This window comes from Octopus sinensis, linkage group LG6 (genome assembly GCF_006345805.1).
Source record: "Octopus sinensis linkage group LG6, ASM634580v1, whole genome shotgun sequence".
In the NCBI taxonomy this organism is placed as follows: Eukaryota; Metazoa; Mollusca; class Cephalopoda; order Octopoda; family Octopodidae; genus Octopus; species Octopus sinensis.
In genome coordinates this window covers 3,878,585-4,103,584 of record NC_043002.1, presented here as the reverse complement: position 1 = coordinate 4,103,584, position 225,000 = coordinate 3,878,585, and the positions used below count along the sequence as shown (strand labels likewise).

At 40.4% G+C, this 225,000-nt stretch overlaps 3 protein-coding genes and 1 long non-coding RNA gene across 4 annotated transcripts; 2 read left to right on the top strand and 2 right to left on the bottom strand.

The window, feature by feature from the left end:
- Positions 1-20,825: 20,825 nt before the first annotated feature.
- LOC115213090 (malectin-B) lies at positions 20,826-130,260 on the top strand. Its single transcript, XM_029782011.2, has 4 exons — positions 20,826-21,995; positions 119,894-120,073; positions 124,610-124,667; positions 129,906-130,260. Exons 1-4 carry the CDS (start codon positions 21,240-21,242, stop codon positions 130,136-130,138), a joined length of 1,227 nt encoding a protein of 408 aa, XP_029637871.1. The 5' UTR covers positions 20,826-21,239; the 3' UTR covers positions 130,139-130,260.
- A 1,067-nt stretch (positions 130,261-131,327) lies between these two features.
- On the bottom strand, positions 131,328-138,757 carry LOC118763799. The gene is made up of 3 exons (XR_004999547.1): positions 138,734-138,757; positions 136,535-136,539; positions 131,328-131,466 (listed from the first exon to the last, which is right to left on the bottom strand). It is a non-coding gene; the product is annotated as an uncharacterized LOC118763799 (long non-coding RNA).
- Positions 138,758-143,542: 4,785 nt separating this feature from the next.
- LOC115213458 (mediator of RNA polymerase II transcription subunit 21) lies at positions 143,543-158,309 on the top strand. Its single transcript, XM_029782441.2, has 4 exons — positions 143,543-143,603; positions 148,229-148,343; positions 152,005-152,105; positions 157,734-158,309. Exons 1-4 carry the CDS (start codon positions 143,562-143,564, stop codon positions 157,899-157,901), a joined length of 426 nt encoding a protein of 141 aa, XP_029638301.1. The 5' UTR covers positions 143,543-143,561; the 3' UTR covers positions 157,902-158,309.
- A 4,822-nt stretch (positions 158,310-163,131) lies between these two features.
- On the bottom strand, positions 163,132-217,894 carry LOC115213073 (retinoid-inducible serine carboxypeptidase). Its single transcript, XM_029781983.2, has 12 exons — positions 217,630-217,894; positions 206,120-206,247; positions 203,323-203,412; positions 199,876-200,028; positions 197,432-197,506; positions 194,626-194,736; positions 183,956-184,187; positions 181,725-181,838; positions 169,328-169,390; positions 165,464-165,541; positions 163,662-163,816; positions 163,132-163,308 (listed from the first exon to the last, which is right to left on the bottom strand). The coding sequence occupies exons 1-12, from the start codon at positions 217,694-217,696 to the stop codon at positions 163,252-163,254; spliced, it is 1,323 nt and encodes a 440-aa protein (XP_029637843.1). The 5' UTR covers positions 217,697-217,894; the 3' UTR covers positions 163,132-163,251.
- Positions 217,895-225,000: the final 7,106 nt, after the last annotated feature.

The following is a 225,000-nucleotide window of genomic DNA, read 5'->3' as shown; positions in this document are numbered from 1 at the left end:
AAAATATTAAAAAAATGTTTTTCATCATCATTTAACGTCCGCCTTCCATGCTAGCATGGGTTGGACGGTTTGACCGGAGTCTAGGAAGCCAGGAGGCTGCACCAGGCTCCAGTCTGATCTGGCAGTGTTTCTACAGCTGGATGCCCTTCCTAACGCCAACCACTCCGTGAGTGTAGTGGGTGCTTTTTATGTGCCACCGGCACAGATGCCAGGCGAGGCTGACATCAGCCATGTTCAGATGGTGCTTTTTATGTGCCACCGGCACAGGTATCACAACTACAATTTCCATTTGATATTTATTTCGATGTTCATCTATAGAGATAATGTTAATAATCTGGAAAAATGATAATCTTGTTAACAACTCATCTCAGATAATTAGATATTTAATCTTTGTTTAGTTGCTTGATGTTGAATTTTATTTCTCTAGTGTATAGATTTGGTGTATTGTTTTTTGTTTTCATTAGGTTGTTTATCATTTCAGTCAAATAGTTTAGCTTATGTTTTTCTTAAGATTGCTTTGGGTGATATTTGAGATGCATGCACAATTATTTTGTAGTATTTGTGTTGATGTTTGTAATGTTATTTAATTTTGTAAATTGTTTTATTGTCTCTTAGGGAAAATTATTCTACTAGTCTTATTTGAAGTACCCAAAAGTTTTTTTCATTTGTATTATACATCATCATCATTTAGCGTCCGTTTTCCATGCTAGCATGGGTTGGACAGTTCAACTTGGGTCTGAGAAGCCAGAAGGCTGCATCAGGCCCAGTCTGATCTGGCAGCGTTTCTACGGCTGGATGCCCTTCCTAACGCCAACCACTCCGTGAGTGTAGTGGGTGCTTTTTACGTGCCACCCGCACAGGTGCCAGACGGAGCTGGCAAACGGCCTCGGACGGATGGTGCTTTTTACGTGCCACCGGCACGGGGGCCAGGCGAGGCTGGCAACGGCCACGAACGGATGGTGCTTTTTACGTGCCACTGGCACGGAGGCCAGTTGGGGCGACACTGGCAATGGCCACGATCGGATGGTTCGCTTACTTGTCACTGGCACTGGTATCACAGCTGCAATTTCCATTAATGAATATCTCTGTTGTGATGATGAGGTGTAGATGGCCAGAGGAGAGTTACAGAATTGTTTCCATGTGGCTGAAGTAACTAAACATGTGAAACGGAAGGTGATGCCTGGAGCGGAATTGTAGTTAGCGTGGTGAGGTGTGTGAGGGTGTTGGTGCCGTTCGTTATGTAAAGAGAGTTTGTTTTTGATGATGTTGAGTCTCTTATTATTTGTATTTCTTTTGTACCAGGATATGTTGGGCAGACAAAGCAAACACCAAGAACTGTTTTAAGATTTAATTGCTGTGATATGTAGTCTAACGGTGTGATTGATAAGATTGATAGTCTAACAGTGTGATTGATAAGATTGATAGTCTAACAGTGTGATTGATAAGATTGATAGTCTAATGGTGTGATTGATAAGATTGATAGTCTAATGGTGTGATTGATAAGATTGATAGTCTAACGGTGTGATTGATACGATTGATAGTCTAATGGTGTGATTGATAAGATTAATAGTCTAACGGTGTGATTGATAAGATTGATAGTCTAATGTGTGATTGATAAGATTGATAGTCTAATGGTGTGATTGATAGATTGATAGTCTAACGGTGTGATTGATAAGATTGATAGTCTAATGGTGTGATTGATAAGATTGACAGTCTAATGGTGTGATTGATAAGATTGATAGTCTAACGGTGTGATTGATAAGATTGATAGTCTAACGGTGTGATTGATACGATTGATAGTCTAATGTGTGATTGATAAGATTAATAGTCTAACGTGTGATTGATAAGATTGATAGTCTAACAGTGTGATTGATAAGATTGATAGTCTAACAGTGTGATTGATAAGATTGATAGTCTAATGGTGTGATTGATAATTGATAGTCTAATGGTGTGATTGATAAGATGATAGTCTAACGGTGTGATTGATACGATTGATAGTCTAATGGTGTGATTGATAAGATTAATAGTCTAACGGTGTGATTGATAAGATTGATAGTCTAATGGTGTGATTGATAAGATTGATAGTCTAATGGTGTGATTGATAAGATTGATAGTCTAACGGTGTGATTGATAAGATTGATAGTCTAATGGTGTGATTGATAAGATTGACAGTCTAATGGTGTGATTGATAAGATTGATAGTCTAATGGTGTGATTGATAAGATTGATAGTCTAACGGTGTGATTGATACGATTGATAGTCTAATGGTGTGATTGATAAGATTAATAGTCTAACGGTGTGATTGATAAGATTGATAGTCTAATGTGTGATTGATAAGATTGATAGTCTAATGGTGTGATTGATAGATTGATAGTCTAACGGTGTGATTGATAAGATTGATAGTCTAATGGTGTGATTGATAAGATTGACAGTCTAATGGTGTGATTGATAAGATTGATAGTCTAACGGTGTGATTGATAAGATTGATAGTCTAACGGTGTGATTGATACGATTGATAGTCTAATGTGTGATTGATAAGATTAATAGTCTAACGTGTGATTGATAAGATTGATAGTCTAACAGTGTGATTGATAAGATTGATAGTCTAACAGTGTGATTGATAAGATTGATAGTCTAATGGTGTGATTGATAATTGATAGTCTAATGGTGTGATTGATAAGATGATAGTCTAACGGTGTGATTGATACGATTGATAGTCTAATGGTGTGATTGATAAGATTAATAGTCTAACGGTGTGATTGATAAGATTGATAGTCTAATGGTGTGATTGATAAGATTGATAGTCTAATGGTGTGATTGATAAGATTGATAGTCTAACGGTGTGATTGATAAGATTGATAGTCTAATGGTGTGATTGATAAGATTGACAGTCTAATGGTGTGATTGATAAGATTGATAGTCTAACGGTGTGATTGATAAGATTGATAGTCTAACGGTGTGATTGATACGATTGATAGTCTAATGGTGTGATTGATAAGATTAATAGTCTAACGGTGTGATTGATAGATTGATAGTCTAATGGTGTGATTGATAAGATTGACAGTCTATGGTGTGATTGATAAGATTGATAGTCTAACGGTGTGATTGATAAGATTGATAGTCTAATGGTGTGATTGATAAGATTAATAGTCTAACGGTGTGATTGATAAGATTGATAGTCTAATGGTGTGATTGATAAGATTGACAGTCTAATGGTGTGATTGATAAGATTGATAGTCTAACGGTGTGATTGATAAGATTGATAGTCTAACGGTGTGATTGATAAGATTGATAGTCTAATGGTGTGATTGATAAGATTGACAGTCTAACGGTGTGATTGATATGATTGATAGTCTAACGGTGTGATTGATAAGATTGATAGTCTAATGGTGTGATTGATAGTGTTAAGTGTATGTTTATTATGTCATTGTTATTGATTGATCCTTGATCAGTTCTGGTAAAGCAAAAATATGATCAAAAGTATTTCAGTTGTGAACAACTTATCTTTTCACAGTTATTTAGGACTACATTATCTAATGTGGAAGTGCATGGCTTAGTGGTTAGGGTGTCAACACCATGATCGTAAGATTGTGGTTTCGATTCCTGGACCGGGCGATGCATTGTGTTCTTGAGCAAAATACTTCATTTCACGTTGCTCCAGTCCACTCAGCTGGCAAAAATGAATAATGCTTTGATGGACTGGCATCCCGTCCAGCTTGGGAACACATATGCCATGGAAACCGGGAAACTGGGCCCATGAACCTGGCTAGGCTTTAAAAGGGCACATTTTATTTTACATTATCTAATATACTATTATACATTATCTAATATAAAGATAATAAGGTGTGTATAATATGAGGGGAATTTAGCTGTTATTTCCAGTAGGCTGAGCAAGCAGGTAGAGTCTCCCCCATTGATTCATTAGTACTGATGTTAGAGTGTTTTATTTGCTGTTCTTTATTTTGTTTAATTACATTTCTGGTATGTTCTGATTCCCAATTAACATTTAAATGTCATGAGTGAGTTATAAGGCCTCAACAGCAGTTTATCCTACCCTACATTCTAGGGATGGGGGGTAATCTGAGATATGAGGATTTCTACGTTGGGATTATAATTTTATTTTTTATAACACTACCAAGTGAATGCTACAATTGTCGTTGTTTAACCCCGAGACACCTGACCCAGCAGACTTATGATAGAAAGTGCTTCAGTCATGATCATCCTGTCTTATTTTTGCATTTTAGAGGGTACATTCTCCAAAGTATTTTTTCAAAAGACAGCAGAATATGATTTAAGGGAAATTTGGCTGCTATGTCAAGTCAGCTGAGTGAATGCATAGAGGCTTGTCTGGTGGTCATAGAGGCTCATCCAATCGCCATTAGTGTGACTATTGTGTACTGATGAAGATGATTTAATAGTTGTTGTTGTAGTAGTTAAGTGGTTCAGTGACAGAGATGCTAGGGTGTCAGATAGAAGGCCCTGCACCATTGTTCCACCTCTCTAAGTTCAAATTCCACAAAGATCAGCTTTGGATTTTTTTTAGCATTTTGGGATCAATAAAGAAAGAAGCAGTCCAGTACTGGGTCAATTCTCTCTCTCTCTCTCTCTTCCTCCTTATCTCTCTCCTTCCCTTCTTCTCTCTCTCTCTTTCTCCACCTTCTTCCTCTTGTTTTCTATCTAGAAGAAATTGATGAAGTCAAACCAAGAGATGGATGGGTTAGACCAAGAGATGGATGGGTCAGACCAAGAGATGGATGGGTTAGACCAAGAGATGGATGGGTTAGACCAAGAAATTGATGAAGTCAGACCAAGAGATGGATGGGTCAGACTAAGAGATGGATGGGTTAGACCAAGAGATAGATGGGTTAGACCAAGAGATGGATGGGTTAGACTAAGAGATGGATGGGTTAGACCAAGAGATGGATGGGTTAGACCAAGAGATGGATGGGTTAGACCAAGAGATGGATGGGTTAGACCAAGAGATGGATGGGTTAGACCAAGAGATGGATGGGTTAGACCAAGAGATGGATGAGTTAGACCAAGAGATGGATGGGTTAGACCAAGAGATGGATGGGTTAGACCAAGAGATGGATGGGTTAGACCAAGAGATGGATGGGTTAGACCAAGAGATGGATGGGTTAGACCAGGTTTTTGAGGATCAAAACATGCAATAATCGTGACAGTGCTTATACAACTCCAATATCAAGGCAATAATTGCAGCAGCAGCAGCAGCAACAGCAGCAGCAGTAGTAGTAGTAGTAGTAGTAGTAGTAGGTTTTATTATAACTGTTTGTTTGATGCCTTCATTTTTTTGTTTAACCTTTTGCTGACTGAAACATGAAAACACTTGAAGCACTTAAAGTGAATTACTTGGAAAGATGGTCTCCCTCTCTCATCGTCCTTTATTAGATATTTCATGGAGGATGATATTATGAAAGAATATACGAATAGAAGAAGAAGAAGAAGGAGAAGAAGAAGAAGAAGAAGAAGAAGAAGAAGAAGAAGAAGGAGGAGGAGGAGGAGGAGGAGAAGAAGAAGGAGGAGAAGAAGAAGAAGAAGAAGAAGGAGGAGGAGGAGGAGGAGAAGAAGGAGGAGGAGGAGAAGAAGAAGAAGAAGAAGAAGAAAGGGTAGTAGTAGTAGTAGTAGTAGTATTAGTAGTAGTAGTAGTAGTAGTAGTAGTATGAGGAGGAGGAGGAGAGTGAAAGAAAGACAAGGAGAAAGAGATACAGGGTGAGACAGGGAAATGGGGGAGAGGAGAAAAGGAATGTCAGAGGGTGATTGACTAAAAGAAAAAGAGAGAGAGAGAGAGAGAAGCAATCAGAGAAGTGTCAGAGAATTCTTAAATGGAATTACAGGAAGTAAAAAGGGAGAAACAGAATAAATGATTGATTGCAAAATCATTTTTTGAAGAATTCAGTTTCAAGAATTTCTATCAAAATACAGAGAGAAAACTCACAGAAAAATTTTAAGTCTCATAATTTCATACGTTCTTTCAAGTTTTGCTAAAGTGTCTAAGCTGCTGCATCTATACACATTCTCACACAAATATATATATGTCTGTGTGTGTGTGTGTGTGTGGGGGTGTAAGCATATCATCATCGTCGTTTAACGTCCGCTTTCCATGCTAGTATGATTTGGACGGTTTGACTGTGGGCTGGTGAACCAGATGGCCGCACCAGGCTCCATTCTTGATCAGGCAGTGTTTCAACAGCTGGATGCCCTTCCTAATGCCAATCACTCCGAGAGTGTAGTGGGTGCTTTTTACATGACACCGACACGGGGGCCAGTCAGGCGGTACTGGCAATGACCTCGCTCAAATTTTTTTTACACATGCCAACGGCACAGGTGCCAGTAAGGCAATGCTGGTAACGATCATGCTCGAATGGTGTCTCCTACATGCCACCGGCACAGAAGCCAGTTAGCTGCTCTGGCAACGATCACGCTCGGATGGTGCTCTTAGCACCCTACTAGCATGGGGCACAAGTGCCAGTAAGGTGAGGCTGGCAACAATCACACTCAAATGGTGCCTTTTATGTGCCACTGGCACGAAAGCCGGTTAGCCGCTCTGTCAATGATGACCCTCGTACGGTGCTCGTGTCTGTCATCAAATTTCACTTTGATTTTGATATATATATATATAATATTATAAATTAGGGTATCTACGAGATACCACCATGCTGAAAATAGCAGCCATGATCTGACTCTAAAACCACCTTAATTTTCCATATATCAACACGGAGAGGAATGAAGAGACAAGATGAAACTAGTAAAAATTTACTGGATAATTCTAGATCCTGGATTTCTGACTTAGCATTTAGGAATGCTTTGCCTCGTCTGTAGAATACACACTGAAGAGAAACATAGATACATATATATATAAGCACAACATACGAATACTTACATATATGAACGTATACATATATATATTATATATATGCACGTATGCATCATGACCATTTCAAAATGCCTGCCATTTAATTCCATGTGAGATATGGTCAAAATATTGCCGCAGTAAATACAGTGATGAAATAAATCTAAATTTATATAAATAAGGATAAATAAGAATGCATTCCAAAATGCAAAGTCAGAAATCCGGGATCTAGAATTATCCAGTAATCTTTTACTTGTTTCATCTTGTCTCTTCGCTTCTCTCCATGTTGATATATGGAAAATTAAGGTAGTTTTAGAGTCAGATCATGGCTGCTATTTTCAGCATGGTGGTATCTCGTAGATACCCTAATTTATAATTTTAATAATTATTACCTTTGAAGGTTATTTTTTCCATGCTGGCCACTTGATAAAATTGTTATTTTATTTTAAATTAACTATCTTATCCTTATTTATATAAATTTAAATTTATTTCATCACTGTAGTTACTGCGGTGATATTTTAACCATATCTCACATGGAATTAAACAGCGGGCATTTTAAAATGGTCATGATGCATACGTGCATATATATATATATATATATATATATATATATATGTATACATTTCGGTTAATGAATTTTAATTACCTTTTTCTGATGATATCTGAAAAGAAACAGCAATTTTAGCAAAACATATTAAGCACCACTAATAATAAATCAAAAAACATAAAAATAAACAAGATTTGATGGTTTTATAGATATTTCAAAATTAGGATGCTACTTTGCTAGGTGTTTCCATTATTTTGTCAAGCCCCTATATCATCATCATCATCATCATCGTTATATATATACACACACACACATACATACATACATACATACATACATACATACATATATATATATATATTATATATATATATATACACACACACACACACACGCATATGGAGAGAGAGAATGACACACACACAAACAAACATACATATGTACATACATCTTACAGTGTCTGAAGAGGCTCCTTTAAACCCTGGAAAAACTTTTCATTAATTGTAGCTCTATTATACTTAAATATTTAAGTAATGATTTAACTTAACATTAATTAACCTTAAGAAATTATATTTAGTTATTTGAAAAGATCAATATTTAGATAGACGTATAGAATTTTGTTATTTTCTAATTATGCACAAATATCTATACTTATTATGATTTTCTTTCATCTTCCTTATTCTTCTGTTAACAATTTACAAATTTGTAATTGTTAATAGGAAGATTCTACAAAATCAAATAGCTTACGTTTTAACAATGTGTAAGTCTCTCCATGTTAACCTCAGTTTACCTAGCTAGCAGGAAGTCATACCATTCCATCTAAGTACATTGCATTTAAAAGACTAGTAGTTAAGACAAGTAGGAGGTTATCCACTTAACACCTTGAAGCCTGAGCTAAGTACCAGGCTCTTCAGAGTCGCTCTTTTTCTATCTGAGGTTGAAGAGATATTAAAAGAAAATTCTTTTGACAAATGTAGTGGTGTAATTAAGTTTTCTCTGTAAGGCCCTGCATTGTAGCTTCAATCCCACAGTGCAATAACCTAGGTCTGTATCTTCTACAATAAGTTGAAATTGTCATAAGTGTAACTGTAGAGATAGTGTGAAAGGGTAAGGTGAGAGGAAGTGTTGCATGATTACAGTTACTTGAAGGGTTACCAGGTTCATTGGCATTCTGCTTCTTGAACCTTTGAGTCGAGCCATGAAATATTCACACACTACTCCTACACACATAAACACCACTGTGTTGACATACAACATCTGTAGCTACAGACATTGCTGTCACGAAAATACTATTATTGTTGGAGCTGGTTAGTTATTCAAAAGACAATGAAATGGTAGTGGTGGTGGTGGTAGTGGCAGTGTTGACTGCATCATTTTTGGAGTTGGTGATAGTGGTGGTGTTGCTAATGGCTGCAGTGGTCATATTCTTCTTCTTTGTTTTATTGTTGCTGTTTAGTCTTAAGTCAATCCGCATTGACTTAAGATCAAAAACATTTCATTCTACTTTTAAAATACTTTAGAATTCTGTGCCAGTGGCACGTAAAAAGCACCAACCGATCATGGCCATTGCCAGCCTACCCTGGCACCTAAAAAGCACCATCCATATGTGGCCGATGCTAGCACCACCTTGACTGGCTTCCGTGCCAGTGGCATGTAACAAGCACCATCCGAACGTGGCCATTGCCAGCCTCCCCTGGCACCTGTGCTGGTGGCGTGTAAAAAGCACCCACTACACTCATGGAGTGGTTGGCATTAGGAAGGGCATCCAGCTGTAGAAACACTGCTAGATCAAGATTGTTGCCTGGTGCAGCCTCCTGGCTTCCCAGACCCCGGTCGAACCGTCCAACCCATGCCAGCATGGAAAACGGACGTTAAACGATGATGAGGATGAGGATGATGAATACCACATTATCTCATGTGATGGTATTTATTTTAGATGGAATTGCTTATCTTGTTCATAATATTGTTGTTGATGTTGTTGGTCATTAAGAAGTTGGTAATGGCAGTAATTGTATTGATTTTGGTGTTGATGGTGAATGGTGAATGGTGGTGGTTGTGAAGGCTGACTTATGTTTATATTTATGCAGACAGACAATGGTTGGTAATAGGAAGAGCACCCAGCCGTAGAAACCAAGCCAAATCAAATTGGTACCTGGTGCAGCTCTCCAGCCTTGCCAGCTCTGATCAAACGATTCAACCCATGTCAGCATGGAAAACAGACGTTAAAGAATGATGATGATGATGGTGGTGGTGGTGGCGGCGACGACGACAATGATGATGATGATGATGATGGTGATGATGATGATGGTGATGATGATGACAAACAGATATTTATATAGACAGACAGTGTAACCCCCCCAAAATACATACACACACAAATATTTACAGTGAAAAATTCCCCCTCACACACTGTAAGAGTTTATAGTGATGCATACACGAATACTTGTATGCACATGCATATGCACTCATGCACACACACACACATATACACACACACATATACACACTCACATACACACAATCACACACATATGCACACACTCATGCACACATAGACACACACACACACTCACACACATACATACAACATTTATCTTAATTTGTCAAACAATAGTCTATTATGCCTCACACATACTCACTCACACACACACACACACACACACACACACACACACACACAAAAGCCCAGAGGCCAGTTCTGGGTCTTTTAGCTAAGATTAAATTATAGCAAACAATTTGAAAAACTATAATAAAAACATATACACACATGCATTTATGTATGTATATATGTGCTTTTTTTGTATTATAATTTTTCAAATTGTTTGTTAAAATGCCAAGAACTGGCTTTTTGGCTAAGAAGAAAGTGTTGTTTTTAAATTGTTAAAGTCTAAGTTTCCATAAGGGCAAAATTTTACACCCTTTCCTGAAATTAACGGTCATACTTTACTATTTCCATAAGTGTGAAGTCCCATATCTTTAGGTAACCAAAGTGCAGGGGATACTGTACCCAAGAAAATAATTAATCCATTGCCCCCCCCCCCCCGCCAAAGTATGTTCGAAAGTGTATCAGAAGGTCTGAAAATGTGAGAAATTGAGAAAAAAAGTCACGAAAACAGCTGCATTTGTAACAATGTCCTGAAATATTTATCTTAATTCATCTTAATTTGTCAAACAACAATCTATTATGCCTGATATTTTAGTATGTTTTCTTTATACTTTTCCTCTCCACAAAAGGTGCAGGCATGGCTGTATGGTAAGAAGTTTGCTTCCAGACCAAATGGCTCTGGGTTCACTCCCATTTTGTGACATCTTAGACAAGTGTTTTTTGCTATTGCCTCAGGCCAAAGCCTTGTGAGTGGATTCAATAGAGGGGAACTGGAAGAAAATTGTTGTATGTATGTGTGTGAGTGTGTGTGCTTATATTTGTATCTGTGTTTGTTATGCACAACTGCTTGATAATCAGTGTTGGTGTGTTAGCATTCCAGCGACATAGCAGTTCAGCAAAAGAGACTGATAGAAGCACCAGGCTTTAAAAAAATAATTACTGGAGTCTATTCACTCAACTAAAATTCTCATGGTTTCATGGTGGCCCCAGTCTAATGACTGAAAGCAGTAAAAGACAGAAAAGAAAAATGGAAAAGAAAACCAAGCAAACTTCTTTGAACAGGTCCAACTGTTTGATAAATGTGACAGTGTTAACAGCAACCATCGAGATATGGCACAATGTACCTCGTCGAAAATGGAATCACTGGTGTCAATGTTTTCAAACGATATTCAGAATGGCATAATCAAGTTTTTCAGTATTTATGGAAGAAAATCAATATCAAATAAAGACAAGTCAGCAACAGTATATTCATTTCTTTTTGATGAGACTACAGATGTTTGTCCACACTGAACTGGCTTCTATGTCCATATTCTATGTGTCAAATAATGAAATCAAAGAACATTTCATTGAAGAACTTGGTGTACTTGTAGCATCTGTAACCAGTGGAGAACTGGAGAGAATGACTCTTTGAAAAGAAATGGTTTTTCAGACAGAAAGCACTTGAAGAACTTGGTCTATGATAGTAAGGCTGGTAATATGAATGGATTGTAAAAGAGACTTCAGTCAAAGATTTTTCTCTACAATGAAATAGTTTTATATATTTACTGCCATGCGCACCGCCCGAGGCCTTCTGCTTGTGGAAAATTCAAAATCAAACTATTTTCCCGATTTTTGTTTTTCATTTTTGATAAAGACAACATGCAAATTTGTGAAGCATTCCGTATTTTTCTACTTAGCGCAGGCATGGCTGTGTGGTAAGAAACTTGCTTCACAACCACATGGTTCTGAGTTCAGTTCCACTGTGTGGCCCCTTGGGCAAGTGTTTTTTGTTATAGCCTTGGGCCAACCAAAGTCTTGTAAGTGGATTTGGTAAATGAAAACTTAAAAAAGCCAATCGCATGTGTGTGTGTGTGTGTGTATGTGTGTGTGTGTATATGTGTTTATCCCCCCAACACCACCACTTGACAACTGGTGTTGGTTTGTTTATGCCCCAATATAATAAGTACAAGGCTTAAAGAAAAAAATAAGTACTGGAGTTAATTAATTCAGCTAAAAGTTCTTCAAGGCGGTGCCCCAGCATGGCCACAGTCTAATGATTGAAACAGATAAAAGATAAAAACATAGTAGAAGAGTTAGTTTCATTTCAATATCAAGTTATGTGGCATGTTTCAACTTTGCATCTATTTTGGGTTTTGTGCTCAAGAACTGAAGAAGTTCTCTGATCCCACAAGCCAGAGCTACAGAGAAACCGCTCTGTAAATATTAACGAAGGTATTTATGGCTCTGGGACATTTTCCAATCAAGATGTGAAACTACTCAACCAGATTCAGCAATGCTGTTTACATTGTATTATTTCTGGATGTTTTTTCTTTGCTTTGAAACTGCTAAATCGGTTTTCTAGGAGACAAACTGCTGCCTCACAAGTTCTTCTAGCTGCCTGTACAATCATTGATGGTGAAGCTAAGAGGAAGATGAGTAGAAGAAAATTGGAAAAGAATTAAATATATATCAGAACATAACTCAACACGTTCAAGATATTCAGCTTCAGAGGAAACTTCTGCTTAAATCTGATTGAAAAACTCGTCAGCAAAGTTCAGGTGTAACAACAAATTAACCATCAAAGATTTCAGAGAAGTTCCACGTTTTTGGATACACTTACTCAAGAAATCAAGAAATTGGGAGCAGATTTCAAGGAAAGAACGAAGATATTATCACCACCACCACCACCACCACCATCATCACCACTATCATTATCATTGTCATCATCATCGTCATTGTCATTGGTGCTGTTGTTGTTGTCACCACCACCACCTCCGCCATCATCATCATTTTACACCAGCTTTCCGAGCTGGAATGGGTTGGATGGGTTGTCATGATTTGAATCAGTGCCTATTCGTAATTATTGCTCTACTCCAAGTTGTCTCCATTCATTCAATGCAGAAAAAAAAACGAGAACATGAACAGAAGAAAGGATACAGGTGTGACAGGTGAGTAAGGCAGAATGAATGTGATTGCAGAGAATGCAGTGAGGTGATGGGTAACCACATGTTGAGGCCTGGGGGGGGGGGTACAAAATAGATGAAGAGTAGAGTAAAGGAAGTTATGGGGGTGATCTATGTTAAGAAGGGATTAGGAAAGAAAAAGTGTACGAAAGAGAGAAGGGTTGGAAGATAGCAATAAAGGTGTGCAATGGTAAGAGAGGGTGGTGGGTGTCAGTAAATGATGAATAATAGGCGCAGGAGTGGCTGTGTGGTAAGTAGCTTGCTAACCAACCACATGGTTCCGGGTTCAGTTCCAATGCGTGGCATCTTGGGCAAGTGTCTTCTGCTATAGCCCCGGGCCGACCAATGCCTTGTGAGTGGATTTGGTAGACGGAAACTGAAAGAAGCCTGTCGTATATATGTATATATATATATATGTATGTGTGTGTTTGTGTGTCTGTGTTTGTTCCCCTAGCATTGCTTGACAACCGATGCTGGTGTGTTTACGTCCCCGTCACTTAGCGGTTCGGCAAAAGAGATCGATAGAATAAGTACTGGGTGTATAAAGAATAAGTCCCGGGGTCGAGTTGCTCGACTACAGGTGGTGCTCCAGCATGGCCGCAGTCAAATGACTGAAATAAGCAAAAAAAAAAAAGAGAATAAGACAGTGAAGGCGGTGGCTTAGTGGTTAGTGTATTTGAGCTGGCTACCGAGTGGGATGTCATATCCTTGAGCAAGATGCTTTACCTCATGTTGTTCCAGTTCACTCAACTGGCAAAAATGAGTCGTACCTTGTTTCAAAGGGTCAGCCTTATCCCATCTTGTCCCATGCTGAATCTCCCAGAGAACCATGTTAAAAGTACTTGTGGAGGGCTCAGTCATGTGCATGTGAGTTCCACAAGCAGGTTGCTTTGCAGATTGGATCGACTGGAACCCTTGTCGTCATAACCAACAGCAGAAAATAAGACAGTAAAAATCCTAAAGTTATTCAACAGCTTAAGTGTCCCAGTAAACTGGGAAGCTGGTGGAAACAAGGCAACATGGTGAAAATTTCATAGAATTGAGAGCATTTCACTTATCCTACTCATTATCAAAAAGAAAAAGGAAAAACAAATTATCAGAGATCCACCCTCAATCATTTCAAGGAACCATGTTCATCTTGCTTTTACAATTATACATATGTTGCATAAAATTTGTGTAAAATTTTCAGCAACTGTTGTGTTTTTTTTTATCAACTCAAGTAACTAAATATAAACAGCAAAACGCTTGTTGAGAAAAGAGACTCAAATTATGTAGTGCTTAGTATTGGCAAAACATTTCTATTAATAATAAAGAAGTGATAAATATTTTAAAGGGTTTGGCTGTGGTATGAAGATCATAGTGTATCATATGAATAATTGCAGGGCAGTTAAAGTGAAAATAACACTGGACTGCAAGCTGCCTGGAAGAGCGGATTCCGTGCCAGTGGCACATAAAAGGCACCATTCGAGTGTGATCGTTACCAGAGTCGCCTTACTGGCACTTGTGCCCATGCTAGTAGGGTGCCAAGAGCACCATCTGAGCATGATCGTTGCCAGAGCAGCCAACTGGCTTCCGTGCCGATGGCACGTAGGAGGCATCCATTCGAGCGTGATCATTACCAGCGTCTTCTTACTGGCACCTGTGCCGGTGGCATGTGTAAAAAGATTCAAGTGAGGTCAGTGCCAGCACTGCCTGACTGGCCCCCGTGCCGGTGGCACGTAAAAAGCACCCACTACACTCTCAGAGTGGTTGACATTAGGAAGGGCATCCAGCTGTAGAAACTCTGCCAAATCAAGATTGGAGCCTGGTGCAGCCATCTGGTTCGTCAGCCCTCAAGCAAAATCGTCCAACCCGTGCTAGCATGGAAGGCGGACGTTAAACGATAATAATTGTCAGATGATTTTGCACAATGACAGGCATGAACGCTCTGCTGGTTTTTCTGCCAATCTTCCCTGATAGCAGCAATTTCGTGTTTGCTCACCAGACGCTGCCTGACTGTGTGGATGGAGCTTTGGTAAATATCTTTTATTTGTTTCAGTCATTTGACTGTGGTCATGCTGGGGCACTACCTTGAAGGGTTTTAGTCAAACAAATTGACACCAGGGCTTATTTTTGAAAGCCTGGTATTTATTCTGTCAGTCTCTTTTGCCAAATCACTAAGTTACAGGGATGTAAACAAACCACCACCAATTGTCAAGTGGTGGTGGTGGACAAACACAGACATAAAGTTATACACACACACACACACATGTACAACAGGCTTCATTTAGTTTCTGTTTGCCAAATCCACACTCAAGGCTTTAGTCAGTCCAAGGCTATTGTAGAACACACTTGCCCAAGGTGCCATGAAGTGGGACTGAACTTGAAACTTGGGCAAGTATGTATGTGCGTACGTATGTGTGAATTTGAGTATGGATATATGTATATATGTGTGTGTATCTGCATGTGCCTTGTATATATATTTGTGGAAGAAACCAAGATACTATTTGAAATAAAGTTAAAATATTTTATGACAGACGTATTGTAAGAATTGTAGTATCTCTATATATATAAACGGCAAAATGTCTGTGTGTGTGTGTGTCCTTTATACAAATCCAAAATTTTTCAGTTAGAGGGCTCATACTTTCTATGGTCATTCAAAACCGTCCAAGGGTGGTCGAGCACATCTTTACATTTCCCCAGTCACCCTACAAAGTCATTAAAAAAATCAATAGAAGTGACTTTTTTGTGAATTTTCTATCCAAAACCCAATCAAAATTCCCGAAACTTGATACGCCAATTGAATGCCAGCTAGCTGTATGTGATTGGTTGGAGATTTGGACAGTGCCCTCGTGTATGTGCGCATGCACACAGCTGTATATGCATGCACTAGCACTATGACCTGGCGTTGCCGGGTCATAGTACTAGTATCATTATAATCATCATCACCATCATTATTTAGTGTCCATTTTCATTGCTGGCATGGGTTGGACAGTTTGACAGGAGCTGGCCAGCTACAGAACTGCCCAGATTCTTGTTGGTTTTGACATGGCTTTTACTGTTGCATGCCTTTCCTAATGCCCACCACTTCATAGGTTGTAATTGGTGCTTTGTACATGGCACCAGTATGAGCAGTTTTACGTGACACTGGCAGGGGCACTTTGGCACTCTTATATGGCACCAGTATGGGTGCTTTTAGATGGCACTGGTGCACCCTCGAAACATGGACTTCTCAGCTGAGAGAGGGACATAAAAGACATACCTGCATGGATGTGGTCGTATTAAATGATGGTGTAACGATTAGAGTTAAAGGATTAAAGTTAAGAAAAAAAAACAAAATAAAATAAAATAAAATAATCTAGAAAACAACAACAATAATAACAACAGTAACAACATCTAGGCTCAACTTTTTTTTTTCAAAGTAACATCAATGGGATTATCTATATTAATAGAACTCATCCAAAAGGATTACTAAAACCCCTCCCCCTGAAAAGAAAAAAAACACCAAAAGCAACAAAACAAAAACAAAACAAAATATGTGAGTACATCATATTAAGGAATGGGGGAAATATATATATGACCAACAGACAGAAGAAAAGAAAAAATAAGAGAAAAAAGGGAAAACATATTAAATCAAATGAAAAAATAGATTTTTTTTATGCACCACTAGAATAGTGAGATTATGTGTAATATTGATTTCTTCTTTAGGGAACAAGGTCAACTTTTACAGGGTGGGAGATGGGGGAATAGGGTGGCCGGCATCAGCTGACTCTAACCTCCCCCCCCCCCCGACTCAGTTGAACTAATGGTATATGACTGTAATTCTGTGTTGTTTTTTTTTTATCCTCTGAATCCCTATTTCAGTTTGATGAGGAAATGGGAATTGGACAAATGGGAATTGGACAAATGGGAATTGGACAAATGGGAATTGGACACTCATAATGAAATTATGAAGAATTCTGTTGCTGTTGTGGTTTGGATCTCAGACCGAATTTTGAATGAGAAGACCCCTGTGATCAAAGACATTCTGGCTCTGACAATCCAGTCTTTTTTTTTCCTTTTCTTTGTGTGTGTGTGTGTAGAGGGTATAGTATACAACTAATTACATTAACGAATATCTTCTCTCATAATTTAAGACAGTAAATTATGATTCAAGAGATATTTGGCTGCTGTTTCTTGCAGGTTGAGCAACCATGTTGTGGTGCACCTGAGCACTGTATACAATAATTTCATTATATATATAAAGTCTCATTTGGCTTTTGATATTGTTGACTTCTAAATCCAATGTAAGGCTACTTGGAAAGGGATAAAATAAAAAAGGATAACCCTCTCTGGGGCCAATTAAATAAGTACCAAAGTTGTCATCATCATCATCATCAGCAGCAGCACTACTACTCTGACCGCCATCAACATTATCATGATCACTTTCTTATCATCAAGAGCAGCAGCAGTAGCAAAGTGGAGGCGCAATGGCTTTCTCATATACATGTTCTATAATGCTGTAATACTATTTATCTAAAAGAGTTGCCTCTTCATCTTTGAGAAAATACTCCTTCCACATGACGTGTTACAAAAATTATCCAATCATAAGAAGAAGAAACTTTCTCTAACAATATTCCCATCCTAGCATGATAAATAATGTTGATTGCTTTACCTTTTGAGATCATATGTATTCATCAATGAGTTTAAACTTTTCTTTGGAAATATTGGCACCTGTGCTGGTGACACGTAAAAAGCACCTTCTGTATGTGGCTGATGCCAGTGCCGCCTTAACTGGCTTCCATGTTGGTGGCACGTAAAAACCACCAACCGATCATGACCGTTGCCAGCCTCCCCTGGCATGTAAAAAGCACCCACTACACACTTGGAGTGGTTGGCGTTAGGAAGGGCATCCAGCTGTAGAAACACTGCCAGATCATACTGGAGCCGGGTGCAGCCTTCTGGTTTCCCAGACCCCAGTCGAACCGTCCAATCCATGCTAGCACGAAAAACGGACATTAAATGATGATGATGATGATGATCTCTGACAGAAGCTTGCTTTAAATTCCAACAGGAAGCTTCTGCCAGATTTGAAGACATAAGCTAAAAGCTGGCTTGCCAGTAACTTACCCAGACAGTTATATTGCCATTATAATCAAAGAGTGATCCCTGTCATAGTTTTACACCTGCCTTTCAATGTTTGCATGAATCTGATGCGTTTCCTGATGTGTTGTGGCTGTCACCAACTCTTTTACTTATTACAAAACACAAAGCTGCTGTGTATGTATTCATACTTATGGTAAATTATGTTTAAAAATTATAAGCATAACTATTAACAATAAAATGTCTAACCAAGAACTCTGTGAATTTGCCACTTATATGAGACAAAGTCCAATCCATGCCAGCATGGAACATGGACATTAAATAATAATGATGAGGTGGGTAAAATGGCAGAATCACAGGTATTTGTTCTGACACTCTGCACTCTGAGGTCACATCCTGTCATGGTCAATTTTACCTTTCATTCTATCAGGGTCAATATAAAAGAACCAATTCTGAGTGTTGGATTGCAAGAATTGTAAGAACATCAAAGAAAATGTCTTGGAGTAGTTGTCCTATTTGCGTAGAAGACTTAATCTGTCTTCCTGTTTAACTCCACCAAAACTACTACAAATGGCACCTTTGGTGCCTTTAATAGAGTCTTTAATTTGGAGATAATATCTTCCCTCTTTCCCACTAATTTTGGAAACTCAGTAAATGATCACAAGTACTGCTTATCCTCCATCCATCCATCTATTTTTACCTTCCACTATTCCTGGTAGAGCAGCGGGGTTAAAATCCTCAGACACTTCCTCCATTGGGTCCTATCAGAAGTAACCATCATTACACTTTCCTGCTGGAGTCCCAAGTGTGATCATCTGAGACAATGGATATTGTCCAGTTATCCTATCCTTGGTCTACTCCTAGATTTCCTGCTGTTTGGTGTGGCTTAAAGAATTTGTTCAGTGATCTCTTCCTGTGACATTCTCACCACATGTCCATAGTACTGGAACTGTGATCTCTTAATGTGTAGAAGGAATGGTTCAGCATGGAGAGACTCTCCAATATCTTTGAGGGTCTCCTGTTGAGTAACATAACTTAAAAGGTCCCTTGGAGAAACCCCATTTCAGCCGCTTGTAATTGCTGTTTTACTCTTTTAGTCATTATACAACATTCACAACCATCGGTAAGGATAGGCACAGAAACCGAACTGCCTTTCTTCCTGACTGAAATGGTTTCTTTTAAAGGTCTGCTGTATACACCACACAGGAAGATTGGTACTTATTCTTTGGCATAGGAAAGAGAGCCAAAAGGAATTCAGTACCGTGTTCAACGATACCTCAACGATACATCAAAATATTTGTAGCAGAATAACAATTTACATCTAAAATGTCATTAGTATGGTGGGTGCCACTTCTTTTGCAAAGGTAATGTAAACGGAAATTTGTAAGCTGAGATGTTAAAAAGCATTATTTTAACATTGACCATTTCGTTTGATTATTACTGTTGCTTAAAAGCCCTTATACAGCAGATCTCTGGTCAAAAACATTACAGCTTTGACTGTTCTGTCTTTTCTTTTTGGTATTGAAGAGTACATTGTCCAATAAATCTTTTTGTATATGCAAAACAGTAAGACGTGATTTGAAAGAGATTTGGTTACTATTTCTAACAAGTCGAGCGACCACATTGGTGATCCTGGTTGGTTGAGACAAATGATACTTTACACTTTGCAAAGGCGTTCCTACCTCTACATAAAAGAAAAAGAAAGAGCAAATTAGAGTTGAAAGAAAGCAAATCTGAGGAAATTAATAAACGTTATTGAAGTTATCTGAAAAGCAAGGCAATATTGTTAACAGGAGTCATTTCTCTCTCTTTGGACTAAGACATAAATTTGTGAGGAAGGAGTGTAAGCGATTGATTTATTTTACTGACATGAGAGAAATGAAAGCGAAAGTCAATACAGACAGAATTTGAATTCAGAATGTAAAGAGGAAAGTAAATGTCGTAATTTAATGTAGATCTGCACTGTTTTTAGAACACTGTCGTCCTACCACAGAGTTAATAATAGAGATGGAACGGGCGATTAGATCGAATCAATACTTGACTGCTACTTGCTTTATTGACTCCAGGAAGATAAAAAGCAAAATCAACTCTGGTGGGGTTTGAACTCAGAACGTAAAGGGACAAGAGATAATACGAATTTCTTTATATTAATAACAAAAATAAAAATCTTCCCAAGCTAATTTTAATAAGTAGACTCCCTTTCCCCTGACACCGGTACAAAACTGGGAGTTACCTCCCCTAAAGCCCAAATTTGTCCAATTCCGTCTCCCAATATTTTAAATACTTTTGTCTCTAAAATAAATCTTGCACCAACAAAATGTAAAAAGGGTCGTTTTTGGGTAAACGAACGCAAGATTGCTTGTGATAATGAACTGTGTGACTTTCGACTTGAACGATATCTCTTTTCGTCGGATTTTGAAGGTCGGTTCCTTCATTAATATGATTGTAATTTTTTTCCTTTTATTTTAGTTTCATGAACGTTTTGATTGTGATCTTAGCGTGCGTTAATTAATGAGCATACATATATCATTTATATGTATCTGTCTTTACGATCATCGAAACCCGGCCGGTCTAGCACTACCTGCCTTTCCTTCGCCTCGTCATTTCCGGGAAGGGGAGAGAGTAAGAGCGGCACTGAGAGAGAGAGAGAGAGAGAGAGGCAGAGATAGAGAAAGGGGAGAGAGTAAGAGCGGCACTGAGAGAGAGAGAGAGAGAGGGAGGAAGGGTTGGAGAGAGAGAGAGAGAGAGAGAGGCAGATAGAGAAAGGGGAGCGAGAGGAGGAGGAGGTCGATGACGGCGAGAAGGAGAGAGAGAGAGAGAGAAAAGAGATAGAAAGGGGGCAAAGGCAGAGAGGGAGGGGGAGGATTTTTGTTTTATCTGCTTCAGAAGCTCCATAGGTAAAGTGGAAGTGTTGTAAACCTGTTTGTGTCTTGGCTTCGCCGAGCCTCGTGTGTCTGGTGAGTGCATGTGGATGTCAGATTCATCTGTTAACAGCACCGACTGAAGGCAGAGAAGAAATCTAGCGATTGGAACCTCGATATTTCTCATTCACACACTTCACATACGCATTGCTTGTTAGACTTTTATAGACACAAACATATATATATATATATATATATATATATTGCTGTATATATATATATATATATATGTTTGTATCTACACACGCGTATATGTATACATAACAGTGATATAGATCGACCTGAAGAGATAGATGACGTTACGAAGTGAAGCCTGCACCAACATGTTCATCGCATCGAAATCGAGGAGGACGTCTAGCAGTGGCCGCGACTCCAGGCCCGATTCATCGACACCAATTGCGAAGAGTGTGGTTAGCAACGATACAGACTACAGTAGTGATATTATTAACATGACATCAGCGGATTCTGCGGCTGTATCTACCATAGATACTGCTGGTACTACAATAATAACATCTGCTGCCAGACGCCAACACATGAGAACAGGCAAACCATATGTGTCGCCGTTGACCTCACCTTCCTGGCCGGGCCCACGGGTTTGCAGATCGGGTGTTCGAACGAATCGTGTGGGTGTCAGGAAAACAGCTAGTGCGGTCGAAAATGTTGGCTTCAATCTGACCAAGATGCTACACCGATTCTGCAGTCCGACAAGTTCGTCAGTTTTTACCATCCTATGTCTTATATGTTTGTTGTGCTTCCCTGGTTGTGTCGAGGGCTTAGGCGAAATCACGTGGGCAGTGAACTGTGGCGGTGGAGTCCACACCGACATCCACGGGATTCGATACCAAGCCGACTACCTCAAGACTGGAATAGCGTCTGATTATGGAAAAAACCTGATGATACAAAGGATCGTTCCCCAAGACCAGATTCTATACCAAACTGAGAGATATCACACATCAACTTTCGGCTATGAAATTCCTATCAAAGAAGACGGAGACTATGTATTGACGTTGAAGTTCTGTGAAGTCTGGTTCACATCACCCAACCAAAAGGTACGTCCATCCATGCCATACCGGCTTCTATGTTGTTATTTTTTTACCCCCTCCTTTTTACTGAATCATATCAAGAATGTATTTCCCACTCGATTTTATATATAATACAGTATCAATCGAAGATTAAAAAGCAAAGTCATGTAAACTCAGAAAGTAGACAGATATATATATTTAAAGATCTGTAATAATTGAAGTTGTATCTCAAAAAATAAATAAACCATTACATTAATAGTTTATTTATTTATTATAGATCTTTAAACATATATATATATATCTGTCTACTTTCTGAGTTTACATGACTTTGCTTTTTAATCCCATTGGCGGGGGGTGTCGACTCAATCATCTGTGTAATTCTTTCTCGTGTATTTTCTACCCGGATATCAGTTCACAATTCATTATTTTAAACCGGGTTTAAAATATTGCCTGATTAGCGGATAAGGAGCTAGAATAATACTTGTGCACCACAACGGAGTATATAATTGCAGATATGAATACACATATCTGCGATCACACACACTACAATCATATATATACATATATATAATGTGATGTGTGTCAATATATGTGCGTATATGGGAGTGCACACTGCTTCTACGTCCTACACTGTTTGTTATTTTGGGGTGGGTGTTATCTCATTAATATTTATAACCTAAATACTAAAACGAATCCAGTGTCCGTCCAAATTGACCATCAAAGATAATCTGTTGCTGATAATAATTTCGTCTCCTCTTACCGTCAGAACAATTTCATAGTAACAGCGCAGTCGGACACACATTTGCGTGTTTGTGTGCTGCCGGCTGTGTTGATTTTTCAGTAAGAGCATTTAGTTAAAATGCACGATCTGTAATTGAAATAATGACCTAATTGTATTATTTTTAACTTCTCCACCAGGTTAATATCCAATGAAGGAGTATCAATAAATCAATCTCTCAATCTATCTCTTTATCTTTTCCACTCTCTTATCTATCTATCTATCTATCTATCTACACATATCTATCTACATATATACATATTTATCTATCGACACACTTACAATAAAATATCGAGCAGAATAACACAAACGACAGTTTTAATTAAGATTCAGTGCTTGAGGGCAAAAAGGGAAATATAGAGAAATAAGTTTTAGTCTATAATAATTTGGAAAACACACACACACACACACACACACACATATCTCTCCAGCTTCATTGTCTGCATATTCCTGTTGGGGACACAGGGGCAGAGTCGCCAGACGTCTTCCAGAGAATCCTATTAGAAGCAGCTGTCAGCAAATGATCCAGTTGGATCGCCAATCCAATCCATCTCACTCGTCTTCTAGATGTGTAGCCAGTCGGGCAAGCCCATAAAATCTCTGATGAGATTCTTCCCTCGCACATTCACACCACATACGTGTAGTACTGGAGCTGTGACCCCTCAATACGAAGAACTAGCAGTTCAACCTGGAGTGATTCCTTTATCTCTAACCTATGTACCTTACTGAATAACATTCCTCCAGTGACCTCTCAGAGGATATTTATTTTCGTCGCTTGTATTTGCAATTGGATTCTCTCTGTCACTACCCAAGATTTAAGATTTAAGGGCAGGCATGAAAGCCAAACTGAAGATAGTGAGCCTGGTTTTTTCATCTCCTTACGACCAAGTGCTGAGGCTAGAGCTTTATTGTATCATTGCAACTAATTCAGTCATCTGCCTTCCATTCATAAAAATGATACTTGAACTTTTCCCCACCTTCTTCACTGCACTTCACCGAGGTGCAAAGTGCACCATGCAGGCAATCTTGAGAAGGCCACTGTCTCTGTCTTTACAACACTAATTTTCTCCCCTACCTCGAGGTACAATGATGTTGAACTTATTTAGTTGTATGCTGGAGATCACCTTCCAAACTGCTCAGTAATTCCATATCATTTGCTGATACCAGATGACTGATGATACATCTGCTGTTTTTGAAAGCGTTTTCACCCATACTGCTCACATGCATCCAATTTCTATAAATTTTGAAAACAAGAGATGACAATATGCACTCCTGGCAAGAGTCCAACAACCTGATTAAAAAGTTTTGACTTAACACCGTTTCTCCAAACACAAACACTAGCGCATTCATAGAAGGACTTCAAAGGAGCAAAAAGCTGCTTTCAGTACTAAATTCTTGGAAAACTCTCTCTATGGCATGTTCTATGGTATGTAGTCATATTGTCATATGCCTTTTCAAGGTCCAAACAATTTCTTGAAGACTTGTCACTGTGTAAATATTTGGTTTATGGCACCTGTGCCAGTGGAACGTAAAAAGCACCATCCATACGTGGTCGATGCCAGCGCCACCTTTACTGGCTTCCGTGCCGGTGGCACGTAAAAAGCACCCACTACACTCGTGGAGTGGTTGACATTAAGAAGGGCATCCAGCTGTAGAAACACTGCCAGATCAGACTGGAGCCTGGTGCAGCCTACATGGCTTCCCAGACCCCGGTTGAACCGTCCAACCCATGCTAGCATGGAAAACGGACGTTAAACGATGATGATGATGATAAGTAAATGTAGAGATTAGACAGGTCAGTATATTTAAACTATATTAAATACACGAAGTACAAAAAGTGTTTATATGTTTATTTACAAAGAAGGTAACCCCTTTAATTCTTGATATCATTTCTATTCTATGTAAGTTGGACCCTTTTTGTATATGAACGTATATACATTTTCTATATTTCATGCATTTCATATACTTTATATATTGACCTGTCTAACTTACTTGTCCCTAAATTTACTTTACTTGCTCAAGTGTAAATCTCTTGAGCACTATTAAGTGTATTCTATATGGAGAATATCTGATTCCCGTCTATGGACTGTCATCATCGTTTAACATCCGCTTTCCATGCTAGCATGGGTTGGAGGCATGACTGAGGGCTGGCAAACCAGATGGCTGCACCAGGCTTCAATCTTGATCTGGCAGAGTTTCTATGGCTGGTTGCCTTCCTAACGCCAACCACTCCGAGAGTGTAGTGAGTGCTTTTACGTGCCACCTGCACGGGGCCAGTCAGGCGGCACTGGCAATGACCTTGCTTGAGTCTTTTACACATGCCACTGGTGCAGGTAAGGCGATATATGTATATATATATACATACGTACATGAAACATACAGAAATATATATATATATATATATTAGTTCATTTGTTTTCACTTCTGTCCTTCCATGCATGCCTGAATATGTTATTGAGGCATTGTTTTACAGTTGGATGCCCTTCCAGTTGCTAAACCTTACTTGTTTTTCTAAAGCTTAAAGCAAGTAGATAATTTGTTGATAAGAGAACTAACGACAACAACAACAGCATTTGTCCCTTGCAACTTTCGTTTGTGTGAGCAAGATATAAACAAACACACACACACACACTCAATCAAAGGAAAACATTGAACATGGAAAGACAGATGACTACTGCAAAGTAAATACAAGTTCATGAATATCATCATCATCATCGTTTAACGTCCGTTCTCCATGCTAGCACGGGTCGGACGGTTCGACCGGGGTCTGGGAAGCCATGGAGGCTGCACCAGGCTCAAGTCTGATCTGGCAGTGTTTCTACGGCTGGATGCCCTTCCTAACGCCAACCACTCAGTGAGTGTAGTGGGTGCTTTTTACGTGCCACCTGCACAGGTGCCAGGGGAGGCTGGCAGCAGCCACGATTGGCTGGTGCTTTTTATGTGCCACCAGCTCAGGTATCACAACTACAATTTCCACTTGATATTTATTTTGATGTTGATGTACTTGACTCAATAGGTTTCCTCAAGCACAGCAGGTCACCCTAGGATGAATATATAAGGATAAATTAACCAAGTGGGTATTGCACAAGCACTCAGTTATAATCTTGGTTCAGGCTAACTACCTACGATTACTTGGAGCGAACAGTCCCGCTGTAATTCATCCAGTGGGTAATCCTGGTTTCGCTTCACTGGATTATGAATATTTTCACTAGTATGAATACAGAGATTGGCACATCTCCATATTTTTTATTCTATTTTTATTTTTACAGTTAAATATACAGTATATAATTGGTTTAGACACACACACACACACATGCGTGCGCATACATAAATACATTTATACATGGTTCTGTGGTTGAGTAGTTTGGTTTCAGACTCGGTCCTACTACTGTGTGGCACCTTGGGTTAATGTCTTCTACTTTAGCCCTAGGCTGACCAAACCTTTGTGAATGAAATTGGTAAACTGAAAGAAGCCTGTCATGTCATGTATCATCATCATCATCGTTTAACATCTGTTTTCCATGTTAGCATGGGTTGGACGGTTCAACTGGGGTCTGGGAAGCCAGAAGGCTGTACCAGGCTCCAGTCTGATCTGGCAGTGTTTCTACAGTTGGATGCCCTTCCTAACGCCAACCACTCTGTGAGTGTAGTGGGTGCTTTTTACGTGCCACCGGCACAGGTATGTGTTTGTTTAAGTGAATTCATATTTCCCCTGTCTTCATGTGTGTTCGCACATTGTAAACAATTGCATTACTGTTCACACTCAGGGTATTGCTTGCTTACAGTCAACCACAAAAGCACGTTTGGGTTTCTCAACGTGTCTTGGATATGCTGCACTCTGTAAACAAAAAGGCCCATTCAAATGGTGTTGTTTGTTACCAGTTCTCTACATCACTGTGTCTGGTCTGCATCATTATTTGATCAGTCATCATCATCGTCATTTAACGTCCACTTTCCAAACTGGGTTAGATAGCTTGACTGGAACCGTTAAGCAGAGAGTTGTACCAGGTTCCTGTTGCAGAATTGTTATTTTGTTTGGAAACAGATGACGGCTGTCTGGCTGGAGAAAACTCTGCTCCAACACAGTCTTGTCTGACCTGTGGAAGCATGGAGAAAGAAGTTTTAAAATAATGATGACTTTATATAGATATATACACACCCGACAGGCTTCTTTCAGTTTCTGTCTACTAAATCCATTCACAAGGTTATAGTAAGAGATACTCTCCCAAGACCGTATGGTTGGGAAGCAAGTTTGTTAATCATACAGCCATACCTGCACAAGGCATAGCACCTGTTCAGCCACCCTGCTAGAGATACAGCTAAGTGATGGGACTGCAGCATGGCAGTTGTGAAGGGCCAACAGAGGAGCCCTGGAAGGTCACTGGTTAGGATCAATAAGCTCTCTCAAGAGAGAAACAGCAACACATCCATGGTTGTGTAATCGGCTAATGAAAGATTCATTATGACTCAAGTTCCCAGTTCAAATAATAGAATTGGAGAGCAGCAGAGAGTCAAGGGAATCCACGCAGCTGCACAACTGGATATATGTGTGTGTGTGTATATTTGTATACATAAATGTGTGCGTTTGTGTGTGTATAATATCTCATCTCCTCTATTGACTAGAGACTGGCTTTTTTAACAGTGAAGCACTACTAACTCTCGTGGTGGCTTCTCCGTACTCTCTCAAATGTAATGCTTGTATATTCACATTGTTTTGAATTTATCAAACATTATCTCATAGCTTCAAGATTGCTATAATGTGATTGTTTATTTTGCAAATGACATTGTAGGGTAAGTGTGAGAGGCCACAACTGGCTGATTGAATATGAAACAGGTAGAGTATTTTGGCTGGATATGGCTGGTCTAAATGCTAAAGAGTTAGAGAAAAATCAGCTTAGAGACAGTGTGTGTTTATTTACATTATAACAAGGAGAAACCAGTTGCATGAAAGTATATAAGGAATATGGGAACAAATACATAAAAATCGAAATCAAATTCAATGGTTGGCATCCATGCTAGTGGAGCGCTAAGAGCACCATTCGAATGTGATCGTTACCAGTGTCGCTTTACTGGCACGTAAAAAAAACACCATTTGAGTGTGGCCATTGCCAGTACCACCTGACTGGCCCTTGGAGTGGTTGGCGTTAGGAAGGGCATCCAGCTGTAGAAACTCTGCCGGGTCAAGCCTGGTGCAGCCATCTGCTTCGCCAGCCCTCAGTCAAATCATCCAACCCATGCTAGCATGGAAAGTGGATGTTGATTCATGATGATGATGATATTGCTTTCCTTGTATTTGTTGATGAGGAAGGCATGTTTGGATGTTTTTTGTTGCTCTATTTTTATTGGATAACATATTTACTGAATTTATTTATCAATGTAATCGTGGCTGACTGTAAGCTTTTTTTGGTGAAGTCTGTTTTGCTGTTGGTTAGATATTGATGTTATTTTATAATGATTCTATAAGTGTGAGTTTCAGTTTTGTTAAGTTTGAGGAAGTTGAAGATTTGTTTGTGCATGTATTTTGATGTAGGCCTGATGAATTTAACTATAAAACCAATTAAGGTACATATTAATGAATAAGTTTAGGAGTGTGTAATATTGTAGATCATGTTTAAGAATTACATCTGTCTCCATTTATGATGGGTGTTCGCTTCCAAAGGTACATCATGTGAAATGAATAATAGAACATATAGGAAAACTAGGTTCTGTTCTGAGACCCCAAATTGTTCCCCTAACTTAATGTTTGGAAAAATATTTAGGGTATAGTTTAATAACATATGATCAGTAAATAATAATAATAAAAAGGAGCAGCTGTGTGGTAAATAGCTTGCTTACCAACCACATGGTTCCGGGTTCATTCCCACTGCGTGGCACCTTGGGCAAGTGTCTTCTACTATAGCCTCGGACCAACCAAAGCCTTGTGAGTGGATTTGATAGATGGAAACTGAAGGAAGCCTGTCGTATATATGTATGTGTGTTTGTGTGTCTCCCCCCAACATTGCTTGACAATGGATGCTGGTGTGTTTATGTCCCCATAACTTAGCAGTTCAGCAAAAGAGACTGATAGAATAAGTACTAGGCTTACAAAGAATAAGTCTTGGGGTCGATTTGCTCGACTAAAGGCGGTGCTCCAGCATGGCCACAGTCAAATGACTGAAACAAGTAAAAGAGTAACTGAAAAATATAACAAGCAGAACCTTTGACTGCCTACCGGTCCTTGTTACCACAGATCATCATCATCATCATCATCATCATTTAATGTCTATTTTCCATGCTGGCATGGTTGAATGGTTTGCTTGGAGTGGGCAAGGCCAGGAGCCACACCAGGCTTCTTTGTCTGTTCTGGTATGGTTTCTATGGCACCAACCACTCCACAGAGTGTACCAGGCACTTTTTATGTGGCACAGCACCATTGCTTTTAACATGGCACCAACAATGCTGTGGTGGATGGGTGAGATCAGTTTGTGGTAAACATACCATGGGTCACAGTTGAGTATACTGTGTTATGTTGAATCAGTGATGAATGTATCAATGATAAATGAGAAGAGATTTTTTAAAATCTTTAAGTGTGTTTGCATGTATATGTGTAGGTTTTGTTGTCAAGGTTTGTTTTTAATATTCTATATTAACCCTTTTGATACCAACCCACCTGAAACTGCCCCTAGTTCTGAGATACAAACTTTCTGTTTTGAAGTGTTTTAAATTAAAACCTACCATTAAAATTTCATGTTAATTTATATTCCAAATACCTATTTCTTTACTACCCACAAGGGGCTAAACACAGAAGGGACAAACAAGGACAAACAAAGGGATTAAGTCAATTATATCAACCCCAGTGTTCAAGTGCTAGTTATTTCATCAACTCTGAAAGGATGAAAGGCAAAGTCGACCTCGGCAGAATTTGAACTCAGAACGTAGCAGCAGACGAAATACTGCTGAGCGTATTTTGCCCAACGTGCTAACATTTCTGCCAGCTTAATAATAATAATTTTACTAAATTCTTCATTGTTCTTGGAATTACTTGAAACAAAGTCAGTGTATATCAAGATAAATATGGTAACAAAGGGGTTAATACATATGGTTCAGTTTGTTTGTATGTGTGTGTGTGTGTGTGAAGTAAGCAAAACTTGTCTTTATGGGAGTGTTTATGCAGCGTAGCTAACTTTTGAATTGTTTCTGTTCAATAATTCATATTTATGTTGTTTTAGGAAGTGTCAGTCAGAGCCAGCAATGTATGTACTTGCTATATATGATGCTATGTTCAGTTTGGACAGTGGGAAGTACAAACCTTCTTAGCATATGTATGTGTGTGTAGGGGGGAGGAGGGACTCTCACTTTGCATTTTCAAAGACTTGTTGAATAAAGAAATTGCTTACTTGAGAGAAAGGTAAGGATCGGAGACCGGAAGAGCAGCTAACCTCAAATAAGAGTGTTGTAGGAGAGAGTAAGGAGAGAGTGACAGTGAGAAACAGTTATGTATTTTATTCCTTTATATCCTACAGGGGGCCTAAGCATAGAGGGGACAAACAAGGACAGACAAAAGGATTAAGTCGATTACATTGACCCATGTGTGTAACTGGTACTTATTTTTCGACTCCGAAAAGGATGAAAGGTAAAGTCAACCTTGGATAAACTGTAATAGATTGGTTGATTGGTAAGGAGATTGGATGGAAAAACAGCATGAGTAGCTGTTTTCCAGAAGAAGGATATAAGATGGGGGGAAGGGTGGTGGTGGGGGGAAGAGGGAATAGTGTGGCAGCTGGTGGAAATGATGTATGTCAACAATGATTGATGGTGGAAGGGGTAATGTGCAAGAGAGGGAATAAATGATTGAAGTTTGGTAATAATGGTAAGTAATGGTAAGAGTGTGTGAGTGATGGATGGCAAGAGAGGTTGGTGGATGTCAATAAAAAGGACATTAGAGAGGGGGGTAGAGACAAAGGAGGGTCTTAGTAGGGGTGTGTAATGGTAAGGGGTATTGAATATGGACACATTCATTGTCATCCCTCATTACACAGGCATCGTGATGGAAGAGAGGTTGACTGATAAAAGACGATGATGGGGAGATTGAATGTGGAGAGATGCAGTGCCATCTCCTGTTGTACAAGTGGCATGGCACAGAGAATAGGAAAAAGTGGAGAGTGGTAGATAAGAAAGTAATGAAGTTGGGGGAGGAGCACGATTGGGTCCAACCCATGCCAGCATGGAAAGCGGACGTTAAACGATGATGATGATAGTGGGTCAGAGAGAGACCTGTTGACCTTATTCATCCTCAAATCAAGTGTAACATCTGTTTTGTCCAGCTCATACAAGTGGGTGGGTCTCATCCTTTTTCAGTTGTTCTTAATGTATTATTGAGGCATTATTTTGCTGCTGGTTGTCTTCCTGTTGTTAATCCAGATCTGTTTTCAAGGAGAGGATCTCTTATTCCGCACAGCTTCAAACATGCGAGGCCAGGGGATGGTTTGTTGACAGGAAATGACAACATCACTGTTTGTAGCTGAGGAAGACTGGGTGCTTAAGGGGCTTTGCAACCATGTGGTTTCAGGTTCATTCCAACTGCCGGGCACCTTTGGCCCCCATCTGGGTAATGCTTTGGGAGTGTTTTGGGTAGGCAGAGAACATGTGGAAATATGTTATATATATGTGTGTGTGTGTTTATATATGTATGTGTGTGTGTGTGCATGTATGTATGTATATGTGTGAAAGCTCAGTGGTTAGAGCGTCAGGCTCACAATCATGAGGTAGTGAGTTCAATTCCCAGACTGGGTTGTGTGTTGTGTCCTTGAGCAAGACACTTTATTTCATGTTGCTCCAGTTCACTCAGCTGTTAAGTCACAATGTCACTGGTTCCAAGCTGTATCGGCCCCTTTGCCTTTCCCTTGGAGAACATCGGTAGCATGGACAGGGGAGGCCGGTATGCATGGGCAACTGTTAGTCTTCTATAAACAACCTTGCCCTTTTATATATATATATATGTATCATCATCATCATCGTTTAACATCTGTTTTCCATGTTAGCATGGGTTGGATGGTTCGACTGGGGTCTGGGAAACCAGGAGGCTGCACCAGGTTCCAGTCTGATCTGGCAGTGTTTCTACAGCTGGATGCCCTTCCTAACACCAACCACTCTGTGAGTGTAGTGGGTGGTTTTTACATGCCACCGGCACAGGTGCCAGGGGAGGCTGGCAACAGCTACGATCGGTTGGTGCTTTTTATGTACCACCAGCATAGAAGCCAGTCGAGGCGATGCTGGCAACGGCCACGTTCGGATGGATCTTTTTACATGCCACCGGTACTGGTATATATATATATATATATATACCATATATATATATATATATATATATATATATATTATATATATATATATATATATGTATGTGTGTGTTTGTATTTGTTCCCTGAGACTTAGCAGTTTGGTAAAAAAGAAAAAAAAGGTTGATAGAATAAATACTAAACTTAAGATTAGTTCTGTGGTTGATTTGTTTGACTAGACCCTTCACGGCAGTGCCCCAGCATGGCCATGGTCAAATCACTTAAAGTCAAGGTAAAACATTGCGATTTTTCGTGAAGTTCAAATGTAAACTGACACGTCTGAGTATCAGGTGTCATTCAACCATTGTTCTTTTCCGGGGCTCTTCAGCAATCAGTCATTTAATGAAACTTTTGAGTTTATTGCCCCATGGAATTTATTGTCAGCCGATATAAGAATGTTGTCTGATAATAAGCTGCTTCATAAATTATAAACAATGTTTTCTGAATACCTTAGGACAAATTGATTTATTATAATCCTTTGGTTGAACCAAATATTTGGATGAGTGTTTAGTTTTATACACACAGCAGCAGCATTAGTAGTAGTAGTAATAGTTAGGAACAAGTAGGGTCAGAAGTTTAAGAAGATCTCACAAAGATTTGCTTCATTCTCTCACTTTCAAAACTGGTGATTAGACCATGGGAGGTCACACACCTGTTTGTTTTTAAACATATATACCATTCTTCTTCTTCTTCTGCTTCTGCTGCTGCTGCTGCCTCCTCCTCTACAGATATTGCTACTACAGCTTTGCCAACCACTGCATTAATTTGGAATTATTAATTCAGATACTTCCCTAACTCCAAGGGTCCAATTTGACAAGACAAAAAATGCCTTCAAGGCATTCATAACAATTTTATTTTGTGTAAAGAATCATGTCAAAATTTAATAATAATAATAATAATCCTTTCTACTATTGGCACAAGGTCTGAAATTTTTGGGGAAGGGGTTAAGTTGACTACATCAACCCCAGTGTTCAACTGGTACTTATTTTGTTGACCTAGAAATGATGAAAGGTAGAGTGGACCTTGAGGCATTTGAACTCAGATGAGAGGCAAAGTCATTGACACCCCCCCCCCCCAAAGGTGAGACCCTTAGGATGAGAGGCAAAGTCAACCTCAGTAGAATCTGAACTCAGAACATTAAGACAGACAAAATACTGTTAAGCATTTTGTATCGTGTGCTAATGATTCTGACAGCTTGCCACCTTAACAAATTTTGGCACAAGGCCAGCAATTTAGGGGGCAGGATAGGTCAATGATATTTATCTCAGTGCGTAACTGGTACCTATTTTATTAACCCCAAAAGGATGAAAGGCAAAGTAGACTTTGGAGGAATCTTAACTCAGAACGTGGAAACAGGCATAATGCTTAGTGGCACTTCACCCGGCATGCTAACAATTCTGCCAGCTACCGTCCTAATAGTAATAATAATAATAAGAGCACTCAGAAAGCACAAACCTCTGCCAAGGCAACGCCAACGTCCTCTCAACGATTAGCCAGAGATGATTTTTAAAATGGGAATATCTGAAATAAACTTCACTGCTCTCACAAATGATAATACTAAAGATGAACCCAACCACTCGCAAAAATTAAGTGAAAGAAACAATACCTCCACCTTCGCTAAGGTGGAGGTAATCATCATCATCATTTAGCGTCCGTTTTCCATGCTAGCATGGGTTGGACGGTTCTACTGGGGTCTGTGAAGCCAGAAGGCTTCATCAGGCCCAGTCAAATCTGGCAGTGTTTCTACGGCTGGATGCCCTTCCTAACGCCAACCACTCCGTGAGTGTAGTGGGTGCTTTTTACGTGCCACCCGCACTGGTGCCAGACAGAGCTGGCAAATGGCCACGAACGGATGGTGCTTTTTATGTGCCACCGGCACGAGGGCCAGGCGAGGCTGGCAACGGACACGAAACGGGGCGGTGCTGGCAACGGTCGCGAAACGGAAAGTTCTCTTACATGCTACCGGCACTGGTAACACATCTGCAATTTCCATTGATCGATTTCGATTCTGATCCTCACTTGCCTCAATGGGTCTTCACAAGCAGAGTTTCGACATGCCACCGGCACTGGTAGCACATCCGCAATTTCCATTGATTGATTTCGATTCTGATCCTCACTTGCCTCAACACGTCTTCACAAGTAGAGTTTTGTGTCCCAAGAAGGGAAGGTATGCATACGTAGGCTGGCTCCATCCCATGTAGAAGGCCACGGGTTGTGGACTCACTTGTCCTGCCGGGTCTTCTCGCGCACAGCACACTTCCAGAGGTCTCGGTCTCTAGTCATTTCCTCAGTGAGACCTAAAGTTCGAAGGTCGTGCTTCACCACCTCGTCCCAGGTTTTCCTGGGTCTGCCTCTTCCACAGGTTCCCTCAACCGCTAGGGTGTGGCACATTTTCACACAACTATCTTCATCCATTCTCGCCACATGACCATACCAGCGCAAACGTCTCTCTTGCACACCACAACTGATGCTTCTTAGGTCCAGCTTTTCTCTCAAGGTACTTACACTCTGCCGAGTGTGAGTACCGGCATTACACATCCATCGGAGCATACTGGCTTCATTTCTAGCGAGCTTACGCATATCCTCAGCAGTCACGGCCCATGTTTCACTGCCATGTAGCATGGCTGTTCGTACACACGCATCATACAGTCTGCCTTTCACTCTGTGCGAGAGGCCTTTTGTCACCAGCAGAGGTAAGAGCTCTCTGAACTTTGCCCAAGCTATTCTTACTCTAGCAGTTACACTTTCAGCACACCCGCCCCCGCTGCTGACTTGGTCACCTAGGTAACGGAAACTATCAACTATTTCTAGTTTTTCTCCCTGGAAAGTGACGGAAGTTGGTCTCAGAGCATCTTCAGTGTTTATTGTTCCTGAGCATCTGCCACATACAAAAACCATCTTCCTAGTTAGCCTTCCTTTGACATTGCTGCATCTCTTATGTGTCCATAGCTTACACTTGGTGCATCTTATAGAGTTTCTACCTACACCTTTTCTACAGATCGAGCAGGGCCATCTACCTGAAGGTGTTTGTGATTTGTCTACCTTCCTACTGATTACGACTTTGGTTTTAGCTAGATTGACTCTGAGGCCCTTCGATTCTAATCCTTGTTTCCACACCTGAAACTTCTCCTCCAGTTCTGATAGCGACTCAGCAATTAGAGCAAGGTCATCAGCATAGAGGAGCTCCCAAGGGCATCCTGTCTTGAATTCCTCCGTTATTGCCTGGAGGACTATGATAAATAGGAGGGGGCTGAGTACTGAGCCTTGGTGGACCCCTACCTCTACCCGGAATTCTTCACTGTACTCATTTCCAACCCTCACCCTACTAGCGGCGTCCCTATACATGGCCCGCACAGCTCTCACTAACCATTCATCTATCCCTAGTTTTCTCATTGCCCACCAGATAAGGGATCGGGGGACCCTGTCGAAGGCTTTCTCCATGTCAACAAAAGCCAGGTACAGGGGCTTATCTTTGGCTAGGTATTTCTCCTGCAGCTGCCTTACCAGGAATATAGCATCAGTAGTACTTTTCCCTGGCACGAACCCAAACTGCATCTCATCTAAACTAACTCTCTCTCTAATTAGTTGGGCTATGACCCTCTCCGTAACCTTCATCACCTGGTCCAACAGCTTGATACCTCTGTAGTTATTTGTATCTAGGGCATCACCTTTACCTTTGTAGCAGTAATAATTATATATATACATAATATAGGTGTCAATACATGAAACTCTCAGACCTTGAGTCACTCTGTTACTTCTGCTATATACATATATATATATATATATATATATTTATATATAAAAGTGAGGTTGTGTGCTGTCTGTCTCCTACGATTTAGATTCCTAACTACTCCCACATTTTGCGGTGCAGTTTAACCAAAACCGGGTATCTTATAGTCGTGATTCATATCGAGCCCTTCTGGATATTAGCGCGCGTCTATGATGAGTCTACGATTTAAAAAAAAAATTACCATCAATTTTTCCCATTTTTAATGCATTTTTGGCATATATAAGGGAAGTAACTCTCTAAAAATTTATTATTAAATCTCAGAACGTAAAAAGCTACAGTAACACCCCCCCCCCCGTTGTGGTTAGCCATATTGAGATGGCTATTATACTTTACATCTCTAAAAATGCTTATATAGTTATTTCCCTTACAAACCCGAGCAACGCCGGGCGATACTGCTATATATATATATATATATATATATATATATATATATATACGCTGAGTAACAGTTTTTTGTGATGTTTTTGCAGCTTTAATATATATTGTCAGCTTATCTTGTATCTGAGTATTTTCTGTTTTGCTGAACCAGTTCCTTTATTGTGATGCTGTTGGTGACTCCAGAGACCAATTCTTGCACAGAAGAGTCAATGGCATTGACTTGCATGGCAACGTTGGTGGAGGACGAGGTTGATTTTGTCCAACCTTTCCCTCGCTGTTGTTTGATTTCTTCCTTTTCTCTTCTGATGGCTTTGAGGTTTTTGGCTTTAAGTTTATGGTGCAGACATGGCTGTTGGGTAAGAAACTAGCTTCCTAACCACATGGTTCTGGGTTCAGTCCCACTTCATGGCACCTTGGGCAAGTGCTTTCTACTATACTATGGCCTCGGACCAACCAAGCCTAGTGAGTGGATTTGACAGACGGAAACTGAAAGAAGCTTCCTCTCTCTGTTCCTGCATGACTCAGCAATAAAGAGCCATTTGAGAAGGTTCATCACAATTTCAGATACCTTAGGAATACTTGTTTGAAGCTACGTGGCCAACACTTTGAACATTTGTAATGGATTGCCTACTTCATAACTAATAAATCATACTTCATATCTCTCATGGTGCATAACTTTGTGGCCATCCTGTATATACATATATATAAATCATCATCATCATCATCGTTTAACGTCCGTTTTCCATGCTAGCATGGGTTGGACGGTTCAACCGGGGTCTGGGAAGCCAGGAGGCTGCACCAGGCTCCAGTCTGATCTGGTAGTGTTTCTACAGCTGGATGTCCTTCCTTATGCCAACCACTCCGTGAGTGTAGTGGGAGCTTTTTATGTGCCAGGGGAGGCTGGCAACGGTCATGATCGGTTGGTGCTTTTTACGTGCCACCGGCACAGAAGCCAGTCAAGGTGGCACTGGCATCGGCCACGTATATATATATATATATATATTCTTTTATTCTTTTATTCGTTTCAGTCATTTGACTTCGACCATGCTGGAGCACTGCCTTTAGTTGAACAAATTGACCCCAGAACTTATTCTTCGTAAGCCTAGTACTTATTCTATCGGTCTCTTTGCTGAACCACTAAGTTACAGGGACATAAACACACCAGCACTGGTTGTGAAGCGATGGTGGAGGGACAAACACAAACATGCACATGCGCACATATATACATATATGTATACGATAGGCTTCGTTCAGTTTCCATCTACCAAATCCACTCATAAGGCTTTGGTTGGCCTGAGGCTAAAGTAGACGACACTTGCCCAAGGTGCCACACAGTGAGACTGAACCTGAAACCATGTGGTTGGTAAGCAAGCTACTTACCACACAGCCACGCCTAGATCATCATCATCTTAATATCTACCTTTCTGTGCTTCCATGGTGTTCAATGGTATTTACTGAGGCAGATGTTCTGTGACCAGATGCCTTTCCTGTCATTAACCTTCGTCTGCTTCCAAACAAAGTAATATTTCGGCAGGATCAGACATGTTCTCACAGAATATTAGCAAGGAACGACACTGCTTGTTGTGCAGTGACAATCATTTACAACTATCCAAAATAAAAATTCAAATGGAAATTGTAGTTAAGTCACCCGTGCCGGTGACACGTAAAAAGCACCGTCTGAACGTGGCAGATGCCAGAGCCGCCTGACTGGCATCCATGTTGGTGACACATAAAAGCACCAACCGATCGTGGCCATTTGCCAGCCTGCTCTGGCCCCTGTGCCGGTGGCACATAAAAAATACCCACTACACTCACCGAGTGGTTGGCGTTAGGAAGGGCATCCAGCTGTAGAAACTCTGCCAGATCAGATTGGAGACTGATGCAGCCTCCATGGCTTCCAGACCCTGGTTGAACCGTCCAACCCATGCTAGCATGGAAAACGGACGTTAAACGATGATGATGATGATGACACAATGTTAAGACAAGCAGACACTAACACATACACGCACACTCATACACATATATGGTAGGCTTTCAGTTTCCATCTACCAATTCCACTTAGAAAGCTTTGGTTAGCTCAGGGCTACAGCAGGAGATACTTGTCCAAGTTGCCACACAGTGGCTGTGAAGCAAACTTCTTCACAAACCCGTACACACATTCCATATTCGTTTACTTTTTCGCTCCTTGGTCCCTGGCCATGCTGGGGTACCATAGTAAAGGATTTAGTGAATGAAATCAAACCCAGTATTTTTCTAGGTTTGCTAGTTATTCTATTAGTTTACTCTTTGTTGACTGCCAAGTTGAAGAGATGCAAACACCTCAACATCATTATGAAGCGGTGACGGATGAACGAACACAAAAGACGCGCACAGACACGCATATCCGTCCAACCCATGCCAGCATGGAAAGCAGGCGTAGAATGATGAGGAGCGGATACGGGCATGTCTCCGATCTTGTCTAGGCTTATGTTCACCGGAGTAAAACCCGTGTTTTGTCAAAAAGGTTCCTTGGCCAGTCGATAAATGTAGATCGCAAAAAAAAAAAAAAATCCCAACAAAAACCTGTGCAAGTACTCGGCTGAGTTTGATGACCCTTGAAGGCGGCGCTCCAGATATGCCACAGTTCAGTGACCGAACAGCCTCACTGTGTCGGAATGTCTGCCTTGTATATGTACCTGTAGAATGTGGTATCAATTTTTGTGAATGGCATGGTGTTTCTTTTGTTTTTTTTCCATATGTAACGTTGTCATATTGTAAAGTTGGGTAACTGGGCAACGTTGCTGCAATTAATAATTCCTAATTAATGCAGTGGGTGGCAAATTGGTGGTAGTAGTAGTAGTAGTAGTAGTAGTAATGGTGGTCGTATACAAAAAAAAAAGGGTGTGACCTGCACGCTTTTAATAATACTAGGTTTGAGAGTGAAAGAATGAAGCGAACCTTTTTGAGGTTCATCTTAAACCGCCGACACACTAGTTGTACTAACTACTACTACTACTACCACCACCACCACTACTACTACTACTAATACTACTACTAATACTAATACTACTACTACTACCACTACTACTACAGCTGCTGTTGTATTCATCAACAGGTGGCTGTCGGAGCCAACGAGTGAGCTTCTGCGTGGGAACTCGATTTGCTAGAAATGAAAGTAAATTGAGCGTTAATCACGACAGTGAAATTCGATAGTTTCATGTAAACACTATATATTGATTGATTTGACAGGATCAACGCCACCAATTCCCCATTGGCTGATCGTGCGAGTTGATTGCTTTTGCGCACTTGGCGATCGTGCGTCGACATACAAGAGTCATCGAATTACCTTCCGAACGTTGCAATGATGTACTTCAGCTGCTCTTTCTGAAGTATTTAAGATATCATTAGAATGTTATTTCGTTTTTGGATTTGGTTTGCAAGGTTCTTTATATGAGTTCGTGTGTTGAAGCATATTCTGTTGTGTCTGGGGAGAGTCATTTTCTTTTTGTACCTTGTTACACTCACCGGTAAAATTTCCACGTTTTTCTTATTTTTATTGTCCTAAAATTTTCGTTGCGTCAAAACTATTGAAAAGGTTGCAAGATGCAAGGAAAATTTTAGGACAATAAAAATAAGAGAAACGTGGAAATTTTACCTGTGAGTGTGTTACATAACAAGGCACAAAAAGAAAATGACTCCCCCCCCCCCAGGCACAACAGAATTAGAATGTTACTATACACTTAAGCGTGGCACAACGAATGTACACCGTTAATAAAATTAGGGGATTTCAGGAGTCCTCTTAATGAAATTATACAATGTTACTGTTGTCAGTTCCGGTTAATTTTTCATCGTCTAATTTTAGGGCTGTGCAGGACTACAATGAGTTGGGCTGTGCAGGACTACAATGAGTTAAAAGGTTAACCCTTTGTATGTCTGGTACGCTTTTTAACTCATTATTGTCCTACGTGGCTCTTAAATTATCGAATGGTGACAGTTTGAAATGATTTTGTTCATAGGGTCCGTCTGTTTTAAACAAGGGCTGACTTGGAGCTAAATGAAAATGACAACAGGTGTCTGTGTCGACCCAACGGAGAAGCAAGCATTTTACGTAGTTGCTCGAACTGTTACAAAATAGCAGCCAAATATTCCTCAAACTACACCCGACGTGAATAATGCGGATATACTGAGTCGTGTTTTTAAGTAAATACAAAGAAAGATGGTATGGTTACTACGTTCTGAGTTCAAATTCCGCCGAGGTCGACTTTGCCTTTCATCCTTTCGGGGTCGATTAAATAAGTACCAGTTACCCACTGGGCCGTTTGTCTGTCCTTGTTTGTCCCCTCTGTGTTTAGCCCCTTGTGGGTAGTAAAGAAATAGGTATGGTTACAGCTAGGTTGCTTTTGAACAGATGGGTTTGATCAGGGCTGATCTAGAATTAAGCAGTTACACCAAGGGGAACACCTTGCATGATATAGTCCTAGATAGACTGTGCTTGAAAATAGAATAGAATAAAATAAAAAAAAGACGAGGCAAAATGTGGTCAGGGCTGACCTGGAATAAAACAACAACTTCGATTACATATTTTTATATTTCTGATCCTATAAACACGAGCCAAGAAGCTTTCAAATGCATTTAAAAACATCGTTGTATTTATTTAGTTTCAGCCAACCGCTCTCTGCCTTACCGGCCGGTTTCATGTGTTGAGTGAGAGAGTGAGTGAGTGAGTTAGTGAGTGAGAGAGAGTGAAAGAGAGAGGGAGAGAGCAGGCATTTGCGTGAACACCTATGGTTGTTGTACACGTATACAAAAATTTACACGAGTCATACTTTTCGTATTGGTGTGGTTGGTAGATGGGGGAACGACGGGGGCTGATACACTTACGACACCATCATCATAAGAAACTATTCATTGTAATAAACATTTCTCTCTCTCTCTCTCTCTCCCTGTCTATCTGTCTGTCTGTCTATCTATCTATCTATCTATCTATCTATCTATCTATCTATCTATCTATCTATCTATCTATATATCTGTCTATCTATCTATCTATCTATCTATCTATCTGTCTATCTATCATCTATCTATCTATATATCTGTCTATCTATCTATCTATCTATCTATCTTCTATCTATCTATCTATCTATCTATCTATCTGTCTGTCTGTCTGTCTGTCTGTCTATCTGTCTATCTATCTATCTGTCTGTCTGTCTGTCTGTCTGTCTATCTATCTATCTGTCTATCTATCTATCTATCTATCTATCTATATATCTGTCTATCTATCTATCTGTATCTATCTATCTATCTATCTGTCTATCTATCTGTCTATCTATCTCTATCTGTCTATCTGTCTGTCTATCTGTCTATCTATCTCTATCTATCTATCTATCTATCTATTGTCTATCTATCTGTCTATCTATCTATCTGTCTATCTATCTATCTCTATCTATCTATCTATCTATCTATCTATCCTATCTGTCTATCTATCTGTCTATCTATCTATCCTGTCTGTCTGTCTGTCTCTATCTATCCTGTCTGTCTATCTATCTATCTATCTATATATATATATATATATATATATATATATATTGAGGACATGGACGCAAGGTATACAATGCACACATAAGATATTTATCTATTTATATAGATAAGTCTGACTTTAAAATCGGATTTGTGGTTTTCATTCATGTATATTTGTGCTAATAAAATCTGATTTTTTTTTCTTAATCTTTTATTCTCAGGAGTGATAGATGAAAAACTGCTACAGACATTCCCTACTTGATTATATATGGCTTTCATTTTTCAAATTGTACATTCTGGCTTAATAGTCAGGAGTCATAATAATAATAACAATTTCTTTATTAATCATAAGGGTTTACATTAAGAAAAACAACCTTTCTACTAAAGGCACAAGGGCCTGAAATTTTGGAGAAGGGGTCTAGTCGATTTCATCGGCCCCAATTTATCGAAACCAAAAGAATGAAAGACAAAGTTGACCTCAGCAGAACTTAAACTCCAAATGTAGCAATGGGTGAAATACTGCTAAGCATTTCACCCTGCGTGCTAACAATTCTGCCAGCTTGCTGCCTTAATAATAATAATCCTTAGAGCGGCGAGCTGGCAGAAATGTTAGCATGCTGGGCGAAATGCTTAGCAGTATTTCATCTGCCACTACGTTCTGAGTTCAAATTCCGCCGAGGTCGACTTTGCCTTTCATCCTTTCGGGGTCGAATAAATAAGTACCAGTTAGGCTCTGGGGTCGATGTAATCGACTTAATCCCTTTGTCTGTCCTTGTTTACCCCCCTGAGGGCAATAAAGAAATAAATAATAATAATCCTTTTTACTGAAGGCATAAGGCCTGAAATTTGATTACATCGACCCCAGTGTTTGACTGGTATTTATTTTATTGACTCTGAAAGGATGAAAGGCAAAGTTAAACCGTAGTGGAATTCAAAATCTGAATGTAAAGACAGACGGAATGGCAGAAACCATTTTGTCTGGCACGCTAAGGATTCTGCCAGTTTACTGTCTGAACCTTTGAACAATTAAACTGTCCATATCAGGTCTGAATAGCCTATGTGTTATATGCTCATATTGGCCAGATCCAGCCTCTTACACCTCCCCTACAATATCTTTCTAAGAATAAACAATCACATCATTGAAAGCTCAGAGCTATTAGATAATACATGATTAATTCAAAACAATGGGAATCATCATCATATCGTTTACCGTCCACCTTCCATGCTAACATGGGTTGGACGGTTTGACTGAGGGCTGGTGAACCAGATGGCTGCACCAGGCTCCAGTCTTGATCTGGCAGAGTTTCTACAGCTGGATGCCCTTCCTAACACCAACCACTCCGAGAGTGTAGTGGGTGCTTTTATGTGCCACCGGCACAGGGCCAGTCAGGCAGTACTGGCAACGACCTCGCTCGAATCTTTTTACACATGCCACTGGCACAGGTGCCAGTAAGGCGATGCTGGTAACGATCACGCTTGAATGGTGTCTTTTACGTGCCACCAGCACGGAGGCCAGAAAGCCGCTCTGGCAACGATCATGCTCGGCTGGTGCTCTTAATTCCCGTACTAGCACGGGGCTCGAGTGCCAGTAAGGCGACACTGGTAACAATCACGCTTGAATGGTGCCTTTTATGTGTCAATATGGATTATACAACTAATCTGAATGCTAAAATAATCCTGTTTTTTACTATAGGCACAAGGCCAGTATTTCTGAGGGAAAGGGTGGTTTCTATTTTTGGCACAAAACCAGCAATTTCAAGGAAGGGAGTAAGTCAATTACACTGACCCCAGTGTTCAACTGGTGCTTATTTTATTGATCCCTAGAAGTATGAAAGGCAAAGTCAACCTCTACAGAATTTGAACTCAGAATGTAAAAAGCTGGAATATATTCTGTGAAGTATTTAATTTGATGTTGTAATGATTCTGCCATAATCTTTGTTTCTTAATTAGGCACAAGGTCTCAGATTTAGTGAGAAAGGGTTGGTCAGTTATATTAACCCCAGTATTTTGATGAAACTGTATTTGATTGATCCCAGGTAGTTGAAAGACAAATAATAATAATAATAATTGTTTCATTATAGACCACCATGATCCAAAGACTTTTGAGGAGCATTTATCATAATAATGACTCTCCCTAGACACAAGATCTCTTTGCCGCCTCGACTGGCACATAAAAAGCACCATCCGAACGTGGCTGATGCCAGCGCCGCCTTGGCTGGCTTCCGTGCTGGTGGCACATAAAAAGCACCATCCGAACGTGGCCGATGCCAGCGCCGCCTTGACTGGCTTCCGTGCCGATGGTACGTTAAAAGCACCAACCGATCGTGGCCGATGCCAGACTCCCCTGGCACCTGTGCCGATGGCACGTAAAAAGCACCCACTACACTCGCAGAGTGGTTGGCGTTAGGAAGGGCATCCAGCTGTAGAAACACTGCCAGATTAGACTGGAGCCTGGTGCAGCCTCCTGGCTTCCCAGACCCCAGTCCAACCCGTGCTAGCACGGAAAACGGACGTTAAACGATGATGATGATGATGATGAAGGAGGGAAAGGTTTTACACATACACACACACACTCTCTCTCTCTCCCTCTCTCTCTCTCTCTCTCATTTCTAATTCAAATCTTGCTAGTACTAGTCTTGTATTGAAGACAAGATATCAATTATAACCACCCCCCACCAAATCTGTGGTACCCATGTGCCAATACAAGAACTTATACAATTGGCATCTTTCCTAAATAATATCCTAGTTTGGTTTGTTGTATCCTGGTCAAGCTAACTTTCATCAAAGATCTCCCTATTCTGACTCTCTTCTCTTATTTTCAATGGTGTATCTTGAATTACAGCCTTGGTCAGTCTTCTTGCATTATTCAGCAATTCCCAGCATCTGCTATCTCTTCACACATTCATGCATTTTGATGAATATTCCTACATCTTAGAAATGTTCTCACATTTACAGTATTTTATTGTTTTGTTGTTCCCTTTGTGCAGTGCCAGTGGCTGGGTTCTACAAACTTTGGTTTGAACTGAAAGTTCATGCCATAGTAATGCAAGAAAACAAAAAAAAAGAACTTGGTTTAAACAAATTTTTTCTAATTCTTTTGTTATCATATTTCTGTTGAAAACACTGCCTTGGCTTCAAATAATTCCGAAAATAATGAAGAATTTAGTAAAAAAATAACTTAGTCATTATTAATCCTTTCGAAACCAACCCAGCCAAAACTGCCTCTGGCTCTGAATACAAATGTCTTGTTTTCATAAGTTTTGAATTAAAATCTTCCACCAAATCTTAGTCACAATTTATGTTCCCAACGCTAGTTTAATGATGACTAATTTCTTTTACTAAATTCTTTGTTACATTTAAAATTAATTGACTGAAACACAGAGCATCTCAAAATAAATACGGTAACGAAAGGGTTAAGCTGGTGTCTGGAACATAATTTGACCTGTAAATTTAATGGAAGGTTTTACTTTGAATCACTTTACAAGTGGAGGTTTGTATCATAGAACTAAAGGTGGTCTCAAGACAGGTTGGTATTAAAATGGTTAAATGTATGACCAATATGATTGCATTGTCACTTAGTACATAATAATGCTTTCTTTGCCTCGGTAGACTTAAGGATGTTTCAGTCAAGAAGGCTTTCACATTTGTTTTCTGTCTTTGATGAGTGTACAAAACAAAATAGGCAGTTGGAAGAGTTTGGTTGCTTTTATGAGAATGAATACAGAGAAATTGAGGGAAGTGTTGACAGTTGGGCTAAGCTTAGAAATGGCAATTAATATCATCATCATCATTTAACGTCTGTTTTCCACACTAGCATGGGTTGAACGGTTCAACTGGGGTCTGGGAAGCCAGGAGGCTGCACCAGGCTCAGTCTGATCTGGCAGTGTTTCTACAGCTGGATGCCCTTCCTAATGCCAACCACTCCGTGAGTGTAGTGAGTGCTTTTTACGTGCCACTGGCATAGGTGCCAGGGGAGGCTGGCAACGGTCATGATCGGTTGATGCTTTTTACGTGCCACCGGCACGGAGGCCAGTCGAGGTGGTGCTGGCAACGGCCACATATGGATGGTGCTTTTATGTGCCACTGGCACTGGTATCACAACTACAATTTCCATTGATTTTTGATCGATTTCGATTTCGAATGATACATTGCACAGTTTTGACAAACACTGTATGATGTCTTCTAGGATTATTTGTTTGAAAGCAACCATTTCAAAATCCTCTATCAAAGATATATTTGCTGTTTTAGTTGGCTATTCTGCCTTCTTTCACCTATTCCAACAAGTTTTTATGAAGAGAAGACTCATTTGCTAAACAATAAGTTATATTCTTTCTTTTTCTTTTTTTAATATACTTTTGGGTAAATTTATGAAACGGGATACTTATGAAGAAAATCCTTGTACTTTCCCTGATATCTTCATTAGGACAGTAACTATGTATACAATACACTTATTCAATGGAGGAAATGTTTAAGATTTGAGTAACTGTGAGGCTTCATTACTTTTTATATTTTTTACATGAATGCCGTTACAAAATCTAGTAAAACACTGTCTAAAAGTGAATTCCCAAGGAATATAGAATTCATTAATTTCCTTGTAAGAATGTAACTCAGGCAGTTTTTAAAAAAAATATTGCTACAGTGATTTTGTTTTTACTTGTTCCAGATCAACAGTTGAAGTTGGAAAGTTTCACAATGGGTTTCTAGATTATCCAATGCTGCTAAATAGCATAATTTCCTACAATGGTGAAGCTTTAATTTCAGAATGTGTAGATAATGCAAACGCAGCATCAGATATGAATGATTCGTATCAAAATTCCATAGAATTAATATTTTAGGAAATCATTCACAATCTTTGTCACCGAAAGATGCTAAGAAAAGATATAACTCTATAGAGTTGTCAATGATGTATTTATGATTCCACACTTTAATACGACTAAAAAATAATGCGTTCAATTTAATTAAACCCAACAAAACTCCAAGTAGGTCATTGCTTAAGGCAGATAGCTTATTGTCTTCTCTCGTTACAGTAAAAGTAGCTGCAGAATGATGTTATAAGTATAAGCAACAGAGGAATAGGTGGTTTAGTGCGTTGGACATGTAAACATAAACTCTAATATTTAGTTTAATGCATTACTCTTTACTCTTTTACTTGTTTCAGTCATTTGACTGCGGCCATGCTGGAGCACCGCCTTTAATCGAGCAAATCAACCCCAGAACTTATTCTTTTGTAAGCCTAGTACTTATTCTATCGGTCTCTTTTGCTGAACCGCTAAGTGATGGGGACATAAACACACCAGTATCGGTTGTCAACCAATGCCAAAGGGACAAACACACACACGCATACATATATATGACGGGCTTCTTTCAGTTTCCGTCTACCAAATCCACTCACAAGGCTTTGGTCGGCCCGAGGCTATAGTAGAAGACACTTGCCCAAGGTGCCATGCAGTGGGACTGAACCCGGAACCATGTGGTTGGTAGACAGGCTACTTACCACACAGCCACTCCTGCGCCTACATTTAAACATAAAAAGTCAATGAATAAAGGTCTGGTCCATTGCGAGTATGTTACGTCTTACTATGTATATGTAATGTCTGTACATCCTACTATGTCAACTGTTGGTACAGACAAACTTTTGACCTGAATAAAACGACATATTTTCATGTATAAATGATATGCTCTCCTGTATAAAACACACCTTAAATCCTGGCAAAGAAATCTTAGAAAATTATCTTTTGTATATGTGCAACAGGCTGGTGCTAGAATAATTGCAGATTTTGTTGCATATGCATATGAAAAGGAAAGTCAGCTATTGCTTTTGTACAAACTAGCTTTCTGTGTCACGGATGCTCAGGTTTAAAAATTTAAAAGTTGGGGGGAAATGCATGAATTAAACTTAAGAACGCTCCAAAGTGGCTAAAAACTAAAATATATCTACATTATTTACAATTGACGGATATTTGTCCTCATCTTGTTTGTTGTTAACACAACGTTTCGGCTGATATACCCTCCAGCCTTCATCAGGTGTCTTGGGGAAATTTTGAACCTTGGTTCTCATTCCTAAGGTATTTTTCGTTATTATTATTATTATTATTATTATTATTATTCAGGTCACTGCCTGGAATCGAACTTGGAATCTTGGGGTTAGTAGCCCGCACTCTTAACCACTACACCATATTCAGTGACCTGAATAATAATAATAACAACAACAACAACATCGAAAAATACCTTCGGAATGAGAACCCAGGTTCAAAATTTCCCCAAGACACCTGATGAAGGCTGGAGGGTATACCAGCCAAAATGTTGTGTTAGCAACAAACACGATGAGGACAATTATCTGTTAATTGTAAATAATGTACATAATTCCTCATCTCTTAAATATAGAACTAAAATATATCTGTTGTAATTTCTGTGAATTTTTTTGCTAATTTTTTTTTCCAGTACTTACTATTATTTCTTAACAGTTTTGCAAAGTTTTCTGGTATTTCCATTCAAATTGGTTGATGAACCTCAAATTACATTATTAACATGTCTTGCCTTACACTTAAAAATTAGCAAACTTACTTTTTATATTAAAAAAAACAACAACAAAAAACTTATACTGATTTTATACTTACAAAAAGAGCAAATACTGCCTTCATTACTTTATTCTCTGCATTCATCATCATCATCATCGTTTAACGTCCGTTTTCCATGCTAGCATGGGTTGGACGGTTCGACCAGGGTCTGGGAAGCCAGGAGGCTGCACCAGGCTCCAGTCTGATCTGGCAGTGTTTCTACAGCTAGATACCCTTCCTAATGCCAACCACTCCGTGAGTGTAGTGGGTGCTTTTTACGTGCCACCGGCACAGGTGCCAGGGGAGGCTGGCAACGGCCATGATCAGTTGGTGCTTTTTACGTGTCACCGGAGGCTGGCAACGGCCATGATCAGTTGGTGTCTTTTACGTGCCACTGGCACAGGTGCCAGGAGAGGCTGGCAACGGCCGCGATTGGTTGGTGGTTTTTACGTGTCACCGACACGGAAGCCAGTCAAGGCGGTGCTGGCATCGGCCACATACGTATATGAGTAGTTCAGACATTACCAAAATGGCCAAATAAATGATAAATGTCGTTATTGATGAACATTCTGGAAGACCCGCAACCAGTAGAAATGAGAAAAACATCACAGATGTGCTGCATGCAATTGTAAGGGGAAATCATTGAATCACCATCCGTGAGTTATCAGAGGATATGCAGATTAGTTACAATTCAGTTCAGTCCATTATCAGTGAAGATTTGTGAATGAGACGAGTGTCTGCCAAGTTTGTGCCAAAACTGCTTTCAGCTGACCAAAAGAACACTCAGGTTTCAATTGCACAAGATCTCCTTGATTGTATTGAGAAAGATGAAAACTTTTTGAAAACTTTGCATAGGCCTCAGAGCAGGTATTGCCAAGCTTTTGGCAAAATTTGGTGCAGATTCTCTGCTCGGCTTTCTCTGTCATGGTCAATGCGATGATCTCATGCTACACACCTTCCTTCAAAGCACTGCTGTGAACAGCAGAAGTGAGCTAGAAGGTTAAAACTTATTGCATATGCACAGCAGAGTTCAAGTTTAATCTGTGCCAAGTGGCTTTACTCCATGTGCTTTAGCTTTGTTACTATGGCAACAGTCCAGATACTTATTGATCAGACTACGTGTATATATATATATATATTCTTTTACTTGTTTCAGTCATTTGACTGTGGCCACACTGGAGTACCACTTTAAAGGGTTTTTTAGTTGAACAAATTGCCCCTAGGACTTATTCTTGTTTAAGCCTAGTGCTTATTCTATTGGTCTCTTTTGCCGAACTGCCAAGTTATGGGAACTTAAACACATCAACACCGGTTGTCAAGCCGAAGTGAGGAAGGAGACAGACAAGCAGACACACACACACACATATATGTATATGACAGGCTTCTTTCAGTTTCCATCTACCACATCCACTCACAAGGCTTTGGTTGGCCTCAGGCTATAGTTGAAGACATGTGGTGAGACTGAACTGGGAACCATGTAGTTGGGTAGTAAGCTGCTTACCACACAGCCACGCCTGCACCTATATATATATATATATGGCAGTCGGCATGATAGATCGTTAGCCACTACACACATTTTTTTCTCTCCTTGTTTTTTCTGTGTCCCTTTCTGTAGAAGAGCGTAGGCTCGAAACGTAAAAGACGTTTTCTATTCCTGAGCGTTATACTAAATACATCTGTTTATTTTGTACACCACCTGTCTTCGTCTTTTGTTTTTTTCGTAAACTCTCCCTATGTATGTATATATATATATATATATATATATATACAGAGAGAGAGACAGACAGACAGAGGAACAGAAAGATCAATATTGGCATTGGTTTGCTATTTAGGTTGTATTCCTTGTATATGTTATGGTTAGACTTTGTTTCACATTTACATATGCTTTATGTACCTGCACAAAAGTCTGTTTTAAGAGCATGTTAACATACTCTCTCTCTCTCTCTCTCAGTCTCTCTCTCTCTCATACATGTACACACATGTATAACATACACATAAGGAAAGACTGAAATGTGCAATATATGTTGCCTGTTTGTGAGTTTTTCAAATAGAATACATGTTTAAAATGTTACCTTAGTTATAATGCATCGTGCAAGTGTGTGTGTGTGTGTGTGTGTGAGTTGGAATGGAATTGTATCAAAATCTTGTACAAATAACTAAAGAAATACAAACAACACAGCTGTAACAGCATTGAAAAGCAAAAAGGCAGAGCAGAGTGCATTTCCAACAACAGCAACAGATGCAACAGCAAGCTGCAAAATAAAACTTCACAATAATACTGCATCAATATTTTACAGCTCTCTGATTTCAAATATGATATTTGGCACTGGCTGTGAAGTTTCTAAAGAGCCATCCTGATTTCATTGGCAAAGAGAGAGAGAGAGAGAGCGAAGGAGGTGTGGGGAGAGGATAATTCTAAATGCAGTAGCAGTGGGGTGCATAGTTGTTCCTGTCAGAATGTTGCAGAAGGCTGCTGCTGCTGCTTCGTGCACCTGCATGGGGAGCACTTTAAAGTTTGAATGATAAGCAGTTTGTTTGACTGTTGTGTAGGGGAGTGATTGGAAAATTTCAGTTGCTAAAAATAGTGATACTTTTAATATTTCTGAACACCTGACAGGTGGGGTAGGTGGGTAGGTTAGTAGACAGGTAGGCAGGCAGTTAGGTAGGTAAGTAAGTGGCTAGGCAGGTAGACAGGTAAATGTGCAGAGGTCTAATGTCTTGGAGCCTCTCCCTTTGTCCAAACCCTTGAACTCCATTGTGTAATTTTTGTCATTGCAAACTGAGGGCAGATTTGACTCGTTTGAAATAACAGCCAAATCTCCCTCAAATTACACCTCTCCAATATTTTAGAAGAGAACACACCAGGTAACGTGGTCCTTTGTTCTCTGCTCATCTGGAATCCCCTCGGTTATAGGTCTGTTCAGTCAGGGCGGTCTTGGGGCTAAGTAACAATAGCAACCAGTTTCTTTGGATGGATTGTTTTATACCGACTGACAGCCAACAATGGAGCCTCTGTATGGTCATTTCACTTGCTAGAAATAGTAGCCAAATCACCTTATTACCCCCCCCCCCATCCTTCTTTAAAAAAGGAAAAAAATGAATCCAAGGCACAAAAAATGACTGGATGGTCACAACTGGAATGCTTTTGATGATCATGAGTCTGCTTGATCAAAGTTGTCTTGGGGCTAAACAACAACCGTAACACCACAGCTATGGTGAATAAACAAATAAAAATGAATCACTTAATCTGTTAGAAATAGCAGCTAAATCTCTCTTGAAATTCATTCTGTAATAGTTCTTCAAATATGAAGGACACAAAGGATGATGTAGTCTGAGATAAAGAATATCTGAGAAGACGGGATAGTCATGGCTGGAATGCATTTTAACGATAGGGCTGCAATGAAGGCAAAAAACAGCTGACAAATGAACAAAATGGTAAATAAGAATAATGACAAAATAACCATAATTCTTGTATTCATAATTGTTGTTTTTGTTTCGCCATGACCACCCTGTCTTATTCTGCAGACATAGTTGACAAAAAAAGGCTAAATTTTGGTCCAGAAGTTTACTTCACAATTATCAGGTTTTTGGCTCAATCCCATCGCATGGCATCGTTTGTGCTTTTCCCTCATAGCTTCAGCTCAAACTAAGGCTTGTGAGTGAAATCAAATTGACGGAGACTGTAGGGAAGCCCATCAGATGGATTCTACCTGTAATTCAAAAATCCATCCTTGTCATGCACTACAACGTTGATTCTGTTTTAGGATTAACCACAGTATATACATGTGTGTGTGTGTGTGTGTGTGTAATACTCTGCCAGTTATCTGCTAATGCAATGAGTTGGTAGATCAAACAACTTATTGAGTTAGTTGTCAATCGAAGGAGTCGTTTGATCTACCGACAACTCCTCAATTTGTTGCTAGATCAACAATTCAGTGTCAAAACTGACAGAGATCGGTTTTACTTCACTTTAGTGTATAGTGTCTAGGACTTTGTTGTGCAACATATCCTTCATTTCTTTCTCAAGACAATTAGGCATAATTTGAGAAAGATTTGGCTGCTATTACTAATAGGTTGAATGACTACCTATCGGCTCCTTTACTGGTTTGTGTTTAACTCCAAGTCATTCCTGATTGAGTAAATATATGATTAAATGTGCTCCAAAGATGATCATTCTGTCCTTTCTTATATATCCAGGACCACATTGTGTAATGCACTCCTCACTTCTCAGAATAGTAGGGTATATCATCATCATCATCATCATCATCGTTTAACATCTGCTTTCCATGCTAGCATGGGTTGGACGATTTGACTGAGGACTGGCAAACCAGATGGCTGCACCAGACTCCAATCTTGATCTGGCAGAGTTTCTACAGCTGGATGCCCTTCCTAACACCAACCATTTAACAGAGTGTTGTGGGTGCTTTTATGTACCACCGGCACGGGAGCCAGTCGGGTGGTACCAGCAACGGCCACGCTCAAATGGTGCTTTTTATGTGCCACCTGCACAGGAGCCAGTCCAGCGGCACTGGCAACGACCTCGCTCGAATGTTCTTTTTTTAGGGTATAATTTGTGGGAATTTAGCTGATATTTCTAGCAAGTTAAGCAACCACTCAAAAGCTTCTGCTTTGTATGTTATTTTATGTTGGTGTTGACTGACATAAATCTTACATGTTATAATGAGCCTTGATTGAACAAACTCATGGTCAAATGCAGAAGGGTTTTCCAACCATGGCAGTCTTGTCTTTTTGCTTATGCATTGTACACCCTGGACTACATTATCCAATGTGACCTTATTTGTTAGCAGCAATAATAGGATGTAGTTTGAGTCAAAATGTTCTCATTTCTCTGACCTCAAGCAATGTTAGGGCATTATTGTTAGGGGTTGAAAAGGAGTGGACGAATAGCCATGTTTAGTACAGTTAGCAGGTTTTTAACCCTTTTCCACTCGGCCAGCACAATGAAAGAAAGAAAGAAAGAAAAATATGGATGCAAATTATTTCCTTCTCGTTAATAAAGTAGGGGAGGGGGGGGGGCAAAGATTTTTCCTGCATATTGGGAGTGGTGGGGGTTTGGTGTGGTATTTATCGGTTGAGAACCATTGACCTGCAGAGTAGTCAAGGTTAGCAGCCGAACTGGTAATAAATGTTGCTTGTGGTGGTTGCCTGGTGCTGAGGAGATTTTAGAATGACATTGTCGGGTAGGTATGAGAGGCCAGATCCGGCCAGTTTAAATGCTAAAGAGTCGAAACCTGTTTTATATTCTTTCAAAATTCTCATTTTGGTTTCCACACATTCACTTTTGTAGTTTGAATTGTGCTTTCTTTCATCTCTAATTAGAGAAACGAATCTTGCTGTTTTTTGTAATAAATACAGGGTGGCCCCAAAAGTCACAAAGGGGTCTAAAAGTTTATTAAATTTATTTTAATTACTTTTTTTTTATTTGTAATTCACAAAATGTGACTCTTTACTCCTAATGTACATATATTTCCTCTGTGTGTGTATGTGTATATATATATTTATTGGGTTGGCAATAAAGTAATTTTGTTTTTCATAAATAGATGATTTATTTTGAATGACTTTTGTCAATGTTATGATTTTTTCCTTTTGATATTTGATAGTCATTACTTTTGGCATTTGATAGCTTACTTTAGAAGCAAATTGCCTGTAATTTTGTTTACAGCTGTTAGTTCAGTGTCAATTTTAACATGGAGTGCAAAAACGATCATTTTGCTTTTTTCTTTCCATAAAAGCAAGAAAGCTGCTGAGGCTCACAAAGAGATATGTGAAGATTAAAGGTGTTGATTGCTTAACAGGAATGGTTTTTAAAATTCCATTCTGAAGATTTTTCACTCAGAGATGACCAATGTTCTGGTTGACCTACTGAAGTTGATGACTGAATCAAAGCCATAATTGAATCTGATTGTCATATAACTGTGCGAGAGATTGCAGAGAGGTTGAATGTATCACACACAACTATTGAAAATCATTTAAAATGTCTTGGACTCGTTAAGAAGCTCGATATTTGGATTCCACATAGATTGCAAGAGATTCACTTAACACAATGAATCAATATTTGCGATCTGCATCTCAAACGCAATGAAATAGACCTTTTTTTGAAACAAATCATCACAGGTGATGAAAAATGAATTGTCTGCAATAACATTAATCAAAAGCGATCATGATCCAAGCATAATGAACCAGCACAAACCACATTGAAAGCTGAATTGTATAAGAAAAAAGGTCTTGCTGTCAATTTGGTGGGATTACAAAGGTGTTGTGTATTTTGAGCTGCTTCCAAGGAACCAAACAATCAATTCAGATGTTTACTGTCAACAACTAATGAAACTGGAGGCAGCAATAAAAAAAAAGGCTAGAGTTGGCAAATCATAAAGGAATCGTGTTTCACTATGACAACGCTAGACCACACACATCTTTGCCAACTCCTGAAAAATTATTGGAGCTTAGTTGGGAAGTGATGTCACACCCACCATATAGCCCTGACCTTGCACCATCAGATTACCATTTATTTCAAAGTTTTCAAACATTGTTTGAATGGTAAAGCTTTCAATAACGATGATGACCTGAAATTGCACTTGCTTTAGTTTTTGGCTGATAAGGACCAGAAGTTCTATGAGCATGGAATCCTGAAGCTGCTAGAAAGATGGCAAAGGCTCACCAGACAAAATGGAAAATATAGAATTGATTAAAGTCCATTCTTTGTATAAAAATAAACATGACTTTTCTTTCACACTAAAAAAACCAAATTACTTTCTTGCCAACCCCAATATGCATACATACATACATACACTTTCGGAGTGGTTGGCGTGAGGAAGGGCATCCAGCTGTAGAAACTGCCAAATCAAGATTGGAGCCTGGTGCAGCCATCTGGTTTGCCAGTCCTCAGTCAAAATCGTCCAACCCATGCTAGCATGGAAAGCGGACGTTAAACGATGATGATACACACACACACACACACACACACACACACAGTGTATGTGGTGTTAAGTTATTATAAATTTAAAGCAACATAAATGAGTTGACGCCTTTGTGACTTTTGGACCACCCTGTGCATCTAAATCACAATTTTTCATGGACCCTTAAACTACTACTGTGGCTCCTCAATTTACTATTTTGCTTGTCTAGACCCCCAGAAATTTTATATGGAACCCAGTTGAGAACCACTGCTTTGGTCTGTTTGATCAGGACCGACCTAGGGTTAAACAACTGCAAGATTGCCACAGCTCTTTGTTATCTGTTTGGTCACTGGAGAGAAACCTTATCGTTATCAGTCTGGTCCTTAACATTGTCTAATCTAATCAGTAGGTTTCTTCTCCATGAATTAACATATTTGCTTTCTTTTATCTCTAATTACCCTTCTTTCTATTCTTCTTCTCTGTTCTGCTGTTTTCCCATAAATGTTAGAATGCCATTCGGTGTTTAGTTACTGCTTCGTGTTTCACCTTTCATATTTGGGCTCCCATGTCAATAAAAGCCATACAACAAACATGACAAAGAGACCACTATGTGGTCGCTTGGAAAAGGTAGAAATAGCAGCCAAAGCACTCCCAGCTATTTAAAATAAATAATTGAATAACAAGAAGACCACATTGGATAAACCTAGTTCTAGATTTCTGAAAAGACAGGATGATTCTGGCTGGAGTATCTTTGGCCATTGGTGGTCAGTCTGAGAAGGACTAACCTAAGGGTTAAACTGCAACAACAACAGAAACAGGAATTGCTACCAAAATACGTAGGAATTCAGGTGATTAGCTATTTTCCTTACTTGTGAATTGGTGGCCTTCGGCCAAGATCTAAATATTATTCTTACTCTTATTTATTTTCACCCAAATGACTTCAGCATTTTCATAAGAGCAGTAAATTTTAGAACTATTTTTTAATTTTTTATTTTAACTTATTTATTTATTTATTTATGACAATTTTAGAATATAAGATTCTTCATTCTTAGAGGTTGCTGATCTCTGGTTAACCGTCTTTAGTATCTTATTATAAATAAGTTACTTCATCTTTATCTTTATTGCAATTCATGTTGACATCTGGAAATTCTTTTCTTTTTGGCTACTAAAATGTGCATGCAATGAAAAACCACACAGATACACATGCACAGAGTGAGAATGGCTTTTGTATTTGTGTATCAGGATGAGAAAAAGAGCAATAATAGTAATAATAATAATAATCTTCTTCTTCGTCTTCTTCTTCTTCATGTTCTTCTTTGTCTTTTTCTTCTTCGTCTTCTTCTTCTTCATCTTCTTCTTCGTCTTATTCTTTCTGCAACCCTGAAAGGATGAAAGGCAAAGTCATCCTCGGTAGAATTTGAACTTAGAACATATGGGTTCAAATGCTTCCGAGGTCGACTTTGCCATTTGTCCTTTTGGAGTCGATAAATTAAGTACCAGTGAAACACTGGGGGTTGATGTAATTGACTTATCTCCTCCACCAAAAATGGCTGCCCATGTGGCAAAATAAAAGAATTAATTATTATCATTATTATTATTATTATTATTATTATTATTATTATTATTATTATTTTATAAAACTAAAACAAGAAGCCAGAATTTGATGGGCACAGTTTGAGTACTTTTGATCACAGGCTTATCTAGTTAGGGGCCTACCTGAAGTTAAGAACAAAGGAAGATCCCGTTGGATAAGGTAGTCCCAAATGCATTATGTTTGGGAGAAAGTAAGATGGTTGCAGCTGGACTCCCCTTTGATGATTGGCCAAAGAAAAATGTTGGGATGGAGAGCAACTGGAATCCTTTTGATCATAGATCTTCACAGTCTGAATGATTTTCTGAAGAACTGCTTCAGCAGGTAAAGACAGTTTCAACACAAAATGATAAGGAAGCTTTTATGGTGTTGTTCAACCTGCTAGAACAAGCAGTCAGACCCCACTCAATCAGACACTGATTCTTTGGATAACATAGTTATGGGTTGTCTGTACATAAAAGATGGAATGGTCATGTCTGTGATGTCTTTGATCATAAGTCAGCTCCATTTGGGTTAACATGGAGCTACACCAACAACATCAGAAATAATTATACTGTCTATATTCTTCACTCTTTATTATTATTATTATTATTATTATCATCATCATTATTATTATTATTATTATCATTATTATTATTATTATTATTATTATTATTATTATTATTATTATTATCATTATTATTATTATCATCATTATCATCATCATCATCATCATCATCATCATCATCATTATTATTATTATTATTATTATCATCATCATTATTATTATTTGGTAAAGCCCTCTTCACCTTTTTCAAGTTTCACTTAAAATGAGGGTGGAGAGGGAGATGCTGTCTTTGAGTGAATTTATCAAAAGGTGGGTGAAACCTGCTTAGGAATGGTACTCCTCTTAAGTGTAGACTTGTGAGTCAGAAGAAGGGAGTTGGAGAGGGCACTTGTCCTTAGTATTCAGGGTGATCTTGGATGGTGCGGTTCTTTGATTATTCCTAGAGGGATAATCAGGAAGACTCCATCTCAGGAAAACCTCATCACTATCAGATCTTCTTCTTCTTCTTCTTCTTCTTTGTATACTATGTATATTTTCCTTCTTATAATGTATACTGTGTATACCTTTCCTTTTTATATTTAAACTCCCCTACACTTTATGTCTGTCTTTCTATTGTCCCCCTCATCCTTTGCCCTGGTGGTAAATAAATCATCATCATCATCATTATTATTGCCTTTGCACAGCTTCTAACACTGGAGATGTATTACAGTGTCAGCTGTTCACTACTAATGAACTAAGGTAACACCTCTTATTTTTCGAGCACCTTCCGGAGTATTCGAGCGGTTCCAAGCGGTGCTGTTTTCTGCAAGTGCTCCACCCTTATTGCAGCCCTTATTCATTCCCTGAACTTTTCAGGATTTTTGCTCGCTGTTCCCAGGGCTCCGACAATTATTGTTACTACTGCTACCTTTTTCATCGACCACAACTGCTTAACTTCCCAAGCTAACCTGACATATCTATTGACTTTTCTTTCTTCCTTATCGCATACCTTGTTGTCAGCTGGGCATGCTATGTCTATGATCCAGCATAGTTTGTTTTCTTTCTCAAATAAGACTATATCCAGCTTCCTTTTCTCCATCTCATGGTCGCACTGAATCATAAAATCCCATAGGATCTTTGCATTTCTATTTTCGATAATGCCTTCCAATCACTTAAGATCAGAAGCCATGAGAGCCGCTGCCTGGTACTGCATTAGGGCATAGCCACTGCCTGGTACTGCTTCAGGGCATATTATTATTATTATTATTGTTATTGCTGTTGTTGCATGTCTTTTAATGTTATTTTATGTGAGCTCTTATGGTTAATAAAAGAATGACTTATTATTATTATTAAGAAGGCAGTGAGCTGGCAGAATAGTTAGCAAGCTGGGCAAAGCACTTAGTGACATTTCATCCATCTTCACATTTCTGAGTTCAAATTTTGTCAAAGTCAGTTTTGCCTTTCATCCTTTCAGGGTCAATAAAATAAGTACCAGTCAAACACTGGGGGTCAACGTAATCGACCTAGCCTTTCCCCTAAAATTTCAGGCTTTATGCTTTTAGTAGAAAGGTTTATTATTATTATTATTATTAGTAGTAGTATTTAGTAGTAGTAGTATTGGAAATTGGGCCAGCAGTATTACAACTACAACTCACATATACTCTTTACTTTTTTACTTGTTTCTGTCATTTGACTGCGGCCATGCTGGAGCACCGCCTTTAGTCGAGCAAATCAACTCCGGGACTTATTCTTTTGTAAGCCCAGTACTTATTCTATCGGTCTCTATTGCCGAACCGCTAAGTGACAGGGACGTAAACACACCAGCATCGGTTGTCAAGCAATGCTAGGGGGACAAACACACACATACACGACAGGCTTCTTTCAGTTTCCGTCAACCAAATCCACTCACAAAGCTTTGGTCGGCCCGGGGCTATAGCAGAAGACATTTGCCCAAGATGCCACGCAGTGGGACTGAACCCAGAACCCAGAACCATGTGGTTGGTTAGCAAGCTACTTACCACACAGCCACTCCTGCGCAATATCCTATACATCTGCTCTAGATTTAAGGCAAGACAATATGGCCCTGCATGCATTCAGCTCTGTTTCTGATTTCTTCTATACAGTGCAACAGTGACAACAACAACAACAACTTATCAAATACATCTGGTTTTGACTTGGGGCAATGCAAACAGCTTAAATTAGGTCAATACAACAACTACTACCCCAATGGTATGAAGTACTACTAGTGCTACTAACCACAGCCCGTGACTTACATCTCCACCACTCGGCAGGATGGGGTGCAGGTGCACTACATCGTTGACTTCGGACGTTAACCACCGTTGTTTACGCAGTCACACACTTCCATTGGGGGACAATCCTGCAGTAAGCAATTAATAAAAAGCAATCTTGCTGACCCGTCTCAGAGTTGCTCTTGAATCAAAACAGCTACTACTACTACTACACCATAGGACAATAAATATAATCTCCCAGAACACAGCTGATCCTCACATGTAGTGTGTGTTTCCTGGAGTTTATCGTCATCATCGTTTAGATCCGCTTTCCATGCTAGCATGGGTTGAACGGTTTGACTGTGGGCTGGCGAACCAGATGGCTGCACCAGGCTCCAATCTTGATCTGGCAGAGTTTCTACAGCTGGATGCTCTTCCTAACGCCAACTCCGAGAGCGTAGTGGGTGCTTTTACGTGCCACCGGCACAGAGGCCAGTCAGGCGGCACTGGCAACAACCTCGCTCGAATCTTTTTACACATGCCACCAGCACAGGTGCCAGTAAGGCGATGCTGGTAATGATCCCGCTCGAATGGTGCCTCCTACGTACCACCGGCACGGAAGCCAGTTAGCCATTCTGGCAACGTAAATAAACTAGAAACTCTTGAGGATTAACTTCCTACTAGTACCTATTAATCTATGGGTCAATAAGAGTCCCTTTATTCCAGGATGGCATTCAATTCTGAAATCACCCAATGTTAAAAATCTTTAAAATCATACTATTGAAGTCTTAGCATTAAAATAGTAATTTAATAATACAAGTTTATAAATTAGACCTATAGATTTGTAAACTTAAAATTCATAATTTTTTTTTTTTCTCAACACAGATGTGCCCTCTTGTCACAGACTCTTGTAATTTGTCCCAGCTCTACAAAGAGTTATTCAATCTGCTTGGAACAGCTGCTAAATGGCCTCAGATATATACTCTACAGTCTTTGAGAAACACACACACACACACATTGGACAATGTTAGTGATATACTAAAAAATATGGGATAGTCTGCTCAATGAGGGCAGAAGTGAGGCTAAGTAGCAGCCTATTATGTGCTTCAGAATTCATCAGCCGGATGTCTAGCTCCTCTGTTTCAAATACCAGGCATTTTATCTTTCAATGCCACCATACTTTACAAGTGGTGGTGCTGATATGAGTGGAATACTGTTATTATTAAATCAATCAAATCACAGGTTTGTCCTTCTGCTCTGTTACTATATCCTTATTTGTTACTATATCCTGTTTGATATACAACTTGAAACATGTGTGTGTGTGTGTGTGTGTTCATTTTTAACAGCATATACTCACAGTAAGTCATATGCTTGGACGAGAATTCATCATTTCTTATATAGATAAAGATTCGCCGATGCTGTGAATAGCTATCTGGCAATTAAAAATACAGTATATGCAATTGGCGCAGTATTTGATTAAAGTAGCCACCTATGTATCATACTTAATGTATCGACAATGTCGATTGGCCAGTTACTGCAGAATTTGTCCAGAGATAACATCTCTTATGGACTTGCTGTATTAAAGAGACGACAATTCATCTCAACAATGGCCAGCGAAAATACCAGATGTATTTCAGCTGTTTTGAGCCTTTTCCGTGGTGTGTACTTGCAGCCATCCACATACCAGGACATGAATTTGTTGTCTCTGATTTTGTAAAAAGCGAATAAAACATTCACGAATTTTGTGCCTAGTCACCCGGCTGTTTAAATCTCCAGTTTATGATATTGAGGCAGTATTTAATTAAAATAGCCATCTGTGCAGCATACTTAATGTATATACACTCTGTTGATAGGCCAGTTACTGCAATATTTGTCAATATTATTTGAATATTGAATATCAAGACTCTGTGTAGAAGTATTTGTATCCAATATTCCTGTTGTGTGTGGACAACGCAACCCAGCCAAGTGAAGATATCCGCTCTTGGTAATTCAGACATGTACTTTCTATAAAGGTACTTTCTATAGTATTTCCAAAGTGCAGGTTCCAAGTTAGGTGAACAGTAAGTAACAAAGGTGTACAGATGTTAATTGATTCCAGCCATTTCAAGCAGCTCCGTTTAGTTGATTAATAAAAACATTAGATCAATTCGAAACGGTTTCTTTCGAATTGATCTAATGTTTTCATTAATCAACTAAACGGAGCTGCTTGAAATGGCTGGAATCAATTGACATCAGTATATCATTGTTACATATGTATATATATATATATATATATATAATAATAAATATTAGGGAATAAATCCAATTTTATAGTAAAATATTATATAATATTAATTAGAGACAAAACCACTATTTTGCAAAACAAGCAAGGAAAGACTTAATCAATACATAAAATTTTAATAAAAAGTAAAAAAACCGCCACTACAATTGTTTCATGTCCTGATCGACAATCTTCAGGTGGATTTCCAATTTTCAAGTCAGTTTCAAATATGTATGTATGTTTTATGTAGGAGCAATTTTCTTAGTGTAGCAGCATCCTAACCATCCAGTCTATGACTGGCATGTGGTGTTTGATTCTTGTGAGTCACTTTGTCCACATTTCTGAGGTGTAAGCATGGCCGTATGGTTATGGAATTCACTTTGTAACTACATGGCCTCAAGTTCTATTCCTCTGTGATTCTTTGGATAATTGTCCCCTACTGTAGCTCTTACCCCCAACCAATGGCGTGGAACTAGAATCGGTAGGCAGAATTTGTATGGAAGCTGGCTGTATATGCTTGTGAATGCATGTGTATTGTCCTGATACTTTTAAAAAAGCAGACTTTGTTGAGGCCCTCTGTGTGTGTGTCTGTGTGTGTGTGTGTGTGTGTGTATCTGTGTACTTGTTCTTTTGATATTTTAAATAAACATGTGGATTTATTATTATTATTATTTTTCTTGTTGCCAGTTTCACTCAGTTATCTCGTTATTGGAACTCATCTCCTAATTAGCCCAGTTTTGATATGTGGGGTTTTTATTTTGTTTATCTTCAATACAATCTTTATATATCGAGTGTCGTTTTTATGTCATTGAGGGTAAGGGAGGAATTGGCGATTGCTTGGGGAGTCATATCTAATGACAGTTAATAATTAATGTGTGTCTGTATGTTGGTGCCAGGATCGAATGACTTGGAGGTTCACTTTGCAGTCACAAAGGTCTTGGGTTCTATCTTATGAAACTATTTTGGGCATGTGTCATCTACTACAGACATTTTGTCAAAGTAGGTTTTGCCTTTCATCCTTTCAGGTTCAATAAAATAAGTACCAGTTGAGTACTGGGGGTTGATGTAATCGACTCAGTCCCTCCCCTAAAATTTCAGGCCTTATGCCCTTAGTAGAAAGTCATACCAACCTAACCCTTGTAAGTGGAATTGAGGAGATGTAAATGGACTGTACTGTGCATGTAATTAAAAGGACCCAGCTTTATACACAATGTCATTAATTCTGAGGACTACATTCTATGGAATACTCAACCACCTACTACTATTCAATTTAAATAGAGCCTGTAGTTTGAAAGACTAGCTTTGTCCTACACTGTACCATCCTTGTGTAGGGTTTGAGGGTTACTTTAACCCATCTGCTGCCTTTGCTTGTGCCTCTACACTAGCTCCATCAAAGCATCAAACCGATATTGCCTGTGCAGGGCCACAGAGGGGCAACATAATCAACAGGCAACTAACTCCTTGCATTATTGCTGGCCTCGTACCAAAATTTGAAACTATGTATACATACATATATACAGTGGTTGGACAAAATGATGGAAACACCTTAAAATTTCAAACAAATTTATTTTAATATGGGGGTAGGACCACCTTTGGCAGTAATTACAGCTTGAATTCTACGAAGTATGGACTCGTATAAAGTTTGAATTGTTTCCAAAGGAATTTTTGTCCATTCTTCAGCTAAAACAGTCTCCAGTTCTTGTAGTGATGATGGTGGAGGATATTGACTCCTTACTTGTTTATCTAAAATGCACCATAAATGTTCAGCAATATTGAGATATGGGGACTGTGGTGGCCAGATAAGATGTTCAACTTCACTAGAATGTTCCTCGTGCCATTCTGTAACAACCTTAGCTGTGTGAATTGGTGCATTATCATCCTGAAAGATTGCGTTTCCCTCCAGAAACAGTTCTGCAACCATAGGATGAATTTGATCAGATAAAATGCTTGAATAATCTTCACTGTTAATTCTGCCATGAAGGGAAACCATTTGGCCAGTGGATTTCCAAGATATAGCCCCCCCCCCCTCTCAGATCATTACAGATCCTCCTCCATGTTTAACAGTTGGAAGAAGGCAGTCTGGGTCAAATGCTTCTTTTGGCTGTTTCCACACAAATACTCGACTGGTGGTTGGAAATAAGGTAAAGGATGACTCATCCAAGAAAGTAACATTCTTCCATTGCACTAGGGACAAATTCTGTATGTTTTTGAAAGTAGTGGTTTTCTGATTGCAGCCCTCCCGTGAAATCCAGCTTTATGCAGCTCCCTGCGAACAGTTTTTGAGGAAACTGGGTTCTTTAGGTGGTCATTAAGCTCTGCAGTAATTTTAGGAGCTCTACTTTTGTGATCCTTTCTAACAATTCACAGAAGAGTCCGACAGTCCCTATCTGAAAGTTTTGGTTTTCTTCTGGAGTTTGGTTTCAATGAGGAGGTTTTTCCCTCTTTCTCAAAGGCTGTTGTTACTTTCGAGCCAGTACTTCTTGGTACACCAAACATTTCGGATGTTTTCATTATGCTAGCACCTCTCTGAGAGTCCAATAGATCTGTCATTTGAATGAATTTTAATTACCTTTTTCTGATATCTGAAAAAAAAAAGCAATTTTGGCAAAACATATTAAGCAACACTAATAATAAATCAAAAAACCCAAAATAAACAAGCTTTTGACAGTTTTATAGATATTTCAACATTATGATGCTAGGTGTTTCCATTATTTTGTCCAACCCCTGCATGTACATATGTATAGTGGTGTTGAAGTTAGGGTGGCAGGTGTTATCTCCAATAAATATTGGGTGTGAGAAGTGCACTGAGGAGAGATGCCTTCTTGGGGCGAGAGATGGAGGAGAGATGCCTTCTTGGGGCGAAGTAACAGTATTGTCTCTTAAATGACAGACACAATAAAGTAGCCATAAGCAATGCTGATTTATATATATATATATATATATATATATATATATATGTATAAATCAAAATCACATTTGATGACTGGCATCTGTACTAGCGGGGTGCCAAGAGCACCATCCGAGCATGATCATTCCCAGAGCAGCCAACTGTTCCGTGCCGGTGGCACGTAAAAGGGCACCATTCAAGCATGATCGTTACCAACGTCGCCTTACTGGCACCTGCGCTGATGGTATGTGTAAAAAAGATTCAAGCGAGGTCGTTGCCAGTGCCGCCTGACTGGCCCCCATGCCGGTGGCACGTAAAAAGCACCCACTACACTCTTGGAGTGGTTGGCGTTAGGAAGGGCATCCAGCTGTAGAAACTCTGCCAGATCAAGATTGGGGCCTGGTGCAGCCATCTGGTTCGCCAGCCCTCAGTCAAAATCATCCAACCCATGCTAGCATGGAAAGCAGACGTTCAACGTTGATGATGATGATGAATGTATACTTATGCGTGTATGTATACTCACACTCATGCACATGCATACATGAATATTTATGGATGGAAAGACAGATATTCTGATTTAGGCACAATACCAGCAATTTTGAGAGGTGGTAGGGTTTAGTCAATACCATTAACCCTTATAATTGACTGGTACTTTATTTTATCAACCCCATAAAGATGAAAGTCAAAGTTGACCCCAGTGTCTGTGCTTAGAATGTTAAGAGGAGGAAGAAAACTTCAGAGGTATTTTCGAAAGCTGTAACAATTCTGCCAGCATAGTATGTGAGTGTGTGTGTGTGTGTGTGCATGCGTGTAAGTATATATAGGTATGTCTAACACTCTGAAGGTCCAAGGTTTTTTAAGAGTTACTCAAAGTTTAATCTACCTCTGATTTGGCATTTGAATAAGAAGGAATGGATGGCCAAAAGTTTTTTTCTAAGAGTGGTTTACAAACATATTTTAGTCCATGAGTAGAAAGGTACAGCGGTGCCTGTCATAGTATTTCCAATAGTTAGGTTGCAAAGTCTTTCAGAGAGAAAGTTTATCTAACAAGAGCAAACTGAGAATACGGATACGAATACATAAATTCCATCAACTATACTTAAATTGACTGCAAAGAATATTGCTAAAGACTTGGCAGAGGAAGTTCTGCAAGTTTCCAACGATAATGGCATTAATCATGAAAGTATCATAAAAATTACAAGAGGAGTCTACAAGGAATTCATTTCCCACAATGAGCTGTACAAAGAGATGATGATATGCCATAAACATCAAACAACTTTGGACAAGTTTTTCAACCGTCAACCAGATATCGATAATGATGGACTATAAGATAGAAGATAGCACTGTAGTCAACATCATCATCATTTAGTGTCTGTTTTCCATGCTGGCATGGGTTGGATGATTTGACAGGAACTGACCTGCTGAAGGGCTATTCAAGCTTCATGTCTGTTTTGGTATGGTTTCTATAGCTGGATGCCCTTCCTAATGCCAACCACATGTTTTATGGTGAAAAGTACGTTATTATAATATTCTTTTCTACTCTTAGCACAAGGCCCGAAATTTTTTGGGGGTGTGGGAGGAGCCAGTCAATTAGATCAACCCCAGTATGCAGCTGATACTTAATTTATCAACCCGAAAGGACGAAAGACGAAGTCGACCTTGGTGAAAATTGAACTCAGAATGTAATAAACAGATGAAGTACCGTTAAGTTTTTGCCCGTCATGCTAAAGTTTCTGCCAGCTCACTGCCTTACCTTATTATAATATTATAATTCTTATGTGTTCCCTGATACATTTTTGTTAAAATGTTTTTAAGTATACATGTAGTACTGTGTTTTTAAATTGTTACTTTCATGCAAATCAAATTCGACGACTGCCATCCGTGCTAGCGGGGTGCAAAGAGCACCATACGAGGGTGATCGTTGACAGAGCGGATAACCAGCTTCTGTGCCAGTGGCACATAAATGGGCACCATTCGAGTGTGATTGTTACCAGCTGGTTCAGCCATCTGGTTCGCCAGCCCTCAGTCAAAATCGTCCAACCCATGCTAGCATGGAAAGCGGACGTTAAACAATGATGCAAGTGTTTGTGTTGCTTGTTATCTTCTATCATTTATCATTTACTTGTTCCAGTCATTGGACCACGGCCATGCTGGCCTTGAGGAATCTTCAGTTGCACAAATCAACCCCAGTATTTATACTTTTTTTTTTTAAGCCTGGCACTTATTCTGTCAGTCTCTTTTGCCAAACCACTAAGTCACAGGAACGCAAACATACCAACACTGGTTGTCAAGCAATGGCAGGGAACAAATACAGAAACAGATACACACACACACACGTATTTATATATATATTTTTGTGTGTGTGTGTGTGTGTATATATATACATATATATATATACACACACACACAAACACACAAGAGCTTCTTACAGTTTCCATCTACCAAATCCACTCACAAGGCTTTTGTCAGCCCAAGGTTATAGTAGAAGGCACTTGCCCAAGATGTCACACAATGGAACTGAACCCGGGACCTTGTGGTTGGGAAACAAGCTTCTTACCACACGTGCTTTTTTGTTTTTTAACCCATTGAAACACTCTGAAATTGTAACATGACAATCCATAGGAAAATTAATTTCACATTAAGGGATTTCACATTACATTGAGATTTTTGGAATGCATTCGATGACTCGACTTCGATGACCCAACAAATGAAGTGAGTTCATGGCTCGCAGGATGGCCTGCTGTGCTAACCTTGGATCGTAGAGTGACCCGCTGTTCTTGAAGAGACCTACTGAGTCAAGTACATCAAAATAAAAATCAAATGGAAATTGTAGTTAAAACACCCGTGCCGGTGACACGTAAAAAGCAGAGTGGTTGGCATTAGGAAGGGCATCCAGCTGTAGAAACTCTGCCAGATCAAGATTGGCACCTGGTGCAGCCTCCTGGCTCTCCAGATCCCGGTTGAACTCTCCAACCCATGCTAGCATGGAAAACGGACGTTAAATGATGATGATGATTATGCCCATAACATGAAGGATTCCTGTGTAGCATGTATGTGTATATATATGTGTGCATAGATAGGTGTGTGTGAAAATGAACCTTTGCACTCAAAATCTCATGAGATATCTAACATTTATCTAACATTTTATCGGTCTTTGCTTTTTGTCTCCTCCTAGCTTTAAATCTCTCCCTCTCTCCCTCTCTCTCTCTCTCTCTCCATCAAATGTCTCATCTCCGCCACCATCATCCTACCATTACCAGCAACTTTTCATGAATACCACCACAACCACCACCACCACCACCATCATCATTGTCATTATCAATGCCATAGTCAGTGTTGTACATCCATTCCACAACACATTCTCACCATCCTTCCATACCAAAAGATACATTTATATAGCAAGAGTCAGGCACTTAGGGATATAAGCTCTCTCTCTCTCTCTCTCTCTCTCTCTCTCTCTCTTTATTGCCTTCTCTATCCTTCTTCCCCCCCTCTCATATCTTAATCCTTCTGGGTGCTATGTGTGGGTTTGTTAAAGATTATTAGCATGATATTGTTGGGCCAAACAAGTGCTGTTAATTTCTTTTTAGTCTATGTTTAAACATCAATAAAGATGAAAGTGGAGAGCTCGTTACTATGGAAACTTTGACATTTCCATACTGCTGCCTCCTTATTTTACTTTTTGTTTTATTAAATTTTTTCTTTCATATTGCCATTGTTTAATCTTTGTCTTATATTTTTGTGTGAACATGTGTATTTGTGTGTGTGTTTATATATATATGTTTATATATGTGTGTGTATATATATATATATATATATATATATATCATCATCATCATCGTTTAATGTCCGTTTTCCATGCTAGCATGGCTTGGACGGTTCAATTGGGATCTGGGAAGCCAGGGGGCTGCACCAGGCTCTAGTCTGATTTGGCAGTGTTTCTACAGCTGGATGCCCTTCCTAATGCCAACCACTTCAAGAGTGTAGTGGGTGCTTTTTACGTGCCACCAGCACAGGTGCCAGGGGAGGCTGGCAACGGCCACGATCGGTTGGTGCTTTTTACATGCCACCTGCACATATATACATATATATATATATATGTATATGTGTTTATGTGTATACATATATGCATATGTATATGTGTTTATGTATATACATACAGTGGAGGCGCAATGGCCCAGTGGTTAGGGCAGCGGACTCGCGGTCATAGGATCGCGGTTTCGATTCCCAGACCTGGCGTTGTGAGTGTTTATTGAGCGAAAACACCTAAAAGCTCCACGAGGCTCCGGCAGGGGATGGTGGTGATCCCTGCTGTACTCTTTCACCACAACTTTCTCTCACTCTTACTTCCTGTTTCTGTTGTACCTGTATTTCAAAGGGCCGGCCTTGTCACTCTCTGTGTCACGCTGAATATCCCCGAGAATTACGTTAAGGGTACACGTGTCTGTGGAGTGCTCAGCCACTTACACGTTAATTTCACGAGCAGGCTGTTCTGTTGATTCGGATCAACCGGAACCCTCGTCGTCGTAACCGACGGAGTGCTTCCACTTCCATATACATACATACATACATACATACATATATATAAAGATTTGTTGATGCTAACAGAAAGAAATAGAACTCAAAACAAGATTATCTATATATCTTTTATTGTTAATTGGCAGAAGTTACAGAGTGACTCAAATTGAGAACCAAGCCCAGGTGAACACTTGCCTGTACTCATTACTAGCTCTCCCCTTATTGACAACCTCCCTATAAATGACTTGTGTGGCTTTTACAAGGCATTCGTCTACCCTTACCTCTCTCAATGTTCACCAGAATGAGGAACTCTGTTGAAGGTTTTCTTTAGGTCACTAAATGCGAAGTGCAATGGCTTGCTTCTCTTTAAATAGTTCTCTTGCAGTTGTCGTACTTGGAAGAGGGCATCAGTAGTACTTCTCCCCGGTGCATCAAGTCTAATTCTATCCCCAATTAATTAGGCTTTAACTCCCTCCGTAATGTCCCTGACCCTGTCCAGTATTTTGGTACCATTGTGATTACTTCTATGTGCAGCATCTCCTTTACCTTGGTCACAGCTTACCTGGATGCTTCTTCACCTGTCGTTGGATATGACACCTTCCTGAACAACCTGGTTAACCATATATGTGACCAGGCGATATGTGAAGGCACATGGATCAGTGTTTAGAGTGTCAGGCTCACTATCATGAGGTAGTGAGTTCAGTTCCCGGACCAGGCTGCTGTGTGTTGTGTTCTTGAGCAAGACACTTTATTTCATTTTCCTCCAGTTCACTCAGCTGTAGAAATAAGTCACAATGTCACTGGTGCCAAGTTGTATCAGCCCCTTTGTCCTTCCTTTGGATAACATCGGTGGCCAGAAGAGGGGAGGTTGGGATGCATGGGCGACTGCTGGTCTTCCACAAACAACCTTGCCCGGACTTGTGCCTCAGAGGGAACTTTCTTGGTGCAATCCCGTGGTCATTCATGACCAAAAGGGATCTTTACCTGACCAGGCTCTGTCTTCTTATTCCACTAGATATTTCAAGTATCTCAGTAGGGACTCCTGATGGACCAGCAGCTTTTGCTGCATCATACTGTTGTCAACTAGTTTAGCTGGTCCCTCTGTTGGGGTCACATTGCGAAGACCCACTTTCTCCTAAACATTCTCTAAATTTGATAACCTTTCATAGTAGCACTTTCATACCTCTTTCTTCTCAGAACCATAAGGGTACCCTTATCCATCAACATACACTCATCACTCGTATCTCGATTCTCTCTGATGCACCGTCTTGCAATCTGGAATACCCCAAACCTCTGATCCTTGTGTTGTAAACACTGGCAAATCTCTTACTTTCTGCTTCTCCCTTTACTATGTAAACCCGTCCCCTAGCTTCTCTTCTAGATACCTAATAGAGTTCTCTATTGCTTCCCTTTTCTCAGCATTTCCAGGTTTGTCATTTTGCTTTTGTAGCTCTATCTGCCTTACTGTTCCACCACCATATCACCCTCAGACTGGCCAGGTCTTTGCACCTGCCACAGATTTGGTCTGTAGCCCTCAATGGGTTGTCCTGTAGGAACCTTCATTTGTCCTCTAAGCTATACAGCTCTAAATCCTTTCTTTTTATCAAATGCTCCAGCTATAATTTCAAGAAATTTCTGACTGTTTGCTAGGTTCTTTGGGCTTCCATATCTTCTTTTTCCTGACTGGTTTCTTTTTCTGAATCCTTTTAGCCCTAAGTCTGAAGTCACTAACCACTAACCTATGTTGGGTTATACATTCTTCACCTGGGAAGGACTTTGTGTTTACAAACATCCGTCTATCCTGTTTTCTGGTAGAAATGTAGTCAGTCTAGCATGTGTGCGATCACCGGAATGATAAGTTATCAGGCGGCTCACCAGTTTCCTGAAGTTAGTGCTGCAAACCATCCAGTCATTTTCATTACAGAATTTCAGCAGCATCTTCATTTCTAGCACCAAAGCCATAACCTCCATGCTAACCCCGGTATCCATTGAGGTACATAAATACACACGCACACACTCACGCTTATATAATGCATGTATATTAGCAAGGTATTGCTAATAAATTGTTGTGCCCTGTTGTTATGTGGATAAAGTCATTCAATGAATAGAGATTGACTAAACAAAAAAACAGGCAATGTACAGGAGAGGATATAATCAGGGAAAACTTTCAAAGGTGGTTGCAGAGGCCCAACATGGCAGCAAACAAGACTGAATCCTGTAAAAATAATAAAAGAAATACATCATCATCATTGTTATTTAATTTTCACTTTTCCCTGCTCGCATGGGTTGGGCAGAATTTGTTGAGGCAGATTTTCTATGGCTGGATGCCCTTCCTGCTACAATCAATTGACACCACTTGTCTAATGCTGACATTTCTTTACAATGATGACACTGATGTTGGCTCATACCAGTCATTGGATCTTTTCGTTTTGACCGGCAGATTTTTAAAATAATTTCTTTGTAACTAAACACTTTTAAACTTCGTATACTGGTAGAAACTGAATTCACCTCAATAGACGTCATTGATTGGTTGAAATTGCCGAAATGCAAGAAATTAAAGAACAAATAGCTTACAAACTACAGAATTTTCTCAAGAAAGCCAAGAGAAAAAGATGTTTTATGTAACACATTCTACCAGTATACGAAGCTTAAAAGTGTTTAGTTACAAAGAAATTATTTTAAAAATCTGCCGGTCAAAGCGAAAAGATCCCAGTCATTTAATCTCATGACAAGGATACACTAATGCATATATATAAATACACACACACACACACACACACACACACACACACACACACACAATGGGTTTCTTTTGGCATCTATTCACCAAATCCACTTACAAGACCTGGTCAGGGCGTGGGGCTGCAGTAGAAGACACTTGCCCAGGTGTCAAACTGAACCCAGGACCAAGTGGTCAAGAAACAAGATTTTTAACCTCAGAGTCATGCAGGAACAGAGAGAGGAAGCTTCTTTCAGTTTTCGTCTGTCAAATCCACTCACTAGGCTTGGTTGGTCCGAGGCCATAGTATAGTAGAAAGCACTTGCCCAAAGTGCCATGAAGTGGGACTGAACCCGGAATGATGTGATTGGGAAACAAACTCTTTACCATACAGCTAGACCCATGCCTCTGTGTATTTGTGTGTATTTGTGTGTGTGTTAAACAAAACAACAGTTATATTAAGGCATAGAGTGAGAAGAACATGGCATGAGATGCAAAACTGGTCTACTTTATAGCTCAGGAGTTGAGGTAGACTTGGGCTTACAGTAAAGCAAGGGTGGTAGAGAAGAAAGGGTGGGAGGAGGAGGAGCCTAAGATCTGGCTGTTGTCAGGGTGATGATGCTGTTGTCAGGGTGATGGTGCTGTTGTCACCCACAACAGCTGCGAGTTTGAGAGAAAGTATTTGAAGTTAGTGTAAGATAGTACTGCAGACTTGGCAACAAATTATAACAGCATGGGGCTTGCGGTGGGGGGGACAGGGTGATGCTGCTGCTGCTGATGATGATGATGATGATGATGATGATGAAAAACCAGAGTCCTGGTTTTAGTTGTGTGGCTTAATTCTCATTTATTGTTTATGTTAGATATAAGTACACATGCCTATGTGTGTATAATGTATGTACGTGTATGATATGTGTGTGTGTGTATGTATCAATCCATCCAGAGAGAGAGAGAGATGTGTGTGTGTGTGAGTATGTCCTTGTGTTGTGTGTATGTGTATGTTTTTCTCTATATATGTATATGTATATATATATGTATATGTGTGTGTGTATTTATATATTTTTTGTGTTGTGTAAATATATGTGTATAAATATACATCTTCTTCATTTTCTTCTTTCTCCTCCTCTTCCTCCTCCTCCTCCTTGTCTGTTTGTGCGTATATATATAGATCAGGGTGCTGATCCCTTAGTATAATGGTAGCTCTGCTGCATGCTGCAATGCTAGCTTAAAACCAATTGGGGTAGCAATTAGGGAGAAAGAAGTCATTTAAAAGGCAAGCACACAAAAAAATAATAATAACAATAATAAAAACTAAAGTAAGATGAAACAAAACCGAACCATCCTCCCGCTCTTGTAGCATTATTGGAATGATAAGTTCAGTAGTGACTGTGTTGTGACCCTTGAAAATAGATTCCTCTGAGTCTATGGAAGTTATGACTGAGGGCGTTTTTGTTTATCTCACCCATCCTCTCCTCTCAGTCCTAAAAAGTTGGGCTTTGCACCTAGTATCTGATTACTGATGAGGTAGAATTTAGTAACAATAGTAGCATCTGCACCAGCAGTTTTTTTTTTTTTCTTTGTGATGACGATGACAGCCTGAACCAGTGCTTCTCAACCATTTTTAACCTATAGACCCCTTTGATTCCTGTTTTACTCCTGAACTAGTTTTCCACCACATTTCTTAAAATGGGACCACTAATGTCTAGAAAATGAGATTAGGGGAAAGCAAGGGCATGCTCCCTGTACAAAATGCAGCTAAAAAAAAAAAGCCTCATGATAACAAAGCAAAATGGGTACCAGTCAGCCCAAAGGTTGGGGTGAACTGTACCTGCCTACGTCGGTTGCTATGGCATTGAGGTAGATCCAGCCACCCCTGTTAACGGGTACAAAACCCGGATTTAAAACACTTGATGATGATGATGGACCCTCCTGCTCATCTGATGTTTAAAAAATAATTGTATTTCTATAATTAAATATTATTAGGATTTGTATTAAAAAAAAATTTTAACAACAAAATCTTGTATTGGACCACCAAGGGCTATACAGACCCCGGTTGGGAACCATTGATATAAACTAATGTATCCCTTCCACTTTTCATTATAGATGTATACACACATACGCATATTAGTGTGTTTATGCATACACACAAACACACACATGCACACACACAAACACCACACACACACACAAACACCACACACACACACACATAACACACGCACACAAACACACATACACACACACACACACACAACACACACACACACACAAACACACACACACACACACACACACACAAACACACACACACACAAACACCACCACACACACAAACACATACACACAAACACCACACACACAAACACCATACACACAAACACCACACACAAACACACGCACACAAACACACATACACACACACACACACACAAACACACACGCACACACACACACAAACACACACACACACGCAAACACCACACACACACACACAAACACCATACACACAAACACCACACACACCACACACATAACACACAAACACACGCACACAAACACACACACAAACACCACACACACACATAAACACCACACACACAAACACACACACACACACACACAACATGTGTATATACTTCATTCTGCGCAGCCATGCCTATGTGTGTGTGTGTGTGTTTGTGTATGCATAATGGAACGGTGCTTCTGTTGACCAGATGTTTTTTTATAGCCTCAGTACCAGAGAAGAAAAAGTAAAGTGAAACTCTTCCACCAGAGCTCGGGGTGTGGATCTATCCACTCGGCATCAATTTGCAGTCCAGTTTTTCTTTGTTGTAATTATCCACAGGGTGGGCATCCATTGCAAAACAAAAGTGCATCTGCACATTTGCATGTAAATTTATGTGGATATAAGTGTCTCCGTGTGTTAGTATCTCTGTATGGATGTTAGTTGTTTGATTTCTCCCGTCATATTTTATGTCATTTAGAGACAGAGGAGGAGGAGGAGGAGTGAGAGTGAAAGAGAGAGAGAGAGAGACAGAACAAGTGTCTTGTAACTTTTCAGAAAATTATACATTTTTAATGTAATTTTGCAGAGATGGAATAGATTGCAATTATGTTGATAAAATTTAGAAAAATGATATTGTATGTTTATTGCAAATATACAAATGAGAAATTTGCTATATTTAATTTCATTTTAAGGTCATAAATATTTTTCTTTTGAAAATTAGTATTCATTTCATCATTTTGTATAAGCACTAAGAAATTTGATAAACATTGAATTACAATTATAATATGTATGCCATATTTCTTGATATTACTCAAAGTGGTAAAAGTATACTTCCAATGGTACTTGTCACATGACAAGTAACATTTTAGTATCATCATCATCATCATCGTTTAACGTCCATTTTCCATGCTAGCATGGGTTGGACAGTTTGACTGGGTCTGGGAAACCAGGAGGCCGCACCAGGCTCCAGTCTGATCTGGCAGTGTTTCTACAGCTGGATGCCCTTCCTATCGCCAAACACTCCGTGAGTGTAGTATATATATAAAATTATATATATGACAATATCTAGTAAAAAAAGGCACCATGCACATGAATTATATGCTGTATGAAGCAAAAGCACCCTAGTTACTGAGATGATGTGTCATTAAAAAACCAAAATGTTTTTGAAAGTGATAAAACTGAAATGAACATGTGTCACACCTAACCTCAAACTCATAGTTTGAATATATTTTACGAAAATACTAGAAGGATTAACTTCAACAATATGAAACCACAAACTTGCAAGTTATAGAATGTACTTGAAACATCCAACAATAAGCAAATTTCAATGCAAACATGTAAGTTGTAAACTTCATGACTCCAACTGTTATATTTTACACAGAAGAATAACACTTTCTTGTGTTTAATAATGTATTTACAAGGAGCCATTGCAATACATTATAAATACAGTACAGAAAGAAAAATGAGTTTTCATGATTTTGGTTTTAGTTGATATTTTTTTCTTTCTCTTTTTTCTTGTATCATTTTCTGTTTAGATTTTCTTTTTTTTTCCTTTTATTTTCCTTTTGATTTCACTTCTTCAATAACGAGACAGATTACATTAAACTAACATGCAAGTTAGAAGTATTTCATATATTGTTTTAAGATATGTTTTCAAGATTGACTAAAAGAGTTTCAAATATCAACAAAGTCGATTTTTCTGGAACTTCAAAACGGAAAGGTTTTGACAGAGATTGCAAAACAATTTGATATGAATGAAGGAACTGTTAACATATCGGTCAGTATAAATGCTGGACCATCACTAACTCCAACACACACACACCAAACATAGTAACATAGTGGAAATGATAGGAAAAGCTCTACTTTGTAATGGATAACAGATAAAACCCAACACGCATGCATGTATGCACACACTCACACACACACACACACACACACACACACACACACACACACACACCACACACACATATTTAATAAATGTTTCATAAGTGTCAAAGCATGAAACTCTTGATCCTCGTGTCACTCTGCCCGATTAAATTGTATGTGTACGCATGTATGTATGTGTGTGTGTGTGTGTGTGTGGTGTGTATACTCATAAACGTGATAATTGTTTTAGCCCCATTCCAATAAATTGTTACTTAAGTTATATTTCTGGTTTTTTGATAATATTAAAGACTTATCTCTCATGATTTACACTATTTCAATTTGGATGGTGATTCATGAAACCACTTCACCAAATAAACCAAAGAGCAACTGTGTAATTTATTTGTTTTGTAAAAGTATCTGTACGTGTAGTATGTGGATGCATGCATACATAAATATATATAATATATATATATATAAAATGTGACCACGTGTGTACCGTTGGCAATTTTCTTTCCTCTGTCTTCCCTTCTCTGGATCTTTCCTTCTCCTATGTTTCCGATGAAGAGCTCCGCTCGAAACGTTAAACCCTCCTTCTTCCCTTCTTTTCTGAGCGTCCAATAATACTATATTTGTTCCACGTCCTTGCATTGTCGTGTTTTTTTGTGCTTTCTTGTTTGGATTAACTTTATATATATATATCGGAGGGGTTGGCATTAGGAAGGGCATCCAGCTGTAGAAACTTTGCCAGATCAAGATTGAAGCCTGGTGCAGCCATCTGGTTTGCCAGCCCTCAGTCATTCGTCCAACCCATGCTAGCTTGGAAAGCGGACATTAAAAACGATGATGATGATGATATATATATATATATAGTCAGAGAGACAGAGGGACCCTGCTATATGGATTTGGTACTTTTGCTCTCTTTTATGTAGAGCACACACACCTCATGCACCAAAGAGATTAAAGACCCTCTCTTCACTTTGTATTCTTTGATCTCTTTCTCTCCCCCTCTCTCTCTCACATATATAACCTTGAGAGTTATTAATGTTCTCTTGTCGGTTTTCTCTTCTTACAATATACAGCTGATTGTTTTGGGGGATCAATATACACCCCCATCAGTGTATTTGTCAGTATATGAAGAGAAAATAACAAGATATTCTGCTTCAGAGATGAACCATATAACAGAGAGAGAGACAAACAGACAGAGAGATGTTGAGGAATACTGAGAAAGATGTTGTGTGTGTGTGTGTGTGTGTGTGTGTGTGTGAGTGATCATCATTATTCACATACCCATACATGCATATATATGCTTGTATACATATATGTTTGCATATATATATACTACCTATGACCGATCCTATGGGTCATAGGTAGTATATATATATGCAAACATATATGTATGACTCGCGGTCGTAGGATCGCGGTTTCGATTCCCAGACCGGGCGTTGTGAGTATTTATTGAGCGAAAACACCTAAAAGCTCCACGAGGCTCCGGCAGGGGATGGTGGTGATCCCTGCTGTACTCTTTCACCACAACTTTCTCTCACTCTTACTTCCTGTTTCTGTTGTACCTGTATTTCAAGGGGCCGACCTTGTCACTCTCTGTGTCACGCTGAATATCCCCGAGAACTACGTTAAGGGCGCACGTGTCTGTGGAGTGCTCAGCCACTTACACGTTAATTTCACGAGCAGGCTGTTCCGTTGATTCGGATCAACCGGAACCCTCGTCGTTATAACCGACGGAGTGCTTCCATATACTACCATGATGAAGTGCATTCTGTACATTATGTAAAATGTTGATGATAGAAAGGTATCCAGTTGCAGAAAGTAAACAAGGTGTGGTCTTCTACCCATCTAAGCGGAAAATAACTTTAAGAACTTGAACTATGATGACCCCTGTTAACCCAGACCAGCATGGAAGGCTCATAAAAGGACAATGTATATCAGATGTTTGCCCTAAGTGATTGTTCAGGGCAGGCAGTAAGCATCCACAAAGTAAATTATCAACAAAAGGCCTACTCTCTGTGATACAATAGGTGGAAATATTTACTTACACTCCTACAAACACTAATTACACACACAAATGTGTAGACATCCTGTGTGTGTGTAAACACATACACATGGATGCACATATTTGTACTTTTTATGCTGTTAATACAAGCACACACACGCACACACACACGCACACACACACACACACACACACATTGATTACTTAGTACATATATTGCTTCTGTTTTCACAGTCTTTTTGTTTCTTGGAGCTAAATTTAGGGCAGTTATAATTCATACCAATATACTAAGTATATATATATATATAATATATATATATATATATATATATATATTATATATATATATATATATATATATATATATATAATATATATATATATACATACATACATACATAAAAAGCACCATTTGAGTGTGGCCATTGCCAGTACCGACTGACTGGCCCTCGTGCCAGTGGCATGTAAAAGCACCTACTACACTCTCGGACTGGTTGGCATCCAGCTGTAGAAACTCTGCCAGATTAGATTGGAGCCTGGTGCAGCCATCTGGTTCGCCAGACCTCAGTCAAATCGTCCAACCCATGCCAGCATGGAAAGCAGACGTTAAACAATGATGATGATGATGATATTCTATATGTATTGAAAAACATTCGTCTTTTCTGTGTGTTTTCTTTCTTCCATGGAGATATATTTTCTTTACATTAAGCACTATTTCTTCTCTGTCAATATATCTATATACTCTTTTTTATTACTGTACCCACAGTTTCTGTATCACTGCATTATATAGACAATTTTATTTCAACCAACAATAGACTGTTAACTGATGTAATTAATTATTAGTGTACACTATAGTGCCTATCCAAACAAGTTTTGTTTTTCTATGCATTATGGATAAAGACAGGACAGTAGAAAGGGAAAAAATTTATGAGGAAAAGGACAAGGAAGCTTTCAAGTACAAACACAGAGAGAGAAGAAAAGAAAGAAAACAAAATTGTAAAAGACAAAGATGTGAGTGAAAGCAATTGGTATGTGCTAATGAAGACACACTTGTACAGAATGTTTGTAGAGAAAACAATACCAGGTGACTGAATTATTGCGTGTTAATGAAGATACTACCTGTATAAATTGGTTGAAGACTAAAGAATGCAAATGTGATGGCACAATCTAGAAGAACCAAGGGAACATATGTTTATCAGAGTAGCTGTGAGATTGGGTTGCCATCAGTCTTTATACTTTGATGAAGAATAATCAAAGGAACGTCAGAGCCCTTGTGAAGATGGTTTTCCATAGGAGGACAGGCATCAGCTATGTTGGGATTTGTTCTGAATGCCAGAAAATCTTACTCAAATATGTGAAATCCAAAGTTTCAACTTTGATGTGTAAATGGAAAATTCAATCCAAATGCCGCAGACCCAGCTCTGAATTTTGTCCAATCATTTGGAGTTACAATGCAGCATCAAGCTTCTCCTCCTCAGTTGGAATGAACTTTGATAACTTCATCCAGAAACAGTGTATATGCTGTTTCCTACTTCTACTGAAACAGTACCCTGGCTGTGTGGTAAGTAGCTTGCTAACCAACCACATGGTTCTAGGTTCAGTCCCACTGCGTGGCATCTTGGGCAAGTGTCTTCTGCTATAGCCTCGGGCCGACCAATGCCTTGTGAGTGGATTTGGTAGACGGAAACTGAAAGAAGCCTGTCGTATATATGTATATATATATATGTATGTGTGTTTGTTTGTGTGTCTGTGTTTGTCCCCCTAGCATTGCTTGACAACCGATGCTGGTGTGTTTATGTCCCCGTTACCTAGCGGTTCGGCAAAAGAGACCGATAAAATAAGTACTGGGCTTACAAAAAGAATAAGTCCCGGGGTTGAGTTGCTCGATTAAAGGCGGTGCTCCAGCATGGCCACAGTCAAATGACTGAAACAAGTAAAAGAGTAAAAGAGTATCTGTGACACATACATTCAAACTGGTCATCAAATTTGCATTATTCCATTATTTAATGAACAGTCTCTGATATTTCTGGTAAGGCTGTTGCTTGAGGACAATGAATATTTGAACATTACCATTCCACACATCCATCACTTGGCAACTATTACATTCAGCTTTTCAATGTGGCCAATGGTTCTCGTTTTGCTGTAAATTATGATGCTCTTATTGCTTCTAAAATAGGAGCAGTTCTATCTGGAACAGGAGAAAGTAATAATAACAATTGTATCATTGTTTTTTGTTTTTTTTTGTTAACATGATCAAGTGTTCTTGTAAATTAACCAAATGAATTATGGTTTTGATCCATTGCACTTTGTTCTTCAGTTTGCAAGAGGAGAGGATGATTGTGAGGATGCTGCTTGTGAATATGAATGACAAAACAATTCCTCAGGTGGACGTAATTATCTGTGCAAGTTGATGATTGAATCAATGATTTTTAAATGCTTTAGTTGGGAAGATGATTATCACTAGAATGTGTTGCTGATAGCTATTGCAAAGTTAAAGAATAATGGCTCCGATAGGTTTCAAAGAATTGATAGGAACTAAAAGTAGAATGTCATCAAGGCTTAATGGACCAAATACAAAGTGACATCCTAAATGGCTGTATTGATTGATCTAATGGGCTTCCAGCTTCCTTCAATACAGGGATCTGGGTTTTGCATAAGCACTTTTTCAGGACTTTATAAGCATTCAATTCACTATTATGGAAACCAGATTTGTTTTTCACTTTCGCATGTATATCCAAATTAGTCTGAAATGGTTGCAGAGCTTGAGGTGCACTGAAAATCACAGGGCAGGTCAGGTTTGATTCTAGGGTGTTCAGTTTGAAGCTGAAGAAATCGCTAAAAGACATTATGAAGAATAATGTACTGGGAAATGTCAAAGATTTAGTTTACTCAGTTGAATTCCAAAAGAGGAGTCTTCCACATGTACATATGCTGACAATCTTAGAATAAGATAAGTCTCACGCTACAGATATTTCAGTATGTTTGTTTCTGCAGAGTTTCCATGAAATAAATGCAGATTTTTTAAAATACCTCACGGAGTGACAACCATGCCCTGCATAGTTACAGGTTGCCCTTTGGCAAGGTATGGCACTCATTTAGCGACCTTGCCAGTGATACAGGACTGCAGCATGGGCAGATTGTGAAGAGCTCAACTGAGCCGATTGTGCTTCTTACATTGATGCTGAGCAGAGGAATCCTAGAAGATCAATCTGGATCTCCAAGATCTATTGAGAGTAACTGCAATACATCCATAGGGGGCAGCTTCCATGGTTGTGTAATCAGCTAATGAAAGATTCTCTATGATTCAAGTTCCCAATTCAAATTCATAATAATGGAATTGGATGGTCACAGACAATCACGAGAATTCTGCAAAAGCAGCATGACCAAATTGTTGAGATAGTTTGATGTTTAATTAGCAGGATCCTTGCAACAGTATGATTGTCTCAAAGAAGATTCTACTAGAGAGATAAAATGTTCCCAAAAAGTGGGGGGGGGGATCAAAGGATTACCAACTACGAACTTGAGTGAATCAGTGATGATGACCTGCAATGCATCATGGGGTAGGTGTCCCACAATCTTTGAATAAGTAAAAAAAAATTATAATGTGGATGTAAATTTTTTAAATGAATTCTTCAATTGTGATTATTTGCAACTATTTATTGTATTCAAAGGCCCTGATAGAATTGCAGCTGAGTTGCAAGTGTGTGTGTGTGTTGAAAGGCCCTGATAGGAATTGCTGGGGGAGTGAAACAAGAGAAGCTATGCATTAATGAACTTCAATGTCACATTAATGCCAAATATGTCTGTTAGCTTCAGAGACTCTTTGGCATCTTTTTTAGCTTTTGCATTCGTTTCAAACCCCTCCCCCTTGAGCAACTAGCAGTTCATTGTGGAAATAAACAGCAGATAGTATTTGAGGAGACAATGCAAATGAGCAACGATGTGTGGTGTGCAGAAATCATGAGACCACTCCATAACTCAAATCATAGAAATGATTTTGTTAGAGATATATAGATATACACGGTGCTGTAGTTTTCCTGAGCAATACGTTTGGGATAAACTGACTCACACACCCACACAAAATAAAAATAATAAAAAAAACTGAAACGAAAAAAGAAAAGAAGGATTGTCAATTGGGAGCAACGACTTTGTTAATCCCCAAGATTCTAAAAGATATTTATCTGTGTATGATTCTACTCTCCCAATCTGCTGTATGCATATTTTAGGAGCTGAAAACTGTCAGCTGAGACAGAAATGCCAAACATATGGCAAGTGACTTAAATCGAAGGATTTATTTGGTCTGATGATGAATTTGGAGAGAGAGAGACACAAATGGTGCTTGTGGATATACCATTGGAATTTACTCACAGTCATTGCAAAAGCTATTCAAGCTGGAAGCTGTAATAGTGTAAAGGTGACTAATAGAATGATTTCAGGTCTGAGTTTAATTCTTGGCACAATGACACATTTTCCATAATGTTGGCTTCAACCATGCATTCATGTGGATCAGCTGTTTGAATTTGTGCTTAATCGCTAATCCCATTAGCCATTTATAAAATTTTGGGAAAGTATTACAAGTCATCTCTGTTTCAAGGTCAGATTATATGGGGGTACGTCTATGAACTCTGAATAGAGTTGACTCATGTATGTGTGTGTGTGTGTATAAATGGAGCACTCTGTTGGTTACAATGGTGAGGGTTCCAGCTGATACGATCAACGGAACAGCTTGCTTGTGAAATTACATGTAAGTGGCTGAGCAGTCCACAGACACGAGTACCCCTAACATGGGAGATTCAGCGTGACACAGCGTGTGATAAGGCTGGCCCTTTGAAATACAAGTACAACTCCTTTTGGCCACCTGAGTGGACTGGAGCAACATGAAATAAAATGTCTTGCTCAAGGACACAGCGCATCAGCAAGAATTGAACTCACGACCTTACAATCATGAGTGAAATGCCCTAACCACTAAGCCACGTGCCTTCACTATATATATATAACTTGGAATTGTTATGAAAGGCATTTTAAATTGTTAGAACAATTCCACCAAAAATGCCTTCATTGCATTTTAAAAATTAGATGGAGTTCTTTTACTCCAAACACAGATGTCCTTGCATCTGCAGGCATCACCTCAATTAAAGCTATGATTTTTGAGAAACCAAATGAGATGGTGTGGCCATATTGTTCAAATGTCAGATGAGCGCATGCCGAAACAGCTGTTTTATGGTGAGATTGCAAAGGGGAAATGCTATCGGTGTAAACCTAAAAAAAGGTTTAAAGATGGCATAAGGACTACTATGAAGTCACTTGGAATGGATCCAGAATACATAGAAACCCTGATCGAGTTGGATGGCGAACAAAAGTGTGGAGTGGAGGGAAAGCATTTGAAGAGGTCAGGATAACACTTGTAAGACTCAAAAGAGATCTAAGGAAGAATGTAACAATCGAGAAGGTGAATGGCAGTGACCTTTTTGTGTGCAGAGTCTGTGACAGACCATACCTGTCTTTTGCTGGCTCAAATCTCATTTGTGAACCCATGGAAAACGAACCTCCACCAACTATTCTGCCTATAATGCCTGTGCACACCTTTGAATGTAGTGTATGCCAGAAGGTTTGCAAATCCAATGGACACCTCAAAAGACATTTTAAGATCCACAAAGATCAGAACCTATCTGCAGCTTTTGGTGGTCCAAATCGGATGTGCAATCTGTGTGGGTGTCTTTTCTGAACATTGTCTGGTTTACAAAGCCACATCAGACGCCATGCTGGTGCTAAGGTGTAGGTACAGGAGGTCAAATTCTGCATAAGGAATAGACAACCACCAACCACTATATATTATATATATATATATGTGTGTGTGTGTGTATACACACACACACATATGAGTGGCTGTGTGGTCAGACGTTTGCTTTTCAATCCTACAGTTTCTGATTCAGTACCACTGCACAACACCTTGGGCAAGAGTCTCCCGAATACACACACACACTGAAGGGAGGCTGACAAAAAAAGGGACTTCACATGAAGCAGATGGGGAGGAATAGTTCACTAGTAAGAGTACATGTAAAAAATAATTTTTTTTAAATCTTAGAGAGCTCCCTAGAAGTAGTCCTTATTTTCTGTTACTCAGAGTAACCTAATGAGCAGTGGTGGAGTAGATTCTGGAAACATAGCAGGTGGAATAAGAACAAGGTAGTCAAAGTTCAGTGGGGGCTTTAACCCTTCCCTGGCAATGAAGGGATCTTCTCTGCAAATAAAGAAACGCAAAACGTTTTGCTTGCTGAATGAAACCTGGTCATTGAATGAGGTGGATGTGTAAAAGGCTGGAAAGAGATGATGTGAGTACAAGCTGCTGGGTGTGCAAGGTTAATAAATGTATAAATGACCATGCAAAAATTGAGATGGGGAAAAAAAATAATAGGCGCAGGAGTGGCTGTGTGGTAAGTAGCTTGCTAACCAACCACATGGTTCCGGGTTCAGTCTCACTGCATGGCATCTTGGGCAAGTGTCTTCTGCTATAGCCCCGAGCCGACCAATGCCTTGTGAGTGGATTTGGTAAACGGAAACTGAAAGAAGCCTGTCGTATATATGTATATATATATATAAGTGTGTGTGTATGTGTTTGTCCCCCTAGCATTGCTTGACAACCGATGCTGGTGTGTTTATGTCCCCCGTCACTTAGCGGTTCGGCAAAAGAGACCGATAGAATAAGTACTGGGCTTACAAAGAATAAGTCCCGGGGTCGATTTGCTCGACTAAAGGCGGTGCTCCAGCATGGCCGCAGTCAAATGACTGAAACAAGTAAAAGAGTAAAAGAGAGTAAAGAGTAATCTGGGTATAAGAATCAATAGGATTTCGTGTGCAAGAGGGAAGTGTTGTGCTGGAATAAATGTGTGATGTGAATGGAAGACAATATTTGAGTAATGCAGTCCTGAACAATTCGTGTAATTCGTGTGGATGGAACTTGTTGTTGAAGTAAGTCTGCATATAACATCTCAAGGTACATGGGTTGTTTTTTTTATCTCTGATGAAATTATGCTCATGTCACATCATCATCATCATCATCATCGTTTAACGTCCGCTTTCCATGCTAGCATGGGTTGGACGGTTCAACTGGGGTCTGGGAAGCCCGAAGGCTGCACCAGGCCAGTCAGATCTGGCGGTGTTTCTACAGTTGGATGCCCTTCCTAACGCCAACCACTCCGTGAGTGTAGTGGGTACTTTTTATGTGCCACCGACACAGGTGCCAGATGAGGCTGGCGAACGGCCATGCTTGGATGGTGTTTTTTAGGTGCCACCGGCACGGAGGCCAGGCGAGGCTGGCACGGCCTCGATCGGATGGTGTTTGTTACGTGCCACCAGCACGGAAGCCAGTCGATGCGGTGAGGCTCATGTCACATAAATGCAAATTTAATGTACAAATTTGTAATTAAATTGAGTATTAATTGAAATAACTGTAAGAAGCAAAGATGACCAATTTGTTAATAATAATTAATAATTAACTTCCTTATCTCCATTTTCTTTTCTTCTTTTAACTGGATACAAACTACATGCTTAATATAAACTTATTGTTTTAAGGGAATTTCATTCCCCAACAGTACTAAATATTGAACCAGTATTTCCTCAGATGCAAGCATCCCTTCACGAGGTTAACATATCCTCTAATTAAATTTAAATATATGCTGGTGGCACGTAAAAAGCACCATCCGTTCGTGGCCATTTGCCAGCCTCATCTGGCACCTGTGCTGGTGGCACGTAAAAAGCACCCACTACACTCATGGAGTGGTTGGCGTTAGAAAGGGCATCCAACCGTAGAAACATTGCCAGATCAAACTGGGCCTGGTGCAGCCTTCGGGCTTCCCAGACCCCAGTTGAACCGTCCAACCCATACTAGCATGGAAAGCGGACGCTAAACGATGATGATGAAGATGATGATGATGATATATATCTGAAAGGGAGTTTAGAGGGATATATTACCTGGGTGGATACCATGTTGTCTCTCAGTTAAGTTCCAATTAGCAGCTGACCACTACGATCAGTATTTAACATCTGTGACTGCAATTTGTTGCTTGTCACTCCATGAATTCTTCCGATGGTTAATTCCATGTATGCTTCGCTGGACAGTAAAAATTTCCTGAAGTATATATTATTATTATCAATAATAATGTGTCTGGAGACTTGTACATCCAGAACATGTATTTTATATTTATATATAGCATGTTATAATAACCTACATGTGTTTCCACTAATGTAACTACTCACTGTCGCATCATTATCGGTGCAACTTCATCAGGCTCCGTCCGTGCCTATAAATAGCAATCATCCCCCACCTCCCCACAGAACACCAACAAAAATTTACTTCACTCAGTCCCCTTCAAGGATGACCAAATGGATGGACCCTGATGAAGCTGCACTGACAATAATGTAAGGTTGCGTTTGTAACGATGAGTAGTTGGTGCTGCAGAAACATGTATATAACCATAAAATAAATTTTGTAGATGTTCAAGTCTCCATACTCTTTATTACTAATAATTATATGTATAAGATATATATATAAAGATTATGAGTTAGAAGTTATGCAACCAAATAAGTGATAAATGTATCCGTAGGCACTACAGGTGTATTACCTCACTATGTATAGGCCTTGCTATAAGGTTAAGTGTAATACCAATGATCAACTTCTAATTGTAAATTCTTACTCCATTTCTTTTCTTATATATATATATATATATATATATAGAGAGAGAGAGAGAGAGAGAGAGAGAGCACCATTCGAGCGTGATCATTACCAACATCGCTTCACTGGCACCTGTGCTGGTGGCATTTGTAAAAAGATTTGAGCAAGGTCGTTGCCAGTACCATCTGACTGGCCCCCATGCAGGTGGCACATAAAAAGCACCTACTACACTCTCGGAGGGGTTGACACTGGGAAGGGCATCCAGCTGTAGAAACTCTGCCAAATCAAGATTGGAGCCTGGTGCAGCCATCTGGTTCGCCAGACCTCAGTCAAAATCGTCCAACCCATGCTAGCATGGAAAGCGGACATTAAACGATGATGATGATGATGATATATGTATGTATGTGTCAGGTCACTTTCGAGTGCTACTGATAACATATAACCCAGTACAATCTGTTGCATGGTCGGGTCGTCGGCGACTAAACCAGCAACCCCACCAAGCTTGCTTGGTGAGGAGGGTGTTTATTGGACACCCTGCGGGATGAAAAACAAGACCCGTCAAAGGGCGGAGGAACTCTTGAGAGTGAACGGCCATCCAATAAATGTCTTAAGGCTGTATCATGCGCGGGGACATAGAAATAATCGGACTGAATACCCGAACGCGCGGTTAAACCATTGGAAGTGAAGGACTCCTAGCCTTTGTTAGGGCATCCTTCTAGGAGAAGGTAACTCAGGTAACTGGGATAACTCCAACATAAAACCTGCGGCTCAGTGGTTACCGATGATGTTGACTTGTTCTTCTTTTCGGATTATGGCTGCTGTTGCTTAGTGAGTGGGATTGACTTTGTGCACAGCCTTTCCTCACTTTAAAAAAATCTTCTTGCACAAGCATGCATGATAACAACATCGATTAAGCTTCGTGCAATGGCCATACTCGATAACGAGGGGGCAGCCACCATGTATGTGTGTGTGTGTGTGTGTGTGTGTGTGTGTGTGTGTGTGTGTGTATGTATTGCTAGCATAGAAGGTAGATGTTATTGATGATGATGATATATATATGTATATTGACAAGATAAATATTTTTATATATATACAGCAGATATCTCAAAAGTAAATAGATACCATCATTTTTGAAAGATTTATTTCTAGAAACAAAATGATGTATTTAAATACTTAATCTAGTATTTAGTAGACATGCCTTGTGCCATTTTTAATGATTTATTCTGTTAGTGTCCACACAAATGAAACTTAACGAAAGCTGTCGTTTTACTTTAGAAATATGTGTTTGTTCTTGAAGTACATCATCATCATCATCATTTAGCATCTGTTTTCCACACTGGCATGGGTTGGATGGTTTGACAGGAGCTAGAATGCTGGAGGGCTGCACCAAACCCCATTCATCTGCTTTGGTATGGTTTCTACAGCTGGATGCCCTCCCTGTTGCCAACCATTTCATAGAGTGCACCAGGTGCTTTCCACATAATGCTAGCAATGGTGCTTTTATTACATGGCATCAGCACAGGTGCTATCATGTGGCACTGGCACAGGTGCTATCATGTGGCACTGGCACAGGCGCCCTTCATGTAGTGCCAGCACAGGTGTTTTCTGCATGGCACCAGCATGGGTGCTTTTTATGTGGTGCCAGCACAGGTGCTTGACCCTATCTAGCTTGACATGTTTTCTCAAGCACAGTAAATTGCCAGGGGTTTCACTTCCTAGTCATCGCCTCAGTGAGGTTCAATATCTAAAAATCATTTCTCACCATTTCATCCCACTTCTTCTATTCCTTCCACAGGTTCCCTCCACAATTAGAAATCGGCACTTCTTTATGCAACACTTCTTTATATATATAAAGCTATAACTAACATTATGTAAATATCGGGTTAGAAATACCATTGTATGCACCCTAACAATCAGAATATATGGTTGTACCACCTGACTGGCCCTCGCGCTGGTGGCACGTAAAAGCACCCACTACACTCTTGGAGTGGTTGGCGTTAAGAAGGGCATCCAGCTGTAGAAACTCTGCCAGATCAAGATTGGAGCCTGGTGCAGCCATCTGGTTTGCCAGTCTTAAGTCAAATCGTCCAACCCATGCTAGCATGGAAAGCGGACGTTAAACGACGATGATGATGATGATGATGAAAACTGCTTTTGGAAAGAAAAAAGCAAAGGCTGGCTGGAACATAATCCCACACTTGTAGACATGACGTGTGTGTGTGTGTGTGTGAGTTCGTATTCCCCCTTGTCTTTACATGCATTTGCTGATGGTAAGCAACAGCCTCGCTGTTGTCACGAGGTGTCCTTTGTTGTAATCAACTGTGCAAACACGCTCATGTTTCTGAACATGTCTTGACACGTTCTACAGTCTTTGTAAAGAAAAGGTTCATTGAAATGGTTTCATTTCTTTCCAGTTCACTGTGTAACTGCCGTCTGCTATTTGTTGTTCGATATCCTCGGGGATTCTTACGTTGCTTGGAAAAGATAAAGATTGGCAACAGGAACAGCGTCCTGCCACAGGAAATCTCACCTGATTAACTTCCAGCTGACTCAAGCAAGCATGGAAAAAATGATGGTGATATATTTGTCTTTGTGTGATATACATAGCTGAGTGGTAAAGAAGCTTGCTCTCAACCATGTGGTTCTGGGTTCAGTCCTATTGCATGGCACCTTGGGAAAGCATCTTATAGCCTTGTGAGTGGATTTGGTACATAGAAACTGAAAGGAGTCTGTCATGTGTGTGTGTGTGTGTTTGTCCCCACCACTTTTAGATAACCTGTGTTGGTTTGTTTGCATCCATGTAACTTAGCAGTTTGGTAAAATAGGCCGATAGAATAAGTATCAGGCTTTAAAAAAATAAGTAGTGGGGTCAATTTGTTCGACTAAAATTCTTCAAGGCAATGCCCCACCATGGCTACAGTCTAATGAAAGAAACGAGTAAATGGTAAAAGTTATATGTGATATATATGTGTGTGATGTGTGTGTGTATATATATATATATATATATATATATATAGATAGATAGATTCAGATGAATTTGGTACTTAAGTCAAAGGCACCAGAATTTTCTATGGTATTATCCATATAAATCCAGGGGTGATTATATATATATATATATATATATATATAGATAGATAGATTCAGATGAATTTGGTACTTAAGTCAAAGGCACCAGAATTTTCTATGGTATTATCCATATAAATCCAGGGGTGATTATATATATATATATATATATATATGTATGTATGGGATATATATGTGTGTGTGTAATATATATATATATGAAAGGTATTAGTATCCAGAACACCCAAAGTACACAGTTATGTCTTGAGTTAGCTAGTAATAGCAATACTCCAAATATAATACAGACTGGAGTTGTAGTGCCCCAAATGCGCTGTATTCCACTCCTTTATTTGAAGGGAGGCAATGCGACCAGGAACTAAAGGAACATTACTAAGATCCACACTCAAAGACCAAATACATACATATATTCATATATTCATTTATATCTACAGTGCGGATATAAAATCCGACATATATAAATATCATTATATATATAAATAGATAAAAACCATATAATATATATAAATATATAAGAATCAGTGTTACGTACAAAACACAGTGAATTTACACTTAAAGTTATAAAACATTGGTAAATTAAAAATTTGGGATAATCTTTATATATAAAAGTGAGGTTGTGTGCTGTCTGTCTCCTACGATTTAGATTCCTAACTACTCCCACATTTTGCGGTGCAGTTTAACCAAAACCAGGTATCTTATAGTCATGATTCATATCGAGCCCTTCTGGGTATTAGCGCGCGTCTACGATGAGTCTACGATTTAAAAAAAAATTTACCATCATTTTTTCCCATATTTAATGCATTTTTTTGCTATTATATAAGGGAAGTAACTCTCTAAAAATGTATTATTAAATCTCAGAACGTAAAAAGCTACAGTAACACCCCCCTCCTTTGTGGTTAGCCATATTGAGATGGCTATTATACTTTACCTATCTAAAAATGCTTATATAGTTATTTCCCTTACAAACCCGAGCAACGCCGGGCGATACTGCTAGTGTAAATATATAAGAATCAGTGTAACATACAAAACACAGTGAATTTACACTTAAAGTTATAAAACATTGGTAAATTAAAAATTTGGGATAATAAAAGATATTAAAGGACATATTAAAATGACGTATTAAAATTCCAGAAAAAATACAAAAATACAGATAAACAATTTTGTAATTTTTGTATATTTTCTGTATTTTTTCTGAAATTTTAATACGTCATTTTAATATGTCCTTTAATATCTTTTATTATCCAAAATTTTTAATTTACCAATGTTTTATAACTTTAAGTGTAAATTCACTGTGTTTTGTATGTAACACTGATTCTTATATATTTATATATATTATATGGTTTTTATCTATTTATATATATAATGATATTTATATATGTCGGATTTTATATCCGTTCTGTAGATATAAATGAATATATGAATTTATGTATGTATTTGGTCTTTGAGTGTGGATCTTAGTAATGTTCCTTTAGTTCCTGCTCGCATTGCCTCAGCTCAAATTAAGAAGTGGTATATATATATATGTATGTATATATGTAAAGAAAGAACACAAATAGGTTAAGGTTCACTACAGCTGTTTCAGACACATTAAAATTCAGGTGAATTAAAAACTTGAAAGTTAAAATTTGGTTTGGAAAATATGATAATGTGGAATGTCTGTTGACCCACTGATTTTGGCTACAAGTGTGTTAGGACTTGTTCGTATATACATTGGTATATGTGTGAGTGTCCATATACAGTACATACACAGCTAAGCTAATCTTGACCATAAATTGGTGTCCTTGTTTTTAAAGTACCTTGATTCAAATGAATCCTGCAAATAATTAATAATAATAATAATAATCCTTTCTACTAAAGGCACAAGGCCTGGAATTTTGGGGGAGGGAGACCAGTTGATTAAATCAACCCCAGCGTTTCACTGGCACTTAATTTATCAACCCCAAAAGGATGAAAGGCAAAGTCAGCCTCGTTGGAATTTGAACTCAGAACGTAAAGACAGACGAAATGCCACTAAGCATTTTGCCCATCATGCTAACAATTCTGCCAGCTCGCAGAATTGTAACTGTAATAATGGTTTCAAATTTGGCCTCAAGGGTAGCAAGTTTGGGGGATGGGATGAGTGGATTACCTTGACCCCAGTGTTCAGCTGGTACTTATTTTATCGACCCCAAGAGGATGAAAGACAAAGTCAACCTTGGTGGAATTTGAACTTGGTACATAGTAACAGGCAAAATACCACTATTCATTTCATCCAGCACACTAACAATTCTGCCGACTTACTGCCTTAATAATAATGATGATGATAATAATAATAATAATAATAATAATGATAATAATAATAATAATAATCGTAATAATTATCATCATCATCATTATCATTATTATTATTATATGTTTGACTTTTGCTTTGTCTTTGTACAAGTTGGCTCCAAGTGTCACCTCAAGAAACAACAAGTTAGAAGTTCTTGTTGGTGTTATGCCTAGGGCGTCATATATTTTGGTTTTGCACAAAGTATTGTTCTAGAGAATGTTTAAGAAACCATAAGAAAATTATGAGTTTGTTTTAAAATTTGAGATTACATAGAAAGTATTTTATGTAGGATATGAGCAGTTCCCATGAGAACTATCTTTTGAATTTCTGCCATTTTGGGGTTTCCTGGTATTGGAGCTAGGTAGCAATTAGCCCCTTTTGCTATCATTCCTAGGGAACCTATGACAACAGGTATTGTTTTAGCCTTGAGGTTCCACATTTTGCCAATTTCTATTTCAAGATCTTTATATTTGCTCAGTTTTTGGTAGGTCTTGACAGATACATCTATATCAATTGGGACAGTCATATCAACGAGGAGGCATGATTTTTGTCTGAAGTCTTTTAATATAATGTCTAGCCTATTCCATCAGTTTGAATGGTGAAGTTCCAGAGGAGTGAGATGTGATCATTTTCAAGTACTGGAGGTGGTTTGTGTTCCCACCAGTTTTTATTATAGGGTAGGTCCAGGTTTTTGCAAGTTACCCAGTGAATATATTGTGCTGCTCTATCATGCCTGTTGAGGTACTCTGTAGGCGCAAGAAGACTGCACATAGAGACATGATCAATGGTTTCATTTTGTTTTTGATATACACGACATGTTGGGCAGCTGTAGTTTCTTGTAGGTAGGCATTGATCTTGAGCTGCTATGATAAACCCTTCTGTTTCTGATTTTAAGCCAGTAGCCACTAACCATTGATAGGTGAGGGCTATGTCAACATCGGCACTATTAGTTCTCTTTGGGTATTTACCATTGAGAGGTTTTTATTGCCATTTATCAGTAAGAATATCTAAGGCAGCAGTTTTAGCATGGGTTTTCATATGCTTAGTTTTTTCTGTGCTTGTTCCTAGTTCATCTAATTCCAGAATTTGTTGTATTTGGAATTCACTTAGATATTCTTTTGCCTGTTTTGTTACTGAGTATGATGTTTTCTTGTTTTTGTGCTTTAAGACAAGTTTTAACATCCAGTCATCAGAGTTTTTCAGGTAAATATCTAAACCAATTGTGTCAGTCTTCATTGTTAATTCAAGCTGTAAAAGTCCGCGGCCACCCACTTTTCTTGTTAGGTAAAATCGTTCTATATCTGCCTTAGGGTAGGGAATTCTATGCATTGTCAACAATTTTCATATTTTTTTGTCATGGTTACATATATTTCAGTAATGACCAGTTAATAATATTGAAACTGTAAGTCGCGACCGGTATGGCTATAGTATTAATCGCTTCGATCCTGTTTCTTGCTTTCAGCTCTACCTTGAGTATTGCCCTTACCCTGCGATAACATCCTTTCCTGATCCTTTCCTGCATCATTGAATGTTTGATTCCATCCCCTCAAATACCCCTATGTCTTTGTAGCTCTCCGCTGGTTTTAACACCTTTATGACATTCTGCTGGTCAAGATTAACGTTGGATGTTTCTGTCATTTTTCCTTTGATAAAGGTAGCTTTTGCACATTTATCGAGGCCAAATTGCACCCTGATGTCATCACGGAATTGTTTAACAATTGCTAGTATGCCCTGTAGTTGTTGGTCATTTTTGGCAAAGAGCTTTAAATCATCCATGTAAAAGAAGATGATTTATATTTTTATCAAGCACTAGCAGTATCGCCCGGCGTTGCTCGGGTTGTAAGGGAAATAACTATATAAGCATTTTTAGAGAGTTATAGCCAAAAAATAGCAAAAAAAATGCATTAAAAATTGAAAAAAAATTAAGGTAAATTTTTTTAAATCGTTGACACATCGTAGATATTTTTATAGAGTTACTTCCCTTATATAAAAGCGAAAAAAATGCATTAAAATGGAAAAATATGATGGTAAATTTTTTTTAAATCGTAGACTCATCGTAGACGCGCGCTAATACCCAGAAGGGCTCGATATGAATCACGACTATAAGATACCCGCTTTTGGTTAAACTGCACTGCAAAATGTGGGAGTAATTACGAATGTAAATCGAAGGGGACAGACACACAACTTCACTCTTATATAAAGATGCTTTTTTTTTCAGTCATAGAGTTAGATTTATGAAGGTCTTCAGTAGAAAATCCTTCGAATTCTGACTCGCTGCTTGATATAATGAAATTCGTATCCATTTTTTGTCAGAATTACAAATTTTGAAAACACAATAGGAACAAATTTCGGAAAAAAATCTCCCATAATTCACGGAATTAAAATTACACTTCGATTTTTGTACAAAATGTATTTGAAGTGTTTACGAAGTATAATACGTGTTTTCACGAATGTACTAAAGAGATTTACTCTGATATTCTCATTTAAATATGAATAGGTAAATACGGGTGGGTTTGGGCGGTTTGGTAACGAAAGGGTTTATATAAGTGTCGTCTGTTTATACATAAACACTGTTTCATAGTTTCAGTTTAGTCTTCCTCAAATCACTGTCGCTAATTTACTCTCTTCCAAGAACATTTTCACTCACTGTTATCTGTTAGCTTCCCATACATTTTACTCATGTATCTATCAGCGTGATAGACAGAAACAAATATTACATTTACTTTCATTTTATTCGTTGCCCACTGTGTGTGTGCGTTTGCGTGTGGTGTAAACCAGACTAAGAAAAGCATTTGACACACACACCAGAATGTGAGTTTTCTGTAAATTTTGCTTAATTGGAGTTTAAATTTTAAAAACTGGACCTGGCATGACGCGATGCATTGTACTCTTAAAACTGCTAGGTAAATTGTAATTGAAGAAATCCTATATTGTAGATTTGTATAACTCCCAAAGGGAGGCAGATAAAATCTGCCTTTTATAATAAGAGATTTTATAACCGTATTATACACCATTGAGCAATTTTGAGAGAGGTATTAAGGCTAGACAAAAGAGGAGTGGTGATAGAGAGTCACCCTAGAAAATGCCACATGAAAGTCTTACATCTCCAGCATTAAGAGATTCATTGTTGGCAGAGTAGGTGCTATTTCATACATTTCCAGGCATTTCTTATTCCAGTTATGTGGTAGACTATCAAAAACCTTTTTATAGTCTATCCAGGCTATTGACAAGTTTTTGCGTCATCGTTTGTGACAATCTTCCAAGATCATCTTACTGATGAATTTCTGATCTTTACAACCATAGGACACATGTTTACACCCTTTTTGCTCATTTGAGAATATGCCACTTTCTATTAAAAAAACTATAGGTATATTCAGTCAAGACAGATGGTAGCATTTTATACATTGTTCTTAAGCAGGTTATGGGTCTATAATGTTTTGGTTCATTTATTTCTTCATTTTTTGAAAGTAGGAATGTTTCACCATTAACTAGCCTAGAGGGAATCATACTAGGTTGTTGCAAAACATTGTTGTAAAGTTTTGTTAGCAGTTCATGGCTTTCTGGGAAGGCATTCAACCAGGAGTTAAGAATTTTATCCTTTCCTAGAGACTTCTATTTGCTTGACTCCCTGAGAGCAGATCTTACACCCTCTACCTTTATACCTTCCCACTTTGCTCATCTAAGGAGTCTAAGTATTATTATTATTATTATTAATATAATATAATATATATATATAGAGAGAGAGAGAGATGAAGAGGTGCTAAAAAGTTCTTGGTTTTGATTAAAAGAAAATACAGTAGGATCAGTTAATTATGATTTTATTCAAGACATTCCGCTCTTAAATTCACATACTTATTGCAGCAGTCCTTCGGTTTTTCTTGACCCTGTAAAAGAACTCACAAGGCTGGGTTTCCAACCAGGCCTTTCACAATACCCTTAAATCCCGAAATTTTTCAGTACCCCCTCGTGTGTGTGTGTGTGCAACACGTGTATACAATTGCTTAATCAGGACTGACTTGAATGAAGCCACATCAGTAGTAACAACTATCGCCACCATTGTATAAATCCATAACCACAACTGATATCATCACCACACCCCCCCCCCACTTCTGCCACCACCACCACCACCATCGCTACACTAATCACAACTAAAACCATCACCGCAATTACCAGTGCTAGTCAAATGCATTATCACAACCGTTATTTAGGGCCAATAGACACAACCACAACTGCATCCACCACCACCACCACAGCTGCTGCTGCTACTACTACTACTACTACTACTGCTGCTGCTGCTACTACTACTACTACTGCTGCTGCTACTACTACTACTACTACTACTGCTGCTGCTGCTGTTACATTATTGCCATTATATAAATCCATAACCACAGCTGATAACTCCATCACTACCATTACAAACCACCGCCACCACCACCACCACCACCACCACCACCACCACCACCGCCACCACCACCACCACCACCACCACCACCACCACCACTACTACCATCACCAGAGTCGCAAAGTGATGAGAGAGAACAGTCTCTCTATTTACATCCTATTTGCATTTTATCTTTTACATAATTGATCAATTTGTCAGAAACAGAGCATAAGCTTGTTGAAACAGTCCAGATACAGGGGGGGGGCAGGGGGGGGAGGGTTGGCCTCATTGCCGCTGCTGCTCTGGCACTGCCACCACCACCACCACCACCACCCAGCATTTTTGGCTCTTATGGATTATTCCTCCTTATTTCATTTGACTGCTAAAAGGGTTAATGACAACTGACATGTTTGTTTACTCACCTGTTGATATTTCCATACTTGCTCTCTCTCTCTCTCTCTCTTTCTGACTCTAGCTCTCTCTCTGCTCTCATCCCCCCCCCCCATAACACACCAAACACACAACTATGACATATAACATGTAATCAATCCAGTAGAGTCTGTTGTACCATTAGGTTTATTCATTGACTAAACCAGCACCCCCCAACCCCTGCCCATCAGGTTACTCTGGTGAAGAGGGTGGCCAGAAACCCCTGCAAAAACACGGACCTACCTACCCGAAGCATAGGATCAACGACTATCAAGCAATAGCAGAGGGACTTGGAAATTCCAGATCAGTGTTATAATAATATGCTAGAAGTCCAATGAGGGGTGAGGCACCCCTTAATTTTCCTTAAAACATATCTCTGGAAAGTGACTCTGTTATAAAACCTGTTAACATTGTTGAGACAGATATTTTGGATGAGTTTCTCTTTGGACCCCTTCGCTTTCATTATGGACTTTTCGCAGTGTTGTGCAAGTTGCATCAAATTACATTTTACTGGGGGACATTGCTGACAATATATTTTTCTGGTCATCATTGCTGATCTTAGACATTCATATAATGGATAACTCTCTCTCTCTCTCTCGCTCTCTCCCCCCCCCCTCACACACACATACACGTATGAATGTCATTATGCAGTTTTATTTCAAGATTTCTTGCTAATAAAGAAAGCGCCAGTTTCTAACCGAGTTCCAAGTCTCCTTCATTGAAATTTCAACACCTTCAACAGGTTATTTTTTTTATATACTCTTTACTCTTTTACTTGTTTCAGTCATTTGACTGTGGCCATGCTGGAGCAACGCCTTTAGTCGAGCAAATCGACCCCGGGACTTATTCTTTGTAAGCCCATTCTATCAGTCTCTTTTGCCGAACCGCTAAGTGACGGGGATGTAAACACACCAGCATCGGTTGTCAAGCAATGCTAGGGGGACAAACACACACACACAAACACACACACATATATATATATACATATATACGACAAGCTTCTTTCAGTTTCTGTCTACCAAATCCACTCACAAGGCATTGGTCAGCCCGGGGCTATAGCAGAAGACACTTGCCAAAGATGCCACGCAGTGGGACTGAACCCGGAACCATGTGGTTGGTTAGCAAGCTACTTACCACACAGCCACTCCTGCGTCTATATATGTATGTATGTATACGTGCAGATCTTTATGCTTTGTTTTACCTGTTGAGCTGTTGTTTTCATTCTGTTCTTTGGTTGTGTTGTTGATGTTGTGTCCAGCCATGTTGCTATGTATGGATGGATGGATGGATGGATGCATGAATGCCTACATGAATGCCTACATGCATACAGTCACAGGTATGGTTGTGTGGTAAGAAGTTTGTTTCCCAACCACATGGATTTGGTCCCTTGGCACCTTGGACAGTGTCTTCTCCTGAAGCCCCAAGCTGACCAAAGCCTTGTGAGTGCATTTAATAAACAGAAAAATTAAAGAAGTCTGTCGTGCGTGCACACACACACACACACACGTTCTACAGGGTGTCCACAAAGTCAGGGTACACGGGGATTAACACATACTTTAAGAAATTGTTATTTCTTATATTTAATTGTTTATGTTATGATTTTATTTACCCCATCTACCCAGACTTTGTGGACACCCTGTACAATGCACGATTCGTACTCAAAATGCAGCAGAGCAAAATAAACTCAGATTTGTTTGCAAAGCAAAGTTCTTAACTACTTACTAAGCCTGTACCTATATCTATCTCATCCTCTTAAGGAGGTTCGGTTAATAAGGAAGCCTCTATGTAGTCTCTAGACCTGCTAGAAAAAACAGCAAAATTTTGCCGGCACATGCTATGTTTTAAAACCAGGAAGGGCACTAGGTGCATGTTTCAGCCATTATCGCTAAGGTCATAACTAAGCACTTCACTTTCATAATATGCCTTCAAAAAAAGCTGAGATGGTCACAGTTGGAATGTCTCTAGCTATAGTTCTTCTTAATCGGATCTGATCTGGTGCTAAACAACAACAGCAGTGAATACCTACAAAAGATCTTTAATAAAATGTGGTCCAACTCTGACCATCCCATCTTTTATGAATTCTAGGCCTGCATTGTTAAGTGTGCCCTTCTTGTTCGAAGATGGCTGGGCATGATTTGAGGGAATCTGTCTGCTATTTCTAGCATGTCAAGTGATCGCATACAGTTGCACCCTTAATTATTAGTTATGACAGAAGTAAAAAGGATGTCAGGCCTGATCAAACTGACATATCTACTATAAAAAGCTTTCCACCCATGACCACCCACTCCTACTAGTCCCACCCCTTCTCCCGTGTTAGTATATATCAGGCATTGGTAACCTCTTTTTGACAAGTGGGGCTGCATGAAACTTGGCTCTAAAAAAATAAAAAAATTCAAGACCCTTTCCTTTTTTAGCTGCAGGCATGGCCGTGTGATGAGAAGCTCACTCCCCAGCCACATGGTTCTGGGTTCAGTCTCACTGCATGGCACCTTGGACAAGTGTCTTCTGCTATAGCCTCAGGCTGATCAAAGTTTTGGTAGATGGAAACTGTAAGAAGCCTGTTATATGTATATATATATATATATATATATATATATATATATATATATATATATAATATATATATACTTTATTTAAAAGCAGCAGAAAATTCAACAAAACTCAGAGTAACAGGTTTTGTTGAATTTTCTGCTGCTTTTAAATAAAGCATATTACTCTACCACTGGTATTTGAGTACTCTTTTTTCCACCTTGTTTCATATTTATGTGTTTACTCCGGTATATATATATATATATATATATATATATATATATATATATATATATGTATACATATGTGTGTCTTTGTGTCTGTTTGTCTCCCACCACCACTTGACAACCAGTCTTGGTGTGTTTTGGTCTCGTAACTTAGCAGTTCAGTAAGAGACCAATAGAATAAGTACAAGATTTAAAAAAAAAGTACTTGGGTTGATTCATTCAACTAAAAATTTTTCAAGGCAGTGCCCCAGCATGGCTACAGTCCAATGACTGAAACAAGTAAAAAATATATAAAAAAAAGAGGTATCATTCAGAAAGTCCTGTAAACCACAGTTTGCTCATGACTGGTATATATAGCTGAAGGCAGCGAGCTGGCAGAATCGTTAGCACGCCGGGCGAAATGCTTAGCGGTATTTTGCCTGCCTTTCTGAGTTCAAATTCCGCTGAGGTCGACTTTGCCTTTCATTCTTTCGGGGTTGATTAAATAAGTACCAGTTGAGCACTGGGGTTGATGTAATCAACTTACCCCCTCCTGCGAAATTGTGTCAAAATTCGAAACAAGTATTGTTGAACAAATGTAAGGTGGCAAGCTGACCGAGTCGTTAGCATAGCGAATAAAATGCTTAACTGCATTCATCTGTCTTTATGTTCTAAGTTCAGATTCTGCCGAGGTTGACTTTGCCTCTCATCCTTTCAGAGTTGCTAAAATAAGTACCAGCTGAGCACTGGGGTCAATGTAGTCGACTTACCCCCACCCCCACAACTTACTGGCCTTGTGCCAAAATTTGATGCCAATATACAAGCATGTCATTCCTTCCTTGGGACAACAGGTGTAATAGAAGAGGGGAGGGCAGTTTGGCTACTGCTTCAAACGGGTTGAATGACTCTGTAGAGCAGCCCCTGCAGTGGTGGTGGTGGTGTTGGTGGTGTGTGCACATGAGTGCGTGTGCATTCAAAAGTGAATAATAAGAGGAGAAAGGAAGATGACAGGGCGTTTCTAAGTGAGTGTGTGTTGATAGCAACAAGGCTGGACTGTGAAATTGAAATCATTTCAACTGCCATTGTCTGCTTCCATTTGTCTTTCTTTGCAATCAGACATGTCTTCTCTTGTTTCCACATCTTCTCCTTCATCATCATCATTGTTTCATCCTATATTTTGCCGATATCTTTCTCCAACATCAGTAATAATTATCATCATTATTACTTGTATCATCCCTAAACTAGGATAAATAACAAACCCAATCAATATCATCATCATCATCATCATCGTCATCATTGTCGTTGTTATCATCAATACTCATCCCTCATCCTTTCGTTTTGCCCCTTCTCCCTTCTTTGCCATCCTCTCAGCCCTTTCAGATAACTAATGATTACTTTACAAAGGAATTGATCTTCACATGTTGTTGGATTGCTTTTATTTGAACTGTTGCTCCTTCCTTGCACACCCTCTGTCCGGTGCAGCCCCTGGCTTTCTCGCTGTTGGTTGTTGACATGTGTAAGCTTCAGTGCACCAGACTCATGTTGCCACGTCTGGAAGTTCTAAATTAAGTGTATCATCATCATCATCATCATCGTTTAACGTCCGTTTTCCATGCTAGCATGGTTTGGATGGTTCGACTGGGGTCTGGGAAGCCAGGAGGCTGCTCCAGGCCCAGTCTGATCTGGCAGTGTTTCTACAGCTGGATGCCCTTCCTATCGCCAACCACTCCGTGAGTGTAGTGAGTGCTCTTTACGTGCCACCGGCACGGAAGCCGGTCAAGGCGAGGCTGGCATCAGCCACGTTCGGATGGTGCTTTTTACGTGCCACCGGCACAAGGATCACAACTGCAATTTCCATTGATTTTTGATTGATTTCAATTTCACTTGCCTCAACAGGTCTTCGCAAGCAGAGTTTGAGAAATTTAATACAAAACACCAATCGAAATTATATTTGTGGGCAAAAGAAAACAAGATCAGATAAAACATGACTGGTATCTTTAGGTACAAAGCAGTGTGAGTAGGTTCGCATTGTATTCAAGATCACATTGGGCCCAAGCTGATGCAGTATATTTTTCAAGACCTTCAGGGAATGGCCTCTCTCTCCTTTTCTCTCTGTCTTAGATGTTTATTATTCATGCATTTATATATGCATATAACAACACACGTGCACACATTTATATAGATATATGGTGGGGTGGGGAGGAAGGGTCTGTTTTTTGTTTTTTTTTTCTGTAGATTCCATATGGTGGTATTTTTCTAATAATGTTTGATTTGTATAAGTCCTTTCGTCTGCCTGTGTCAATTCTGTCTGTGTGTCGGTGAGTGTCTGTGGAGAAGAAATGCTCTTTAGAAATATGGAAAGACGCTTTGCTGCATTATCAGTGGCAATAAACACATTTAAAAGAAAATCTGCTCAGGTTCTGTATAAAGTGTGTGTGGGTGTGTGGTGTGTGGGTGTGTGGGTGTGTGGGTGCGTATGTATGCTTTGTGTTTAGGTATCGGTATGTGAATGTGGCAATGTATGTTGGCTTATGTGTCAGTGCATGTGTGTGTGTGTCTCTCTCGTAACTTGTCAAGTTGTCTGTATCTATGTGTGTGTGTGTCGAGGGGGGGGGGGTTATGGTGCTGTTATTGCGGTTTAACACCAGTTCATTTCTGACTGAGCTGATACTATGTTTAAAAAAATGTGTTCCAAACATGACTATCCTGTCTTTTAGTTACACACAATGTATTCTAAGACTGAATTATATAATGTCCTTCCCTTATTACAAATGTGATTTGAAAGAAATTTGGCTGCTATTTCTGGCAGAAATTGTGGCCACATAGAGGCTTCCATGTTTTTTTGTTTTTTTTTTTATGAGTCACTATCAGAACTGGAGGAGAAGTTCCAGGTGTGGAAGGAGGGTTTAGAATCGAGGGGCCTTAGAGTCAACCTAGCTAAAACCAAAGTACTAATAAGTAGAAAGTTAGAAAATCCACAAATATCCTCAGGAAGATGGCCCTGCTCGATCTGTAGAAAAGGTGTAGGTAGAAACTCTATAAGATGTACCCAGTGTAAGCTATGGACACATAAGAGGTGCAGCAATGTCAAAGGTAGGCTAACTGGAAGATAGTTTTTGTATGTGGCAGATGCTCTGGAGCATTGACCTCCGAAAATCTGCAGAAAACAACTTCCGTCACTTTCCGGGGGAAAAACTAGAAGTAGTTGATAGCTTCCGCTATCTAGGTGACCAAGTCAGTAGTGGGGGCGGGTGCGCTGAAAGTGTAACTGCTAGAATAAGAATAGCCTGGGCAAAGTTTAGGGAGCTCTTACCTCTGCTGGTGACTAAAGGCCTCTCGCTCAGAGTAAAAGGCAGACTGTATGATGCATGTGTACGAACAGCTATGCTACATGGCAGTGAAACATGGGCCGTGACTGCTGAGGACATGCGTAAGCTTGTGAGGAACGAAGCCAGTATGTTCCGATGGATTGTAATGTCAGTGTACTTACTCGACAGAGCGTTAGTACCTTGAGAGAAATGTTTTACCTAAGAAGCATCAGTTGTTGTGTGCAAGAGAGACGATTGCGCTGGTATGGTCATGTGGCGAGAATGGATGAAGATAGGTGTGTGAGAAAGTGCCAATCCCTAGCAGTTGAGGGAACCCGTGGAAGAGGTAGACCCAGGAAAACCTGGGACGAAGTGGTGAAGCACGACCTTCGGACGTTAGGTCTCACCATGGAAATGACTAGAGACCGAGACCTATGGAAGTATGCTGTGCGTGAGAAGACCCGGCAAGACTAGTGAAGCCATAATCCGTGGCCCCTACCTGGGACGTAGTCAGTCCACCTGTGCATACCTTCCTTCTTGTGACACTTGTGAAGACCTGTTGAGGCAAGTGAGAATCGAATCAATCAATCAAATCGAATTGAACCAAATCAAAATAGATGAACATCAATGGATTTGTATCCATGTGGTACCAGTGCCGGTGCACATAAGAAAACCATCCGAACGTGATCGTAGCCAGTACCGCAACGACTGGCCTCCGTGCTGAGGGCACATAACAAACACCATCCGAGCGTGGCCGTCCGCCAGCCCTGTCTGGCACCTGTGTCGGTAACACATAAGAAAACACCATCCGAGCGTGGCCGTCAGCCAGCCTCGTCTGGCACCTGTGTCGGTGGCACATAAAAAACACCATCCGAGCGTGGCCGTCTGCCAGCCTCGTCTGGCATCTGTGTCGGTGGCACATAAAATCACCCACTACACTCTCGGAGTGGTTGGCGTTAGGAAGGGCATCCAGCTGTAGAAACACTGCCAGATCTGACTGGCCTGGTGCAGCCTTCGGGCTTGCCAGACCCCAGTTGAACCGTCCAACCCATGCTAGCATGGAAAGCGGACGTTAAACGATGATGATGATGTGTGTGTGTGTGTGTGTGTGTGTGTTTACATTCCAGTGTGTTTATGCAGGTCTGTCAATTCCCCGTCACTTAGCGGTTTGGCAAAAAGAGACCGATAGAATAAGTACTGGGCTTACAAAGAATAAGTCCCGGGGTCGATTTGCTCGACTAAAGGCGGTGCTCCAACATGGCCGCAGTCAAATGACTGAAACAAGTAAGAGAGTAAAAGAGTATATAATTGATGGATGTGATTTGAAAAAGATATTTTACTTCCGTGTTTGAATTCTCAACACTTTTCATTTTATCAAAACTCTCTTTCACTCTCTCACTCACTCGCTCTCTCACTCACTCACTCACTCTCTCACTCGCTTTCTCACATGCAGACACTCTTTAGCCTTCCATCATACTAACTCACACTCAAACACACCCTCACATATATGCACAAGCATGCTCACTTCTATATACACCCTCGAACATAAAACACTTGTAATACAACAAGCATTGCGACTTGCATAAAAAAAAAATTAAATAAATAAGTAGACATTGATTGAAATGGCGATGATGATGATGATGATGATGATGATGATGATGATGATGATAACGATAGTCACCAAAAAGAATTCGTTCAGTATATATACATACTGGGCCTATCTAAACGCACACTGTGTTTCTCACATACATTATTATACACACAGTCCAGCACTCACTAACATTCAACATATAACTTTACTTATACGAAGTGTCTGTGTGTCAGTGAGTGTGAGAGAGAAAAAAATGTGCTCCATGGCTTGCGATACATGAAAGACTGTTTTCTCTTGAAAATTCGGGAGATGGACATCCTGGTTACTATTAACACAGAATCTTCAAACCCATTCTCCCCCACCTCTTTAGCCCCCCCCCCCAATTCATATAGGCCACATCTCCATGTCATTTTGATACTTTTAATGCATGCCCCCCCCCCCCTAAACACAGATGTTTCTTCTGCTTATATTTGTTTTTGTTTCGTTTCATTTTGTTTATTTTATCTTTTGTGGGTGGGGATGCTAAGACCTGAACATATACCTTCTCCATCACCCCTTCACCACTGCCTGCCATTCTCTCTATTATATATATATACATATATATATATATATATATCTTTCTGTGTATCTTTCTGTGGAAGAGCGTATGCTCGAAACGTAAAAGACTTTTTCTAGTTCTATTCCTGAGCGCCATACTAATACATTTGTTTGTTTGTACTCCACCTGCCTTCGGCTTTTGTTTATTTTCGTAAACCTTCCCGTTATATATATATATATGTATATATATAATAGATAATATATAGGTATTATAAGTATAATACATTATGTGTATATATAAGACCCATCAAGCCAAGTAAAATCGCAGTTGTGGTAGATACTGGTGTCACACAAATGGCACCCATGCTGGTGGCACGTAAAAGCACCTTTCTAGTGTTGGGCCTCATGGCGGCAAGGACGAAGACCATTCGGCTTTATGTCATGCTTTGAGCGTTGTGCCTCATGGAATCAATAACCAAGTCCATTTGGCATTATGCCGCGCTTGAGAAGACCCGTCAAGCCAAGTAAAACTGCAGTTGTGGCAACCACTAAACTCTCGGAGTGGTTGGCATTTGGAAGGACATCCAGTTGTAGAAACCATGCCAAAATAGTCTGGGGTCTCATGCAGCCTCCCAGCTTACGAGCTCTAGTGAAACCGTCCAACCCATGCCAGCATGGACAACAGATGTTGAATGATGATGATGATGTATGTTTACTTTTTTGTTTTAGTCATTGGATTGTGGCTATGCTGGAGCACCTTCTTGAAGGGTTTCAGTTGAATAAATTAACCCCAGTACTTATGCTTAATTAAAGTTTGGTACTTAATCTATCGGTATCTTTTGCTGAACTGCTATGTTACAAGGATGTAAACAAACCAACACTGGCCGTCAAGTAGTGCTGGTGGTGGTGGTGGGTGACAAACAGATACAATGATACACATACATTAGATATATATGTATGTGTGCATATGATGTATGTATGTATATTGTATAGGTAGTTAGGGTAAACCTCAGCTGTTTAGTGTTGAAGCACATCTACTTATTCCTCACATGTCTATCTAGCATGTAAAACTTTGCAATTCCTATTAGCAAATGAAACATGTGTAATGGTGAACAAATAATACCAAAACATTTACACTTTGCTGCTCTGTTTTATTTAGTTATATATATATATATATATGAAGGCGCATGGCTCAGTGGTTAGAGTGTCGAGCTTACGATCTTGAGGTTGTGAGCTCGAATCCCGGACTGGGCTGCGTGTTGTGTTCTTTAGCAAGGCACTTTATTTCACATTGCTCCAGTTCACTCAGCTGTAGAAATGAGTTGCAACGTCACTGGTGCCAAGCTGTATCGACCTTTGTCTTTCCCTTGGATAACACTGGTGGCATGGAGAGGGGAGGCTGGTATGCATGGGCGACTGCTGGTCTTCCATAAAACAACCTTGCCCGGACTTGTGTCTAGGAGAGTAACTTTCTAGGTGCAATCCCATGGTCATTCATGACCGAAGGGGGTCTTTATATATATATATATATATATATGATAGGCTTTCACACAGTTTCCCTTCTACCAAATTCACTCACAAGGCACAAACCATATTGCTGCCCACAGTCAGCAGCAATGGCCGGATATGGCTGGTTTAAATGTTAAAGGGTTAAATGCTTCATCAGTAAATTCATCATCTTACCAAATTCCTTGTTGGTCAGTAAACACCATTACACTGTCCTTCCTCCTCACCTGGCATAAAGCCACTTCCCTCAGTGATATGCTCACTTCAGTCAAGGGATCCCTTCTTGTGAACTACCAGTGCCAGTGCCACTTTGTGAAATTAAGAAGTGCATCCTGTCATAGAAACCCTGCCAAAGCAGACGTTGGGGCATGGTGCCGTCCTCTGGCTCATGGGTTCCTGTCAAACCATCCAACCCATGTCAGCATGGAAAACAGATATTAAATGTTGAGGAAGAAAAAAATACATTGCTAAACGTTATTTAAAGTTTTTATCTGTGGAGTCAACACATTTTTAAGCTCTGTTGAAAGTATTTATCCACAGACTGCTTTCTATTTAGAATGGAAAAAAAAAAAAAACAAATTCAAGAGACAGAATATTCCATCCTTTGATCTGGAAATTTTTTAGAACTCTTGAAAAAGGAGCAACCAAGAAACAAAGTAATAATCAGTCCAACTGTGTATTACTGCTACAGACATGGCACATCACAGAAATAAAAAGTCAGAAGTCAGTGTGTCATCGGAGAACATCAAAGCTGCCAAAATACCAAAATATTTGGAAAGCATGGCTCATAATTTGTCTTTTTTATTATTATGGTTTTCTTCCCCCCCTCCCCCCACCCCAGTTTAACTGTTTTGTTGCTGTATTTCTGTTGAAAAACACTGCTTTTATTTCAAATAATTTTTGAAATGATGAAGAATTTAGCAAAATAACTGTCATTGTTAAAGCTGGCGAAGAATGGTGGTAAGCTGGTGGAATTGTTAGCAGCATTTCTTCTGGTTTTAAGTTCTGAGTTCAAATGTTGTCACAGTCAACTTTCATCCTTACGTGGTCAATAAAATAAGTACCAGCTGAACACTGGGGTCATTGTAATTGGGTAGCTCCCCCCCTCAAAATTTCTGTAGCAGAAAGAATTACTAAGCTGATGTTTCTCAGACATAAATTAACATGTTTTATGTTGAAACTGGCCAGATCCAGCCTTTCACACCTACTCTACAATGACAATTCTCATCATCATCATCATCATTTAGCATCTGCTTTCCATGCTAGCATGGGCTGGACGGTTCAACTGGGGTCTGTGAAGCCAGAAGGCTGCATCAGGCCCAGTCTGATCTGGCAGTGTTTCTACGGCTGGATGCCCTTCCTAACGCCAACCACTCCATGAGTGTAGTGGGTGCTTTTTACGTGCCGGACGGAGCTGGCAAACGGCCACGGACGGATGGTGCTTTTTACGTGCCACCGGCACGGGGGCAAGGCGAGGCTGGCAACGGATTCTAAAAATAAAAGATCACATCTTCAAAATCTTGAAGTTAGAACATGATTAATTCTTTTAAAATGTGAATGAATGAGCATTTACATTTCATAAATTAACCTGAATGCTAAAGGTTTCCAATAGTATAAACACAGGGTTAAAATATATGCAACCTATAAAAGCAGATATAAATTTTCCTGTTTCTGTGTACATTGAATAAATAATGAACAACCTCAATCAATTCCGATCCCAGTGTAACGAGCAGCCGGTCTGTTTAGAATGCTCAAAGGTTAAAATACTGTTAAGAGTGCATTTTCTTCTTTCTGTTCATGATTCTGTTTTGAAAAGTAACTTTTGTTTGTTTATTTTGTTTTGTTTATTTTTTTCCCGTTCCTGTTGTACTCTGAGTAAATTTGTTACGGATAATTCTTCTTTGTCTTTGAATTTCGTTTAACAATGTTAACGAACAGCAACATATTTATTTAATTTGAGACTATTACCATCATTATTTCCTCATTAGGTCCAATTAAAATATAATAAATTAAGACTACATTGTTATATTTCTGTAGTAATTAATGTTAATAATATGATGTAATTAGATTATTGTCATGCACATAGATAGGCACATATTTTTTTCCTATGATTATTCTGAAATTAAGAAGGGGATCTCCTATTTCATTGCTCAATCCTGTCTTCTTCCATCGTTTCTAGTGTTGCAGTCAAAAAAATCAAATTACAAATTTTATTCTTTTTATTTGTTAATAAAAGGCAATGCACTTATTTAACGATGTATTTATGTTGTGGATAAAAGGCAGATGATGAGTCAATTGGCTGATAATGTTTCATTAGCTTGCAATGAAAATTCAGACAATTCATTTGCTACGATATATTTCCCCATGGGGCACTTTTACTCTTTTGCTCTTTTGCTTGTTTCAGTCATTTGACTGCAGCCATGCTGGAGCACCACCTTTAGTTGAGCAAATCGACCCTGGGACTTATTCTTTGTAAGCCCAGTACTTATTCTCTTTTGCCGAACCGCTAAGTTACGGGGACATAAACACACCAGCATCGGTTGTCAAGTGATGTTGTGGGGACAAACACAGACACACAAACATATAGATACATACACATATATATACATATATACGACAGGCTTCTTTCAGTTTCCGTCTACCAAATCCACTCACAAGGCTTTGGTCGGCCCGAGGCTATAGTAGAAGACACTTGCCCAAGGTGCCATGCAGTGGGACTGAACTAGGAACCATGTGGTTGGTAAGCAAGCTACTTACCACACAACCACTCCTGCGCCTTACTCAACATTTCTATATATCTCTGTCACTACGATAGCCACAAACACACTGCACATCTTCCATTTACCAAATTTCACTCCCGAGGCTTTTGCCAAGCCAACGCCGTTAGTGGAAGACACTTGCCTAAGATACCATGCTGAGGGATAAAACCTAGTGCCATGTGGTTGCAAAGCAACCTTTTTAACTTCATAACCATACCCATCTGTCTGTGTGTGTATATCACATGATCACGTGACCGACCAGACCATCAGATGTTGTTACACATCGCTGGTCACAATGCGTTCGCATTGTTTTTTAGCCTTCGAATGACGCCACCCCGCTGGCTAAGCGAGCAGGCCAACAGAAGAAAGAGTGGGAGAAAGAGTGGTGAAAGAGTACAGCAGGGATCGGCACCACCCCCTGCTGGAGCATTGTGGAGCTTTTTAGGTGTGTTTGCTCAATAAAAACTCACAACGCCCGGTCTGGGAATCGAAACCGCGATCCTGCGACCATGAGTCCGCTGCCCTAACCACTGGGCCATTGCGCCTCCACGTGTGTGTATATATATATATATAAGTATATATAAGTGTGTGTGTGTGTGAGTGTATATATATATTGCACTTGCCCCCATTCACATATACACACTCACACACACCATTCTCACTCACACACACTTGTGTGTGGAGTGGAGTTTAAGAAGCTCACTTTGCAGTCACATGCTTTCAGCTTCAATCCCACTGGGTTAGCACCTTGAGCAAGTGTCTTCTACTATAGCCCTGGGCTGACCAATGCCTTGTGAGTGGATTTGGTAGATGGAAACTCTGTGGAAGCTCATTGTGTGTGTGTGTGTGTGTTCCATGCACGCACTTGACGACTGGCATTGGTTTGTACACCTTCTGAAACTTAGCGGTTCAGCAGAATGCACCCTAGAATAAATACCAGACTTAGAATGTCATACCTGAATGAATTTGTTCAACCAAACTCTTTCAAGCTGAACCCTGCCATGGTCACAGTCCACTGACTGGAAACAAGTTAAAGGAAAACATAAAAGATATCTTAATTTTCATAATAAATATTAAAAAAACCAAGAAACAAAATTTCCTAAATGGTAACATCATAATCATTATGTTAGCATCTTTTTTTCGTTTCTCCACATTGGCAGGGGTTGGACAGGTTTGCAAATTTTGTAAGCCCCTATTTCTTACTATATCCTTCAATATTTCGCATAACTAGCCATACCAGTGAGAACAAAAGTTCCTCATCTTTGACACAATTTTTCTTCACAACATTTTCTTTCTTTCTTCCCTTTTTTTCTTTGTTCCATTCTGTATTCTTTCTATTTCTTTTCCTTTTTTTCTTTCTTTTTTCCTTTTCTTTCTTTTCCTGTGGTTTTGCTTTGTTTTATTCTTTCCTTCTTTCCCCCCCCCATCTGGTTTTCTTTCTTTCTTCCTTCTTTGCTCTCTCTCTCTCTCTCCCCATATCTCCATAGTAACGGTAGTCAGTCTCTTAATTTATCATCAGCTGATCTCTTTCCCCGTACCTATTAAAACTCTCCTTTCAGATAAATGTTTATTTTATTTCACAGGGTAGGGGGGGGAGTGGTTGCTGAGCCCTCCTCCTCCTCCTTCTCCTTCTCACCTGTTTCCACGTAAAGGAAGACAGAGATCTGTCCCAGAGAAATTGGTTAATTTGTTGCCATAGCAGCATGATAATTAATGCGATCTTCATGTCACAAGGAGCCTCTATGTGGCCACTTGACCTACTAGAAGTAGCAGCCAAGTTTCCCTTAAATCACATCCTACCATTTTAAAGAGGTAGGAAAGAGAGAGAGAGAGAGAGAGAGCAGAAAACACTTATTGCATTATGTAACCCCTGATACACTATTCTTGAAAACAATATGAGATGTCCATGGTCAGATAGCTTTTGATCATAAGTTTCCCCAATCAGAGCAGGTCTGAAACTCAAGAAGTTGATCTTGTTTGATGGAGCACAGCTCAAAAACCCATGCAAAATTTACTTAAATGCACCTTTAACCTCGTCACTGCAATAATGTTTGCCTCTCAAACCCTCTTTCATGGGGCCGAAGAGATGATAGTCCAGTGATGAGGAAGTGAAAACTGTAGTGAAGAAGTGGCTCAAAGAACAGTCAACAGAATTTTACGGGGCAGGGATACATGCTCTCATTCGAAGGTGGAACATTGCTATTGAGAGAAACGGTGACTATGTTGAGAAGTAGGGATGCAATCCACAGAGGACCAGCTTCATTTTGATGGATGATACATGTTCCTGTGTTGGTAATCATACCTGTCCTAAACAAAATGGCATTACTTTTTATCTCACCCTCGTATATATATATATATATATATATATATATATATATATTATATATATATATATATATTCAAGAAAGCAAAAAATAAACCAAAAATGATAGTGTTCAGTATGCTGGTTCAGTATGTTGGCCACCGGAATTTCTGTCAAAGAGACATGGTTAAACAAAGTTGTACATCCTCTCCCTCTTTCTCTCACTTACCCACTCTTTCTCTCTCTCTCTCTCTCTCTCTCTTATTATTACTCCCACTGCCACCATCAACACTACTACTTTTAATAAAACATCATCAACTCTCCCTAAATTTCTTTGTCTCTCTTTCTCCCTCTCTCTCTCTCACCCTCTCTGTCTTCACCACCACCTTCACTGTCTTTACTGATACTCTCACCCCAACAAAGAATAGTAGAAGTGTCATTGAATAGTGAGGGGTGGGGTGGGGTGGGGGGTCAAAGTGTGACACACAGAAATTAGTTTTCGCGTTTGTTATATTACATTTATGAGAACAGAAAATGTCAGGATAAGTTGGGTTATTGCCCTTGGCTAGGAAAACGAATGGATTATTTCCCTTAGCTGTTAAAGGAAAATAGAGGATTTCTATGTGGACCCCATCTAGGGGCCCTAGCTATCCAATTATAGATTTTTTATTAAACTTCAGTGTGCCTAGTAACAACCTGGATGTTACTTTGACATGTTTGCAAAGTTTCATGAAAATTCGTTAATGGGTGTTAGACGGCAACTTGACACAAACAGACTCGCATTAATAATAATAATAATAATAATAATAATAATAATTGTGTACAGTGCTCAGGTGCACTACAACTCATCTAAAGTGTATATATAATCAGGTGTAGTTTCGACGGATTTCGGGAAGCATGAGGGCCTTAAAGGATGCAGTGTCATGGCAGTCAACAACTGATGCAGGCAGTTTATTCCACGCTTCAGCAACCCTGAGCGTGAAAAAATGTTTCCGAAAGTCATGGGAGCTGTGCTGTTTTCTGACTTTGTAGGCATGTCCACGTGTGTTAGACACATGGAGATCAAAAAGGTGTTCAGTGTTGTTGTTGGTGAGGTGGTTGATAACCTTGTGGGTGTTTACCAAGTCCGTCGCCAGACGCCGGAGCCTCAGTGAATCCATGCCCAGGGAAACAAGGCGCTCAGAATATGGTAGGTGTCTGATGGAGGGTATGCGTTTGGTTGCACGTCTCTGGACAGATTCCAGGAGGTCAATGTTCTGAGCAAGATAGGGATTCCAAACTGATGATGTGAATTCCAAGTGTGGTCGTACCATAGCTGTATACAGTTTTAAATAGATGGCTGGAGAGCGGCTAACAAAAGTCTTGCTGAGTGATGCCAAGACACCCTCGGCCTTCTTGACAATTTTAGAGATATGCTTTGTCCAACGCAAATCACTGCTGACAGTGATGCCTAGGTCACGCTCGCAAGAGGATTTCTTGATATCAGTGTTGTGGAGGGAGTATGTGGACGCAGGGTTTTTTCTCCCAAAATGCATGGTGGTACACTTGTCCACAGCCAGTTTCAGTTGCCAGTCTGTGATCCATTGCTGCATTGTGTCTAGGTCTGATTGCAGGAAAGAGTTGTAGACATCAGGATCAGTCCTCTTGATTTCAAGGTACAGCTTGATGTCGTCTGCATATTTCAATACTGTGGCATTCTTTAAATTGGCATCTATGTCATTAATGTATGCCACAAACAGGAGGGGACCAAGGACAGATCCCTGTGGTACACCCGATGACATCTCATATGGTGTAGAGTGCTGTCCTAGAACTGTGACTACCTCCTTTCGGCTGAGGATGAAGGATTTCAACCAGTTAAAAAGGTCATCCCCCACACCCATTGCAGAGAGTTTCACCATAAGCCTTTTGTGTGGCACAGAGTTGAAAGCCTTAGCAAAGTCAAGGTAGACAACATCCACCCATGAGCCACTGTCAGTGATCTGAGTAATGTCCTCAAGGAACTCGACAAGCTGGTCACTGCAGCTGGAGTTAGGGACAAATCCATATTGTGAGGGTCGGATGAGACTGTGAGAGCTCCAGAAGTTCCAGAGTGTTTCTCTGACACACGATTCCATCAGTTTTGCAATACAGCTAGTGAGACTGACTGGGCGATAGTTGACAGGTGATGTGCGGTCACCCTTTTTGAACAGAGGAATGACACTGGCAGTTTTCCACTGCTCCGGAGTAGCACCATTGTTGAGACAGTACTGGAAGAAAATAGAAAGCTGGTGTAAAAGGAAGTGCCTGCCACGTTTGAGAAGCAGGTATGCAACTCCATCGAGACCAGGGGAGGCATAGTTGCGCTTATTTTGAAGGTGACTTCGCAGCATTGCAGGTGTAAATTCCATAGTTGTTATGGAGTTTGCTGTTAGTGATGGTGAAGATGGTACATTTTGACTTTCGACAGTGAATATGTTTGCATAGCACTCGGCAATGAGTTCTGCGCATTCCTTGGGGTCGTCAGTGATCTGGTTCGTGTGAGGGTTGCGAAGAGGGCCCACTGGAGAGTGAGGTCTCTGCTTTGAATGCACATATTTCCAGAAAACCTTGCTGTCAGGATTGGCTGCTATGCACTGTTCAAATTCAAGCACTGCATTTTTTGTCACTTGCTTGAGATGGTTGGAGGATTTATTCCGCTTCTTCCTGTTGGTGTCTGATTTATGCAACCTGTATTCCTGTTCAGCAGTCCGACGTTCCTTCCTGGCAAGTCGGACCGCTGAAGTTTCCCAAATTGCCCTTTTGGGGCGGTTCTTCTTTTTTTGTTTACGTGGCACTGATGCTGCACATGCTGCCCATATTGAGTCCAGGATACTCTGGAGTATAGTATTCACATCTCCAGAGTTGTAGAATTCACGCCAGTTTGGGTGCTGTAGTTCAGTGTGGTACAGGTTCCAATCTGCTCTCTTCCAATCGAAGGAAGCAGATTGGAGATGGTTCAGGTGTTTGTTGCCCGCAAGAGCCAGATTGGCGATGATCATAGCATGATCAGAGTCACTTAGAGGTTCCTCCGTAGTGCAATTGGTAACCGCTTCAGGAGTTGTGGTGAAGAGCAGGTCCAAGGTGTTGTCGCCTCTTGTTGGAGAGGTGACTACTTGTGACCAGTTTGAGTCCAGCACAAGCTCAACAAAATCGTTTGCACTCTGTGGCCAACGGAAGGTTTCCCAATTGATCTCAGGATGATTGAAATCGCCTGCAATAAACACATAAGTGGCTGTTTTCCTGGCTGCAGCTCGGAGGATGTTGCAAAGCTGTGTGTCCTGGTGGTAATTTGGGGGACGATAAACAACGCCAAGCAGGAGTGTTGACATGGTCATACGTACGTCACAGAAAAAAACTTCTTCTTGTGATTCGTTCAAATCGGCACAAGGAATTACCAAAAAATTTGAACGAACGTAGACCATCACACCACCATTTATATATGTATAGATAACAAGTTGTTCATTTCCTTTCCAATTCTCATTAGTAGCCTCCTCCCCCATAAGAAACACTGCTTTAATGAATTAGAAATTTGTTCTTTGAATTTAGTGCAGTAATTTGGCATAAAATTACTGCAATTTCTGAAATGAGGAATTTATATTATATATACTATTATGTATATTGCTCTAGGTGCCATGCAGTGGGACTGAACCCATAACCAAGTGGTTGAGAAGCAAGGTAAGAAGCTTGCTTCCCAACCACTTGGTTGCGAGTTCAGCCCCATGGTGTGGCACCTTGGGCAATTGTCTCTACTATAGCCTCTTGCTGTGAGTAGATTTTGTAGACAGAAACTGAAAGAAGCCCATCGTGTATGTATAGGTATATATCTATGTGTGTGTGTGTGTGTGTGTCTTTGTCTGTGTTTGTCCCCTACCACCACCACCACTTGGCAACTGGTGTTGATGTGTTGTACCCCATAATTCAGTTCTACCCTTCATTCTCTTTGTCTTGTATGAATGACCTACATGCAGCTATCTCCAGTACTTGTACAGACAACACCAACCCCCTACACTCAAGTGCCATTCACATTATCACCGAGATATCGCATGCCAAATCAACATTGACTCAATGAAGAAGATACTTTGGAAACACCCCACCATTGGATTACACCAGTCTTATCTGCTTCAATGTTGCAAAAAAGGACACTTTAGTCAGTATACTCATGCATGTGCCTAAGAAAACTGGGTGGTGGTCATGGCTGGAATGCATTTTGATCATAAGCCTGCTCTGTTAGGGCTGCTCTAAGACTAAATAGCAACAGCTACTCTCTAGATAATGTAGTCTTAGATCTTGTATTTTTTTTTTACTTGTTTCAGTCATTAGACTGTGGCCCATGCTGGGGCACTGTCTTGAAGAATTTCAGTTGAATGAATTGACCCTGGTACTTTTTTTTTAAGCCTTGTACTTATTTTATCTGCTTGTCAAACAGTGGCAGGGGAACAAAACAGGCTTCTTTCAGTTTCCACTCACAAGGCTTTGATTGGCCTGAAGCTATAGTAGAAGACACTTGCCCAAAGTCGCACACAGTGGGACTGAACCCAGGGCCATATGGTTGGGAAGCAAGCTTTTTACCACACTGCCACACCTGAATCTATATATAAGAAAGATATCCTTATCTGAATGACTTTGATCATAGGATTGCTTGATCAGTATTGATCTGGAGGTAAACATCAGCAAAAATAAGTGTGGCAGTGTTCTAGTTAAGGAAATTGCTATTAGTAGGCAGAGGAGTGGCTGTGTGGTAAGTAGCTTGCTTACCAACCACATGGTTCCGGGTTCATTCCCACTGCGTGGCACCTTGGGCAAGTGGATTTGGTAGTCAGAAACTGAAAGAAGCCCATCATATACGTGTGTATATGTATATATTATATATATGTGTGTGTGTGTGTGTTTATGTGTTTGTGTTTGTCCCCCCAACATCACTTGACAACCAATGGTGGTGTATTTACGTCCCCCGTAACTTAGCGGTTCGGCAAAAGAGACCAATAAGAATAAGTCCTGGGGTCTGTTTGCTCGACTAAAAGCAGTGCTCCAGCATGGCCACAGTCAAATGACTGAAACAAGTAAAAGAGTTTAAAAAAGAGTACTACAGTGACACAAGAGGAGTAACAGCTGGAGCAATGGAACAGCTGGAGTGGCAGAGCACAATACTCAAGTTCTAATAGTATTTAGTATTTGCCTACCTACAGTTTGAGTTCAACTCTCATTGGTCGGAGATACCTTGGCTGCTACAAATATTGATTCTGCATCTAATCAAAACATAAATAATGTACATATTTGATGAACTCTTTTGATACTAATCTGCCTGAGACAGCCCTTGGTTCTCTAATACAAACTTCTACCTTTAAACTGGTCTTAATTAAAATCTTCCATCAAAATTTCATATTAATTTCATATTAATTACTCTCTTTTTTTTTTTTTTACTCTCTTTTACTTGTTTCAGTCATTTGACTGCGGCCATGCTGGAGCACCACCTTTAATCGAGCAACTCGACCCCAGGACTTATTCTTTTGTAAGCCCAGTACTTATTCTATCGGTCTCTTTTGCCGAACCGCTAAGTAACGGGGACATAAACACACCAGCATTGGTTGTCAAGCAATGCTCGGGTGACAAACACAGACACACAAACACACACATGCATATATATACATATATACGACGGGCTTCTTTCAGTTTCCGTCTACCAAATCCACTCACAAGACTTTGGTTGGCCCGAGGCTATAGTAGAAGACACTTGCCCAAGTTGCCACGCAGTGGGACTGAACCCGGGACCATGTGGTTGGTAAACAAGCTACTTTACCACACAGCCACTCCTGCGCCTAGTTTAATAATGACAAAAAAATTCTTCATTATTTAAAAAAATTTATTGGTGAAAGGCAGAATATTTCAGTTGAACTACGCTAACAAAACGGTTTAATATGTATTGTAAATACTAATATAAATTGTTTCTATCAATTCCACCGAGGTTGACTTTGCCTTTCACCCTTTCGAGGTCAATAAAACAAATACCAGTTAAGGACTGGGTCAACGTAATCAACTTACTTACGCCTCCTCTCAAAAACTGTTGGCCCATTGCCAAAATTTGAAACTGATATTGATTGTTGCTATTATTGGTGTTGTTTAGCCCAAATTTACCCTTATTGAATAGAACTGTGTTTTAAGCCTTGACCATCCTGTATTTTTGTATGCCCAGCACATTATTATTCAGTGTCTTTTTCTTTTTTTGTTGTTGTTAATGATGATGGATTGTGATACAAGGGAGATTTGGTTGTTATTTCTAGCAGGTCAAGTGAATGTCTAGAAATTCCTGTCATTAGAGTGTACTTACTATATAAGAGTCTGAGTACATGAGACGTTTATTTCCCTTTTTTAGATCCTCTGAGTATAGGATGGGTGTAAGTATTTCAGTTGAATGTTTAATTTTGATTTTATAGGTTTGGAAAGTAGGGGCTTAAGGAATCCAATGGAGGGTTGTTGTAAAGGGATACACTCTCAGCAACAAAATAATCAGGCTAAATGCTTAATGCAGGGTTTCTAGAAATAAATGTATCACTTTACTGGCACCTGTGCTGGTGGCCTGTCTAAAAGATTTGAGCAAGGTCATTGCCAGTACCACATGACAGGCACGTAAAAGCACCCACTACACTCTCGGAGTGGTTGGCGTCAGGAAGGGCATCCAGCTGTAGAAACTCTGCTAGATCAAGCTTGGAGCAGCCTGGTGCAGCCTTCTGGTTTGCCAGCCCTCAGTCAAATCGTCCAACCCATGCTAGCATGGAAAGCGGACATTAAACGATGATGATGATGATGAAATGGCTCCTCTGACAATTTTGATAGTGTGAGTTACCAATTATGGCACCAAGAGAACTGCCAGTTCATCATAGTGAAAATAGCTGATTATTCCATAAGCATGTGTCCTCTTAATGTAAACCGCAGGCAGAATCAATGTGATGCTGTGTATGACAAGGCTGAATTCCTTGAATGAATCCTTTGCCTGTCCAAAGCATTTTCAGATGTCTGTCCCAAATGTCCATATTTGTTTCCAAACTTTTAATTTGTCCTTTTATTTCACACATTCTGAATAAAGCAATGCCTTCCTTTCGAAAGTCTCACGTTACTCTGGTGGGTGGAAAAGAATTTGGAACATGTGTCAAATATAAGGCATGGACCCCAGGGAAATATGTCCTGTGTATCCTGTGTGACAAGCAAAGGGTTAAGATGCAGGCCACCTGATGGGGTGGCCTTGTCAAGGACTGTTGACCAATCCAGGTGAGAGTGTTATAATCTCACTTGTTTAAACACTTCAAAAACTGGAATGACCTTTGACCTAGTGTCTGCCTGGTTTCACTCGACAAGTCTTGAGTCTGTGATAGGAGATACTTGTCTAAGGTATTTCGAAATGGAATTAAACCATGGAACTCATGATTGTGAAGTTCACTTCTTAACCATATGGCTATGCTTGCACTCAAAGTGCAAAAAGTCAATAACATGGACATCAGTGGGTCTGGAAAAAAAAAGGTGAAGTCAGGTGAGGGGATGGGGGTGGGGGGCAGAATCGATGAAGAATTTTGATGGAGACTAAATGGATTTGGTGCAATGCCTTGTGCCTCAGAATTTCTTTAAACTGACTGAGGTTCTTGAAAAAAGGTTGAGGCCGCTTACAGTGACATCAACAACAGCAATGGCGCCAACAGGAGGACTTTTATGTTGTGGCTCAGCGTGCTAGAAATAGCAAACAAATCTCCCTCAAATCATAACAAACTTCCTTAAAAAATGGAAGGACACATCGGATGATGTAGTTATCTCAATATGGCTGAGTAAACATGTATCAGGTTGAGTTGAAATTAACCAACAACACTGGGTCTGGCACGTTAAAAGCCAAAACCCAAGCATAGAATTCGACCGTTCGCTGCCCCATCGAGATGACTCTAAGTGTGTGTTCAACATTCTCTTTTCGCAGATATTTGATGTGGTTTTAAATGGAGAACATACCATTGTAGATGAACTTGATATTTTTGCCAAAGTTGGAAGAGGTGTGGCACATGATGAGATGCTAACGTTTTCAGTGAAAAATGGTAAAGTGAGAGTAAATGGAGAAACATCACAGATTGATGGCAAAATTACTGTGGAGTTTATTAAGGTAAGTAGTTTCGTTTTATAAACATTGAATTTCTTACTGTGAAAGTGCATGGCCTTGTGGTTAGGGTGTTGGATTCACAGCCCTAAGATTGTGAGTTCAAATTCTAAAGTAGGTGATATATTCTTCCTTGAGCAAATATTTCATTTCATGTTGCTCCTGTCCATTCAACTAAAAGTATGTACAAGAAGCAGCTGGAGTTAACATTGTGAGGGACTGTTGACCAGTCCAGGTGAGAGTGTTATAGTCTCACTTTAAACAATTCAAAAACTGGAATAGCCTTTAACCTAAGGAATCTGTAGGTTCAAGACAGACACTAACTTAAAAGAATTTCTCACTGGGTACCTCACACTGAGGCTAAGTTGACATGTTCAAAACCAGTAAATAACTTGCTTTTGATCAGGCAAAAACTGCATCTCAAAGTATGGCCTTCATCTTCAGAGCCAGATAATACTTCAGGTATCCCATCTTTACCCAGCAATTACAAGCCCTCTACAAAGCTCAAATGAGACCCTACATTTGGAGAAGGTGCTGCTTCTTAGACTGAATTTTTTAAAATGTCACCTAACTGATTGGCATGAAGTCACGCATTGAGGTCTATCCACCTTTTTTGATGTTAACTCAGGTGATGACCAACCTGATGTGGGTTCTGGTCTGGTTGTTATCATGAATGTATCGTGGGCAAGTTAGCTTGGCAGTGCCCATTCCTCTCTAAGCTGTTGGCCAAAACCTACTTGAGATACCAACACTTAGGCCCCAAGCACTAAGCTGTTGACCAGAGTAGGTTCCTCCACCCTAGATGGTGATTCCATGGGAAGCTTTACCCAAAGTTTTACACCTACTGGTGCAGTTTTATCACCATTCCCATACTTAATTTAGCTCACCAGCTGACGTGGGATACCAGGGTGTGGCACAAGGAGCCATCAGGTGAGAGATTAGGAGTTGAATGAGGACCAGTGATGCCTGATCACCTGTCCATCCCTGAGAAGATGCAGTTGCCAGACACCAAAGGTACTACCTCCATTCAGAGCCCCTTATACTTCATATATAATCTCATAGTAAGGTGGCAAGCTGGCAGAATCGTTAACACACCTGGCAAAATGCTTAACCTCATTTCATCTGTCTTTACATTCAGAGTTCAAATTCCACCATTCAGTGTTAATAAAATAAGTATCAGTTGAGCCCTGGGGTCATTGGAATCAACAGAGCACCCCTCACCCCCACCTCCCCTGAAATTGTTGGCCTTATGCCAAAATAAGAAAAGAATATTAAATCTCACAAGGTGATGTGTCTTAACCTTTTGCTGACTTCCTGAACATTCCACATTCTTTAGAAGACGATTTAAAGAAGAGAACAAAAAAATAGTAAAACATGATTTCAACTATTTTTAGTTGAGATCACACAGGATAATGGTGTCGTCATAGCTTCTCATTCAACTGTGTTTGATAAACATGAATAAAAAAACCTGTCATCCATTTGATAATATAAAGGATTGACTGGCTTCAGACTGGCTTTAACTGGTTTTCTGCATACTCAGAAGAAACTTTCTGATATTTTTTCTCATTTAAAACAAAAAAGAATTTTTTGATTTTTTTCTTCTCATTTTTTGAAAAAAATTTATTTTATTAGATTTTGTTGTTTTTGCTTGAACTAATCTTTTAATCTTTTATTTGTTTCTGTCATTAGACTGTAGGCATATATATATTGCCATGATAAGATCATTAGCCACTACACACATTTTCTTTTTCTCTCCTTTTTTCTCTCCTTGTTTTTTCTGTGTCCCTTTCTGTTGAAGAGCATAGGCTCAAAACGTAAAAGACTTTTTTCTATTCATGAGCGTTATACTAATACATCTGTATATTTTGTACACCACCTGTCTTTGTCTTTTGTTTTTTCATAAACTCTCTCTCTCTATATATATATATATAACGGGAAGCTTTATGAAAATAGACAAAAGATGAAGGCAGGTGGGAAACAAACAAACAATTGTATTAGTATGGCGCTCAGGAAATATAAATAAAACAAGTCTTTAACGTTTCGAGCCTACGCTCTTCAACAGAAAGATACACAGAGGGAAAAAAAACACAGAAAGAAGGAGAGAAAAAAAATATTAATAGTTATCGCCATACTAATATGGCAGTCTATAAATAAGACTAAAGCTGTCGCTGATTAGCTCCAAGAGGCTGTCGCCTCTAGCTAGCTATATGACACACGAACCTGCGTCCATTACAACCTTCGAACAGGGAAGGTCAGCCGCTTCACCTTGCTAGTCAGACATCTGCAGACATGTTTCAGGGTTGTTGCCCTTTATCAATGCAGCGTAGTCAGAACCAGTAGGTGTTGCTACTGACTGTCTATTCGAAGATTTTATGTTCTGGTAGATGAGTTGCCATGAAGTTGTCTATAATCTTCATATATATAAATGAAAGACATTTGGAAATATGGCCTAAGATATAATAATAAGAGCAGGTCCAATCCTAGAAGCTGAACTGCATATCTATTATTTGCTGGCAGATTGCACTCCAGGTTACATTAACCCTTTGGCATTTAAACCGGCCATATCCGGCCAAAAGTATTCTGCCTGTTTTATGTTCAAACTGGCTAGATCTGGTCTCTCACACCAACCCTACAATATCGTTTTAAAAATTAACAGCTACCTCATCAAAATCTCATAGCTACAAGATAATGTATGATTACTTCAAAACAATGTGGATGAAAAAGGATTAATTTTGGCAGAATAATGCGAACACTAAAGGGTTAAATAGGTTCTGCCGATTTCTTCTTATTGGATAAACGAACAGAATTACCTCCCCTTCACATCACATGAAGATTATAGACAACTTCATGGCAACTCATATCTACCAGAAGATTTTTCTGTAATAGGTAATACTTATGAATGACTTGTAATTTATATTGAAAAATCTTAACTATTTACGTTACAGCCAATATATATATATATATATATATATATATATATAAATTGAGATGGGGGTTGTGAGTACAACCCACCATGGGATAACATATATCCAATATACTGCCAGTGAAGCACCCAACAAAGTTTATACATAAATGTTAAGAATTGCGATGCAATTAATTCATTTATTGTATTATATGGGCAAAGGTAAAATGTTTTACCACAAATTCATAATACAAATATATACACTTGCGTCAGAAATTAATCAGCACTTCTCAAATTTCTACATTAAATAGGTTAAATCAATTAACCTATGAGCTGTTCAAAATGTCTTACGCGATGAGAAAACTTAGTATGGTGTGATTTCGGTCCTTGCGAGGCGCTACCTATATCTATTAAACAAAGGAAGATTTGTATGCATCCGCACTCCAAGTTGTTGTTGCACTGCTATGTCAACATCATAAGGCTGTAGACTCTCAAACTGCTCTGCAAACAAAGTTACGTCATCGTTCTGCGCAACAGTGAACTCGCAACAAAGCAATAGTTCGAGATATGGCCACTAGGTGACAGCACATACCTTGAGTGAAGAGCAAATCAAGGGTGCTAATTAATTTCTGACGGTAGTGTATATATATATATATATATATATACACACACACCCACACCGCGTGTGTACCATTGGTGATTTTGTTCCTCCGTCTTCCCTTCCTTGGATCTTTCCTTTTCCTATGTTTCTGATGAAGAGCTCCACTCAAAACGTTAAATTTTCCTTCTTTCTTTCCTTTCCTGAGCGTCCAATAACACTATACTTGTTCCACGTCCTCGCGTTGTTGTGTTTTCGTGTTTGGATTAACTTATATATATATATACATCTTATATGTTCTTGTTGATAAAGTCCAGAATATTGTGCTACCAAGGAATAAAAATGTATTCAATGATATTCTTGAGTTTTATCTCATTTATTGTAAGCTGAAAACTTTTATTAAATCTTTTCTCTGAGTTCCACATTTTCAATCTTTGGATGACTGTGCAATGCTGAAACAAGCATAATCTGCACATATAACTGTTTCCCTAATCAACACGCATATGCACTCATGCCTGCATGCGTGTGTGTGAAAATGTTTGACCCGGATGCTTAGATCCTGACTAGATGTTGGGGAAGGTGTCGTTTGCTTGCATTTTGCATGTGAGCTTTTAATTTTGTAGTTAAAATGCATTTAACAAATTTTTTCTTTAACTTTATCAGATAAAAAAAAATGTTGTTTTCATGTTCAGATGCACTTTAATAACAAAGTTTTAAAAAATATTCTGCACCCTGATGTTAGTTATGGTATTCAATGATACGATTATTCCACCCAGCATCCAGACAGGGTTAAGCATCGTCGGGGAAACATTTTCATAAAATTTTATGGAAGAAGATAAATGTGTGTGTGTGTGTGTATAGATATATAGAGAGATAGACAGACAGACAGACAGATAGATGTTGCTTGTCCAACATTCACTGCTGTCACAGTTAGTAAAATTTTCAGCTTACATTAAATAGGATATTATGTGTGTGAACTTGTAAGTATAATTGTTTTCATCTGATGTGTTTGTTATCAATTTTTATCTATCTTTCCTTCTAGGGTGACTCAGACAATCCAAAAATTAATGCCATTTACGTTATGAAGGGTACTCTAGATGGTAAGTTTTAATAACATTTTTTGTAACTGGAAGTCTGACCACTTGTGCTAAAGTCATATTCTTTAAGCCAAATACTATTACACATACACACACACACATTCATACACACACACACACACAACACAGAACCTCTTACATATATATATATCATATTTCACTGACATATATTCTTTATTTGAGCATGAAGTATTTTTTTAGAATTGTTTGAGCAATTGTTATTGAGAAACAAACATAAATAGGGATTGTTCTTTCTTTTTTTCGTGTCTATTGAGAAGTTTGAGTTTCTGTTTGCTTTGTATTGTTTTGTTTGCCCAAAAGATACATTCAATGCTTTAAGATACTTTACCCCTGACAGTTTCTTTTATGGAGTATTGGTTACAGCTTTCTGAATACAATGTCAAGTGTAAGATTAGGTTAGCAGGCCTCAAACCTTTGTTGCAAGCAGAAGTCTGGAGGTTTTTGCCATGCTCTGATGAACAAGGTTATATTTTTTTAATTTAATTACTATTGTCAAACGGACGCTAAATGATGATGATGATGATGATGATTATTATTAAGGTGGTGAGCCAAAATAGCTCAGTTGAGAGAGCGTTAGACTGAAAACCTAAATGTCTCTGGTTCAATCCCAGGATGCCGAAGCATCTGGTGGCTGGTCTGCTTTCTTTTGTGAAGGTGCATAATTCAGTGGTTAAAGCGTTGGGCTCACAATCATGAGATAGTGAGTTCAGTTCTCAGACAGGGCTGTGTGTTGTGCTTTTGAGCAAGACGCATTATTTCATGTGTCTCCAGTTCCACTCAGCTGTAGAAATGAGGTGCGATGTCATTGGTGCCAAGCTGTATCGGCTCCTTTGCCTTTCCTTTGGATAGCATCAATGGTGTTGAGAGGGAAGGCTGGTATGCGTGGGCGACTGCTGGTCTCCCATAAACAACCTTTCCCGAACTTGTGCCTCAGAGGGGAACTTTTCTAGGTACAATCTCATGGTCATTTGTGACTGATGGAGGTCCAAGGCTGTGAACTGGCAGAACTGCTAGCACACCAGGCAAAATGCTTAGCAACATATCATCTTTCTGTTCAAATTCCACCAGGGTCAACCTTGCATTTCATCCTTTTGGAGTCATCATTGTCGTCATCATTACCGTCATCACCATCCATGTTGGCATGGGTTGGACAGTTTGGTCATGGCTGGTAAGCTGGGAGGCTGCACCAAACTCCAGTCTGTTTTGGCATGGTTTTCCACAGCTGGACATCCTTCCTAATGCCAACCACTCCAAGAGTGTAATGGGTGTTTTTACATGCCACTGGCACAGGTGTCAGTTTGCATGGCACCAGTATCTGCCACAACTGCAGTTTTACATGGCTTGATGGGTTTTAGATAAATACATAATGTATTATATCTATCGTACCATCTATTGTATATATATACATCATCATCATCATTTAGCGTCCGCTTTCCATGCTAGCATGGGTTGGACAGTTCAACTGGGGTCTGTGAAGCCAGAAGGCTGCATCAGGCCCAGTCTGATCTGGCAGTGTTTCTACGGCTGGATGCCCTTCCTAACGCCAACCACTCTGTGAGTGTAGTGGGTGCTTTTTACGTGCCACCCGCACTTTACGTGCCATACATACATACATATATATATGTATATATAATGTATATGAGAGAAAGAGAACCAGGCAGTGGTGAAGGGGTGATGGAGAAGGTATATGTTCAGGTCTTAGCCTCTCCACCCACAAAAGATAAATGAAACAAAAAACAAACTATATAAGCAAAAGAAACATCTGTGTTTAGGGGGAAAAAAGGGCATGCGTTAGAAATATCAAAATGACATGGAGATGTGGCCTATATGAATTGTGTGTGGGGTGGAGTTAAAGAGGTGGGGGAGGGTGGGTTTGAAGATTATGTGTTAATAGTAACCAGGATGTCCATCTCCCGAATTTACAAGAGAAAACAGTCTTTCATGTATCGCAAGCCATGGAGCACATTTTCTCTCTCTCTCACACTCACTGACACACAGACACTTCGTATAAGTAAAGTTGTAAAACTATATGTTGAATGTTAGTGAGTGCTGGACCGGATAAAATAAGTACCAGTTGAGCACTGGGGGGGTCAATATAATTGACTTGCCCCTCTCCCCCGAAACTTGGCTTTGTGCCAAAATTTGAAACCTGTAATTGTTACATTTTGTTAGCTTAGTCAGAAGAAGAGCAGCAATGATTATTTTGCACGGTCCTATGAGATGGGCCGAAGCAAACAAGGAAGACACAGGACTCCTGGTTTGGGACTCCTGGTTTGCTGCAATAGAAAGCTGTCCAAGATATTGAGTTGTTTTCATCATGTCGCTCCCCACCACATTCAGTTTTACTCTGTCAAATGTGATACTTACTTGTTCACATTGTTTTGTAGCTTTGAGAGTTCTGTGATATGATTGTATATTTTTAGAATTGTTCGCACTAGTGCTTGGTAGATCCATACTTTGGTGGTGCACGGATCTACTAAGCACTAGTGCGAACGATTCTCCTTTACGGCAGCGAGTCATGGCTGATGAGGATGGAAGATATTAAGTGACTAGAATCCTTCGATCACCTCTGTCTACACCGCATCCTTCGTGTCCGATGGCATCACTTTGTCTCCAACAATTCGGTGCGATACCAGTGCAAAATCACCTCCCTCCGACAAGTCATCCTAACGAGACGTCAGCGTTGGCTGGGTCATGCCCTCCGTTGTCAACCAGGAGAATTCATCTACAAAGCAATTGCCCCGGCCCCCCTTCAGGGTTGGCGAAAGCGATGTGGTGGACAACGAAAAACCTGGCTGATGACAGTCAAGGCTGATCTGGAACCCAACCTAGGCCCCCATGCCTACAGCATTTGCCACTGGAATATAAAGCGGTTGGAGATCACGCGGTTGTTAGCCTCAAATCGCCAGGCCTAGTCGGCGTTTGTGAGAGATGCAGCATTGAGAATGAATGAAGCCAGCTCAACCCACCCCAGGTGAATGCTGTCTCAAGTCAAGTCAAGTCAAGTCAAGTGTTATCCTGTAGCTTTGAGATTTCTGTGATATGATTGTATATCTTTAGAATCACATTGTCAGGTTGGTGTGAGAGGCCGGATCTGGCCAGTTTGAACATAAAATAGATGGAATATTTTAGCCACATATCATTGGTTTAAACACTAAAGGGTTAAAACAAGAGAAGTATGCAACTAGAGCCCTCATCATCTCTCCAAATGTTAGGCATTGCTATTGTCAAGGATCTCTTCTGATGAAAGCACATCTGTAACAGGTAGGACCACATCTCAAAAACAGGCCATTTTCCTTCAGAACTAGAAAAAAATCAATCTCCCACTACAATTACTGATGCTCTACAAAGCTCAAGTGAGGCCCTCAGCACAACATTGCTTCTACCTCAGGAACAGTGTTGCATCTTAGATTGATTCCAGAGAAAGGCCAATTTAACTGACTGGCATAAGTCGATAACAGACCTGCTCCAGTCTTTGAACCATAGGCACACCGTCTTCTCCCTCCACTTTTTCTACCTCTCTTATAATGAACCCTGCTTCTTGGAGCCGGCTGGACACTTCCGACTCACTTGTTTCTCTCCTCATCACCCATATTATGCTTAACCCTAGGCACCTCACTAACCACAATGTTCAGTCTGTCCTTCCAAGATTATTGGCTCCCTTGACCACCCTGCCACATACATACACACTCTCTGCTCATGTCCCCTCCTGGAGGGGTCAACTGGTAGCAGTTTTAGTGGAACATTGATAACATTAATTTCACTAATCACAGTGAACCAATGAAGGCTCATTGCGCTGGCCCTTTTCCAGGCTCAGCAAGTAAAACAAAAAAAACAAAAGAAAAAACTGGTACAAAAGGCACGGACCAAATGCACGCAGCAAAATGTGTGTATAATATGTTCATGTATGTGTGTGTGCATGTTTTGGTATGTATATGCATATCTATGTGTATATGTTTCTTTACTACCCACAAGGGGCCAAACATAGAAGGGACAAACAAGGACAGACAAACAGATTAAGTCGATTACATCGACCCCAGTGCGTAACTGGTACTTTATTTATCGACCCCGAAAGGATGAAAGGCAAAGTCGACCTCGGCGGAATTTGAACTCAGAACGTAACGGCAGACGAAATGCAGCTACGCATTTCGCCCAGCGTGCTAACGATTCTGGAGCAACATGAAATAAAGTGTCTTGCTCAAGAACACAACACATAGCCTGGGTCAGGAATCGAACTCACTACCTCATGATTGTGAGCCTGATGCTCTAACCACTGAGCCATGTGCCTTCACAATGCATATCTATGTGTATGTGTGTATCTATATGTATGTGAGTGTGTATGTGACTGTGATTTCAGTGTGGAAATGCAATGTAGTCATTCAAAAACACCCAAACCATCAACTTCACTTAAACATTTATTTGTTTTATGGTGTCAAGATTTTTGCTCAAAACTGCAACGTTGACTGCAAGTAAAATTGTGCTGCATGTGGGGGGGGGGGCAGTGCACAATACTGGTATACCTGTGTACAAACAAATGCATACACAACTGTGCATATATTCTTCTTGGTGTCCATACAAATGCATAGACATATATAAGCCCAGTCTATATACACATGCATACCTCTAAATACCTGCAGCTTTTCACATCTATTAGCGTTATGATATGTATACAGGCGCAGGAGTGGCTGTGTGGTAAGTAGCTTGCTAACCAACCACATGGTTCCGGGTTCAGTCCCACTGCGTGGCATCTTGGGCAAGTGTCTTCTGCTATAGCCCCAGGCCGACCAATGCCTTGTGAGTGGATTTGGTAGACGGAAACTGAAAGAAGCCTGTCGTATATATGTATATATATATATATGTGTGTTTGTGTGTCTGTGTTTGTCCCCCTAGCATTGCTTGACAACCGATGCTGGTGTGTTTACGTCCCCGTCACTTAGCGGTTCGGCAAAAGAGACCGATAGAATAAGTACTGGCCTTTCATCCTTTCGGGGTTGATGAAATTGATACCAGTAGAATACTGGGGTCAATATAGTCAACAAGCCCCCATTTCCTCCTAATTTCAGACCTTGTGCCTATAGTAGAAAGGATTATGATGTATATACACCTATATGTATAAAACGTACAAATATAAATGCACACACACGCACTGCACATGCATCTGTATAATATGTATGAAATATTTTTGTATCCATTTGCATCTTTTTTCTTCTTCTTCTGCAGATGTTCCAAAGCTTCCACCACTCCCTGGTGCTGATACTCCTCATGGTGAGGAGGAGGAAGAGGAGGAAGAAGACGAAAGCTCAGAAGCCAGGTCCCCCTCAAAGTCCCGCCGTCCTTCAGGGCCAAAGGTCCAAGACCCTTATGCTGCCGACGATACTAGCACCATGTTGTTGCCTGTATTTGTGGCCATAGGGGCCTTCATACCACTCCTTTTTTGTCTATGTAGACTATGACGCTAGATATAAAAGGCTTCGGATTGGGCTGAAGACATCATTCATTCAAGTGAGAGGAGTGGGCAGGGGTCGGGGAGGTGCATATGGGGTGGCGGGGCTGGTTTATATGGGGACGGGTTAACTAGTATCATCACTTTCTCATCTTAAACATAAAAATTATATATATATATATATGTATATGTGTGTGTGTATATATATATATATGTATATATATATATATGTATATGTGTGTATATATATGTATATGTGTGTATATATATGTATATGTGTGTATATATATATGTATATATATATATGTATATGTGTATATATATATATATGTATATATACATATATATGTATATGTGTGTATATGTATATATATATATATGTATATGTGTGTGTATATATATATATATGTGTATGTATGTATATATGTATGTATGTATATATATGCGTGTGTGTGTGTGAACATAAATACATGCATACTTGCCTAGATGTAAGTAATTAAATACAGATACACACAATTATTGATGCATATATATATGTGTATATCTGTGTGTGTATGTATAAATGTGTGTGTATATGTGTGTATATGATTTGTGTATATGTACGAATGTTTATATATATATATATAGTGTGTGTGTGTTTTTGATTATGTGTATATATACTGATAATGATATTTACATGTATACACATGTGCATTTATATATATGTATTTACATGTATATATACATACCTACACACACATATATACATTCATGTATATTTGCAATTTTCAAATTGTGTATGTGTATCTGTTTATATTCAAATGTGTATGATGAGGGGGTACCTAGGCATGGATGCACTCCATTGTGTAAAAGACCTACAAGAATAAAAGAATTTTCTGATATTTTGCATTCATATACTCACTTGTATACTTTAACATATACGATATATATAAATTTTTATGTATATATACACAAACACAAATACACACATATATGTATGTGTACACATGTATATATATGTATATATACATGTATATAATTGTATATATACATAGATGTGTGTGTGTACGTATATGAAAATGTGTTTGTGTGTATATATATATATACACATACACATATATACATGTGTGTGTGCATATACACATATAATCATATACATATATATATATACACATACTTACATGTGTGTGTGTGTATATATATATATATATATACACACACACATATTCATGTATATTATACATACACTCATGTGTTTGTGCACCCAAGTTTGTGTGGTGTGTTGACTATATATTTGTATTTATTTACATATGTACATACACACACACATATATACCTGGGAATATTTTATGTGTATGTCTGTATGTGTTCTTGTGTTTGTATATTTGTATTTGTGTTTTTGTCGATGTATCTCTCTGTCTGTCTGTCTGTCTATCTACCTATCTATCGTATCTATATGTTTGTGTGTATAAATATATATATATATATATATATATATATATATATACACATGCACACAAGTACACAGACACACACACACAGAAATATATATATATATGTACATATGTATATGTGTAATGTACATCTATATAATGTGTGAAAGAGAGAAAAGTTAGGGTGTGAGGAGGGCAAGGCTGGTGAGCAGAAAAAAGAATAAATATAAACAAAAGTTATTTCTGAACACCAATGAGAATAAAAGAAATAAAAAATTTAAAAAATAAATATAAAAAATATTTTGCTTTGTTTTGTTTTATTTGAATACTACCAGTATCGCCCGGCGTTGCTCGGGTTTGTAAGGGAAATAACTATATAAGCATGTATAGAGAGTTATTTCCCTTATATAAACCGAGCGAAAATGCATTAAAAATGCGGAAAAATTATGTAAATTTTTTTTTAATCGTAGACTCATCGTAGACGTGCGCTAATACCCAGAAGGGCTCGATATGAAATACGACTATAAGATACCCGCTTTTGGTTTAACTGCACCGCAAAATGTGGAAGTAGTTAGGAATCTAAATCATAGGAGACAGACTTTTATATATATAAACTTCACTTTTATATATAAAGATTTGAGAAGAGAGGAGAAAATTGAGTTTATGATTGCTGAATGAAAATAATAAGCTTGTCTTGGAAATATTATTTTGAATTATTGGATAAGCAGAATATTGTTGGAATGGTTGAAAAAAGTGCTTTACTGTAATTTTTGCAGCGTTTAAAATTCTGTGTTCAAATCCTGTAGATGTCAACTTTACATTTGATAAAATAACGTACTGGTTAAATACATGGGTCAATGCCATCGGCTAATCCCCTTCCCTCAAAAGTTTCTGGCTATGCGACTAAATCTGAAGCTATTATTAGGTTGCCTAATTTGCAGAATAATTTATTTGTTCAAATGCCTTAATCCTGTAGATTATGTTTTGCAGAGAATATCCTTATAGTTATTCACCTTAAAAAATTTGCTACACACACATGCACATACACACAGATATACATATATATATATATGTATGTATATATATTGTTACGAACCTGCCGTCGCTCAACTCGAACCCGGGACCCTACTAAGTCAAGCGACGACGATTGACCAGGCTCAGTCAAACGGAATCCGCCACAGAGAAAACGGTGGTGGGGATGGCAGCGAACTTGAACCGGTAACCGGAGATAACAAGAACAACAACAGGAAGAGAGAGACACGGCGGAAGGCAGTTGCTTACATTTAAGAACAGTTTATACAATTATTACAACATCAAATAAAACGTAATACATATCAGATACATTAAAGAAAATAACATGCACCAGAATTAAAAAGAAAAACAACAAAGGCATGCACGATACACCAAGTCCAAAAACAATCAAAACAAATGTTCAACGCAATATAGAGTTTGAAACAGTTCAAATCAAAGTCTTTCTCTTTCCTTCTTTCTCTTTCTTTAACACAGTGTTCTTTTCCTTTCTTTTCTTCCTCTTTTCCTCAATTCACAGTTCTCTTTTTTTGACACAATTCCTTTTTTCAGTTCTTTTCTTTCAACGCACATCAACACCAAAATTCAACAACAAAAGACATAAACAAAACTTTACCGAACGTTTTCGAGTCTGCAACAATTTCAGATCCTACTACAAGCATTCTAGCCTTCTCGCCGTAATCTCCCTCACCTCCTCAATCCTATCTGCCTGTCCTCGCCTCGCTTGTCATCCTTGTTGCTGCCTCCCGCCTGGCAGCTCTCTCATTCACTGTCTCTGCCCAAACTGACCAACCCAGGTCAACTCTCTCTCGCCAACTGCCCTGATGCCAACTGATCCTGTTGCCAACTGACCAACAAACTCCCAGCTCGCCGTATTTTAAAGGGTAGCAGATTTTTTTTTTTTTTAAACTTTCCCTGACCGGAAAGGGTCAGATGTCTCTTCCAAACTCATTAATTTCCCTACAAAAATGACAGGACAAAGGCCAATAACCTGTCTCCCTAGTCAAGCTGGCACCAAACCACAAAACTGGGTCATAGCACTTTTTTTCAACTGACCTCGTATCAATATATATATATAAATATATATACACACATACATATATATATAAACATATATATATGTATATATATATATAACTAATGTCACACACTGAGTATATGTGTTTTGTTTATGCACTTATTAATTGCAAGATTGCATCAGGGAAAAGTCCTTTTTAAGATGATTGTTAAAAAACATTGAAAATCCCTGGATGAATGAGAATGATGGATATCAATGTTTCTCTGCTATTTTAGTTCTTTAGAATCGTATCTCCAAGTCAGCTCGAAACAAACTGGAATTGCTGGTTTATACGTAAATGGTGTTGATCAGGAACAGCACTGCACAAGTAAAACAAAATTAAATTTTGAATTATAAGCAACTCGAGTGATGTTAACTTTACCGATGTCACATCGTTAGCGTATGTGATTTGTTTGTGTTCGTTAGCAGTGGGATTTCATCATTTGCATAGATAGATACAGGGATTGTGTTATATGCAGTGCATACATGCAAGTTTGCTAATCTGGTGGTGACTAAAAAGCATAGTGTTATACATTACAACATTCTGCATTGTGAGCAGATGCTTAATAAAATTTAAAATTTATAGAACATGTCAATTTTTTATGAGCATCATATATATATATATATATTGGTAAAAACGGTAAGATAACAAAAGAAAGAAAGAGACCTCAATATTATGTAAGTAGAGGAATTTATCTGTAAATGTAATATGTGACAATTATTCTGTAGCCAAGATAAAACTCTGAGTTCCGGATGCCGAGGTGGAAATCCACACCACCATCTCTTCAGTTATCCGGCCATCAGAAAAATGCTATGAAAAAAGACCGTTATACAAAGGGAAATTACTGTGTTATAGACCGTTATTAAGACAAAAGCACTATTTGAATGACCACTAATTAAGGTAAGGCGTAAGCGTGCCTCTCTATAAGATGTACCCAGTGTAAGCTATGGACACATAAGAGGTGCAGCAATGTCAAAGGTAGGCTAACTGGGAAGATAGTTTTTGTATGTGGCAGATGCTCGGGAGCATTAACCTCCGAAAATCTGCAGAAAACAACTTCCGTCACTTTCCAGGGGGAAAAACTAGAAGTAGTTGATAGCTTCCGTTATCTAGGTGACCAAGTCAGTAGTGGGGGTGGGTGCGCTGAAAGTGTAACTGCTAGAATAAGAATAGCCTGGGCAAAGTTTAGGGAGCTCTTACCTCTGCTGGTGACTAAAGGCCTCTCGCTCAGAGTAAAAGGCAGACTGTATGATGCGTGTGTACGAACAGCCATGCTACATGGCAGCGAAACATGGGCTGTGACTGCTGAGGACATGCGTAAGCTCGTGAGGAATGAAGCCAGTATGCTCCGATGGATGTGTAATGTCAGTGTACATACTCGACAGAGCGTTAGCACCTTGAGAGAAATGTTGTACCTAAGAAGCATCAGTTGTGGTGTGCAAGAGAGACGATTGCGCTGGTATGGTCATGTGGCGAGAATGGATGAAGATAGGTGTGTGAGAGAAGTGCCAATCCCTAGCAGTTGAGGGAACCCGTGGAAGAGGTAGACCCAGGAAAACCTGGGACGAGGTGGTGAAGCACGACCTTCGAACTTTAGGCCTCACTGAGGAAATGACCAGAGACCGAGACCTTTGGAAATATTCTGTACGTGAGAAGACCAGGCAGGACAAGTGAGCCCAGCCCACTTATGAATGCCTTTCCTCCCTTGGACACAAAGACCGGTTGAGGCAAGCGAAGTCGATATAGAACCTCATCCGACGACAGACACCCATCCCAACCCCCCATGCTTGCGAAGACATGTTGGGGCAAGCGAAATCGAAATCGAAATCGAAACCGAATTGAACCAGCCAGGATCCCTGGCCTGGTGGTACGTAAAAAGCACTATCCGACTCGGGGCCGTGGCACGTAAAATACTCCAATGCGACCGTACGACAGGCACCCATGCCAACCCCCTTTGCTTGTGAAGACATGTTGGGGCAAGCGAAATCGAAAATCGAAATCGAATTGAACCAGCCAGGATCCCTGGTCTGGTGGTACGTAAAAAGCACTATCCGACTCGTGGCCGTGGCACGTAAAATACTCCAATGCGACCGTACGACAGGCACCCTTGCCAACCCCCTTTGCTTGTGAAGACATGTTGGGGCAAGCGAAATCGTAATCGAATTGAACCAGCCAGGATCCCTGGTCTGGTGGTACGTAAAAAGCACTATCCGACTCGTGGCCGATGCCAGCACCGCCTCGACTGGCTTCCGTGCCGGTGGCACATAAAATACACCATCTGACCGTGGCCGTTGCCAGCCCCGCCTGGCACCTGTGCAGGTGGCACGTAAAAAGCACCCACTACACTCACGGAGTGGTTGGCGTTAGGAAGGGCATCCAGCTGTAGAAACATTGCCAAATTAGACTGGAGCCTGGTGCAGCCTTCTGGCTTCCCAGAACCCCGGTCGAACCGTCCAACCCATGCTAGCATGGAGAACGGACGTTAAACGACGATGATGATGATGATGATACGTGCACTCTCACACCCACATGCGTACGCATACATCACTAGAAAAATGTACACATCTTCACTCGCATCTTTTGCCAAATGTATATGCATATACATACAAACCCACACACACATGTAAAAGTTCATACATACGCACAAAAAACTTAGAAAGGAGTAATACAAAAAAAATTATTAAGAACCCCTGATGATAGTGGGACAAGTATATGTAAGTTGCTATGGAGGGGACTTGTGACTGGGGAGTGGGTGGGAAGGAGATGATAGTGATGGAGTGCTGATTATGAACAAGTTAATTACTTTTACTTTTTTACTTGTTTCAGTCATTTGACTGTGGCCATGCTGGAGCACTGCCTTTAGTCGAGCAAATCGACCCTGGGACTTATTCTTTGTAAGCCCAGTACTTATTCTATCGGTCTCTTTTGCCGAACCGCTAAGTGACGGGGACATAAACACACCAGCATCGGTTGTCAAGCAATGCTAGGGGGACAAACACAGACACACAAACACACACACACATATATATATATATATATATACATATATACAACAGGCTTCTTTCAGTTTCCGTCTAGCAAATCCACTCACAAGGCATTGGTCGGCCCGAGGCTATAGTAGAAGACACTTGCCCAAGGTGCCATGCAGTGGGACTGAACCCGGAACCATGTGGTTGGTAAACAAGCTACTTACCACACAGCCACTCCTGCGCCATAATTAGCCTTTAAACATAAACTGATTTGTGTGAAACATTTTTTGAAAGATGCAACAAGAGTTGTCTTTGATAAAACAAATGAATCTACGACAAGTGCTTTCCACAAAGGATGGGACTGTGTATGGAACTGTTAAGGGTTGTCTCTGCAGCAATGGAGGATATTATTATGACTTATGGAATGTTTCTGATGAACAGAAAAACAGTTGAAGAGATGAGGAATTCTTTGGAGATGACTAAGTTAAGAAGTATATGTGGCTATAAACCACGCCAAAGCAGACCATGGAACCTGGTGAAGCTCCAGTCAAACCATTCAACCGATGCCAGTATGGAAAACGATGATGATGACAACGTTTGTAGGGTGTTCTAGGGGACAACCAGCTTATGTTATATAACACATAGTAGGAGGCGCAATGGCCTGGTAGTTAGGGCAGCGGACTTGCGGTTTCGATTCCCAGACCGGGCGTTGTGAGTGTTTATTGAGCGAAAACACCTAAAGCTCCACGAGGCTCCGGCAGGGGATGGTGGTGATCCCTGCTGTACTCTTTCACCACAACTTTCTCTCACTCTTACTTCCTGTTTCTGTTGTACCTGTATTTCAAAGGGCCGGCCTTGTCACTCTCTGTGTCACGCTGAATATCCCCGAGAACTACGTTAAGGGTGCACGTGTCTGTGGAGTGCTCAGCCACTTACACGTTAATTTCACGAGCAGGCTGTTCCGTTGATTCGGATCAACCGGAACCCTCGTCGTCATAACCGACGGAGTGCTTCCATCCATGACACATAGTCAATTAAAAGCAAAACTAAGTTTTGTTAGCAGAAGAATTCATATATATAATTACTGAAAGTATTTCAGATTAGCATTTAGTGTTTAGTAACATAAAGTTATATTTAAAAAAATAAGAAAAAAATGCAATTAAAACATGCATTTGTACAGAATATGCTTAACGATGAAATATGGTGGGTATTTCATAACCTGATTTGGATTTTGATCAAATTTCTCCATCCTCACCAAATTTAGCAGTGTGCAGCATTTTATCATTGACCTTTAGATGCTTCTATGAAATGTGTATTGATTTCCAGTTGATGCTTTTTATACGGCCCCAGGAGAATTTTTAATCTATATGTTTCTCACACCCTAGCATTCTGTAGCATGATTTTTATTGTTGTTGTTGTCATTGATATCTGTCAAATGGAGATTCTGTCAGACAAGGCATGAGATAGCTTTGGTCACCATCAGCTGAATCTCATGTCAAATCCATTTTATAATTAATTTTTTAAAACGGTTTTTTTTCACTGTTTTTCAAATACTTAATTAAATTAGTTGCTTTGTCATGGGACCGGAGATGCATTTGGATCTGGAACTTGGAGAGATCAAACTTCAAAGGAAGAGAACCTAAATAAAGGTCATGTTTGCTCAATTTAATATTTATGACTCAGGAAAACAGCAACCACATAATTATTGACATCGTTTGTAGGTAAGGAACATTAAGCGTAAGTGTCTCAAGGTTAATGTAGTTATGGAGTGCTTACTGTTTCATTACTGGACTTAGTAATTGAATTATGGCCATGCTGGGGCACCTCTTCAAAGGGTTTTGGTCAATCATATTGATCCCACTACTTATTTCAGCAATCTTTATTAATTGAATCTCAGAATTACGCTTTTTGACTCAATTCTGGCTTTAAACCACTAAACATTAGCATGCACATAACACACATGCAAACGCATGCATACACACACACACACACACATGTATGTGTGTGTGTATATATATATATGTGTGTGTGTATGTTTAGGTGTCTGCATATATACTTATGTTTGTATGTGCGTATATATATATATATATATATATGATGATGATATATATGTGTATGTATATATATATATACACACATATGTATATATATATGTGTGTGTGTACACACACATATACGTATAAAATATATAACCCAATCTATAGTAGAGAATATAGTAATCTGCATTAGTAACCTCTCAGCGAATGAGGAAGCATTTAAATTAAATGGGGATTTTTATAATTTCACATTAGAGAAGTGGGATATAGAGAAGAATTGGAATTCTTTGATGGTAGTAATGGTAGAAATAATATAAGTGGCAGGATGGCCCATTCTGACGATAATCAAAATAGTATGTATAATATGAAGAACACCACAAACCAAATAGAACAGAAAATAGGAAGAGTTAAAGATAGGAAACCTGTGCAATTAGAATATAACAATAGAGTACCTAGAAACAAAAAGATGAGTACGTATTTACTTGAATCTGTGCCAAATGAAGTCCAAAGTGGCTTAGATATGAATGGACCAATGAAGAGGTCCCATGCAGACAGGGGAGATAAACAATACATAAACTCTATATATAGTAATATACAAATAATTGACTAATATAATGTCAAATATAATAGCAAACAAATAAGAACCAGATAAATAGAGTACACACTTTTACAAAAAAGCTTAGGTAGAAATAGAAATACATACTTCAGTAATATTGGACAACGCTAGTTATATCAAATGGTATATAATTACCTTTAGAAAACAAATAATTTCCAATATACTAAAATTGTTTATTCGGTATTGACTAAACATTTTCCAAAAGACAGTAAATACTATAGAATTTTTAATAAAAATAGGGTTAGATTAGCTTTTTCTAATAGCAAAAATCTAGCACAAATTATAGCTGTACACAATGGTAGTAAATTTAACAGTTTCCATATGAACAACAGCAATAATGATAACCGAATTATAATTATAGATCAATGAATAGCAACAATGTCAACATGAGCGGACAAACTGTAACACAACTAGGTATCAGGATAGGAACAATGGTTTGACAACCAATAAAATTGAAGAGACCCGAGAAAACACAACAATTAACCTGGAAGTAGTAGATGTGAGTCCTAAAAAACAAAGTACTCAGAATGTCATCTATGTGGAAAGGACTATAGACAGGAGAATTTAGAAATCACATCTAGAGTAGGTGAAATGAATAGTAGTAACAGAAGTAGTAGAACTATTGAATGCGACTGTGCAAGGAACAGGGCCTGTCCACTTAACTCTAACTGTAGGCATAAAAATATCATATACAGACGTAAGATTACCTCAGAGAATAGAGGGTATTTCTATATAGAAACTAGCTCATGTTATATTAAGCAGTGTAATTGCCAATCATTTAAGTTCATTTAGAAATAGGAACAAAAAGAATATTACCAGCCTTAATAAGCTAATTTGGACACTAAAAGATGGTAACAAAGTATTTTCAATTGCCTGGGAAACAATTAGTAAAACAAAACCTTATATAATAGGTGATAATAAATGTGAGCCTTGTGTAGAAGAAATGTACCAAATTTTGACTTGTAACTTTACTATTATAAACACTAGACAGGAACAGGCTGAGATGTCCACTATGGATTAAAGGTATTGATGGTGGTGGCGTCAGAAGTCTGAATAGTATGTGTATGGCAGTGGTGATGGTGATGGTTGAAAACAATTGAGAGAAAGAAAGAGGTTAGACAGAAAAAAGTATTGTGCTGAACCCTGAATGGGAACACAAAAAAATGTTTATCATGCAGCTTTGCAATAAGTTCCAAGTCGACAAATTATATCATTGTTTTAATGAAAATTGTTCATTGCTTGAAAAATATTGGTCAAGTTTAATAAAATTGAATATGTCCTCAATGCATGAAGTGCCATTGTTGGGCCCAAGGCCCAATGAAGAACCCTCCACAGGAGCTAGCTTGAAAGCTGTTCAATAGAGTGGCTCTTAAGCTAGTCTCCTATAGCTCCAGGCAAACCAAGTGTTTAGCCTTGTGAATGGATTTGGTTGATGGAAACTGATGGAAGAACCTTGTCTTATATATATATATAAATGGCAGTGCATCAGCATGGCTGCAGCTCTGAGCTGGAACTATAGTAATATATATGTATATATATGTGTGTGTGTGTGTGTATATATATATGCATATGAAGGAAAAAGAAGGAAATGGAGTGAAGAGTTTATTATCAGCAACAAATTGATCATTATCCCTTACAGCTGAAAATCAATTATACACAGTGAAATTAATTAATTATTAAGTTCATATTTCTGAGCATGATCCCCGCAGAAGGAAAAGAATCTACCCTTAGATGTTATGTATGTTTGTTTGTAGATGCATCACAGCAGACTCAGTCTGTGGATGTGTGGTGTCGGTGGAGAGGACAACAGATAAGGGGAGGGCGGAAGTAGGGCTTGCAGGGCGCATGCGCGGCAGGACGCGGAAGCAGTGAGGGACGACGCATGTGTGGGATCAACGAAGCAAGAGTTGCAGCTGACACAACGAAGGGATGAGACGTATCGAGAGAGATCTGATCTTCGCTGAGTTTTGGTAGACTAATCTTCGCCGATTATATTTGGTAGACTAATCTTCGCCGATTATATTTCCTTTCTCCTTTTTCTGTTGTCCTCCTTTTATCATTCACACCACAGGATGAATAGTATTAAAGAATTTTAATAGTATTAAAGACCTTTGGGTAAAGTAGTATACTGGAGCAAGTGATGTTTATTCATTGACAGTGAGCCCCAACATAGATTGGCTTGGACCCTTAGATCCATGGGGGTCTCTGGTCAAGTGCCCGTTGTGCCCATATGTTAAGGCACCACTGAATTAGGTGATTGAAGAAATCCTTTCTTTGGTAACTAACGTATGGAAGTAAATATGTTTACTAAACTGGACACTATAACTAGGGCTGGCTGAACCTATCAACAATTTAGGCAATTGCCCAAGGTTCCATTATTGGTAGACACCATGTCATGTGCTGAGGACTTCCAAATACAAAGACAGATTGAGGTTTTTGATAATGGAAAAGGGTTTTGTAAGGAAGACGGATATAGAAATTGTTATAGATACATTTTCAGCTTTAAAGTTGAGTTTTGGTAAGGATAATTAATACATGTTTTGTAATATTTGTTCTTATAACTGTATTCCTCCATTTATTAGGAGAAAATTTGTTTCCTCTCTCACCCACCAGTCCTTCACGCAGGGCTTGTTTGTAAGAAAATGTGTCAAGATTATTCCCAGTCTTAATGAAAGGATTTGAAATATTTGTGCTGCATTTACTCTGGTCTCTCTAACTTACAACTAATTACCCACAGCCACCACTTGCAAGTGAATATAACCTGATTTCACGTACCATGATTTTACTAGTTATTTGAGGAGAATATGTAGTCATGTGTACACATGGATATCATGTCAGCCCTGCCATTGAGGACCCTAGTGGAAGATCCAGGATCTAAGAGTTGGTGGGAGACAGGACCGTATCTGCACTGGGCAGAGACTCATAGTGAAAGTATACAAAAACAAACAATATTTTCCCTTTTTTACTGTTTTGGTTCATTTTGAAAAACAAAATTTATTTTATGGTTTGTTATTGTTTATATTTTGAATTACATAATCTTTTATGGGGGTACCAACATCTTTTAAGTGCTTAGGGCCTCGATGGGTCTTAATCCGGCCCTGGTTGGCCCCCTAACTAAAATAGATAATGTGATTGCTGGGTTAAAAGAAGTAAATACGAGAAAGTAACACGGCAAATCTTGTATATTTTCCTAGTGATCATTTCACCGCTACTTCAGCATTTGTGGTGAAGTCTCTGCTTTGTTGACGAGATCTTAATAAGACCGAAATACGACCAGAATAATTAAAATGCCTGTCATTGATGGATATTTTCCCCCCGGTTTTCCCATCATTAGCAATAATTTAAAATCCCCTTTAATTTTATTCTGTGAGTTTTCCATTCATTATAGAACCCAGAAAGCAAGAATTCTGGAAATGCCAATATCTCATGGATCGAAGATGATTGAATGAGACAAACAGGTGAGAGAGAGAGAGAGAGTTAGTTAGTATTAAATTTAGGTACTACTTGAGAAAAGTGGTCTCGGTGCGCGCACTCGCGCTAGCTAGTCATGACTAGTCGATCCTTACTTTGTGTTTTTGTGTGCTTACTTTGTTTAAAAAATTATTTACTTTGTATTTTTGTTTTATTTACTTTGTTTAACAAAAATTATTTTGTTTTAAAAAAATGATTTATTTTGTGTTTTATTTACTTTACTAGGTAGTCGTTGTAGGATCGACTAGTCACGACTAGCTAGCGCGGATGCGCGACTATGCGAGTGCGCGCACTGTTCTCAAGTAGTACCCTAACTGTATAGGTATAAAAGGAAAGAACACCTGACTAAATAAACAAACTACGCACACTTGTTTCTGTAATGCCAAACAACACTTAACTCACCTCTTTCTACTTAATTCGGTAAATTTTTGATAATTTACAATTGATTCTATCACTAAAACAACAAATTGTTTACAACCAATTATTTAACAAGTCCCCATAGTAATTATTTAATTTATCATTCTAGTGGATATAATCAGTTATTTTTGGTTAAATTCTATACATTTTACAAATATTTTACACAATTACTGAAAAACAAACAATAGTGGAATACGAAACTTCGAACCGTTCGCAACTGTTTAGTCTCGTTACTGATATATTTAATTAGAATATATATATATATATATATATATATATATATATATATATATATATTATGATAATTAAAAAAAATTGACATGTTCTATAAATTTTAAATTCTCTTAAGCCTCTGCGTTGCGAATTATTTAATCCGAAACGAAAATGTCATTTCTTCTGTTTCTAGCTTTTATAACAACATCAACATGGCTGACCGTTTGACTCAACTCCAAGATGTTGTCAATCAGGCGAGTATTTTACTTCGTTTTAAGTATTTTTCAAAATTTCGTCGCATCATCTATTGACTATATTACACAAGTTTTACAACAGTACCATAAAATTGTATTTTTTATAGCAACACGGTAAGAAACATATCGTCTTTCTTCTCCATCAATGAAACCAGCCATGACTCTTGCTTTGCCGAGTCAAAAGACTCCCTCCCATTATCCGACTCTCAACCGTTTCAATCTTGGTTCTTCAGTTTTCCTACTCTATATCCATTTCATCCCTCTTTCACTTTTCTTGCCTTCATCTATTTCTTTTGCGCTGGTCTCTCCGAATCCACTCTCTCAGCTTTTCTGTCTAATTGTTTTCATTTTTTCTTTGTTCGTATCCAATCCGACTCCGTTTCAATATATTTTAATAATTTGCGAACCCGTTTCATTGTTTTATGGTCTTTCCACATTATTCCTAGTGTAATGTGTCCGAGAGCCTGTTTTTCTGTCCTTCTCTTGATTGTCAGGCGTCATATTTCATATTTCTGCACCGTAAATTGCTAAGAAGACAGTTGTCAGCTCGGCTTTTAATGTTTTCATATACTCTGCTCTTAAAAGTGGAATTTACTTCGCACTCTCACCGACTTCAAATCCGAAATCCTGTCGCTGGTTTCCTTTTCCCTCTTTCTACTTGGTTGCTTTTAGTTGGCCAAAGTAAGTATAACTTTATTATTTGAAAGGATGTTTCTTCCACTTGGATACCGGGAACTTCCTCCATCCCATTTATGGATCACTATTTGGTTATTTTATTTTTCAGTTAATTCCCAGCCCTACTGCCTTGTTTTCTGTATTTAGTCGTTCTTATCTGGTTTGAAGTTCGTTCGAATCTTTTGACACAAGATCCATATTGTTTGCGAGTCGAAGGGGTTTGAGAACTTGTCCGCTGGTTCTAATTCTCCTTTCGCCTGTCTCTATGTGCTGTTCCCGAGACACTTCTCACATCCTTTCTGTAAATTACAGACCATTTCTAGCAACTGATTATAACTATGAAACTTCTAAGCAATCATTTGACATTCTAGGAATAGCAGCTGCTATTCTTTAAACCACACTCCACTGCCTTACATAAGGAAGGGTACATTATACAATGTAATTCTATATATCCTTAACTAGACGGTATGGCCACTGAATGACTTTCTTTAATCATAGGATTAATCGGGGCCTTATCAACAATTCAAATGTTGATACATTCCTATTCGTTTTCAAAAAAAGAAAAAAATGAAAAGAAAAAAATCAACAAAATCCTCTAGAAGTGAAAGACAGAGGAATAATTAAACAATAAATTGCATTAATATTGCTCTAGAATGAGGAATATATAGAAATTAAAAATAAATTTAAGTGAATGCGTATAATGTAAAAAGTACGACTAAGATTCTGGTTCATTAACTTAAAGGGAAATAACCCCCATTTAAGCATAAAATATGGATGAGAACTTGCTTTGTAACGTAGGCGCAAAGGGTTTGATCGGTTTCCTATACTTGACTCATATTTTTAATTTTGTTGACTACACAGTATAGTAGGGTCAGTTGGGCACCATCTGTGAGAGGAACAGCACCATGACGCAATTCACTCTGTCAGAAATTTGGAAACAACATGCTCTACTGCTTGGCGCTCATGCCAGAAAATTCAGTATGAACATTTCAGAGTGTTTGGGTGTCAATCTGAGGACATGTACCGAGAGTGATGAAAATCAAACATCCAGTCAACATCATGGTGTTTGGACTAATCACTAGTCATGGCGATGCTATGCCTCCATTCATCTTCACACACGGCCTCAGTCTCAACATGGAGGCCTACATCAAGTGCCTGGAGGAGATGGTACTGCCCTGGGTTAAGAGGGTGGCTGCTGGAAGACCCTATGTCTGGCAACAGGACTCTGCACCACGCCACACAAGCAAGAGAACCTAGTCATGGCTGTCAGAGAATTTCTGAAACCGCATCACCCCTAACATCTGGCCACCTAGACTGCAACCCCCTTGGTTATTATGTGTGGGGTACAGTTGAGTGAGAGACCAACAAAACTCCTTGTAACACCAAAGATGAACTGAAGGCAAGGATTATGGCAGCACTCGCCAACTTAAACAAGGAGACCGTCCAGAAGAGTTGCAGGAGATTCTGAAGTCGTCTGGAGGCCGTGGTTGAAGCCAATAATGATTTTAGTAAATAAATTTACTCTTTAGTATTTCGAAATATTTTAATGTAATTTTGGTAAATATATCTTAAAATGAGATGTCAGTGTTATTTTCATTTTTGCATAATTTAGACGACAATATATTCACTGCATCCTTTGTGTGTGTATCATGATGATCATCATCATCGTTTAACGTCCGTTTTCCATGTTAGCACGGGTTGGACGGTTCCAGGGGCTGCACCAGGCTCCAGTCTGATCTAGCAGTGTTTCTACAGCAGGATGCCCTTCCTAACGCCAACCACTCCGCGAGTGTAGTGGGTGCTTTTTACGTGCCTCTGGCATCGGCCACGATCGGTTGGTGCTTTTAACGTGCCACCAGCACAGAAGCCAGTCGAGGCGGCACTGGCATCGGCCACGTTCGGATGGTGCTTTTTATGTGCCACCGGCACAGAAGCCAGTCGAGGCAGCGCTGGCATCGGCCACGTTCGGGTGGTGCTTTTTATGTGCCACCGGCACAGAAGCCAGTCGTGGCTGCGCTGGCATCAGCCACGTTCCGAAGGTGCTTTTTATGTGCCACTGGCACAGGTATCACAACTACTATTTCCATTGATATTTATTTCGATGTTCATGTACTTAACTCAATAGGTCTCCTCAAGCACAGCGGGATGTTCTGGAATCCAAGGTACTTTGAATGGGCAGAGGCTATGCAGGACTGGTGCAGGAAGCAGCCCAGGTCTTTGCAGTCACAGCATATCTCCAGAGATCTCAGTCCTTCGTCATTGCCTCTGTGAGGCCCAACGCTCTGAGGTCATGCTTGACTACCTCATCCCATGTCTTCCTGTGTCTCTCCCCCTGATACCTTCAACTGTTTGGGAGCAGCACTTCACTCATCTCTCCTCATCCATCCGCAGTACATGACCATACCATCGCAAGCGTCGCTCTTGCACACCACATCTGATGCTTCTTATGTCCAGCATTTCTCTCAGGGTGCTTACCCTCTGTCGTGCGTGCACACTGACATTACACATCCAGCGGATCATGCTAGCTTCATTTCTTTCAAGTCTACGCATGTCCTCTGCAGTCACGGCCCATGTTTCACTACCGTGAAGCATAGCAGTTCGCACACATGCATCATACAATCTACCTTTCACTCTGAGCGAGAGACCCTTTGTCGCCAGTGGGGGTAGGAGCTTTCTAAACTTTGCCCAGGCTATTCGTATTCTAGTGGTGACGCTCTCTGAGCATCCACCTCCACTACTAACTTGGTCACCCAGGTAGCGGAAACTATCAACTACTTCTAGTTTCTCCCCCTGGAGTGTGATGGAATCTGTTTTCTGAGTATCTGTGGTGTCTATTGTCCCTGTGCATCTGCCGCACATGAAAGCTATCTTATCAGTTAATTTCCCTTTGATGTTGCTGCACCTCTTTTGCGTCCATAGCTTACACTGGGTGCATCTTATGGAGTTTCTACCTACACCTTTCCTACAGATCGAGCAGGGCCACCTGCCCGATGGGGTGTGTGCTAAGTTCGCCTTTCTGCTTACTATAACTTTGGTCTTTGCTACATTTACTCTAAGGCCCTTTGATTCTACCCCTTGCTTCCACACCCGAAATTTCTTTTCTAGTTCCGGTAGTGATTCTGCTGAGAGCCAGGTCATCAGCATAGAGGAGCTCCCAGGGGCAACCTGTTTTGAATTCCTCTGTTATTGCCTGGAGGACTATGATGAATAAAAGGGGACTGAGGGCTGAGCCTTGGTGCACACCTACTTCTACCCGGAATTCTTCACTATATTCGTTGCCAATCCTAACCTTGCTGACAGCCTCTCTGTATAGGGCCTGTACAGCCCTTATTAGCCATTCGTCAATCTCCAGTTTCCGCATCGACCACCAGATAAGGGATCGGGGGACCCTGTCAAAGGCTTTCTCCAAGTCCACAAAAGCTATGTAGAGGGGTTTATCTTTAGCTAGGTACTTCTCCTGCAGTTGTCGGACCAGGAATATAGCATCAGTGGTGCATATATATATATATATATATATATATATATATATATATATATATATATATATGTATATATATGGTGGTTGTCTACTCCTTATGCAGAGTTTGACCACCTTCTGTACCTACACCTTAGAACCATCATGGCATCTGATGTGGCTTTTTAAGCCAGACAATGTTGTATGTTTGTGTCTCTTTGTCTTGACATTACATTACAGTTGTAAATGAATGTCACTGTCATACAAGCAGTGTCGTTAATTTCCAATATTCTGCAAATCCCTGTCTGGCTGTGGAGAAATATTACCTCCTTGCTTGGAACCAGGTGAGAGCTGGTGACAGGAAGGACATCAGTCTGTAGGAAATCTACCTCAGTGAATTCCATCTGACCCATGCAAGCATGGAAAAATGGACATTAAAAGGATAATGAAGATGGTGTTAAGAGGTATATTATGTGTGTGTATTTTCTCTTTGCAGCTTGCAGATCATTTCTGCAACAGCATTGGTATTCTCCAGCAATGTGCTCCATCAAGTCCATTTCCAGGTTTTGAAAGACCCGGTAATAAATCCCCTGCTGAAGCCCCTCAGGAAGGTGAGTTGAGATGAGTCATAAAATATTCTCTTTGACATGATTCTGGTCTGTGACAGAGGATTATTTCCGAATTTTGATTGGTGAACTGAAGTGATTAACCCTTTCATTACCAACCTGACCAAAGCCGGCTCTGGCTCTGCAGTACAAATGTCTTGTTTTCTTAAGTTTTGAATTAAAATCTTCTACCAAACGTTAGTCACAGTTTATGTTCCTAACACTAGCTAAATGATAACCAAGTTATTTTACTAAATTCTTTGTTATTTAAAGTAATTGAAAGAGACACAAAGCATCTCAAAATAAATACAGTAATGAAAGGGTTACGTATATTGACTAAATACACAGGGAAATATTTTTAGTAGATCAAAACTCAATCTGTAAGAAGCGATAGACCAAAACTGCATCCACCAAGCTAGTGTTTTTACTAAATGGTTCTGAGGAACCCCAAAGTTCTATTAGCAAATTTCATTTGCCATTTTTAGAATAAATTATATGCTTTTTATTTGAATAAGTTTCTGTGTCCATAAAATATAGATATGGGTTCTGCAATTTCTAGAAAATTGTATGGTAGTTCTGTGACAAAAGCAAGTTTAAGAACCACTGTGTTGAGGCATTTTATTTCAATACTCAAGAATATTGCAACATAACTCTTGTTACTTAGAGGAAAAGTGTCTTTGGAATATTTTACAGAATTTAGCCAACAATGGTAGCAAAACTACCAAAAAATGTCTTGCGTCTTTTTAGCATACGACTGAGACATCATAATATGAAGAGGAGTTCAGCTGTAGAAAGAATTTCTTTAAACTCAAGAATGTAAAACTAATGAAATACTTCAGTGTACACAGCATGAGACTTGTAAATTCTCATGGCAGCTATTAACAAAAGTGGATTAAGGTCATGGAAGAGGTTTTTGACCCAGTCCTGCACCAGTGTGGAGATGGGAATCACTGAACTGAACTTTGTTTGGTATTCTGTAATATTAAGCATGAAAATGATAGGAACAAATTCTGAGAATTGTGTAAACAAATGTGAGTGGCTAACAACCATCATCATCATCATTCATTCGTTTAGCGTCCGTTTTCCATGCTAGCATGGGTTGGACGGTTCAACTGGGGTCTGGGGAGCCCGAAGGCTGCACCAGGCCAGTCAGATCTGGCAGTGTTTCTACAGCTGGATGCCCTTCCTAACGCCAACCACTCCGAGAGTGTAGTGGGTGATTTTATGTGCCACCGACACAGGTGCCAGACGAGGCTGGCAGACGGCCACGCTCGGATGGTGTTTTTTATGTGCCACCGACACAGGTGCCAGATGAGGCTGGCGAACGGCCACGATCGGATGGTGTTTGTTACGTGCCCGCAGCACGGAGGCCAGTCGATGCGGTACTGGCTACGGCCACGTTCGGATGGTTTTCTTGTGTGCCACCAGCACTGGTACCACAAAGATACAAATTCCATTGATGTTCATCTATTTTGATTGATTTTCACTTGCCTCAACAGGTCTTCACAAGTGTCACAAGAAGGAAGGTATGCACAGGTGGACTGACTACATCCCAGGTAAGGGCCTCGGGTTATGGCCTGACTAGTCTTGCCGGGTCTTCGGATGGTGTTTTTATGTGCCACCGACACAGGTGCCAGATGAGGCTGGCGAACGGCCACGATCGGATGGTGTTTGTTACGTGCCCGCAGCACGGAGGCCAGTCGATGCGGTACTGGCTACGGCCACGTTCGGATGGTTTTCTTGTGTGCCACCAGCACTGGTACCACAAAGATACAAATTCCATTGATGTTCATCTATTTTGATTGATTTTCACTTGCCTCAACAGGTCTTCACAAGTGTCACAAGAAGGAAGGTATGCACAGGTGGACTGACTACATCCCAGGTAGGGGCCTCGGGTTATGGCCTGACTAGTCTTGCCGGGTCTTCGGATGGTGTTTTTATGTGCCACCGACACAGGTGCCAGATGAGGCTGGCGAACGGCCACGATCGGATGGTGTTTGTTATGTGCCCACAGCACGGAGGCCAGTCGATGCGGTACTGGCTACGGCCACGTTCGGATGGTTTTCTTGTGTGCCACTGTACTGGTATCACAAAGATACAAATTCCATTGATGTTCATCTATTTTCATTTGTTTTGATTTTCACTTGCCTCAAAAGGTCTTCACAAGAAGGAAGGTATGCACAGGTGGATTGACTACGTCCCAGGTAGGGGCCACGGGTTATGGCTTGACTAGTCTTGCCGGGTCTTCGGATGGTGTTTTTATGTGCCACCGACACAGGTGCCAGATGAGGCTGGCAAACGGCCACGATCGGATGGCGTTTGTTACTTGCCCATAGCAAGGAGGCCAGTCGATGCGGTACTGGCTACCGCCACGTTATGATGGTTTCCTTGTGTGGACCGGCACTGGTACCACAAAGATACAAATTCCATTGATGTTCATCTATTTTGATTTGATTTTCACTTGCCTCAACAGGTCTTCACAAGTGTCACAAGAAGGAAGGAAGGTATGCACAGGTGGACTGACTACGTCCCAGGTAGGGGCCACGGGTTATGGCCTGACTAGTCTTGCCGGGTCTTCGGATGGTGTTTATGTGCCACCGACACAGGTGCCGGTTCTTAGATTTGAACTAGATTAAGGAAATCTTAGAACTGACCTGAAAGAATAAAGACTAATGGTCAATGCTCCATTTAAAGTCACCACAACCTTAAACTCTCAGTATTTTGATAATCCATAACTGCATGCTAAAGGAGTCCAATATATATTTCTATCTCAGTAGATATAAGCTGTTTCCACCTCATATTTTTATACTGAGCCCCATTGATAGTAGCTCAATCTGTTAGAAATAGCAGCTAGTTCTTCCTCATATTGAATGTCATGAAACTAAGCAAGGAAAGATACATATAATAGTCCTACTTATCATCATCATCGTTTAACGTCCGTTTTCCATGCTAGCATGGGTTGGACGGTTCAACCATGGTCTGGGAAGCCAGGAGGTTGCACCAGGCTCCAGTCTGATCTGGCAGTGTTTCTACAGCTGGATGCCCTTCCTTAATGCCAACCATTTTGTGAGTGTAGTGGGTGCTTTTTATGTGCCACCAGCACGAAGGCCAGGGTAGGTTGGCAATGGCCACGAACGGTTGGTGCTTTTTACATGCCACCGGCACGGAAGCCAGTCAAGGCAGCGCTGGCATCGTCCACGTACGGATGGTGCATTTTTTGTGCCACCGGCACAGGTATCACAACTACAAATTCCATTTGGGTTTTGATGTTGATAGTGATGTACTTGACTCAATAGGTCTCCTCAAGCACAGCAGGTCACCCTATGATCCAAGGTAAGTACAGCAGGCCATCCTGGAAGGGCTGGGGCTTCTATGTGAAGCTGGTGCAGGAAATAGCCATTTCTTTAAAAAGAAGCCATTGACTGATTATGGCTGCAATATTTTTGATTATATTTTTTATTCAAGTTTGACCTGGATCTGAGCAACCTCTTGGATCTTATTTAAGAAGCAACTATCTTTAATGTTTCTTTCCATAATCAGTAAATTTATGCACTAAGATAAACCACTTGAGTTGTTTGAACTGAATGTTAGAAGCCAAGCGAAAAAGCAAATGTTAACAATAATGATTGTTAAAGTATATTTCCAATTTCTGTTATGTATTTGCTAGATTATGCTGTCCTGTTCTCCAAGCTTATTGCCCGAACTGCCAAAGATATAGATGTTGTGATAGATTCTCTGCCAAGTGAAGAATCATATATGGAATTACAAGTAAGTTCACCAAATAATTTCTGGAGTTCAGTTTGATTTCACATCAACCAGTATCTACTCTTTTGTCAGGTGTATCATCATCGTTTAGCGTCCTCTTTCCATGCTAGCATGGGTTGGATGGTTCTACTGGGGTCTGGGAAGCCAGAAGGCTGCACCAGGCCCAGTCTGATCTGGCAATGTTTCTACGGCTGGATGCCCTTCCTAACGCCAACCACTCCGTGAGTGTGGTGGGTGCTTTTTACGTGCCACCGGCACAGGTGCCAGACGAGGCTGGCATACGGCCACGATCGGATGGTGCTTTTTACATGCCACTGGCACGGGGGCCAGGCGAGTCGGTCATTAGACTGTGCCCATGCTGGAGCACCACCTTTAGGAATCTTAGACAAACTAATCAACTATATCAGGGGTCACCAAACTATGGCCTGTGAGTCAGTTCATCCGGCCTGCTGCTTCACTGTACCTTTGTAAATACCTGCAATGAGAGTTCATTTGCCTCTGGTATGGCATCAGTGTTTGGAACAACTTATGTCTGTGAGGAAACATTTTCAAAAATGAAGAATGTGAAGTCAGCACATTGAACGAGGTTGACTGATGAACATTTGAAAGCAATTCTCTTGGTTGGATGCAGCAATTCCAAAGCAAATATTGATGATATCTTCAAAGCTAAACACCAGTTTCACAAATCTCACCAACCTTTTTTTGCTGCTTAGTTTGTGAGATTCAGTTATGTGTGCACACTGGGTACAATATAACTATCTTATTGCTAATGTTGCTTTCTTTGATAACTTTTTGGTTAATTTGTTGGTTGTTTTTATGTTTTGTTTATTCACTGCATTGCATTCAACAAAATGGTTGTGTGGCCCATGCTTGTCATTCTCTCTGTTATCTGGCCTGCTGTGAAAAACGTTTGGTAACTCCTGGACTATATATATATGTGTGTGTGTGTGTGGAGGTGCAATGGCCCAGTGGTTAGGGCAGCGGACTCGTGGTCGTAGGATCGCGGTTTCAATTCCCAGACCGGGCGTTGTGTGTGTTTATTGAGTGAAAACACCTAAAACTCCACGATGCTCCTGCAGGGGGTGATGGCGATCCCTGCTGTACTCTTTCACCACAACTTTCTCTCACTCTTACTTCTGTTGGCCTGCTCGCTTATCCAGCGGGATGGCGTCACATGAAGGCTAAAACAATGCGAATCACATTGTGACCAGCGATGTGTAGCAACATCTGATAGCCTGGTCGATCACGGTGATATATATATATGGAGGGGAGAGAGAGATGAGTGGTTTTTGTTGTCTTTTTTTTATGCACGAAATTGGCAACCATTCACTGGATAAAGGATTTGCTACAAGTTTGGAGTCTTAAATAATTTTAGGTTAGTGAATTTGGCAGAAGCATTTGAGGCTCTTCCCATTCAGAGGTTCAAACCTTGCTGAGGTCAAGTTTCTCTTTTGTCAGTTGACCTAGCTGTCATGCTTTTGAGGTTGAGCCTAGTCAAGGGTGTAAGGATTGAGAAAATATCCAAGTTTGTTTGGAACTAGATGAGCCCCTAAAACTTGGCTGAAGAAACGGTGCTAGCTGCTGTAAAATCATACTCAGTTTGAGAAACTGCTGGATTATATATGTTTACGCATGTATATATATATATGTCTAAATGTTATTTAACTACATATGTGTCTTAGTGTATACACACCATTGACAGGCAAGTTACTGCAGTTTTCATCCAATTCAAAATCTTTTGTGGTTGTGGTTAGTTCTTAAACAATATATACCAGAGGGAGACGTAAAATCATTTTGACATCGGTTGATGAGAATATCAGATGCATATTTGTATGCTTGCATGCATTTGTGTATGTTTGCCCACTAAGCTTCCTGTACCAAACAGATTACTGAAACGTGCCATTCTAAGTCAAATATTTATCAAAGTAAAAAAAAATTATTTTTAATCTTCAACTTGAAAGCAATTTGTGTTGGCTTAGAATAGATATCACTTGAAGTAAGAATCATTAGAGTTTAAACATCTTTGCCAACAAAAATCATGTCTGTTCTGGTCACAGAATTCTAGAGCCTGGAACCGATGAATTTCTTTGAAGTTATTTTGCATTTGCTGCTTGGTTGTTGAAGACCATTTTTAGCTGAAAGTTATTGAGATGCTTAGAAAAGTGGTCAGAGAGAAGTTTGGGAAGCCAGCCGAGTTCTGTAGCTGACTTTATTCAATTTTCACACCCGTTTGTGAGATTTGGTCAAGCAGTGTCATGGGGAATTGGTTTGTGAATTGGCCTGTGCTGGACATAACTATCAATGTGTCTGGTAAGTTCACCATCATCAATTCACTGTAGGGTCCTATTGGATATATTTTCTCAGTAAATCTTCCTCAAGGTGAATTGATGGTGATGAACTTACCTGTAATCAGATATTGGATTTCATCAATTTCCAGGCAATACTTTTCTGCTGTAATGATTTTTGACGGAATTCGAGGAATAGTGGTGGACGATATCACTTGTTGATCACCAAACAATGACCAGAATCTTCGTTTGATGCTGTTTTCATTTTGGGAAGTGTCTTTGGTGCTTCACCTCAGTACAACCCCTATCGGTTGTACAGAATTCAAACCAAAAAATGGATCATTTTTGTTGCACAAAGGAAGCGTAGAATGGGCTTTGTTGCTGGTTCTTTAAACCTTTAGTATTCAGATTATTCTATCAAACATAATGCTTATTGATTCCCATTGATTTGAATTAATCATGCATTATCTCATATCTTCAAGATCTTGATGGTGTAATTACTTAATGTAGAATAACATTGTAGGGTAGGTGTGAGAGCCTGGATCTGGTCAGTTTGAGCATAAAACAGATTAAATATTTTGGCCGGATATGGCCGGTTTAAATACTAAAGGGTTAAATGTTTTTGTTCAGCCCATGCCTTATCCTCACATTTGTTGGGCATTTTGATTGTCCAGTGTGTGTGCAAATGTCAAGCAACTATTGGTCAGCATTTTGTTCTTTTGTGTGCAGGTGGCACGTAAAAAGCCCCATTTGGGCGTGGCCGTTGCCAATATCACCAAACTGGCCCTCGTGCCGGTGGCACATAAAAAGCACCCACTACACTCTCGGAGTGGGTGGCGTTAGGAAGGGCATCCAGCTGTAGAAACTCTGCCAGATCAGATTGGAGTCTGGTTTGCCAGACCTCGGTCAAATCGTCCAACCCATGCTAGCATGGAAAGCGGACGTTAAATGATGATGATGTATGGGTCCTTAAACCTTTAGCTTTCAGATTTCTTTGTCAAATGTGATGCTTATTTATTCACATTCATCATCATCAGCATCACCATCATTTAACGTCTGCTTTCCATGCTGGCATTGGTTAGACGGTTTGACTGGAACTAGTATGCCGAAGAGCTGTCCCAAGTTCCAGTCTGATTTGGCATGGTTTCTACTACCTGGATGCCCTTCCTAATTGCCAACCACTCCAAGAGTGTAACGGGTGCTTTTTATGTGCCACCAGCACAGGTGACACATAAAATGGTGCCAGTTACACGACACCAGCCTCGGCCACAACTCTGGTTTCACTTGGCTTCACAAGTCTTCTCAAGCATGGCATATTGCCTAAAGTCTTGGTCACACGTTCTGAACTAACCATTGCTTTATCTTGTAGTTTGAAGACTTCAGTGGTGTGTTTATGTATTTTTAGAATGGCATTGAGAGCTTTCATCTGGTCACCTTTAACATCATCATCATCGTTTAACATCCGCTTTCCATGCTAGCATGGGTTGGACGATTTTGACTGAGCGCTAGCAAACCAGATGGCTGCACCAGGTGCAGCCATCTAAAACAGGATTTCTGGGCTGGATATGATTGGATTAAATGCGAAATAGTTAATCAGAGAAGGTTGTTTGTGATCTTCAATTTTCAGAACCAATATTCTTGAATGCATGGTTGATATTGTGAGCAATTTCCATTCCTTTGCACTTTATTTGTGGGCATCAGATGTGGTGTGCAACTGAGGTGACTGTGCTGGTCTGGTCATGTGATGTGAAGTGCCACACTCAAAAGATGGAGGGAACCTGTGGAAGAGGTAGACCCAGGAAGACATGGGACAAGGTGTTGAGGCATGATCTTTGAATGTTGAGCCTCACAGAGGCAATGACAAGTGACTGAGACCTTTGACGATATGCCATGCTTGAGAAGACACATCAAGCCAAGTGAGACCATAGTCATGGCTGATGCCAGTGTTGCGTATCTGGCACATAAACAGCACCCTTTAATTGTTAGGCGATATGCTGTGCTTGAGAAGTTCTGTCAAGCCAAGTGAAATTGTAGTTGTGGCCAGTGTCAGTTGACTGGCATCTATGCTGGTGGCACATAAAAAGCACCCACTACACTCTTGGAGTGGTTGGCGTTAGGAAGGACATCTGGCTGTAGAAACCAGTGGAATCTAATGTAGCTCCCCAGCTTTCAGTCAAACTGTCTAACCCATGCCAACATGGAAAGTGATTGTTAAATGATGATTTGTTTGAACCTGTACAACAGAATCACTTCTAGCCAATTTGTCTCCCTAAAATAAAGACAATGAAAAACCAACCAATTGGCATAAATTGAAAATGGTATATTCTTCAAAACAGTATATTACGTAAAGGTGGTTAACTTTGTTGATACCAACCTGTATGAAACCTGGTTCTGGGAAACAAGCTCCATATTTAACCCTTTAGCATTCAGATAAGTCCATCAAATCATCATCATTTAATGTCTGTTGTCCATGGGTTGGATAGTTTGACCAGAGCTGGCAAGCTGCACCAGACTCCACTCTGATTTGGCATGGTTTCTATGGATGGATGCCGTTCCTAACATGCCAATCACCTTACAGTGTGTGTTGGGTGCTTTTATGTGGCACCATTTATTCATACTGTTTTGAATTAATCCTACATCATTTTATAACTTCAAGATTTTTCATGATGATATTGTTTAATTTTAGAATGATATTGTGTGATATCAGATCTAGTTAGTTTGAACATGAAACAATATTTTGGCTGGATTTGGCCAGTTTAAATGCTAAAGGGTTAAGGTTTTCTAAATTAAAACTTGCAATGCAAAGTTCAGGCCAAGTAGCATTCACACAATTTGAATGCATCCAAGCCAATGGCTGTAAGGCCCTGCATAGTGGAACTGAACCCAGGAGCCCACGATTGTAAAGTGAACTTCTTGCGTATAAGAATGGGATGGCTGAATAGTTTGTGTGTATATTTGCACACACTCAACACAAGCTTATGAGGGTGTCTCAACAGGGTTGTTCAACTAATGATTTAGCAACCAAATCTCATTTAAATTAAACCAGCCGTCTTTGGAAGAAAAAAAGATGGACATATTGGATGATTTAGTAACAGAAATACAATATCTAAGCAAAAGACATGATGGCCATAACTGGAACACCTTTTAGATATGTAGGTCTGTTCAGTCACAGCTGATCTGGGCAGAAATCACCTACTTTCTGACCAGCTCTTACTAAATCTACTTGTATAGGGATGAGTCTAACATGTTGCTTTCTTTTCTTTCTTTGTTTTCCCGTTTGCTTATGTTTCATACTCTTATCAGTATTTTGTTATTTAATGATATGTTATTCATTCTGTTGCTGCAGCTGGCCAGCTTAAAGAAACTGGAAATCGAGAACCAAGATGCTGCCCATAAACTGGAAGAGGTGGTGCACAAAGGGGAACTACTCTTGGATCAAACGCAGCAGGCGCTGCACGACATCGCCCAGTCGCAGCTGAAGAGCCAAGCGTTGGAGAGCATGCTGTTAAACTGAACGGATGTTTGTCATTGTTGTTGTTATGGGATGGGAGGAAAAGGGAATGGGATGGGCGGCAATGCATGGCAGAAATGGTAGTGTATTGGACAAAATGCCCTCTGTCTCGAGTTCAAATCCCTCCAAGGTTGACTTTGCCTTTCATCCTTATTGAGGTTGATAAAATAAAGTACCAGTCAAGTACTGGGGTTGATTAAATCGACTCTACTCTTCTTTCAACATTTCTGGCTTCGTGCCTATGTTAGATTTTTTTTTTTTTTTGGCAGAAGGGAGATGAGAGAATTTCCTGAAAGTTTTTTTGCAAGTAAAATGATTGTCAAACTTTGTGGCCAGACAGTTGTTTACATTTTACAAAGTGATGTAAATCTGGCTTCTTCTGTGAAGAAATAAATTGTATGGTGAGAAATCGACCATGCCCCCTTGCCTTTTTTTAAAAAATTTTTTAAAGCTTTATAACCTATACTGTGCCCTGAAAGCCTATTTTACAGAAGTCTACATCAGAATGCTGCATGCAGTACTTTCAAAAACCCAACAGAATGAGTGTATTAGGAAGAAGGACCAATCAGTATAGGGGACACCAAAGTTGAGTAAGAAACAGCAATGTGAAGAATGAGGCTGTTTGTCACTGCCTGAGTTACCAGGAGCTTCAAGACACCCAGTTTATCCTGTGAGAACTGCCAGAAACCACCTCCCTTTCCTTGCTAACTTTGAACTCCATACCTTTCTCAATTTGTGCTCCAGGCAAGAGATTTCCTTGCTACGATCTCTTTTTCAGTACTTTCTGTCCATGCACCAAGGTATTTGAAATTTTCAACTATCTTCAGTGACTTGCTGTCTCTCACTTTCACTGACACACATTTTGTGGTTGAATACTTGCAGCTCTGTTTTCTTTGCATCACAGTACAATCCTTCCTTCCCCGATTTCTGCTCTAATCTACTCAGCACCTCCTGTGCCTGATCTGTCCTCTCTGTTAGTAATGCCAGGTCATCAGCATAGTCTAAGTCAATCACTGTTACTGCTTGATGCCGTCTACTTCTTTGCCTATGCAGTTTGAATCCCAGTTCTTCTTCCTTGCCCTCCTACGTTCTATGCATTACATAGTCCAGAATGATGGTGAAGAGACAAGGTGCCAGCATGTCGCCTTGTAATACTCTGGCTTTGACTTCAAAATATTCCGTTTCTCCATCTCTCCATCGATCACTTTCTCTCTGCTCTTCTCATACAGCTTACTTATTGCTCTCAGAATTCTTGGTGGAATATCATATGCTTTAAGTATCTGGCCGATGCCAGCGCTGCCTTGACTGGCTTCCGTGCCGGTGGCATGTAAAATGCACCAATCCGATCGTGGCCGTTGCCAGCCTCTCCTGGCACCTGTGCCAGTGGCACATACAAAGCACCCACTACACTCACGGAGTGGTTGGCATTAGGAAGAACATCCAGCTGTAGAAACACTGCCAGATCAGACTGGAGCCTGGTGCAGCCTTCTGGCTTCCCAGATCCCCGGTCGAACCGTCCAACCCATGCTAGCACGGAAAACGGACGTTAAACGATGATGATGATGATGTCATCATTCCTCTATGTATTGAACCAAAAGCCTTTTTTAAGGTCTACATAGATAATGACAGTCTTCCTGTTATGGCTCTTAACTCCCTCTATCAGTCTTCTAAGTGCGATAGTGTGAGATGTTGTTGACCGTTCTGATCTGAATCCATTTTGATTTGGTTGCAATTGTTTGTCTATCTTAGGTTGTATTCGGTTAAGTATCATCTTGTTGACCATTTTTGCTACAATGGATGACAGACTGACCGCTTAGGTTTCCAGTTTTGGGCAGCAGTAGCAAGTCTATCTCTGACCATTGTTCTGGTTCCACATTGTCATTTAGTAGTTTGTTTGCGAATTCAAGGATGATGTCGTCTAAATCACATCTTTTTAGTACTTCTGGTGGGATGTTGTCAGGACCAGATTGTTTTCCTTCTTTCAGGTTACTTGTAGCTCTTTCTATTTCTTGTTTTGTGAAGTCTCCATCCTCCACTTGCAAACCATCAAGTATCTTTCCGAATTCTTCATGTTCTGTTTCTCTGTCAATTTCTGGATCCTTCCCAAGTAAGTTGTAGAAATGTCTTTTTAGTTAACTACAAATTTTCATTATTTCTGTTTTTCATCTAGCATGAAAATTAAGGTTTTAAATTTATTTAATGCAAAGCTAAATGCTAAGCTTTTTTCCTTTTTTTTTCTTTTGTATTTTCCACTCCCCTTTGTTTAAAGTGAGTGAATTGGTTGAAAAGAAATCCAGAAGCTGACATTTGGAGTTTCCAGCTACTTATCCGTAGTTCCTATCTTCCAGATTAGGTTTCGGGAGAGAGTGGCCTGGTGCTTCAATGATGGACAGTCTATCATATTTTGCAGGCAGGTAGGCTAGGTCACAACACAATGTTGTTGGGTTGGTTTAACCTGCCCCCAACTTTCCACACTGTTGGGGACAGTTGGTGACTCCCTCCACTCTCTTTGACCTTCTCTTCCTCTCAAACCATTTTCTTTTACTCTTGGAAAATAACTTTTAAAATAATTATTTAGACAAGTTCATCATCATTTAACGTCCGTTTTCCATGCTAGCATGGGTTGGACGGTTCAACCGGGGTCTGGGAAGCCAGGGGCTGCACCAGGCTCCAGTCTGATCTGGCAGTGTTTCTACAGCTGGATGCCCTTCCTAACGCCAACCTCTCCGTGAGTGTAGTAGGTGCTTTTTATGTGAAGTTGTTTCAGAATTTTTAAAATTTATAATTTCAGTAAATATTAATTGTAAATAAAAAAAAAAGTTTTTTAATTTAAAAAAAAATTTTCCAAATGGTATTTTAGATATAAGATTCTGATTTGATTTCTTTTAATTCTGAAAGTATTTAAGATGACCAGTTAATGGGATGCTTTCTAACTTTATGATAATCATGTTTTGCTACAGAGTCCAAAGTCTTTGAAAATGGTTGGGGGTGAGTGCCATTTTCAAAAACTCTTTCAAAATAATTGGAACAACAACAACAGCAACAAATATCACAAATGGTCAGTCTTTGGAATATCATAGTAAAGGTATTGTAATTTTCAATCTCAGTTGGTTTTTCTTGCTTGACTCATTGTCATGGTAACCCAGACCAAATATAATCGATTTATTAAACTGTTTAAACATACAGGTAAGTCTGCTTCTCCCTGTTTTCTTCTTCTTCTTCTTCTTTGTAACCCAAGTGAAACGTTAAAAGTACACCCCCCCCCTCTTCCCTCACCAATGACATTCATTGTTGCTTTTTGTAGAAATAACCATGGTCTCTGTTTCGTTTTGTGTCTTGGTATGGAAACATCTTTTTTAAAATAACTAAACTTTTAATGATGTTTCAATCACATCCAAAGTTTTCTGTTCTGTGCTTTAGTTCTCTGGTTGATTAGGTCTCTTTGAAATGATATTGGATTCTCTTCAGATAGTGATTGCTGAAAAATCCAAAAGAATCTTGAGGTAGAGAAAACTTTAATTTGGACTCCTCCTGGTTCCATCAATGAAGGAAATAAAAACTGGTCAGTGTTGTTTAATTTGCAGAGGTTTTCTGGGTTTTTTTTTTTTTTGATAACTAGCGTTGGTGTGTTTACATCCCCCATAACTTTGCAGTTTGGCAAGAAACCAATAGAATAAGAACCAGGCTTTCAAAAAAAAAAAAATACTGGAGTTGACTCATTCAACTAAAAATTGAAAGCAGTGCCCCAGCAGGGCCACAGCCAAATGATTGAAATAGAAGACAAATTGTTCCCTCTTTACATATTGTTGCATCATTTTATATTTTCAAACTTTGGGGTTTACACACCAAACTCTTATCTTTTCTTACTTTTTTGCTCTCTCTCTAATTATCTCTTTTAATGACTGCCAGACAAGGCAGAACCTTGGAAGCCTCACAGAGGCCAATGTGGCCCATGCCAGTGTTGTGTAAATGGCACCAGTGCCAATGGCACATAAAAGGCACCTTTTGAGCGTTGGGCTTCACGGAGGCAATGACAAATGACCGAGATCTTTGTCGATATACTGTGCTTGAGAAGATGCATGATGCCAAGTGAAATCAGAGCCGTGGCAGATACTGGTGTCGCACAACTGGCACCCATGCCGGTGGCACATAAAAGCACACATTACACTGAGTGGTTGGCATTAAGAAGAGCATCCAGCTGTAGAAACCATGTCAAAAAGAGACTGGAGTATGGTGCGGCCCTGGTCAAGCCATCCAACCCATGCCAGCATGGACAACAGACATTAAATGATGATAGGATTTCTAAACCTGTCACAATCTCTCTACTCTCATTATTAGTTCTCGTGTGTGTTTATATTTAAATTTTTTGTTTTCTTGGAATCTTGTAAATTATATTTTCATTTTGACATTCAGAGACTTACCAAGTTTTAAAGGAAATCATAATCTTCATCAGTTCCAAAGTGTGTCTCTACTGTGTCCACTGCTAACAGATTGTTTATGGCACACACACACACACACACTCTGTATGTACAATACTTACATAGAAATCTTTTCAACCAACCAACCTGGGTCTGCTTCCACTGTAGGTGCTTTGCTGGTAAGGCTTTCACTTTTATTGAAATCCTCATAACGTTATGGAATTCCAGCATTATAAGATTTAAAGGTACAATCAGGCCATGGCTTCAAAAGTTTTATTTGCTGCCTTTCCAAGAGACAATCTTTATTACAATTTTGATTTTCTTCTCTTGGAGCATTTGCCACTCGTTATCCTATTTACTGCCATTATGAACAGTCTAATTGATTTAATTGGATGAAATTTCTTTCCTATATCAGCAAACATCCCTGCTATAAATTTGGTGGCCTGAAGTGCCAAATAAGAGAATTGACAATATTTCACAACTCTGATGTTAAATATTTGGTTTATCTGTACATTTATTTGGTGCTTAAATTTGGGAAGAATTTGTTTTCATTTCAAAATAAGTTATTTTGTACCTAAAAATTTCTAAAGATCTATTTTGGGAGTGTATTATTATTATTATCTCCAGACTTAGGAACCTAGTGCTATGGATTCTAATAGTTGAGGAAAGTTGTTTGGGGTTTTTTTTTTTGTAATTTAAGAATATTTCTGGTGTTTTTGAATCTAGAATGATTTTAATGTCCTCACTGATGGTCTGTTTTGCAATATAAAAGCAACAAGAATTCTATTTTTCTTAATTAAAGCAAAGGAGAAGAAAATAAATCTTTGAAGCATTTATTTTTGGCAATTTTCACCGGAGAACAAAAGTAGGTTTGAGATGCTTCCAAAATACTCAGGTCCTTGAAGGCTTGTGTAGGGTTGACCTTTCTGTTAAGCTCAAGCTAAAATTAATTTGACCATTTGCAATGCACCCGTTGGATTATCTGATGGAATCTACAAGAGAAAAATAGAAAATGGAATTGGTTATTTTTAACTGTGCAAGAGCTGCTGCTGCTAATTAAAAGGGCTTTGCTTTAATCAATGGACCCCCACTGACAACCATCTTATTTGGCTGAAACAAAACAAATGTTGATTTCTATACTTTAGATGAATTACAAAATGGTCACCCACCTGGATTGTTCCCTGCCTTTCAGGTGTACTACTAATACTATACTGCATTCATTTGTATGAAAACAAAAGTAAACAAACCAGTAGAAGTCTATTTTGCTGTATTTGTATTTTGTGTGTAATCAATTTGTGATGTTTAAACCCCGAAATACAATGGAAAAAAAAGGGTGAATACTTACCATATGACCTGCATTTAACATCCAGTAGAATGAGAAATTTTTTAGGCTTCTTTTATATCCCATAACAGTTTGTGTGATTGGATCAACAAGAATTCTTCTTTTGGTGTTTTTAAAGGCCATGGCAATGTCCAGATCTTCCACCCATTTTTCAGTACCTGTTTGAAGAATTTCAATTAAACTTTGGCACAAATATTGGTTTAATATCAATGGATTTCACTCATTCATCTAACAGCAGCTAAATACCTGCTTTAGTTCAATTTACTCTGATATTGAGCTTTAATATAAAGTTTTCTATAGTAAATGTTGCTGGGTAGACATGACAGCTGTCAATTGAAAACGACACCACTTGTGTGACAGTGACTCTTATTTACAACTATTGTACAAGGTAAGGAGAAACAAACACACACTGCATAAACAGTGAGCTTCTTTCAGTTTCCATCCATCAAATTCATTCAAAAATCTGGCTTCTACATAAAACACTTGTCTAAGATGCCACAACATGGAGAGGGTTTCCCCCCTCCTCTCCATATGTAAATTGTACAAGTTTACCAAAACTTTTCCCCAGAAATAGTAAATACTCACCTGGTGCCGTGGAGTAGTTCTCTTATTGAGTATCAGAGCTCAATGAGATAAAACGAATTTCATCGAAATCAGACGAAAATCCTTATTTAATGGTCCCTTTTTTTCTTTTTTGTGCTGGCTTGAGTTGAACAGTTTAACAGGGTTTGGTGATCCACAGGGCTTTACATTGTGCTCCATAGATGCCCTTATAGTGTATTCTGGGAGCCCTTTTTGTGTCCCTAGGGGATCCTCTCAATTGGAGGGGGCAATGTTTAATTTCACTCCAGAAATTAATAGGGAGTTTTTTCCTAATTCTGCATCCCTTACTTTGGTCTTCAAAATTCCTGGCAATATTTTTGCCAAATTTACCTGCCCCCTTCCCTTTTCCAATCCTCTGTCATTCTGCTCTACCCTGAGGCTTTATCATCATCATGCCTCTCTTTCCTGTCGCTCTATCAAATTTTAACTGCTCCTCACCAGAAAAAGTCACTTCCCCTCAATACTTCACTGCCCTTCACTCAAGGGGTCTTGTCTAGGTGACCTTGCAACTGCTGGTGGCACGTAAAAGCACCCAATGCACTCTATGAAGTGGTTGGTATTACAAAAGGCATCCAGCCACAGAAACCATTCCAAAGCAGACATTGGCATTCAGTACAGTCGTCTGGGCTCTGTCAAAGCCTCCAAACAATGATGTCAGTACGGAAGAGTAAAAGTTACAGACAACTTTTTTTTTTTTCTTCCAAAGTTAACAAAAGCAAATTTCTGTGGCATCTGCTTTTTTTTTTTTGCTTTTTTTATTGTGTAATGACAACAAAATATATTTTGAAATAAAGAATTAAAAACGTTTTTTTTTTTTTGCCCCCTCACCATCCAACCAAAATGCAAATATATGGGAAACTACCACCTGTGTCATCTCTTGTGAAAGGTAGGAGAGTCCAGTTTGCTGGACATTGTTGTAGAGCTGAAAAAGAGGTAATTTCTACTCTTCTCCTCTGGAAGCCATCTACTCGCAATACCAGAGGGCGCACACTCTCCTACCCTGATGTAATCTCCAGGGATACAGGCATCCAGCAACAGGACCTCCATAATGCCATGATGGAGCGTGAAGTCTGGCATAGCATGGTAAATTCCATTGTCTCGACCATGGTCGAACAATGATGATGATGTGATCTGATTATGCTAAACATTACAATATATTCAGTGTAAACAGGATAAATAAGGAAACCAGTTGTTCTACTCACCTAAGGTTGCCACAATAAGGTCCAGTTGTCCACTGTAAACCACCACTTTTAGTCTGCTCGAACGGATCAGCTCATTAACTACGGGAAACAAATCCACAAATGGCATCAGATAATCTTTATATATAAAAGAGAGGTTGTGTGTCTGTCTGTCTCCTACGATTTAGATTCCTAACTACTCCCACATTTTGTGGTGCAGTTTAACCAAAACCAGGTATCTTATAGTCGTGATTCATATCAAGCCCTTCTGGGTATTAGCATGAGTCTACAATTTTAAAAAAAATTTACCATCATTTTTTTTCGATTTTAATGCATTTTTTCGCTATTATATAAGGGAAGTAACTCTCTAAAAATGTCTGATGAGTCAATGTTTTTAAAAAAAATTTACTATCATTTTTTTCCCATTTTTAATGCATTTTTTGGCTATAACTCTCTAAAAATGCTTATATAGTTATTTCCCTTACAAACCCGAGCAACGCCGGGCGATACTGCTAGTATTGATTACAATAACATCGGTTTGAAATGAAAATGATTGGGTTCAAAATTGATGGTCAACTGATTGCAGGGCAGCCAACACTTTGTATTTAAGTTATTGGAATTGGTTTCTGCTATAAGTGATGGGAATGCATGCAAGTCCCTACCCTGCATATGTGAGACTGATGGCATTAAAGTTCCTGTGGAACCTTCAGCACTTGCAGGAAAGGAGGGAGGCATGACTTGGGGGATGGGAGGAGCAGAGGCAATCACAGTAGCTGTAGAAAATCCACAGCGCACTTGTGGCGGCCCCAGAGGCAGCTGGAGATTAGCTGTGACTTTATGGCTGACCAGTCTGGTGGTGGTGGTTATCTGCAATGTTCTGGGATGTCTGTCTTTGATGTTTGGGGATGAAGTATCTTCAGACGTTCCGGAGAAGAACCGGTTGATGGAACGTAGTCCTAGCTCTGTTACATTGGATATATAAAACTGTTGTAAATTATAAAACAATCATCAATTATGCTCCAACCTAATAGAAACAAAATGAAGAAGTGTTCTAACGCAATATCTCTACTTTTAAAAGAGGAAGGTAAAGATTACCTTTTGGCATTAATCCTCATTCTGTCGCTATTAACTATCAATAAGTCCACTGGCCATTTGCAATGCCAGTGCCCGAACAGACACAGAGATTCCATGTCTATCACCACTATCTCTAGCTTTAGGTGTCTACCATTGACAAGGCCAAGGAAGGCTGAAATCACATGACCTGGCTAGTTCCAGCAATATGACCATGAGTGCTTATATGCACCAAAGGCCAAGGTAAGAGATTCCCTCTCTCTCTCATGGTCACCTGTTGCAGTATTCTGTATCCCAACACATTCCCCTCTCCTTTTTAAGTGAGGATAAATGTTACCTTTTGGTGTTTGTACTGCTTCTGTGTTGCTGTTATTTTTTAAAAAGAAAAGTGATGGAGTGGGGAGGAGAGCGTTAAAAATTGTGATTACAGTAAATTAAACTCCGTAACATTAGTCACTAATGTAATAATGTAACTTGGCTGCTTGGAAACGAAGGGGGTTAGTCCAGCATGCTACTCTCCTGACCCCTGACCCTAAATTGCTGGCCTTGTGCCAAGATTTGAGATGTATTTTTACAGCCCAGTACTTATTCTATCGGTCTCTTTTTGCCGAACCACTAAGTGACGGGGACGTAAACACACCAGCATCAGTTGTCAAGCGATGGTGGGGGGAAAAACACAGACACACAAACATATATACACACACATACATATATATATATATATATATATATATATACGACAGGCTTCTTTCAGTTTCCGTCTACCAAATCCACTCACAAAGCATTGGTCGGCCCGGGGCTATAGCAGAAGACACTTGCCCAAGATGCCATGCAGTGGGACTGAACCCGGAACCATGTGGTTGGTTAGCAAGCTACTTACCACACAGCCACTCCTGCGCCTATGAGGAGGTTATCTTGCAGAGATGGGGACAGACTGGGATTCTGCTTGACAAGTTACCCCAGACAGAGAGTGCAAGCAATGGTACCATGGCCTCACACCTGAATTAACTGGCATTTCAGCAAGTTGTGCTTAAAAATATATTACATTTTATGGTTATCTTGTCTGCTTTTTTAGAATGTATTGGAAATAGAACTCTTGGTGCTTCTACCAATTTCAGGATGAAAACAAATACACTTCAGGGATTTATATCTGCCAGCATCAGGTTCTAAAGGAAATCCCAAGTAACTATGCCTGCGACAGCAGACTTTGATAGGGTCCACATAAGATTGTTGTTAAAATTTGTGTGCAATAATTTGGTTATATTTCAACAACATGCAAAATAGTTTTAATTTTTTTAAAATACAATTCTTCATCATCATTTAGCATCCACTTTCCATGCTGGCATGGGTTGGACAGAGCTGCATCAAATTCCAGTCTGATTTGGCATGGTTTCTATGGCTGGATGCCCTTCCTAATGCTGACCACTCCAAGAGTGTAATGGGTGCTTTTACGTGCCACTTAGATGACACCAGTAACAGCCACAACTATTTTTTTCATTAATATACAGTTTCTTACCTCTAAAGGAATGTGTCCAGAGAGCGCTGACAGTGATGTGTGCAATAAGGAAATCAGCAATTGCTGACAAACTATGCTTGCAAAGACCTGTTGAGGCAAGTGAAATCGCTGTTGTGGTCGATGACAGTACCGCCTGATTGGCACCCATGCCAGTGACATGTAAAAAGCAACATTCAAGCATGGTCGTTGCCAGACTGGCTCCTGTGCAGGTGGCATGTAAAAAGCACTATTTGAGTGTGGCTGGTGCTAGTGCCGCCTGACTGGCCCTCGTGCCAGTGACACGTAAAAGCACCCACTACATTCTCGGAGTGGTTGGCGTTAGGAAGGGCATCCAGCTGTAGAAACTGCCAGATCAGATTGGAGCCTGGTGCAGCCATCTGGTTTATCAAACTGTCCAACTCATGCCAGCATGGAAAGCGGATGTTAACGATGATGATGATTGAAAGATAAATTATCCATATATTGCAGAAAAACTTTGTCGGTGGCCAGCCATGAGACTCAAACTCATCCCTGGGATGTGAGTTCAAGTCTCATGGCTGACCAGTAACAAAGTTTTTTCTGCAATATATGGATAGTTTATCCTCTTCATGCCATTCTGTTAGCATTATTCTGCATTTGAGAATAAAACTATTTCCTTATCTGCATCATTCTATACATCTCAACTCTTCTAAAGCAAACTTTGTTGACTTTCATCCTAAGTTGAATTTAATATTTAATTCTAAAAATATAATAGGATGTTTTTTTTTAATCATCAAATGGCTATGAAGATCCATCCAAATAAAATAGAAATCAAAGGGGTCCATGGGTTAAAAAAAAAGGGGGTTAACCACAGCTCCACAACCTGAAATATATTTCAGTAAATTGAACAACTGTGGATACAAACTGAAGAGGCTCAGAAATATCGTTGGATGAAATTTCACTGGAAACATTTTTGCTGTAGGAAAATTTGCCATAAAAATAAAAAAGATGAGTTTTCTTAAAATGGCAACTTCCTCAATTAACCTACCAATTAGAGAATGGTAATTTCTTTAAAATGAGTTTTCTAGTTTACCGTCTGCTTTTGTGCCTCTTTTAGGGTGACAAATTTTCCAATTGTAAAAATTGTTTAAAGCAAATTTTCTGGACACAAACGTTATATTTAGCATTGTTTAACGAGTCTACAGATGGCTTATGTGCAAGGAGGTAACAATTTTCTGTTGGTGTGTGGTCTGCATATTGTGGATGAAACAATCGAGATGAGAATGGAAATATACGTGTCCAGTGCAGACATGAAATACATTGAAATGACAAGAGTTCCTTACCAACTTTAGTTTCTGCTCTCATGAATTCACCCACTTGTGCTACAAACACTTTCCCAGCTTGACCTGGAATTAAAAAACAATAATCCTCATAAACTATGGAAAAGAAAAATGAAAGAAAGACAAACAATAGTCTACAGATATCATCATCATCGTCATCATAGGTCTACGTTCCATGTTGGCACCAGTTGGATGGTTCCACCCTTTTACCATTCATCTTTCTCTGTCAAATGTAATGTTTTATTTTTTCACATTGTTTTGTAGCTTTGAGATGATTTCTTTCTAGAATGACATTATAATGTAGGTGTGAGAGGCCATATCTGGCTAGTTTGAGCATAAAACAAAATCTTTGAACCAGGATTAAACACTAAAAGATTAAAAAGATCCATGGACCGCATTGTGCTCTGATGTCTGTTTTTACATGGTTTCTATGGCCCAGCGCCCTTCCTAATTCCAGCCACTTTACAGAGTGTATTGGCTGATTTTATTCATGACACCAACACCAGTGATGATTTTTTATGTGTGGTTAGGGAGCTTGCTTCCTAGCTACATGGTTTCGGGTTCAGTCCCACTGCATGGCACTTTGGGTAGGTGTCTTCTGCTATAGCCCCGAGCCAACCAAAGCTTTGTGATTGAATTCGGCAGGCGGAAGTTACTGCCGTGTGTGTACATGTGCGTGTAGGTGCTTGTGCCTCTCCAAAAGAGAGAGAGGGATATATATATATATATATCGATCGTGGCCGTTTGCCAGCCTCCTCTGGCCCCTGTGCCGGTAGCACATAAAAAGCACCCACTACACTCACGGAATGGTTGACGTTAGGAAGGGCATCCAGCAGTAGAAACTCTGCCAGATCAAGATTGGAGCCTGGTGCAGCCTCCGGTTGAACCGTCCAACCCATGGTAGCATGGAAAATGGATGTTAAATGATAATATATATATATATATATATATATATATATATATATTATATATATATATATATTAGGTGCAGGAGTGGCTGTGTGGTAAGTAGCTTGTTTACCAACCACATGGTTCCGGGTTCAGTCCCACTGCGTGACACCTTGGGCAAGTGTCTTCTGCTATAGTCCTGGGCCGACCAATGCCTTGTGAGTGGATTTGGTAGACAGAAACTGAAAGAATCCTGTCGTATATATATATATATATAAGTGTGTGTCTGTGTTTGTCCCCCTAGCATTGCTTGACAACCGATGCTGGTGTGTTTATGTCCCCGTCACTTAGCGGTTCGGCAAAAGAGACCGATAGAATAAGTACTGGGCTTACAAAGAATAAGTCCCGGGTTCGATTTGATCGACTAAAGGTGGAGCTCCAGCATGGCTGCAGTCAAATGACTGAAACAAGTAAAAGAGTATATACACACACACACACACACATACAGGGTGAGTGAAAACTAGTGGCCAATTCCTGTTTTAAGGTTAATATGTGTGACTTCTCAATTGGGAGATACGATTGACTTGTAATTCTTGTTTCCTGGCTGTCAGTTTATTGTTTGTTTGCAATTTATGTTATTACAGTGTGCAAGAAGGGAGAAATAAATAAAAAACGTGTTTTCAAATTAATTAATTCATTCAGACTTTTACTTGCCATGTTCAAAGTGTCTTCCTTCATGATCAAAATGCACAATTGCCATCTAACAGACGCAGAGAGACACACACACTTGCAGAGTTCTCTTAATTTCCTCAAACTTTTCAGTAATTTTAACTTTCAATTCCTGGATAGTACAAAGCTTTTCACAATAAACAAAGTCAACAAGGGTCCCCCAAAGAAAGTAATCTGCCAATGTGAGGTCTGGGGGAGTGTGCAGGCACTCAATCGTTCCACTGTCCAGGAAAGTTTTATCAAGCCACTGACAAATATGTCAACCATAATGAGCAAGGGTGCTATCTTATATAACAGTGCCCTGGGCCAAAAGAAGGTTTGTAGTATATCCAGGTACCTCCCCCCCCCCAGTGACAGCTCCCTCAAAGTAACAGAGACCAATGATTCCTAACAGAGATGTAGCTGCCCAAAGTGTCACCCCAGGTCAGTGCACTTCCCTATCAAGCATCACTCTTGGATTCTCTTCAGCCTCGGTAGGCACAACTGTGTCTGTTAATTGAGCTTAAAACGGGCCTCGTCTGGCCACCAGATGCTGTCCAGCATTGAGTCTCCATCAAGCTAAGCTGAGATCTCTTGCAAGATTGAAGACAGTGGTTGTCATCTCCATCATGAAGGGCATCAAATGCAAGGCTTCCGTTTTTGTTGCTGAACGTTTGGCTCACTCCAATCTGTGCAGAGAAATGGTAAGTCGACTTTTGGTGGAGCTCCTCGCAGTCTCTGATGACATTCAGACATCGTTTCATTTGTAGCCATTTTTGGCTGCTGATCCTGTCTCAAGTTTCTTGACAATTTAAAGTGTCTTCCTTGAGGTGAGTTAAAATCAAAATTCCTCGGCCAACGATTGGTTTCCATTGCATTTGTCGTGAAGTTTCACAGCTGCTTTGATTTATTAAAAGTGAATTTATGGGTCAGCTTGATGTAAATTTAACTTTCAAAACTGTCAATAAATAACCTGCAAAACAAGAGTGTGATGAACAATTTCACCATCTTGTTTACCTGAATTTGCAGGGCAGCCAAGTGCACCTGTCCTCCTTTCCTGCAACTAATTGATAGCACTGGATTGACAACCCATCCTCCATTCCCCTGCTACATAAACTATCTTCCTGTTTACGTATAGTATGCTTCATTACACATTGTTACACTTTATTTCTGCTTTCGAATTTGCTGTTGCACCCATTAAAGCTTTCATGTCTAGACTACATTTCTTCTCATTGCAAAGAGTATAAACAACAGGATACATAATACAGCTTTAAAAACTGTCAATAATAACCTGCAAAACGAAGAAAGAAAAGATAAGATTGACTTCCCAGAAAATGGGCGCTGCTTTTGATTTGCCCTCAAAACGGTCCTTCCCAAGCCATAAGTTCATAAAATCAGTTTCTTGGATTCTGTGTTAAATATAGCCTGTCCCTGGACAAGATGCAAACCCATCACAAGATTACTCCTTTTTTCCAGCTAAGTGGACGGGAGGAGCAGGATGAGACGAAAAACAATGTTTTGCCCACTCCAGGAATAGAAAGAAAAAAACCAAAATCTTATAGCTTAACAACAATCACAAGAATAATCGTTTCTACTGGAAGCGCAAGGCCTCAAATGTGGGGGAAGGGATTAAGTCGATTACATCGACCCTAGTGCATAACTGGTACTTATTTAATCGACCTCGAAAAAATGAAAGGCAAAGCCAACCTTGGCAGAGTTTGAACTCAGAACATAGGAGCAGACGAAATACTGCTAAGCATTTCTCCTGGTGTGCTAATGATTCTGCCAGCTTGCCTTAATAATCATCATCATCATCGTTTAACGTCCGCTTTCCATGCTAGCATGGGTTGGACGGTTCAACTGGGGTCTGGCAAGCCCGAAGGCTACACCAGGCCAGTCAGATCTGGCAGTGTTTCTACAGCTGGATGCCCTTCCTAATGCCAACCACTCCGAGAGTGTAGTGGGTGATTTTATGTGCCACTGAAACAGGTGCCAGACGAGGCTGGCAGACGGCCACGCTCGGATGGTGTTTTTTATGTGCCACCGACACAGGTGCCAGACGAGGCTGGCAGACGGCCACGCTCGGATGGTGTTTTTTATGTGCCACCGACACAGGTGCCAGACGAGGCTGGCAGACGGCCACGCTCGGATGGTGTTTTTTATGTGCCACCGACACAGGTGCCAGACGAAATAAAAAGTTGATAAATATGGAGAGCTGAGAATTGAGATTGCTAAGATGTGGCTGGTACGAGAGTCGAACAGAAAGGTTATCCCTATTGTCATCAGAGCACTGGGTTCAATACCACCCAGTCTGAAGAAAAAAACATTTGGAAACCTTAGAAATACCCTCCAATCTAGATGTATTGCAATATCTTCAATCAACAACCTGACAACATTGTATATTGTGCGACATCTATAATAATAATGATTTCTTTATTAACAACAAGGGTTTACTTTAAGAAAAATAATATCAACAGGACAAAACAAAGAACGTGGGAGTCATAATAATAATAATAATAATGGTTTCAAATTTTGGCACAAGGCCAGCAAGTTCAGGGCATAAATTGATTAACATCAACTTGAGTAACCTCTCGAAAGAGCTGTTCTTCACTCCTGCTCCAGAGCGTCGGCTGCGGGGTCATTCCAAAAAGCTCTATCTGCGACGATTTCATCTCAATCGAAGGAGCAGGGCTTTCTCCGTCCGGGTTGCGGACCCATGGAATAAGCTGCCAGACGAGATGGTGAAGATGCTGACGACCGCTCGGTTCAAAGTCTCCCTTGACCTCAAGTGGCCTGAACTCTTTACATGAACACCACCCTGTACTTAACTCCATGTCCCCCTACATGGCCTTGCTTTTTGCTTTTTGAGCCAAAAAATTAACTAACTAACTAACTTTGAAAGAACAAAAGGCAAGATTGAACTCAGAACATAAAGACTGACAAAATGCTGCTAAGCACTTTTACCTGGCGTGCCAACAATTCCACGAGCCCACCACCTTGATAATAATATCAGCAGAGTGAAGATAAAAGGCTTAAGTTAAATGTTTGGTCGTTAAGTTCAAATGCTATTTTCACATCAATTGTGACATAATTTTGTACTAGTTTGTCTCACTGACACAAAAACCACTGCTCTACCCCACCACACACACACACCACCACCACCACCACCATGTCATGCATAAATTCTTTCCTTGTTAGAAAAACATCTGCCACCCCCTACCCCAACTCTCTCACAATCCTTTGTTTCCGTAGATATGTGTTGACACCTATTTTGATATTCTTATTTTAACGAACAGATGTGAATCACAGGAACAATTTATTTTGAAACATTGATTTGTAAATTTCTACGAATATGCAAATTTATACGATGATAAAAGTGTGAATGAGTGTAGAAATGAAAAACTAAATGTCCTCAGATATGTAGAGAGTGATTTTCGGGTGGATTTCTTTTTCAGAGAATAAAATAGAATGGATGTACATAAGTATGTGATATGTATATAGATAAATGTGTATGATATGTATTAAGTTCACATCTTAGATTCTGGGAAAAACTTCCAAAAATACGAAAATGTTCAATAAGAAACACAGCCTTGGGTTTTTTTTATCTCATTATGAAAAGAAATTTTTTATGTGTTTATTTATAAATAAATACATGTTATATATATCATCATCATTATTGTTTAACATCCGCCTTCCATGCTAGCATGGGCGAGAAAGTTTCATAAGAGCCAGCCAGGCAAAAGCCTGCACCTGTGACGTTTTTGGCAGGATTTTTTACGGCTGGATGACCTTCTTAACACCACCCATCCAGCAGAGTGAACTTAGTGATTTTTATGTGGCACAAGCACAGGTGAGGTCAGTTTTGGCAAGGTTTTTACAGTTGGATGCCCTTCCGAACACCAACCACTATATAGTGTGGACTGGGGGCTTTTAAGTGACACCTACACTGACAGGGTCACCAAGTACTTGCATGACAAGAAGAAAACTCTTTCGAGAGGGGAGGGGGCATTGGAGGAGGTGATCTTGTATCAGATGATGAAAGGTTATAGTGAGACAGATACAGGTGTCTTGCTGTAGAGGAAGTACAAGGTTTCCGGCTGGGGAGAGAGAGAGAGATCAGGAATGAAGACAGAAACAGGTGTGCTGCCGCAAAGAAAATACATGGTTGCCCAACCCGAGGGAAGAAGAGAGAGCAGGATAGAGAGGGTGGCAAAGTGCCGGGCATACTCACAAGGAACAGGGATCAGAATATAAATGAGGTGGTTGAGTAACGGAAGAGAGAGAGAGAGATATGGATGGCGGATAGTGCCAAGACATACCCTTGAGGTTCAAATGCCATAAGTGGCAGGATATTGTGAAGGGAGTGTGAGTAAGGGGCAAAAGACCTGGGTATATATACAGTTGGAGGGGCTACTGGGTAGTAATGATACAAAGGAACAGGGGTTTAAGGACATGGTTTCTATGGCTGGATGCCCTCCCTAAAGCCAACCATTCTGAGAGTGTAATAGGTACTTTTATGTGCCACCAACACGGGTGACATTTGCTGCTGTGACTGCGATTTTACTTGGCTTGATGGGTCTTCTTAGGCACGACATAATGCCAAGGTCTCGAGCATTCGTCATTGCCGCCATGAGGCCCAACACTCCAAAGGGTTTTTTCATGTGCCACCGGCAACAGCCACTTTGTCTCTGTGAGGCCCAATGCTCGAAAGTTACTTTTCATGTACCAGTTACGTGACCCCAGCATCAGCCACAACTATGATTTCACTTGGCTTGATGGGTCTTCTACTCAAGCACAGCATATTGCCAAAAGTTTTGGTCACCAATCATTTCCTCTGCGAGGCCCAAAGTTCAAAGATCATGCTTCACCACCTTATCTCATGTCTTCCTGGGTCTACCTCTTTCATAGGTTCCCTCCAGAGATCGGCACTTCTTCACACAGCTGTCCTCATCCATACACATCACATGACCATACCAATGCAGTTGTCTCTTTTGCACACCACATCTGATGCCTCATGTCCAACTTTTCTCTCAAGATGCTTACACTCGTACATGCACACTGACATTGTACATCCAGCAAAGCAAACTGGTTTCATTTCTTTCAAGCCTACGCATGTCCTCAGCTGTCACAGCCCATGTTTCACTGCCATGTAGCATAGCTGTTCACTCACAGGCATCATACAATCTGCCTTTCACTCTAAGGGAGAAACCATTCATTACCAGCAGCGGTAGGAGCTCCCTGAACTTGGCCCAGCCAAATCTTATTCTTATAGCTACACTCTCGGAGCCTCCACCTCTGCTATTAACTTGGTCACCTACATAACAGAAGCTATCTACCACCTCTAGCTTACCCCCATGGCATTTGATGGAGTCTATTTTCTGTACATTTTCAGCATTTATTGTATCTGTACATTTGCCACACACAAAGACCTATTTTCCCTATTAACCTTCCTCTGATATTGCTGCACCTCTTATGTGTCCATAGCTTACACTAGGTGCATCCTATGGAGTTTCTCCCTATGCCTTTTCTACAGATCAAGCAGGGCCATCTACCTGAAGGGATTTGTAATTTGTCTGGTCTCCTACTTACTAAGACTTTGGGTTTTACTAGGTTAATTCTAAAGGCTCTCCGATTATAGACCTTGCTTCCATACCTGAAACTTCTCTAATTCTTCGCTGTACTGGTTGCCAATCCTCACCTTACTGATAGCATCCCTGTACATGGCCTGTACAGTTTTCACCCACCGCTTGTCTATCCCTAGTTTCCACATTGACTATCAAATAAGGGATAGGAGAACCCTGTCAAAGGCTTTCTCCAAATCAACAACAGCCAAGTACAGAGGTTTATCTCTGGCTGTGTATTTCTCTTCCAGCTGCCTTACCAGAAATATATAGCATCAGTGGTGCTTCTATATAGCATCAGTGATGCCAGTACCCGCTGACTGGCTCTTGTGCTGGTGGCACATAAAAAGCACCATTCAAATGTGATCAATGCCAGTACCTCCTGACTGGCTCCCGTGTCGGTGGCACGTAAAAAGCACCCACTACACTCTTGGAGTGGTTGGCGTTAGGAAGGGCATCCAGCTGTAGAAACTCTGCCAGATCAGATTGGAGCCTGGTGCAGCTGCTGGCTCTCCAGACCTCACTTAACCCATCCAACCCATGCCAGCATGGAAAACGGACGTTAAACAATGATGATGATGATGATGTATAGATATATATATTATATATGTTGGAGAGGAGTTTCTGTCGGGATCCTCAGGCAACGAGCATAGGTATAGAATCTTCTGGGTAGGTAACAGTGATGGGATTGGTGGTGTAGACATACTTGTTGCTGAGAAATGGGTTCATAAAGCAATCAAGGTAGTCAGAATGTGTGATAGAATAGAAGGCTTCTAAATGTAGAAAACACAGGGGAGAAGGTGAGTCTGCCCAATGCAGAGCCAACTGAGGGACCAGCTATCCGAATTGACAGTAGCTTAATAAATAAAGCAATTAAGAATATGAAGACTGGGAAAGTCCACAGCCCATCAGGAATCACCCCGCCCCAAGATGCTTAAAATATTTGGCAGAATGGGATGTGGTTTAGTCACCTGTATAGTTTATGAGGTTGTCGCTGAGGGAGTCATACCCAACGACTGGTGGAGCAGCATTATAGTCAACTGCTACAAAGGCAAAGGTGACACCGTAGACAGGAATAATTACAGAGGTATCAAATTGCTGGACCAGGTAATGAAAGTCACAGACAGAGTAACAGTTCAATTAATTAGGATGAAAGATAGTATAAATGAGATGCAGTTTGGTTTTGTGCCTGGGAGAAGCACAACTGATGCTGTGTTCCTGGTTAGACAACTGCAGAAGTATTTAGCCAAAAATAGACCTCTGTACTTGGCTTTTGTTGACGTGGAGAAAGCCTTTGACAGGGTCCCCGGCTCCCTTATCTGGTGGTCAATGCAGAAGCTAGGGCTAGATGTATGGTTAGTGAGAGTGGCACAAGCCATGTGCAGGGATGCTGCCAGTAAGGTGAAGGTCGGCAATGAATTCAGTGCACAGGCAGGTGTTCAGCAAGGCTCACTTCTCAGCTCCCTCTTGTTTATCATTGTCCTCCAGGCCATAAAAGAATTCAAAACTGGCTGCCCCTGGGAGCTTCTCTACACTGAATCCCCACTACCTGACCTAGAGAAGAAATTTCAGGTGTGGAAGGAAGGCCTGGAATCTAAAATCTTTATGGTTTTATTTAGCAAAGACCAAAGTCCTGGACAGTAGGAAAACACAAATGAGAAGTCCCTTCAGGGAGATGGCCCCCCCCCACTCGATTATGTAAGAAGGGTGTTGGTAGAAAGTCCATATGCTGTACCCAGTGTAAGCTTTGGACACACAAGAGGTATAAGTAGAATCACAGGAAGATTAACAGAGAAAATAGTCGTTGTGAGTGGCAAATGTGCAGGTACAATAAACACCAAAAATGCACAGACAACAGACTCCCTGAAATGCCCAGGGTGGTGGTGGGGAGGGAGCCTTAGAAGTAGTAGATAACTTCTGCTACCTGGGCAACCAAGTTAGGAGTGGTGGTGGTGGTGGTGAATGATGAGTTAGTCCTCCTCAAGCTGTGTATTCCAAAGTCATTCTCATGACATTCTCCTGATAAGAATAATGAAATTAGGGTCTTTTTGTTTCTTCACCACTCAGGTTGTTTCTGATAAAAATTTACTTGCTGAATAATTCTTCATGTTATTTCTTTTCCAATTATCTTACTATCTCACCCTGTCTTTGGTTTATGTGTGTGTGTTGTGTATTTCGTTTTTGGATTTGGTTTGCAAGATTCTTTGTGTGAGTTCGTGTGTTGAAGCATATTTTGTTGTATCTGGGGAGAGACATTCTCTTTTAGTGCCTTATTATTTAACACACTCACTGGTTCAGATTCCATTTATTTATTTATTTATTATAAATAAGTAAATGAGTGGAAACTTTACCAGTGAGTGTGTTAAATAATAAGGCACTAAAAGAGAATGACTCTCCCCAGACACAACAATCATCATAATCATCGTTTAACGCCCGCTTTCCATGCTGGCATAGGTTGGACGGTTTGAGTGAGGGCTGGCAAGCCAGAAGGTTTCTACAGCTGGATGCCCTTCCTAATGCCAACCACTCCGAGAGTGTAGTAGGTGCTTTTTACGTGCCACTGGCACAGGGCCACTCAGGCAGTACCTGCATTGACCACGCTTGGATGGTGCTTTTTACATGCCACCGGCATGGGAGCCAGTCAGGCAGCACTGGCAACGATCACGCTCAAATGGTGCTTTTTATGTGCCACTGGCAAAGGACCAGTCAAACAGTAATATATTGTGCTACTAGATTGACAAAAAAAAAAATCAGTCTACAGAAGCTTATCTATGCAATGTAATAGAAAGATTTTTCCTTGTGGGTAGGTTTTCATTCACGAGAGGTTTTGAACATTGCAATCATTTTAAGCCAACAAAATGCTACATGTGACAATTATTGACACCTCCCCATGACACCCATTTCACAGCCACATTAATTGACAATGTTCCTCACTATATGGTACCATAAGATGTCATTCATGAAAGGAAAAAACCAAACTTTTAACGAGGAAGTGTTAGTTGATAAAGTACCCCGTATTGGACTAAAAATGTACCCTGCCCCTTGCATATTGTCGTCGTTGAATGAATGAATGTTAACAACCGGAGGCTCAACATGAGATGGCAATGAAATATTCTCAATAATTCAGTGTCTCTGCAAGCCATGGTAGTCAACTAGATGTCTCTATATGGAATCGGTTGGAGCCTGAAGAACTGGTACTACTAAGTTGGTATCATCAGATTATTTTTGGTAATAACCATAACACAAGAAGGTGGAACCAATTTGTCAGGCCAAAGACGGTTGTGTTGGGGGTTAGGCAGCATCAATCAGCTCTGTTGGCACCAAAACGTGAAGACACTGAAACAACCAACAAAAACCCCAAACCCACTTCACCTAAGTTTCCTAGAAATCTCACTCAAGGCAGGACATCATCATCATCATCGTTCAACATCCACCTTCCATGCTGACATGGATGGAATGGGTTGACAGGATCCAGCCAGGCAGAAAGCAGCACCTGACTTCAATGCATTGGACTAAAAGAAAAAAAGTACCAGATGGTTGTGACTGGAACAGGTTTAATCCATTTTTGATCTGTTCGTTAAGGGCTGATCATTTGGTCTGTTCATTAAGGGCTGGACTCAGAGCCAAACAACCACCACACACAAACAGGTTTCCAATTCTTTCTTGATTGCACCTTTCCTTTCCATCCTCATCAAAATCATTTCCTTAAATTGTCTTCCCATCATCATGGAGAGTTTCTAAATGACTTTTCCAGTTTCTTGGCTCCCACTTGGGGTCCAACTGTTGTCTGTGGACCTTGCAGCATATCTAAGCTCAGTGGAACTTGTGCTTTTAGTATTCTGAAATCCCTTCACCACATATGGGATAGGCTCTCACAATGATTTTCCTAGCATGGATCTCTCCATGGCCCTTTGCATCACAGCCAAATGATGTTCTGTCCCCCTCATAGTAACCCACATCCAGGTATCATACAACCTGCTTTTCACTCTGGGAGAGAGGCCCTTCATTACTAACATAGCTAGAAGCTCTCTCAGCTTCGCCCAACCTATTCTTATTCTCATAGCTTTGCTTTCAGAACAACCTCCACTTCTGCTAACTTGGTCCCCTAACTAACAGAAACTGTCTACTACTTCTAAGGATCCCTCTGACATTTGAGGGAGTCTATTTTTTGCGCATTCCTGATGATGTTTAAAGTACCTGCACATCTCCCACATCTACTACTTTCTCTGTTAGTCTTCCATTTAAATGTTTCTAGGAGCACATTAATACTGGTGAGAGTTCCACCCCAATATTCCCATCTTCTAAAACGTGAAGAGCCACACGGCCCCTCTACAGCCAGAAACCTGTTCTGCTCTGGCCCTTTCTCTCATACTTCAACCCCTTGTCTCCTGGCATAGAGCTGTTTCTTTCAGGTTAGTCTCATAAGCCAACTGGTCACTTCACTAAGAAAGCAATTGGTACACTCTGTAAAGTGGTTAGTATTAGGAACGGTATCCAGCCATAGAAGCCATGCCAAAGCACACAATAGAGCACAATGCAGTCCTTGGACCCAGGGGATCCTTTCTAATCGCCCAACCTATGCCATCATGGGAGATGGACATTAAATGATGATGACACAGATAAATACAGGGTGATTCAAAAGTCTCCATACATAGGAAAAAAATTATTTTTTTTATAAAAACAGTTAATAAGATCCCCCAGATTCCCTGACCTGACCCCTCTTGATTTCTATCTTTGTGGTCATTTGAAAGGCATGGTGTATCGCGGAAAGATAAAAGACATAAATCATTTGAAGGAACGCATCACCAACCCCTTTGCACAAGTATCACCAGATGTGCCATTACGAGTGCGCAGTGAATGGGGTCAACGTATTGCAATGTGTATTCAAAACAAGGGTAACCATAAATCGAGCCTGTTAAGTAAAAAAGAAAAACTCTTCTTAATAAAAAGATAAATTGTTCCTATGTATTGAATCACCCTGTATAAATGATGCACGTAATTAAATATACGAAAACAGAAATAAATATTAAGGACATTCTTGTCTTCACATGCAGCAGCCTACCAATTAAAGAATTTATGACTACCCCCCACCCCTTCCTATTTAACTATAAAGATTTCTAAATCCTGCAAGAAAAAAAAGCAATTGTGTGAAGTTTTGTGAAATGGAAAAATGTGGAACTTACTTCCCCAAACCACATGGGATGGGATGACCCCCAGTTTTTTCCGAATTACTGTATTCATTAGTTTGGAGAGTTTACTGATTTGCAAGGGGCCAGTCCACGTCCAGAAAAGGTCCTCTGAAAACCAAAATAAGAATAACATTAATTGGGAAAGAATGAAAGAAATAGTTTTCCATTTTCGATAAAGAACCTTCTTTATTAATCTTGAAACAAATTCCAAATTATTTTAGCAGTTAATTTCTTGCAATAATAGAAATATCAACAGATATTATTTAGCCTTTGTACAACCATATTTCTGTAGAAATACTCTGCCTTTATTTCAATTAATTTTCAAAATAATGAAGAATTTCTCAAAATATCTTTGTCCTTATTACGTTACTGCTTGGAACATGGATTAACATGAAATTTTTGAAGGAAGATTTTAATTTAAATCACTTTAGAACAAGAAATAGTGTTGTAGAACCAGGGATAGTTTCAGGCAGATTGGTACCAAAAGGGATTAATAGCTTTCACCGTCACATTAGTTCTTGAAAAAATTTATGGTACCAATATTTAGTAATCGAATAAAGTCTTGCTTTTGGGCAGGTTAATAGCTTTAATCTGCCCTGAGACCATCTCTGTATCTAATCAGAATCTCTAACACTACTGCTAATTCCAAGCAGTACCATAAACATTTCTGATATCCACAGAACCCAGAAAAGTCTTTGCGTTTGAATACAATAAACGCCAACTGCAGGAGTTTGTTTTGCAGGTCTTTTTGATTTTGGGGTCAGCAGTGATGGAAATGGGGGGAGGGATGTTCCCTTAGGTTTCAGCTGACAGGTAATGAAAAGCAAGGGGTTGCAGTGTCTAACCCCCACCTCCCTTCAAACCTCAGCATCATGGCCCTTAACGTACTCCTGCTTCCTAAAACCCACTTTCATCCCAAATGACCAGAACGTGTCACATCTGATATTTAACTGGAGTTCATTTATATATCTTATAGGATTGAGTAATATTTGGTGGGGTCACAGAAGAACAAGGAGACAAAGATGTGTCCAGGCTGTGGCTGCAGATCCCTTCACAGCAACCACATCTAATATATATACATATATATATATATTAATAATAAAATATTAGGGAATAAATCCAAACTTACAGGGAAAAATCAGATTTAGGATTAAATTCAATTTTATAGTATAAATATATTATATCATATTATATTAAATTAGAGATAAAACCACTATTAGGCAAATGAAACAGTGAAAAACATAAGCCAATACATAAAATTAATTTAATTTATATTATTTTAAATATATATCAAAAGTATTAAAAGTTTAATAAAAGATAAAACATATATATAACACATGCTGTAGCTAATTGATCCCTTGATCAAAGTATTGACCAGACTATTGGATGGTGTGTGTCGCTGGTCACAAGGCACATCACATTAAGCATCGTTCGGATGCTTCACCCTGCTGGTCAGATAAAAAAGCCAGTCCATTGCAAGGTTCACCCATTTGCAGCTGAGTGAACTGGAGCAAATGTAAAGTGAAGTGTCTTGCTCAAGAACACAATGTGCTGACCAGTCCAGCAATCAAACCCAGAACATTGAGGGTGGCTCAAGGGTCAAATACAGTCAAACTACACCCTCCATTTATTTGCCCCTCTTGTTTAGATCCTGTTGCGATATAGGCACAGGCATGGCATAAGTGCAGTCGTGGTTGTATGATAAGCAGCTTGCTTCCAAACCACATGGTTCTGGGTTCAGTTCCACTGCATGGAACCTTAGGCAAGTGTCTTCTACTAAAGCCTCAGGTTGATCAGAATCTTATGAATGCATTTGGTAGACAGAAACTGAAAGACGCTCATCATATATATATTTCTCTGTGTCTGCTTTTGTGCTTGTCCTCTGCCACTGCTTGACAACTGGTGTTGGTTGGTTTACATCCTTGTAATTTAGTGACTCAGTAAAAGAGACCAACAGAACAAGTGCCATGCTTTGAGGAAAAAGTAAATACTGGGATCCATTCCACTAAAAATTCTCCAACCTGGTGCCCCAGCATGGCCACAGTCTAATGACAGATAAAAGATATCAAGTTGTCTAAATTGGGGTTCCTAACAAAGCTTCATAGAGCTTTCACACTGGATGGGCAAATTTGGATTTGCAAGCACCACCACCACCACTATGAACAATAACCATCATTAACAATTTGGAAATATTCTAATTGCAAAGCATCAAAGACATCTTTTACTTATGTGTTGTGGTGTATCGATAAATTCCTGGTTCTGGTAGCTGTCCCTCGTCGCTCGTGGTGACCACTGCAGTATGTTGTACCAGTTCACGCCTCCAGTCAAATTTGCAACAACATTCTCGGTTGCGCGCCACATGCGCGTGGCATCCGCATACTGTCCCAACTTCACCAAACCTGCAACCTTCTCCGCATACCTGTTCACCAAAGCGCGACCGTTCTCATCTACAAGAGACTTTCACAATAAAAAGAGAGAAGAGACAAATGAAGACAATGCCAAACACCATTACTGCCGCTACTACCACTACTAATACTACTACAACTACTGCTATTACTATTACTGCTACAACTACTGCTTCTACTACTACTGCTGCTTCTACTACTACTGCTGCTGCTTTTACTACTACTACTACTACTATTGCTGCTACAACTACTGCTTCTACTACTACTACTACTACTACTACTGTTACTACTACTGCTGCTGCTGCTTCTACTGCTACTACTACTACTACTACTACTACTACTACTACATCCTCATCATTTGACGTCTGTTTTCCCTGCTGGCATAGGTTGGATGGTTTGACAGGAGCTGGTAAGGCTGGAGAGCTGCACCAGGGTCACAACTGTCTGCTTCGGCATGCTCCCTACAGCTGGGATGCTCTTCCTAACGCCAACCATTCCACAGAATAAACTGGGTGCTTTTAGGTGGCACCAGCAGGGCCACCCAAGAAGGATGCAAGACAACCCCCCCTCACTCCAAGCTGTGAGAGGGAGACAGTGATCTTACTCGGCCCAAGGTGTCTTCTCAAGCACAGCAAATCACCAGAGATCTCGGTCCCTTGTGATCCCCTCTGTGGGGCTCAGCATCTGAATCAGTAACTTGTACTACTACTGCTGCTGCTGTTGTTGTTGTTAAGCAACAAGATGGGTAAGGGTGATTAGGTGATGGTCTAGGGCTTAGGGGCAGGAGACCCCAGACCTTGGAAAAAAAATTTAAAGAAAACTTTGGTTGCCTTGTTGTAGTCGAGGGCTCTTCGTTGATGCCTGACACCACTGGGAGGTGGCCCTCGAAGTCGCTGGAAATGGAGATCTCCAGGTCCAAATTCTTGAACGGCTGCTGCTGCTGCTGCTACAACTACTACTACTGCTGCTGTTGCAACAACAATCATTACTTCCTCTGCAATTATTGGTTTTCTAACATTAGACCAGAGCCTTGAATTTGAAGTGAAGTCATTGGTACAACTAGCCTCAAGAGATCCCTATTTTAGTCAGATAAAAAAGCAATACCTATTTCTGAGGGATTAGAACAGTGGTCCCCAACCTTTTCCCTACCAAGGACCCCTTTTATTTAAATGAGTTTTCCCACAGAACACAGGATATTGAAAAGTCTGTCAGCTTAACATGTTCACAGACCCCCAGGGTCCATGGACCACCTGGGGTCCACAGACCACACAGGTTGGGAACCACTGGGTTAGAATAGAAAACGATGAATGTAAATAGAGTGAGATATTTAATGAGTGTTTTACCATTTGTAAAAACTCAGAACTTGTTAAAAAATATATTAGTGTTAATAATAATAATATATTAATGTCAATAATAATAATAATAATAATAATAATAATAATAATAGTGTCAAAATTAAAAGAGTGCCATTGTTATCTAGTGAACGGTATTTCGACTCTCTTAATTTAGACTATTTCTTCAGGAGGAATTACCTCAATCCTTTCTATATTAACCAAAATGAAGTTGATTGACACAATTATTTTTTGAACCAGTTGAAGACACACAAAATGTCAAAATATCGTTTACTAAATAACAATGGCATGATTCTTTTAAGTTTGACTCTACATCTTCAGGAGGAGTTACCTCAATCCTTTTTATATTAATAATAATAATAATAATCCTTTCTGCTATAGGCACAACACCTGACATTTGGGGAAGGGATTTAGTAAATTACATGAAACCCCAGTGTATGACTGGTATTTTATTTTATCAACTCTGAAAAGATAAAAGGGGAATGTTGATGGATTTGACCCCAAAAGCAAAGAACTGGAAGAAATACTGCTAAGCATTTTGTTTGATGTGCTAAGGGGTCTCCCAGCTGGCAGCAGAAGCTGGAGTAAAGTTTCCAATTTGCTGAGATCTTTGGGTGACCCCTGGAACAATCCACATAAAAGAAAAAGCAGCAGCCACAACAACAACAACAACAACAGCCTTTTTACACTTGTTCACCTCCACAAATCTGTAAAAGGAAGTTAAGAGCCAACTGGGTTGACTCAGAGTTTCACAGCAGAGAACCATTTCATCACTGATCAATTACAGGAATCAATAAATGATTGGAACCATCACAATAGTCAAATTAGTATTCCAAAAGTGTTACTTTGCTTTTTGTAAATTTCAGGTCTTTGATTATCCTCTGAACTTTGATCACAATTCTTCAATAATAGGAGTGACTGTGAAGCACAGGAGTGGCTGTGAGGCACAGGAGTGGCTGTGAGGCAAAGGAGTGGCTGTGAGGCAAAGGAGTGGCTGTGAGGCAAAGGAGTGGCTGCAAGGCACAGGAGTGGCTGTGAGGCAAAGGAGTGGCTGCAAGGCACAGGAATGGCTGCAAGGCACAGGAGTGGCTGTGAGGCACAGGAGTGGCTGTGAGGCACAGGAGTGGCTGTGAGGCACAGGAGTGGCTGCGAGGCACAGGAGTGGCTGTGAGGCACAGGAGTGGCTGCGAGGCAAGGGAGTGACTGTGACGCACAGGAGTGGCTGCAAGGCACAGGAGTGGCTGCAAGGCACAGGAGTGGTTGTGAGGCACAGGAGTGGCTGTGAGGCACAGGAGTGGCTGTGAGGCACAGGAGTGGCTGTGAGGCAAGGGAGTGGCTGTGAGGCACAGGAGTGGCTGTGAGGCACAGGAGTGGGTGTGAGGCACAGGAGTGGCTGCGAGGCACAGGAGTGGCTGCGAGGCACAGGAGTGGCTGTGAGGCAAGGGAGTGGCTGTGAGGCACAGGAGTGGCTGCGAGGCACAGGAGTGGCTGCGATGCACAGGAGTGGCTGCGAGGCACAGGAGTGGCTGCGAGGCACAGGAGTGGCTGTGAGGCACAGGAGTGGCTGTGAGGCACAGGAGTGGCTGCGAGGCACAGGAGTGGCTGCGAGGCAAGGGAGTGGCTGTGAGGCACAGGAGTGGCTGTGAGGCAAGGGAGTGGCTGTGAGGCAAGGGAGTGGCTGTGAGGCAAGGGAGTGGCTGTGAGGCAAGGGAGTGGCTGTGAGGCAAGGGAGTGGCTGTGAGGCACAGGAGTGGGTGTGAGGCACAGGAGTGGCTGCGAGGCACAGGAGTGACTGCGAGGCACAGGAGTGGCTGCAAAGCAAGGGAGTGGCTTTTAGACACAGGAGTGGCTGCGAGGCACAGGAGTGGCTGCGAGGCACAGGAGTGGCTGCGAGGCACAGGAGTGGCTGTGAGGCACAGGAGTGGCTGCGAGGCACAGGAGTGGCTGCGAGGCAAGGGAGTGGCTGTGAGGCAATGGAGTGGCTGTGAGGCAAGGGAGTGGCTGTGAGGCAAGGGAGTGGATGTGAGGCAAGGGAGTGGCTGTGAGGCAAGGGAGTGGCTGTGAGGCAAAGGAGTGGCTGTGAGGCACAGGAGTGGCTGCAAGGCACAGGAGTGGCTGCAAGGCACAGGAGTGGCTGCAAGGCACAGCAGTGGCTGCGAGGCACAGGAGTGGCTGTGAGGCAAGGGAGTGGCTGTGAGGCAAGGGAGTGGCTGTGAGGCGCAGGAGTGGCTGCGAGGCAAAGGAGTGGCTGTGAGGCACAGGAGTGGCTGCAAGGCACAGGAGTGGCTGTGAGGCACAGGAGTGGCTGTGAGGCACAGGAGTGGCTGTGAGGCAAGGGAGTGGCTGTGAGGCACAGGAGTGGCTGCGAGGCACAGGAGTGGTTGCGAGGCACAGGAGTGGTTGCGAGGCACAGGAGTGGATGCGAGGCACAGGAGTGGCTGCGAGGCACAGGAGTGGCTGCGAGGCACAGGAGTGGCTGCGAGGCACAGGAGTGGCTGCGAGGCACAGGAGTGGCTGTGAGGCACAGGAGTGGCTGCGAGGCACAGGAGTGGCTGCAAGGCACAGGAGTGGCTGTGAGGCACAGGAGTGGTGTGAGGCAGGAGTGGCTGTGAATGCACAGGAGTGGCTGCAAGGCACAGGAGTGGATGCAAGGCAAGGAGTGGCTGCAAGGCACAGGAGTGGCTGTGAGCACAGGAGTGACTGTGAGGCAAGGGAGTGGCTGTGAGGCACAGGAGTGACTGTGAGGCAAGGGAGTGGCTGCGAGGCACAGGAGGTGGCTGCGAGGCACAGGAGTGGCTGCGACGCACAGGAGTGGCTGCGAGGCACAGGAGTGGCTGCGAGGCACAGGAGTGGTTGCAAGGCACAGGAGTGGCTGCGAGGCAAGGGAGTGGCTGTGAGGCACAGGAGTGGCTGTGAGGCACAGGAGTGGCTGTGAGGCACAGGAGTGGCTGCTAGCACAGGAGTGGCTGCAAGGCACAGGAGTGGCTGCAAGGCACAGGAGTGGCTGCAAGGCACAGGAGTGGCTGTGAGGCACAGGAGTGGCTGTGAGGCACAGGAGTGGCTGTGAGGCACAGGAGTGGCTGTGATGACACAGGAGTGGGTGCAAGGCACAGGAGTGGCTGCAAGGCAAAGGAGTGGCTGCAAGGCACAGGAGTGGCTGTGAGAGGCACAGGAGTGACTGTGAGGCAAGGGAGTGGGGCGGTGAGCACAGGAGTGGCTGCGAAGCACAGGAGTGGTGTGCGAGGCACAGGAGTGGCTGCGAGGCACAGGAGTGGCTGCGAGGCACAGGAGTGGCTGCGAGGCACAGGAGTGGCTGCGAGGCAAGGGAGTGGCTGCGAGGCACAGGAGTGGCTGCAAGGACAGGAGTGGCTGCGAGGCAAGGGAAGGAGTGGCTGTGAGGACAGGAGTGGCTGTGAGGCACAGGAGTGCTGTGAGGCACGGAGTGGCTGTGAGGCACAGGAGTGGCTGCTAGACAGGCGTGGCTGCAAGGCACAGGAGTGGTTGAGGAGGCACAGGAGTGGCTGTGAGGCACAGGAGTGGGGCTGGAGTGTGAGGCACAGGAGTGGCTGTGAGGCAGGGAGTGGCTGTGAGGCACAGGAGTGGTGTGAGGCACAGGAGTGGGTGTGAGGCACAGGAGTGGCTGCGAGGCACAGGAGTGGCTGCGAGGCACAGGAGTGGCTGTGAGGCAAGGGAGTGGCTGTGAGGCACAGGAGGAGTGGCCTGCGAGGCACAGGAGTGGCTGCGATGCACAGGAGTGGCTGCGAGGCACAGGAAGTGGGCTGCGAGGCACAGGAGTGGCTGGAGGAGGCACAGGAGTGGCTGTGAGGCACAGAGTGGCTGTGCGAGGCACAGGAGTGGCTGGAGGCAAGGGAGTGGATGTGAGGCACAGGAGTGGCTGTGAGGCAAGGGAGTGGCTGTGAGTGAAGGGAGTGGCTGTGAGGCAAGGGAGTGGCGGTGGGCAGGGAGTGGCTGTGTGAGCACAGGAGGGGTGTGAGGCACAGGAGTGCTGCGAGCACAGGAGTGACTGCGAGGCACAGGAGTGGCTGCAAAGCAAGGGAGTGGCTGTGAGGCACAGGAGTGGCTGCGAGGCACAGGAGTGGCTGCAAGGCACAGGAGTGGCTGTGAGGCACAGGAGTGGGTGTGAGGCACAGGAGTGGCTGTGATGCACAGGAGTGGCTGCAAGGCACAGGAGTGGATGCAAGGCAAAGGAGTGGCTGCAAGGCACAGGAGTGGCTGTGAGGCACAGGAGTGACTGTGAGGCAAGGGAGTGGCTGTGAGGCACAGGAGTGACTGTGAGGCAAGGGAGTGGCTGCGAGGCACAGGAGTGGCTGCGAGGCACAGGAGTGGCTGCGACGCACAGGAGTGGCTGCGAGGCACAGGAGTGGCTGCGAGGCACAGGAGTGGTTGCAAGGCACAGGAGTGGCTGCGAGGCAAGGGAGTGGCTGTGAGGCACAGGAGTGGCTGTGAGGCACAGGAGTGGCTGTGAGGCACAGGAGTGGCTGCTAGCACAGGAGTGGCTGCAAGGCACAGGAGTGGCTGCAAGGCACAGGAGTGGCTGCAAGGCACAGGAGTGGCTGTGAGGCACAGGAGTGGCTGTGAGGCACAGGAGTGGCTGTGAGGCACAGGAGTGGCTGTGATGCACAGGAGTGGGTGCAAGGCACAGGAGTGGCTGCAAGGCAAAGGAGTGGCTGCAAGGCACAGGAGTGGCTGTGAGGCACAGGAGTGACTGTGAGGCAAGGGAGTGGCGGTGAGGCACAGGAGTGGCTGCGAAGCACAGGAGTGGGTGCGAGGCACAGGAGTGGCTGCGAGGCACAGGAGTGGCTGCGAGGCACAGGAGTGGCTGCGAGGCACAGGAGTGGCTGCGAGGCAAGGGAGTGGCTGCGAGGCACAGGAGTGGCTGCAAGGCACAGGAGTGGCTGCGAGGCAAGGGAGTGGCTGTGAGGCACAGGAGTGGCTGTGAGGCACAGGAGTGGCTGTGAGGCACAGGAGTGGCTGTGAGGCACAGGAGTGGCTGCTAGCACAGGAGTGGCTGCAAGGCACAGGAGTGGCTGCGAGGCACAGGAGTGGCTGTGAGGCACAGGAGTGGCTGTGAGGCACAGGAGTGGCTGCGAGGCACAGGAGTGGCTGCGAGGCCCAGGAGTGACTGCGAGGCACAGGAGTGACTGCGAGGCACAGGAGTGGCTGCGAGGCACAGGAGTGGCTGCGAGGCACAGGAGTGGCTGCAAGGCACAGGAGTGGCTGCGAGGCACAGGAGTGGCTGCGAGGCACAGAAGTGGCTGCGAGGCACAGAAGTGGCTGCGAGGCACAGAAGTGGCTGCGAGGCACAGGAGTGGCTGCGAGGCACAGGAGTGGATGTGAGGCAAAGGAGTGGCTGTGAGGCACAGGAGTGGCTGTGAGGCAAAGGAGTGGATGTGTGGTAAGTAGCCTGCTTCCCCACCACATGGTTCCAGGTTCAGTCCCACTGCATAGCACCTCAAGCAAGTGTCTTCTACTATAGCCTCATGCCGACCAAAGCCTTTTGAGTAGATTTGGTAGACGGAAACTGAAAGAAGCCCATTGTGTGTATGTATATATATATGTGTGTGTGTGTGTGTTTGTCCCCCACCATCACTTGACAACCGGTGCTGGTGTGTTTACACCCCCATAACTTAGCAGTTTGGGAAAAGAACTGATAGAATAAGTATTAGGCTTACAAAGAATAAGTCCTGGGGTCGATTTGTTTGACTAAAGGTGGTGCTCCAGCATGGCTGCAGTCAAATGACTGAAACAAATAAAAGCGATGAATGAAAACTTTGGAATCTGTTTTTCTTCCTGATGTTTGGTCCATGGTTATAGGAAACATTTTTGTTGTAGGAAAATTTGCCAATTAATTGAAAAAAAAATTAAAATCAAGTTTGAAGAGATGCAGCAAAGATGAAGAAGAAGTTTAGCGATATTGATGCAGCACTTGAGAGAGAAATGCTTTGAAACGATCCTCAGCAAAAAGTACATCATAGGAATCAGGCATGAGCCATCAGTAATTACTCAGGGTAAGCAGTCGGTGGCCTTTATGTAGTAAAACACAAAAAATAAGTGAAACACAGGTGCAGGACTGAGTTGGAGGCAGATTTACTTCTGCCTTTATAAAGAAAACGTTGTTGTAGGAATGTACGCAGCATGTGTACTACGGCAGTATTATGAGTAGCTTTAATACTGAGATTGAAAAGCAGGAGTGAATTATGCCTACTTAATCTACAGAAGAAATAAGATCTTTTGCATTTTATGCAGAGTAATCAGAGTAATGTTCATAATTTTATTGAATTAGGTGCATATTTGGCCATCAAAGGAAAATGTTGCTATTGATCTATTTTATCAAGGTAGGCACTGCTTACCTTACCTCCCCAGGCAGTATGTCCCTGCTAAGAATTGTCGTACATTTTAAATGACCTAATCGCCTTTTTTTTTTAATGTTTGACGTTGAATAAAGACTTTCCTATTTAATGCTTTTATAAACCCTTTAAATTGTTGTTCGTATTTTTGATATCATTTGCTTTGCCATTGGCCATATGGGGAATTTTTCTTACGCTGAATTTTTGTATTCAGTGAAATTTCTTAGAATTTCTTATGGCAGATTTGCTCCTGGCAAAAATGTCTGCAGCAAATTTTCTGGAGAAGCTTGGCAGATGCTTTGCAAGTACTCAATCCAATAAAGGCCACAGAAACTCACCTCCTGAGGCTTGTGACATCATGGTCTTGGTTTACTAAAGGCTGGCAGCAAAACGATAAGATTGGGAATTAACGAAGGATAATTAGTGGACAAAGCAAAAGATATTTATTCACAAAGGCACCACATGAATTATTGGTTTCCATCTTTCATTTGTTTCAGTTGTTAGACTGTGGCCATGCTGGGGCACCACCTTGAAGAATTTTTAGTGAAATGAATCGACTCCAGGACCTGCTGCTCATTCTATCAGTCTCTTTTGCCAAACTGCTAAGTTACGGAGAAGTAAACACACCAACACTAGTTGTCAAGTGGTGGTAGGGGGGGACAAACACACACAATGGGCTTCTTTTAGTTTCCATTTACTAAATCCACTCACAAGGCTTTGGAGCCTAAGACTATAGTAGAAGACATTTGGCCAAGGTGCCGCCCAGTGGGACTGAACCTGGAACCATGTGGTTGGGAAGCGAAGAGCCTGCACTTTTGTTAGGTTCATCAGTCGGGGATGGCATTTACTGAGGAGACACACAATACACTCAAAACATTACAGTGTCATGGAATGCCCTCCACCACTGAATTGCCCATTGTCTAAAGTGATGAGAGGACATTCCCTGATGGCGAGAATCAAGAGTATCGGATTATTCCCATTCCAATCTGCCAGAACACATCGGGAACGGAAAGGTAAGGCATTGCTAAAAAGATATTTCTCATTTCCAATGTTCCTTTTAACACGGGAGACAGACTTTAAATGGTGATGAATTTATATGCCTATAATAAGAACAACACTGGTTTCGAATTTTGACACAAGGCCAGCAATTTCGGAGGTGGGAGTAAGTCAATTACATCGACCCCAGTACTCATCTGGTACTTCATTTTATCAACCCTGAAAGGATGAAAGGCAAAGTCGACCTCTGCGGGATTTGAATCCAGAACATAAAAGCGAAAGAAAAGTCGCTAAGCATTTTGCCAGCATGCTAATGACTCTACCAGCTTGCTGCTTTAAATATAATCCTTCCTGCTGTAGGCACAAGGGTGGGGAGGGGCTAAGTTGATTACATCGACCCCAGTCTCCAGCTGGTACTTATCAACGCTGAAAGAATGAGAGGCAAAGTTGACCTCAGAAAGTAAAAACAAACAAAATACCTATTTCTTTATTACCCACAAGGGGCTATACACAGAGGGGACAAACAAGGACAGACATAGGTATTAAGTCGATTACATCGACCCCAGTGCGTAACTGGTACTTAATTTATCGACCCCGAAAGGATGAAAGGCAAAGTCGACCTTGGCGGAATTTGAACTCACAACGTAACGCAGATGAAATACCGCTAAGCATTTCACCCGACGTGCTAACGTTTCTACCATTAAGCATTTTGCTCTACAAGCTAATGGTTCTACCAGCTCACCACCACCACCACCACAAGAAGAGGAGGAGGAGAAGAAGATTCTATCTGGGCCCACCTGCAAAGTCATGCATTATCTTGATTACCATGTCACACGCACATGGTTGTGATGCATGTGCCTGGTGTACCCTTATCAGACGGGTAGTCATGATGGGTATACTGGGCTTCATATGTCACTTTAATGGCATGCACTGCCCTCTCACTCAATAATAATAATAATAATAATAATAATAATGAAAACTGAAATACAAAAGATTTGGCATCTTAAAGTGAGAAGTGTTATTGTGGCTGCCCTAAGTATGATAAGATAGGGATGTCAAAAGCATCTAGGTAATATCCCAGGAGAACCATATCTCAGAGAAATCCAAAAGATTCTGCTGACAAGTACTGCCCACTTTCCTTAGAAAAGCCCTCTCCATTTAAATGTCTGTGTTGTATTACATGAAAATATTTCGCTACTGCCCCGGCCACTGCCCCTCCCCAAGCTTTCAGTCATACTCTAACATCTCTTATCCTTCACTCGCTCTAGGATGCTGGGTGTGTTTTGGCAAGTGATTGTAACAGACATGCAAATTAAAAGTAAATAATAATAATAGTCAAGAAGGAAGATGAAAAGATAGATTGATACAACCCGCTTAAGTACAAAACAGCGCGGAAAATGAAGGTGAAGATAGTGCCAATTATTGTATCAGAAGGCATCAAGGGTAATATAAAGGAAATTGGAACAGAGTGCCCAGTAGAACCTTTACAAAAGGTTTGCTCTCTTGGCACGGCCAGAATAATCGAGAAAGTAATACATAGCTGAAAAGAACGGATAGCATGATACCGTAGGCTGCAGGTTAGTAAGCCCACTACACATGCAAGATACCAGGAGCCCCAACAAAACCTGTGATATAATAATGATGATGTTAATAATAATAATAATAATAATAATAATAATAATTGTAACATTTTCATTTATACTTTATTCAATGCTTTTAACTTGCTGTGCTGTCCATTGATGAGGATAGAATAGATCACCATAAAAATACTTACCATAGTGTGAAGGAACGGCGCCCAAGATAACACAATCTTTGATGGATCTATCCAGGAGTCTCCCATGGCCAATCCACGAAAGTTACATTTCAATTCCCCATTTTGGATAGCCTGACATTAAAAAAAAGGGTTACATTAGAAAGGGGCTGAGCAAAGACAATCATCATCATCATCGTTTAGCGTCCGTTTTCCATGCTAGCATGGGTTGGACGGTTCTACTGGGGTCTGTGAAGCCAGAAGGCTTCATCAGGCCCAGTCAAATCTGGCAGTGTTTCTACGGCTGGATGCCCTTCCTAACGCCAACCACTCCGAGAGTGTAGTGGGTGCTTTTTACGTGCCACCCGCACAGGTGCCAGACAGAGCTGGCAAACGGCCACGAACGGATGGTGCTTTTTATGTGCCACCGGCACGAAGGCCAGGCGAGGCTGGCAACGGACATGAAACGGGGCGGTGCTGGCAACGGTCGCGAAACGGAAGGTTCTCTTACATGCCACCGGCACTGGTAACACATCTGCAATTTCCATTGATCGATTTCGATTCTGATCCTCACTTGCCTCAACGGGTCTTCACAAGTAGAGTTTCAACATGCCACCGGCACTGGTAACACATCTGCAATTTCCATTGATCGATTTTGATTCTGATCCTCACTTGCCTCAACAGGTCTTCACAAGTAGAGTTTTGTGTCCCAAGAAGGGGAGGTATGCATACGTAGGCTGGCTCCATCCCATGTAGAAGGCCACGGGTTATGGACTCACTTGTCCTGCCAGGTCTTCTCGCGCACAGCACACTTCCAGAGGACTCGGTCTCTAGTCATTTCCTCAGTGAGACCTAAAGTTCGAAGGTCATGCTTCACCACCTCGTACCAGGTTTTCCTGGGTCTGCCTCTTCCACAGGTTCCCTCAACCGCTAGGGTGTGGCACTTTTTCACACAACTATCTTCATCCATTCTCACCACATGACCATACCAGCGCAAACGTCTCTCTTGCACACCACAACTGATGCTTCTTAGGTCCAGCTTTTCTCTCAAGGTACTTACACTCTGCCGAGTATGAGTACTGACATTACACATCCATCGGAGCATACTGGCTTCATTTCTTGCGAGCTTACGCATATCCTCAGCAGTCACGGCCCATGTTTCACTGCCATGTAGTATGGCTGTTCGTACACACGCATCATACAGTCTGCCTTTCACTCTGTGCGAGAGGCCTTTTGTCACCAGCAGAGGTAAGAGCTCTCTGAACTTTGCCCAAGCTATTCTTACTCTAGCAGTTACACTTTCAGCACACCCGCCCCCGCTGCTGACTTGGTCACCTAGGTAACGGAAACTATCAACTATTTCTAGTTTTTCTCCCTGGAAAGTGACGGAAGTTGGTCTCAGAGCATTTTCAGTGTTTATTGTTCCTGAGCATCTGCCACATACAAAAACCATCTTCCTAGTTAGCCTTCCTTTGACATTGCTGCACCTCTTATGTGTCCATAGCTTACACTTGGTGCATCTTATAGAGTTTCTACCTACACCTTTTCTACAGATCGAGCAGGGCCATCTACCTGAAGGCGGTTGTGATTTGTCTACCTTCCTACTGATTACGACTTTGGTTTTAGCTAGATTGACTTTGAGGCCCTTCGATTCTAATCCTTGTTTCCACACCTGAAACTTCTCCAGTTCTGATAGCGACTCAGCAATTCGAGCAAGGTCATCAGCATAGAGGAGCTCCCAAGGGCATCCTGTCTTGAATTCCTCCGTTATTGCCTGGAGGACTATGATAAATAGGAGGGGGCTGAGTACTGAGCCTTGGTGGACCCCTACCTCTACCCAGAATTCTTCACTGTACTCGTTTCCAACCCTCACCCTACTAGCAGCGTCCCTATACATGGCCTGCACAGCTCTCACTAACCATTCATCTATCCCTAGTTTCCTCATTGCCCACCAGATAAGGGATCGGGGGACCCTGTCGAAGGCTTTCTCCATGTCCACAAAAGCCAGGTACAGGGGCTTATCTTTGGCTAGGTATTTCTCCTGCAGCTGCCTTACCAGGAATATAGCATCAGTAGTACTTTTCCCTGGCACAAACCCAAACTGCATCTCATCTAAACTAACTCTCTCTCTAATTAGTTGGGCTATGACCCTCTCCGTAACCTTCATCACCTGATCCAACAGCTTGATACCTCTGTAGTTATTTGTATCTAGGGCGTCACCTTTACCTTTGTAGCAGTTGACTATTATGCTGCTATACCAGTCATTGGGTATGACTCCTTTGTGTATCACCTGATTAACTATACGGGTGACTACAGGTTTTTATGCTAGAAAGGGGTTGAGTAAAGGCAGCTGGATTAGAAAGAGGTCAAGGAGATACAGCTTGATAAAACATGGTGTCGTTAATCACCATCTGTAAGTTGAGGTTTTTGGAGATAACGAGTTTTTAACTAAAGGTGTGGGGAGGGGCACAAGAAGGAAAACAAAAAAAGAAAGAAACTGATAGAAGAAAGTAATGGGGGTAATAAAAGAAAGGAAAGAGAAAAATGAAGGAAAACATATGAAAACAGGAGGTATCAAAAAAGATAAAAAAATAAAAGATAGGAGAGAGAGAGAGAGAGAAGGTAAATGAGAAAGAAGAAACGATGTGGAATGGTTTTTCTGGTACCACTCCAGAGCCATTCTTCAAGACAACATATTCACCATTTTACCTGCAGGGACTACAAAACCTTTGCACAATTCCCTTGTAAATTTCTGTAAAATAATGTTTAAAAATTGTATTTCCAATAAAATATAATCAAAAAAAGGGAAACAAAAATGGTAAGAACTTACTTTCCAGAGCCGCAAGCTGAACACTGAAGCCATTTTGCCACCGTAAGACTCAGAAAAGATATACAATGGAACTTTCTAGAAGGAACAGAAAATAATAAAAAGAAAGGGGGGAAAAAAGGGAAATAATTATCAGAGGGAATAAAAATGAGATTTTATGGTGTTCATGCCTTTCTCATGAGAAATAAGAATGTAGGACTAATGTTTCACTCAGAATGTAAAATATTTCAACAGAAGATAACTATTACTACCACTTTTACTACTACTACTACTACTAGTACTACTACAATGAGCAAAACAAGAAATCTTTAAGCTGTCACTCAGCCTGCTAAATATAGCAGCCAAAACTGCTTTAAGTCATCATACATCTAAAAAAAGCACAGTGTATTGTATAATGATGATGGCAATGTGCTTTTGTTGTTTGTCCCCAACGAACTCTTAATGGAATTTGTCCCATGGTCTGCAGGTATTAAACCAAAAGAATTGGTACAACCTGCAGAGGTAGAATTGAAGCTAGTCCATGTTTCCACCCAACTAAAGAGCATATTACACACCCTGAAACACATTTCAGGACTTGTATAAAGGACAGAGTGACCAGTGACCATCCAGACATGTTGTGCTCTCTTTATTGTCCAGTTTATTTTAGAATGAATGGAGAGTCTGGTGGTGAGGACAGTGAAAGTGGACCTGGTCAGATTGCTCTTATTGTTGGCTGAGTGCACCACAGCCCAATGCATGGAGTTAGGGAGACAGTTCATGCTGAGGCTGAGTTTTAGGGTATAGTTGCAGTTCTGATTTTGGGTACTGTGGATGGGGTCTCTAGATTTTGGCAAGGGTTGTGATGTTTGAAGTACAGGTTTGGGAAGTTTGTGAAGGTTTCAATCAAAGAAAATCTGAGAGAATACAGTTTCTTCTGGTACTTCATTCAAGAAATTGCAAAATCTGGAATGTGTTCTTTTTGTACACAATATCGCCATGGTGATAGAACTGTTTACTTTCTGGCATTTGGTGTTGTTTCTTAAAACAAGGAGTGGGGGGGAAGCATTTAAAAATAGAGCGAAGGGAATTAATTTAAAAGCTTTGCTAATCTAGAGCGGATTTAGAACGGTGTGTGTGAGTTTCTTTTATTTTGTGGAGTTTTTAAGCTGTCGTATGTCCTTTTCTGTGAAGTGTATGATTAGTGTGGTGATGTAGTAGACTGAATCCATGTCCTGATTTCCAAATGGGAATGTATGTGGCATAGTGATATCAAGAACGGGTTTTTTTAAAGTTTTCTTTTAAGAACATTCATAGAAAGGTAATGGAGTTCGCATAAGGTTACCTTAGTTACAGTTTTGCTTGGCACAATCCAACCCATGCCAGCAAGGAACACAGATGTTAAATAACGATTAGCCTGACTTTCAGATTTCATGAATTTTATAGTTTTGCTTGCAAAATGCTGTAGAATCCACAACCTCATCATTTTTTAAAGTCCACTTTTTCCTTGCTTGCATTGATCAGAGAAAACCTTTCGAGGTAGATTCTTCTATGGCTGGAAAACTCTTCTTGTCCCCAACCCGTCACCTATTTCCTACTAAGGTAAGATCTTCTCATTGTTCTTCAAACACAAACAACTCAATGGCTGGACAATTTTTCACAGAAGATTATAAACAAATTTCACTGTTTTTGAATGAGCCGTGAGTGTTTACAATCAGTATAGAACTGTTGAGGCAGGGAGAGACACTCAAATTATTATTTTTTTTATAGTTTACATCCAGCAAATCCACCCACATGGAATTGGTTGGCCCAGGGTTACAGGAGAAGGCACTTGCCCAAGGTGCCATGCAGCAGGACTGAACCTAAAACCAAATAGTTGTAAAAAGAAATTCTTGATTACATGGCTCTGTCCAACCTATGCTAGCATGGAAAATGGACGTTAAACGATGATGATGATGATGACGGCCATGCTGGAACCTCTGATGTGGAAAAACCATTATTTGGTTTTCAGGTTTCCCTACTAATGCACACACACACTTCTATGGTCCCACACAGTAGAAAGAGAAATGGCAAAGACACTATGAAACTAGAATATGAATTTGCTTCCCAACCACATGGTTCTGGGTTCAATCCCATTGCGTGGCATCTTGGGCAAGTGTCTTCTACTATAACCTTGGGCCAACCAAAGTCTTGGGAGTGGATTTGGTAGACGGAAACTAAAAGAAGCCTGTCATGTGTGTGTGTGTGTGTGTTCCCCACCCTTACTGCTTGACAACCGGTGTTGGTGTGTTTACGTCCCCCACAACTTAGCAGTTCAGCAAAAGAAAACCACAGAACAAGTACCGGGCTTAAAAAAGTACTCGGGTCAATTTGTTCAGCTAAACTATTTCAAGGTGGTGCCCCAGCATGGTCACGGTCAAATGACTGAAACAATTAAAAGATAAAAAATTTTTAAAAATTTAAAAACATACCCGAAACAAAGGCTTTTTCAAAACCGTTTTTAATGTTGTGATCAAATCATGGGCAATGGTTTGGACATCTTTGGCCAGAGCGGAGTCGGAAGTGACGTAACTGAAGCCGGAACCAACTGGATTATCAATAAACAAAAGACTGGCCTCTGTCAGCTGATAAAAACAAACAAACAAAAATACATACAATTCTTGTTAAAAAACTCAGTGGATACAATTAAAATAACTTTGGCCCTTTGACCCTTCAGCATTCAGACTACTTGGCCAAATGTAATCCTTATTTATTCACGTTGTCTTGAGTTAACAATGTGTTATCTCGTAGTTCAGAGATTGCAATGATGTAATTGTTAATTCTTAGAATAACATTGTAGGGTAGGTGTGAGAGGTCGGATCTGGATGGTTCAAACATGAAACATGTAGAATACTTGGGCTAGAAATGGCTGGTTTAAACATTAAAGGGTTAAAATAGCCATCTATTTATCATACAAAATGTATATACACCATTCTTTTCTACTCCAGACACAAGGCCCGAAATTTTGGGGGAGGGGACAGTCGATTAGATCAAGTCCAGTATGCAACCGGTACTTAATTTATCAACCCCCCGAAAGGATGAAAGGCAAAGTTGACCTGGGCAGAATTTGAACTCAGAACATAAAGACAGACGAAATACATATTTCTTCACTACCCACAAGGGGCTAAACACAGAGAGAGGACAAACAAGGACAGACAAACGGATTAAGTTGATTATATCGACCCCAGTGCATAACTGGTACTTATTTAATTGACCCCGAAAGGATGAAAGGCAAAGTCGACCTCGGTGGAATTTGAACTCAGAATGTAGAGACGAAATACCGCTAAGAATTTCGCCCCGGCATGCTAACAATTCTGCCAGCTTGCTGCCTTAAGTATATACACCATTGACAGACATGATGCTATGGTTTTTGTCTGAGAGAAAAGAATTTACTGAAATAACTTTTTCATTAAGAAGCTGGTGTTAAAAACTTAATGAGAAGAATTAATTAATTTAGCCTCAAAGACTTGAGAGAAGAAAAAAAGAACTAACACTAATAGGTATAAGTGTGGCTGTGTGGTAAGAAATTTGCTTCCCAACCACATGGTTCCAGGTTCAGTCCCACTGCATGGCACCTTGGGCAAGTGTCTTCTACTATAGCCTCAGGCTGACCAAAGCCTTTGTGTGCGGATTTGGTAGACGGAAACTGAAAGAAGCCAGTTGTGTGTGTGTTTGTCCCTCATCACGAATTGGCAACTGGTGTTTACATCTCTGGAACTTAGTGGTTCGGCAAAAGAGATTGACAAAATAAGTACTGGCTTTAAAAAAAAACACAAAAAACAAGTACTGCGGTCAGTTCATTCAACTAAAATTTCTTCAAGGTGGTGCCCCAGCATGGCCCCAGTATGGCCTCAGCATGGTTCCAACATGGCTCCAGCATGGCCGCAGTCTAATGACTGAAACAGGTTGAAGAAAAATCTGAATCTTTTTTTTTCTTCATTAATTAACTTTGATTAATAGGTTTTCATAGCAACTTTATTCACATTTTTGTGATGAGTCATATTTCAGCAAACAGAGCCATTGCAGGATCAATCTCAGAGAAGGATCTGCTACACACCCATGCTCCCACTTGACCCCAAAAAGCAGTCCCTACATAGTCAACCCATAAGAGAGCTCACGTTATCATACCATCTGAAATAACATTAAAACATTACAGGTCCACAAATTAGAAATGGTGGTCACAGTCAGAACCCCTTTGACTGTTAGTCTGCTGAGTTCCCGGGGCTAAACAACAAGAATTCAAATGATGCCACAACAACATTGGTTATTGTTTAGAAATGACAGTTCTTATGTATTTTTGAAAAAAACTTTAAAGTTGATGGAGGCCAAAGGGGAAGGAATGAAGACCCAGGGGATGCTCCAGTAGAAAGGGTCTCATCAATACATCAAGATTTTCTATCAAATCAAAGAACCAATGACATGATTACCTTCAACAGAATCGTCATCACCACCACCTAATCCTGGACAATATTATCCCCAAGTCAAGGCGACAAGCTGGCCGAAACGTTAGCACTCCGGGCGAAATGCTTAGCGGTATTACGGTCTGAGTTCAAATTCTGCCAAGGCTGTTTTTGCCTCTCATCTTTTTGGGGTCAATTAAATAAGTACCAGTTACACACTGGGGTCAATATAATCAACTTAATCCCTTTGTCTGTCCTTGTTTGTCCCCTCTATGTTTAGCCCCTTGTGGGCAATAAAAAAATATTATTTTAAGTCAAGGCGGCGAGCTGGCAGAAATGTTAGCATGCCAGGCGAAATGCTTAGTGATATTTCGTTTGTTTTGATGTTCTGAGTTCAAATTCCGCTGAAGTCAACTTTGTCTTTCATCCTTTTGGGGTCAATAAATTAAGTACCAGTTGCGTACTGGGGTTGATCTAATCGACTGCCCTCCCCACTCCCCCAAAATTTTCAGCCCTTGTGCCTAGAATAGAAAAGAATATCTCAAGTTCAAGGAATTACAGGGTCATCTGCCCAATTTCCATGGGTCTGTAAGTGACCAAGATTACATAAGTCCCCCACTATCACCACCACCCACCAATCAGGTCCCCAGTCAGTTGCTGGGTTACTCATTTACTGCTGAGCGAGCAGAAGCAACCCCCAGTCAGGGACTTGAAACCACTTATTGTAAGTGCAACATCCTGGCAAGTAGTCCACTCAACATTAACCCTTTGGGTATCAACCCACCCAAAACTGCCCCAGGAATATGCTAACAAAAGACTGAGCCCTTAAAATATCAACCTATCAGAAACTGCCCCTGGTCCATTGATACAAACCTGTTTTAAAGTGATGCAAAGGTACCCAAGGGCTTAGTGGTAGGGTTAAGCCTAGAAAACATAATTCTGATTGACTAAAAGATAATGTTTATTCAAAGTTTGAATTGGTGCTGGAAGCCAAAAATCACAATTCATATTTAATACATGAAATATTAAAAATAATAAAAAAATAAATATAGAGAAAAATACAAAAATCCATCAATTGCCACCAATATCATTTCTGTTTCTGACAAGGAAGGCTACTTCTGACATGTTCCAGTTTTATTCTCACCTCATTTGTTACTAGATGCAGTACAGATTAATCAAGTATTTAACTCTTTCGTTACTGTATTTCTGTTGAGATGCTCTCTGTTTCTTTCAATTAATTTTAAATACAACAAAGAATTTAGTAAAATAACTTGGTTATAATTATGTTAGTGTTAGGAACATAAATTGTGATTAAGGTTTGGTGGAAGATTTTAATTCAAAACTTATGAAAACAAGACATTTGTACTCAGAGCCAATTTCAGTCAGGTTGGTAACGAAAGGGTTAAGAGAACTGCAATGAGAGAAGAAATGCTTGGATACGTACAATTAAATTACTTCAAAGAGAATAAACAAACTTACCCAAGTATATTTGCGATGTTGGAGGTTTATGTCTAAGGGGCCAATTTCCATGAAATTACCAAATCCCACTGAAGAAGCGCCAGGACCTCCCTTCAAATAAGAATAAGAAGAATATAAGGCTGTGCATTGTTTATCTTGATATGAGGTCAGCATGTCACGCACATGTGGTTGTAATGCATGTCCCTAGTGTACCCTTAACAGACAGGTAAATTGGGCTTTGTATATTGGTACCCCAGTGTCACTGATGGCATGAGCTGCTCTCTCACTCAGCAGCGGCAGTAGTAGTAGTAGTTTCTGATTTAGGGCCCAAGGCCAGTAATTTTGAGATGAGGAAGTTAGTGAATTCCACCAACACCAGCACTTTGAATGGCACTTTGTTTTTATTGACCCTGGAGGGGTGAAAGGCAGGAGTGGAACTCAGAATGTGAAAAAAAGTCAGAGGAAAATGTCCTTTGGCATTTCATCCAATGTTCAAATGATTCTAGCAGCTTACTGATCCATTCTTTGATTTCACCACTGAAGACATTTCCATACAAAATGCAAGCTTCTTACCACACATTCAGCTTTCAGCATGGCACATCTACAGATATACCATGCTGAGAGTGTACAGATATGCCATACCATACACACTGCCATGCAGTGAGGAACCATATGGTGTCCAGTGTGATGGCCCAGACATCATTCTTTCCATTGTCCAGCCTATTTCTGTCATAGCACAGAGACCAAAGGAATCTTGCTGAGAATGTGACAGTTCTTTTGGATTTACTACTTGTGGTCAACATTCTACTACACTGTTTTGAGAATGTCCAATCCATGCCAGTATGGAATATGGATGCTTGATGATGATGAGGCTGAAGGAGCCCTTGGACCAGTTGTTCTTTATCTTCTTTGACTCCATGGTTGTGATAGAAATAAGTATTAGAAACAACGAGGGTGAGTCAAAAAGTAATGCCATTTTGTTTAGGACAGGTATAATTACCAACACAGGAACAAGTATCATACATCAAAATGAAGCTGGTCCTCTGGGGATCACATCCCTACTTCTCAACATAGTCACCATTTCTCTCAATAGCAATGTTCCACCTTCGAATGAGAGCATGTATCCCTGCCCCGTAAAATTCTGTTGACTGTTCTTTGAGCCACTTCTTCACTACAGTTTTCACTTCCTCACCACTAGAATAATGTTTGCCTCACAAACCCTCTTTCATGGGGCCGAAGAGATGATAGTCCAGTGACTATGATAGTCCAGTGACAAGGAAGTGAAAACTGTAGTGAAGAAGTGGCTCAGAGAACAGTCAACAGAATTGTACGGGGCAGGGATACATGCTCTCATTCGAAGGTGGAACATTGCTATTGAGAGAAACGGTGACTATGTTGAGAAGTAGGGATGTGATCCATAGAGGGCCAGCTTCATTTTGATGTATGATACGTGTTCCTGTGCTGGTAATTATACCTGTCCTAAACAAAATGGCATTACTTTTTGATTCACCCTCGTAAGTTCCTAGAGGCTGAGGGTAGGAAGATGGGGCAAAATGCTAGTAGCTACCCCACTCTGTGAGTCTATGCAAGTGAATGGCATTTCTCTACTCCCAGAATGACTATAAGAAATGCCACCCCGGATGATGTAAATTCCACCCCCCCACTCCATTTCTAACATGGCTCCACAGCACACTGGAGATTAAACAAATTATTGGCACCCTTTACTTGGAAAGTTTTTAAAAAGGTAAGAAGCTTGCTTCCCAACCACATGGTTCCAGGTTCAGTCCCACTTCGTGACACCTTGGACAAGTGTCTTCTGCTATAGCCTCAGGCCGACCAAAGCCTTGTGAGTAGATTTGGTTGACGGAAACTGAAAGAAGCCTGTCATATATGTATTTGTGTGTCTGTGTTTGTCCCCCCAACCATCACTTGACAACTGATGCTGGTATGTTTACGTCCCCATAACTTAGCGATTCAGCAAAAGTGCCCAATAGAATAAGTGCTAGGCTTACAAAAAATAAGTCCTGGGGTCGATTTGTTCAACTAAAGGCGCTGCTCCAGCATGGCCGCAGTCAAATGACTAAAAAGAGTAAAAGAGCAAAAAAAATTTGTTAGGAGCATGAATGGCCATGTGGTGATGGACCTTGTTTCCCAACCACATGGTTCTGGGTTCAGTCCCACTGCGCAGCACCTTAGGCAAGTGTTGTCTTCCACAATAGCCCTGGGCTGACCAATGTGAATTTGGTAACCAGAAACTGTGTGGAAGCCTATCAGATGTGTGTGTGTGTGTGCATGTTTGTCACTTGACAACAGGTAAAGGGGGGTCGCCAATATGGTGGCAGAGGAACAGAGTAAATCAACAAGGAAAACATCATCATCGTTTAATGTCCATTTTCCGTGCTAGCACGAGTTGGACGGTTCAACCAGGGTCTGGGAAGCCAGGAGGCTGCACCAGACTCCAGTCTGATCTGGCAGTGTTTCTATGGCTGGATGTCCTTCCTAACACCAACCACTCCATGAGTGTAGTGGGTGCTTTTTACGTGCCACCAGCACTGGTGCCAGGAGAGGCTGGCAACGGCCACGATCAGTTGGTGCTTTTTACGTGCCGCTGGCACAGAAGCCAGTCAAGGCGGCACTGGCATCAACCACATTCGGATGGTGCTTTTTACATGCCACCGGCACAGGTATCACAACTACAATTTCCATTTGATATTTATTTTGATGTTGATGTACTTGACTCAATAGGTCTCCTCAAGCACAGCAGGTAAAGATGTTAAACAATAAAAAAAAAAAAGCCATAGAAAGTTATGAAACTCACCTGCAACCATAGAATAAGGGGTCTGTTTTCAGGTTCCACATGTTCATACATCCAGTAGAACATGTAGGCTTGAGGACGGACATTCACGTAACCCCACCATTCAGTATTGTTTCGGACCTTATCAAACACTGGCAAACAAAATCAATCAAATTCACAAAACAAATTAACATAAATTACAGAATATATTAACATATGTAACTATTTAAATTAATATTTTTAATTAACTTGTGAAATTACATCAAATATTCACCTTGAACAAACAAACAAACATTATCGAGTAATGTGGAATGTTTAGCTTTACAAAATACAAGGCAACCTCACTAATGTTGGTGCCATGATAAATTGAACCTTGCACACTCTGGAAAGTGGCTGCAGATGGTAGAAAGAAGGGCATTCAGCCATAGAAACCAAGCAAAGAATTAAATGTGCAAGGAAAACATGATCCTCAGACAAATTAGGAGTGAAATAACTTTGGATAATAATTTTACTTGTAGCAATCCATCCAACCCATGCCAGCATGGAAAACAGACATAAAGTGAATGATGATGATGATAATGTGAAGTATATAAAGTAAATTTACACAATTTAAATTAAAATAATCAAAGGCTCCCAGCACCTCTTGAGAACAGAGGAATTAAGTTATTGACTACAGTCAGGAAAATCACTTTATGAATACTTCATTGAAGACAATACACACACACACACACACACACACACACACACAAAAGCATTTAAGGGTTGGTGTTTATTTAATTATGTTTCTATTACATAATGAAGCGGATGTGATATGAATGTGGAGCCAGTCTGTGCAAATGTTCCAAGATTATTTGCTAAGTTAATTCCCGACATGTAGGTCACTTGAAGTGATGTAAACAATTTTGCTCTGTAGAGAAGAAACTCAATGCAATATATCAGTATTGAATTTCAACTGATCAATAACAATCAATTAATCAAATAGATTATTGAAATCACACAGTAAATGTCCTTAATAACCAGTCAAGCAGTTTTGATTAGCTGAAACATGCCCTCAGTTGACATAAAGTGAAAGTTTTGTATAAACAAATAAAACCTAACCGTAATTGTAATCTAATACGAATGTGATGTCCTGAATTTGGGTTGGGATGGGAGAAACTGACAAAAACGCAATTCTCCTGTTTCTAATGACGATAAAAGAAGTCTAATGAGGTCAATGGCACAGAAATTGAATTGGGTATTGATGTGGTGGTGATATCCCAGGTCAGCCTTCATTTAGCAGATGTATGATGGAAGCTGTGGCTAATTCGATTGTTGTTTTAAATGAGGTGGAATTGGTGGGAGGTTAGACTGGTATTTCTAGCAGAGCAAGTAACCACTTTTGAGATTTGTTGGTTAAATCAAACCGGATGTTTTAAAACAGGTCAGATGCAATCCACCGGAATCAGTTTTGGTAATGTGCAGGGTATGTTCTATGCTGTTCAAAATATTTCTATGATGGAGCACAAACGAGGCATCCTGTCATGAAACGTGATGGCACTGGGGGTTCCACGGCCGTTGTTGGTGAACCGTCTGATTTGTCTGTGCAGCACAATAACAATCCTTCCTACAGTGGACACAAGGCCTGACACTTAGAGGCAGGGTGGGAGTGGTGGTGGTGGGGGACTAGCCGATTATATCGACTCCAGGGCTTAACTGGTACTTTATTTTATAGACCCTGAAAGGATGGAAGGCTAAGCTGACATCGACAGCATTTGAACCCCAAACATAAAGCCAAAAGTACAGCAAGGGTTCTGCCAGCTCACCACCACAGTAATATAATCCTTTCTACTATAGGCACAAGGCCTGAAATTTGGGGGGAAGGGGATAGTCAATTACATCGATTCCAGTACTCAAACTGGTACTTACTTCATCAACCCCCGAAAGGATGAAAGGCAAAGTCGACCTCAGCGGAATTTGAACTCAGAACAGAGCGATGGGCAAAATACCACTAAGCATTTCATCCAGCATGCTAACAATTCTGCCACCTTGCCGCCCTACTACTACTACTACTTCTACTACTACTACTAATAATAATAATAATAATAATAATCCTTGCCTTCAGTTTATCTTTGGTGTTACAAGGAGTTTTGTTAATCTCTCGCTCAACTGCACCCCACACATAATAACCAAGGGGGTTGCAGTCTGGGGAGTTAGGTGGTCAGATGTTAGGGATGATGAGGTGACAGAAATTGTCTGACAGACATGATTGGGTTCTCCTGCTTGTATGGTATGGTGCAGAGTCCTGTTACCAGACATAGGGAATTCCAGCAGACACCCTCTTGACCCAGGGTAGCACTACCTCCTCCAGGCATTTGATGTAGGCCCCCATGTTGAGTCTGAGGCCATATTGGTAGATGAGTGGAGGCATAACGTCACCATCACTAGTGATCACTCCAAAGACCATGGTGTTTACTGGATGTTTGATTTTTATCAATCTCTGCACATGTCCTCAGATTGACACCCAAACACTCTGAAATGTTCGTATTGGAGCTTCCGGCATGAATGCCAAGCAGTATAGTATGTCAGTTCCATACTTCTGGCAGAATGAATTGTGTCATGGTGCTGTTTTCTCAAAGACGGTGCCCAACTGACCCTACTATGGATGGAAGCACTCCGTCGGTTACAACAACGAGGGTTCCGGTTGATCCGATCAACGGAACAGCCTGCTCGTGAAATTAACGTGTAAGTGGCTGAGCACTCCACAGACACGTGTACCCGTAACGTAGTTCTCGGGGATATTCAGCGTGAAACAGAGAGTGACAAGGCTGGCCCTTTGAAATACAGGTACAACAGAAACAGGAAGTAAGAGTGAGAGAAAGTTATGGTGAAAGAGTACAGCAGGGATCACCACCATCCCTGCCGGAGCCTCGTGGAGCTTTAGGTGTTTTCGCTCAATAAACACTCACAACGCCCCATCTAGGAATTGAAACCGCGATCCTACAACCGCGAGTCCGCTGCCCTAACCACAGGGCCATTGCGCCTCTGACCCTACTATACTGTGTAGTTGACAAAATCAAAAATAAACAATGTGCATGCATAAAATTAAGAATATAAAATCACAACAATTTACCTATTGCACCCTGTATGTATGTATATATATATATATATATATATATATATATATCTCCAAGACTGTGTTTAAAGGAATATATTATCTTGTCAGTTACCATGTTTTCTCTTAAGTTGGTTTCAGATTCCAGCTAACCAGAATGGTCCTTATGTTGTACCTTAGCTAACAATGAGTTGCTAGGCTCTGGTAACTTTTCTCGCTGGGTAAATCCGAGTGTCCTGTCCAGGACTGCAGAGTTTCCAAAGAGTAAGCAATAGTATTAATAATGGTAAGGAGAACGGAGATTTTTCACATCCATAATTTTATTTACAGCATCCTTATGAGACCTACATGGGTTTCAAATGCAGCAACTGCACACAGTTGGATGTGCAACCTAGCATCATGGTCAGTGCAGTTTCATCAGGGTCCTTCACCATTTGCCGTTTCAAAGTAAAACTGATGGACTCAACAAGCTGAATGAATAAAGGGTTCTTTAGGGGGTATGGATGCTGCTGTTAATAGTCGTAGGAATCTTGAGCAAGGGTTCACCTCCAAGCGTTCGCAATGATGTCGCTTTTTGATCCTTTGATGTCAGCTCTTCCTATCATTGCGAATGTGGGAAGTGAAACAAAACAAAGTCCTCGAAAGAGGTCAACGTTGGACTGCGGGTTTCTGTAGATTTATCATTGATAATAAACCTGTTTTGTCAAGTGCACACTGGTTGCAATATTGTCCAGTAGATTATCCTGGCCATGGTGCCATGCTTCTCAGTGCATGGTACCGCTCTCGAAGCTGGAGAAAAAGAATTCAAGAGGGCACTTGACCTTGGCCTTCAATCATGAATGGTGGGGTTCCTCAATTATTCTTACAGTCTTTCTTCTTATCCATTCTCTTTACTGTTGCATACTGTGTACACTTTCCTTCTTTGTTTTATTGTATACTTTCTACATGTACATACATACACACCATCATCATCATCATTGTTTAATGTCCGCTTTCCATGCTGGCATGGGTTGGACGTGTTGGCTGAGGACTGGCATGGATGCCCTCCCTAATGCCAACCACTCTGAGAGTGTAGTGGGTGCCTTTTACATGCCACTGGCACAGGAGTCAGTCAGGCGACACTGGCATCAGCCACGTTTGGATGGTGCTTTTTACATGCCACTGGCAACAACCGACACTGGCATGTATATGTATATAGTAATAATAATAATGACTAGCTGGACCCATGAAAAACTTCACGGAAGACATAAAAAGTGTAAGCATCCGTAAATTGTGTGTTGGTGCCATGAGAAATGCTTCTATATTGTGACACAATATAGGAAGAAGTGTAAAACCAATGACTATAAAATCCAACCAAAATATCTGTCACACAAACGTTAACAGAATTACTATTTAGCCTTAAAATACATATTCAAAGAACCTTCTTGGTTTAGGGTTACAGAATGTTCTGGTATTCTTTTACTTCTTTCAGTTATTTGATGGTGGCCATGCTGGAGCACCACCCTTTAGTCAAAGAAATCAACCCCTGAACTTATTCCCTGTAAGCTTGGTGCTTATTCTATCAGTATCTTCTGCCAAACCACTAAGTTACGGGGACACACCAACATTGGTTGTTAAGCCCGTCATATATATATATATATATATATATATATATATATATATGACAGACTTCTTTCAGTTTCCATCTACGAAATTCACCCACAAGGCTTTGGTCAGCTTGAGGCTATAGAAGACACTCTTTAAAGTATAGAGTTGAATTTCGTATAGCCTCCGGTTGGCAACTTTTCTCCCCCACCCATTTTGTAGGGGGTATCACCCAATTTTCTGGGCTCTTTTTACAGCTATACCCCCTTTGACATTTGCATTAGTTTTAGAATGAAAATTAAAAAAACGGGAGGGGGTCTTGTTTGTAGTTTGTAGAGAAAACGTTAAACATGCCTAAAAAAAATTTTTTTCCCCCAACTAAAAGATATGAAGAACCATGAAAGAAGGCAAATAAGTACCCGGGGTGGGGGAAAGGAAGAGAGAACTAACACTCAGTCATTCACGAACTCCCAGAATCAAAACATAAACACCTGAAAGACTTTCCCTCTTCTTCATTGTTAAAAGTGGGAAGCACTCCGTCGGTTCCGACGACGAGGGTTCCGGTTGATCCGAATCAACGGAACAGCCTGCTCGTGAAATTAACGTGTAAGTGGCTGAGCACTCCACAGACACGTGTACCCTTAACGTAGTTCTCAGGGATATTCAGCGTGACACAGAGTGACAAGGCCGGCCCCTTGAAATACAGGTACAACAGAAACAGAAAGTAAGAGTGAGAGAAAGTTGTGGTGAAAGAGTACAGCAGGGATCACCACCATCCTCTGTCGGAGCCTAGTGGAGCTTTTAGGTGTTTTTGCTCAATAAACACTCACAACGCCCGGTCTGGGAATCGAAACCGCGATCCTACGACCGCGAGTCCGCTGCCGTAACCACTGGACCATTGCGCCTCCACCATTGTTAAAAGTAAAGAAAGTAGAAACGATCGATCGTATTTCAGTCTAATTGCCATTTTAAATGACTGCGGCTTTCCTTTCTCTATCACTTCACTCCTTTTTTCTCTACGGTTAAGAGAGTGAAAGTGTGGGTCTCAGTGGTTAGGAGTATTCAGCCTATGATCATTAAGTCATGAGCATGATTCCCTTCGACACACTGCGTTCTTGAGCAAGAGACTCTACTTCACCTTGCTGCAGTCCACTCAGCTGGCCAAAATGAGTTGTAGCTGAAATTGAAAGGGGCCAGCCTTGTCACATTCTGTGTGAGGCTGAATCTCCCGGAGAACTACCTTATGGTGTGCATGTCTGTGGAGTACTCAGCCACTTGCACATTAATTTTATAAGCAGGAGTGGCTGTGTGGTAAGTAGCTTGCTAACCAACCACATGGTTCAGGGTTCAGTCCCACTGCGTGGCACCTTGGGCAAGTGTCTTCTGCTATAGCCTCGGGCCGACCAAAGCCTTGTGAGTGGATTTGGTAGACGGAAACTGAAAGAAGCCCATCGTATATATGTATATATATATATATGTGTGTGTGTGTTTGTCCCCCTAGCATTGCTTGACAACCAATGCTGGCGTGTTTATGTCCCCGTCACTTAGCGGCTCAGCAAAAGAGACCGATAGAATAAGTACTGGGCTTACAAAGAATAAGTCCTTGGATCTAGTTGCTCGACTAAAGGCGGTGCTCCAGCATGGCCACAGTCAAATGACTGAAACAAGTAAAAGAGTAAAAGAGACTGTTCGTTGATCAGATAAACAGGAACCTCATTGTCGCCATTTTTTAAAAAGAGTGAAAGGAAAAGAAATGTTCCATATCGTCAGGCAAAAGTGTCACGTGTTCAGTAGAAGCATTGAAAGCTAAGATGGAAATAATTGCTATTCCACCGTGTATTCACCCTTGACTCATGCTCAGCCTGATAACAACAGCTTACGCATCAGTGTTTGTCTAGGGGCTTGGCCTTCAGATCTGTGGGACCCACAAGTGCTGATTAACACCCATAGTGACCCCAATGACTAAAAAGATTTTCCTGCCCCTATATAGGATCTTTTTACATTTTCTTCCAACCACTTGAAGGTTTATCTTGCTCCAGTCCACTCAGCTGGGTAAAATGAGTTGTAGCTGTGTAATTCAAAGGGGCCAGCTTTGTCATATTCTGTGTGAGGCTGAATCTCCCTGAGAACTACATTAATGGTATGCATGTCTGTGGAGTACTCGACCACTTGCGAGTTAATTTTATCCTCATGTGGTAATGAAAAGTGAAAGTGACATCCAATATTTGCTGTATTTATTATCTGTCTTTCTCTTTCAAGTCCTGTGTCCCTCCTCTCTCCCACTTATAATTTAACAATGTATGTATCTATGTATCAACTTTTCGTTTGATCTATGTATCAAAACAAATGCCATCACCATTCACTGTCGCTCTCACATTTTCTGTCCTCTTCTCTCTCGCTTTGCCACTCACTTCTTTGAAGTGTGACACACACGACAGGTATGTACAAAAGAGCATATTAATATTATTGATAAGGAGAATGGAGATCTTTCACATCCATAATTTTATTTAACAGTTATTTGCAGCATCTTTATGGGACCTACACATGTTTCAACTGCAGTGACTGCACACTGTTGGAAATGCAACATAGCATTATGGTCGGTGACAAAGTAGGAAAGTGGCTCAAGCATAAAGCCAGAAGCATTATTGGAAAAGATAACACAAAGACTCTGTGAGAATCTATGATTCAGTGTTAGAATGCGATAGAGAATAGGAAAACAGATATGGTGATAATGAAGAACAAAATCAAACAGTGCTGAATCATAGATACAACATGTTTAGTTGACAACAAGGAAATGTGATAAAGAAGAAGGAAAAAGCTGATAAGATATGACAGGTGAGCTTGGGAGCTTAAGCAGGTGTGGTCGTTTGAAAAAGGTGGCAGCCAAACCAGTAATTGTCAGAGCCTTACTCTCTCTCTTTTACTTGTTTCAGTCATTTGACTGCGGCCATGTTGGGGCACCGCCTTTAATCAAGCAACTCGACCCCGGGACTTATTCTTTTGTAAGCCCAGTACTTATTCTATCGGTCTCTTTTGTCGAACCGCTAAGTGACGGGGACGTAAACACACACCAACATCGGTTGTCAAGCAATGCTAGGGGGACAAACACAGACACACATACACACACACACATATATATATATATATACATATATACGACGGGCTTCTTTCAGTTTCCGTCTACCAAATCCACTCACAAGCCATTGGTCAGCCCGGGGCTATAGCAGAAGACACTTGCCCAAGGTGCCACGCAGTGGGACTGAACCCGGAACCATGTGGTTAGTTAGCAAGCTACTTACCACACAGCCACTCCTGCGCCTTACGAACAATAACTAAAGATCTTGTTAAGTCCACTGAACAAATGCAGGGTTTTTGGGCCAAATTTGATGATGTTTTTGGTTTCCTTCTTTCAGGAACAGCTTGATGAATTGGTTAATTGTCAACAGCGTTGGAGAGCATAAAGATTGAAGTTGTAGTTGAGAAAAAGTTAGCTGACAAGGAGGACTGAAAACCACCTGAATATTACAAACTAGCTGAAAAGCCGACCATCTTTCAACTTGATGGACAAGTTTTCTCTAGGATGTCATTCTGACATTGGCCCCATCATCAATATATTGGCATGCCAGGCAAAATACTTAGCAGCCCACCTTACGGCATTAGTAATCAACTTCTCTCATTCTAATTCAAAATGACTGAAGATTAGCATCACGCTTGAAACTCGGAGTAACAATATTTGAATCTAGCTGTTTTGATCCATGTATATACATATGTGCATATATATTACTATATTTTTAAACGTCGGACTTTATATCTGTTCTGTAGATATAAATGAATATATGTATGTGTTTGATCTTTCTGTGGATTTTGTAATGTTCTGAGGTTGACTTTGCCGCTCATCCTTTCGGGGTTGATCTAACCGACTAGCCCCCTCTCTCCCAAAATTTTGGGCCTTGTGCCTAGAGTAGAAAAGAATACATTGGCTTAGGCTGTGTGTGTACACACACACAGAGTATTAGAGATGCATTACAGCCAATCTTACAAACTGATGTCACACAGCATATTAGATAACCAGACTAATATCTAAGATCGTGCTCACCAGAGTAACCAGTATGGCAAAAACGGGGACTGCTGGCCACTCGGACAAGTACGGTCTTGGAGAATTAACCCCCCCCACACACACACATTTAATAATAATTATTATCTTTTTTTAGATTCCCCTCCCCCAAAACTCACGTTTTTGGATACAGAGATTCCATAAAATTGCCAAAAATCGGAATTTTGAAATCCCCCCCCCAATTTCTTCATTTTTCACTTTTTTCCCTAACCCTCATCCTAAAACCCCAACCCTAACCCTAAAACATGGGATTCCGTAAAAAAAAAAGTTTTTAAGCGAGGTGGGGGAGGTTCCGTTTACATCTCTGCCATTTCAGCCGCAAATTTTGCAGCAAGAATAAATACATATTGATATATGGTTCAAGGGGAGGAGAATTATCCAATTATCTAATATCCTATGCTAAACTAACAGATAAGATCTGCTGTGATGGATCTGTATATAATACTGTATACTTTGATAAATACACCCACTCTGTAAGGTGGTGAGATGGCAGAATTGTTAGCATGCCAGGTGAAATCATCATCATCATCATCATCGTTTAACGTCCGTTTTCCATGCTAGCATAGGTTGGACGGTTTGACTAGGGACTGGCAAGCCAGGAGGCCACAACAGGCTCCAGTCTGACCGGGCAATGTTTCTACAGCTGGATGCCCTTCCTAATGCCAACCACTCCGAGAGTGTAGTGGGTGCTTTTTATGTCCACCAGCACAGGGAGCCAGTCAGGCGGCACTGGCATCAGCCACAACTACAATTTCCATTTGATTGTGATTTAATTTACTCAACTCAATAGGTCTCCTCAAGCACGGCATGTCGCCTGATGATCCAAAAGTACTTTTTAAGTGGGTCGGTTAGTTGACACTGGTGTAGGCTCTGGCTGTGATCTCACTTTACTTGCCAGGTCTTCTCAATTGCATCATATCTCCAGAGATATGATAAAATAAACAAACACTTGTAAAGAATGGAGATAAAACACAGAAGCAAAACAGTCCATCTTAGATATATATCAATATGTATTTATTCTTGGTGCAAAATTTGCGGCTGAAATGGCAGAGATGTAAACAGAACCTTTTCCCTGCTTAAAAATTTTTTTTTTTTACGGAATCCCATGTTTTAGGGTTAGGGTTGGGGTTTTAGAATTAGGGTTAGGGAAAAAGTGAAAAATGAAGAAATTGGTGGGGGGGAGTAGGGGGGGATTTCAAAATTCCGATTTTTGGCAATTTTCTGGAATCTCTGTATCCAAAAACGTGAGTTTTTTTGATGGGGGAATCTAAAAGAAGATAATAGTTATTATTAAGTGTGTGTGGGGGGAGTCTTTCCCATATTTCTTTCATTATAGGCGTAGGAGTGGTTGTGTGGTAAGTAGCTTGCTTCCAAACCACATGGTTCCTGGTTCAGTCCCACTGCGTGGCACCTACTATAGCCTCGGGCCGCCCAAAGCCTAGTGAGTGGATTTAGTAGACGGAAACTGAAAGAAGCTCGTCGTATATATGTATGTGTGTGTGTGTGTGTCTTTGTCCCCCCAACATCGCTTGACAACCGATGCTGGTGTGTTTACGTCCGCGTAACATAGCGGTTCGGCAAAAGAGAACCGATAGAATAAGTACTAGGCTTACAAAGAATAAGTCCTGGGGTCGATATGCTCGGCTAAATGCAGTGCTCCAGCATGGCCACAATCAAATGACTGAAACAAGTAAAAGAGTAAAAGAAAGGAAAGAGTATATCATCGCAGTTTTGTGAGATTTGGCTGTTATTTCTAGCATGCGAATAGCCTGCTTGAAGGCCAAGGCTGTAGAACTGGGAAAGAAGGGGTTTGGTGGTGGTAGTGGTGGGGGGTGAAAAATTGAAATTTTACAATTTTTTTCAGAATCATAATTTCCGTACTTTTGTACGTATTTCGCAAAAAAAAAAAAAGTTTCCGGAAAAAATTGAAAAAAAAAAAAAATGAAGAAATGAGAGGGGGGGGGTAAATTTGAAGTTACCATTTTTGAAAATTTTTTTCAGAATCGGAATCTCCATAGCCTAAAACATGGGATTCCGTAAAACAAACAAAAAAAAACATTTATGGGGAAGGGGTTCCGTTTACATCTCTGCCATGTGAACCAAATTCTCAAGGGCCTTTTTTATTTTGCCTCTTGGGTCGAGGTTTCATTCAACTACTTTATTGTTAAATGAGTCGTTCAAAATTTGGCGCAAGGCCGAAGTCTATCGGTTTCATTCTTCGCCCAAACCACTCTCATGTTTGTAACTGAAGGTTCGTCAATGAAATATAAACAAGTGATGACTAAATTAGAAAGTTTATCTGACAGTCGGGTGTGTGTGTTGCTACAGTTTTATAACTTTATTAAAAAAATATATATTTTCTTAATATTCGATTCCAGCCAAAACCAATTCAATGCGTTTTAAACTCGAAGAGAAAGGAAAATGTGTAAATAAAATGTATTGAAATAGCGTAAAGCTTTCCCGGTTCTGCTAAGATACCCGTCCATAATTTTATATTAGAATTGAGACAAAACCACAGACATGTGCAAGGAATTAACGACGAAGTCGACACTGTCAGGAATTGAACCCGCTTCGTAAAGCGACGCCATTATATACCGTAAAAAGTGTTCCAAGACTTTCTAAATATTTTCAGCCATTTATAGCAAATAATTTTAATTCGAATTCTCACTTTGGTAAATTTTGGAAAGTTAGAAATTTTATGGAAGAGACGGAGTCGGTGGAGTAAATATTTTAGAGGATACTTACAAAAGGCTTCGATGGATCCCACGAGATATAATACAAAGAAAAATGATTTCAATAGCGCTGAAGACATGGTCGAAATAAATTGTTGTTTCTAAAATATTTGCCTGCTGCCGTTTTCGGTCGAGTATTTACCTAATTCGCCTGTCGGCCGGGTTCTGTCAGTTGTCAAAGAAACAATTATCAGCCAAATCCACTTCAAGTCACATGTGGGAATTGTTCAACTTATCGAAACAGAGAAACATACACACACATCCTCTCTCTCTCTCTCTCCTTCACACACATCCTCTCTCTCTCTCCTTCACATACACACACTCTCTCTCTCTCCTTCACACACACACACATACTCTCTCTCTCACCTTCTCACTCTTCTTCTCACTTTCTTTTTCACTTACATCTGTTAAAATACATATTCATGTGTATGGTTTCAGAGTTTGAAGTTGATAACTCCGCCCTACACACAGACAGACAGTCAAATAGACAAGACAGACAGACAGGCAGACATACATACAGACAGACAGACAGACAGGCAGACATACAGACAGACAGATAGATAGATAGACAGACAGATAGATAGAAAGATAGATAGATAGATAGACAGACAGATAGATAGATAGATAGATAGATAGATAGATAGATAGATAGATAGATAGATAGATAGATATGTTTCTTTATTAGCCACACAGGGCTGCACACAGACGGGACAGGTTGGGGGAGAAAAAACAAAGTGGGTTAGGTTTTCGATCAAAAGGGGTCGTTAAAGGGAAAGACAAAAAAACAATCAATAGGGATCGTGTATCACAGAAATGTCACGATGTAAAGTGTAAAGGGGGAAGCAGATAAGGTTTATCCGTGGAAAGAAAAGCCAACAGAAAAGACCACGGTAACTTCGGTCAATAATGTTACATGTTACCACATTTGTTTGCAAGTAGGTAACCCTCTGTTTTAAATTTTTCCGGGTTCATAGGATTATGCTCAAGGTGGCATCCTTGCTACATTCACCCATCTTCTTTTGAAACATAAATAGATAGATAGATAGATAGACAGATGCGCGAGTGTGTGTGCCTTCTTTTACCTGTTTCAGTCATTGAACTGTGGCCACGCTGGGGCACCACCTCGAAGGATTTTTAGTCGAACAAATCGACCCCAGGATTTTTTTGTATCGGTCTGTTTTGCCGAGCCGCTAGGTTGTACATTTTTATTTTTTAATCAACAGATAGTTACAAACAAGTTTGGTAAGCACCATGCACAAAACTCTCAGCCGAGTCATTTTCTTTTTTTTTTTTTTTTTTGTAACTTTCAGCAATTAAGAAATAATACCTAAGTGTATTGTCGAGATGGTGTGGAGTAATCTCTCCCATCCAGGAAATAGTATACATCTACAAGAGCTCAACCCCCCACTCCACCTGCTGTAATTAGAAACCTGGTTTCGGGCAATTAGCGAACGACAAACTAATCTGTAGCGGGAAGACCAAACTGAAAGTTTGGTAACCCGCCAAAATAAAAATTAAAAAGAAGATGAACAGCTTTGCAAGTTTAACTCCGTGTTTATTGAACAAGAGAGGTGCGAAATTTAAGAAGCGACTTGTTAGAATATACGCGTCTGTGAGGAGACATAGACAAGAATAGCAAAAATCTAATATACCAAAAGAACTGGTAATTCATGCAAGTGTTCTATGAAGAGAACATTGCTGCATAATTCAACACGGTAAATAAAGGTTTCTGTGGGAACGCTAAAAGTCATATTTACTCAGTGAGTTTTACATACACGAGGATGAATTATGATGTGTCGTTGTCGATGTTAGATGCAGTAAGAGCTGGTCGCGGTGATAAATTTCATTGTATCGAGAAAGCGAGCAAATCGCTTCCTGGTGCAAGATAGACTGAGTGGAGAAAAACTGATCTATTTAGGCTCCACAGAGATGTGAAAGGTTTTTCTACCAAGAGAACACGTGATCCATTTGAACGCATCTGATTGGTTGACCGGATAATTTAGCGTAATTGTTTAGAGAACAAACTGCCCCTAAAAACTAACCAATCAGAGCAAATGGTTAAAACATGATCTTTATAGCTAAGTGTTCTCTGCTACGTCCACACAACAACTATAAATGTAAAGGAGAGAGAATACTTTGTCATTTATGCTTTTGTCAATCCATTCTGCTACAAATCTCTCGGTCAACAGAGAGATCTTTAATAGGGCTGCCCCCACTACAACGAAGCTTTGGCTGGGAGCGGGTTTACTGAGAAGCTCACGTATGTTGACAACCCCCAAACACCCTCTTCTCACTCTAAAAGGATTAGGAAGAGGGAAATATAATATAACCTCCCTTTCAACCTAGAAGTTTCTACCAACGTAGCTAGGGGTTTCCTGTTGTTAATTAGGAAGCACTTCCCCAGAGGCCACAAGTATTACAAACTCTTCAATTCCCATAATGTCAAGGTGAGCTACTCCTGTTTAGACATCATCGCATCTTACATCGCACGCATCGGCAGACGTAAAAATGCACCCGCACCGCCCCCAACTCCAACCTGCAACTTCCGAAATCCCGCCATGTGCCCCCTAGAAGGACCTTTCCTCTCAAGGGTCGTAGTATACAGAGCTAGTCTTACACCATCCGATAGCATTAGTAGGCACTATACGGGTATGACAGTTAATAACTTCAAGGGAAGATACTCCCAGCACATGCACTCGTTCAGATCCTGGAACAGAGAGAACTCTACTTCCCTGTCTCGTTTTCTCTGGAGACTCCGTGACCTCTGAGGCAAAACACCCAGCATCAAGTGGACTACTGTTGACAGTGCGCCACCATATTCACCCGGCGCCCCCAATTACCAGCTCTATCTCCGCGAAAAACTCCATATCCTCCAAAAACATGCAGCATCCATTAACAAGAGATACGATTTATCTTATTGCTGTCACCAGAGGTATGCCCTTCTGGCAAATTTCAACCCCCTGACCTCTGAGAGCCCGGATGTATCACCTTAGCACCGGCTGCTACCTGGACCGCTTGCACCAAGGTCACCACCACCAACCAACGCCATGAGTAGGACCACCAATTACCAATCCCCAATGCTTGTTATGCGCATGTCTACTCATGCACGAACGTGCGCGCGAGTACGCATATGCACGTGTACACTAATATGCATGCGTACATGTATGCATATGTACATATAAAGGAATACCCATGTGTGTACGCACGCGCGTGTTCCGTCATGTGTGTGTGTGTCTATGGGTAGGTGGGTGTTTGGTTGGGTATGCGCCCATGTAGAAATGCACACGCTCGCATCAATATAGACATGCACGCAAAACCGTGTGAGTACGTCCACACACTCACATACACAACTATAAACTTGCACATACCGCACCTTCCTACTTTCCCTCCGACAATGCGACCGCGGTCGATTTCCTGCTCCCCATGCAGTATTTTCCGAGTAACTGTTGTCGCTGATACACCAACATAAAACCACGACACCGCGTGACCTTCCTCGACCAATCGCAGCCCACCTTACGGCATTAGTAATCAACTTCTCTCATTCTAATTCAAAATGGCTGAAGATTAGCATCACGCTTGAAACTCGGAGTAACAATATTTGAATCTAGCTGTTTTGATCCATGTATATATATATGTGCATATATATTACTATATTTTTAAACGTCGGACTTTATATCTGTTCTGTAGATATAAATGAATATATGTATGTGTTTGATCTTTCTGTGGATTTTGTAATGTTCCTTTAGTTGCTGCTCACATTGCCTCCCCTCGGATTAATATGTGTATACAGTTCATTTGAGCACTACCATTCCAGTCTGTTATGTTTTGAGTGTTGTTGTTACTAGCGATCTCAAGATATAACTTTGTATGTGCATATATATATATATATATATATATATAAACGGCAGTTTGTCTGTCTGTGTGTCTGTCAGGTTGTACCCTCACCCTGACCACGGCTTTCAACCGATTCTGATGAAACTTGACACACACACACATAGCCCAATGTCATAATTTAAAACTAACGCAGCGAAAATTTTGAAAAGTTCCCCCAGTTCTGAAGAAAATTGATAAATTCGACATGGGGTCGAGAATCTAAGCTTCTTATATGCAACACATTTTCTGTTGTAGTTTTCGCAACTTGCAATCGATTTTCACCAAACTCATGGTGAAGCTTAATGTTACCCTAAGAAACTTAATTCTGACGTTAGTTTTCCATGCAATACCTTACCATCAGAAAAAATCGATAAAATCATGCCATTTTGGGAAATCGCGTTCAAATTCAAGATGACATATTTTCGACAATATCTTTCACAAATTGGCAGGAATTTTTTTTTTTTATTCACAGCGAGCATCATGTCTGCTCCAAGGAGCTATATGGCCCTTTTTATTCCAATAGGATACTTTATTACTGGAAAAAATCGGTTAATTAAATCATATGTGACACACATAGCAAACCGATTTGTGTATTAAACACAAACCACAGACTGTCTAGGGGACGCAACTCGACCTTTTTAACTCTCTTGGGAGGCGCAATGATGTTTTCATGTTTTCGCCCAAAGGGACAGCGTGGAACATCGTATACACAGAAGTATTCGAGTGAAGAGAAGACATTGCAACCTACACATGCGCCTCGTTCCCTAGGGGGAAAGGACTAGATTGGGATTAGTCGTTGCCTACTAGGGGCTCTTACATACCCGGGCAACGCCGGGCTATGCTGCTAGTATATATATATATATATATATCTTATAATTAAGGGCTAAAGAAGGTTATTCTAAAGCCAATACACTGATTTATCCACTTATAATCCACTTGTTACAGGAATATATATTGTTACGAAACGGACGGAATCGCCCGTCGCTGTCGCCCGCCCCGAACGGCAAACACAAGTTCTGCCACGAAACGCAAAGAGGAGGAGAGAGGAGAGATACAACAACAACCACAACCTCAGCAGCACAGAGATACACAGAGGCACGACCCGAGATACAACCCAAAGAGAGGCAAGGCAACAGAGACACTGGCTTATATATTCAACAACAGTTTATACGACAATCAATGGTTACAACATCAAGTACATTTAAGGCAGACATTTAAAGGAAGACATGCACGTGACTACTCAATACATAATACAACAGCATTTCAAGAGTACAACTCAAAGCATAATACAACATCATGTAACAATTCAAGAGTACACGTCCCAAGACAACAGTTCTTTAAAGTCTCTTCCTAAACATCACAATCAACAAGTCCTTTACTCTTCTTCTTCACAATGTCCTTTATCGACCACATCGACAGAGTCCTTGACTGTTCTTTTCACTGTTCAATACACCGTGACACATATCAATGCACAAACACATACCTCAATTCCTAATTGAATCTGCCAGTGTCCCATTCCTCTCATACTGTTAATTCCTCTGAATACTGCTAATTCCCTTCTGTGCCGCCAAGCTTTCTCTCGCATCCAACTTGCTCCTAAGAATTCCAACGCTTGCTCCTTAAATCCAAGGTCCGTCTGTCTTCTTCGAGGACCGGCCAGCGAATGCCCTTCTTGACGACCAACTGCGAACTACCAGACCTCACTTCGTCTCTGTCCTTCTTCCACTCCCCTCATCTCCCTCTGTCTATATCGCTCTTACCCTTTCTAACTGCCCTGGTCCTTATACCCTATCTATATCGCCTGCTGTCTCTTAGCCTTTCTATTTGCTATCTGATTCCTTACTCTATCTATATCGCCTGCTGTCTCTTAGCCTCTCCATCCGTCCCCTACTGCTTATACCCTATCTCTATTTGCTCTCAGCCCTTAATCTGTCCCTTTTCTCTTACTGTCAATACCCTCTCCATCTGCTCTTAGATTCCCTTAATCTGTCTTCCTCTTTCACATTCTCACTGACCCTCTTATCAACCACACGAGGTCACAGGTCATTCCAAAACCCATCAGTCCTCCATTAGACAAAGAACCCGTCACATTTCACCAGACATCATGGTGCCATTATTCCTATGTGGGTCACCAGAAATGCACCTAGCCAACCGTAACAATATATATATATGTGTGTGTGTGTGTGTGTGTGTGTGTGTATATATCAGAGCGACTCAAGGTCATCAGTGTCACTCGAGCTCACCACAAATTTCACATAAGAACATAATATATATATATATATATGAAAAGGAAGAGATTTATTCACATCGAACACTTTTTATAAAAACAATTTTCTATAGTACATATAACAATGAATACTATGTAATTCGAGTGTTGTGCATAGCCTGCATCTATACCTTTATGAGAACGAAAACAATTGCAGCGTGGAAGGTGTTTATAAGCCATTTAAGAAACACGCAAAAACCGTTAGATTCACTTCAACATTTAAATTTAATTTGCCAAAATATTTTCGTCGCTTTGAGACCGCGACCTCTTCACTGACAAAATTCCGTGCTGCATCTGAGAAAGTAACAGTTAGTTCATGATATGTATGTATGTATGTATGTATGTATGTATGTATGTATGTATGTATGTATGTATGTATGAATGTATGTATGTATGTGTACATGTATGTGCGTATATATATGTGTACTTCCTGGCTGCAATTATATATATATACTAGCATTATGACCCGTCGTTGCCGGGTCATAGTGCTAGTGCATGTATATATGTGTACACATTACATATACATCTACACATAAAATACAAAATACAAAGTTATATCTTGATATCGCTAGTGATAACAATACTCAAAATATATAACAGACTGGAATTCTAAGCCCGTCTCTTGCAATTTTGATCAATTGTATCTTGTCCTCCCTCTTGTATAGAAGTGTGGCTACAATCCAGCCTACCTCTACTGCTGGGGGGGGGGATTTTTAATTTTTATCCGGGACCTCCTACGTCCCAGATATAAAGGTAAAAATAAAATATTTCCACTTTGCAAGTTCGAGTCGAGTACTCCCTTGCACACTCCGTTGACTCGAACCTTGCTTCTATTGTGGCGAATTTACCGCCTCTGGTTAGATATCTTTTATAGTCGCACCAAGACACTTTTCCAGGGCGTTGTGAGTGTTTATTGAGCGAAAACACCTAAAAAGCTCCACGAGGCTCCGGCAGGGGGTGGTGATCCCTGCTGTACTCTTTCACCACACTTTCTCCCACTCTTTCTTCTGTTGGCCTGCTTGCTTAGCCAGCAGGGTGGTGTCATTCAAAGGCTAAAACAATGCGAACGCATTGTGACCAGCGATGTGTAACAACATCTGATGGTCTGGTCGGTCACGTGATATATATACATATATGTATACAAGTATACATCTGCGTGTACAGATATGTGTATGAATGCAAATATATAAGGTAATATATGATACTAGCAGAGTTACCCGGCGTTGCCCGAGTTACATACAATTG

Coding starts and splice junctions, on each gene's coding strand:
- LOC115213090 (XM_029782011.2), top strand. CDS start 21,240: ATGACGTTACGAAGTGAAGCCTGCACCAACATGTTCATCGCATCGAAA. Junction 21,996..119,893: donor TCACATCACCCAACCAAAAG/GTACGTCCATCC, acceptor CTCTTTTCGCAG/ATATTTGATGTGGTTTTAAA. Junction 124,668..129,905: donor TATGAAGGGTACTCTAGATG/GTAAGTTTTAAT, acceptor CTTCTTCTGCAG/ATGTTCCAAAGCTTCCACCA.
- LOC115213458 (XM_029782441.2), top strand. CDS start 143,562: ATGGCTGACCGTTTGACTCAACTCCAAGATGTTGTCAATCAG. Junction 143,604..148,228: donor TCCAAGATGTTGTCAATCAG/GCGAGTATTTTA, acceptor TTCTCTTTGCAG/CTTGCAGATCATTTCTGCAA. Junction 148,344..152,004: donor TGCTGAAGCCCCTCAGGAAG/GTGAGTTGAGAT, acceptor TGTATTTGCTAG/ATTATGCTGTCCTGTTCTCC.
- LOC115213073 (XM_029781983.2), bottom strand. CDS start 217,696: ATGTCTTCAGCGCTATTGAAATCATTTTTCTTTGTATTATATCTCGTG. Junction 194,737..197,431: donor TCAGCTTGCGGCTCTGGAAA/GTAAGTTCTTAC, acceptor TTTTAATGTCAG/GCTATCCAAAATGGGGAATT. Junction 163,817..165,463: donor CCTTATTGTGGCAACCTTAG/GTGAGTAGAACA, acceptor TTCTTCAAACAG/GTACTGAAAAATGGGTGGAA.